At 39.6% G+C, this 214,612-nt stretch overlaps 2 protein-coding genes and 1 long non-coding RNA gene across 6 annotated transcripts; 1 reads left to right on the forward strand and 2 right to left on the reverse strand.

Annotated features, from left to right (window-relative positions):
- Positions 1-12,319: 12,319 nt before the first annotated feature.
- Positions 12,320-211,053, reverse strand: CABCOCO1 (ciliary associated calcium binding coiled-coil 1). Of its 4 annotated transcripts, XM_069019095.1 has the most exons (9): positions 210,997-211,053; positions 206,962-207,059; positions 56,252-56,382; positions 53,178-53,347; positions 49,950-50,094; positions 45,756-45,828; positions 16,077-16,136; positions 15,505-15,645; positions 12,320-12,908 (listed from the first exon to the last, which is right to left on the reverse strand). In XM_069019095.1, exons 1-9 carry the CDS (start codon positions 211,037-211,039, stop codon positions 12,867-12,869), a joined length of 903 nt encoding a protein of 300 aa, XP_068875196.1. In that variant the 5' UTR covers positions 211,040-211,053; the 3' UTR covers positions 12,320-12,866. The 4 variants fall into 4 exon arrangements, with proteins under 4 accessions (XP_068875196.1, XP_068875199.1, XP_068875198.1 ...); XM_069019098.1 differs by lacking the exons at positions 206,962-207,059; positions 210,997-211,053 and adding an exon at positions 63,345-63,368; XM_069019097.1 differs by lacking the exons at positions 12,320-12,908; positions 206,962-207,059; positions 210,997-211,053 and adding exons at positions 14,892-15,096; positions 114,394-114,466.
- Positions 124,526-141,196, forward strand: TMEM26 (transmembrane protein 26). Its single transcript, XM_069019094.1, has 6 exons — positions 124,526-124,850; positions 127,900-127,978; positions 133,319-133,432; positions 133,951-134,171; positions 135,180-135,256; positions 137,497-141,196. Exons 1-6 carry the CDS (start codon positions 124,660-124,662, stop codon positions 137,910-137,912), a joined length of 1,098 nt encoding a protein of 365 aa, XP_068875195.1. The 5' UTR covers positions 124,526-124,659; the 3' UTR covers positions 137,913-141,196.
- Positions 128,965-148,403, reverse strand: LOC138112277 (uncharacterized). Its single transcript, XR_011151632.1, has 3 exons — positions 148,339-148,403; positions 130,034-130,172; positions 128,965-129,566 (listed from the first exon to the last, which is right to left on the reverse strand). It is a non-coding gene; the product is annotated as an uncharacterized lncRNA (long non-coding RNA).
- Positions 211,054-214,612: the final 3,559 nt, after the last annotated feature.

Raw genomic sequence — 214,612 nt, forward strand, 5'->3', positions numbered from 1 at the left:
ATAAAAAAGCAAGAGTGTCAAGCTGGGAAAGTGCTTTGAAAATAACAAAGGACTTTATGTGGGATTGTTTGAGGTCATTTTATATATTGTTCCTGACTGTATTTAAAATACCTCCTTTCAGTTTGAAATGCCTTTGTCACTCAAATGAAATCAGCAGTGCAGCCTGGCAGGGCAGCTGGGCATGCACCACAAGGGGATATACGGGGAAAAAAGCAGTCAGAGTTTTGGACACCTCCAAAGTGAATATTATACTTGTGCCATCAACCCACATTTGTCAAGAGGTGTCAACATGGCCTAGAGAAGCAGCGAGCTACATTCTTGTGAGAGGGGAGGCAATTTCACATCACACCAACCTCCCTGAGCAAGGCAGTCCTAGGAGCAGGTCAAGGAGATGGCTTTCGATGATACTCCAGGTGCACAACAGTTTCCATCAGAAATCCAGGATACTGAGCTGAGTTCACAGTGCAACCATGTCAGTGATGGCCACAAATCACTGTGTAGCAGATATATGGGGCTAGTTTAGCAAGCCCTTGCTTGGGTGATTTGGCAGTAGCAGCACAGGTAAATAATTGCTATAGCCAGCCCACATGCTGTTGCCAACATCCCAGAAAGAGCATGTCCACACAATGAAATGAAGGTAGTATTTCCATGCACCCCTGACCCCACTCCAGCTCACACACTGCTCCCCCATGCTTTGACCAAAGGGCTGTACTGCTGACAGGACAGCTGATGGTTTATTTGGTTTGGAACAAATTTGCTCAGCTCTAAAGCAGAGGTGATAATTTTCTTCTTTTGGTCTAAGCTAAAATCAGAGAGATGAGCTTGAAACAGGGCTATTCAAATTCCCCTCTCTGCCCTATGTCCCCTGCATATTCACTCCAGTGAAAAAAAAGCAGCTTGAGGGACCACTGTCTCCCACAAACACACAGAGACAGAAGATAAAAGGGAATGGTTGAATACTAGATTAAATGCAAGTTTCATGTAAATGATCACTTACAGAGACCTAATAAATGATTCTGTGCAAGGCATTGTCAGAGGTTTTGCTCTGCCATTTTTGTTTTGCATGTGTATTTAGGAGCTTTTTCCCCTTAGAGGATAATGTTCAGGTTTTAAAATTTATATTAATCTGTCACTACATTCATCTGTCACTCTTTGAAAGGGCTTCTTTTTTTAATAAACTGTCTTTTTTTCTTTTTCATGTGCTGCTGTATCAGAATGGAGTATTTAGGATAAGCCTTTTCAACAGCAGTGCTGCACAGGATGGGATGACATGTAAGAAGGCAGCTTTTTACAGAGTATGATCTCTTTTGACCCAAACAACTAATCAGAGTTTTAGAGGTTTTATATTTACCCTGGTTGGGGACTGTCAAAGGGTCTTCACTACAAATCTCTCTGCTTCTAAGCAGTCTTTATTTCCAGAGCAAAGGATGAACCCACAAGGGACAGAGGTTTTTGTGATAGACCCCCCCCAAAAGCTCTCAGGGTGGGAGTTTGTTTTGGGTTTTTGTTGGTTTGGGTTTTTTCACCTCTATCGGGCCTGGGATGCTACTCTTAAAAATTATGAATTGCTCCCTTCACTGCAAAGGTCTTTGACAGGCTGTGCTGGGCACCATCAGGTGTCCTCTCCCTGCCCTCCATCCCACCTCCCAGCCAGAGGGTACCACAGGCAGCAGGTACCCACCTCCACCTCCCTGTCTGGTATGGCTGTGAAAATCCCCCTGTGAGGTCCAGCCCATCCTTCCACCTCTGCTTGGAATATGGATGGGGAGAAACAATAAAGGAAGGTACCAGAAAAAAACCCCCTGATTGCTGTCTCAATGTTTCTTGTGCTAAGTGTGCTCTACCTTGTGACCCAACTAAAATGACATCAGGCTATTGTGCCCTGATCAATCAGTGTGTTTGCTTCTTCTCCTTCACTCTTTGCCTGTATACGTTCAATTATTGTTATTATTATCCTCAACTGGTTTTTTTCTTCACATCAAAATACCTGGAAGCATTCCAGTAACTTTTTCCTGCTGCTAAATATGAGCATTTTATTTTCTAGCACACCTGAGCTTGCTTTACAAGTAGTATTTCACACAGGGCCCATGACTTCGGTGCTGATTGCAAGACAGAGCCATGCTATCCCACCTGTTCGAGTTCTGTTTTCTCTGCAGCTCTGGGAATTTCCATTTCACTTGTCTTCACTCCCACCAGCCATCCTGCATTTGGCCATATGATTGCTTTCCTCCTAGAACAGAGGGGACAGTCATTCAGCCTGCAGGTCATACCTAGATTATCTTTAATCACTGTGCAGCTTTGCTGACTGCAATCTCATTTCTTCTTTCAGAATGAGGGAAAAACCCTCCATGAAAAGACAGGGAGTGCAAAGAAACTTCTGAATTAGTCACAGAAAAAAGGTTCAAGGCTCAATTCTTATTACCAGTCTTTCCAGTGGAAACACAGGGTGACTCCAGTAAAATCAGTGGGACTGCAATGGTGTAGCCAAGATCCAGATCAAGTCAGAGATTTGGAAATAGGCTGCTCTGAGCATTTCTTTTTATTAGACATCTCATCTCCTGCTTTATGAGTTATTTTGAAGGTTTACTGTATTCAGGTAGAAGCAGGAGTTCAGATTATGAACTTTGATTGCTCATGGTTTATTCAATATTTTTAATAAAGTTTGAAAAGGTTCCCTTCCATCAAAGAATGTCCCCTTTGATTAATCAATTGATTTTTTCTTCATGGAGAATACAAACCAGTGTACTCCTTTGCCAGTTGTTTACAGGCAGCTTCATAGCACACAATAGAACAATTATTTTCTAAGTAAAAGAGCTGTGATCAGAAATGTTAATAAACTACTCAATAGTGCAGAATCTTTTGCTTCCTTTAAAAAAACAAAGGCCACACAATAAAGACATATTAAGCCATTTTTAATATAATCTGCACACTTTCCAAGTAACATAGTGAAACAGAGTTGTCTTAAATGGCCTTCTTCATATTTACAGCTGTAACAGCTGCAGTAGCAGCTCTGTCAGACTTGATTTTATTCAGTGTGCAGGATCAACATAAAATCTAGGCTGAAAATTAAAGGGAGTAAATGTCCCCCTGACAGTCAAAGAGAATGATTTTGGTCCAAGAGTATTTCTGGCCACAACTCACTTTCAAAAGCAGCTTTGTCATTTATGCCTGGCCTAGTCCCAATAAGTACTATTATGATTTGTTACATTTTCTAAAGAACCAAGAGACCATTTATTAGCCCCAAGGTATTGTATTGAGCTTCAATTATGTAATAGGCATTATTCCACTGACTATCCAAAGCTTTGTAAGAAAGTTTTACTTCTGGAAAGAAATGTACAAGGTTCTCAAATGATTTTGAGGAAGATCAAACTCTCCCTTTTTTTTGCTAGTTGAAAGAGGAAAGGTTCCTTCTTGATATAAATCATGAATATTTTGAATAGACTTTTTTCTGAAGAAAAAAACCTCCTTTTTCTTTGAAAGCCATTGATAGCTTGGGATTCAAGCAGAAAAGAATAAAAGAAGAAATAATAGTTTCTTGCTAGGAGAGAACGTGATAGGTATGCTGCCAAATTAGTGAGATTTTAATTTAATTATAACTGAGGAGTGCATGTGTGATTTGCCTGCTTATGAGTGAGGAATGGGGGTCTCCCACACGTGGCAGAGGAGGGGCAAAGCCCATGGCCTGACTGCCTGTTGAGTGCCCTTCATGGTTCAACAACACAAACTACTGATACCTCATCCAATCCCAAGCCATCTGCATCTCCCAGACGTGTCTGGGACCAGATTAACTGCCATCAAATAACTGGTTAACTGGTTACCTGACTGCCATAAAATAACTGTTACTGGGCTGCAATAAAATAACTAATAACCAGTTATCTGGCATCACCCTCCTCCTATTGTGCCTTAGAGTTTGTTTAAAAAAACCCATCGATTTTAAAAAGCACTGACATCTAAATAAAAATTGATCAGCTCCAAGCAATTTCACCCTTCACAAGCCATTTTTACATGATTGAAGGCTTCAGCTCCCAGTTCTCAGAGGCTTCTCCAGCTCTCAGTCATGAGTGAATTTTCCTCTGCTCTCTGTCAACAGCCAAACACAACAGTTCCTGTAACCACCAGGTAAAAGTCTCTCCAGCTGTTGCCTCTGATTTTTCATGTTTTTAAACTAATAACAAAGACCCTCCCACACACAATGCAAATACAACACATACATGCAAGAGCTGTTCTGCTTCAGAGTAGCAAAGCCAGTTACTCCAAGGTATTCTCAGGAAATGGAAAAGCAATGTTCTTAAGGCTGACAGATTTCTGAAATGATCTTTATTTAATGTATGCTCGGTTTAACTGGTATTTTAGTAAAATGACTCTTTATGCCAGCTGAAAAGAAAGTAGAAAGTAAATCAACAAGCTTTTCTTTCAGATAGACTTCAGTATCTCAGAAATTCACCAGTGGGAATGTGCTGCTAAGGTTGCCCCCCCCGCCCATAACAAACCCAACCAATCCAAACACCACTGCTATGACTGGGTGAGACTACAGCTATTGCATAGGTGTGCTTGCATCTGTTTTGCCCTCTGTGAGAGCAAGGAAGAAGAAAGAAGGTGATGGATAATGCATTTTAACCATAACCATGCCATCTCCTGGTTATTTTTGCAGTACAAATGAGTTATGTAGGGATAAACTGCATTTGCATTTCATTCACCGGTTCCACTCAGAGAAGCAGTTAAGCGCCTTTATTTTTCACAGTAAGAGAAAAAAAGTTTGATTCCCAGTTTATCTTAAAAAATGTGAACTGAAGTAAAATGCATGTGCAAGTAGCACATTTATTGCATCAAGGGAAATCAGGCATCAAGCCAGGAGCTGATCTTGTTTGCCACTATGTAAACGATGAGTAAGTCTGGTAGGGTCAGCAGAGCAGCGGAGTCACATGAGTCACAGCACAGTGCTCTTTGGAAAGATGGCTAAATATACCACTACAGTCGCTTCAAGAAAAGCTCTGCGTCAACTCCTAATAAATGCTGGCGGTGACGCTGAGCTCTGGGCACTCATAAAGCCAAAAGAATGAACAGGAATTAACAAGTGGCCTTAAACACATATTGAAGAGAAATGGAAGTTTTGTCTGTGCAAGAACTGAACAATCAGACCATTGGTGGTGAAAATCATGACCTAATTTTTCTGCCACACACATTTAGCAACCTTTCAAGTCGGTCTGGGGGAAAAAAAAAGTAGAAAAGGAACCAGAATTTTCTTCAGGATCAAAGTGCAGAAAATACCACTAAGCTCAACAAGTTTATGCAAGTTACCACTCAGCTCTGTGAAAATACGTAATTTTTACCAGGTTTCTCCCAGTAAATGATGACTTGCTCCTCCCAGGGAAATGCAATAATGAACGTACTGTTATCAGTGAACACGGACAGCCACACCGACAGAAGCCAATCCAACACCACATCCCTGTGATTAAGCAAAACAGTAATTCCAATAAATACTCTTTATATCTCCATCTGATACACACAGTGCTGAATATGGAAAAATAAGAGCTCAATAAACCATGAAAGAAATGCCCTTTGATCTTCTCTTTTTTCAGTGGGGTCATAATTTAGTGCTATTACAACAGTAGTTTCAAGTAACCAAAACTACTTATCAAATGTATGTTTGCCTTCTCTATCAACAAAGTCCTGAAATAGAAGAGATTTCATAATTCCTTATGAATTGGTCTCCTACCCAGTCTTTCCACTGGAAGCCTGATTAAATGAGTATTATTTCTTCTTAAGTGGTTTTACAGGTCGTTTATCTTAGATTTATGAGTATCAACCTACTTTAGAAGGTATTAGATAGCTTTAACGTTTGACACGTATTCTCTAAATCATTTACAGTGCTCTCCATTTGCACTAGACGATCAGTAATCTTCTCAATATTAGGTTTTATTGACAATGCACCATATAGAGTCCTTATTATATGGTAATGATTTAAGATAGGTGTAGGATTGGGAACTAATAAATCCAAAAGCTCATTTTTGATTGTTGACACAGAGCTGAGGAATAATGTGCATCCATCTAAATCACTCTGTTTCTCAATAACATCACACACACATGTGTTTAACCTGCTCAGAACGCATCGCAGGGATGTGCAAACAGATCCCAATTCTTGCTTTGAGCCTGATGGATTCATGCTTAAGACTGTTTTTACTCAGAGCAAACCCCCAGCAGAAGTGAGGCTCCCCCGTGGTGTGGAAGCACGGGCATCCACGTTTCAGTGTGTGGGAGGAGCAGGGGCTTATCCTGGCTGTCCTGGCTCCTGCCCAGCTGCCCTGGCTGCTGCTACTGCCCCAGCCGAGCTCTGTCACACCTGAGTCATGCCATGGTAAATATGCCCAGTGAGATCAAGAAGCATTTCATCTGAGTAAGGAGTTAGTAAAACTAAGGTTGAGGGCTTAAAAATCATCCTCATAATTTATATTTGGGAAACAGCATTGAAAGCTGACATACATAACAAAGACATACCTTCTTCCAGCCCCACATAATAACAATTTCACAGAACTGTTGGCATTGATAGTAACAGACTTCACTTGATAATTGATTCCACTACTTCAATAGAAGATCAGCCCCCATATCTATATTACTCACAGAAAATTAGAGTAGAAGATAAAAAAGTGAGAGCCTTTGGTAGCATATGAACATCTTTCCACTAAGTTCTACAGAATTAAAGTCTCATCTGCAACCCTGTAATCCAAAGGTATGTCTTTGAAATGCAGTCAGGAGATCTGTACAAGTCCTGCTTTTGTAGTATGTCACTGGAAATGGTTTCTGGGGCATCGGAGCTGCATGATCCAGTGATTTGTTAAGTTGAAATGTGACATTTCAAAAAAAGGTTGGAATGATCTTACAGCAAAACCAACACAAAAATCTGCATCCCTCTTATCCAAACAGATGCCTGGTAAGAAAACTGTGAAAAATTGGGGTTAGTGGCAAAACTGCCCTGTGACAATTGCACACCACAACTGTGAACAGCAGGGAAGGCCGTCTTCCTCTCACCTTGCTCATTCAGAAAACACCCCAAAATCCTAACTCAGGCTAGAGGCCTCTCAGGCTCACTCAGATGTTTACAAATGAGTCAGTAACAGAGGAAGTGGTGCTACTAAACACTGAGCACCCCAAGCTCCAATCAATGTAAAACACCTTTTTAAAGCAAAGCATTGCTGTTACCGTGTCTTACTTTGGCAAGAGCAGGCTCAGATTTACTGGGAAAAAGGAGGAGAAAAATAAACCAAAACCAATATCCTCCCAAATGAGGGCTCCCCAGGGCCATACACACACTTCTGCCCTCATCACAAGGGAGCACGTGCAGCCCCCCTACCTACTAACCCATTAGCAGGCAATTTTCTAACACACTGTCAAAGAGCAGAATTATAACAAGTTCCATTTTCCTTACCAGTGGAGCTAACTGCATTCTGAAATGTGCTATCTACATATTTTTAAGCTTGTTTCATTCACTCAGTTCCTAAATCAGCAAAATTTAACAACCTTCAACATCTTCCTGCCATGAGTGAAATTTCTTTTACTACTGGGAAGGAGGGAGGAGGTCAAGAAGGCTTGGGAAAATTTGTTAGCATGATCTGTAATATGAATTTGGCAGAAAAGAAATTGAGAACATTTCTTTGGAAAACAATCAAAGGGCAAAGTTTTCCTCTCGGAGCTGCGTGGTAATTCATGACTTACATGCTCCAAAGAAACTTGCTGCTCTGATGATTAGAATAGCAAACTATTTGCTGTCTGCCTGACAGACCAAAGATGGTCATTTTTCCTCCCTTTGTCAGTATCTTTCTGTTCAGGCAGGGCCACGTGTGTGTCCCTTGACACACAGATAAAAACTGAATGATGCATCTCTGCTCGGGAGGATTAATCCAAGTTAGATATGGCACGAAAAGCAGTGACAAACAGTAACAGGGCATAAATTCTGGCTGAGTCTTGCAGAGATTGACAGATGCTTTCTCTTACCTGCATCTCAGCTGCTCCTGCTGTATGCAAAAAGTCAGCATCTTCCTGGTTATCCACTCACACCACCTCAACATATACAAGCCACCAATACAGCTGAGGTTCATCAACAACACAGAATGACAGTGTGGAACTTATTGCCATTGAATAGTATGGTGGGCAGTAGCACAGCTGAGGTCAAAAAAGGACCAGACAAACTCACAGAGATGATGACTTTGATTATGTCCTTTGATTTCAATTGATGGGTTCATACTCTGGCTCCACAAGTTGCTAAAGCACCAATCCATGGAAGGGGTATGCCCTTAGGAGGCCCTGTTCCTATGCTCTTCCTAAGCATCTCCCACAGCCAGTGTCAAAGGTAGCAGCCTGGGATACTTGGATCCTGCTCTGTCCAGATATGACATTTTTCATGCAGCAGTCAAGGCAATCATAAAAATAACCAAGAAAATTGTCTTGGCTAAACTTTAAAAGATGTAAGATTCAAATGTCAAGAAAATCTTGTATGAAAGATCTTCAGAAATGGCTGGAAAGAGGTAAATGAAAACTTTGAGATATTCATGTAGACTAACCTCAGTGAAGGGAGGCAAAATCCTGATGCCACCTTTGCAGTCACCGGAGGAACAGGCTCACCTACAAAGGTGCTGCAAGCAACCTCCAGAGGCTCCCACCATGAATGACCATCCACATCGGCATCCTAAAGTGATACAGCTCCACCAGCCTTTCTCCAGGAACACAGAAGTACCATGCTCATTTAGGAGAGTAAGTTTTTTGGACCATTCTTCCTCACAGCCTCCTGATGTCACGGCCACAGGTCTCCCCTCTTGTTCCCCCTACCCCACCCGGCTGGGGTGCTTGTAGCAACTCACCTTTTCTTTTTCTGTTGAGTCAGCTGCAGAAACATTCAAAAACACATTCAAAATACACACAACTCCCAGCAGACCTAGGCAACTCTGTGAGTGAAGAATTCTGCATGAACAAACCTCCCATTTAGTGCACTCTCTGTTAATGACAGCACAGGCTTTAAAGTAGCACTACTGAGTTTAAAGCAGTCCATTGTGTAAAATGTCAGGTTGTTTCTACCCGGCAAATATTTTACATTCCGTTCTTTTTGCAGCACTACGAATTCCATGTCCTGTTTAAGGCTCTGCATCTGAATGGGACTCTCAATTACATGAGTCACCACAACTATCTTTTGATTTTTTTTTTTGTTTTGTTTTTTTGGTACATGTGATCTGAATCCACAACTGCTGGAGCCCGAAGCTTGCTCTGCACACTCAAAGTGCCACAACAAAATGGCCTGAAATGCTCATTCCAAACATTTAGTTTGGAGCTGCTCGTGGCAAGCAGCACAGTGTTTTGTCACTGCTGTCACTTCCTTGTGAAGGGTGGTGGAGAAGCAGAGGAGATTTCACCTTGAACACAGCCCTCCCTAGACTGCCAGCTGACAGAACTTTGTGGTTCTCTTGTACACCCTTCTGGGTCAGCCCACGGCCAAATCTGTGCTCCAGAGGCTTTTCAGGTAAGTACAACATGCCCATCTGGATGGACATGTTTGACTGGTCAGCTGGATCATGTGCTGAAGAGCCTGATTTAAACAGGCCAGTGCTGACTTTGCCCACGTTTTGTGGTCAGGTTGGCAGTGTAGGTTATTGAAGAACATGTCTTATTCTCACTTGCGAAAAGCAGAATTTGAAGCCTACGCACAGTGGCTTTTCTGGGAAAACAATTTTTCTAGGAATGCCAGTTACAATTTTAGGAAGGAAACAGTGTGGCAATTTTCAAATTCAAATCAAAATTCGGTGCAAAAGAAGAGAAGCAAGGCTTGAGAAGAAAAGGTCATGACAAAACACTACAAAACAGGTAAAAAACTGTCTTCTCTTTTTGTCTCCTATCCCATCACTTTCAAGCCAGCTTCTTACTAGAAAAGCTGCTTTCCATCTAAACTTCCATCACGCTGTCAGTATAATGCAGAAAAGCACTGCCTGAAAATAGAGCTTTCCTTTTACCAGAAGATAATTACTAGTTGTTCATTGTCTCATTAGAAAATTCTAGGAAAGATCAGGATTTTGCCATGAAGATGCTAAAAAGCACCAATATTATACCTTACATAGGAGAAACTATACTGTTTCATCTGTCCTCTGGCCCTGGAATACCACCAGTTCTGTGGCAGACAAGGTAGAACACAACACCTCTTCCTGTCATTTCTACAAGATCTATCTGCTTTAAACTGAGAGCTCTATAGGGTGGGAACCTGTTAGGAACATGTTATGTATGTGCATTGTAAAGAACTTTGTTAGATCCACAGTGTGGCAGAAAAAAAAAAAAAAAATCAAAGATAGTAATACCAAAGCCTCAACTCTAGGTCCCAGGAATGACAGCATAATTATTTTTAGAGATGACTATAGCAGTAACTCAACATGACATGAGAGACTGGAGAAACAGCAAGCCTGATTTAAACCAATGAGAAAGCCAGGAATGCAGAATGGAGACTGTTCCTAATGCACCATATTGCATCTGAACATTTTGTTCCTACCCATCTATCCAAAGAATGACGTTTTGCATTTCATATTAACATTCTGAAGACATTAAAGGATTCTTCAATTCGATGTTCATATGCTGTGTCAGAACTCACACTCTGACTGCTTAGAGAGAGATGCTATGTCTACCTTTTATTCATCTTCCCTCCCTCAGGCTCCTAACCATCCTCCTTCCCACTCCCAAAAAAATCCCAGGCTCTATTCTTTATTGGTAGCATGATTTAGTTCAGTTGGTTACAAACACAGTTTGTGGGATTTGGACTTCACTCTGGATTTCTGCACTACCTCAGCTGTTATGCATATGTACTAAGACTGACTGCTAACAAATCATCACAGTAATACTTGAGGTTCATATACTATTTCTCATCTTCAAAGCACTTTAAAATTTCCCAGAGGTTCTACAAAATCTGGGAGAGGGAGAAAGAGCTATGGGCAAAAGTCTTTGTTTAGCATTGGTCTTAATATAAACCACAGTTAGTCCCTTTCTGCTTAGCACTACAGCAGGAATGTTGCAGCCCTCAGATTTAGGTCTGAAGTGCTAAACAATGCTAAATTGCCAATAACACATTTTCACTAAAAAGTATTTAAAATACTCTTTGTCATATGGACAGCTCTCTTCAAAAGTTCTGTTCTCACCTTTGAGTTCAAAACTAGGGAAATGGTGACATTAGCATAATGTCTTGGGAGATGGATTTATGTATCAAAATAAAGGACATTTTGATTTCAGAAAGTTTTGTTAACAAAAAAGTCATATTTCATAGGAATAAAACAACAAAGAACATAAGCAGGAATCAAAATATTTTTTTAATGGTAAAACTAATAATGCTTCACAAATTCCTTCAATGTTCAAAGCAGAACAGTCAGCTTTTAATAGCTTAAAGGAAGCTCTCACTAATTTGCTGGCCAGCACTGGAAAGAGCAATCAAGAGAGCTTGGAAGGGAATCATTACAGGCCTTACTTCTCCTTATCACATACCAGGGGAAGAATTTTTCTCAGTGCACGAGACCAAGTAAAATGCTCTGTCCCCTTCAACCAGTGAACCACTGGTTTGCAGGAGCTCCATGCCCACACTGGACACGCACTCTGCAGAGCACACCCAGGCTCCTGGTGCCCAGGCACAGCTACTGGGTGTTGTCTTTGGCTGTGGGACCGCTTCCTGCTGAGCACACGGGAATGACCCTTCCAGCTGCACGCTCGGCGCTGCGCCCACCAGGAGCGGCCCCTGAAAGTCAGGCATCAAATCAGACCTTTTAGGAGAACTGCTATAAGCTATTTTCTTCTTTTGACTGGCTGAGTCAGGCTTGCAAATTTTTTTCATTTACCACCATCAAAAAATGAGGATGAAATGAAACAAAATCTAACTTTTTACTTAGTGGTAAAGAAATATGAAAATGCAATGAATAAAACACTCTATTTCTCATATACTCCACTAAACATGTAATCCAATCCAGCCTTCACGCTTCAAAGCATGACTTGTATTTCACATGCTTTCTAGGGCACAGAGTTCTGTGACACAGTAAATACAGGCTGCAAGTTTGAAACATAGATGTTAAACCGGTTCTTCTGAGGTCATTTATTTGGTTGGATTCCTTTTGAGCATGAAACATTTCTATAATGTCTGACAAAATATGGAAACATTCTCAGATGAAAGGATACATGCATTCCAGAAAAAATTCCACTGAAATCTAAAGGAACTCTTCTTGGGAATACTGGAGTGCAAACTCTTCAGTTATGCAATTTTAATATGGTGGAAAGAAAGAAGTGTAAGCTATTAAATTTTTTTTAAAGCTTAGGAAGCAAATTAAAACAAAATAACATACATATTATTAATGAACAGCTACAGTGAAAAGTCCGTAATTACATGTTAATTAAATTCTCTCCTTATTAAATCTGCAGTGCCTCAAAATGATATTTTCTCTCTATGTATTCTCCTTGTAGCAACCTTTCCTGAAAAAAAACATAGGTGTAAAGCAGAAACTGTTAAATATTTCACAACTGGGAGAATGAAACTGCAGCTTTTTTTTTTTTTTAAGCTAGAATTTCTATTCAGAAATAAACTGAACTTCACCATGTTTTAATTATGTGTCCTTCTGTTTATAATCTTCAACTTAAGTCTAAACTAAACAACAACGCTGGCAGAACACCGTAAATTTGAGGGACTGGGATGAAGTACTTCTAGGTAAATGTTAACAGAACCATTTTCCTCTATACAGAAATAATTTTGTTCAGGCAGCGAGCCAGACTCTGTGTGTGCCATCCCCTACTGCCCAACTCCTGCAAAATCCAGCATCACGTTTCTTATCTGGCTATTTAGGAGTTTTCAATTTTTCTGTTCTCCAAGTCTAAGCTTCTTCCTGCATTTGCAGCTTTTCATTTATGTCTGCCTGTAAAGAAAATCAGAAGAAAGAAGTGGTTATGATGGAGCTATCTTAGGCTGCACATTGTCTTTGTGGTTTTGACACAGTGTAGTGCAGCAAGGCAGACATTATCCTGCACACCTTCCTGTTTTGCAGACGGAACGGTGTTCCAGCCTGTCCTTATGTGATAACACGTTATCATATTGCCGTGCACAATTCCAATGGATGGCATGGCTGCCATGAGCAGGAAGTGATCTGGGACAGCCATTCCTCATGTAACCTTGTCTTGGGAGATAGGCTAATTTGCCTGTATTCTCAGACAGCCTTTACCAATAGACACCAAATCAGAAAAATTGCTTTGGGATCTGGTTGTTGCCACTGTTATCCTTTGCTGCAGATGTTTGTTCTCTAATGTAATGTGTTTTATTGAAACAGTGCTGGAATTAGAAAGCATTACTGAAAATGAACAATAAAAAACCGTATTTCTGTGATGCTGCTTGTCTGTCTTAATTACAAACACAATTATGACTTTGTATCTCATTCTGGAACTCCAAACTGCTTTAGACATTGAGTGTTTCATTTGCAATGTAACATTTGTGGGGAAGGTACAGGGGTTGTGACATATTCTAATGCAATCTTTGGCAGTGATAATGCATAGCAATCTCTGATTCCATGGCATTTGGAAATGTGGGATCACTGGAAAAAGGGCCACAAACACTGGTGTTTTATGGGTAATTTATGCATATTTATTAGTACCAGCATTGATTACTGCAAAACTACAAGAGAAATGGAAGTAGTACAATGACAGTATTACTAAGAGTCATAAAGTTTTGTTCAAACAACTTGGACAGGCTCACAGGTCTTTTACAGATTCCACATAAGCCATTCCAAAACTCAGAGTTGCATTCTTAATGGAATTTTGATAAAGCAAATGGATTTGTCCCAGAAGCATTTGCAGTAACTCAACGTTTTAGGAACTTTGTGGCTTGCCAGTCCTAGAAATCCCTGCTAGTGCCATTCTGCAATCTATCAGTGGGCAACCACAGCTAAAATGTTTTCAAAGTTCTCAGTAGCTCAGATTAGAACCAAAAGGCTGGAATTTCTCTCTCAACTTTGTATATTTGGAGACAGCCTTCATCTTATTCAATCCAAGTGTCAACAAATATGTCTTCATCCCTTTACATGATGTGTGGACTTGGTTGCTGGAACACTGATCCTCTGGGCTAATCCTCTCCCAGCCACTCCAGATGCCTTTTCTTCTCCAGTTTTCACATGCCTCTGTCTCTGGTCCTACCTCCAGTGAAAATCATCTGCCACCACACTTCACTATGGCTGCTGCTAAGACCACTGAGTGTCAGCACTGTGACATCAGATGAAAAGTTATTTTCAAGACTCAGTTAGAGCAACAGCTGCCTTGTTAATGCATATGTTAAGACATAATGCAGATTGTGAAATCATATTTCACACATAACAAAAAATGGTATGACTTTGATCATGAATCAGGTAAAAATCTAATTATAAGATTACTTCAGAGGTCAAGAAACTGAGAAAATGGGTGAAAATGATACACTGGTGAAAGAATTAAAACCTGAGGGGAAATTATTTCCTTTTTATACAACCAGACTTGCAAAAGAAGAAAAAAAAAAAAAGCATTTTTCTCATCTGTGCAGTTTTGTAAAGAAAAAGCCTCTTAGCACTGATATTAATGGCATCAAGGTCAAGTGGAAACTAGGAATTGACTCTTTTCTATTGGTAGAGACAAGAGTAAAGTAACATAGGTCAGAGATTCCCTCTGATTTCTACAGACATTTTGAAATGGAATATGAACTCCAATAGGTAGATCTAATGATGGCATCATTATCCTAATTCATATTCCTGGTAAAGCAACTTAACAATACCACACTATTTTCAGATAATATTAGGTATCTATTAAGCTGCTGCTTCATCAATAGTGTCTACTGTGCTGTATCTGAAGTTCAAAGTGCCTAATGCCACCTGCATGTTGCCAAATTCCAGCAGTTCTTTGGTGCAACTCCCTTCTAGCAGGTTTGCTTTCAATCATTTCCTATTAATTCCAGAGACAGTGGCTTCCTTCCCTTCCATGAACCTCACAGAAAGAAATCATGGACCCCTCAGAGTCTGTAGATCACATACTGACAGCTGATCTGTTCCATTGAGGCAGCTCTTGTGTAGTCACACACCTACCAGACAAAGCCTAAAATTGGCATAAATGAGTCATTTCTTACACAAATTGAAGGACGTGTGACATAGATGCATCTAGCAATTTATATTAAGCACACATTGCATATACTCCAGCACAGAAGCTGGTCCTGAACCCCTGAAAGGGAATTTTACCACTGACATTCCTGAGAGAAGGATTTGGCCTGTGTTTTTGACACATCGTAAGGCTGAAGATATATGTTGTCATATTACTGAGTATTTTTTATCTTATCATATGTAAGCTGACTAAACTAGGAGTTATTTATAGAAGCTAATTCACATTTTTACAGCATATGGATGTGCTTTTTGCCAGCTTTAGCACAAATACAGTTTATATTCATTAAGACTGAGCTAGCTAATTAACCATAGACAGAATTAGTGAATAGCTTTCTAGTAATAGTACCTCAAGGTTGCCAGTAATTTCATTTGGGATTTCACACACTGCAGACTTCTCATCTTCAGCAGTGACTCCAGCCACAGCATCTGTCTCAGAAGACGCTGCCTCTGGACAGGGCTCTTGCAGGTAATCCCCCTGGTCAGACCCCTAGCAGCAACCAGCCACAGGTTGTAGTGTTAGCCACAGCTGTAGAGTTAGAACATCCTCCTGCCCTCTACGAGACCCAACAGCACCAGCACAAGGACAGGTAACAGTCCTGCTGAAACAGGACTGTTTTTTCCCAAAAACAGAGCTGCTTTTGGGAAGTGCTGCCTTGACAGAGACCATCGTGGCTGTCTCACACTGCCCAGGCCAGGCAGACACATCCTCACACAGGGCGAGAGCCCAGAGGGGCTCACTCAAATAAATTTCCTCCGCTGACTGATTAATGCATTAAAAGTCATTTCATTCAATCTTAGAAGAGAATGCATGCTATGTTCTAGAGAATAAATTTCACCAGTGACTGGGATCCGATGGAAATTCATAGAAAAATAGCTTAAAAAAACCCCCAACATTAATTAAAAGGACCAAAACTATACCTGAAATTCTCTTGCTGAAGCTGAGGGGGAAACTGCAGGTTGGTCAAGTTTAATCTCATCCTGGTAGTATTAAACAGAAAAAAAGAAAAAAGAAGAAAGTAATTCATGTTTAATTATTTCTCAGAGGTTTCTTGCAGATTTTTTTAAATGGAAATGAAATGGCTGGCAAACAACAAAAAACAGTACCTTTTCTATTACTATCCAGGTGCTCAGAGCTGGAAAGCATTCTGAAAATGATTATAGATCAGCTTTAATTTCTAGTTGCCTCTCAAGGGGCCCTCTTTATAATACTTGGAAAGAACAGATGATTTTCATAATTTCATAACACTACAGCTTCTTACTCATGTGGATAATTACGTTTAGAAAACACAGTGCTCAGGTAACATTCTGTCTTCCCAGTGCAAATTTGTCACTTCTGAACAGGGACCTTGCTGCAGCTCAGAATTGCAGGGCTGTACCAAAGGAGTCAGTTGGAGTGTAGTTGAATCAAATAAGGGTCTAAGAAAAATATTTGAATATGTAACTAGCATTTAAGAGTCGCTAACGGTCCAAGTTTTGCTGCTTCATCTCGTTCCTTTGCTGTGACCATGGGAACCTCACTGCTGTTCTGCCGGTGTGTGACCTGCAGCTCCAGGAATGCTCTGACAAGGGCAGGCCTTTTCCCCCTCGGAGCAGCTGGATGAAGCAGCGAGTCCATGCTCAGGTTCTCAGGAGTGATGCAGAAGGCAGCTCTGTGTCCTCTAAAGGGACAAGGTTTTGTGTCCTACTTTAAAAAAATGGATGACAGAGAACATATGTGCCAAATAGGGCGAAAAAAGGCATTTGTGAACAAGCAAGGAGCAGGCTACAGCACTGAAATGGTGTGTCTGGGGCCTCTACAGGGGAAGTGCCCATCGAGAATATGAGGCAGATGTTCCAGTTCTGAGTCAGCGATTACAAACAGGATTTTGCTTGGATGGTGTAAGTAAACTACATTAATTCACATCAGGGTAATTGCAGCTCCCATAAATTAATTTCCTCATACTTTTGAAATTGTAGCTAGAGTTGATATTTGGGTCATTTAGTTATTTCCTACAGTAAAACATGCTGAAAATATTAAAGATTCTATACATCTGCAGAAGTGATAGCAACAGCTGAAAATAAAACGTTAGACCTAGCCACTTCATTACAATAAAAATCTCTTTTGTAGTCCTAAAAGCTTTTCAGAACTTCTGTTTGAACTCTGTCACTACCTCCAAGGTTCCCTGTCATGTGTGAGCTCAGTAAAGCAGGTAGACAGTATTAGCCCATGTTTATAAGAACCTAAAAGGCTGACAGAAAGATTTGCAGATTATAACTGAGGAGAAGAATGGATTTATAAAAGCATTTTCCTCTATCGCTTGTAACTCAAATTTTTAGCACTTTGTCAGTGCCTACATACTCACAAAAGAAATAGTCAGAAAGTTTGGGCTTTGTATCAAAATGAAAAAAACTGACCTAAATTGTATTTCTTTCAAAAATAAAGACCTTTTGTTTTCAAATTCTAATTTTTAAAAAACTAGGGCATTTTAAATTTAGCAACTATTTCCATTTTCTCTGTTTCTTACCTTATATTTTCTTATTAAAAGTATTAGCTGAAGCTGATGAGAATTCAAAAATACTTTCTGCTTCCTTAAAATAATATTTTTTGCTTAGTTAGTTACCTATTCACTCAAAATATATTTTTATTTAGATTAAATCATTATTCCATTTATTGTCTCCAGTACAAATTTTAAAAAAGCAAAATAATGTTAAAAAAATAGACCATGCTTTTAAAATCAATTCCAAGCTGATCAAATACATTTTTGTTGCATGGATAAGATTTTCAGAGGTTCTGTTTTTCTGAATAATATTTTTACTTCACTGCGTCTTTTTACAGAAAGCCATTCTTTACTCATCTGTTCCATGTCTAATAATAACCCTTGGATCATTAAGAAATAACTAAATTACAGCAGAACTAGTCTCTTTAATGAGCTGTAGTAGTCCCAACATTCAGCCAAAAGTTTTTTTTAAAGGCTGTGAAACTTCCATGTAGAATATGAAGCATTTTGTTTAGTAATAACAAGTTTATGAGCAGGACTACAGTTTACAGCCAAAATATAGTGACCTAAAAATGCCATTCTGCATTGCTCCTTCCTATACATTGTGTCCTTAACAAGTCCAGGGGAAAATGAGAACGAATGAATTGTGGTGAGAGCCCGAAGCCAACAAATGTATTTAAATGAATCCTTCTGATGCAATACTTTCCTTTAAAAAATACAATTAAGTCTTTGTGTTTCCTTTGAACAAAACCTCATGTTTAATAGCACCAATGGCTCTGTAGTAAAATCTATTTAAAAACAGAGAAGGAGACAGAGTAAGTTTTATACAGTTACAGTGGCTTTAAAAAAATGTTGCTAGTTTCTGAAGTCTGAGTAAATTTATGGTGAATTAATCCCACTGACCTACATTAAAAACTTCATCCTCCTTTTTTTAATTCCTGAAGATTTGTCATTGTGTGAGCATTATTCACTATGACAAAGATGTATTACTCAAAGTGTCCTCTTGAATCAATATAACTATCGAAATGTGAGAAACAGTTTGGCAAGATGATAATGCCTTAAAATTAATTGGCAATATTTTCCTGCACATTGCGGTCCAGCGGGTCCACGGGAATTCAAACATAACGAAATTGTGAGGCAGTTGCACAAATGTAGCTGGCATTTCAGTGTCAGCTGCTCTGAAAGAGACTGGAGGGACAATTAGGTGCACTGTTCTTACCAGTTCCAAGGTGGGGGGGCTGCCAGGAGGGCACCTGGCTGGGAGAAGTCAGCACAGGTTGATGTGGGACTGATGGGTCAGCACCACTTTCCCAGCCCAGTGGCACCCGCCCAGCTGAGAACTGCAGCTGGTGCAGACACTGCTCTCAGAGGACAGCCCTGTGCCTGTCTGGAATCCCACTCCGGAATTTTTTCTGGTACAAGTGTGCATAAAGACAGGTTTGTATAAAAAGCGCTGTATTGTTCTGTACATAAACTCACACTCTTTTCTTGTTGTTGAGAGGTAGAAAATTGCCTTTTTACAAACGTAGGCAGAGAAAAGACAGTAAAATAGTACACAGGGAAATTTCTAAAAGAGAATAATGGCAGGAAAGAAGATTGGTAAAGCGTTCTAATAGATGAGTTCCACAGATGTGGTAGTTGTTATAAAATTTGCTTTGCATAACTTACCAATATACCATTACATTTTCCCCCAGATGTTATCTGTTACTTAAATTAATTTTGCTTAAGTTACTATTATTGCAGATTTTATCCACGCTGTATTTTATTATTTAAGCTTCTGTGGCATAAAACAAGCCCTGGCTGATAGCATTACATTTAATAATATATATAAGAGGTTTTAGTATTATAGAAATGGCTGCTGGGTATATCTTAATAGTCATAGCACAGAACGTCTGCTCTCAAAATATTATGTAGATTAAAACCAGCTATTTACTTACACTCTAATTCAAGGCATTGGAAAGGTTTGCAGTATTTATGTATGTGGTATGAAGGGAAACAATCTACTCCAGGAATAAATATCAGAGTTTGGAAATTAGCAAAGCTAAGGTCAAGGTCAGTTTGGATTTACTAACGTACTTGCTGAAAATGAGAATTCAGAGTTTATGTTTACTTATTTCATAAATGAGATAAAAGACTGAGGGGGTGATACATTTGCCTCTTTGGTAGAAGACTTTTGTATCACAGAAACATTTTAAAACCACCTTTTCAGCTTGATATTATCTGAAATTCTGTACTCCTTTCCACACAGTCTTAACATAAATTCTCTGCAGCTAATCTTACCAAACACAGGAAAATAATTATTTATAAGGATTGGATAAAAGATCCCACATTCAACATGGACCATTTCTAAAGCCTTGTAACATCTTTCAAAGCCTTTCAATGGATTTGGGTTTGATTTGTATGAATGGCAGATGAGTTTCAAAAAGGGAGTTCTTTGTGCATTTTTCTCTATATTCATATCGCCTGTATAGTTTGTACTTGCATGCCATGGGACCTTATGCTACCAGAGGCCTGCGCAGATTTCTCTCACATATATGTGAGATTTGCTATCAAACAAACTCTGTAATACAGGATTTACATCAGTTTGCTATTCATGCTAAGCATGCCTGGCCACACACCTACAAATGTGCTGAATTCAGCTACTAGAATAAAAGGCATTTACGAGAGATGGTTTGTTGGCTGCCTGTATTTCATGTGGCTGAATTTGAATGAATACCTAATGGACAGAGATGCACTGACTCAAACCCGCCTGCTTTTTTTTATCCCTCCCCTTTAACCTGCCAGCGTATGCAAACACAACAAATGCACCCCACCTGCCTGCAGAGGCATCGCCCACCAGCGTTCCCACAGGAGGTTCCTGGGAGGCAGCTGATAGCTCTACAAATACATCTGCCATCCTCTTTTGCAGCAATTTAATACATGAGGTCCAAAGGACCAAAGGATTTTACGAAGCACTCAAAAACTTAATCCAGATATCTGATCTTTGTGGTGTGACTGAGGTGGCAGAGCTTCCTCCTGCACGCCCTCGCTACATGGATTTGTATTAATATTAAAAGCAGAATTAAGATCAATGACGGCCTAAAACTCTGCCTCTGAAGGATGTTCCCCAGCTGGTAATGATGCACATGGAAATTCTGTGTGTGTGTTCCTGGGCAGGAGTTTTCAAGCCACTACTCCTAAAAGAGACAGAAGTTCAGTGAGTCAAAGGTAGGCTTTATGCTCTTTTTCCTGCATTTCAAAATCCAAGCCAATCCAAGCCAATATGTTCTAAAGAGAATTTTCCATGTTTCTGAGCTGCGATGTGAATCGACTTTGTTGACAATACATTAGTAATTAATCTAGTCTAAAATAGCTATTTGAAGCAATTTGGTGCCTACATTGACAAAACAGGATCTCCTCCTCCCCCCAGGAAGCTGTAAATCAGTCAGTGACATCTGGCCTCAAGGACATCAGAGTCATCTGAAATGTGGTAATTTATATTAATGAACATCAATATTAATTTTTAAATAAAAAGAATTTGCTACTGCCATTATGTTTACATAAGAAATATTATTTATAGCTTGTGTTCCTCCTTTCCTATATTTTGCCCATAAATTACTGTAAGGAAACACAATGTCACAGTTATAAATATTTTTCCTTGGAGTTAAAGCTTTTACATATCCTCTTACTGTTTTCAGTAACTATATGAGGACAACAACCAGGATTTTCTTGCTACTCCAGGAACTGCTGCCAATTTTAATGCTTGAGTGAGTAGAAAAGGGTGCTTCTACAAAAAAAACCAAAGCCTTCCTCTCTAGAGATATCTTAATGCAGAATGTCCTTAATACCTAGATTCTGTAAGAATCTATCTATCCTAACATACCAGGAAAAAAAAACCCAATAAACCCCTCCGATTTTACTAGGCTGTAGTTTTCTTCTACTGCTTTTACCAAGCTTCCAATTATTGCTGCCAATTTGCAGATTATTTAGAAAGACAAAATGAAAGACATAGAAAAAAATATCCCCAGTTGGCTTTAATGCTGAGGACACATCACTAAATTATTCACCTTGGAATGGTCATTCTAAATTCGCATTGTATTTAGCATTGCCAAATCTCCTAGAGTTATGGGATTACAAGAGAATCTCAGCTTTCATTTAAAAATAAAGTTAGCTCTTATGGTTGCAGAGAAAAGATTGAAAACATAAATCTTGAAAGCTCAAAAACTAGACTGCAAGGAAAAGGAACCAAACAATTATTTTTAAGCAACTCATGATTTTTTGGGATATGTCTCATCATTTTAAATGCTTGAGGTTAATGTAACCCTTTTAAAAATAGTACCTACATATTTTCAGGAGGGCTGAAGGATTTTTTTTTTTTTAGTTCTTGAAAGTGCAACTCTTGCATGTCTGGACTCTTCAAAGTACCAACCCCCCACTTTCCACTTCAAGGGCACCCATCAAACAAGCAAAGAGAAGCCAGCTCCTATTCTGGCTGTACAGTCATAATCAACAGGGATCTAAAGTCATTTAAAAAACAATAAAAACCTGACAAGCACCTTTCCCACAGTAACCACCTATCTAGAGCTACAAATGTTTTTAAAAAATGAAGGTCCTTTTTATTATTCATGTGATCACATCTGAAAACCATAAAAGTTCTGTTGAACCCAATGAACAATAGGCAGTCTAATGTTTTGGTGGCATCCACCTTTATCAGGTTGGAGCTTTACACCTCTTTTTTGTGCATCTCTTTTCCCACATTATTTAATCAGTAAAGATCCAATATGAATGCTGAAAACGTTATGATAAAAATGTGAAACCACATTTGGCCAGGTGCATCTTGGTACCTCTTTCTGGGACCAGGCTTCAAACATTTTATAAATACTTGCTGCAATTCCATACTCTCAGAAAACCAATTTGCATGAGATCACGTGCCTTTGGCAACAAAATGGCCTATAAGAATTAAATTGCTTAGGGGGTTGGTATTCATCACACCTGCTTTAGGGGCTCTGTCAACCCCCTAAACCCCTCCTTGCAGGAAGTGCAAAGATGATTGCCTCTCCTGAGAGACAGTCAGAGCAACTAAGATGAATTAAGAACCTAAAAATTCCTTAATGTACCTGCCCTGGACTGCAGCAAGCACAGCCTGCTCCCTCTCCTTCTCCCTAGGGGAACCTAGGAAAGCTGTCTTCCTCACTCAGGGCCCCTGGTTTGCCTGGTGCTGAGAAATATGAAATATTCCCTTTTATATTCAAATGGTCACTGTAGGAACTCAGAGATGATTACCAGCACCACGTGTTCCTCCTGCACCCCTGTGTGTAGAGGAAGAGTCAGACAGCTGTTGGCAGTATCCTGGACTGTTTTTTCCAGGTGTTACATCCGAGATGCAGCAGTATCTCACCAACTCTTACTGTTCCACAGGGCTTTAGGTCAGCCCTAAGACTTCAAAAAAAAGCCTGCTAATGTAGACACGCCTGTTTCCAGCACAATGTGAATTTCCAGTGTGTCTCATGCTCTGTACACACCAGTTCAGAGCAGCCTGTGCCCCTAGAGCTGAGCCCCACTAGATTTCTCTTAGTTCAGCAAGCACAGACTTCAGGTTTTACCTAAACAGGAGTGCCATGTACAGGAAAGAAAGGCAACAAGAAGATTCCAAAAACCTAGGAAAACTTAACCCCCCCACCTTTTAGAACAAAAAGGGTTTGAGAAGAGCCTGGGGGCTCCTGCTGAGAAAATCTGACCGCAGAAAAACAGTATTTTGCTGTTGATACAGTAAAGTGCAGTCATTGCCTGATGCTGGAAAGAGGTCCCACCTCCTGCCTTTGTCTGCCACTGCTCTTGGACAGGCTTCACTTCCTACCCACTTCCTCCGAAATCAGCCTTTTCTCCACAAGACTGGTCATGGCCAAGCCCCTCACACAACTGCCCCATGCTCTGCACATTCTCTCAGCACCAAACGCCAGGTGAACAAGCTCTCTCCAAACTCCTCTCAGTCATTAGGTGCATTAGATGTGGATAGGCTTGTCTGTATTGATTCACCCCCAGCTGATGCTACAGAAAATAGCTGCACTAACATTTAAAAGGTTGCATTAAAAAAACCCCAAACCAATGCAACCTAAGGAATATTGATCCAGAGCTAAGAGGGGGAAAAAATTGCTCACACAATTTAAAAAATACAATATAGATTTTTTTTAAAAAATATGCCACATTAGAAAACTTTCCAGAATATATGGCCACATAAAAATGGGGATCTTGTGTTTTTTGTTATTAGACCTAAAATGTAAGTCTTTGCCTGAGTGTGTAAGTTTCTGTTAAAACAACAATTTGTCCTGTGGACTGTAAATTCAATTACTGTTTTTATTGGAATCACATTTTGCTTTGGAAACAAACATGCAGAAAAACAACCAGTAACGTAGACATCTTAAAAACATCTCAGAACAGGCATGGTTCTGAGAACAGATCAGTTATGGTAATTCTTCCACTGTGAACTACAAGGTTTTTAAAATCCATTTCCATATTTTTAATTAACACCTAGTTAAAAAAAAAAATCTTACTGTAGGTCATTTTAATCACAAATGGGAAAACAAATTTGTTTTATCAGAAAATTGATTCAACACTATTTTAGGGACTTATTTTTCATGTTTTTATCATAAAAATTAAGCCATTAGCATACATTTCCCAATTTGGGAATGCAGAAGCAAGCCAGTTCTTCTCTGAAATTTCAGAGTTACAGTTTTCAGTCACCTCTCTATGTGAAACTAGTCTATTTTAACACCAGAATATTTGATCAGCACACACAAAACCCCCACATAAGTCTAAGATATCGGTAGTTCTTTACAACTCCATTTCTATATAACTTGAATCTGCAGAGTTCTAACCATAGCCTGTTAGTCACAAGAAACCACCCCTTCTTTACGTGACACTTGGATTTGGTGCCCCATTGTAAAGAGGCTCCCCTCATTACATACGTGTTCATAAATCTGTTAATGCTGCATCTCAGCTTGAGTGCCTGTGTTTAACTCTCCCTTATAATCCTGTCCTTCACGTTAGATAAAAAATGCAGCTGTGGGTAAGGGCAGGGTTGGTCTGGTGAATGCAGGAGTTAAACAAAGCCTTGCCTCAGCACAGCTTGGCTAAGTGGGTGATTTGAAATCTAGTAAAGCTTCCCCTTGGTAAACTGCCAAAGCCAACCACACCTTGGATGATGTGAGGTTGTTTTTGAGAAGGTAACATCTCCTTACAGATTATCTCCTCCCACTTCGACTTGGAAGGCTTCTGAGAACAGTCATTTCCATTTCTGTTGGGGCATGAAATGGTTTCTGCTGAGAAAGAGCATAATCTCATTCTGCTTTGACTTGTTAGGAAGCTCATGACAAATCGTATAATCCAATGTGGATTTTTAGAATTTGTTTAAACAATGCATGAGAAGAAACAAACATCTCTACTGAATAATTTCTTCCAATTAAACAAACAAACAAACAACAGTCTCTTAACTCATTATCCCTTATAAATTATGTTAACTACATCTTCTAGAAAATTACGAGACACAGAAGTAACAGAACCAACAAAAATCAAAGATTTCCACAATCATACAGAATTCTATCACAACTCAGAATAGAGAGCAAACACTTCCAACTTTGGAGTGAAAATCTTGAGTCAGCCATAGAATAAGTGCAGCCTTTCCTCTCCTCCCCTTGTGCTTTGTCCTTCTGAGAAACTCTGCAAAGAACATGTGATCACAAAGTTTGCACACAGTTTGCCTGATGAGATAAAGACAATGTGTCGGCTTTCGATGGGAAAAAAATGAAGAAATGATGCCAAAGGGTTTTATTTATTCCTTTCAGCAGCACCTTTTCCTTGGCAGCTTTCCTAAATTGCAATGTCATAAATACCTAGAGGGAGCAAACACCCAATGGCAGCATCTTCTCTTGAGAACACAGAGCCATACCCAGAAACCTGACATCACCTACTCTGAAGCTGCTGTATTTTGATCTAACCCTTAAAGAAAGCACTCAGCAGGAACATCCAATGTGTCTGCATTGCCAAGCAGAGACGTGGAGAAGATAGGAAAATCATTAATGGCTGGGAAGCTCAGCTGGCAACAGAGAGAAAGGCAGGCTGGATGAGGGCACAGGACTTCATTTGGTGCTTTGGAAGGAAAGAGCAAGGGTGATGGGAAGCAGCAACCACTTCCCATGGGCGGGGGAGAGGCAGTAAGGCTGAGTGTAACCCGGAGAGCAGATCAAAGATCACACTGAAGACTCCTCGAGGTGGGCCCTAGTCACTTCCTTACCTACACCAAGCTTTTCCCCTCCAATAGTCCCTTGCTCCATCTAGACAAAATGTCACATATCTGAGGTTCTTCTATCATGTGATTCTCCATTTTCGTTTTAAAAACTGGCAGAATGTGTAGCAATTCTCACATCTGTCATTGGGTTTGTGCTTTTATGTCAGCCAGAAATATTGACCTATGCACTGAAACACAGTCCATACACAGACACACATACATATATATGCAACTGCTAATTGTTGTTTAAGCCTGGAAGGACTGAAAAATAAAATTTAAAAAACCAAGGTTTTTGAAGAAGGAGTCAATACCAAGAGCTGAAAGGAAAAATGACTCAACTAGAGACCCTAAAGAGAAAAGACCTTACCAAGTGTGATAGACAAATTTTCAGTAAAGTCCCTCCACACAAAGTATCTTCACATTTATAGGACTGACTGGTTTAAGAGTTCTTTGCAGGTGTCCATTGTATCATGTATATACCCTAATAAATCATACTGGATGCACAGTTCCATGTGGAAGAAATAGAGCTGATAGGAGGTACCTTTGAAAAACCTGGCCCCAGAACCAGAGACAGGTTATTTTTCTGTGACAACAAGTAATAGATATATTTCTCTCTCCATGGTAAATTAGTCTCAAAGCAACATCCTCCATCAGAGAAAGACCTTAAGGCGCTCTTATAATACAAGCAAAAGCCAAACTGAGCACTTTAACTGGATTTTTTAACAGCCCTAAAATTATTAAAATCATGAACTTTAAATAATTATATTTCAACCAGTGTTTTACTAGTTCTCTCCCTACCTTCTCTGATTTTAATTTTCTCACTTGTCAGCATGTCTTGGCAGTGAGAACAAGAAAGACCTCAAACCTTTGCTGATTGCTTTCCAAGCAATCTGATTTCTATAAATTAGAAGTTGCTGATGGGAAAGCAGACAGCAGTACCCTTTGATCAAGATACACATCTTGATCTCTTTTATCATTTTTTAAAAAAACAATAATATTACAACAAAAAAAAAATCATCATACAAGCTTTTCGATCAAAGTGTGTCACTGTCTGCTTCCCAGTCAACATACTGCCAGTAAATTGGCGAGGTGCCCGGAACGCGCAGGCAGCAGCTGGTGGGTTTGATTACCATCTGTATAGCCACTAATGTATAAAATATTGTGTCTCCATCTAGTGGGCATCTGCAGTTTACAGGAAATTTGAAAATGGGTTGGAGCCGACTTCCGTGGGTGGGAGAAGGAGCTTCACTCGACTCCCCACCAGCAGAACGGGGCTATCTGAAACAAGGAAGGCTTTGGAGCTTCGCCCCGGTTCTATCCCTGCGCTGGCACTTGTCCTTGAAATCATGTTTTCTGCAGAGGCATTCACAGAACAACTAGTTCTGTTCTCACAACAAACCACCTCATTCCAGTGCTCTGCAGCACCCTGGAAGTCTTGGTGGTCAAATTTGAAAATGTAAAAGAGGTAACAGGAAAAGGAAGAGCAAGGGTGCCATTAATGACCTGAACTCCTGAAATCAACAATAAGGAATGAGATGAATATGCCAAGACAATGTCTTTCCTTATATTAAAATATTACAAACTGCCCCTCCCCACTACATAATGGCAGGACATGCAAAAAGCCTGTTAACTCTCTCATATGGTTTCTGATAACAGCCTTGACTGAAGAGCAACAGGGGTAACACAGGATACATAAACCTGTTTTTCAGGAGAGTGCCACAGAAACAGTCCTTGGGACACAGACTTTAGAGTCCATGTGGCCACCCAAAGGAGAAACTGAGGCACAAGGCAGCACTATAACAGCTCTCTCACAACAGACACAGGACTAGAACAAATAGCTAATAAAGATGAACTCTACCCCACTCGTTACACCATGCTCCTTTTCATCAATTACCATCCTTTTTGACAACTACTCCACTAGCGATGTACTGACTGGGCATATTTTATGCACAGCCATCTACTGTGAAAACTGCATCTTAATGAAGAATATCAGTACAGCAAAATGAAATAAAAACCAACAAGATCATACTATTGATTTTTTCCATCCACACGGAGTAGACCTAAATTCCCCTAGCTTGAAAAATCTGTTGAGATAACTCTCCAACATAGCATGATTACATTTCATCTAATGAATTCTCTGGATGCATGATAGGTCCTAAAACAACTCCTCTTTTTTTTCTGAATATCTTTTAATAAAGTTTTTGTAGATGTGTTTTGATTTGACACCTAAACTGGTTACAGTAAAGCATTTTTTATTTTTATCATATATTCCATTGCATTAGAGGAAAGTTTATTACTCTATAAATAATTCATTCAAAGGAACTTCAGTTTAACAGCACCTAATAGACACAGTCGCTTAAGGTAGCATGCTGGCAAATTTCAGCTTTAAATCAGAAGCTGATCTGTCTTCACATAAAAAAAAGTCAACTCCTCAGAAGAAAGCATCAGTTTTAAGAAACTCAGGCGTGAGCACTTAAAAATGAAGTCAAGGCATGCCAACAACTTTTGTACTAATTTATTATTTGCTTGTTTGTGCAGGAAGGGGATGAGATTTGTTTCAGTCTAATCTAATACCCTTTATTTCAACAGAAACTGGAAGAATTAGAAATTCCCTGTTGTTCCCTCAACAATTTGCTGTGATAGAAGCTTTATTTTTCAGGTCAGCACTCTCCATTTTTGATTGCTCAATGGGAGCGCCACTATGGCTAAAAAAAGAAGGCTCTGAAACTTCAGGAAATAGAAACTGCTGACTACCTGGTGAAGGAATAATGATTTATAATATATGAATAGGGGCAATAATTGGATAGCAGGCTGTACTCAAAAAAGCCTTAATTCACAGATCTGACATCAGAAAGTCATAATCCATCGATCTAGCATCAGAATGATGGATTATGACTTTTTGAGAACATGTAGACATGTCAGCTTCATGAGCATTCCGGGAATCGTAGTCCAAATTGTTTTACTGAGGTAATTTGAACAATTTCAGCTTTTTCCAATAAAGCTGATGCACTAATATTTTGAAATATAAAAGTTCCATTGTTTTTCTTTTAAACCCTAAAAATCCTCCAAAAGAATTCTTTTTTTTTTTTTTAATCACTTCAAGTCTGTATAATTTTATACAGCTAACAGGGATTACAACAATTTTAAAACCTAATTGCTTTTTGTGTCAAAAAAGTTTTGTATTCAAGTTTGGACACAAAATAAACAAGGTGCAAAGTGAGGGATTAATTATCTTGTTTTCTTTCAGGAAAGAACTGACATATCCTGTGCATGTTTTCCCCCTAGGCTACTTTAAAAAAAAAAAAAGTTATTATGTGCATTTAGATAGAATTCTTTATGTAAAGAAATAATACTCTTGCAATGTACGAATACGTAGAGGTTGAAAAGTATTTTTTATACATAAGCTTTTGACATTTTAAATTAAAAAAAGACATAGTTGGAACTTCACTTTCCTCATAAAAATAAACATGGACTGAGGTTATTGAATAAAACGTTCACAAAATTCTAGAGATCATTTCATTGAGCACTGCATACATATTTAAAAGTAAACCACACTTTCATTCATAAAATTCCATTGCAAAATCTTCCACTGGCTTTTCCACATTACAATTAAGTGAAAACTATCAATTAACGACTGCTACATTAGACTAATTCAGTGGCTCAGATGGGTAAGAGTTCTTCCAAAAATGCTTTCTGCTTCATTGAAGTGTTGAGAATAAAAAGAAAATCCCACATTAAATGTAAAATATTACTAAGCATTTTCAATGTATACTCATATTAAAACTATAAACAACCTGTGACTAAAGCCTCTTCCAAAGGTATAAAAACTTTATGTTATACAAGTAACAAGGGCTAAAGGGCAAAAGAAACAAACCAAACCAAGCCAGGGTTGCATATCTCTGTATTTTTTTTTTTTTCTGGAAACTCATTTGTCTAGGGGGCTGAGTTTCTCCTTCTCTGGTTTTTCTCACCTTATTTTCCTTCTTACTCACAAAATGTTCAAAAGGGAGCTTATTAATAAAGGAACTACTAAGGTGAAGTTCTTTGGGTTTTTTTCCCCCCTTTTATCTGTGTTCCTAAATAAAGCTATCACGGAGGAGAAGTCACAGGGCTCTTTTATAATGGCTGAAATAATTTCTTTCACTAAGCCCCACGTATACATTAAGGCATTCTGGGTCCAGTCTCAGCCCAGATTTCAAAGCAAACAATGACAACAACAAGACCAAAGGAAGGGAAAAAGCTGCAGGAAGAATAATGCACTTTTTAGAGCAGGCAGAAGCAATTTACTTCATTTTGACAACTAAATATGAAATGGCTAATAAAAAAATCACTGCCATGTTCCACAAACTCCTTCCTCTAAACACACCTAATGTTCATAAAGGTCTCACATAAAGGCATCACATCACTGAAAAGCAACTGCTTCTTTAAATGAGCCTTAAGCAACAATCACACTGCACAACTGATCAAAAGAGGGAGCACCTCATGCGATTAACTTTTCTGGGGAATTACCATTGGCAGGCTGTAATTACTCACTTGGAAGGCAGTCACGAGGACACCATGGCCAACTGTTCTCTGCCTGTGATTTATATGCCTGAGGTAATGACCAGTGGCCAGGATATCAGTGTGGCAGCTCCCTTCAAAGAGCCTGTTGTGCAGCACCAACCAAGGTTCACTGTTACTTCATCATCAAACCATCTTCTACCTGCATTTTGCTCGGATCTTTTTTGACCGAAGTATTTACCCAGCCCAACTCAATTAAGCTTATGACATCAAATGAGCCCACGGAGGGTGGCTACAACCTTTCCAGACTGAGGGAAAAGTGAAGTCCTCAGGACTGCATGCAGGGGAAGACAGCAGTACAATGGGTATCTCCCGATTCCTCCTCTTTTTTGGACCCATGCATTAGTCCTACCCCTTTTCTTGTTATTGAACTGGTTATTCCCTTTCCTTGTCTCCACAGACACCACAAACTCATTTAATGTAGGTTATGAAGCAGCAGTGGGATGTTAACTTTCTGTCTTCAATGATGTGCTCTTGAACCAATGACCTCGAAGTGCAAAGCTGTGTAGATCTTTACCATTCCCTCGATAGCCAGGCCTTTATTCATCAAGTTCATAAGCAAAACCTGTGTGCAAAAGGAACGCTTACTCACAACTACTATTATGGTCGTTCTGCTGGGGCTGTACATTGCACTGAAAGAATATGAATTATAAAGTGCATGGCTTAGTAAAATTTAAATTAAGCAAATGTTTAATATTAAGCCATTTCATCTTTTTCCAAAGTTCGGCAAATTTATTACAGAGCGCTGAAATTGCACTTCAAGCCCTAAGGCTCGCAGTGTTGGAGCCTGCTTGATTAATATAATTAAAAGAATAGCATAACTCAAAATTTATTAAATAATTAAATATATGCAGACTTATTGTTTACTTCCAACTGATAGCATGATTTCTAGCTAAAAATTTGCACTGCTTCATAGCTGACAAGTTGCTAGAGCACATCCCCTTTTTCCTGCTGTGCATATGATTAAAAGAGCAGAGGTTAAACACAGCAATAAAAAAAAAAATTGGGGAATTCTATTTTTGGTCACAGTGGTGCTTAGTTCTTTCCTCTCTTTTTTACAATAAGCAGGTGCTGTTGAAGAGGTGGAAAGTCTCATGGGAGGAGGACATTGAGCTGGAGAAGGGTAGGAAAATGCTTCCTTGGAAAGAATTGTCCTCCCTTCCACAATCACTACATATCTTGTATTGCATTCTTCTACCGTAGCCAAGACCCAGCTTGCAGGAGAAGCCAAGCTATATCCATCAGATTACTGGACATACATAGCTTGTGAGACCTGATCCAGAGGATTTCTCAACATGGGCAAAGCTCACAATTTTATGTGGCATAAAATTCCTGCCTTACACAGTGCTTGCGAGCCACTCACACCTGCATGGCCAGCAAATGCTGGCTGGCACACCGAGGGCTCCCAGAGGTCACAGAGACAGGTTTTATGGGATGGAAATCTTATTTTCTTCATTATGAAACTACAGCAAAAATGCCTACTTTTTCTGCAAATGTTGCCTGCTTATCTTCATTTTCTCCTGCAACAATTCTGCTTTCTCCTTCAGCCACTGCACTGATCAGCAGCCCCTCCCAATACATGAGGTGGAAAGCCAATGACAAAATTAAAACAAGTTGGCAAATGTACCTATATATACATATTTCATGTTAGCACAGTTATGCTTTAGAAATTATGGCAACAGCAATAGAATTCTGCTGCTGTGATCATGGATAATCAAAGCAAGTGAAAAAAAAAAAGGCAGTGCTGAAATATTTTCAAAGGTATGAAAGTCTTTACTGTTGTGTAATTTAAATTTACTTGCCATCACTTGAAATTTCCTTTCGTCTGTGTGATTAGAATTTAAATGCTCCCAAAGTACATTAACAAATATAATTCCCGTTATATTGCAGAAATACTGCAGCAACCTCCTTTTAATGCTGAAAACTAACTAGGCTCCCTAATTTGCTACAGAAAATACAAAGCACAATTAGTTAAAATGTTTTCAAATGAAGTCTTATTTGGGAATGACCCACAAGATGAACCACTACAGCACTTTCTACTCTACTTATACAGACACACATACACCCACACATTACAAAGCTAGTATTTTCTACAGTATTAGCAGTAGAAATTATGTAGCAGTATTTTCTACAGCTGTAAATATGGGATGTTTCCATTTTACAGAGAACATTTCTAATGTAATCGTTTTCAGTTTGAGGCCAAATTTTGCCGACATTACACATCATGGTAATGCAGTGTTTATTTTAGATACAATCCTAGTAGTTCCCCTAAATTTACTTGGGGCACAGTGGATTGAGGACACATGAATTGAACAGTAAATCTTAGCTGCTCACTCACAACTTATACCTGACAATGGTGACAGAAGGGCAGACATTACAAGCCCTCTCAAGCATTACCCCATGATAAATTTGTCTAAAAGTCTTCATCCCAAATTCTTTAATTTTCAAATTCAAGATGTTCTTGATGAGTAGAAATTACTGTTCCCTGAGGACAGAGTTCCACAGAACATTAGTGTCACATTGAAGATTTTATGCAGCCTGAGTAAATTGGGTCTTAACTGGGAAGTAGTTGACAGAGTCAACCTGACCGCCAGGTAAAAATAAAGCTACAATGCCCCGCTGGAACACCACTGTTTATTGTAGCATTGGTCAAGTTTAGTGTACTCTTCATGAGCACCTCTAATTTTTCCCCACCATACTGATCTTACTGGATTTGACAGGCAGAACCCTGCAAGCAGCATAAGTCTACAAAAATGACCTTTTACACAACGGAATTCCATAAAGCAGGGTTTCGTTTGTTAAGTCATGCTACCTTTTCTTTAGTCTTTGTCCATTCTTCTCCAATTGATTTGGTAGAAGGAGAAAATGAAAATTTAAAAAAAATCAAATTCTATGTGTCTGTGTAGGTTAGAGTTATTGGTACCTATCTGATTAAGAAATTTATTTTGCTAATAAAATTGCTAGCATGTTAACAGATAAATGTTAAGGAAGAAAGCAGATTTGTCTTTTTAATTGTATTGGTTCACTACAAAATGAAACAAAACCAACTCACATTATGGTCTGCAAAGCTGTAAATGTATTAAAATGGCAACTGAGCTCTGAAAAACTTTAGGGCTTAAGTCCCAATTCCCAGAGGAATCCAGTCCCCTGTGTAATACACCATGTCCTGCTGACCATTTAATGTACAACCTTTAAACTTTCCCGTTCCCTAAATAAGCTTCCTTACCACAGACTTCTACATTTTATTCTAATGCATATGGTTTGCTGCTTATTAGTTTGTGTAATGTTCCTACTACTATGAAAGAAAGAAAAAAACCCAGCAATCCAGGAGACAAATTCTCATTTTATCTTACACTTGTCAAATATTAAGATTCTCCTAGTCTGTCAGATTTCTAAGCTTGTCTAATGTCTGTCATTTGTATCCAAAATTAATAAAGTCTATCCATGCTGGATGATTTTCCAGTTGCTCTGATTCTGATTATGCACAATAATTTGTAATTTAAATTCACAAAGATGTGCCAATGTATTTGTGTTGTCAGTTTTAAAGGCTTGGCCTTTTTGACTCTGATACCAAAGCCATGTTCTTTCTGCTCACTATAAAGTTCCAGTAATGCTTGGACCGACCAATTACTCCTGGTAATTTGATTATGTACCCTCTTTCTTTTATTATTTACCCATTTAACTGAGGATTGATCAGAACAAAGAGACAATTAAACATGCTGCAATAAAACCAGTATGAATAACAAGAGTAGGAACTGAAGACAAACCAGCAGTAGTTCAGAAACACAGAGATAAGACTGAAATCCTGTCTTTAACTTTTCCTATTGTGTTTGGCTGTGTCAGGGCTGCAAAGAAAAGGATATTAATTTTACATTCAGTAATTCAGAGAGCTCTATTTGCAAGCAAGGAGGAGGGACAAAAGATAAAATCTGTGTCATGGCAAAATAAGTAACATTTGGCTCCTTACTTCCACCTTGACAATTCCTTGATTTCTCAAACAAAACATGATTATTAAACAGAAATGAATGGTTCAGTGCACAGTTCCACACCAGCATGCATGCAGTATCAATAGACTCAAGAGGTCGTTCTCAAAATTGACAGAAACATAATGACATTTTTTGAAATTCCACCGGAGGGCACCACAGTGGACCAATGGTGGGATTATTTAAAAAAATAAATGGAAAACCAAAAAAAAGCCACACAGAAAAAGCCAATCCTCGTTCCCCGCCCCCACCCCCCCAAAAAGTCACCAGCTTAGGCTCTCACCCTCACTTTCTTTTAACCTAGACCTGCCAGGACAACAGCAATGCTAAAAATTGAAAATAGTCTATTGTGACAAGCCTAAATGAGAGTAAAAATTTTCAATACTTCATTGGAATATGACCATTACAGGTAATTTAATGTTTCTGCAAATGTAAGTCTTCAACTACATCCTAATTCCTGAGGAATACAAAAAGCTGGCACAGTATCTTTCTTAGAACAAAAGAAAATCATTAAGATCCTAAATGTATAACAGACAGAGACAAAAATGATAAATGGGCACCATGAATACAAAATGAATGCTAAGAAAAACGCTGAGAGAATGTAAAGCAGATATTCAAAGTAGAATAATCTCTAAGGAACATCCCTAGCACTCTCCCATTTTATTATACAAGAATACTACATGCATTGGTTGCAATGTATTGCAATCTTTTCACAACACACAACATCCAGTAGATCCAGAGACAGACCTGAATTCCAGCCTGTTAATGCCTGAAACTTGTCCACAGCCTTGATCAATGCAAAATTCAAGACTTCTCAAGCACAGGATGTTCTCACAACTCTGAGACCATATTTGGATGGTCTTCCTATAAATGAAGCATGCAACATTCATCTTTATCACTTACAATCTATGCCATTTCCTTAGATTGTGTTCACAAGCCAAATTTGATATGCACAGTCAAAATAAATGATGGTGCAACTGCACGGGAGATATTTTTCCTTGCCTAGTGTTACTTGAATAGAACAGAAACAACACACCAAGCACATGAATTCTAATACTAAGAAAGTAGTCATATGCATATTAGCAGGTAATTCATGCAAAATGTCCTGTTCTGTGGGAGTGGTGACAATATTTTCTGTGATATGTATTTACAATATTGTTGGAATCTTGTAGGACCAACCAAAAAGGTCAGAAGGAACGACTTGTCATGAAAGTGGAGAGCAGAAACTTGAGGTATTCCAGCCAAACACATCTGTATTTGTTTGGGTTTTATCCTGGACACAGCACCAACTGCGATGTAACTCTGCAGAACCTACACAGGCTCTGACATAGGCTTTGCAGTCAGAGGACAAAATTTGAGGATGAAATCAGCCTAAAAAAAAAAAGGTGAACACTGACCACATAAGCATCTTAAAGTCAGCCAAAGAGTCTGCCTACTCTAACAAGTAGGAAAAAGCAAACATTAAGTATAAACAATTATACTCTCTTAGCTTTAAGTTGGCCAAGAAGAGATTCAGGATGAGGTCACTACCAAATTTTCAACAGTGCACGCGGGAAGCCAAACCATAAAATACTTTAGATAGTAGTCTTGACCCTGAAGAATGCCAAGAGGCTCCAGCTGCTGTGTTTCCAAGCCTGCCCTGAGGAGATACAGTATAGTCTACCTATTCGATGTTGTTTTTCTGAGTGCTGGAAACACATAATGAAATCTCAGCTTCCACAGAAATGCAGTGGATTTGTGGGAGACACAGGAAGCACAAGGCTAGCTAAGGCTAATGGAAGTGACAGATGGGAACCTACTTCCCAAACCAGAAAAGGAGACAGTGAGGTTCAGTGAACTGGAGCTGGTGGGAGCTGGCCATCAGCCGACACTGAAGAAGGGATTGGAAGGACAGAATTTCCCACCCTGCTCTTTCTCTAGCAGCCTGCAAACGACTCCTGCCTTGGGATCAAATGGTGAAGGAAACTGCAGACAGGAGAGAAAGGGGCCAGAACCAAGTCCCTGCACTGTCACACCTGGGCTACCTCAGCTACCTCTTTGGGTGCACACCAGGTGCAGGGGAAGGAGGACATGGAGAGCACACTACATCCGAGTATGAGTATGGCTCTCCTTCCAGTACCACTTGGCAGCTTATTCCCATATTTCTGGTGCCTTACAATATTGTTGCAGTGTATTTAGACTCTCATGAAAGAATCAAACATTATGCTTTGGATAAACTCCATCCCTTTGCCAAATGTTTTCCTCATTTAAACCCTAATAAAAACATTTTGAATGATTACACTGAACCTAAACGGTGTTGAAGTCTTCCAAAAGTCTAGCAAGCTACAAAGAACAAATAACACAAATGCTGAAGAAAACAGTTGTTTTGTTAATATTCTATTTACACAGCTGGATTCTTAGGAATTTTATCCATCTGTATATTTAGTAAGCAAGGCAAATTAATGCTTAGAATTGCCATTTCCTAAGTGAAAAACAAACCAGCAAAATGAAAAGGCTCCCCCACAATCTGTCTCTCTCTGCCCCATTCCAGATAGACACGCACACCTCCCCCGTAGCCATGAACCACGAAGTAACTGGAGAGGATTCTTCACAGACAGATGTAATTTATAACAAAGGCAGGAAAAGGCAACCCTAACTCAGAGCTTGCTGCCCTTCCTATAAAGTTCACCTCCTTACCAAGAAAAAGCAGAGAATAATTTGTTTGGTTTCTGTACTCAACTCCTTTTTCTTTTATTGTGAAAAGTTTCCATTGTCCTTTTATGTTTTGATTATTGAGTAAGTTTAGAGACTTGCCAAATAGCCCTAGATTGTTAACAGACCACCACTATTTAACTTTGAATGCTTTAACAAAATAAAGGCACAGTTCACATTAATATTCGATGCCCTCATTTTATTTATTATCTTTTCTTTGAAATTTAAACAATTTTCCTAGCTAAGGTTTATTAAATGTAAACCTAAGTAGCAATATAAGTTACCTCACATACCAACCAGACATCCTATAAAACTCAGCTTTCTAATGAGTAACACCACATTTTGCTGAGCTTAGCATATTCATAGGAAATCAAAATAATGTTTTATGAATTAAGTATTCAAATACATCAGATTCAATGTTCAGTAAAAATACTTTATGTTGTATCTTATGACAAGTCATAAAATTCAAGGTGAAATTAGAAGACATACAAACTTTCTGGTGCATTTTAAAAAGGAACTTTCAAGGATTGCAAAACTTGTCTGTTATTTTAGACTTGGATTACATTTGTCCTCATAACATCAACTAAACAGATGAAAATTTATTAAAATGTATATCGATTATAAATCATCACAGTAAAGAAATGTCATGCTATTTATTTATATGAATACGGTCAACATGTTATTCATAACATAAGGTCACAAGATGTATGAATTTGATACATAAATATTCACCCGTGGGGATACATTCCCATGAAATATCACATCACTTGCCCATTCCACAGATACTTTTATGAATACAATTTAATCTTCAAGATGATGAAAAGCTGCAGATAAAGGTAATGGGTACAAAACAGTTGTTCATTGTAGTATAAGGTCATGGATCTCTGTCTGCCAATTACCAAAAATTATGCAGGAAATTTTGGAAATAGGGCAATTGCTCTGGAAAACCAGTCTCCAGTAATTCTAACTGTACAAGCAGGCACAAAAATGGTACCTGCTGGCAAACAACTTTAAAAAAAGGCAGCTAAATTTGAACCAGCAAAATATAAATGAAATGTGGCACCTTCTTGAATAACTGCTTGATCCCTGCTACATTACATGGAAGAGTTTAACACCAAAAATAGCATTGTTCTGCAGCAGACATAATGCATTGGGCTCAAAATAAAATGTCTCTGTTTTCTTTTTTTGGCAGAGTCCTTTCAAGTTATATTCTTTGAACTTCCTAAAAATGAGTTATTGTGCAAATAACCTTCTGCCAACATGCCAGCAGCAGCCTACCTGGCTCTCACCAGCTTATGTACAAAGCTCTTCCAATGGTTTGGCTGATATAGAACCCTGTTTTCTAGATTCCTGTCTCCCCAGCAACATGCCCTATGGAAAGCTGAGGGCACACCACGGACCCCTAAATCACATGGGCCTTGCTCCAGCAGAGCCAACCACAGTGTCTGGCACCAGGATGGAGCTAGGGCTCTGAAATGATCTTCAAGAGCACTGCTTTGGTGTCAGGGAGTTTAAACACAGACATGTAAGAATAGCAATTCTGTTAAGTGTTTATTTTTTTGTTTTAAACTGGAATTAAATCAAACTGCAAAAATCTCAGATTCTCCTATGAAACAAAATTACTGATCTTTGCTCAGCTCCAAGTACTTTCTTTTATGCTGGTCAAGTAAAACAAGTAGAATTCCCAAAGGGCACCAACAGAGTGAGCTATTCTGGAATACTAGAAAAGTAAAACAAAATTCATATCCTAATAGTCTGCCTTCAGTTACTTTGCTTAACCACTTTAAAATTTCTCCAAGTCAATAAATTTCTGCCAATCTCAATGTCTTCTATTAAAATTTACATCTTGATTGATAACCATTTTTAAACATCTGCTGTAGTGTTTCTGATAGAGCACTTAATCATTTGGATTGTAGAACATTCTGATGAATGGCAGAAACAGGCTGTCATTAATGTACTGACTATCCTTCCAGTCAAAGCCTACAATTCCTAGCTGACCTGCATTCCAGCAAATAAACAAGCCATTACTGCTCTTATCACAACGATGTGTTTTTACATACAAACAAACACACACATACGGAAATCAAGCCACTTTCTAAATAAATAATTTAAAAACTCATAGAGCACATCTGTGTATATATTAATTCCTGCATAGTTCCAGAAATGTTTTCCTGCCAAGAATTCAAGCTTTTTTCCCCTCTCTCTAACATCATACAGTCAAAAATCATGATGCTTTGTCAACTGTACAACTGAACTAAAAAGTGATCATGAGTCTCAATTTTTTTTTCTCCAGTATCTTTAGCTTTTTATCCTCCAGGGTGCTGAACAATGTGACCCCAGTTACTTCTCAGTTTAATTCTGTGTATGTGAATAGGTCCATTGAAATTAAAGTCCCCAGTTTGTCAAAAAGAGGTGCTTGTTGAAACGCTGGCTGGGTCAGAACCATGGTGCTCAGCACACTGAAGGCACAGCCCATGTCAGCTATTTGGCATTTGTCCTGCCTGAATTCTTTTCTTCCGTGACTTCACGCACGTTACTGAGTTAAAAAGCAGGCTTGTTTTGTATTTGATGTTTCCTAAGAAAATAATTTAAAAAACGTTTTGTTAATCATTCTCTAAAGCATTGTAAAAGTACTCAGCACTGGCTTATGAATTCCACCAGCTCTCTGGAACTCTCACAGCAGTTTTCAGGGCAGAGCAGTTCAGCTACCAAAACTCAGGAATGTTAAAACTGCTGTAGAAGACCGTCGGCATGTGACCTACATGGAAATGTAACTGCTAAAGGTCAGTGTATCTTCCCTACTGACACATGAGTATACCAACACAATCTTTGGAAAACAAAGGTTGCTTCTTCTAAGGCAAGAGATGCTTCAATATTTGAAGTAACACTGCACACAATTCCAACACATTCCACTTTTCATTCAGACTAATCACAAGTCCTTCAAGATCTCTGGTTACAGCCCTAGCAAGCCTCAAGATCAAAGGGCTGGATATCTGTGAATTTTGTCACAAAACCCACTGGCTCTCCAGCTGTTTACTTCAGTAATTCGGACTTGGGTCATCAAAAATTTCCCCTCAGACATCAAAAGTCCAAGTACCAATTTTAAACATCCATAATCGGAAAATAATGAACCTACTCCTGAAGCTGTAGTTTTGATCTTCATAGCAGTAAAGGCTTGAGGGACATGTTTTGAAGAAAAAAAATAAATAAGAGCATGGAAATGAAAGAGAAATGGAATGTAACACAACATCAGTTTATCAAAGATACACAATGCCAGACTAATTTCACAGTTTATTAAATAAATAATTTTCTAGACAAAAGCAATGTGAGAGACACGATCATTTCATGAGTGAGCAGGAATACCAACAGATGGAACTGAATGGCCTTGAAGACTATTCACTCTTGTATTCAATGACAAATTGGGAGGTGACATTGGGGGGGATATTTTATTTTTTAAACCTACAGTGCACTGGGAGTACCTCAGCTAGAAAATACAATAACAAAGGAGAACCAGAATAGCAGATGTACGATGAGACAGCCACATGACACAGGTATAAAATGTGCTTCTAGGACCTATCATGTAGGCTATTCCCAGCAGAGGAGAAGAAAGCACTATTGATATTTTACAAGGCCTTGCTTTTATCTCAGCAACAATATTATGTCAGTTTGGTCACTTATGTTCTAACAAAACTGATTTAAAGTGGAACAATTATAGAAGAAGGCCAACAGGATGACAAGAGGCTGGTATGGATGTAAGAACACGTGTATCAAAGTCTACCTTGAAAGCAAAGATTAGAGGAGGCTGGCTTTTCTAGTCTAGCTGAATGAAGGCTGACAATAAGATTGCTGTCTCTTTATACACTAGAAAAATAAACACTGGGGATGGAATGAGAGCTAAAGGTCAATACTGGCACAAATTGGCACAAGGACAAATGCACATAAGCTTGTCATGAATACACTCAGACCAGAAATTGAAGTTTTGTAACAATTACAGAAACCAGGCACCAGGGCACTTCTTAACTGAAAGAGCAAAGACAAAAAAAGTTAACTTTTTAAACTGGAGTTTGACAGGTTTCTGAAGAGCATTATGAATGTTTCCCTAGGAGAAAGCAGCATGAGAGCTGACAACTGAAGACATCCCTTCCATCCCTATACTCTTCTTGATGCCTTTGCCATGGTGATATTTAGAAAACAAAGCTACAAAAAATCAACTCACTGATTTTTAGGCACTACAAATATCTGAAACCTCCAGGCTTTGAAAAGCACTTCATTAGCTGGGGAATGAGTTTCTGTGGTGTGAACTGATATGCTTGTGGAAATGTTCTGGTTTCATACATCTCTAAAATGCAGTTCTCAAGAAATCATTGAGCAGATTTGTTTAAACAATGATTGATTAACCAATCTAAATATGCAACACCTAATGAGGATTACGTATCAAAGTCAAGTCCCAGACTTTAGGGCTTTTGCCATCAGAAGAAAAAAAAAAAGCTTTATTAGCTTTCAGAAAGCATATTCTTCCTATCCACCTCCTTAAATTCAAACACAGAAGGGATTTTGTTCAAACTTAAAAAAAAAACCCCAACCCAACCCACAATTGGATAAGGACCAGACACAGCCCAAAAGCTTAATGCTTCAGAAAGTAAGGAGTACATGGAAAGAAAGCATTAATGGAAACTGTTTTGGAACTCTAAGTACAGAGGATGATATCTAGTGACTGCTATAATACTGAATCTGCACTGCCATTAAATTTAATCTTCGATATTTTTATTGCAACCTGACCCACTATGACATCTCTGAAGAAAATTACATTGTACAGTACTATTTCAAGAAGTCAAACTTAGCTAGTCATCTGGGCCATAAAATAGCAGATTACTCCATCAGGCTGGCTAAAGCAACTAGGAATAAAACTAGATTTACCAACCACATTATTTTTATTAGGAAATGTTTCAAAGCAGACATAATCCCAAAAGACCTTAGCCTCATACCATCCAAAAATACACAACAGAGAGCAGCAAAAAACATGAACTGCAGTATAAGGTGCAATTTGTAAATGAGAGAAAAAAAAATTGCAAGATATGTCATAATATATCATCCTATCAAAGCAAAATAAATTAACTGAGCACAGAAAACAATAAAAACTTCTACACAATTAACGTATTAACAATTTAAACCTTTGTTATAAGACCTGACGTGTTAGTAGGAATTGCTCCATTGAATCCCTGCACATCAAGATTTAGTCTGAACTCCTTTTGATTTCCTTGAAATTGCAAGTTAATATAGGTGTATTAAATCACAGCTAGAGAGCAAAATGTCTAGAACAGGCAGAAGGAAAAAAACAGTATCTTTAACAGCAATATTCCTGAAGAATCCTGCTATGGTAGCACTACTTGCATTTTATTTTGGATCACAGCCACAGAACAGCTAAAGCACAGCTTCTTCTGTAATCATTCTAAATGGGGGGAACTGCTCATAATAGTAACAGGAAAAAAAGGCAATGAATTTACTTGGCAATCTTAACACTTCTCAGCAATTCCTTGTACCGTCATGTTTTCTAACAGGTATTCATGCATACATAATATATAGGTCTTTGTAGATCCGGAATGAAGGAGAAGTAAGGGATTTGATAGCTGGAAAGGCAAGTTTTAAATTTTAAATACTGTCAAAGTAGGTTAGAAGTCTGATGTGTGTTTTATCATCTAACCAAGCATTCATGTCTTTATGTTTTAACCTTTTTTTTTCCTAGGCAATATGATCACCTCAGGAAGTTTGGGGTTTAAAGGCTTTAGCCAATGCAAAAAAAGAAGAAAAATTAAATTAGCCTGGCATTTGTTACCTTTTTTAAAAGACTTGAATACTGTCTGTGTTTTACAGAGGTGGCTTTATTATGCTAGCTGCATCAAATGCAGAATATTAATCAGACTGTGAAGCTCCACTAATTATGTGCTACATTTAAATAACTTAGATTTTGTTAAGTGGCACGGCCACAAATATTGTATGCATAATCTGAGTTTTGAGTCATTTCCCTTTCTTGTCTGATTTTATTCTACACAGGAAATGACAGGGTCATTTGGAAATAACTGCAGTGAAAGATCAAAAAGGAAACTTGATTGAGAACACTGTATAATTGCCTGTGCTAGAGAAAAAAAAATTCCAATGACTTTACAACCCATTGCTATAAGATTTCTCTGGAAAACACACACTGTGGTTTCCCTGAAAGGATATCCATTACAACACTGAGTACAGCTTTTATTTGTTGTAGCTGCATCTCTTTTAAAGAAGCAGCTCTTCTCCTGAGGCTGTTGGGCTTTTATTCAGTAGGTAATTCTTTCGGCACACATACTCCCCAAGCTAAAGCCATTTCAGTGGAAGCAAATCAATTCTGTTGAAGCCAGTAATTTCACTGACTCATCTCGAAGTGTTCATTTGGAAAAGGAGATAATGCTGTAATTAAGCTCTTGGAACACCGTGGTTCTTGTTATTTGGGAAAATCTGGCCATTACAATTTACAGTGTCCTGTTCCAAAAGAACAGGCTTTTATTGCTGGAGCTAAAGGAAAACTTTTTAGATATCAGTTGCACTCAGCTTAGAGTCAGGATCACATCCAGCTCTGGGCTGTGGTGTGTCTGCAGTGGCGTTTTTTGTTTTTCGGTAAGACATTGGTCTACATAACAGGATAGCAGCCAAACTTTCAGCACAGATTTACTATCTACTTTCAGCACATGGATTTCCCAGTCGATCTCCTGTTCCCTGAGCAGATGCACTGTGGAGCAGGCAACCCCAGGTGTGCTCCTGCCACAGGCACACACACCAAACCATGGTAGCCCCAAAAACTCTGTTCATCTACGGGATTGAAAAATAGAAGTAATGATTTCCTTTATGCATAAGAATTTCTAAAAAAAACAAAGCTGCTGTAAAAGAATTTGAAATCTATGCTGGGTTCACCTCTCATCCCCTTTTAACACACAAAGCAAGTGCAAATAATGCCATAAATTTGTATGTGCAGCTTCAATGCCCTAAACTTTTACTTACTGAAGAACAATGCATCACCCTATCAAAATAAACTCTAACAGAATATAAGTATTGATTTTCTTGGGCGTTGGACAAATTAAAAGCTCTCTGCCATGGAGCTCAGAATACAAAACAGACAGATTAAAGTGAAGTGGCACCATAGGTAAGAAAGGGCCGTAGGGGAGTTACAGCTAAAGACTGTCATGCGGGGTTTTGTGACAGTTGTAGCTGCAGATGGCACTTGTTGCTTGAATGGATCATCACCAAAGTCACTCCCTGAAATCTATTTCTGCCACTGCCCAGAGGTGCACCTACAGCAGAGGTGGTGCTCCCCAGCAGAGCCTGCCCAGGGCAACCCGTCCTGCAGCTGGGACAGTGCATGCTGATCTCACCCACCCAGAAATGCATCTTCAGGAAACACAGAGGCATTTCTTTTAAGCTGGTCTAAAACCTTATAAGATTCATGACCCAAATTTACACAAGAATCACTTAATCAAAGCCTCATTAATATTGATTTTACCAATTAAGAAGTGCTAGCCATCCACTGATCTAATTACCTAATATAAAAACCCCATCCTAACACAGTAATGCTGAAGTTCTGCTCTACCTTTGTATTCACAGTTTTGTCACCAATTTCATCGTAGCTGGAATTTTAACCCACCTTGTAAATGATGAGAATTATTTCCAAATATTTGCATCCATGTCAAGAAAAGTCCTTTTTTATAATATGGCTACTTAAAGCAACATGGAAAGCAATTATCCCACATCATCAGAGTCAAAATACCAGCTGAAAGTGTAAAGGAATTTTTCCAGTGCATTAATTTTAACTTCACTGTGTAGTGATAAGCTAAAATATAAGTACTATCAAAAAAATTACACTACTGTGCCTCTCTGGGCAACCAGTTGGCTCCTAATACAAATTTAAAACGCAAATATATTTTAATGTATTGCAACATATATCCTCAAAAGGCACAGTCAAGCTAAAGGAAGGTTAATTTGATTAATTGAACCAGTCCATTTGATTAAAGGCCACATCCTGCATCAACACATTTTCCTACGTATTTTTTTATGTGTAAGTTAGAACACATGACAAAGTTCGCCGTGAAACCAACTCACTATTGTTAACTGAATTCTTTCAAAATGCTCAGTTTTTAGCTCCCTTGTTTTTTTTACAGCCAGTATAATTAACTCTTGGTGGCTGCAGTAGAAACAAAACTCTGTACATGCACATGCATACATCTCTATTAGGGCTCTGGTCAGACTAGGCATGGCATACCACCTTTTCTGATTTTGACTGCTGATTTTAAAGCAGAGTCAGACTCACACACTGCTAATTCAAATTACATGCATCAACTTACAAATACCTACACAAGTGTTCCTGATTTAACACAACTAACAGCTTAACCAAGCAATGCATTTACACTTTTTTGAAATCCCAAATTAATTTTGAATACGAGGATCAAAAACATCTTAACTTGCACTCTTTAATCAGCCATTTTACGTTAGTAATGCAGGGATGTTGACATGAAGTTGCTTTGAGCAATATAAAACATATGCCATGGTGCACTCGTTAAGTAACTCTGCATAATGAGTTCCATCCATATAAATGACTCACCTCATTACTTATCACAGGTTCTTCTCTACGAAGATGGAAGAGGTATTCATATTCTTTATAGTGTTTAAATAAGCTGAAAAACAAGACAATATAGACTATTACAGCTGGAAGTTTTTGGAAAGGTGACAACAGTACAAGTTTTGTTAAACTAAGAGTTAACCTCCAGCATGGTAACAGTTCAAATTTTAAAAAGAAACAGTTGTTTAACCTCAGATACAACACATAGCATATTTAGCTTGCAGGATTTATTATCAGATGGCTGTAGAAAATACAGTGTGATACTTAAAAATCCATCCACTTAGCCCTTATGAAATTGAACTCTGAGAAGACAAAGTTCTACTCTGAAAAAAGTAATTCCTGAAACACTTATCACCAGGATACTTATGCCTTTAATATCAGCAATAGCAGACAAGAAGGAAACAAAGCCAAATCAGCTTTCAGATTCTGGGATGGGCTGCCAGTACGGGGAGAAAGTTTGATCTTGGAACACCAAAACAATAGAGAATAGAACTTACACTCTCAAGGTCACTTTGCAAAATCAGTGTATTATTTCCTCAAAGAAAAACTAAAAAAATAGATTGACACCAAGCAGCTTTGTGTATTACAACAAAAGTAACTTTAAATAGACTTTGTCAATGGCGTAAAATATTTATCTTTCTTAAAACACGTATGGCTTTCCGTTTCACATGTTTTAAATAATTTTCTTTGTTTCCTTTTCTAATGATCAATGATATGGCATTTGTTTAATCAAAAGTTTTGTTTGTCACAGTCCATCTGTTGCAATTAGTTCTTCTCTTACAATCATGATACAGAACTCCTGGCTTCTGTCACATCATTTTGACATATGATTTAAAACACTGCTCTGTGATTTCATAGCAAGTCCAGGTTGAAGAATGATTCCAAGAATTTATTGCAGTCCTGCCTGCTGTATCCATGAAAGGTAAAGCAATATTTGCAGGGAACATCTGTAACTGGTTCCTGTGCTTTCTGGCTAGGGACAGGACACAGGTTCTTTTCTTGGGAGACCCATCATCTGCATCAGCAGTACCTTTGCCTCGGTTCCTGCAAGGCCCATATTAGAAGACTGGCTGCCAGCAGCTAGAGGCTGCCTTCCTCCAAACCCCAAGCACACAGGCAATTAAATAGGTTCTTACAGTATTTGCAATTTGATTTAAGTACATTTTTATTGCAGCACTTCACCAAATAATTCCTAACATGTTTCAGCGGAGACACAGAAATTATGTTTAAAGAGAGTTCAAGACAACCTGGAAATTACTCACACCGATTTATGGAAATACATGTCCCCTTTCATATCCACCTGTAATTTGCTAAAATTCTAACAGGAATTATTTGAAAAAAGACAAAAAGTATTTTACGAACATCACAGACGTGCAAGAAATAAGACATATATCCTTCCAGTAGGATTGGCAGAAATTAATATTTCAAATTTGCTCTCTTACTTATCCTAGTGCTTTGGAAGGAAGACAGATTTACAGCACCTAAAAATCAGGTCCTTTCCCCTTCCCCTCCAAAGGTAGTATGATATTCTTTATGGACTATGCTACAGGTACATATAACTTAAAATATGTACCCAAAAATATAAGTAATTATTTTTGGCATTTCTGAATTTTATGTCTTTATTTTTAAACAGACCTCTGTTCAACCTGGCACCCCTAATCCTGTATGAAGGAAAGAATTCCCCCATTTAATGCTCTTTAAATCAAATCACATAAATTAGACATCAGCATTTATTTAGAAAAAACAGTGTAGTTTCTTTCTTCTATCGGGCATTATATAAAATACCCTTTTTTGTTTCTGTTTTTTTGTGAACAATTAAAAAATTCTGTACCAGTTTTTCTAGCAATTACACAGAAATAATTTTACTTGTGTAAGTAAGATTGTTAAGAATAGGCCCTCTTATGATGTCATACGAGAATCTGAAGGTGATTAACAATGACATATTTCCCCAGCTCCACTGCTTCCTGAAAAGAAAATGTCAGGAGTTATGCTGATGTGTGTTTGCCCAAGGAGACAAGATAAAAAGATGATAACTGTCACCTTCCACCAAACCTGGAGGTGTCATTGTAGTTGCTGCACAGTTTGCGCCAATGTGGTTAAGCATTTGTCCCTGTTTCCATTATAAATCCCGTGGGTTTAGAGCTCATCTGTAAAAATGTGATCTGAACTACAACATGTCATACTGTCTTGAGTAGAAAAAAAGCTACAGGCCTATCATTTAAAATTAAACAAGAAAAAATGTTGAACTAATACATTAATTTGAATTGCAATAAAACTCAACCTATTTCTGAGTTCATAAAGTTTAAAGTACACCCATTTAAGTGTGCCAATTCCACTCTTATTGAGAAAAACATATTCCAGTGACTGGAATAATGGATTGCATAAACTGGACACACATGATATGTTTCAGTGTATGTGTGCACATCCATGACGTCGCCACAGCATACATTTGTAATAAACTGAGCAGTTTGGACATACAATCACATATTTGGTGGCCAAAATACCATTCTGCTGCAAAAGTTTTGCAGCTTGATTGTATTCCTGCCCAGTTAATACTTTGGTGGTAGTACGAGGGAGCACCTAATCTCTTGGAAGAAATTCTTGTGACTGTGAAGGAATTACTTCATGGACAAGATATCTCTCAATGGATAATTTACAAGAGCTATAGACATGCTATTTGGAAAGAACATTTGTTCCATATAAATATACAAAAGACACAGACAGGAAGGGAGAAGTAAAAGGAGTTGAGACATCTCAAATGCCAAGTTTCCTTTTAGTTTAGGGCTAGTACTTGGCAGGACATTAGTTTGCCTTGACTACAGAAATTTGAGATTTAAAGAGATCTTCCCATTTCTTATGGGAAGAACTTTAAGTGTTTTATATTTTCCATGAAAAAGAAACAAAGGAAAAAAATCAGAGAGCAGGAGAAAGAGACAAATTTTATAGCCCAATCGTAAGAGAAATCGCCTGTGCCGGTTTAAATCCCCATCTAAATCCAAGTACTCTAAATTGGAAGGCTAATAGCTACCCCAGTATTTTTGCTTTTCTTCCAGAGAAAATATTTTTCTGCATTCAGGCAAACACTCTAAAAACCTCGTCTTTGCTGTGTTAAACTTTCCTAAAGAACAGTCAGAAAATTCCCAACAAATCTATGTATGGATCAGTCATATCTTACTCAATTTTAATGCCCATCTGCCACAAATCCCCCCTCTAGCCCCCATTTGGGTCAGAAAACGGCTGAAGGGCTATAGCTGCACTACAGTGGATGAGCATATACTACAGGAGTAACTTCTTAATTTTCCATCTCCTTGCCCCTGACATTCATGGATGGTTAAACAGCTTGAGAACCGTTCTGTCCATCACGTACTGCAAACAGGGGTATGTGAGTACAGCCACTGCCTTAACCATGGCATGTCAGTGGAAGAAGGTGTGTACACGTTACTATACAGTAAAAACTTTATACAGGGGCATGACTGTTGCTATCAGACTCAGTATTTTTCTCAACTAAATAACGAATTTACTGCTTCTTGCATCTCTTTCTGTCTCTGTTTAAAAGACAAGACGTGTCACAGAACCTTTTCATGTACATACTGGACTTTTGCTGATTTTGGAATGCAATATATTTATGACTCCTATATGATCATAACCTTAATTCTGTAATGTACAAAACTTTAAATCACTTCAGTCCACTATAACTGTCAAGGCCAGACAAATACTTACAGTAACAGGCAAGATCTACAATTTTATTCAGATGGAATCTAAAAATAGCTTTTAAAAGCAAACCAAGAATATTGTTCTTACACCACTCTGTTTTCTTTTATCACTCAAAACAAAACTCAAAAGGAGTATTTTCAGCATAACCTTACAATTTGATAAACTTCCAGTCTAAATTTATTTTCTGGGCTTTGACATCTGAGGCCATATCTTTACTGCTCCTTGCATATTCTCTCTTCTTTTTCATGATTTAAAGTTTGGCATATGCAGTATGTTGGCACAGTAGGAAATACCCAGTAAAATAATAGCAAAATACTAGTAACAGTAGTAGTAGTAGTAGTAATAATAATAATAATAATAATAATAATGGTTGATTTTGTTGTTCTTGTTGTTACTGTTATCAGTCATTTCCCTGCTATATTAGATTACTGAAATAAGAACAGATTGTGTAGAAATAAATACCTGATAACCAAATAATCAATGATTGCTTTGGCTTGCTCAATGCTGAACAAATTCAGGTCACCTCCTTCTTCTGAGTCAGTTTTGCCTCTTCCAGTCATTGCTCTTTCAAGTTCTTTTAAATTATTTCCCAAGGTCATATGTTTGTCTGCAAAGTAATCCCAAAGAACAAAAACTATGAATAAACATGACAGGGTGGGATGAGTTTTTTGGCTCATTTTAATTATAAGACTTCTTGAAGTTTTAGTTATGACCCATCACAAAACTGAAAAAGCAACAGGAGTCAAATGCTTCTCTCTGTTGCCATTATTCTCATCAATAAAGTGTCCATTAAAATTCCATCACAAAACTACCACTCTGCCTTCACAATGGAAGAATCACAAAAATGGGTGTTCAAGACACTACAGCTTCCCCTCTTACCTATGCAGAGAGAACCACAGGCAGATTAATATGCAAATTTGAAAGGCAGAGTATATTTTTCTTTAAAATAGTCTACTGCTTATGTACTGTAAAACATTATTCTTCTGACCATGCCCCTTGTAACATAAGCCACTAATACAGGAACAGATATTAAAAAGGGTGAACAATATTTTTAAGTGCTTACAGTCATAACAGAATAAACATGAATATGCATAATATACATATGTATGTATCATCAAACTTGGAGACATTTTTGTATCCTTCCAAACCAGATAATTACTTTACATTTTTACCCTGGAAATCAAAACCAAATGCCAAAACAGGTTGGAATTCGAATTTAAATTCTGTTTGTTAACTGTCCTGACAAAAAGGAAAATCTGAAATATATCAGTGCTTGCTGAACCTATAAAAAGAAAGGATTCATTTTTCTGATTTGCACAGTGTCTGCCATCACTAGAACCATGGGGAGTTTAAAGAAAAAGCTTCAAATACAATTTATTTTTTCCTTTTATATCTAAAAAAATCTACAGAAAAAAATGGGGAAATATCCACCAGTGGTGAAATAGATTTATTTTCCTTATTGTTTTATGTCTCTACTGATACACTCCTTGGGTTTTTTGTGCAGAAAACAAATTAAAAGACTTAGAAGACTTCTGTTCCTTTATAGTTTTGCCCTTTAGTGGTACAGTAATCAAAGGCTTGAAAATTTTACCTCACTTTTCAGTAAGAGAGGCAGCACAATATAAATAACCATATGGGAAGGGACAAGAAATAAATGCAGAGAATGTAGAGGAAATAGAAGCCATAGGAAATGAGGAAAAGCAACAGAACCAGAAATGTCACCCTTTGTAGGGAAGTGAAGGCACATAACAGGATCACCTAGCCCCTGAGTCTGCTGCCAGCTCATCTAAATTTTCTCTTTCTTCTGCACACCTGATTCTCAGTCCCAACCATCTGTCTCAGGAAGACTCTTGCAGAACTTCTGTGAGGTAAGGAGCACTTTACCCTCAATGGATAGAAGAGGAATCAAATCACATGACTCATTCTGACTCCCAATCAAGCATGGCCTCCAGTTTCCAAACCTCAGTTTTCCTTGCTCCTTTGACAGCCTTAAATGCATTTCCACACCCTCCTTCTCTAAATCCATTCTTCCTGCTCAATGCTACCCTTGCTACTACAGCCAAGTCAGCTTAATTCTCCAGGCTGATTGGGTCCAGTGCAGGGAAAGGAAAATAAAGGGTCACTAATACAGAAGACATCAGAATTTTGCTTTTAGTTGAAATGTTTGGTAATTACAAGAAAATTCATCTCAGCCCTGGGCTACAGCATACTTTGTAAAATGGATTTTTCAGGGGACTAAGCTGTGAAGTAAATGTAAGAAGTTTCCTGCAAGCATTTAAAAACCACATTTTCTTTCTCTAAAAACCATGTATATCTTAGCCAAATCTAAATGGATTTTCACAGGACAGCAAAAAGCAAATTCACAACTTTTGCTCGCCAAACCTTCTATCTTTACCTCAGAGCACCAGGGCACTAGACCTGTCAAAAAAAAAAAAAGACACAAAATAGGTTCTTTTTCCCACAGCCTCTGTCTGCAAGCCCACTGAACTGGTTTATATACAAAAATTCATGAAAGGCAGACAGTGCCATGGAAAATTTCAGCTTAAAGAGTTAAAAGTTTGGCAAAGCTTAATGCAACTAAGATGACATTCCTGAAAAACATCAGTCAGCTTTAATAACGGGTTGTGCTACCAGCCTGTCGTGTACACATGTATTACACGGTCTCATAAAACTAATTTCTGACGGGTTTCCATTCTGCTCCATTGTTACAGTAATATAGTTAGCATATGTTAAGATACTTCCTCATTGGAGACAGGAAGGACAACTGGAATTCCAATGATCATAAAGCACGTACATATTCTGTCAAAATTCCAAGTCAGAAAGGCCCTTGAACTAAATTACAATGAAAGAGTATAATAACTATTATGAACTTGATTTTAAATATTCGCCTTCTCTTTTGAATGAAACTGCTGAGTCCTTTCATTCTTCCTCTGGGATGAACTTTTCTCAACACAATCACCTTCAAAGTGAATGTTAAGCAAGCATCAGGATCTCTGAAAAAGAAGGTTTTAGAGGACACTGCTACCATTTTTTTCTGGCTATTTCATTCCCACTAGATCAAGCTTCATGCTTTGTGGCAAATTTCCTCATAGCCACAGGAACTACGGTCCCTTCATTGTCAGTTTTCCTCTTCAGCAGCAATGCCAGTTTACTTCCCTCACCAGTCCTTAGTTAACATATATTCTGTGCCAGAAGTGCAGCATTTGCCATATAGAAAGCTGTCTGAGAGTTGACCTCCAAGGATAAAATAACTGTAATTCACCTGCTGTAATGCTACAGGATGCACTGAATATCTCAAACAGCAGAGAAATATGCCCAAGGCTACAGTGAGTCAGTCACTGAGACAGCTGGAATTAGAATATAGGAGCTCCTTGCTCTCACTCTATTGTAATTATTATTTATTTTACCATAGCAAAGAAAAGGTCTCTTCAGGACCTGGCCCATTTGTACCACATACTGTACAAAGAATGAGGAATATTCTGCTCAAAATACTTGAGTTTTCTCTAACAAAAATTCAACATCTGCTAGTAAGAATTATTTTCAGGCACATGGTCTAACATACCAACATTCAAGAGGAAAATAAATCATTTCACAATTAATTGTAATTAAATATCACTTTATTAAAATGACTGGGAAACATTCTTGCCTTCTACTTCAGATATTTATTTTACAATTCTTAATTATACTTACGTCTGAGATTCTCCAAGACGAAATTTAATAGATCCATGAATCCTGAGAGCTGGATAAGACTGAAGTTCATTTCTTTAGCCCACCAAAATCCTGCAGTATAATAACCTAGTAAAATAGCTTCTTTCAAAGATGTCTTTAGTTGTGTAAGATTCAGAAATTCTTCCATCTTTCTAAAAAAAATTGCAGAGTAAAATAATGAAATTAAAAAATAAATTGCAGATTCCAAAGTCTTACGTGGTCTGCTTGCAATTGTATCTATATTTTTTATTATTAGTTGCTATATTATTCATGTGTGCATAATGTACACAATTTCTTGAATTGAGCTCCATCAATTCCTAGGTAAGAACATTTATGATCAGAGGACATATAAAAAAGTAAACAATCACCTGCAGGTTTCAGCAGACACTATTCAAGTGCTAAGACACGACTAACAAAAGAACAAAAATTAGAGCATTACAAAACCAAATACATTTAGAATTCCAGAGAAAAAATGAGTGTTTTCATCAGGAACTGGTTTGTGGGATGAAATGACACAATTAGTCTCCACTTTCTACTATCACGCTTTCACTCTGATTGAGATAATTTTACAGTAGTAATAAGATCTTGTTTCCATTTCAGGATTATTTTCCATGTGGTCCCTGATGAAAAATTACATTTGAAAATTAATGTAAATAATATAATATATAATTACTGAAAGTAGCTAAAATATTTAGAAGTTTAAATTGCACTTCCATAATGGTCCAAACATTTAAAAAGAGCCTTATCCCATTTTACTGGCACACGATGAAAATTTTTCCACTTACTTTAACTTGCAAAATGTATGAAAAAATACACTCCCTTGTAGGAGGCCATACTGTTGCTGACACATTTATGTCTACTCTATCCAAACACAGAATTAGTTAGGTCTTTTATAATAACTGTCTGCTTTTTTCCACATGAAGAGAGGGGATGGGGGCTAGGACTTGGTTTCAATTCTTCCAGTACAACTTCAGCCATGTCTCAGGTTTGACATGTAAAAAAAAAAAAAAAAAAAAAAACGGAAAAAAAAAAAAAGTTTTACATTAAAGTAGTCCTTGCTTCTTAACTACAGCTGAGGATGCAGGTGCCAGTGATCACAGTTTCTAGTCCCCTGTAAAAGAGCAAAGTTTTCCCAAGCCCTGCTGCCTTCTCACTCCTTCCTACACTAATCCCAGATAGCAGCCATTAGATTTTCAGGGGTTTCACCGACACAGTACAGACACTCTGTCAAATGAAATGAGTTTCTTTTTTTAATTAAAGCCTCAATAGCTAACAGAGTAAAGCATATAATCCAATCAGTTTTGTTTAAAACATGTATTCCTTTGTTCTGCATGACAAATTTGTATGGCTGCACACATGCAAGTCAGTTAAAAACACTTAACTGTGTCCTGAAATAGAAGTGGAACGTGGCCAGCTGAACTTTCCAAGGTTTGAAACAGTCCATATCCTCTCTCTCTGAAGCTTCTGCCAACTCTGTGTTTTCATAATCAGAGCTTCTCAGGGATTTAGATTTTCTCTGATTCTGCTACCAATGCCAGTACTCATCTTTTCAGTATTTTGTAAGGCATGTCACTGACAACAGTATCTGTAAATGATTGGGAAATGATGGGGCAGTTAGATTTCCTAGTTACCCTCCCTGCTTTTTCTTTCTTCATGGGGCTCCAGTCCTATGAAGATGGACAGCAGTACCAAACTCCCTGAGAGATGGGAATGCAGGACATTAAAACTCTCATACTGAATCAGACCTATTCTGATTTTCTAACCTTAGCTGTGGCCTTCAAACTGCTTTTGTAAATAGACACAACACACTGTGGTAAACAAAATTTTAATGCTGCTGCTAAACTGCTTAGTGTGCATAAAATACCCTGTAACTATGCTCCTTCCAGTAAGATGCAGTATATACTTAAATTCCCCTTGTACAGTGTGTATATATAAATACATATATGATCAGCTGAGACTAAAAGAGAATATGATCTTTCAGTGCTTTTCTTTTTAATCTTAATGAGAAAGTTGCACGAAGAATTGTGTCGTTAAGCACATTTTAGTCTCCAGTGGCATACACTTCAGTCTCCTCTAAATTTAAAGAGACCTATTGTGCAAGAGAAAACAGGAAAGGAAAGAATTTTTGTATTATTATTTGATGGTAGTAAATTTTCTTTCCAGTTTTCTTAAAAAAAATCCCAGAAAGACCTTTCCTCCATAAGAATAGTGACAAATAGGAAAACAGAGTATGTTTCAGGAATATTTTAAGCTCAATTAAATGGTTACCTATTCAGAGGAACAAAGTTGGATTTTATATATTCCCCCGCCTCTTCCTTCCCAAACTAGACCAGCAGCCCAGCCCTTTGGCTTTCAACTCCCTAAGAACCTGCTAGCAGACACAAGCGCTCCTAAATAATTCGTGCACTTCTGGAAAGCCTCATCTTTCAAATATAAGTCTGCAGTCTCAGGTTAAAATCCTGGCCTCCTAAATTCAGCTGCTATTAAACACTAATAACAAGAGAGAGTGTTGGCACAGGAAAGACAAGATAGGCTGACATCAGAAGTCTTTGGCTGTCTCCTATTTCCCCAGTGCTCCATAATGGTGACCTAGTAATGCCTTATTGAGCTTTCCATCCCTTGCTGAACTTTAAAGACCTTTTTGATTTTTTGGTAACTCATGTTACAGTACAGAATCTCAAATGTTTTAGCAAAAAAAAGTTACCAAGTGAGACTTATTAAAAAAGCTCAGTACTGACCTATTCTTATTTCCATCTCAGTATTTTGTTTACAGTGTATTTAAAGCTATTGTAAATTCAGAAACCACAACAATATGAAACACAAGTGGAAAAAAAGAAGTCTAAGCAAAATCAAGATATACAGGAAACACAGTAACCAGACTGGATCTGAGATCAACAGTATTTCTTCCATCTTCTGTGAATAATATTAAATATCAATGATTTAACTGAACAATTAAACACTAATGACATAACCACCACAAAAGAAATCTAACAAATAGGCTGCCATTTTTATTTCATTATTATATGGGTTCCAGCATTGTTGTCATTGCTACTTACTTTTCAACTCCTTCCAGATTTTCTTCTGACAAGGCAGTAATTTGGGAAAGAGATAAAAAATTCCTATTAATAATCTCCTTTCCACCTACATCATCCTGATCATGGTCTTCTTCCTGATCTCGGACTTCTTCCTGCATACATACATATAGGAATGTAGTTTTAAAATGTTTATTTTATTATGTCAGTAACTTATCTAAATAACATTTTTATATTGAGGAGGTATGCAAGGGATTAATTCAACAAATGCCAAAAATGTAAGACAGCTATAATTATATGGCAGTAACACAATACCTTAACACATTCTCACTAGAGAAAAGCTGGGCAGATACATGGAACATAGTATTTTTACCATAAATTCATGTGGGAACACTGTGACATATTATGTGCTGCACAAGATTAAATTAACTTGCAAGTAAAAACAACAGAGATTTAAAGGTGCAAAAGAATCCATGAATCTAAATTTGACCAACATGATACTGCATTGCACAATAATTAAATTTTAAAATTAAGTTTCTCCTAAACATATTATGAGAATACACACTTATTACTATGCTATTTGCTTTCCACCCTGTACTTGACTGCATTTTCAAATTTACTGTCTACACTGAATCTTTCCCTAACCAAGCAAAAGTCCAAGGTGTTTGTTGCAAAAGAATGATACACACACAAGGATCTGATAGTACTGCTCCTGGGAAGGATGTACATGTTTTAGGGGATAAAAAACTGAACCTGAACTAACAATTCAATGGTCTTAGAAAAAATAGGAACATTTTATGGTATTTTATGTTGTGTGGTCATTGACAAAAAAGAGATTTCAGTAAGAAATCTATGAAATGCAAAAAACAGTAGAAAAAAATCCCCTAAAACTGGTTCAAAGTAGAATATGTAGGTGACAAAGTGAGGTGTCAAAGCACATTACAAAATGTGAGATGAGGCAGCCCCTTCAGAGAGGTGAAGGCAGGGGCACAAAGGACAATGGTCACGGGACAGAGTGCTCCAGTTGAAAGGGACCCACAGTGAGGCAGCATAAGAAAAAATAATTCACTATGAAAATATTTAAGCATTAGAATACATAACCCAGAAAGGCAGAGGAATCTCCTCCGTGCAGGCTTTCAAGATCAAACTGGACAAAGCCCTGTTGGGCACTGGGTGCTGGCCTAGCTCTAATGAAGCAGCTGAACCAGTCCCAAAATGCCTTCCAGCCTCCTGCTGGGAGTCTGTCTGGCCTGACCACACAAACACCTGATCACAATTTGCTGGTAGCAGGTATACTTGTACATCAGCAGGACCTGGGGTTTAGAGAAGTGCAGCAAGGCAAAGCTTGCAGAATCCTGCTTCCAGCTCACATGGGGAGAGTGAAGCAGAATTCCTGACACACACTGATTTTTGAGTCTGACCAGCACTGCTCTGGGCTGACACCAACTCACTCCAGCGCTGGTGAAGGAGAGCCCCCAAATAAAGCTACACTACTCCCCCTGCTGCTGCTGAACTGCAAGATGTACTGAAATCTGGGACTAGCTGAAGAACCACAGTCAAGAGGGACCAAACAAGACTGAGAGCAACAAAAAACATTCACTCAGTGGACAGACTATTCTTCCCCTCTCTAATTAAGTACTAGAATACTCTCACACGTACTTTAATAAGAAAAATTACTGTTCCCAACTGCAGTCTCAGATACAATGTCTCATCAGAACAGGAATGGCATAAACGAAAGCTTCCTTCACATAGTTAAGAGCATGACGTTAGTTTGCTTTTATTAGCAATAATTTACACAGCATAAAAAAAAATAATCCTACAGTCAGTAATGCTGCTATAATTGAAGCTGCAGGGAAGAAACAATACCTCTACATGCTAATATTATACAATTATTGAAAGACCTATTTTAATAAGTAGAAAAAATATAAACGCTTTCCTGAAGTGGTGTCAGAAATCTGTTGAACATGAGATTTTCTAGAAGCTGTGGAAGCTGAATTAAAAGAATAACTGATATTGATGTTTTGGAAACTGAATTAATGCTCCTCCCTCACTTTCTCTTAGGATGTTCAATACATAGGATACTTAAGTATTTATAGTGACCACTACTATACAAATTACGTATTAGTGGTCAGTCAGTCAACATCTTACTGGGCATACTTGTTAGTAAGGCAAAATGCTAATATTTTACAAGTTGCAGTTTAAACTGAAGAGATGGGCAGCTGCTGTAACTCAGTGTTGCAGATAAGGCTCTGTAATCTGCACATCAAACCACAACAGTCTACAGGGCAAAGTGAAGGCTTCCCAAGAACCATTTCATCACATTCCCAGCAGCAATATTCCCACCAATGCATTACTGTTTTTGTTAATGTTTGTGATAAGGATGGGGTTGGGGAACCACTGTCCACTTTAACAAGCACAGGTATCAGATAAGAAGAAATACTTATGTTACAAATGTTACAAATGACAGATGAGGAACTACAGGAGATAAAGCACGTGATTTAAAAATATTTTTTTTAAATTAGCAATGTTTCTGTAATTTAAAAAAGTCTTGAAGGTCCATAAATCATTGAAACAATCCTGTGTTTATGGACAGTTTCTGTTTGGGCTGAACCTACACAAACACACCTGACTGAAAGCTTACAATTATTTTGATTGATTACTTTTGTCCTTTGATTGCTGTCTTTAACCACTACTGAAAATACCGGGAGATTATTTTTACATGCGTTCACTGGTGTCAAAGAATTTACTGTTCATTTTAGTGTTAACTGCAGTGACTGACTGAGGTAATCCAAGGTGAGTTAATTCTAGTAATGCTATCTTCATGTGTCAGGAAAAAAAACTCCTGAACCAATCCTACCAATACACATTCTCAGCAGTAGACTTAGCCTATTTAAATACATGCTGCTACTAGAGAATTATTTGTTACTGTTTTATTTTCCTTTGAAGGATTTTTAGCTGTTCTGAATGCATAATATGTTTCTGGCTGTTCAATACATTATTCCAAGTACTGTGGGCATCCCTTATTAACAGCATCAAATCGAAATACCAAACCAAACATTCTAAAACAAAAGAGTAAAATCTTTCTAAATCTCTCAGCCAATGTTCAAAAATTAAACAGGAAATAGCAGCAGCAGAGTGATATAGTTAAACAGCAAATGCAAAACACCTCTGTGTTTACAGGGGTGGGGAAGAACTCTCAAAACCCCAAACCCATACTAGGTCATCCCTGGCTAGGAAAAATGCCCCACTACCCGCAGTTTTGGTGAGGGCCTTTCCAGAGTGGCCAAACCTTGAAACACAGCAATGGAAATGAGCACCAGCATTCCTGAAGAAAAATAAGCTTGTCCTCTGAGATGAGCCCTCTGCAGAGGTTGAAGATAGTATTTGCATTTGTTTGACAATATACCACCACACTTTGCAAAATCATGGCTTCCAAAAATATACGCTTACCAAATCAATTATAGCAAATACTTGAAGTGTAAGGAACCTAAGAGCCTGCTCTCCTCAGCCTACCAAGGAAATCAGACTGGACTCAACTTTCCAGTAGCTCATGTAAAGCAAGCTCAGCTACTCTGGCTGGGCTGACAGCAGTGCAGATGTACCCTAGAAGAGTGTTGTATATCAGTTACAACTTTAATCAAAATGGGAATGAAAAAAACCCAACCAAATTACACCAGCAACACAGGCTGTTATTTGTATTATTATACACATTTTGTTATCAAGCTGTCAGATACTTCAGCAGCAGCAGAAAATCCTGAAGCTTTCTACATAAATAGTTAAGGCAGAAACAGAAACACATTCACTGTTCCTGTTTGTTTTTAAAAGGCCCCACTTGTCCACTCCCACAATGGGAAGTTAAGATCAATAGTTGCTGTTTTTAGTCATAAACATTTCTTTTGTCATCAAACAAATGAGGAAATAAAAATAGCAGCACTAATTTCAGCTACCTTCAAAAGGGAAATCTGCAGATGCGTTAAATGCAAAAGACAAAACCTATGGGCAAAGAAAGCTTTCAAGGGCCATTATAAAAATGATAGTGTCCTTTTAATAACAAAATATGTTGCAAAAATTTCACACAGTCCAAACATTAAGATTTATGGTTGACCAAATGTATGATGACAATAAATTTTACTGATGTTTTCACAGCTGCAGACCACTTATAGGAAAAAATGTGGTTAAAAATAAAGCAGCAGCAAGACTTGCTAAGATCAGGATTCAGATTTTCTAATATACCTTCTGCCAAAAGTCATTACAAGTCAGAACAATTATAAAAATATTCAATTTGAATCAAAAGGAATTGTCTTAAAAGGTAAGAAATTATATAAAAAAATAGTGCCAGAATAGTGTTTCCTACACCTTACATATAGACCATGCCAAGCTATCTTCAGCCAAAACTACAGACTATATAATGTAATTTATAAAGACACACAGTTTCACAGGGTTCCCAATAAAAATAAATCATAAAGGATAGACAGAAATATCACAAAGGTAAGCTACTGCGTGTGGAACAAACTTCAATACATAAGGAACAGAAAACACGAGAAAAAAAAATTGTTCACTGAATTCCTCTAAAGATTCTTTTTATAAAGCCATGAAGTAAAAACTACAAAAATTTCAGTGGTACATTTCAAACAGATGTACAATATATTTTTGACAGCCTGTCGTTTCCCATAGAGCACACCCTGTATCCTTTTACTGTGATCTGACTGCATTACCCCAGTGTTACGCTGCTCCAACTGCCAAAATATTTACAGAGCACTAACAGAGTGCACTGTGAGAGATGCATATATTTTTCATAAAGCATTTAGAATACTTAATAACACATTTCACATGGAAGAGGGTTTATTTATTTAAGGAAACCTAATTGTTAAGCTTTTGTACTGACAAAGATGCAACCATGACACTGGCTGAAGGCACTTAATCACTCCCACAACAGTCACAGCAACTTCTTGGCCAGCAGAGACAACAAAGCAGCTCAACCAGAAGAAAATTATCTGGTAGTAGCTACAGCTACATAGACAGGCTTGAGGGAAAAATTCAGAGTTGATGCAACACCTCATACGTTCTTGGGAGGAATAAATTTTATTCTTGTATCTCTTGACATGCAGCATGAGACGAGTTGCCTGTCAGAAACCACACCTCTGTCAACCAAGTCAAAAAAGGAAAGAGGAAAAAAACAGGGAGGAGGCTGAAGACAAGCAAATAAAGCACATATTAATGCAAACACTGTGGGTTTGTAAAATCCTCCAGCACACTTCAGCTACCTAAAACAATGAAAGGTGAGAAATACAACTGTGATATTGCTGGAAGGAAAGTGTCAGCTTGCTTCCACTCCCTCAGTGGTCTTTGAAAGGCAACCAAAAGCCTTTCCCTCAACAATTCAAAATTAGGAGATTCCTACGACCACAAATAAGCCAGCTGTGTTGGTTTGACCCAGGCTGGGTGCCAGGAGCCGACCATGGCCTCTCTGTCAGCCCCCTCCTCAGCTGAACAGGGGATAAGAAATATAACAAAAGGCTTGTGGGGAGAGATGAAGACAGGAATTACTGTCATGACCAAAATAGTCTCAGCTTGGGCAGAAAAATAATTTATTACCAATGCAATCAGTGTAGAATAACGAGAAATAAAACCTACATCTCAAAGCACCTTTCCCCCACTCCTCCTCTCTTCCCAGGTTCAACTTCACTCCCAATTTTCTCTACCTCCTTCCCCCAGGAGCACAGGGGAATGGGGTAGAGTGCTTGCAGTCAGTTCATTGCATGTTGTCTCTGACCCTGCTGCCTCCTGGGGAAGACTCCTCACACTCTAACCCTGCCCCAGCACAGGAACCTTTCCATGAGGGATAGTCTTCCATGAATGGTTCCAACATAGGTGTCTGCTCCATCATGACCTCCATGGGCCCCAGGGGCACAGCTGCTTCACCAGGGCCTGCAGAGCAATCTGCTCTGGCACCTGGTGCATCTCCTGCCTCTCCTCCTCTGCTGGCCTTGGCATTTGCAGGACTGTCACTCTCCCATATTCTCACCCCCCTCTTCCATCTGCTGTTGCATGGTTTCCTCCTTCCCCTTCCTAAATCTGTTATCGCAGGGATCCTCCCTCTGTCACTGGTGAGGCCAGCCTCACTGGTGAGGCCAGCCTTGGCTGGTTGTGGGTCTGTTCCTGGAGCTGGCTGGCATTGGCTCTAGTGGACATGGGAAAAGCTTCCAGCAGCTTCTCACAGAAACCACTCCTGTAGCTCCCTACTACCAAAGCCTTACCACACAAACCCAACGCACCAAGAAATAACCATACACTTCTGAAGGAGAGCCCATAACCGAGGGAAGCCTGGCAAGGCGGTGGGAGGTCAGACGCGGACGAGGCGCTCAGGAGCAGCTGCCCAGGGTGAGGTGAGGTGGGGTGAGGGACAGACCCGGCTGGGCTGTGCCAGCCCAGGCCCCGCAGTGTCTGCTGGAGGAACTGCCTTGCCGGGACAGGCAGTGTCTCTCCATTAAACTGCCTGGGGGACAAGTGACATAGGCGTATTTTTATATATGTATATTTACACACACACACTGCATTTTTAACACCACGCCCTTTTCTACACAGTCACAGAATGGGTAGGGTTGGCAGGGACCTCTGGAGGTAATACAATCCAACCCCCTGCCGAGGCAGGGTCACCCAGAGCAGGTGACAAAGGAACACGTCCAGGTGGGTTTGGAATGTCTCCAGAGATGGAGACTCCACAGCCTCCTTGGGCAGCCCGTTCCAATGCTCTGCCACCGTCAACATGAAGTTCTTCCTCATGTTGAGATGGAAATTCCTCTGTTTTGGTTTATGGCCCTTGTCCTCGTCCTGTCACCGGGCACTACTGAAGAGTCTGGCACCACCCTCCTGACCTCTGAGACATTTATTACCAATGCAATCAGTGTAGAATAACTACACTGTTTTGGTTTATGGCCTTGTCCCCTCTCAATCTCCTCCAGACTGAACAGGCCCAGCTGTCGCAGTCTCTCGTCACAAACGAGATGCTCCAGACCCCTCACCATCCTTGTGGCCCTCGGCTGCGGCTCAGCACAGACAATTTAACACAAAACACCCCAATCCCAGCGGGAGCGCACCGCTCCCCGCCCAGCGGTACCTGCCCGCGCTCCGCCATGGCCGCCGGCCCCCCGCACGGCTGGCCCCGCCCCCGCTCCCCTCAGAGCCCGGCCCCGCCCCTGACGGCCGCGCTGGCACCGCGACTCCGCCCAGCCAGCTCCTGCTCCTTTTCTTTAATAAACTTGGAACAGTAATGAACTAAAACGACGTTGAAACATTTTCTCTTCCAGCTTTGTATTGCATGTAGCAGCAGTAATTCAGAGTAATAGCAGTTACCTGCAAGATCAAATAAAATGCAAGCATTTGGTAGGTGAACAGTAGTGAGAACAAAGAAAGAGCTAACTTACTTTGCAAAGTTTATGGATGTGCTGAGGGAGCTGGTGTGACAAAACAGCTTCTTTGCACTGCCCCACATAAAGCAAGGGCCTCCCGGGATTTCTGCAGCTGCTTCGAGCTCTGCCACTGCTTTGGAGCAGTTTGCCACCTTCAGAACGTTGTCATCATCAGTTTCTTAAAATGTGCAAACCACTAAGTACCTGTGTCCTAGCTGGGTCACGAGAGACAAGAACATGCCCATTATCCACTAAGATTGTGATTTATAGTGTGAGATTCACCACGTCTGTAGCTCCTGTTCCTGCTCAAACACCCTGACCCTCACTGACACATGTAGACCAATCGCGCTTCCAAAAGGAGTCAGAAATCTGTTTGAGGTTCAGAGAGCTGGATCCTGCAGTGTTTTGTAGAATTATTCATAGTATTTTAAAGAAATAGAGCCCGCACTGTGAATTTTAAAGAAATAGAGCCCACACTGTGAATTCCTACAATTTGTGCTGTGCTTTGTGGCTGAGAGTCATACAGCTGTGTTACTGCCCCTTTTACTGTGTATATAAATCTAACCAAATAACATTATTCAGAGCTGCAAGCACTGCACGTAGTAAGGTGTTAAAACTGGGGATTAAAGTGTGATATTTGGATGCAATATAACATTGTGTACATTCATTATTATGTTATCTAGTTGGTAAGAGATAGATGCTAGACTTAACCCTGCATTCCTCTGGAACCGAAAATGCCCATTGATTTCCATGAACATTTTCAATGTAAAAGACTTGGTGGCTCAAAGCCTTTAGAAAGATCTAATTCTGTTTCTCCTGCTCAATATTAAAGGACTGAATTCTCTCTTACACAAAACCTGAACTGAGTAGGTGATTGAAGCTGAGCACTGATTGAAGCTCAAACCACATTTCCAGTAGTGAGCTCCTAAACTTCCTACTTTTCAATTTAGATTTTTAGAGAGTTGGTGTCAGAAGGCTTAGAAATTAAAAAAAAAAAAAAAAAAAAAGAAAGATTCAATAGCCATGCCATCATCAAGCCATGCCATCTAATTTCATGTGGATCCTTCATGTTTACAAAACCACATTTGTGTGTATGTGAATATTTAAGGTGGCTTTTTGATTTCCTTCAAATGCAAAACTTGTAAGTGCAACACAGAAATACTGAACTTAAAATGCTGACCTAGTCCTTTCTGACTACAGGTAACCATGGTAGATTTTCTATCATTCCTAATGGTCACAGAGTCCAGGTTAGAGGAGAACAGCAGAGCTCTTTCTCCACTAGAGTAGGTGTGTTAGATGCAATGGTTTCCTGAAAGTGTCTGTTCTGGCATATGTAATTCAAACAGGGCATATTTGAAAATCTGGCTTTACACGGTAAGTGCTCTTCTGTTTGTTTGAGAAGCAACCAGAGTTCAGGCTGGGAGATGTTTTGCCAAGGCTGGTAACATTCAGCGCACGAGGATCTTGGAAGGAACACTTAATCTTTATCTTCTCTCTTTGATTGAAAGCTCTTCAGCTCATGGTGCCTGGACCACCTCCAGGCTGTACAAGATAACCACCACACAGCTCGCTTACACTCAGCACTGGCAGGGGCTGGGCAAAGAGCTGGTTATTCCCCTCAATTTTCTTCAAGTTCTCAGATTTTCATTTTGCTAATTATGCACTGAAGCATCACAAATGCAGCAATTCCACACTGCTCCCTGCACAATGAACTACACAGTTGTCTTTGTAGAAATGCTTTCCTCTTCATCATGATACCATATCTTTTGGGCAGGGAGCAGGTTCACCTGCATCACACAAGTCCATGTTAAAAGGGGAATAAAGGTCACAGCTGCAAGCAAAGCTTTGATGGTGCAGGCTACCTGCAATTGGAACACAACCAGAAGCTGCAAGTTCTCCAAAATATTCCACTGTGTCCTCCAAAGTTTTAATAACCAAGGTGATTCAGTGTGATTTGGTTACGCGTTGCAGAGATCCTGGCACTTCAGGAATAAATGAAATGTATTAATTTAAGAAAAGGAATGAATTTTCAGAAGTTGCCTTTTACAAAGCAAAGGTTTTGTAAACTCCAGGCCCACAGAAACATCCTCCTACTGACAGAGATCCTATGAAAATGTTCAATCGCAAATATGTTTCCATTCACTTTTAGTTAAGCATCAGCAAGCACAGTAATTAGATGCAGGCAAATTCAGGATGAAAAGCAGATGGAAATTCCTAGAGGAGCTTTGCTTGTTACATCAGCATCAGATGGACATATAGCTCCCCTGGCTGCCAGCCCTCATGACAACAAATTTCTTATACTCATGCCCTGTGGGACAAGAATTGAGAAAAAACCACGGGCAAGTGGAGGACTTGCACACAGTATTTGGGTTTGACCCTCCTAGTAACAAATGGGTAATTTGTGAAAGCAACAGGACATTAGTGTTACATGGCTCTTACTAAAGAGCCCTGTGTTACTGTACATAAGGGCATTAACATAGTAATTAATCATCCCCTCCTGGCTCCTTTAGAACATTCTTCACAGATGCTCTATCCAGGGAACAGCATTCCCTCTAAGGTAATGTTTTTCTGTTTTACATATATAGCTATACACCTTCAGAAAAAAATTCTGGGCATGATTATGTACTAGGAAAAGAAAAACATAAATCCCAGGTTGTCAGGGAAACTTGTTTTTAAAACAAAAAGATAATTCTGCCATTTCTAAGGCAGTATCCAATTAAAATGAGATACAGGTACAAGAGGATAACTGCTTTGGTGTATCAGCAGCAGGATAGATAGAGTTCTGAGTTATTTAGGGAGAGATACTGCTTCTTTTTTGCTCATTGTTTGTCAACACAATCTAGCTCAGTATCTCTCCCTGTCTGTTTAATTAATAGGTAGGTAAAATTTCCAAGTGATATGACAGTGATTTTGAAAGACTTGTAATGTTAGTACTCGGCCCAGCAATAAGAAAGTACAAGTTAAATGTAGCAAATCATAACTTTTCAATTATTCAAAACAATATGCATACAGAGAAATGAAAGTAGTAAAACGTGTATTCTATCAATGATTCCATTATCCTCTCACCATAAAGAGAAGTGGCTCAATGGAGGATAAAAGCAAATTTTAGATTGATTCTCTTCTTGATCATAGCCAGAAGACTGCTATATCTATTGCCAAGAAATTGAATCAAGGTTCATAGAAATCCTAAAAATTAGATATAAAAGACTTAAAAGAACATGTAGCCCATCTCCAGGGGACCTGTACTTTTTCTTGCCACCAAGAACTTCAAGCAGAAATAGGAATGTATTTAACCTGGTAGTTCAAGACAGCTCCTTACTATGAATTAAATTGTAGGAATAATGTAAATGTGCATATAACATTGCAGTACACCATCAGTATGAACTAAGAAAGCTTAGGTTTTTCTCCCCTCTAAGTACCTTTTAGTAAAAAACCCTAAACTATGAGACCTGATGCAAAAGATAAAGCAATATGGATAATTTAGAGCACAGCTGTTTCAAACTAACTAACCTCAAGGTCACCAATTGCTAAAACAAAACCCAAAATCTCTGTAGAACTCAAGGACTCCTCACAGTAGTTATTCAAACCAAGACAATCCACTCAGAAGTCCCAAATTCAGGACAAGAGATAAAAAGAAGAGCACTGACCACTGAATGACTCTAAGCCCCCTAAGTCTTATACAGCCATGAGTGCACTGGTGACAATGGACAAATAATTTAACATAAGCATAGTGTAGGGGTTTGGGTTTGTTGGGAGCATTGTTTCACTGACAGAGCACTGCATTCTTCAGGAGGACACACTGCAGTACAGAATGTGCCAATTAATGCCGTGAGAAAAATCATCAGAAAGAATAATTAAACAAGTTATAATAGCAAACAGAGATAATCTATCAAATACAGTATTACATATATTCATATTCTAGATAAAATATGCTATATATTAAACATATATGTAAGTATTGGTTCTATGTAATATATATGCATATATTCTCTCTTCAGACTGCCACTTGAGTTCTGATTCCCACCTACTCTGTATCTTTTCTAAGGATATAATTTATACTGTTAATCTTGGCAAGTTTACATGAACTGGAGTATATTTCACTCCATGAAAAAGATGAGACGTTAATCTTCCAGGCAAACTCTCTTGAAATTTCATTTTGATAGACAAAACTTGACTTTTCAGTTTGAACTACTGCTTCATTCTGTTGGCAGGCCAAAGAAGATAGAAAGACACAACTGTGTGAAGTATTACATCTTAGTAACAGAGCAAAGCCTACAAAAAAAAAAAAAAAAAAATCACTGCTTCCATTGTCCTTGCCCTTTTGCTCCCAAATGGGAACATCATTTCTTTCAGAGATTTCATATTCTACTCCTTTCATGCCTTTCTTGTGAAGCTCTATTGATTTTTTGCCACCTTCTCCATATGATATTAACTAGCTTTTAGAATAACATATAACAATTTAGGGCAGCAAGTGAAAAAATACATCCAGCTGAAATTACAGGGGGATTTTCAATAGAGAGACTATAGGTATTCAAGACAAAAGTTGTCTTGTATACTAGAGCTGACTGTATTCATTGTTCATTTGTGAATCGTTTGCTTGTTGGACTACACAGCTTCCAAGGTGTCTCAATATCTCTTTAGTTATTTAATAATGACTGGTAAGCCTAAATTACTGGGACATAACATAAGTGGTGTCTTGGAGCAGAATCCCAGCTATGGCAGGAACACCTGGACAGTCAGTCTGGCAAATGTATCTCCATTTTACAGAGTGAGATCTATCCAAGAGAGTGAAATTTGCCACTCTGCAGTCTAGCAATACATCCGAAGCATCCCTGCCACCAGAACCAAGTAATGAATTGGGTTAGATGTCACGTGTCTTCTCCTTGTGTACTTGGAATTACAGAGTACAAATCCCAGGGAATGGATGAGCACACTCAGGAAGAATGTGTCCGTGTAGTCTCCTTAAATGTGTAAGCATAAAGGTTATTCTGTGATCACTAGGCAGTAGGGTTAAAATTACGATGAAGCTGTTTGTTATTGCCCTTCCCCTCTTCTTCCCTGACTCATTTGAGATTATGGACTCATCTTGGCAAAGTACATTAAAATAAAAGGGTATATAACTCAGTAATCAGTCCTGGGAGCACTTTCCTTCCTGGATTCTGAATTTGAAATATCTGCTGTGCAAGCATATGTTTATAGAGAGCTGCAAGGAGGAGTTAATGTCCATATTCACTCCAAAAAGATTATGTAGTTGCATGTAAAAAATGAATTTGCAGAGCTCTAGAGAGCTTAAGTATATTACTTCTAGTAAAAATAAAACTCATTGAGCAGAGGACCCAAGGCCAGCACATGTATTTGTGCTAAGAATATCACTTTAACTGCATACGAGCTCTGCATGTGATGTCATATGGAACATTCATGTGTTTCTCCTAGAACAGGGGTCAAATGCTTCCATAAGGTATTTATTAAAGTAATGTATTGATTCAGCTGAGGCAGAATTAGCCTGTTGTAGAGTGGAAGTCTGATTAGTCTAACCAATTCTCGAGTTCCTCAGTATCTTAGAACCCAAAATTCAAAGGAAGAGAAAGATGGGACACAGCTCACATACACTCTCCTCTGCTGACACTTGTAACTGTTGGGTTATGGAGAACAGGGGTATATTTTGGTCCACAGGGAGCAGAGTTACCCACATACTTATCCTAGGAAATTTAGAAGGAGAATGAAAAACCTCAGCGCACTGTTTGACAGTGTTCCTTGAACTGGAGCTTATGCTTTTCTCATTTACTTGAAATTTGAAAGAAGATGATAGAAGTTAATGGAGTTTCATTATGGTACAGCAGTGTAAAAGGAATCATCCCCCTTGTTTTAACATCTGTGAACATGATCTTCCTCTTCCTCGCAAACAAAACATATGAGATTCTGCCCAATTTTAATGCTGTTTGGCATCTGTGCCTATACTGCCAGGGACATTCAGAACCATTTACATTAACAGCAAATATTATTTTCACTCTAAAGAAGGAAACATATCCTTATTGATATTCAGCAAGTGGTGCGTTGTTGCAACCAAGATATAATTTACTCACTTGTCTGACTGGATTACATTACTCCATGCATTTTGTAGCTTCATCTGTGAAAAATCGAACTTTAGTTCTACTGCTGTCATTTCCCATAATTCTTCTAAAACAATCTGTGGCAAAAGGATAAAAAATAGCTCCAATAGAAACTGCTTCTGGGGATGGCATTTGAAAGGACATTATTTAGAGTTAATGAATTAGACTAAGAAGTTTGTCATATTCTTTACATGAGCTGTGAGTCAGACTTTGTATACAAGTATTTCTACCATTTGTGTACTTTGTAAAGGCCAGGACTCCCTTTGTTCCCTGGGAACCCTGCAGTGAAAGCATTTGTGTTCAGAAGCACACGGCTTTGTTAGGCTGCACGGGTCATGTTTCCAGTTGTTCTCCTCAACCTTTCAGTGTGCTCAGAACCAGCAATGCCGTCCCTCGCCAGGGCTCCCCCAACTCAGCACTGCAGCCACCTGAGCAGGGCAGCAGCTCAGCAATTCACAGGCAAAGCCACAGGAGTTCAGCCAGCTCGAGGGTGGGAGGACTGAGACATTACTTACTTATAAAACTAGCAATTAGAACTCGACTGCAGTAAAAATGGAAAGTCCCCAAAATGGAGGGTCAGGGATGCTCTTTCAACTCTGATTTCTGCCTCTTTATTTCCTCTGATGTAAATTTTGAAACTCCCTTTGATGAAAAGAAGATCAAGCTCCAAAACCAGATGAAGCTTCAAAAGATGATTATAGGCTTTCCTACACAAAAGTGACTCAAAGTTTTATTTCCTGGGTTTATCAAACACAATGTAATTTTTCTTCTACCTCTTGCTTTTACACTAGCACATGGATCACACATTCCTTCTTGGTAACTACCTTTTGCATGTTACCCAAGCCAGGCATTACTATTGATAAATGACTATTTAAATTTTCACTGCCTCTGCTGCATTTCAAAGTACAAACTGTAACTGGATGTTTTATACACATACCAGAGAAATATTTTTCTCACAGCCACAGTGAAAAGTTTTGTTGAAAATATAGAGAAATTGAATGCAATCCAAATAAAGCATTTTTAAAGTTGAACTCAACTATGTCAATTTTTGATGCCAAATGAGAATTAAAATCAGAGCCTGCAAGTAAGGGATTATAATGGAAACAATTTTTCCAGTGCTACCTACACTTTTTGCTGCTATGCATAAATCCTATTATCACTCATGTAATAATGATAGAGCAATCATAATTATTTCTGTATTAGACCAAGAAAATTTCCTGTATGATTTCATCTGATGGTCAAATATAAATCATTATACTAAACAGATACAATTTGTCTGCTTACAGAAAAAAATGGATTCAATCTTCTTTCTCTCCACCCTATATAATTAAAAAAAAAATCAGAAACCAATTTTTAGCCAAGCATTCATCAGAGTATGTATTGTTAACAGGTGTTGTGTATTACATTTCCCATGCACACAGTGTTGGAATGTAAAACTGTAATACTGCTCCTAGGAACAAGTAGCATAATTAAAATTCTTTGTGAGTTTGATTTACTGGGTATTTTCTTCCTTTAAAATAACTGCATTGCAAACAAGAGCCAATTTCTTAGATTTGATCTATGGGTTGTACAGCTTATACTTCAGGTTCAAAATGGTGATTTAGACAATAACACATAACAGCTGAATAGTTATTTATAATAGCACAGCACCTGCGGCAGATTGTCAGCTGAAAAGGCAAATCTAAATGCTTTCAAATTCTCTTGTGTATTATAATGGCAGGAGTAGTGGCCACTATAGATACAATAGTTAGGCATGTAATGTAACTTTTGTTTCTGATTGCTTGCCATTTTCTCAGTTTTATTCCTTTAAGACTGAAAATGTTCATACTTAGTGTCAGTCTGTATTTCAGAAGTTCAGACACAATTTAGCTTTCTGTTAATTTGGGGGGGAGGGGGGCTTGTCAATAAAATTAAATATTAAATTCAACATCAAACTCCTTCCTTATAAGATTTTCCACATTTCCCAGACTGTTACACGTGCATAATTAACACAACTTTGGTTTTTTTTTAAATCTTGATTAATGCTGCTGAGAACTCTGGAAAATTTTGATCTGAAATTTTAAAACTCTGAAGACATTTTTCTTAGCTCAATATGTGCCAAGATTTTTCTATGAGCCTTTTAGCAGCAGCTTCCCTTTAAAATTCTGAACTGCAGTTTCCTTTTAAATTTGGTTCCCTCCTGGACTGAACCCCACATTGATCATTTGCGTGATGATGTGCTAATTCTGCAGTGATGTGAAACACATGTTAGGAAGAAATGTAACAGCTTGTTGCAGCAGACCCAGGCCCATACATGAACCATCAGCGCACTGATGTAACCTCCACCCACAACAGAAAGTCCATTTAGATGCACAGTCCACCAAGCAACGTTCAGGTTTCCACCAGAAAGAACAGCTGGGATGTGAATGTGCAAGGACCATTCCCAAAAGGCAAGCACTCTAAACCCATTAGAATTTTCCAGACAAGACAGAATTTGAACTCCTTTTGTCTATTAAGTATCTATAAAATTACCTATTTACCTCCTGAGTGTTGGGAGGCATGAGATGGGCCATGTGCTTTGAGATCTTTAGTTGGAAGGTGACAGGCAGTCTAAGTACAACAGTACATTTCTGCCAGAACAACCAAAGTCGTATTAGATAGTAACTATAAAAATGTAAGCAGAAGTAGCATCTATCTCCAGATGAAAGGAAAAATAGTTTCCAAGGAGCTAATTGCTTTAGAATACAAGCAATAGAAAAAGAAAAGAAGGAAATTACTGGTCTGTACTAGAGATCTGTAACAGAGGCTGGGAACAATCCACTTGCTCTAGGGTTGATGGGATGATGCCTTTGCCAATGAGCATGAGTACTTTGTTTTATAACATCCATCTACTCCCTGTATGGCCTATTTTAGTGTATACCTCAAAATCATCTTTGGAGTACTTCCACTGGAGCCAAGGGAGTTACTCCGGGAATTAGCTTGGCCAGTGAAGTAATTCGTATGCAATAGTAAGAGTTACAGAAACTTAGTTGGAAAAGAGTAATGGAGAGAGATTCATGCATGTTATAAATCTTCTTGGCTTTGTGCTAATGTTATTTATCTACTTGAGATAGGGAGGACGTTCTATAATGTGTGCATACTGTGCAATATGGGACAGTGGCTTTGTAATACAAACTGTCCATTAGTAATGCAAAGTAACTTATTTTCATCTGCTAGATCATTACTGCAAATTTTTCTCCTGAGTTTTGACATTTTATAAATCTTTATGAAGTCCACATTTGTTCTCTTTATCTTTTACGTCCATTTGATTCACTCTATTTCAAATGTATGTAAACACACTGTAGGACCACCAAGCTTTTTGTAATTTCAGTAGGGCAATGCTTCCACTCCTAGGAAGAAGTTGATGCCCCACATCTCAGTCTGCTGGCCCAGCTGGGCGAGACTCAGACATTCCCCTGAGCATCCCTCACTTCACAGTGCCTGTACCACCATAAGACACAAAGGATTTAAATGGGTTGAAGCACAGTTTGAGAGAGCCAAGAAGAGCTGTGGCACCAGCAGGGTGCCAGGGAGCCAGGTGTCAGAGCTCCTCCAGCATCCCCTCCCCAGCAGTAACCAGTAGCCCTGCAGGGCTTTGGCAGCAACACGTGCTGAAGCAGCTCTGGCCGTTTGGAGGGCGGCTGCCTCGGGGCTGACTCACATCCCCTTCAGCCTCCCAGCCCAAAGCGGCGTGAGCCCTCCTGGCATCGCTTCTGTCAATGTAACCCTCGTGGATCGCTCACAGGACTGCGGCCCCGCGCCAGCTGATGCCACCAGACAAGATGTGACCCCTTCCACCAGCTCACAGACCTGACCTCTCAAACAAGCTGCCACACGGCCCGTTTGCTACACCTGGGTTTATTTCTTTCAGTCACAATATTTCCCATATTCTCTGTCTGCCAATAAAGAAGAGATGGAATGCAAGAAGCAGTAGCTGCTACTCACCCTGGAATAACTTTAAGTCTGGTGGGAACTGTTGGGATTGTTATTAACCCTTGCCTTCACTGCCTATGCAATACAGATAGATGTACTTACTCATCAGGATTCCTCCAGTTGCTTCTCATCAGTAAACCTGTCTCACCTTGGTGCAGCAGAATCCATGTTGTTGCACCCAACTCATTCCCTAGAAGAGCAGTTGTATGCTAAAGGAATAGCATGGTATTCCAATGCCAGGATTATTTGCATACTCTATATTATCCTGACTTCCTTATAATAAAACATTGTAAGAAGAAATTGGGCTTTTGTAGGACACCTGTCCTATTCCACTTCCTGCTGCAGATCTGCAGCCACAGCCACTGACAACTCTTCCACACTACTGCGGTTTCTCTATAGTTAAATGTTGTTTTTATCTAGGTGCTACTGTAGCCTCTATCCCCAAACATTCACAGCAGGGGCAGGAGACATGAGCTTGCTGCTGCAGCTGGCTTTTCAGCTAACTTGGATGCATAAGGTCCGGTGATGTCTGTGCCTGGTATCTCATCATGATCCACAGATCCTATAGAGCAATTTCACTGACTATTCAGAGCTGGACCTACTAGCACATCACATTTGTATATTTTTGGAGTAAAGAAAGCTGGAGCAAAGTCAGTCCAATGCACATAGCTTAGTTATGGCAGAATAATCTTAAAAATGAAAATAAGAACTTTCATTTCCAGCTCTTCACTTCTCACTAATTTTTGTGGTTTTGGTTAAACCACTAACAGTTTTTAAAAATTATTTCAATATAAAGCTAGGAACCAACATTTTCAATAGCATCAAGGCATTAATGTAACTTATAATGTTTTAAAAAATCACTGAAGGTGTGTATCTGAACCTTCCAAGCAAATTTAAATTTTCTTTCAGGATTCATCTCCACTTCCTTCAAACTCTTGATTACATTATGTAATAATTGCATACACTTTCTAGATATCTTCTAAGTTCACAAGGCTCTACTAAAAATTATTTCATTAATATTTATAAACTAAAAGTAAAGCTGTAAAGCTTTTTTCCCTACAATAAGAATTATACTTTTAGCATTGCATATATATATTTGTAGGAGGTATTTGATTTAATAATCGCTGTGGGAAGCCAGCAAAAATTAAGATTTAGCTGACGTTCCTTTATCCAGGAAATCCTGATTAGCAGAATCTTACATAAGAAATACAGAAAAGTAATGCAGTTTTACATTCTCTTTAGGAATAGGCTCTGGGGATCTAGATTTTCCTTCTTTGGACAAACACCTCCAGGGAATTTCAACCCAGGAATTAGAAACTTTTGCTTCTTCCTTTCATTCTTTTTCATGCCCATAAGCCATCTCTACTCTGAAGACTATTAAATAGCTGGCAAGGAAATGTCCTTTATTGTTAAATAGCACTTACTTCTTTAAATAGTTGACCAACTAATAGTCACAGGTTAATAAGATAAAAGCATTAAACACATTATCTGTATGCACTTCACCTGAAATGAATTCCCAGGCACTTCCTGCCATATATGAATACTGCAATTTGCAGGATAACCAAACCAGAGCTATTGGTAACTCAGCTGACATCCTTTGTTGCAGTTCCCAAGGGTTATAAACCCCTGTGTATGTATTCTACCCCGTCTGTTACACACACTAAAATGAATCAGGGTTCCATGTGCGCTCTGGTTCTGTTCACACTGGCTCCCAGACAGGCACAGCGGGGCTGCCTTGAGCCCAGTGATGCCATGATGATTTTTTTGCCTTTTCTTTTATACCCCTGTTATACCTTTTTTACAACTTCTGTATTCTTAGTGCTTTTTGCCTACATTCTTGGACTTGTTAGTTCAGCTAGGAGACTAAACATCTTAGAAGCTTCGTAGGTAGGGATCAGTGTGCCCCAGACCCCAAGGTCCTCTCCAGAACACATTCTGTAAACTGAGATAGAACCATCCAGGGGAAGGCTCCTTGAGGAGGGGGGAAGCGCTCATTCAAGCTTCTCACTAGGGAATTTTTGATAGATAGGCTAATTAGTAAGACCTATAATGTTGTACCAGATCTTTTGGGGGTGGGCATTGTGGTGTGCATGGAGGTGCATTCAACCTGGACGTGTGCACCTAAGGATCCTTAAAATAAATACCAAGGTAAAATCCATTTTCCCCTTCTAACCGTGTTTGACTCTTGATTTTAAGACCAGATAAAGGCATCACCAGGATGCTGCCGTGCTCCCTATTGCAAACACATGGACATGGAGCAGGCACTTCTTCAATGCTTTCCTTTTATCAACACCACTCCTTTCTGGCAGGAACCAGTGATACACCATGGCAGAACAGCCAGCAGCCATGACCAGTTGCCAAGCTAACAAGAATGCAATTTTTGGCTTCAGGCTCCAGAAAATGTTAAACCCATCCCTTGCATCTTCCCCCTCACTCTGGTAGGCAGGAAATGCCTTTCCTCTACCACATCTGTGAGGGAAGGTTTGATGAAAGATGGCCCTGTATTATCAAGTATTTACATTGAAGTGGCAGAATCACATTGGCCTGCTATCCCACACCATGTGATGGCAGACCCTGTGCCACAAATCCCCTCTCTCAGGCCATCAGTGGGAGCTTGACAAGCTGCCTGACAGCAAACCAGATATTCTGATAGCCTTATTCACTGGTCATAAATTAAAGCAATATTAGCTCATAGGTTATACTTGACTATTGGAGATAAATAGCTGTTAGCAATAATCCATCATATTTCAAACCATTTGGCAAAAGGCAGAGAAATTCTTAAGTGATGCAGTAATTATAAAGCTGAGTAATTTCTTTATATTTATTTTAACAGTATGGATTTTAAAGTGCCCTCTGGGAGCAAAATGATGTTTGTAGAGATAAAGCTGTAGGGAGCAATACATTCATGCCGACACGTGTAGCTGAACCACCAATTTTGCTTTATTAATTTAGTTGCTGGATTTGTTCCTGATATCTACAGCTGTATTATCCCCTCATAGAGGTGGATGAGTGGGCGGAATGAGGTTGATTACAATTGATTTAGTAACCAAAGAGTAATTTTTTCCATTGTTTGTTCAGCACACTACTAAACATATGGCTTAATTACGGTCGCCTTGTGTTCTTTTCAGTGTGGTATTGCTTATTTTGCTGAGACACTGATTTATGCAAAATATTAATTGAAATAGAAAACAGACTTACTATGTGAGCTGACATCCATAAAAACATTAGTTCCTTATGTTTTGCACTGAGCCTATTGGACTTCTCAGGGGAATCAGTGTTTACAGTTTAATTTGGAACAACATGGGCTCCCTCCCTCCAGAAACAGTGGTAGTGCATGTACCGCAGTCTGGAGCGTGGATAAAAAAATTTACTTTTCCCAGCAGCTGCAAAGGGAAATCCTCAGAGTTCTTGAGCCAAAGTCTCAAAAATGTGCTGAGGTAGCTGTTCCATTTCAGTGTGATTGCAATAATTGTATGCAAATGTCTCATTAAAATAATTCAACTTTATACAGCTATAAATAAACTACTATGCTGTTGTAATGTGTTTCCAGGCCATTAAGTAGTATAATAAAGATGCATGGATTCTCTCAATAGATTAGATAATCAAAAAAACCACCCACCCCCAAAGTCAAGCAACTATACATTGAGAGATCTTGTTTTGTTTTCAGAGTCATCTTTATAATTAATCTATTTGGAATAAATAATTCACCAAATATAAATATAAAATAGTGTTCAGTCACAGAACTCATAACTCAATATATCCAGGAGGAATGTTTTTATATTTACTATTCAGGACTTTATTCAATGCATTGAATTTTGCTGTCTCTTTCATAAACCAAATCTAATACACAATCAGCTTTATAACCAAATAGTCAGAATACAGAATTAAATAGTTTTGCAGAGGCACACATAAAATCCTCCCAAATATTTTTAAGAGAGTGTATGAGAATTTTGTAACCTTCACTACCCACTAACAGGATTCAGATATCCACTGTGAAATGATCCAAATATTTCCTGGGTAACAGCCGCTGCAGTTATAATATTAATTTCAAAAAAAAACCCCAAAAAACAACTGATACACATGTCTATACTGCTATATAGAGATAGTCTTAAGAAGCAAGACTAGCCAATGAGGGAAAGAAAAAGCGAGCCACAATGTCAAAGTCAGCAGGAATGGCAGAGAAGAGTTTGAATACCATCACTGAGGCCACATCCAAGGACTAGCAAGAACAAAAACCAGAGCAAATCCAGTTTAAAGTTTGTCCTACGAGGAGGTGAAGATACCCAATCTCTCAGTGGGGGCCTGAGGCAGCTAGAACATCCCCACACGGCCAGCATTCACGGTGTTAACCACAGTTCCTGCCTTGCACGGGCCCTCTGCCTGCACTAGGCTGCGCCCAGATGACTTTCTTTTGTTCGGTCCTTAAAACTAGGAGAGGAAACTCACATTGCCCAAGAAGAACAACAATATTAGACGTTGTGGGGCCATAAGGAGACATTAAAATGGATGCATGGTATGTTCTTGCCTTAGTTTAACCCCCAAAGATTTTCAAGGCTTCAGAAACTGGAGAAAATACATCTAGGAGAAAAAAGGAGAGGGAGAGCAGGAGAAGAGTTGAAATTTAAGTGACTTTTTAACAATAAGTAACACAGGACAAGATAATATTTCAAGGCTTTGGGGGCATCAGGAGAAAAAAATGTTGGGAGGCATGGACAATATGCTTATCCTCCACGCTGAAGTTAGCTAGGACAGGAAATGGCCACCTTCAGTGCAAGGTGCTTTTAGACCTGTGGTTACTCATAAATGACAAGCACGTGCATTCTGTCCAGTTGGTTTCTGCCCACTCACTGCCAAGCTGCCAGAGAAACAAACCAGAGACAGTTGTTTCAAATCCCAAATGTTCGCAGTGGCAATGTCAGGATGTGCAATGTACCCGATCCCTGCACTGGTGTCTGCAGGGGCACACAGGGCAGGTTGTAAAGTGAGGCAGTATCTTGGGAGCAGCACAAGCAGCTGCCACAGCCCCAAACTCATCCTTTGCCACTCCTGCTCAGCTCCTACAGATTCCCAAGCTCTTCCCCAATAGCAGAACTACATTTTCTCCACACTCCTGAGGCATCCTGGGGGTCTGTATTGGAGCACATCAGTGCTCACCTTCTCCGAGAAGGGCTGACTGCAGCTGCAGTGCATTCACAGCTCAGGGCTCACTGCTGCTCCTGCCGTGGCAAGGAAAGGAAGGGCACAGAGCTGCAGAAGCATTAAGGGTAGTCAGCTCAGAGAAGATGCCAGGCACAGAGGCACAAGCCACCAGGTCTCCAAAAGAGGCATCATGTTCTCCCTGAGGAAGTTCTAAGCCAAGGAGCTAAACCTGAGCAATTCCCAGTTGGTGCAGCTCCTGATGAAGTTCATGGGCAAAGGGCAGCACTGATGAGCAGGATCTGGTGTAGGAAACCTTTGAATACTGTTCAAAAACGCTTCAGCTGCTAAAGACTTCCCCATGTTGATGCTCTTGTATCCTTCAAAGGCTTATAGCAGTCCATTAAACGTAGTCTTAGTATGATACACCCCTAAACCTTTCCTCCTCCTGGAACGAAATCACAGCATGAGGCAAGATGCAATTCAGTGATACAAAATGCATGGTGACAATTTTCCAGAGTGCTATTATAGGAGAAAAAATTCCAAACCCATCACAATCACTCTCACATAGTAGCTTGGAAACCTGAAGCAACAGAAGAAAAAAAAAAACAACAGAGAAAGAAAAAGATATAAACAACTCCAAAATGAATTGTTAATTCAAAATTGCAATATAATCTGTATAAAATATTTAAGATGTTTTTCTATTTATTCCTGAATCTAGAGTGATTAAAATGTCGCCATAGTACAGTGTTGCTCTTTTTTTAATCACAAACGCAATTTTAAGCAAGTAGACAAACTCTAGGAAATTAAAGTGAATATTTATGTCCATATAAACTTCTTAATGGCAACATTCTTGCTGTGAGCACAGCAGCTGAAGAGGGTGGATTAAATTATTTTGGCCAGATCCTGTTACTATTGTTTTCGCTGGCAAAATTCCCACTGACTTAATGGGAGCTGGATTAGATCCTGACTTGAATAAAGTACATATCTCAGATGCATATATAACATAATCACTGATATTCCATGCATACACTCTAGTTTTCATGTCTGTTTTCCCTCTGTGAGTTTTACTGATGCTCTGAAAATACTAATCAGGTAAACTATATAGCAGTGATTAAAGGTGTGCAGTCTTGTGTTTCCAGATTTGGGGAAATTTGTGGTTTACTCATATTTGAAATCAGAAACCACAGTCTGAATGATATTCAGCCTCTTTAGCACAGGGCTTCAAATCTTGGTATGTTTAGTTCCTCCTCTTGCAGGCTTTGCAAAGCATATGAACAGCATTTATTTAAAAGGCCAGAGAATTACAACGCGTTTGGCAGTCAACAGATGCTGTTGGTATGATATTTTCTCTCTCTCTCCCGTTTCCATCATTTGGGAATATTCAAGAGCATCGTGGAAAAACCAGGAAGCTTTCGAGCTTCATTCCTTCTGTCTTGGATGATGACCTCATACAAAAGAGAACAAGCCTCCAGAAATTTTAAGAGGCCATGTTAATGCACAAGGGACACTGCTTCATCAAAGGTCTTACAAGAGCAGGAGTAGTTCCATCTCCCTCAGCAGGGTGCTTCAACAACCACAGTTCTTGGGGCCGGCACTGCTCAGCTCCTGTCGAGTGTGGGACAGCCCCTGGCTGTCACACCGGCAGTTTCATCCCGAGGGACCTTGCCCTGGCACACGCTCCTGACTTTGCTGTTCTCACCAAGCCTCTTTCAAAGCTTGCTAAGGGCGTGCTAAGGGAGGAGTTCGCATGTAGCCGACAAGGAGTCTGACGTGTGACTACCTGACTCCAGGTGTACTCCAGGTGTACTCCAGGTGTACATAGGGCTCCAAGAAAGAGAACAGCCCTGCAACGAGGCTCAGTTGGAACACCCAAGTGCAAGGTGTCCTTTAATGTATCTTGTTGCCAAAAAAAAAGTAGATTAGCTGAAGCGGGGATCCTGAAAGGTTCCCAGGATCCCCAGAGCTAACAGGAGTTAGGAACTGCACGCTCCATATGCTCTGAGTCAGGCTCTGGTTTCACACATGTGGAGGGGAGTGGGTTTTCTAAACAAGTGCTCCAAGTCAGTGGAGGTTTATCTGTGATTACTGTGGCCCATCTTTGTTTCGGCTTGGGAAAGCAATGTTACTTATAAATGACAGTGTAATTTCCTATGCAGAGGCTGTTTCTCTGTATGACTCATCTACGTATTGTATTCCAAGATGTAAGTATGAATCATGGATAACTGAAAGAAAAATGCAAATGAATCCATTAAATTTTATTTTTTTTATTATGCTCTAAACAGAGCAACTTCTAAATTTTTCTCCTGACTGTAAAACTTACTGGAAATAAATTGTATCATATCCAATTGAGAAATCTTTGCATTCTCTAAAGCCGCAGGGCTTCTTATTGCTGTTTCAGTGGGGCTGGGGATGTGGGGGTGGTTGTTGGTGCAGTTGATTTTTATTTCATTTTTTTGCACTAAGCATACAGCTGGAGCTTTATGGCCAATGTCAGCAGCAGCAATGCAGTTAGCTTTTTGATTGTTTGTTTTAAATGTAATAAGGGAGATAGAAAATTAACTGTTGATGATTATTATTAGGTATCAGAAATGGGCTGTAGGTGAGAATCTAAATCCAGTAATTCCAAGGTTAGTATCTGACATTTAAAGAATTGACTGTGAACAGGTTTGAGAAATTCACTGCAGACCTGTTTTAAAGAAAACAACCTGCTGTAGCAGCTCAACCCTATGGCATAAGGGAGTAATTTAGTGATGAGAGTGGAGAAGTCACCTACAGAAGGGAGCCTTAGAGAGGAGTCGATTGTGAGCACCAGCTGCAGCGAGCCAGTTCTCAGGTACTGAGTGCAAGAACCAGCCAGCCCAAAATCAGGCATTCTCTGCCTGGAGCCCTGCAGGGAGAGCAGCCAGGGGACACACGGCCCTGCAGAAGGATTGAGATCATGGCTTCAATCTCCAGGGACACCTGTGAGGAAGAGGCTGGTCACAGCTAAAGGAAGACATGTGGCAGGGCTGGAACAATTAAGCTAACTCATTGATTTCTTTCCTGGACTGTGCCATCTCTTCCACAGAACAGGGGAGACGTGTAATTTCAAAGACTACACAAATCTGTGACTGAAGTGCTTTGATACCCAAATCTGTTCAGCCTCTGCACCGTCATTTGGTCTTGAACTGTGACATCGTCATCAACTATTCAGGTAGGATTTGAACTCTAAGGAGCGCAAAACCAAATCCATGGTATAATGAAAACTGCCACATGAACAGTATTAGATACAGAAACAAAGACCACCTAATTTCCAGGGCTGGAATTTTACCATAGTTTTATCTTGCCTTACAGCTTTTGTCCATTACAGACAACCCAAATTCAAGTGCATGGGTTTTTTCTATATACTGCATTCTGCATGCTACTACTTTTCCTATTTTGAGCCCATAGCACCAATTCAGAACAGAGACTATTATGCCTGGCATAATGACCAAAACTGAAAATACCTTTTCCTGGAGTCCCTGGGGCAACAGGACATTTATGCCTTTGATGAAATTAAACTGACAATGTCAGCTTAATATTCTCCCGTAAAGAGATTAGGATAGCTTGTATTTAACTGTATGTTGGGATTCAGTACACATCTACCTGTCCAAACCTCTGCTTTTTGGAAGGACTACTGCTAGATCTGATTCCTCACAAGTAGAAGAATTTTTAAAAGAAACTGCCAAAGTAAGAAAATACAAAAATGCAATGCTGGCTGTAATATTTACTTCATGCTTTTTGAGACAGTATGTCCTGAAATGAAAAACAAAATGTGAACTTCATAAATCTCAACATCTATAATTAAGAACAACACCTGACAAGATCATTTTTTCAGCTGACAAATAAATGTCACTTTTAAAGGAATCTTCCACAGAGTGATAAAAACAAGCAAAGGGGCAAAAATTGTTCTGTCTGCATTGGTAGAAAACATGGAGGGGGTTTTGCTAAGTACTTACAATGACTGTGCTGTTGACTTGGCAGCCACATCCAAAGTGTGACAGACTTGATTCATGTTCCTGTGCAATACAAACAATGACACAGGGGCTCGATCTGAGCGGCTCTCAGCAAGTAATTGAAGGGAGCACAAACACATTCTAAAGAACCAGCAGTGCACAGTTCTGCTGTTAATAAACAGATTTGTGAGCTAGACATGCACCTTGTTATTCCATGGTTTTCTCCAGCTATTTATTTAATTTAAAAAGCCCTTTTTGCCTTGGGCCAGGGACTTCAGAAATTAACTGGTCCAGTTAACTCTGCAAAAAGCACCAATTCCTGTCACTGGTGGGGCAGTTTTGCACTACCTGTATGGGGTTGCACAGGTGATCTGCCTCCTGCTGCTACAGAAGTGAAGAAGTCTTTGCAAATGAACACATGTTGACCCCGTGTACTTAAAGGCAGCAGAACTGGAAGGCATCTTGCTTGATTAGGTATAGCTGCAGTGGCTCTTCTCTGGTTTTGGAGTACTGTTCTAAATAATACAGCACAAGCAGTTCTGTTTTTAAATGCAATACTCTCTCCACCGGTACCAAGATGAATATATATGAAATTACCAGCATCATAGCAAATTACAGTAGGTCAATACATGATGCTTTCATTTTCCAGATGTCTGAACCCAAGCCATTTCCTACAAAAATGTTCATATTTACTCCAAATTAATAATGCATTTTCTTGAGACACCAAGTCTATCATTCATACTGAAGTCAGAAGCAATGTACCCTTAAACCCAAGAAACTCAAGAGCATGTATAGTGGGGAGGAGGAGCTGAATCCAAGGATAAAAACTTTTTTTATTCAAAATTCTTAACTTTGGTCTCTAAAGCATGATTATTTTTGTGCTCACCTTCAACATCCATGATTATAACTCGTTTAGATGAACTATTTCCTGCAGGTACTTGAGGAAGTAGAGGAAAGGGAGTCTTACTTGAAACAGAATATATTTGTAAGGTTAAGTGCTCTGAATGCAGCACTGATTAGGAATATAAAATTCTAACTTCCTTGAAGTTCAACATATATTAAAATAGGCATTAAAGTAATTTTAAAAGCAAAAGAAGAAAGAAATCAAAGCCTTATAAAAATCTTCTGTTTAAGACGCCTTTTCGCCATAAAGTGTGAGTTTTCACTAAACATACTAAGCAGCACAGAAAAGTTTCCCTCAACTAGAAAATATAGCCCAGGGCTGCACTTAAGAAGATGAGGTTGTATTGAAGCTCTAATAGCTTACATCATCATTTTAAAGCCAAGACAACTTAGTTTCTCAACTTTTATTGAAAGCAAAGTTTTGTCCAGGTGTTTTCTGTTCCTTGAGGAATTTTTATGCTCATTTTCACTGAAAATTAGTTTAAGTAAGTTCCTGATTTAAGAGCTTCAACATTTTAATGTGTGAAGAACTCTTTCAGAGAGCCCATCCAGGAAAGAAAAGCAGTAATCACATCTGGAGGCAAACAAAGCATAAATCACCGTGCTGGCAACCAGCCAAGACAGTAGGGGACAAGTGTAAAAATGTTACTGAAATGGCAGCACAATATTCTAACCACATGCTGTTAACAAGACAAATCAAGGTTGAACATTATATTTCTTTTGTCACAGAACATTGCATATGAGAAGGAAAGAAGAGTGGGGATTTGCAAACTGAGGGTCAAATTCACTTGTGGAATAACAGGGAGAAAGTCCTTTGAGAGACAATAGGAAAATAGCACTTCTTTAGATCAAATCCACACTTAAGCCACAGATATTTCAGTCGGGAAGGGCTAACCATTCAGAAGTTGCTATTTCTAATAATTGCTTTAATATTATATTATTAATTTAAAATGCAACCACACAATTCAAAGCAAATCAGGCTGTAATGGTAGAGGGCATTTGGCATGCTACACACACCAGTGACAGTTTAGCTTGTCATCAAAAAGCAAATATTACTGCATGAGATGAATGCCAAAGCACTTCATTATGTAAAGGTTTACATGATGCATAAAATTATCATCAGCTACTGTTTAAATATAAGCAAGATTCCAGTCCAGCTTGAGGATGCATTATTTTAGACATTGCTCAGGAATAAAAGGGGTAGGCTCTGCCACAAAGAAAAAAAAAAAACAAACCCCAAAATATTAATTAGATTATCATGTGGGTGAGTTCCCCAATGATAACCTTCCAATCTGCAGTATCCAATGCAATCTGACATGATATCCATCACTACCCTCATATAAAAAAAGTCCCTATGACTGCAGCAGACAGGAAATCTTTGACTTTCGGGAAGGGATGAGACCTCAAGTACGTGGCACAGAATACAAGAAGTGATAAACTATTTCTAAGCATTAGGTGACAATGTACTATAGGTTTGGCAAGACTCATCTCCATGTTTTGAGTCTGATGAAATGTAGCTGAATTTTTGCTTAAAAACCGATTAACAACGTGCTAAACTATTTTAAATGCAAACACTAAACACAGCAAATGGAAATCAGTCATTTGATGAGCTTTCCACTTAAGGATGGAAGTCTGAGAGGATTTATGGCTGACACCAGCTGTAATAAACTGAAATTGCAACCAAATATTGAAACTTTGCTTCAAGAACAGACGCCATTTCTTTATATTCCTATGAAGGCCAAGTGAGCCATGAATTCAAATTCATTGAGAATGGGTACCTTTGATATATGGTTAAAGAGAAAAGGAGCTTTCTGTAAATGCGAAAAAAATTATGCGATAAGGTGCAATGTCAGAAATAATACAGAGACTTGAAATATCATTGTATGAATTATATTTGCTATCAAAATCGCTTATTTGCATCACAGTGTAAATGTGAGGTCATGTAGAGCCACAGCTAGGGAAAGAGGCAGTCCTGGTTGCACACAGAATCAGCTGGATGCCAGCCAGCTCCAGCAGTCAATCCAGCTGGGTGTCAGGGCCATGGAAAGGAAGGCTGGCTGGGACTTCCAGGCTGGCATTTGCCTAAGCATCAGCTTGGGCAGTGTGGAGAGCACACACTGGGCTACCTACACCTGGCCACTGGGATACGTACTGAGATGTCCAGCAGACAGATTTCCACATGTGTACCCCACCCTGGAAAAAACCAGTTACAGCACATTACTGTAAAGGTGGTAAATATTAAAACAAAAATCCCTGAGTTCAGAAAAGCAGGAATGGCAGATTTACAGGCAGAATTAAACAACCAACTAAGTACTAGGTACTAGGCCTCCTGATACCACAAAACAGGTTTAAAATCAATTAGCAGAAATGATCCAAGCTGGGGAGATATGAATTTTGTGCTATTGCCTTACCACCTAAAACCTCAGAACTACTTGGATGATACTAGTTTCCTGAAAAAGGTTCTTTTATTAAGGATTGGAATACACTTTTGCTGTTTCTTGCCAGGGCCAGTAATCTGTTTGGAAAATATTCTGCTGTGCAGCAAGAAAGTACTACAATGGGATGGCTTTCAGTTGGGTGACCCCCTTGGTCTCAATACCAGACTTTGAACAATAACACACAATAAAAATGTGAATAGATTTTCTTTTTTCTTCACGTAGAAAGCATCTGTTGATATCCAAGGGCTAGCGATCACTGCAAAGCAGATTCCCCTATGCTGTAAATCCCATAAATCTGGTTTCTGCAGAAGAAAACCACTGTACAACACACTCTTTGGAGGAAGTCTGAGAGGAAGAGATAGAAGATTCAGAAACAAATCAGAAAGCCAGGGGAAAGAAAGCTTAAGAAGCTTGATGAAACAGGATAAAAGCCCAATTGACAAGCCACATTACTCCTATTCCTGTCAGCTAAAAGAAATTTGCCGAAGCACAAAGTACATGTGGTTGGCAAAGGATGCGTGCAGTTAACTGCCTGATGAGAGAGGGAGGCAGAACATTCATCCTTTCTACTGTTAGCCAGTAGTTAGCAGTGGTGAGACTTATTTAATCTTGTGTTTTCTCTGAGAGCAGATGAAATGGAATGGAATTATATTCTGTGTTTCTATGCCGTACTTGTGGGGCAGCACTAATAGGGAACTGTCACTGCTCGGGGCAGCTGCGTTTCTGTGCTCGTGCTGGAGGGCTGCTCTCCCTGGGGTCCTTATGGCTTTCCAGCACTCAGGAGAGAAGATCCAGTAAATTGTTCTGAATTGGCACGTGTGCACTCATGTCCTGATTTCAGCTTTTCCAATATGAGATTGCTGTGTAAAGCAGACCATGCAAATTCTCCTCTAAACATCAACTTTCTCCCAGCCATTTTCATCCCTGCTCCCTTTCTCTGAGCTGCATCAGAGGGCTATGAGCATATTCTTTTTTGTTTCACCTAGAAACAAAACACTGTGTTAAAACATTGTCACTAACAACAGCCTCTTAAAAAATTATTTTGGAAATCTATTCTGATTTTCCAATACTTTGTCCCTTCCTAATTCTGTCATATCCCCCTTCCCCCACCACAACTTTATAAATCTGCTCGCACTCCCAGTTCTTTGTCTTGCAGCCAGCTTTTGTCTGTGATGTAGAGGATAAGGGATTATTCACCAGAACACAGCAACCCCCACCCAGACTCTTTACAGCAAGTTAAGAAAGGTGTGAAGAAACTGCTTGCCCTTAACATACAGTCACAGTTTAGAGTGAAAAATAAAACTCCCTATAAACTAAAAGAATTTTTTAGAAAAATGTAATAAGAAAGGCTGGTTGGGAAGCACGTTTTCTTGTTTGCAGGCTTTATTTACTTGTTTGTTTACTTTAGCACAGTTGGGGATGAAACTCATGCACGTGGGGAGTTCCTCACGCTGGGGACACCGAGCAAAGCGGCCACAGCGCCGCAGCCATTGCTGCTGCCCGGTCCGAGCAGCTCACACACACTGACTGACGGGTCTGCCATGAGCTGGGGCACCTCCAGCCTGGGGGCATGAGATTGTTGGGCTGCAGAGCACAGCGAGTGCTCCAGAGCTCGGGATTTGGGTATGTTTCAGAGCCAGGCAATCCTGGTTCAGGAAACTCCCATTCTCCATCACTGGAAACAATTACTGAGGACCTTCAGCAAGATGAGGAGCACATCAGGCTCAAGTAATCATCCTTCTGCCCTCATCTTCCTCCCTAAGTATCCCCAAGAATAGGTAAGCACCAGTTTTCTCTCGCTGAGATACTGTACAAGAGGATGAACCTGTGCCTACCCTTTTTCTCCTTTTTCTGTGTCTAGAATAGTCCTCTGGGTGACCCACCTGGTGGAATATGATTATGTTGCCAATATTTGAGTATGTTCATCAATCATACTCAATAAATGTCTTTACAAAGTCAGATACCTGTGACAAAAATGCCAAACCAATTAGATTCGTAATAGAACTTTGCCATATTCTATTACTTTGCTTTGCTTTCCATACTGAAGAAGGGGCAGTCAATAACTAACTCATGTAAGCACAAGTTAACTATTGGGAGACAGCAATGTTAGTTCAGACATAAGATGTTAATTACAAAGCCTGAGAAGCCAAATTCACCCTAATCTTGTCAAGATAGAGGGGACAAGGATCATCTCAGAGATTGCTGAATCATCCCTCAAAGGACTACGCACGCCCAGGGAGAAAGGTGAAAAGTTCACTGCGAGGATGACTACTGGCCTTCATCAGAAAGACCCCCGAGGAAGAGGAGAGGCCTTCCTCAGCGCGACCACCAGGACACACAGCGCATGCGTGGCCCATATGCTAATGACTTCCGAGAAATAATTTGTGTAACCACACCTGTCCCAAGGAATGTGATGAATATTCATAATTTAACCCTTAATACTGTGTTGTAGAGAGCACCAGGTGTGTGTGTTTGGAGGAGCGATCCCCACACACCCGGCGCGCCGAATAAAGCAAATACCCGCTTCTCTGACTCTGTCTCTGAAGTGTCTCCTGGCCCGGTTGTGGCACGATTCATCTGGCACCCCGAGATGGGACCCTCTCTGCCCGGCTGCTGGATCCAGGGGTAAGCAGACCTCCCAGTCGCGACCCTGAATTTTCAGGGGGAGCTCAGCTGTCCCTTGGCTCACGGCGGGGGCAGACAAGGACCATCTGCACCAAATTAAGGTATTTGCTATTCCTTTTAAACACAAAATACCTGCAGGTCCAGGGTTCGAGTCCCTGAGGGTGGGTTGAAAGTCCCGAGGAAGACTGGGTCTCCCAAAATTAGTCCTGGGCAAGAGGAAAAGTACTTTTAAGGGGTTGGACCCCCGGGGTTGGACCCCACTGTGAAAAGTACTTTTAAGGGGGTTGGACCCCCCCCGAGGTTGGACCTCACTGCAAAAGGTACCTTCAAGGGGTTGGACCCCGCTGTTATGCGATATTGTACGGCTATTTGCGTACGGCTATTTGCGTTTTGTCTGTTGCTATTCTGCTGCTGTGTGAGTGAGAGTGGATGAGACGCGCTGTCAAGGTGCGAAGCGAGTGAGGGGCTCTATCTGCGGTTCCGTACCCCGGCGACGGGCTCGGCCAGAGAAAAGCAAAGCGTTTGGCAAAGAGTGAATGAGGATAAATCATATAAACCATTGGTTTGGAATTCAACCTTACTGTCCGAAGGGGGGGCAGATTTTAGAGGAGAAAAGATTTTAGCTATTGAATTGAAAACATCCAGACCCCCAACACCTTTCTAATGTAGCTCCATCTGATTTCCCTTTTGAAATCCTGTGTTTAGTGTATGAAAACAGTTGTGAAGCTTGTATTTCTGTGCATGTATTAATTGTGAGAGAAAGTGGTATTGTACTTCTACTAGATGGAGTGGGTGGTGTCCAAGCTGCCAGAGGAGAGAGCTTGGTATCAGACTAGAAAGAGCAAAAAAAAAAAAAATGAAAGTGCAGATAATGTTAGAGTAAGGGGAGAGTGGCAGAGAATAGTGAGAAATTTGAGAGAAACTGGTTAGAAAAGTACAGCAAGTGTATGTGTATGTAAGAAGAGATGAGGAAAAGGCAAAAGCGATGGCAAAGGTGATGGCAGAAGTTGTAAGAATTGTGGACGTGATTAACAGGTTTGGGTGTGCAGAGCTGTAAGGCTCCTGTTATGTGGTGCTTGTGCAGAGCTGAAAGGCTCCTGTTTGGAGGGGACCCGTGCCCCTGTGCCTTTCGTGTTTTGTTGTGAAAAGCCAAAATTGGCAGGTTTCAGACCTGAGGCGAATCCGGAGCTCCTATCTTATGGGGAACCCCGCCACCAGTCTGTGGTTTATTGTGGAAAACTAGAATTGGCAGATTTTAATCCTGCAGCCAATTCTGCAGCTGCTGCCTTGTGGGGATGGTGGTGTCCCTGTGCAGGCCTAGGTATTTGTCATGCAGCCTTGTCTGCGGGGGCTGTAGAGAAACCTATGGAGAAAATGTTTTGCTATTCTTCCGTGGTTAATTTGTTAATCACCTCTCTACTCCTGGGGTGGACTTGGTAATAAAAAAAAAAAAGAAAAAAAAAAAAAAGGGTTTTAGGCAGTAGCATTGCTTGCTGCCGAACTTGATCTTGTCCAAAGGGAAAATCACTAGAACAAAGGGAGCAAACTGATAAGGCAAACTGCTCCAGGGCGAAAAGCAGAAGCCTACTAAAACCCTGAAGAAAAAAAAAAAAAAAAATAAAATAAAAAGCAATCCAAATGCCTGATTCACAGACTGCAACTCTTGCAAAACTTTTAAAAGCAGTCTCACTCCCTCCACTGAAGAATCAGTTGGAAGAAACCCCACCGAAAACCTGTGGGAGACAACAAAAGTGGTGCAACAAGCACTTCATAGAATAAATATTAAAACTCCACTTGAATAAGTTAATGCAATTAAACTCTTGTTTCACTCAGACATATTTTTCATTTTTTTGGGGGGGGGAAGTTTGTTTCTTTTTTTCTTCTCTAGGAATGTCAAATGTCCCGACATCAAAGGTAAAGAAAGCAGTTTGAGAGCACGGAAACTGCAAGCAGCAAAATCACATCTAAATGTGATAACCATTGCTTCACTGTCACTTTGTGTTAGCCCCAAAAAGTTTTACTTCTTTTTAATAATTGGTCTAGTGGGCCAAATTTTCACTTTTCTTTTATAGGAATCTACCAACACATGAGATGGAGCTGTGTGAAAACCAATGAAATGTAAAGTGTCACCATAATTGCTCGCATTGTCAGTTGGTTAATGTTTATAATTTGTTTGTGTTTTCATTGCAAGTGACTTGGTGAGAGATCAAATAGAAGTTAAAGCATTCTAAATATTCTTGAGTTTAATTTTTGTCTAACTTGTTTTGTCTTTTTACTGAAAAATGGTGTGGTTAAAGTCTTATAGATGTATAATTTGTCTCAACCAATATTATCCTGAGAGTTGGTATAAGAATTTATACATATTTGAAATCCTACAAATGTGAACTAACCTTCCTGGCTCTGCCTCAGAAGGCTTCAAAATTATTATAATCTAGCTAAATTTTTGGATTTTCTAATTAGTGAATTAAAGAATCTTGACAAAACACAAGCAAATGCTACATGAGAAATGATTGAATCCCCCTTCCTAAACCAAGAGGGATACAGAAAAGCCTTCTACCAGCTCTCAAACTAAAGTGCTGTTCAATCTCAAGCCGTATGTCTTAAGAGGATGTTTTCACTTTTCCTCACCCCTCCTATTTATAGCACATTCTGCAATCTCAGTTGTAGGTGCAGAATGGGATGAAAAAAAAAAAAAAAAAAAAAACAAAACAAAAAAAAAAACCAAAAAAAACCTAGGTTTGAAAGAGAATTCATTTCATTTTTAATCCCACCAAAATAAAGCCACAGTTTGTAGTTTGTGTCAAGATTAAATGACAAGAGTGCTATAATCTGTCTCCTGGAAAACAGAGCATAGCCCTAATGTAAAGATATGTTTGCATGAGAACATTTTGTATGAAAATGTTTTGTGTGTTAGTTTTGTATCATAAAAAACTAATCCTTCCTAATGTATAGAATTATACAGCAGAGTAAGAATATTATTATAACAAAAACTGTATAAAGAAGCTACAACCAAAGAAGCCTCCTGAAGATACCTGACTAAGACTTTAAAGTGTAAGTTAAACCACTAAGATTAGATAAAGGAAAGAGAAATACCCGTAGATAGCAAAATAACAAATCAAGTGATCCCATTAGTAGGAGATGTTGAAATTCCAGAGATCAAAACAGGCTCCCCCAGTGATTATTGAACTACTGGAAGGGGCACAACCAGTGTCAATTAAACAATATACACTAAGGCATGAAACATGAGTAAGAATAAAACCAATAATTACTACATTTATTAATCAGAGGTTGTTGAGAGAGTGTAGACCTTCCTGCAATACCCCAATTCTACCAGTACAGAAGCCAAATGAAAGTTATTGATTAGTTCAGGACCTAAGGACACTTTACTCACAAAATTACAAAGTGACTGAGTGTGGTTTTCAGTTTTAGATTTAAAAGATGCTCTCTTTTGTCTGCCATTAGCTGAAAGCAGTCAGGAAATTTTTGCCTTTGAATGGGAAAACCCCAGAACAGGGAGAAAAAGTCAGCTCACATGGACTGTATTGCCACAAGGATTCAAAAATAGCCCCACGATATTTGGAGGTCAATTAGCCAAGGAACTGGAAGCCTGGACACCGCCACTTGGAGAAGGTACACTCCTGCAGTACGTCGATGATCTACTGATAGCAACAAGGACCCGTGAAGACTGCAAGAACTAGACTGTAAGTCTTTTAAATTTTCTGGGACTAAGTGGATATAGAGTCTCCCCTGAAAAGGCTCAGCTAGTCCTGCAGAAAGTTACATATCTGGGGTATGAACTGGCAGGAGGGGAGAGAGCCTTGGGAGACAACAGGAAAGAGGCAATTTGTCAACTGCCCAGGCCAACCACAACCAAAGAACTAAGAACCTTTCTGGGAATGACAGGATGGTGTAGATTATGGATCTATAACTATGGACTCATTGTGAAATCTTTATACCAACTCCTAAAAGAGACTGGGGGAACTCACCTATGCTGGACACCAGAGACTAATAATGCATTTGTAACTCTAAAACGTGAGTTGATGCAAGCTCCAGCACTGGGCATACCAGATGTCACTAAACCTTTTCTGTTGTTCTCACATGAGAGACAAGGACTGGCGCTGGGACTTTTGGCACAGAAGCTGGGACCATACAAAAGGCCGGTGGCTTATTTCTCCAAGCAGCTAGATGTGGTCAGCCAAGGATGGCCCCCTGCCTGCGTGCAGTGGCAGCTGTGATCCTGAACATAGAAGAAGCTCACAAGTTCACACTGGGCCAGCAGATAACTGTTTTTGTCTCTCACACAGTGTCAGCAGTGCTCACACAAAAAGGAAATCACTGGTTAACCCCATCTCGCTTTCTCAAATACCAGGCTGTCCTGGCAGAATCGGAGGATGTGAGTATCCAAGTAACTAACATTTTAAACCCAGCAGCTTACCTCCAAGGCAAAGCTACTGAGGAGCCTGGAAAGCATGACTGCATCGAAGCCATGGAGGCAGTTTACTCCAGCTGCCCGGACCTAAAGGACTCTCCACTAGAAAATGCAGACAGCTGGTTCACTGATGGGAGCAGTTATGTCAAGAATGGTAAGCGGCTCGCTGGGTATGCAGTTACAACCACAGACTCGTCATTGAGGCAAAACCATTACCTGTGGGGTCATCAGCTCAAAAGGCTGAAATAATAGCCCTAACTCGAGCCTTGGTGTTGGCCAAAGGAAAACCTCTCAACATTTGGACTGATTCAAGGTATGCTTTTGGGGTGGTACACGCTCACAGGGCTATCTAGAAAGAAAGAGGTTTATTAACCTCACAGAAGAAAGAAATCAAGCACACTACTGAAATCATGCAGTTACTGGAAGCAGTGGTAAAACCTTCAAAAGTGGCTATAATGCATTGTAGGGGACACTCCCAGGGTAACACTATACCTGAACTGAGAAACGCTATGGCAGACAAAACAGCAAAGGCAGTGGCCAGTAGAGTTCAGATCCAAGCCCTAACTCTAATTATGATTTAAATTAGATACAAAAAAAAAAATAAAATAAAAAAAAAAAATTATTAGCACAGATGGGTGGGCTAAGATAAAAAGGTCTCATAGTCATATCCAGAAAACTGTTAAAATTATTTATCCAAAGTGAACATTGCATCAAATCACTTTAGATGACACTTCTTGAAGGCTTAAAAAGGTATGAAACAAACTTACATCATGGTTACCCAACTTATCCTGGCTTAAACAATTGTTTGTAATAGCTATTTGTGTTATTGCATTCCTACTTACTGTTTGTATTAGTAGTTACTGTTGTATGATATTATGTACTTGAAATTGCAATGCTTATGCTCAATATAAACAAGTATAAACTTAGAAATAAGATAGAGAAGGGTTCTTACTTTAAAGACGTACAAGATTTGTAAAGAATTACAAATAACCAAAGAAAAGGGGGGATTGAAGAAGGGGCAGTCAATAACTAACTCATGTAAGCACAAGTTAACTATTGGGAGACAGCAATGTTAGTTCAGACATAAGATGTTAATTACAAAGCCTGAGAAGCCAAATTCACCCTAATCTTGTCAAGATAGAGGGGACAAGGATCATCTCAGAGATTGCTGAATCATCCCTCAAAGGACTACGCACGCCCAGGGAGAAAGGTGAAAAGTTCACTGCGAGGATGACTACTGGCCTTCATCAGAAAGACCCCCGAGGAAGAGGAGAGGCCTTCCTCAGCGCGACCACCAGGACACACAGCGCATGCGTGGCCCATATGCTAATGACTTCCGAGAAATAATTTGTGTAACCACACCTGTCCCAAGGAATGTGATGAATATTCATAATTTAACCCTTAATACTGTGTTGTAGAGAGCACCAGGTGTGTGTGTTTGGAGGAGCGATCCCCACACACCCGGCGCGCCGAATAAAGCAAATACCCGCTTCTCTGACTCTGTCTCTGAAGTGTCTCCTGGCCCGGTTGTGGCACGATTCAATACCTATTTCTGATCTTATGCCAGTTTTGCACTGGCACAACAAGTTTGACTTCAGTGGAACTAATGCTGATTTGTAGCAGCAGGCAATCAGAATAAGGCTCCTATATTTCCTTGGCAATGGGTCCCCAGAGAAAGCTTGTCCATCTCCAACAGCTGTTGCTTTGCTACATCTGTCTAACTTTCCTTTTTAATGTCCATTTTTTCAAGTTTTTTTAATGTCAATCAGTGCGAGGTAACATCATTCCGTTTTTCCTTTTGCAATCAAGTTTTAGCAATCACAGCCAGATGTTGTTTTCATTACAACCTCAGCCCCCTTTCAAAAAAGTTTCAATGTTTAACTATCAAGAACACTTTATTTTCCTTTCAATTGCCAGATCTTCATGCTTTCATAATCTATTTCACCCTGACATCCTGTCTACAAATATGGCACATTTGATCACCCCTGAATTTTTGCCTTTGTGCTCTTTTCACTTTCTTTTCCTGTTTCTTCTGCAGAGTGTACTTTATCCTCAAACCAGGTCAGTCCAAAATACTACAATGCATTTCTCTGTCTAAAGATATTTAGAGATCATTAAGTAGCAGGTGGGGGAGGGCAAATGGAGGCAGATGGAAATTTATTGATTTCAGGACCCGAACTTTAAAGTACTGCTTGATCCTTTTCTTTCAAATTTCTGCACATATCAAGGAGATGCAGGATTGATATATTCAGTATTATACTCCGTGTCTATGGGGATAAGTTCCTTCACAGCCCAACCAGCATTTGACTGATGTCATAAAATTCAGACAGTTTGCCATCTAAGGAAATGTTTCTATAAGGGATGAAAAAAATAACATACTTAACACAAAATCAGCACCTCCACTTTGTGCATTGCTCAGGGACTCTGTGACCACCCAGTTGAGCTAACAAGAGGATACAGTCTCACCCACGGAGGTAAGTAAGAACAGAAGGTTAAATTCTCTGTAGAGTGAGGGGTTTCACACATGCGGTCAAGGGGAGAGGAACTCAAGCAGGCCTAAAACAGGCATGGTGAAAGAGTAAGCAGAAAAAAACTTGTCTGAATGAGTCCATTAACTCTGGACTTCTGTCTCGAGTGCAGAGGCCAAGTTTGCTCTCACCAGTTCTGAATCAAGGAGAGGAAGAGCCAAGGCCAAACTTTTTTACTTCTTTACCACCTCATAGCAATCAAACAGTGACTCCACTTCCCTGAAGCAGTTGCCTGTCTCTTAGACATGCAGGTTAGTGTGTCAGATACAAGAAAGGGGTTTCAGAGCTAATCCTGCATTCAGTTTGATTGCAAGATTAATTCCTAAATAGTGCTATGTATGAGCAGATCTTTACCATACAATGTTTCCTCACTGCAGAATACAGAGCTTCTTGTTAAGGCTCCAATCTTGCAAATCCAATCAACAGTGGCAAGAGGATAAGCACATACTTCCAATGAATTAATGATACAGCTATATCTGTATAGATAAGACTGAAGGACCAGACATATTCTGAAGAAAATTTATATTCCTTAAAAATAAACTTGAAAAGAATAAAAAATTAGACTCTAATCAGCACTGGGTTTACTCTGTAGCGGTTTGAACAATCTGGCATATGAAATCAGTCGGAAATGAGACCATGAAGGTATTTGTCATCACATACCTCATCATTACCTGCATTGTGCCAACTGCCAGAATGAATGGAGGGTGGCATAACAGCTGCTAAACAAAGAGCAGGCAAGTGTGGAATTACCTGGTTTAGAGCAAAGACTTCTCCTAATCTTTTACTGCAGAAAGAAAATCCAACTTGTTAAATTAAAACACAGCTCATGAGTACATCAGTCAACATGATTGGGCAGCTAAGAATATTCTTCAGCTCTCCTTTTAAAAATTCCTTTTCAGCTTCTGTAGTTTCTTTGCTAAGAGTAATGACATTTAACAGGATTCTTTAGATCAGTTCTGTAATGCAGTGTCCTAATTACAGTAAATGCTCCCTGTACCTTACCAGTAACTTGATAAAATTGATTTGATTTTTCATTAGCAAAGGAAACAAAAAACTAAAACCATGGCTACAGACAGGTTGGAAAACAGTTGCATTATGCTTCAGAACTGCTATGAAGAGGAAAGAAAAGTTGAAGAGAAAGAGAGGCCTAAAGAAATGAAGTATTTGTTGTTAGCATAACAGAAACAAATGTATACCCTGCTTATAGTACATTTTGGATACCTATTAATATACTTAGAGCTTTCAGGAAAAAAGCAAAGTGCTTAATTACAGCTATTTGGTGCTGAGTATTCACATTTTTGTACAGAAAAGACACTGTATAAAAACACTAGTTATGCAGTCAAATGCTTCCAGGCCACAGGCCTCAAGAAGCTGGTGAGCCACCTCTCACAGCCGATTGTTTAAAATGGCAACAGGAAGGCTGTTGGCTGATTCTTTGCTCTGGGGGGTAAAAAGGAGCTCACAGTAGCAATTTAAAGAGCATGAAGAACATATTCCACTGGGGCTGTTTCATCTCTGCAGATGTGTCTTTGGGTGCAACACCTACATCTGCATTTTGGCCAAAAGTGACTGGGACATGCACCTCAGTTCTGCACACTTCCACATGGCCAGGACAAGGTAACTCATTCTCTCGTGCTGATGACAGCGGTTACTGAACCACCAGGGCAGGTTTCTGATGTAGAGTCTAACTAAGGTATGTTTTTAATACAATGAGTAGAAGAAAAAAATGTTAGAAGAAAAATACTGGTCAGCAGGTGCTGCTGGGAAGAAAGGGTATGAGCTTCATCTCTTTTGCTTTAGCTCCCATGCACTACTTGACTGTAACACTAAATTTAGTTAAAATGCAATGTTCCCAGTTTCATTCTAAGCCTCAAAAGCCAGATATCTTACAGCCCCATTTGCCCATACTATCACCAGGATCAATATTCACTTCTTAAAGTAAAGATGATGTGCTGGTGGATTTGTGTCCCAATCACCAATGCCCTGTCACAGCTTCCCCCACCATACAGAGAGAAGAAAGATCCTCCTAGCATCCATGAAAATCACTACCCCTTTACAGACAATGGAAGGAAAGACAGGCTTCTCAGCAGCAGTTAGCTGAGAAAAGTAAGCAAGGCACTTCATTTCCTCTCTTTCCCCCTCTACCCCACCCAATTAGCAGGGTCGAAAATTTCCTCAGCCCAGGGTGCTGCTATTGTGAAAATAGTCACTCTATGCTCATGGGGCATTCAGCCACTGCAGAGACAATGCCATACATTAGATAAGGGCTTTCTGTGAGAAAGTGGTTTTTAAATTGTGGAACCCAAACAAGTATTGAGCTAGGAATAAAGAAGCAGGATAAGATAATTTCTCTGCTATCAACTTTTTGAGTGTTACAGTTAGGAGGAAAAAAAGTCACTCTAACATATGACAAATATGTATTACTCAATTATCACTAGAAACATTTCTCATTTCACTGTTTTCTTTCCCTTACAAGGTCTAAACTTGCAAAATTTCCTCCAACACATTTTGCTCTACAGGATAACTGTGTTTTGTTGGGGAAAAGATTACAAATCATGGGCACCGTGATCATATGAATGAGAAATAAAGTGCAGTATATAAACGAGTTCAAGACAAGAAGTAGAGCAAGTCTTATATTCCTTTCTACCTTGCAATTTGCTGTTCACTTAAGCAGGACCAGATCAAGACAGACTATATTAATTTCTAATGCAGAAAGAAGATCCTAAGGTGGAAAGGAATAAACTAATTTACAAAAGTTGGGGTTTTTTTTCTTCTCTTTATGTATTATTGTGTTATTTGGATTGATTAGTGAGACCTAACATCAATTTTGTTCATGTATCCAGAAGATGTCCAGAATTGTCACAAGTTTATCCAATGTCTGAGTGATATATTACATACTTCTATTTCTAATGATACTGAAGATGCAGCCAGAAAAGTCCTATTGGCCAAATGTCTGAGGAGAGTCAGGAGGCGAAGTCATTCTACCTTAGTGCAGATATAACTTACTCTTACTTCCCCTTTTTCCCCCTCAACAATACTGCAGCAAGTAAACCTGCAATCAGAAAAGGCATCTCAAAGGGCTTTTGCCCTCTCCATCCTATGCAGGAGCATAAATGTAAGGCAAGGCAAGAGGGATTCAGGGATACAGCTTTTTAGGTTGAAAACCATTGGAGAATGATGATGTACTTGCTCTGGAGCTTAATTCATCTTGCTGTAGAGTGAAGATAAATATGAGCTCATTTCCTGTTGAAGTACACAAAATGTAAAATAAATACTGCCATATATGCGGAGGATTTAATTTCCTGGAACAGCATTCAAACACCCTCACCAATGTTTACCTCACTACACCAATTCAATTTTATTTTTGAGTAATGGAGTCAGGTAATCAATTTTCCAGGATATTCTCCCAATGAGCTGTCAGCTATATGCCAAGATATTTCATGTGGCATTACCAAGCTATTTGCTGGCCTGCTTAAGCTGCAGCGTGTGAAACACAAGCTTAGGATAACTAGCTCAGCATGGTGCTCCCTAGCCAAATACAGACTTCACTGAACCAAAAGTATTGGGATATTTGCTTAAATATCACCTTTCCATGAGCTATTTTATCTGCGACTGAAGATGGTGAGGCAACAATCAGTGACTCTGGCCTACATGCTCCTCCTGCACACACACAGCCCCATTTTTCCTCTGTGCATTTGGCAGGACTTGATATCTCTCATCTTGTTTCACTGTCAGAGTGTCTGTCCAGCCTCCTACAGAGGCCCCCATTCCACCTCATTTCCCCTCCAATGCAGAGGACTCAAATGGCCCACAGAGTCTGGAGGAAGCAGAATCTGCAAATAAAGGCTGCCAGAGAAACGGGCAGCTTAGTATCCTTACCCCTAGCTCTGCTCCCTAGTTCCTGCAAAAAAAAAAAAAAATCAAAGGTGAGGGAGTAAGAAGAGGCTTTTGCTGGATCTTGAGATGAAATGGCAGGTCACAGATCTGAACCACTGCTGCTCTTATCTTCATTATCATTCAGCTGCTCTGCCTCTCTGTAAAAGCGAGCTATGTAAAGGAGTGCATTTGGCCCCACGCTATTACTTTGTTTTAATTCCTTTCCCAAAGAAAATTTGCTCCAACTGTTTGATATGAATAATTTTTTAAAAAATAGATATTAGCTGCTTCCTGTAGATAAGACTTCTGAGTTTTAAAGTTCCGTGTTTCATTCCAATACTTTAATTAAAGGTTTAAAGAGATTCAGTTCGGTCATTTTAACTTCTTTTCTCTGGCAAGTCATAAAGGCTATGGTGAAAAAAAAAAAGGGCAGCAAAAAGAAATTCCTGAAACAGGACTTCCATTTCTCTTTTCTGTGTTATATGTAATAAAATTTTACTCTCCAGAAAAAATAGCATACTAGATAACCCACATTTATCCTGTTTGAGTCTTAAGGAGCAGCCTGCACATGGGAAGATACAGGTCAGAGCTCATTTGAAATATTGGAACTGTACCGGGTCGAATCAGGAATGGCCAATAACCTAACATGGAAACTTCTGTCAGGCTTGAACTGTTGGTAGGACAACAACAAAAGAAATCAAACCTCATAAGAAAAGCCCTAAAAAAGCTATCACACTGTGTGGAGAAAAATTCAGCACCTTGTCAGGGGAGGGAGAGGAAATACCAGGTTACTGGGTCAGGTGCTGGGATGTGCAAAGGCAGCTCAGTGTGTCCAGCCCTGTGCTAGCCATGTGGGAACAAACATATCACAAAGAGCAAAAAACAATTGGCTGTTCTTGCCATGAACCCGCAGAGAATCCAACTGAGTGTTTCACACGTGTATTACTATTTTGATTCTCTTCACAGCCTTAAGGGTTGGGTGGCACCTCCCCGTTTCATTTTATATAGCTGCCCTGATTTCTGGAGTATTAAACTTATTTCAGATAATAATGTATGGGGAGTCCATGCATGAAAGCTTGTCCTTAGCAATGCTGGTTTTAGCAAAGTCTGCCTTCACACCCCAGCATTAGAACATCTTAGCAAAACTTGCTAGAGAGGATAAAAGAAGCAGATTGGAATGAAATGATCTTTAAAAGCATCTATTGGAAATATTTTGCTTAAATTAATGTAAATTGATCTATAACTGTTATTTCACAGCTTGCCAACAATAGCAGATATAATGTGCTCCCCTATTGCATAAAGACATAATAGCTGAAATACTTTTGTTTGTTTGGGTTGGATTTAAAGAGTCAATAACAGCAGCTGCTACTTAGTTCTAATGCAGATGTGGTTTTCCTTTCCTTGATCATAATGTTGACTCCTTGCAATGAAAAGCAGTTCATCACTTAGTTTCACATCAAGTAAATATCTAAATAACCTCTGGCCCACAAATGAAAATTCACTGTGAAACTTAAAAAATTTAATGCGTTTTTAACATTCCACACCAAAGGGTTTTTTGGATCTGATATTTTAAACAAACTGCTCTTTGAGAAATTCAAATACCACAGCTATACAAAACAAAAACATCTTTTGAGATGCCTATTGTATATAATTTCTTCTATAACTCCTATCAGTACTTTTTTCTTTAAATTTTGTTTACCTTGTGACATTTATTTAACAACTTAAAAGGGTTCAACAGATGCTGTTTCCTTCCACAGCAAACAAGTTTGCTATCTAGTAGACAGCAAGACACCCTCTACAAATTCATATCCAATATTGTGTAAAGGAAACTGGAGTACTTGCCTTTAACCTGAAAATCTTCTTTAATCACAGTACCTGAAACAGTACCTGAAAAGGTGTCCCTTCATTTGGGAAGTGGAACAGATGTACATTATGTTTTCTGGTTCAGCTGCTCTAATTCACTATTCCCACACACAACCACCTGTCAGACACTTCCCCTCTCTCTCCACCCCTGCCTACCTCCCTTTCAAGATGTTTTCATTTCAGGCCCTCTTGTTTATGCTTCATCTCATTTGCATGATATTAAAACTAAACCTTCTATTATATTCCAACTTTGCTACTGCCCCAGCAGCTACATCATTTACTGTTTGTTTCATGTGTGTAACCAACAATTTCAGCTCTCTGCTTGCTTTTTTCTCTTCTGATTCACAAGAGCAGGCATGAAATTTCTTAGGCCACCAGGGAAAGCAGAATCCACCAGAACAAAAGGAAGAGGTCACCATTATTAGGGAAATCTGCCACCTAAGCTTGAAGAATTACAGTTGTTCTCTGCTGGTGACATGGCCAACTTTATTTTGTTAGTGTAGCAGTGTACTCAAAGTTTAGCTGAGTCTTTAAATTGGCTTAGCAATAAATCCTGCTCATTTACATTTTTATGATGCAAAAGCTACATGATCATCAGAAAGCTTTGATTTTTATCCTCGTAACTTCATAACGGATTTTTCACCCCTTTTAAATCCTCTTCACTAAATGCTCTTTTTGTTTCCTTTAAATTCTGTTCACTTTCACGTAACACTTTCATTGCTAAAATTTCCTGGATATGTTGGTGTAAATAAGCATTTATATGTTAAGTCTTAATAGCTAGCTAGTTGAGTGTTGCCTCTTACGTTGAACACTGTTTCCAAACTATATTCGGATGTTCCAAGGTCTGTATATTTCATGGGGGGTTTTGGGACAGTCCCTGCTGGTTTGACTCATAGATCTCACACATATCTAACGTTGCAGCTATGTTTTCCTACAGTTCAAACCATTATTCTTAGTGAACATTTCAAAACCTGCTACCACTGAAGACCTGGCAAAACAGTTGCTCTGTTCTGCACATAGAAGCCCCCTCTGCACTGCTCTTTTTTTCCCTGTTTCTCCAGCAGCCCATGATTCTGCTCTTCACTCATAAAGACAGCATAGTTTGTTTCTCAGATTGGAGTTTGGCTAGGAATCTGCCAAAGGATATTCACCCACTGATGCTCTCTGAGAAAACTGACAGTGATGTTATTCCCATCTGAACTGGTCACTTAGCTGATTATGCTGCATAATGAGTGATAAATAGACCAAGCCACACATTATAAATCGCATTCCCTAGCGACTCAACATCAAGACTTTCAGTCTCTTTTCAAAGCTTATAGAAAACACAGCCCCAAGAGCTCCACTCCATCAAGGGTCCCTTTAGGCCAAGATGAAAAGCAGATTCACATTTATCAATCCTTGAACAAGAAAACTATCAATCACTGAAAATACTTAATGCAAAACAGCGAAGAATGTTTGCTAAAGGCAAACAGCACTGAGCATGGAGTTACTCAGGAACACAGGGTAAAGTCAAATACTGATTGTCTCTGCAGATATGCACAACCTATACCTGACACAAAGACACGCTGCCCTTTGCCTACACAAATCAAGATCTATAAATCATGCCGACACTCACCACAGTTTACCTCTCTCACCTGAAAAATTACAGCGTTCTTGCTGTTTATGACTTGCAGGGTACAGTGGATAAAGTTTGTCCTTGTGAATTTAACCATTTCCAGGGTATTTTCAGAGGTCTGGCAGTATCAGCGAGCCTTTCCATGCTGGTGTAAGGAGTGATGATGTAATGTTGCATGGTATGCACTGTGATCCTTACTGCTGCACCAGAGCACTTGCAACTTCTGCCTTGCCAGCCAGCAAAGGCAGATCTGAGGCTGCCTGTTTGCACACAGCAATGTGTTTCTCTGGAAGAGTTGGCCATATTGACTCTCACCAGCCAACTTTAATTAGAGACCAATTTGTACTGAAAAATGGATTAATGATGCAAAGCAATTACTTAGCACTGCATGTGTGGAACTAAACCAACTTTTTCAGGAAAAGAATGGAGTCAGTCACCTTTAACAAGGCCTGTGCCTGTAACCTAATTTCATTCATTCTGTGGGGTTCCTAAGATGTCCATTATAATGATATTCAATTTTGGGTTTCAGTTATTTCCTACATTCAAAGAAACCAGCCTTTTATTGACTAAACTGATCTCAGAGCAGGAAACTCAATATATTACTAGAACAAAGGTCCCCAGACAATTAGCATGAGCCACATTTACTCAGTGAGTTATGTACTTCAGTCTCTGCAGTATTACAGAAGGCTTTGAAATGTGCCCTAAGTGACTACAAAAGTATTTCAAAGACCCCTTCAAATTCACACAAATTTAGACAAAGTGAAACTGAGCAACAGACAATCTCCAAGAGGCCTTCTGTAAAAAACCAACTTTTTGACAATTAAATTATCACAGGAAAAAGATCAGAAAGGGTAGTATTGTGAAACTAATTCATTCAGCCCCAAGGAAAACTAGCAGGGTAACAGACTACTTTCTTTAAGGTTTGGTGTGTTGCAATTGATTGGCTTCAATATCTGGGAGGGTATGTGCAAACTTTGGTTGTAGATTCTTCTACTTTTCTGTGACTTTCCACGGTATCTATCAAGTGACATGACAGCTTTTCTCCTAGTTGGAAAAACACGTAGAAACTTGATAATCTCCAACTTCTGTGATGCCATTAAATTTAGGCAAAATGAGCTAACAGTTATTTGGTACAGAACAATAAAAGCCAGGCAGACTTGCTTGTATGGATCTAAACCTGATCCAAATAGCACTGCAATTTTTGAAATAATTCCAGTGGTTAGAGTTACAAAATGTTGACACACACATGCATGTGTATATACATATACACACATATTAGGAACATTCTCCACTAATCAGTGAAGTACAACATTTTTTCCTTGATACTGAGTAAGCAGAAGAGTTTGCTCTTGGTCCTTGCTGGTTTGGATCCATCCTCCTCAGCAGATTGTGTTGGAGTAGTCTAGCACACAGATGGGGCTGTTCTGACCCCCGCCAGCTGGCTCTGATCTGAATGCACAGCCAGCTAGCTGAGGACCATAACTACCCCTGATTCCAGTTACATTCCTATCAGGGCTTGAAATGGAGGTGCTGGTGTAGCATCAGGAGAGGGGATCCCTTGGTCTGCTGGGGGAGCACAAGATCTCCCTCACCCGCTTGCTGCAAGATCAGTAGAAACAGAACTGAACAAGAAAAGCACTGGCACATAAAGTTGTTTTTTGGGTATGTGCCCACCAACATTTATATTGATTTTTCCCCTGCATATGAGTCATACACCCTCACATACACACGAAGGAAAGCACAGCTCACATTCCAGTACTGCATTTTGGGGGCCAGTTCTTATCTACAATTTTCCAAATGAGCTATGGGCATAACTCAAATGCAGCCACATGGCAGCACAGTTTAAAAAGATAAGCCTATAGTAGTCAAAATGTGGGGAATTAGCTTAATAAAGTGAGAGCAGCTGCACTCTTTGGTCTAAAAACTAAAATAAAGTGAACTTGTATTATAAATTGTTGGGGAAATATTTAAGATACTTAATTGTTTAGTAAAGTGTCTAGTGGCAATATTACAAGAGCAGGATTCGTAGCAGAACTTTCAACCAAGTCAAAATGGGGAGATGCTGAAACTGTCATGAGAGACATCTACTCTTGTGACACCTCCTGCCTTATGTTTAGAAGAGAGAGGATTGAACAGGCTAAAACTAAATATTTGATGATTTTTGTGAATATGGAGAAGCAGAGAGAGAAAAGTGCTACACAGTAGTCACTTGAGTCACTGTTTTTCCTCATTATTTGCTCCCAGCTAGGCCAACCAAAATGCCAAAGGGGATGCCTAGCAGGAGTGTTTGAAACGTCAGCTCCCTGGTGACCTACATATACTTCTGTGGTTAATACTCCACTCATGTCAATCACTGCAGCTTCTTTAAAATCAGTACTGCTGTGCTCAGCACCTGTGCCGAGGATTTAGGATTTGTTTTCTTCTTTTGGGCAGAGCCAGTAGCACCCATTTCTTTTATTATAGTGTGGTAGCAGCTTCAGGTGAGTAAGAATTATGGTGATAGTCACCAGTCATGACCAAAGCTGTTTCTTACTTGCACCATTGTGCAAATATGAGTGGGATCCAGGGTATATTGAAGGAAACAAGGGAATTGTTCTTAGGCTTCAGCACTGTATCATACATTACCAGCTTCATCTGTGAAAGATGTGCAGAGAAAGAGTGAGGTCCATACAGGGAGAGGAAGGCAGAAAACAAGTATACAGAGCCTGAGGCTACTGAAAAGAAGAGGGCAGGCACACAGACACCTTATACAAATGGCTCATTTAAAAAACAAAAATTCGGTTTGTCTTATGCTTGATGAGGTATAGGAAGAGAAAATCTTCATCTGTCAAAAGTACCAGACCTCTAAGGTGGGAAGTAAGAAAACAGCAGTGAGAGAAACAGCAAAAATCTTTATGATTTTGAGCATGATCATCATTAGGTACTTTGTAATTTTCATTGCTGTTTGCTGAAACTCTACTTTTGGCCAGTCTATCAATTATAGAAGAAATATTCAATCCAATGACTACTGCATTTTGAAATGCCTGCATTTCCTGAGGGTATTGCTGGTGACTCCCTCACTATGCTTCTGCATTACAGGTCCACCTCTGTTCTGATGATTGCCAGGCTCTCTCTGCAGGGCTCCACTTTGCACCTCCATGGTTCACATGCCTCAAGCCTAAGCTCTTAGTAAAATATTTTCATTTGGAATAATTTCTATAACTGTATTATGGAATAACTGAAACTTGTGCATATATATTATCAAAACACACTGTCTCACATAAGCATTGTATTTGCCTTCAAATAGTCACTTCATGGAATGTAGGAATTAATTACAAGGGAGAGCTCACTTCAGGAGGGTTTGGAAGCCCAGTGGTCCGAATGAGGGGTGCTTTGTGGAGAGGCAATGAGCCTGGCTCACCAAGAGCTCCCAGGCAGAATTGTCAACAGCACTGTGTCAGGCAGCTTGATTGCAACACTTAGGACAAAGACTATTATTGTCTCATTTATCATGTGATTAAAGCTTGAGAACATTTCAGGTGCTAGGTTAAGTGACAGCAACATGTTTTCTGCTGCTCCTCTGTTGTCACCATTTCACTATAGGGGACTAAGTAATCTAAGCAATATTTACCTGCACTACCTGTTCAACAACACTATAATAAAACCCATAGACTTAATTGACAGATACCTTTTATGCTAGGAAGCTAAAGGGTTATTAGAAAGTGGTTCTTCCTTACAGCTCAGATGGTCTGGGAATGAGTAAAGTCTTTCACCCATACCTTCTCCCTTTATATCTCTGAGGCATGTCAAAAATATCTAGCTTTTGGATTTTTTCTTCCCCTGCTGGCTGATTTCCAACCTCATTTTTTTTCCCAGCTTTGTGAAATCTTAATTTCTGACAGTTTTCACAAGCTGCACTTCAGAATTATTCCATCCATGTAGTGACTTCATCTCAGAACAGCCAAGATAAACAATTCTAGCTATTTTATGCATCTCTTGATCATTTCCAGATTTCTGTATATTTCTTACGAATCTGGTAACATAGTATCATGCATTTTGGCAACCTGCTGTTGTTTCACTCAACAGCTGTAATGCTGTGCTCTCCTATTTAAGTTTTTTCAATTCATGTTAAAGCTGCAATGCCTCTGATTACACAGGACTAAAAGCACTCCTGGATTGGCAAAATTTAAGATCTACTCCAGCCCCCCGTTAATATAAAGAAAAATGCTTCATATAATATCATTTCTTGCACCATTAATTATCATTCTACTTCACTGACCTTTCCAGAATGCCTAAGACTGATGAAAACAGGCTTCTTGGAAAACAGAAGACTAAAACATCCACTTTAGTTACACTCCAATGTCATAATACTCCCTCATCTCTTCATTTACATATTGAACAAGAAGTAGGACAATGCTGCTCCACAAAGCTGGAACAAACAGGTAAGTTCAGGCAACGATGTTAACAACACTAAATATCTTTCCAGATGCCAAAGGTCAGTATCCTCAGATGAGGGAATCACCCTATACCCAGTACTTAAAAGAAGTACTAGAGTAATCGATTTAGTTGCTTAGCATTTAGAAGTCTGAGTTTAGGGTCCATTTTGAAAGAGAAAAGAGGAAAAAAAATCCAAGGTAAAAACGATGTTCTGTTACACAGTTCATGCTCTGAAAGTCTCAGACTTATCTACATTTGAGAACAGATGCTACCAGCCAAGTAGGACAAAAAAGTCCAACTGATACTGAGTACATTAATATAATTTATGCATTCATAAAACTGATAGACACGTTTCTGAAAGTCTTTAAAGTAGAAGTAATAATGGAGCTAGTCAGCAATTTACCACTAGCAATTAATCATTCTTACAATATTCACAACATTCAGTTTTGTTCTTGTTATTCGAGGAAGTAATGATTAATTGATAAAAGTTTAGCAAGTACACTAATAGCAGGTGCTCCTAATTGCAAACTCTCAGGGATAATTTAGTCTGAGCTACTTCATGCTAATTTGTACAGCATTAGTCATAATATTCTGTAATTTCACTTTTAGAACAACTTCTTCCTATAGTCACCATAATCTAATTAAGAATTTTATCTAGTTATTTGTATGAGGAACTCTGCTGAATTGTAAATGTGGGAGCCCGATTACCATAAAAAATTAAAGAAGAGGTCCTTAAAAATATGCCCCCACCAATTAAAAGCCCTTGCTAATTGGTTTCAGAGATAACTGTTTTAAGTATCTTTAATGACATTTACCCCAACCTCATGTAGTTTGAAGCCCAATCCCAATATCTGTACCCCCCATTTTTTCTGAAGTTTCCTTTTAGCAGCAGGTACTTCTCTCAGAGGCTGAAAAGCAGTGGGAGAAGGCATGTTCAGATAGGTGTTTTCCATTTCTGCAGTTGTTGTGCACCCAGAAGGCTCACTGAGGTAAATGAGCTCAAGCTACGGGGTGAAGAACAGTTAGCAAACAACCAGACAAACAAGCACGTGCTTACAACAGCCAAAGAACTGAACAATGGAATTTGTTATCCAGTGGTTCTGTGGGCAAATCAGTTATATCAACTCTTGTTCTTCTAAAAAGGTCTCAGCTCTCCCTTTATTGCACAAACCATTTCATATTGTGCTTTTCAAGCAAACTGTGGTGTATGCCAGGATCGAGGAAAACCCTTGATCATGTGGCAAGCCCTTGCAAATGTGGTAACAAGGTAAAATCAAAATATATCCTGCAACAAGTCCTGTCCTTTTTTTCAATGCCATTTTACAGACATAACTCTTCTTACAAAGAACAAATACAAATAGCAACAAACACTGTATTATTCTATCTGGAGCAGGTAGATTTTTCACAAGGCATTTAAATAACTACTTTGATGTTTCCTTGACTACAGAAATACTCAGGGCTCTTCCATGATAATGGATGAGGTCTTATCTCCCCAAAACCTGAAAACAAGTGATCGCACTTGGAAACTCTTTCTGCATATATTCAGTTTTCTTACAGGAATCCACATTGTGGATTATCTGACAGCTAGAGAGCCATGCTTGGTGAGTGCTCTCTACATTACTGGTTGCCCCCTTGGTAAGTTGATCACACAACACAACTGGAAGCAAGCCACAGCTAACTTCTCTCATCTGCTGCTCTTAGTAACTGGGGATGTTTGCTTTGAAACCAGAAGCAGCTGCCAAACAGATGTTCTTGCTGAGGCATGCAAAACTGTGTGCTATATGTCTTTGACTAAAATGACAGTCCAAATCTGCTAGCTAGTAGTTAAGCCATCATCTTTTGTGAGGCTCTGGGAAAGAGAGATGCAGTATGGACTTGGTTGTACCAAGAATTACTGAACCTTGTGACTAGGATGGAAACTTCCCTTTGGGATGCTAAGGAACTTGCCTATGTTTGCATTAGCCGAGGTACTGTCCAATGAACATAGGATCAGGTGAAAATTACAGGCTCTGAGGTCCTCCCTGACAAGGGTTATGCCAGGTATACAATATCTAGAATTTCATATCTGAAGCCAGTATTTAAGCTGGGAGTCCAGATCTGTCTTTTGTAGAACAGCTCAATAAATACTCTTCTGCAGACACAGCACTTCAACTTAATGCTTTTTTTCTCCTGCATTATGGTTATCAAAATAGATACATGCACAATAGAGGTCCATTAGCATCTTTATCAACACAAGTGGGCCAGGGAAGAACATGAGAGACTCACTTACCTCAGTAGCTCATTGAATTTTCTCTTCCCCCTTCACATGCATCCACTTCTCCACCTCAACCTTATGGACTGGATTTCAAATTCCCTTGAATTTAAATAATTTATTACTAATGCACTGATACTGGGTGGAAAAATAACTTATTTTTCTACCTGAGACCTGTCCTTCACATGGCTTGAAATCATTGTCAACTCAGTGGCTAAAATTCTGAAAGCCAGTGATTAATTTTAAATACCAACATAAGCTCCAGTTGCATTATTCTAAAACTTATTATGCCATAAACATCTCTGTGGCACCCAAGTGCCTTCCAGTAGTGTACAAAGCAACCATGACTAACATCTGTCATGTGTCATTAGTACTCTCGTCCCTCAAGGGGGAAAGCATTTGCAGTGAAGTGTTTTGTTTTGGTAGGAAATTAAAAGAAAAAACTGCACACAGCTACATGTTTATCTTAGAGGAGCCAAGACCAACGAGATGTATTTTACACGTGGAACAGGGTATGAGATCTCTGAAGGGCCCTAGCTCTTGGGGTAGTTTAGAACACGGTCTTACAGTGCCCCCTTTGGAAAGTCTGCTTTGTGGCACTAACCTCTTGATCATAAGGATGTTCCACCAGGTCTCAAGAGAAAGATGTCAAACCCAGAGCTGTCAGCTGCCTTCTAGCAGGCCTGAGCCATGGGTCTCTGAATAGAAGGACTGAGGAGCTGAACTCAAATCAATGCCAAGTAATAAGTCAGCACAGTGAAGACAGGCTTGATGTGCTCTGGGAACTCCTGGGGGTGAGGAGACTCCTGTGCTCTCTGGAGCTTCTGAGGCTCACGAGGCTTTATGGCGAGGTACTGCTGAGCTCCCCTTGGAAAGTGTCTCATCACAAGGGCATTTACAAATGTCCTTGCTGGCTGACTGCAACCCCTGCCTCCTAGCTCTGGTTTACCTTCTCCCATCTATTGCCCAAGCACAGCTAACTGTGCCGTACTGCAGAGGCATGGCAGGGTGGTGGGACAGCGTGGTTTGTCACATGGAGGAAGAGACAAGCAGTGTGTGTCACCTTCACAGTACTGCCCAGCCCACTCCTCTGCAGGCAGCAGCTGGACAAGAATTGGAATGGAAAGAGTTTGCTCTAGTTTGAAGTACAGTGTCTCACCAGTGCCCACCAAGACCACCTCAGACCAGCTGAATTGGTTAAGTTTGGAGAGTGCTCCTCAAAGTCCAGGTTTTTTCTAGGACTGAAATATGAAGCTTTAATTACATTATCTAAAACTTGGCCAGCAGTATTTTATTTAAGGAAATGTCTGAAAACTGGTCTCTAGCTTAGCAATGCAGGTGCAACCTGTAATTTTACAGTGACTAATCACTTAATTACATGTAACATTGGCTGGCAGGACTGTCCTTGAAGACCTGGAGAGATACAGCATCATCCATGGCAAGGAGAAAAGCCATCCCCAGAGACTTTTTTCCTTTTGCTTCAGACACTTACAGGGATTTCCTGGCTCCTCAAGAGTCAGAAGAGGGTTTTGGTTCATCAACATATTTTTAGTCTGACCTTTAGCTTCCTTCTGCATTGGCTTCAGACAGGGGCACAGCAATGCATCAAACCACTTTTAATCCAGCAGCCAGCATCAGAACACAGCAGTGGTTTGTCTGCCCAAGCTTCAGAGCACAGCTGACTTGCCTGTGCTGGTAGCTTTGTGCACACAGACATTGTGTCTAGAAGAGGTCCCTGAGCAACACCCAGGGCCCAGCTCTGCCCACCCTGCTGCAAGGGCTCAAACCTGCTGACGTGCAAGTACGAGAGAGGTCAAAAGTCCACTAAAAGTTTACTCTTGGAGGCTAATGCAAGAAATGGAATGAACCCATTCAAAATCCTAACTTAAGTCCCTGCAAGCTTGTCACGGACATAGACTCTGTACTTTAAAGAATGTTTTATACAATAAATACCTTGCAAAAGAAAGATGCACGCTTTTTTGTGTGCTATTATTTGGTATTTCTTATTTAGCTATTTTATCACACATGAACATTTTACAGTTGCACCTGTGGATGGTATATAGTTACTGTAGTGACAGAAGTACTAAAATACCTTTAAATACCTCCATGGAGACATCTTTTTTCACCTCTTTGGTACAGCTGTATTTATAGCAATAGCAGTTGCCAGTTTTTCAATACTAATTACTTTGACTTATGATATTTTCCATATTCCATGAAATGTCCCTTATTTAATATGTTTTACCGTGACATTTCTCCTCTTGCAAATTTTATTGGTGTACAATATATGGGTAACAGTGACTAAATCTCTTATTCTTAAAACAAAGAAAATCCTGTTCTTGGAATGTAACAATTCTGCAAATTAAGAGCTAAAAGGCATCAATGGTGTGGACATAACCTCCTCCCCCCTCACAGACTTTTGATAGTGACAGACTGAAGAAGTCAGATGAATTAATGAAATAACTTTTCTTTTTAAAAGGCTGATTCCAAAAAAGCTATTCATATTTCTGAGAAGGAAGCTGGAAAAGGATGAGTTTGAGAGCCTGCACAAACCTGCAGCACAGCTGCTAACAAACAACAATCAACCAAACCCTAAACCACCACCAAACACCAATCCTCCTGCCCCAGCCAAGTTTGCAAAACATCTCTGCTACCACTGAATCAGTAATCCCATGATTTCTCTATTTTGTTTTGGTAACTGCCTCAAAAAACAAAAGGAAGAGCCAGTGACTCCAGTTTATAAGAAACCAAATCTTTCTACTCTATTTTACTCAACTCTGATTGTAAACATATTTATGTACAGCATAATGCAGCTCTGGTTTCAGTTCCCAAATGCCTCATTTTTTAAATGTCCAATTTTGTAACCTTGGTGTGTAGGACTTCAAAACTGTGGAGCTTGCCAAGAATGGGTGGACAGTTCATCCACATCCTCCAGAGTACACACTATGTCCCTTTAGGATACTGCACAATATGCTACATTTATTACTAGCTATATTAACTCATGCTTCACTACTGACATCATACCAAACAATGCTGCCCTCTCAGCCCCTGCTGCATTTGTAAATCTGCCCTTCAACATCTCCAACACAGCTTCAACTCTGCCCTATCTGAAATCTCAGCCACATCTTGCCTTTCTGGTTCCTCATCAGGCTCAGGAACTGACTGTTATTACAAGTTCAGGAATGCATGTCCACTCAGCACATTGGAAGATTCTTGGAGCAACAGCAGATGAGTCATTTTACGAGGAAGGCTGGAGAGGGACTTTTTAACGAGGGCATGCAGTGATAGGCCAAGGGAGAACGGCTTGAAACTGAAGGGAAGTATATTTAGATTAGACATTAAGAAGAAACTCTTCTCTGAGAGGGTGGTGAGGCACTGACACAGGTTGTCTAGAGAAATTGCAGATGTCCATCCCTGGCAGTGTTCAAGCCCAGGCTGGACAGGGCAGTGAGCAGCCCGGTCTAGTGGAAGGTGTCCTGCCTGTGGTGGTGAGCTTGTGACAAGGTGATCTTTTAGGTCTCTTCCAACTCAAACCATTCTATTATTTCAAAGTCTAGCTCTCATTGCCCAGGCTCACTTCTTTCTTTACAGATGCCTCTTTCAACTTGTGCCTGTTTTGGTTATCCTAATTCACCTACAAGCGACCTCTCATTATACACTAACACCACCTAATTTCTGCATTTGATACATCAGCTTTCTCCCTGGCTTCTTGGAGTCCATAGCAACACACAAAAATGTTTATTCAAGTTTGCATCTTATTTTCCAGTCAAATCACAAGTCCCTTCGATCCTTTGAATGGGTGATCAGTTTGGATTAGTTTCGTTAAACATACTGTGCAGAAGAAAATGGTGCCACAGGGAAAGCAATCAACATACAATGACAAAAAAATGGAATCATAAATGAGTATACCTGGACACTCCTCATGCTACCATTATATCAATGTAATAAACATGCTCATAAATAATCACAACAAGTAATAAAAAAACCTATCTCTTTCTGGTAGAACTTTTCCTGTTCCAGAAATGCATATTTGGAAACTATCCATTTCACTTGTGCATGACAGCTCACAGACTTGTGGCTCACTGTTGCCATCAAACATGTATAAGACTGTTAAGAGAAAAAGAACTCCTGTCAAGACAAAGATTAGTTAATCAGTTTAAAAATATATATAAAGTTTATGCAGAAACTGGACCCAGTCCAGAACTACTACATTGCAACATCCATATCTCACAATGTGGACAGAATTCCCATGTATTACATTTCCTCAAAGTATGCCAAATAACAATTTATAAACTGTATGCTCATGTGCCCTTCTGTCACATTGGTGCTTCAGGTTTGGCACACTGAGGGCAGTTTCCAGTTCTGGAGCACCATTGGGCCACTTTGCTGCATACTTCTCTGTATCTACCACTGCTGAGTAAGTGTTATCTGACACCTACAACAGCAGTGGCAATCCAGGGGCACACGAGGCAACACTATTTGCTACAATTATCAGGAGCCACACATTCTGTGCATCCAAAGAATAAAGGTTTCTGAATTTCTGGCTTGCAAAGGTCTCTCCTGGCAGTATTAGACAAACTTTTAGAAAAGCCCAAGATTTCAAAATATGCTCAAGAAAAGTACTAAGTATTTCCTGACTCACCATGGAAATGAAAGAATTGGCAAAATGTCTTTAGCTCAAAGTGCTGTAAATCAGTATCCTGAGCTTCTGGGCATTTGGGGCTGCATTTCAAACTAACGTACCTTACCATGACTTATACTACCTCTGTGCAATAAAAGTAGTTTGGGACAGCTTGATCAGACCCCATCATCCTTGCTCACCTCTCTTTCTCTGGTTCCTACTCTCACTAAACAAACACACACCCCAAAAAACCCCTCTCATATACCTAAAACAACCCCACACAACTTAAACCATACGGACAACTACAATTACTAACACAAGGTTTTCTGATGTAACTCTAATTGTGGCCCTAATTTGTAGCACTTGTGAATATGGCAGCTCCCTCTTTGGGCTGACACACTGAGATCTACAATGTAATGGCCTTATTCTAAAAGCTTTTGGTTTTACTTGGTGCAGTCAAAATAATAAAAAAGTTCCTTTGTGAAGATGATACCTCCCTCCTCAAATCTTCCAACAAGCACTTTAAAACCATGTTGTCTGTCTTTGGGACCCTGAAAGGGACTTTCAAATAGAGAACTGAGAGGACCTTATGAATCCTGTTTTAGAAGAGCCTCTGTTTTCCAATTCAGTTACTGACAAAAATAATCCATTAGTAGGATTTCTAAAAATATACTGCATTTGGATAAACTTTGGTTCCTACAAAGTTAGAGTGAGAACACTAGATGAGTAGATCCCACTCAGACTTTCAGAACATAGAGTTACTGGAGAATATTAATCAGTCAAGGTTTTTCAAAGAGCAACAGGACTATCTCACCCCACGGAGAAGCTTAACAGAAGCTGACATAACTGAAATACTCCAGTGGGATAAAAATAGTTAATTTTTGCTCTTGAAGAAAATCAAACCAAAACCAAATCACCACCACCAAAAAAACACCCCAAAAAATTGAGCGTGATGTTCCATGATTGTTATTTAGTGGGGTAAATACTCTGATATACTCCTGAACTCTTCTCTGAAGGAGTCTGAGGATGAAGCACATCCTCACATAGGATGGTATGCACACATACCAGACCTATCACCACAGACCCTTCCTTTTGACTTCTCATTTGACCCCTGTAATGCTGCTACTAGTACATTGTAAACAGGGAAAAGTCAGCAGCTAGTTCAAAACTTGGTCTAAAACCTCTCATTATTTCTTGCCAGATGCTGGAGAGTCTCCTGTCAAGTAAAATTTTGCTACTTCAAACACTGTTTTATCAGAGTCAGCGAATCCACAAGAATTAGTGGCCCTTCACTGGGATCATTATTTGGGGGTTTTGGGTGGTAGATTTTTTGGATTTTCTTAACTGGCTTTTCCCGTCAGCAGTACTCAGAACTGACATTTGACTTCAAGGCAGTTTAAAGACCATTAGGAACACACTGTGACATTGCTGAGTCTAAACTCCAGAAGATATTTGGATGTGCCTATTACACCATATAAGCTCTCTTTATTCACATCTCTCAAGTCGTTATGCATGCCAGGACCAGCACAGACAGATGTCTCAAAGAAAGGATGAGGGAAGTATAGTCAATGGGATAAAGCACTCAAGAGAAGACAACAGATGACATTATTTATAAACAAACTGGCATCATGAGCCGTACAGTGGGGGTGATCAGAAACAATGCTCACTCATTTTTGGATATTGTCACACAAGTCAACAATACTGTTTTACTCAACAAAAAAATTTGAAGATCTCTATGGGTGTCAGGTAGGTATTAATAACTTATGGGTAAACATCACAGAAAAAAAATTCTGGCACTCAGTGTCTCTTTTTGCCAGAAAAGAAAATGATTGAGCAGATGGTTTGTTCAGAAACTGCAGCCTTTGGGAAGAAGCTTGTTTGTAAAACTGAATATATTTTGCAACCAACAAAGATGTGGAAATTTTTGTCCTTAGGAAGTGTTCACTGCTAACAAGAGGACAGGAAAGTCAGAACAGTATTCCAGTTCAAAAGGAGTATCTAATCTTACTACATTTTTTTTTTTTTTTTTTTACTTAGCAGGTCTGTGGCAGTCCAGTACAACAGAACATAATTAAGCATCTTGACAGGTTTATGGAAGCCTTGCTCTCAGACAAAGACCCATGTCATTACATTTCCACTGCAGTGATGATGAATATGATTAGCAGGGTTTTTTGCGGATGGGAGAGCTGTTTTCTTTACACGCTCCCCCTCCCCTTGTCTGCATTTGTGAAGTAATTTCCCAATCTGCCAACCTGTATTTTGTGGTACAGTCCTGTCTTTCAGCCCCTTCCAGCACAGAGATTAAAAAGCCAGCTTAACTAATTAGCTTGTAAAAATATTACAGAGTTTTGCACACAGCTCCATGACTATTTTCTTCATTAAATTCTGAACACGTGTCAGGGGACTGACAAAATCTATATAGATATATAAAAATATACATAAAACCCCATGCAGATGATCATCACTGGATCCCAATATCACCAGGGAGGAAAGTGGCTTGCTAGGACCATAGCCAAGTACCATTGTTTAACTGTTCTGAGTGATGATGGCAAAGGCCTACACACAACCTGTAAATCATTGAAAAAAAAACCAAAAAACCAACCAACCAACAACAACAACAAAAAAAAACAACCAAAAAACCCAACCAAACAAGAAACGCCCCCACAAAACCCAGAAAAAAAAACCAACAAAGACACTTTATCAGGCACAGATAAGCAGAGAAGCCAGTGTCCTTCCATGAGTCCCCTGATGAGATACAGCCTGGCTTTGTGAGACCTGACTTCTCATGTACCCAGTACAAACATTACAGGTCTGGGGATTTTCTTTTTATATACAACATTTTTTTCATCCCTCTTACTTATGACTTGAGTTTATCAGAAGCATATGATTGTAATTAGCAAGACACCGTACCCAAAGAAACCAAGTTGCAGTAAGACACAGGCTGTACTGGCTTGATTTCAGACTCATTAGCTTAGGCTCAGTGCCATAATAAACACTTTCACAGGAATTCCGGTGAATTCAGACCATGGAGGAAAAACTCAATTGTAAGACTCTATGCAGAGGTAGTCAGAGGGTAAACAAAAACAGTGCCACAAGTTTTTAGCTTATAGCCTATGTTGACAACCATTGTCTAAAGCCTGAGATATTCTGCCTGTGTGCCCAATGTTCCATCTGTGAGAGGAGCCTGGCCTTGTCACTGGCAATAGCTGTACCAGGAACCTGTGCCCAGTCTCCATTTATTTGTGCCCCAAACATGAACAATGTTATTCCTGTCAGGTCATCACATGATCATTACACTGGGAAACAGGAGAGAGAATGACTAGAAAGACAACTCAAAGGATTCCTAGCCAAAATTGGAAAGTTTTCCTCTTTGCTGAGGACAGATGCTATAGCTTTTCACTGTTTGTAACTTTAGGTCTTCCACTTCAGTCATGGTTGAAATAGTGCCTGCAGAACAAGGTTGCTTCTACTCTTCTTTGAAATACGCAGTGCTTCAGAACTCCTGTGTCTTCCCAGAAATAGAGCCAAGGCTGAAGGAGGAATTACAAATCCTAATAAAATACCTGAAACCTTTTCTTTCTAGTTCTTCAAGAAAAAACTGGTCCTTTCAGAGGGCTTTTTTTTCTGAACTATAATACCAACAGAAAAGATGTATAATTGTAGGAAGCTATAAACTGCTCATGTGCTTTCCCCAGCTTTAATCAGAGGGGAAAAAACACCCCTCTTTGCCATATTTTGGGGCTGCAGAGGCTTTTATGTCAGTGGAGTTCTGCCAGCTCCCAGCACCTCACACTCCAGCCAGGGCCCCAGTGCTTGTGGCAGACCCACGGCCACTCCTGACTGTAGTGCCAGGCAGTCAATGCTTCCACTTTCCTTTCTGAAAGCCTGGACTCACAATGCACTAAAAATGAGCTGAAATTTGTGATAAACTCACTCTCCTTTATCAGATCTGAGTCTTGGAAGGCAGTGGCCCACAGCAGGTGGTAGCTATCCAAAACAGCCAAACATTTGACGGGTTGTCTCCTCCTAGGAAAAGGTACAGAGAAGGAGAGAATGACTGCAAGAAGGGAAGCATGGAGTACAATTATGTCCAGGTTACAGAGATGCAAGAGAGCAGGCTGGCCATTGGAAGCCTTTTGCTCTTTTGATTCATAGGTACATATTTGCACTTTGGATTATAAACTCACACAAGTATATTTTGAGACCAGATTCTGCAGTTGGTGGCCTCAGTATGGGGGGGACTTAGACCACAGGTTGGGGCTCTTATAAACTTAGTGGCAAATAGAAAGGTGCCTGAAAATACTGGGGGCTTGATTTTTGGATGAGGGTGTTTTTACATGCCTCCTTTCCTCTGAACAGAAACAGGGTACTCCGCTAAATTGGAGACTGAGCATTTTTCTTCTTTGTTTCAATGAAAGGAGGGAGCAGCAGAAGCAGGCTTATATAGAAAGAATAGACAGGATTTGTGATGTTCATAAAGCCAAAAGCTAGGAAATTAGATGAAAGAAAACTATCAGGGGTATATTCTTATGAAGACTGAAACTGAGATTGAAAAGTTCTCTAAGTGAATTATGATTTACTGGATAACAGATACAGAAAGATTTCACTACCACTACCCGTAAAACTGCATTGGTTTTTTATCAAGTAGCTCCTGTTTAGCCCATCTAGTTGATGAACATTCTTCTCAACTAGCAAATATAAATGACTTATGGGGATAATATTTCAATATATAATGACATTGCTATACCTCGGATTCTTTTAGGATCTGGGTTATTAAATATTAAATATCAAAGCTGTAAATTATTGTAGCAGCTTTATACAACTAAATTAAATTCAAACAAAACCTAATTTCCTTAATCATAGACTGTAATCCTCCAGGAACATATGCTATTAACTCAGCTACAAATGGCACAGAAATTGTATGACTTCAGTTAAGTTATTTTATATCAAATTCTAATCCAGGGCAGAGTCTTCAGTAAATCTCCTGCAGGGATTTTAATGCTTCTGCAATCATATTGGCTCTTTACTAGAGAGCTAATCTTTTTATACTCGTTTTTTTTTCACTCCTTTATCCATTTCCTCCACACCCTTACTGAGCTATAGCTAGTACCTTCTATCACATATCATGTCTTGAAAGATTTTGCTTCTCCCTCTTGCATTTGATCAGCAATAGTTAGATTTTCACTTAGGCCAGAACTGGACAGGTTTTGTTGTTTCCCATGTGCAACTGAATCATTCCCATTTGCAACATATATTAACATGTATGTTAATTGCCACTTGTGGTGATCTCTTTATAAGGCTGTCATAACTATTCACAGTTTGCAGTCAAGCATTAAGAAAGCAGAACAATTTCCTCTTCTTAAAGAACTCTATGCATGTAAAACTACACAGATTTAATTTAAGCAAGAAACTTCCTCAGAGACTTAAGACAATGATTGGATAATAAAGAAATAAACCTTAGAGCCCTAGGCGGTAAGACTTGGAGAAACCTCCAGAGATCATCTAGTCAGCCCTCTACTGCAAACGATCAACTAAACTGCTGTCATCCCTGACAGATGTTTCCCTAACCTGTGCTTAAAAGCCTGCAACAATGGACGTCTCTCTACACGAGCTATTTCAGTGCTTCACTGTCCTTCCTAGCAAGAGATGTCTCCAGACATCTAATTGCAATTTTTTTTTTCTTTCTTCCTCTTTAAGCCTTTTACTTCTTTCCCTCTGCTTTGGGACTAGTGAACGGGCTATTCCTGAACACTTGGCTGCTTTCATCTCCCCTCAGTTTTCTTTTCTCTACATTGACTCATGGTATCTTCTTCTTTCCTCAGCAGTCTTGTCCATCTCTGGACACTCTATTCTGTCAGCTCTCCCCTGGGATTAAGCATCACCAGAATTAAGGCAGTTTAGCTGAGGTTTTTCCCAGCATCAAGGCAGGCAGAAGAAATAAGTGAAATTCGGCACATTACAGGTCTGTTTATACATCCCAGTGTACCTCCTTCATAGTAGAACAACACTGCTGACTCACATTGAATTTATGACCCATTCTCATCCCCAGTCTCTTTCAGATTATTACCCTATAATTATTTCTTTATGAATATTGTAAATCAAATCTTCAAAGTCTCTTGAACTGAAGGCAAATAGCCATTACCCCCAAATTTCACTGCCAAAAACATCCCAGTTTGTAAGCAAGGGAAGTAAATTCTGAGAGTCTCTGCGTTCAGAGCTCCCTCCAAAGAGAAAAAAAAAAACCCTAAAGCAGAACAAAAAACCACTGCACATTATCACAAAAACTCACAGAACTTTTGTTCTGGAATTCCTCTTCACAGGATTTCCTAAGCCCTGCACTCCAGTTCAAACTGGAGTCCGTCCAGGTACTTGAACAGGGGTCTTGTGATTTTATAAGCACTGCAACCTAGCAAGGATATCACTTTAACTATCTCAAACCGACCCAGCTGTTTATGTAATTTCCTACTATAAAAACACTCCTGCCCTTCTCCACTGGTTCCTCCCTCACTGAGCCAAGGTAGGGCAGCACTTCAGCAAAGGCCTTCCCAAGTAGAGGAGGTGGACACTGGCAGGTTTCAGCTCTATACCTACTTGCTGATGTGACTCCATTTAAGAGCAGTGTGGCACTGCTGACCCATGTTCAGCTTGTGACCCACCTCCAACCCTAGTTTGTTGCTGGGAACTGCTGCATTTTCACATTTCTGACAGTTATGGAGCCTCCTTAGCACAATCATCATAGTGACTCAGCCTAAAGGCAGAAATTATTCAACACAAGCACAAAGATCCCATGGCACAGTTTTTTAAGTGCCAGATTTCCTATTCCTGCAGAAAGAAGGTCACTGGTGCTGGGGCACAGTAAGGTTTAACATTTCCCAAATGCATCAGACATGCTACAATTGGCTGTTATGTGGCAGAGCTGTGCAGTGCATCTTGCCAAGGTGTCTTGGATGAAAATCCCACACACTGTGACGCGTGTTCACACCACTGTGTCCAGGCTTTGCCAGAGTACAGAAACTCATGCAAACATTAACTCTCAAGGGTTCCCAGACACAGGCCAGATATCCCAAGGAAAAAAAAAGAAAAAAAAAAGGGGGAAAAAAAAGAGAAACAAAAAAAAAGATAGGGAAGATGAGGGTATATCATTAGTAGAGCACTCTATACAGACAGACATGAGTCTTGCTTTCAGCTTGGATCCAACCAACACCACAACCCACTCCAGATCAATTTCTTCAGAGATCAGAAAGTCTTTACTAATGCAGCCATTTTGGGTCAGAGCAAAGGTCCACCTAATTCCACTGCCTGCATCCAGCAGTAGACCTAAGTCCATTCTCGGGGAAAGAGTATAAAAACAATGTAAACAAAGTTTCTCCCCCAAGTCCTCTCTAGCCCATGATCAATTAGCCTGAAAAGTGTAAGCTGCAGATCAGTAGAATCTGATGAAAAGAATTGAACTGGTGGAACACTAGCACATACAGAGTCATAGAGGGAAAAAAAAAAACATTCTAAAAAACCCTTCTATAAGGTTCTGTGCAGGAATCAGTGCTATCCCATACTACAGTGTACATCTGTACTCATGCTGGGACTGCACTCCTCCTGCACAGCCCCTGAGAGCTTCTGTGCCACCTGACCATTCACTGACAGAACAATTCCCTGGCAGACTTCCTAGTCATGACACGTTTGAACAGGTAACAGACATTTTACTTACTATGGTTTTTGCTAATTGTCCCTCACACTCCTTCAGCCAGCCTTATCACATTTGTCCATGCCAGAGTTTAATCATCTTTTCAGTTTTCTTCAGCTGGACAGCACTTCAGCTTTTTGAAGGATGTCTTCTTGCTCCTGCAACCTCACTTACCCTGCCAATGCTGGCTTCTTCTCACTCTTTCTCAAGTTTCCCTTGATGCACAGTTATTATCTCTGCACTTCCCATGTGATTTACAGAAGCAATATCCACGCTCCCTGCAAAGAGTTAGGTGTTCCATCTATTTTACTTTCAACATGCCTTCTGATCTGCATCTAGTTTTCCTTTTTGAAGCAGAGCAATGGTAGAGAACTCTGGTTTGTCTTACTCCTGCCAGGACGCCAAATCTAAGCACATTAAGATGCCCCTCTCAGGGGACCTCTTCAGCTGTTACTCCCAACATCATATCCCATGAAACCTCTCAGGATTCAAGTCAAGCACTGCCCTCATGGGCTCCTGAACCAGCTGCTCCACAAAACAGCCACTGAAACATCTAAAAATGCACTCCGTCAAATCTGGATGCAATATTTGCCTCTTCTAGGCCAAAGAAATGAAGTTGTCCATGAGTACTTACTTCCCCCTCTACTCAGGCTGTTGTGCTGCCATCGTGGTCCACCACTGAGTAGGCAGAGCCAATATTATATCTTCTTCCTACTTAAGTTTGGGACTTTCAGTGATGTGAAGTTTGGGTTGTTCATTGATGAAACTACCTTGTTAAGCAGTTCAGCTCCCAAGTGTCTTTAATATGCAGAATTACTTGGCTCTCAGCAAAGCTCTCTGCAGCCTTCCTGAGCACGGTATCATGAGAATGTTCCACTGACCAACCTCCTTCCAAGTTTTGTGACCTCTGTCTGCCTTGTTAGGATCTCCATGAACAATCAGACATACCAGTTCCCTCAAGTCATTTCTTCGACATTAAGCACTCCCACAGAGGAATATCTTGTTTAAACAATCTCTTGAATCTGTCTGTTCCTGGTTTCCTCTTCCACTATATTTGACCTTAACGCCAACGGAAGGGCTGTGAAGCAGCAGCACCCAAGGCACGATATGGCAGGATGGCTGTTGGCAGGGATTATCAATAGTAGGTCCTTGACTTGAATTCATTTTCCTCTGAGCATGAAGAGCTTGATTTTGTTCCTTCAAAAAGGCACACTACGCAGTCCATTTATTTACTCAGGCATTTCCCAAGTGACTGATCTCTACTGTGGAATGAACTTTTGTTTTCCTTTTTTTTCTGGTCAGGGTTAAAGTAAAGTAGTCTTCCTCCCCTTTATTCCCCCACTCCCAAGGATATCAGCTGGCCAGCACCAGCCCTTCGTAAAGGAAGAGGCTTGGCTTTGCAGTAAGGAAAACTTGGATCTTAGCAATTGAGGAAAAATACCTTCTTAGAAAGGTCACAACTCTTAGAAGAATATCTTCTTGTGTTTAAATAGAACAGGAGTTTTTAAAATTAAATCTAGGAAGTTATGACCTCTGAAACACCACAGTACTTTACATGGACTTGATTCTCTATTTGCATTTTACAATGGTCTATCTCAATTTAAGTGCTTTGGCAGCAAATGAACAGAAAACTGGAGCAACATAGTGACAATTTTGATCAAGAAGAAATTTCTCTTTGGTTACCCAAGAGTATATTCAAATAAAATTTATAATCTCTATGAGAAACACTAAGGAAATTTTAAAACATATTCTGTACGTCATATACTGTTCCCACAGAGGATACAAGAAGTCTGTCTAGAGGTAATTGACTTAACAGTCAAACTTTTGTGCATTTTTTGTATATGCCTCTGTTGAATTCAGTAATATTAGTGTTAGCCCAGATTTCATCCCTGTTTCAGGAGTTCTGTACCTGGCCTGCTTCTTAGTCCTAAAGCAGGGTGTAGATCATACAATAGAATGGTTTGACTAGATTTCAGTTTCTGACTTCTGCTGCACAAGGGATTCCAGTATTGAACTAAGCATACATTTCCTGCTTTCTATATTGCAATGTTAAACAAACGATTTTAAAAGCTCCCAAATATGAATTCTCTTTCAGGGGGAGCAGAAAGAGGGGTTTGGTTTGCACTCTCAGAAATGCAGTGGAGCTTTCAGCAAAAATGATTCAAATTAATATCGTGCCTTACATTGTGTCTTTGCTGAAACGCACGAGGCCAGAGCAGTAAGCGCGGCTGCAGAGCGATGGTAACTGGGCAAGAGGGAAAACCTTGCCGCACTTGGTCCTTGAGCCGATGACAGAGGGGACAGAAACAATTCTCCCCACCCCTGCCTGGGCCGGCCAGGGCTGTTCCGAGCCTGCAAACCACTGCAGCATGGAAGCGTATCTTTTTTTTTTTCTTCTTCTTCCCTTTAAAAAGTTTTCAGGAAGTCTGGGGGAGGGGCGATGCTGTTTCTTTTTTGTTATAATGGGCCCCTTTGTGGAGATGGAAGAGAAGGGATCTGTGTGCCGGCGAGGCGCGGGCTTCCCGGCGACTCCCAAGGTAACTTGCCAGGGCTCCTAGAAGCGCCGGGGCCCTGCGGTGCGGGGCGAAGGGAGGGGGTGCTGCGGCATGGAGCTGATGGTGCTGCTCAATGCCCTGGTCACTCGCCTGCTCTTCGTATTGCACTCACTCATCGGGGTCTGGAGAGTGACCGCCGTGAAGAAGGAACCCAAGTACTGGCTGCTGGCACTGCTCAATCTTCTCCTGTGCCTGGAGACAGGGCTCACCCTCAAGTTTAAACAAGGCAGAGGCTACAAATGGTGAGCATATCCCGCCGAGCCCCTCTTGCTTCCTTGCATGTACTTCGCTGCAGATGCAAAGCTGCCCCCCGAGAGCAGGGGCTGCCCCGGCCCCGGCGCTGCCCCGGCGTTCAGGGATCGCGTTTGCTCCCCGGCCGCTCCTGGGAGGCAGGGATGGAAAGCTGGTAGACTTTGGCTCGTCCACTGCCAGATAAAGGGCTTTCAGGAGGGGCAGCTGTACAGCAGACTACGCGGGAGCCACTCTGGCTGTGTGTGTCTCTTGGTGCAGGCAAAGGTGGATACCGCGGGGCTGCGGCTGCAGCGGGCTGGGGACACCGGGGCACCTCCTGAGCCGCAGCGGGTCGGGGCTGCGCGCTGGAGGGGCAGAGGGACCCTGCAAATGCCCTGCATCTCACACCCCATCCTGCCGTGCCTTGGATTGCACCTTCCCTAGGACTGTACCCCCTTCTCCATGCAGCACTGCTAACGCCGCGCTACTGCATGAACCTAAACTCGGTAAAAAATAAAAGATGAGTAGCAACCACTCTTTTGATACAGCAAGAGTGGCTTAAATATTTCGATTTGAGAGGCTGTTCCAGAGGGGAACTTTAATGCATGAAAGGCTGCCCAAGAAATGAACAAAAAAGTTAGTCATCGCCGAGCTTGCCCAAGCACATGGGGTTTTACATGCATCTAAAGAATTACTGCTGTCATCTACAGCTCATCAGCGCTCAGGCAGCCAAAACAAAATGCTCTGTGAAAAGGAAGCGGTCATGTAACTAATTGTCAAGATTTCACTAGGACCCTTTATTGTTAAAAACTCAAACTGCAGGCAGGCCCTGAGAAAAATCCAGGACTAAAGAGCCCTGGAGTATTTCCATGTTCTTAAAATCCTGCCCATTGTAACCTGTGAAAGTCATTATAACAGAAGTAGTGTTGTCTGATGATTCACACAAGAGTTCCATGCTCTAAATTTGAATGTCATAAAAGCAATGATAAAGTCTGGGACACTGGAAAATTGAACAACAGCAGAGCCCGAAATGCAGTTATGAGACAGGCAGATTGAACAGACCCAATTCTTTTGGGAGAGGAGGCAGCAGCAGAATCTTTGTGAAGGAACACTTGCAATGGCAGGTTTTGAAAAATCCAAACAAAAATAGATACTGAAAGCAGATCTATGTTAGAGGAATACATAGAAGACTGGGCTAAATTTATCTAGAAGAAAATTTTGAAAATGGATGTGGTCCAGCACTTTAAACAGCAAAATAAAAGTACCGTTATAGGTGAGAACTGTAGACAAACAGCCAGCATCTATTTGCATCAGGATAATTTTCTGCTCCAGTGGAAAACAGTCACATTCAGAACAGGCATCATCACATCAGCATCTGTAGAAACACCTCCACAGACAGTCACCGATCCAAGCAAGGGGCAGACTATGCAGCAGGACTCCTGCTTCCAACACCCTCATATTCTCTGTTCATCATTGACAGAGAACTGTTACTTATTACACCAGCATCAAACATTAAATGGCACATGTGGAGCAAAAGTCTTCTTGTGAGCCTTGTAATACCTCCTCCAGATTGCTCCTTCTGAAAGAAAGGCAGGGTTAAAGCCCCTCAAGTCTCTTGGCCTGATGTGGTATCATTAGCTCAGTATTGCTAACCTGCCAGCTGGATGGATTTTTCATGTGCTCAAGTCCTACAGGAAATACTGTAAAATGTTAGTTCTTCCATTCAAATGAGAGGTGTGTTCTCTCCCAAAATAACCAGGCTAAAAACCCACAGAATCACTAACTTTTTTTTCTTAAAAAAAAATCTAACAACAAAAAATCCCCACTACCAAAACAAACAACACCCCCTCAACCCTGAAAAACAAAAAAATGCAATGAAACCCAAACCCAGACTGTCTTCAGTCTAATCTAAGACGGGATTGTTTGAAACATTTCAGTGCAGTTCAGCAACCCAGTAATTCCCTAAGCAGCAGAATTTTTTTGTTTTCCTCAATGCTTAATCTCCACTGGAAAAGTTATGATTACGAAAATCATACGAATGTAGGAAAAGGTACATTCAACATAGGAATAAACACTAAATGCAACAGCATTTGACCAAAATGTTGCTGCAGTTGCATACTTATAAGCAGTTTAAATTCACTGCAGAATGAGCCAGTGGCAGGATAGAAGGAACCAAGCAAATGTCGCCAGTTGGGCCCCACTGCGCAGTCCCAGGGTGTTGCAGCAATGCCCACTCCATACTGTGGCAGAGCTAGATGGAACATTTGTGGCATCACACCTCCAAAAGGATAGAATTGCCAAAAAAAGCCACCCCATTCAAATGTCAAGTGTTTAATAAGAAAACATCTGCAACTCTCACAAGAATCACTACCTGCAGAAGGAGTCATGAAACCTGTCCATTACTTCTGAATAACCCCAGTAAAGAAGCTGAAGATAATAAAGCTTCATCAACATAAGTTATACAGAAGACTGGCAGGGAGAGAAGAACTAGAACATTCTACAACTGCCTGCACAAATGGAGAAACAAGGCTGAGACACATTTTCATAAACCCATTTAAAGTGCACAGCCTGCAACTAAAAGATCTCATACTGAAGCAATGCTTGTTTTAGGAAAGCTGATGCTATTTCTACCTTTCCTGTGTCAATGCACAGGATTGTGAACAACAGCCTTTATCTCAGCATCACTCAGTAAACTGACTCAATGCATCAATTCACTCTTCATGAAATCAGAAAGAGCATGTTAGCTACAGGCTTTTTAAATACAGAAAAGGCTGTGATAGAAATACAAACAGTAAAGTGCCTTTGGTCAGTTCTTAAAAAAGAGATTTTAAATAAACTTCCATATTTGACCTTAAATGGATGTACAGATAAACCCATTGTTTATAATACTGACACAGCACGAGCAATCCAGCAAGAATAGCAATTCTTATTTGCAGTTACCCTATTTCTTAATATCCCATATGGCAGAGGCACAAGAGACCACATACCCAAACATTATCTGCATTGGAAAGTATTTATGATGTGCCATATTACCAAGATACCTTTTCTTTTCCTTCACAGGTTTTCACCAGCAATATTTTTATATCTGATTTGCATAGTACCATCACTATGGCTACTAGAAATTCATCATGGGACTCAGGTATTTATTATGAGACAAGATGGACTAGTTTGAAATTGATGCATTATTTGATGGGTTGGCTTTGGGCATGCAGACAGAAGTCTGCTAAGTCTTGTTCCAGGTCTCTCTTTCATATTGGTGGGTGTCCCAATCTAGCTACAGCTATATTGTGACTATTGTGAACTTCCTAATTACCAGATAATGAGCCTCTTTCCTAGCTAAAAATGAGACCATTTATTTGTATTTATCTGCGGAACTGAGGACAGGAAGTTTGAAAAACACAGCCTTTCACCTCCAGGTTACCAGCATGAATCTTGCTCACTAGGGTAAAAGAACTTCATTGCTTTAGAGGCCTTTGTAAAATAAAGTGAATTTCAGAGTACTTAAAAGCAAATACCACAACTCCAAGCAAGTCAAAATTGAGACAGATATCAGTGAAAGGGGTTTTAAACTCAGGTTTCCTGCAACGTAGGAGAACACACAGATTGTTACCTCACCTGGTAATATGTCTGACAAGGTTTATAGCCTTCCTTTCTTTGTGCTGCATAGTAATCTAGTGGCGGGGGGGGGGGGGGGGGGGGGGTCTGGATTCCAATTCAGGACTAAAACAGGTAAAATTTTTAAGGGCAAATGTTTTGGGGTCAGTTAGGGCCAGAACAGAGCCACTTAGCCCAACAGTTCTCACTGAGTCAACTGTCTCCTCATGCAGGCTAGTTTCAAGTCCCTATAGCACTTCCATGTAGGGAAAAGGAAATTTTGTCTGTCCTAGCATTTGCACATATGCAGTGCGTCACATCCACAGCAGTAAAAGTTCTTATTGGAACAAGAACAAAAAGTAACAGAAGAAAATACATAAATTATACTAAGAAGACCTAGTGCCTCATTTTCTCCTTTGAAACATTGTTAGAGCCCACAGAAGCATAATCAAATATTCAAAATTGTGTTTACACTGAAAATGCCTGAGGCTTTTTCTAAATACAGCAGCAGGAATTTATTGTCTTCTTGTTTTCCCAAATCTCCTTAAACAGTCACAGACAGGTAATGTGGATATTGAGAACATTTGTCATAGTTAAATCTGGTCCAAGAAACAGGCTAATTCTGTAGTCAAAGGCAGCAGTTTATTTCCCAAAATGATGTTAGAACATGGCATACTTTGTTCTTATTGATATACTGCTACTGTGAATTAAAGAGGGAGTATATCAAGTTAACAGCTTAGTTTATACCTGGAGAGGTAGGATAGAGAGTTCTGGAAACGCACAATCTAACAGATTCAAAAACAATACCTCCAGAAGGGGAGCAGCTTCCTAACAATTAATCTCAAACACAGCACCCAGACTAGTACAGCTGTCAATACTGAAGTAATCCTGGGATTTTCATTATTTAAATGCTAACAGAATGGGTAATTATGCAGTTGCTATATCCACACTTTTAATATATACACTATGAAAACAGTGTGTGGTCTTTAAGGCGGTAGAACTCTGATCTCGTGTTCAATCTTTACCAGGAAGCATCAGCTGCTCATGTCAGTGCTGTCACTTAAAGCAGGTGCTAATAGGCAGTCTCTCTTCCTGAAGACAGAGGCAATTCTCCCTCTCTGTGTACTGCAGAACTGGACATAAGTAATACCATTCATTTATCAAGGTGAAATACTGGCTACATAGAAACTACTGCTCTGTGGTAATGTATTTGGGGATGAAATAAATGTTATGGAGAGATGATAAACTCAATTGAACTGTACAGAGAGAAAACATTGCTGTCTGCTGTCAAGAAAACTGAAACCATTTAATCCATAAAAAAACCCAAACATTCTTTCATAATAATGTACAGGATCTCAGGGCTCTGTTACCTTTTCAAATGCCTGGTGTGCCACTGCTACAGAAAGCAGTAACTGACCACCTTTTGCAGGGCTTACCTGACTACCAGGGCTGTAGTTGATACAGGCTTCCAGTCAGGAATGAGACAGATACTTGGTAAACCTTGTAATTATTTTTAACCACCTTAACTTGAACATTTTGAGGATATAGTGAATATTACTGTCCATTCCCTCACCCTCATTCTGAGGTAGAGTTCTCTTACCAGCTAAAATTATAGCATAATGAACTCCTCAAAGTGATCTTTCATCTTTCACCATTCCTTCCTTGCCATACCCATTATATTCTTCAATCTGGAAAACAGCTTAGGCAACCTTTTCTTCGTGTTTTACATTCCAGCTTTCCTGTGTGAGCAAAATGAAGCAGTCAGGAGTGCTTTGAATTTCTGACATCACACGTGTTTCCATAGTGACAGCCTCACTGTTTGCAGCAAAGCACAGACAGCAAGCCAGGTACCTGTTGCTTGGCAGAGGGCCTGCTCCAGGGAAGGGCTAGACTCTTCCAAAATGTCCTCAGCTTCTATGCACATTAATAGGTTGAGGGTACTCCACTTGAATATTCAAGTGTCAATTTTACACCCCAATGCTGGCCCCGTTATGAAAAGTTAACCTGTTTTATTTGATAATAATAGATTGTGAATAAGGTGCAAACAGAAACTGGCTGAATTAGTTTGGTGTTTCAGGTGTCCCCCATGCACTGGCAGTGAGCTTCTCTGCAGGCCACACACTGGGACATCAGCATGTCATGCAACAGCATTTCCATTTTGATTAGATAGTTTATGAATCAGGGGTATGTAAGCTTCATCTCAGAAGAAACAAAAAAAAGTAAGCCAAGCCAGAATCGATATAAAATGTGTACAGTTTCTTCCTATTTTATCTTTGCACAGAAAAAAAACTGAAAACAAAACCATTTTTATTTAGCTAGGTACACAGTCAATACCTAGGACTAACTGGGATCTAGTAGTAAAAGGCAAACCATGTTTATCAAATGCCTGTGAAGCAGTAAAACAATATTCACTTTTTCCTTGTCACATTCCCATTTAGTCACTGCTCATCCATAACTCACTAGGTAAATATGCCTGGCACCAACAGTCCTATTTACATGCATATACATGATGTAAATAAAGGCTCTTCTCCAAATTTTCAAGGGAATCACTTCACAATCACCACTTAATAAATATTCAGAGAGGAACAAACCCAAACAAGATATGAACATACTTAAAAAAACAGGAGCCTACTTAAAGGACTGGCTTTGCAAATGCAGATTTCCATTTCCTGCCTGGAAGCAATTGGGAAGAGCTTGGCCCTGAGTGTGCCATTCAGTCCAAGATCACGGAGCCTTGCTCTGAAATGATAAGCCATTTCTCAGCTGGAAGTACTTACAAAAATGACATATAAGGAAAGACACCAACCAAAGACACCAATAATGTGAATTAATTTTCTTGGAGGTATTTCCTGCACCTTTGTGCCACTAGAACAAGAGAAAAAGAGCTCCCCTGCAAGCCATGGCACGGTTTCCTCTGCCTACCTCTAGCAGTTGAGCTGCTGAGTCCTGCAGCTCCTTAGACTTGGATGTGAAGTTCTGTACAGGTTCATGGCTGCTTTCCTCTTACCATGCCAGACCAGGCAAGGGGCCAGAGGGGTGAGCTTAAATGCAGACTTAATGACAAACCAAAGGCTGTCAGAGTCAGCCTTCCTTCTCCTGCACAGGTTAGTCATCCCTTTGCCCTACCCAGGCTACTTCTTGATGTTCACTTCTTAGTATTCTGGGGTGGTTAGGACAGTTATGCAATATTTTTAGGTTGTGGTCTCCTCAGATGACTGTGTCACACAGCCCGTGGAAGTAACTCAGAAAGCCTGACTTTGACCTTGTGGGTGGGTCACCATAGACTTTAGGGTTTTTCTGTAGGCAAGAGATATAGATGCCTCTCCAGAGCACCAATTAAATTTCATTTTCAAAACATCCTCTGAACAAGCCATTTCTTCTCTCTCCTTTAGCTGAAGGGCAAACCCAGGGAGATTAGCCCTACAGGACTGTAGCCAGGCAGAGAGTACCAGCCCCTCCATCTCACTGTTTCCATGCCCAGAACTTTAGACTTCCCTCTTCCAAATGGAAATATCTTCCCCACATCTGTGTCAATCTTTCAAGACTCTCACACCCACTGTTCAAATAAGACAAGCCTTCAGCTTAAGACTCTTTACTGCCAACTCTAAAAGCAACAAGCACATTTTTTTCCAGATTTTTCAAGTCACAGGAAATTTATCTACCACAAGGTCAGTCAAGAGGCAGCATTTACCCAGATACTGAACAACATTATCAGAGACCAAGCAAAGTATCAAAGTAGAATCTGAAATTTGCTGGAAAATGTTTCCCTTATATTGGCAGGCTTTATGCTGAACACAGCTACTCAGTATGCTCTCAAACACATTCCAATTGTTGCAGAAAATCAATCCCTGTGCAATAAAATGGTGGGGGGCCCAATGGAGAAATGCATATCATCTGCAGTTCTCTGGCAAAAATAGGACAGGATAAAAGTCTTTAGTAACAGCATGGTTTGATTTTCTAATTATCCTCTTTTTATTACAATGAAGAGAGATGTTAAGGGGTTGTTATGAAGACAGATTTTGGAGCCATGCCCCTCACAGTTGCTCCTGGGCCAGCCTTGGGTGTGAAGGTAGAAGGGCAGGACAGTGCTGCAGACAGAACATAGCCCCACCACTGGCTTACTGCAGTTGGAGTAACAGTATGTTTTAGCCAACACTCAATTTCCCAGATCACTGTGTTCTTGGAGAAAGTAAAAGCACCCTTTTTTCTATTTTGAAGGGATAGGCAACAATACAGGTCTATTTCTCCTAAATACTCCTTTATTTCCCCTCTCACCTTATGAATTTCCTTACAAAATAAGGCACAGCAGGAGCAGGAGTTGTGGAGAATACAACCCAAATATCATACCCCAGCTCATTTTCAGCCTTGAGAGAAGTCATACAGAAAAATGAAACAGTGACATTTTCAGAGAGCTTTTCCTGGATAGTAAAGAGAAGCAGATATTTTGAGAATAAATTTGAATATAGGGCCTGACCATGACCATTTTTTACCTTATGTGACTGTTTCAACTAAAGAGAGACCATGTAGGGAACCCAGTAGCCAGTTTAGGAGAGCTGCAAGCAGATCACATTCAAGGGTACAGACTTAGCAGCACAGAGATGTCATCCATTCCATCGGCCTTTGCATTTGCATCCTCTTCTGCAGTACAACCCTGTACTTCCTCAGGAACCTACCAACACATCACTCTTGTCCTCATGAGAGGAATTCTTCCCTTCTGAAGAAGAGGGGAATTCCATTAAGAGTGAGGGAGGACCTTTGTAAACATCAGATACCTTTCACAAATGAACCCTCTGCAGTTCAGCAAAACAGGACACTCTCAGCCATAGAGCACATCTGCTCCCTGTGTGGGATGTTTACACACATGTCATGTTTTTATTCACAACAGTACTGTGGCAATGAGCCTGGGGCAGTTCAGGTGAATGTCAGCAACCAAGACTTCAATCAATCCAGAGACAGCAATTATGGAAGTGAGGGAACAGATCACCACATCATTCAGACGGTGGGACACCTTTTCCTGTTTCTAGTAGAGATCTTATGACAATTAGAGATAAGCACCTTGCAGAGTGAGTAAAACAAAAAAAAAAACCCCAAGACATATATTATATATATTTGTACTTTGGAAAACCACATTGTGAAAATACAGCATGCTGCATACTCACTATTGTTGCCAAGACAAGTCTCTGTGTATAAAAGAGATGCTCCTACCATTCTCTTGCAAATCTCAGCAACTGAATTTAGAAGGTGTCTGGGTAAAGATTCTGCAAAGGATAATGCTCAGCTGAAAAGTGAGAACAGGAGGAGTAGTACACAGAGATTTGATTTGAAAGATTTGATATTCATTATCCAAAGTTTGTATTAAAGTGGCTTTTTCAAACCAGGCCTGCCAGATGGAAATTATTTGCTCTCATACAATGTGAAAGAGAACAAAAGCAGGCTCAAGGACAAATACAGTCTCTGAAGGTACCTATAACATCGGTCTCCTGAAGTTACAGTATATTATTGTTGTCTTTTAAACAGGCTAAAGTCTTTGTCAACCAGCTCTCCACAATCTGTGAGACTGTATGGACACTGGCCCTCCACCAGACTTTTCTACTGCTACTAGTAGTTGGGAGATGGCTTCTCCCCATTGGAGTTGAAATCACCCGGGATCAATTGTCTCAGCTGCTTCTCATGTTTGTGGGAACAGCAGCAGATATACTTGAATTTGCTAGTGAAACCTTGGACATTGAGGATGTTCGGTAAGGATTTTTTGCTGACGTCAATAACTTGCAGAGTGCAAGATATTTGTGTTATGTGCAGTGTTCAGACTGGTGGAACTGCATTTCCCGTAGGAAGCAGAAGGCTACGTTCAAGGGCTCTGTGTGCCTGCTCTTGCCTTTTCCTCTGTTGAAAGGCCTAAGTCCTGTGAGCTTTGTTAGGGATTACTCAAGTGTTGCCGGCAGAGAAGCATGTCACCTCATCACAATAAAAGGGTTCAGAGAGCCAAACAAGCAGCATAACTGCCAGCAGCATCAGTTTTTATGGCTACAGGAGCTGAAACACTGGATACACAGTAAGCCTCCTTCAGGTTAATGAATCGCTTTAGATGGGCAAGGAAGCAACTAGAGCTGGCCTAAGTGATTCATTATCCAAGTTGCTTCTTTGGTTATCTCATATGTACTTCATGATAGAATGACAAAGTGTTCAAAGATAAGAAGAAGGGGAACGGCACAGTCTGGTGTGAATTTTCAACATTGTGATCTCTCCCAGAGGAAGTAAGCTCACCTCCCCCTCACGCTGCTGAGAGATGAGCTGTGAACATCAGTCATAAAGAAAGAGGCACAGAAGAGGTTCATCCTCTCAAACAAATACTATTTTATTTTCTGTAAATATCATAGCAATGCTTTTAGAGCCTTGTAGAGGAAAAGTATCCTTCCCGCTTGGCAGAGAAGCTTCAGGCTTGGAAGGAACGGGTAAAGATATCCCCTCTGAGCCATAGAATCTATTCTCATATACTTATTATTATAACATTAGCTTCAGATACTTAGTGTAATTACACAGCTGGAACATGTATGCCTTAACAGCAAATATTCCACATGAAAAGGTGCTTCTGTTTTCCTTAGCATTGCATCATAAAAGCACACATCAATCAATCGCTGCTTCGCTCAACCACCCTTCAAATGACATTCCAAACACTACAGGAAGCATTTTTGTGATCACATGGGGAAATTGCATCTTCATTGTTATCACTTTTTCCCCTCCCATAGGAAGAATTACGCTCTCATAAATTCAATTCTTGCTGTATGGACCTGGAGTATGTTACAGTTTCCACTTGATCTTGCAGGTTAGTACTTGCATGTAGACAAGAAAAGAAAAAAATGCTTTTATGTTTTTGCTGGTACATCTTGTGGCTGTGCACACACTACAGGCTGTACCAAGGACTTCTGGTGGAGAGGAATTCATATGACAACAGCTTTTGAAGAAAGCTCATTGTGGTTTCTTTTGAGGAAACACTTGTTTCTGGCTAACCTCTGATCTCTCTGATAGAGCGCTACTTGCAGAAAAAGGAAAAAAGAATTGCACTATTGTATTGCTCCAGTTGCCTGTTACTGCATTAAGCTTCACTTTGTGAGTTCTCAAGTTAGATCTGGTCTATTATGGCTCGAATTTGGGTGGGTTACTAGACCCCACAGAGACAGGCAGTTGTGAACAACAGAACAGCACAGCCAGAAGCACAGGAGAAATTACCTATTCACAGGATACCTAAAGGACCATATGATGTTGGGACTCTAAATCTAAAAGGCCCAGCCATTCACCCAGCTCAGGGCTGTGTTTGTCCCTGGGCAGAAAGGGCTTCTCCATGTGCAAGAAACACAATGAAAGCTGTCTGGATCATCATCTGTTCCAACCATTTTGGTCTCCAATCACTACAAGTTTGCAACAACTATAGAAGTCCAAAAATGCATTATCCTCACTAGCATCTCATACAAAATAGATTTCTAGGCTGACACACTGACTAAAATAATAAATTTAAAATTCCTGGAATATTATTTTGTTCATTAGTCCTTTCTTAATGGACAGTGCTAGGCTTTGTTTCCAACTGGGAAGTTATAAAAATATTTCAGCATTTCAGCTCAGCAGCTCACCTCCTAAAAAATCTGATGCAATCACATTTCAGATTTATCATAGCTAAAATTCCTGCTACTGGTAAAATATATTCTATTAAAGATGCACAGCACTCAGGTTTAAAAAAACTCAACCAACCAAATAAAAAACATCCTATACACATCACCACCACCCAAATAAATTCAAATAGAACTTAATCTGTTCATTTTTTTCTCTAGCTGTTGCTTTTCCACTTATTTAATTACATTTTCCAGTCAAAAATTAAATTACTGAACACACGTTTTCCTGAAATTATTGGGGGTACAGTTTATTTTAGGCAGTTCTATACAGTTGCACAGATAGTACTTTTTGTTCAAGCATCAGAATGTTTACTCACACACCAAACATGACGTAAAAGAAATTTTTAGGCACTTATGATTAGATTACAGCAGTGCAGTTAGGACTATTAAACAGCAAAGGCACAGAAGCGTATTAAAAAATTAGCTGCTGCTGAAGCTTTGCCTAATGGATTCAGCAAATTTCTACACTTTACAACTCATTTTCCATTTGAGTCTCATCTGTTTCTCCCCCAACCCCAGCATTGGCTCAAACAATAGAATTATTTTGGCAAGTTGGAATGTTTGGTGGTTGTTACTGCATCACAAGTAGCGATGCTTTTTAAACCAGTGAAATCTCCCTGTCCAAGAGACAGGTTAATTAAGCTTCATGTATTTTCATAAGAGACAGTCATAGTTACCCCCACAAACCTTTCTGATGGTCCCTCTCCAGACACTACACCATAGAGAGCATTTGAGCCCACCACCACCTTTACAGGCAAGGGGAACCCATGCATGCAAGTTCCAGCAGTTGTGTGAAATTGATGCCCACAAGGCTAAGAACAAGTTAACTGTGCCTCAAGTCTTACACGGCAGACAGAAACCTCATAATGCTCAATACTGCCTGGCACTGACAGGCCTTATTCTTACTATGACACATGAAAAAAGCAATGGCTATCTGGTGAAGCTTTTAAAAGCAAGGTCTTAGCCTGGAACAAAATGATGTGCTACAGCACTGGCTGTTCCTATTCAGCACAGTTGGTTTTTTTCTTAAGGATATATACTGCTCTGGGATGTTGATTAACCAAAAAAAAAAAAAAAAAAGAAAAAAAAATCTGGGAAAGTTGTGAAGAATCATTAGGTGATTTTCTGCTTCTTGTTGTAGAAGTGTATAAATACTAGTATGTTTGAGTGATACAAAAGAGGAAGTGGTTTTTAGTCCTGTTTGCCAGACCACATAAGTGCCTCAGATGAGTTTAGTGTGTTTTGCTGAAAAACATCCCAGAAACTGGATGCGCTGTATGTTGCATAGTTTACAGTTGAATGCGTTTATAATCCAGGGTACCCTGTATTGTGAGTGCCCTTTAGGCCAACCCTGGCTTCACTTCACAAAGTTGTTTTAACATAACTCTTCTACTTCCAGTACAGCATATTGGCTGCAAACCAAGCGCACCGGCCAGGCGGATCCCCAGCCTGCTGCTGTGCAGGTACAGCGCGGAACTCTGGAACATTGGGGTCAGCCTTTTCATACAGGATGGCCCCTTCTTCATTGTGCGTTCAATTCTGATGGGCCACTTCAGAATATTCAATCAGATGCTGGTATTTTTTACAGCTAAGAATATCTTAGTTGTTACTCTACAGTTGTATCGGCTGGCAGTGATAACGTTAGACTTCCGTGCTACCGTTCTGCAGAAAAGCAGGAAAGGAGAAGTCTGTTGCTGCCCATGTGAGCCTTACGAAGCTCGTGCTCATGCTACTGGCCACCAAGAGAATGAAATGAAAGAGTGTGTTGCTTTCCCTCCAAAAGAGGAATCCCAAGCTCCGTCAGAAGATCACTGAGCCGTTATTGACTTGGAAGAAGTTGTATTTCCCGCAGTTTCTTCAGAAGGGCTTTGCCTGTTTCTATGATCAAATACACCTTGAGTGCCTAAGTGATCTTGTCCATCAAGAGAACATTAATTTCTTCTAAATTACAGGGGAACTTTCTCAAGAAAATTCATAGAAATGGGACTTTTTTTTAATCCATTTATATGGTGGGTTTTGACTAGTTCCATATTATATTACTCACAGGGATTTTGTAGCCATAGTTTGTAGTATCAAGAAAGGTTGGGAGCACTAAGAAGATTGGTTATTACCATTGGTGGCACTGTGCTGACCTATGTACTTGCATGTATTCAAGTAGAAGGACAAGCCTGTCCTTTATGGGAAGCTCAAAACCATTGAGCTCTACTAGAATGGTTGGGCTATAGCTACAGTGTGATGAACAGTATGTTCACTGTGCACGGGAGCAACTTCAGCAACCACAACTGTGTGGGCGTGTTACTGCTGTTACTGTGACATGGGAACGTTGTTCATTCCGGGAATTTAAGAAAACCTTCTTCAGATGTTACCTCATCCTTGGCTGGATTCAGTTAAGAACTATGCAACACCATGAAACTGCATACAAAAGACTCTTACGACCTGCATGGTCTGAATAACCTAAACCTTAACAAAACAAAAAAAGCAGTCCCCTGGATCATTAGAAGACAACTGCATCTGCTACAGGCATTTTGTACAGAGTTGCTTGCCTTTCTGTTTCTACCAGTTAGAACAGAACACACATGGACAAAACCTCACCAAAATATTTGTAAATACTTTTTTTCCCCTCTTGATTTTACTGTTCTTACAATTGAGACCATTTTTTAAATGTCTCCATTTTGTATGATTTTTAAAAGTGGCCTGACCCAGACATATAGTCTCTCTAGAAAGAAGATGGCACTGCTGCTCAAGGCAATCTAAGCTAAAGGATTCAGGCAGGCACTCCATGTTTCATAAAGCATCACAAGCTCCCATGCAATAACCTGAGAGATTGTCTGGTCTGGTGAGTGTCACGATCCATTTTTAAGAAATGGCTAAAATTTATAATTTACTACTTTCACATTTGGAGTGAACAACCTGGTCCCCAAGTTCTCCCAAGAGCACACCTGAGATCAGTGTAAGACGATTGACTTTGCTGGACTTAGCTTAGAGAAGCTGAAAGTAAGATAAGTGATTTTTGAAAGTCTGTCTAAAACTTATATTGCCACAGAAAATGGCAGGTGCTTTTATAGATTTCTGCTTCCATTCTGAAAGAGACCAGAAAAGCATATAGAGTGACCTAATTAAGGTAATTGCCCATATTAAAAATACCCAATTAAACCTTATTTTCTAAAGCCTCAGCTATCTAAAACCAGAATCTGGTTTCAGGAATGAATAAATGTTTCTACCATCACTGCAGCAGTCATATACTTATTTATCCACAGCCTGATAAGCAACCACACATCTATTCTTTGAAAGATGAACCTGTTTAAAAAAAGTCCAAACACCAAAGATACGAGCATGTGTTCATACTTGTGAGTTCTTACTGTACTATGCAGGATAAGACCCTTCCATTATGAAAGAAGAAAAATCACAGCCATAAGGAAGTATCATATATTTCACAGCCCTTCCTGCCATTTATGCAGTAGTAATAATGTGCAACACTTCCTTCTCTCCTTATTTTCGGCCTTTTTCCAGTAGCAATTTTAAAAAGCCAATCACTACCTCCATGGTGTTGTGAGTTAAACATATGGAGAGTGGAATGCAACTTCATTTAGGATTTTAATTCAAGTCTAAAGGTAAAAAAGTGACAGCTCTGACGACGAGCTGTGCTGTCTAAAACCTTTCACACTGGGATGAATTTAGAATCAGTTGGTAGAACCACAACACAGCTCTTCCTTGTGGTTGCAAGCCGGGACTACTCGTATTCATTTTGAGTTTACCACTTGCTGATATAGTAATTATCCTGTTAAAAGGATCACTGCTAATTAATTTGGAGTGTACTGAGCTTGCTGGAACATCATTCTAAATTCATCAGCACAAGAATTGCAGGATGTACTTTTTTTAAACTCGCTGTCTATTTAAAGTCTTCGTTCAGCAACAAACTGCCTACTAGACTCAGCCTGCAGCAAATGCAAGATCCCCTAGGGTCATCAGCACAGAGACTGGTTACAGCAGAAATATTTCCCAGCAAAATCTATTTCCTGGTCTTCAGGCTGTTCAATTTTAAACAGAGTAAAGCTTCTAATCACATTTATGGTGTTAGAACTGTCCAGTGTTAGCTGGTTACAACAAGATCCCATCCTCTTCCACTCACAGACAAAATAGGCTAGATCCTCTTCACATTTACAATAGGATAGATTTGGACTTCCCTTTTCCTCCCTGCTATTGCAGCGATGGCAGTCAGATTGCTTAAAACCAAAAGAGAGCCCAAACTGACAAAGCAGTAGTATAAATTCCCAGTTGGGTACAGAGAGGAATTACATATACCAGGTAGCAGAAAGAGTGACATGCAGTTCCCTCTACTACACTGAGAAGCCTGGAAATGGCAATTAAGAAGTCTAGTAACTTATATGTTTTGGGCAGAGCAGCAAACCCCAGTTGCAAGCCCTCCTCAGTTTCCTGTTGCAAATGTTTGGAGAAGGACAGCATCTCTGCATTTTGCAGCAGGCTGCTGGAGGCAGCTGAAGTAGCAGCTGCCTGTGGGGAGTCCTCATGCCATCCCAAAGCCTTCCAGAGCTCTGCACTAGGCAAGAGGTAGAATGATCTGCCAGCATCTGTGGTGTACCCAAAGATGTCATGCTTGCTCTACAGGAAAAGCTGCAGTAAACCTTCAGATGTGGAAAATTCAAGCCTCCAAAATGGAAGAATTTCAGAACATTTATCTTAACCATTATTTACTCGAGTCAGGAGAACACAATACTAAATCTGTTCTGCAAATAGATATCTGGCCATTTACTGTTATTTATTCTGGTTGGTTTTGCCTTGTCCTTTTAGATTATTCCATATTAAACCTCACTAAAATGTTTTGCCACTTGTCTTTTCCTGAGCTAGAATGTCTTCCTTCTTTTCTTTCGACATCGGTTCAAATAAGATCATAGCCCTGAGCAAGAAAAACAAACAACAGTGATGGTTTTATTGCATTCCTGTTGGTATTTGTACTGTACTAAGTTCTCTGTGACCATGTGGAAATGGAAGAAAATGTGCAATTACTTTTAAAAAATTCCAACAGCATTTTGCAAATAAAAGGCAGTTACCTCAGGCATAGCTGCCAATTTATTATGTGAGAGCTGACTGTTATATGTTCCTATTAATTATATCTTCCACATGCTGCTTTTCCTTTCCATGCTTCGTAAGTTAATTACTTAGGCCAGATTCTGACTGCTGCCATTGCTTTGAAAACCCACAGCAACTGCAGCTAATTTCACTCTGTTCTGGATAGGTTCTTCTTTATTCAGAGCCTTTGCCTCCAAGTATGCAAGTCACAGTGCAATCCCCAAGAGGATGTGTTTAATACTTGCACACGGGAGGCATTTTAAATACACACACAAATATATACGTGCATTTAGATACCCTCACATACACCTGGCAGTGCCCAATATACAGCTTTTATTTCTGTAGCAATCTGAGACTGCCAATAAGAACACTGCAGATGCCTCTAAAACACTTACAAAAAACCCCTAGGCATTACAAGTATCTTGACACTTAAATACTAAACATACCATACTTGGAACAACATACTAATTAAAAAATTAAAAATTAGGTTCCCTGGAATGTATTCTTTCCATGCAGATTTCCTCAGTTGAATGAAATGTACCAAATCATTATTTTCCCCTGAAAAATAAAGTTTTTCAGGTGAGCATTAGAACATAACACCAGCACAAGGTGTTTAAAACTGCATAAGGCTGTTTTCTCTGATGCTGTGTCAATAGAAAATAGGGAAGCTTTGAAATCAGCAGGTTGGAGAGTCCCTGGCCCTCTGTCTTGGGATTCAATTTTCCACTTTTTTCCACACTCTTATATGAGGAAGGAAGTCTCTCCTTCCTTATGAGAGGAAAGAAAGCACCATTCCTAATCTGTAATTGTGAGGCAACAAAAACGGGTGACAGTGGCAAAAGAAGCAGAGATGTTTGCCCGAGATTGGTCATTTCACCAGCAGGGAAATACAGCAGTACAGACTCCTGATGGAACAGATACTAATGACTGAGCTAACCACACATAAGCTGTGCTCTGAAAACCTTTCCTGGCCCTTCAGAGCCAGCACAGGAAGGGTTCTCAACAGGCAGTTCCACTCCAGTATCTCCAGCAAGGTGCTAAGACAGGAATTCCAGTGATCCCAAGTCTGTCTTGAAGGTAACCCTAAAATCCTCTGTGCAAACTTCCTAATTTGGTCTCCTTTTCCCTTCAGATTGGGCAAAAGGAGTGGGAGTGAAAGCAGTTAACTATAAAAAAACCTTCATTTGTCAACCTAAACCCTTGCCCCACCCTCTACATACTGCTCTCTGCTCATCCACATTTCCACCTGCTTTCTGGGCCCACTTTCCAGATCTCAGCACACAGACAAAACATGCTAAACACTGCACCTCCCACTGCTGCCTGTGAAAGTCTTTACGAAAGCACAAAAGAATTCAGGCCAAAGATTAAGAAGAGCCAAGCCTATTTCTTCCTGTTAAAGATGAAAGCTATCTACAGCTGCCAAAGCATTTCCTCCATTTGTTTGTCGCCTACTACAGGGAGAAGAATCTCTTCCTGAGTAGTGTCTCTGTGAAGGACTAACTTATTGAAACAGCAGCATCATTTCCTGTAGCCCTATGGATTATTATCTCTTTCAAACTATTGTAAGGTCACACAAAGTTTGAAATGAGACTGTCAGGCTGTAGGCGAAGATAACAGAGTTGAAGGGTGGTACAATATAAAAGGTGATGCCCCAACCTAGCATTTCTAATTTTGGGAGATGGGAAACACCTCCAAGCCAAGTAAAGCAGGTCTGCATGAATAGCATCTGTAATAGCAGCTTGGAAGACCTGAACTAAAAATTGCTCTAAAATCTTCAGTCCTCTACACATCTAACTAATGCTATCCTAAAATAATCATACAGAATGAGTATAATCACAACTAACACCTAGGCCTCACTGAAGACTCCAGAAGAACATTAGACTAGATTCACAGTGTAAAAAAAACTGGCTGAGTGTTGCTGTTCCTTCATTTTATATTATTCTGAATAAACTGATGCTTCGCATTTGAAGAATGTGTTGGGCTTAATTTTATCTGACATCCTGCCTAAGTGCTTCACAATTTCAGTCCCCTGATAGAATTCACAAAAAGCTTGTCTTTCACAACAAACTTGGTAGAAGCCTTGTTGGAGCATCTTTCAGGATTGCAAGAGACAATAGTATGCTCAGCAACCGCAGCACATGAACCGAGACAGCTGTCAGACACTATAACTCACTGCAGGCCTAATCCTGCCTTCAGTAAGCATTCACAACGCCACTGCTGAAGAGCAGTAGTGTGTCTGTAGTATTACTAGAGAAACATAAAGACAGGGTTCATTTTCTCAGGCAACCAATTAGAACATTCAAAAAGCACTTTTCAAAAAGATTTATCACAACTGCCAAACTAAAACATTTTACTCATTAGAGGTCAGCTCTGAAGCTGTTAGAGTTTTCCCTCACTCTGGGAGGTGGCTTTCTTCTTGTTCTTTCTCCATCCAGATTTCACATTGAGGTGAAATCTAGTTGTCCTAATTGGTTACAATTAGGAAATTGGTTACAAGTTGTCCTAATTGTAACCTAATTGGTTACAAACCAATACAAGTTAACATCCTGTCTTAGGAGCTGCATAACAAGTCTAACTTAAAATTTAAGCTCCATTGTGGCAGAAAAGAAAAAGTTATTTTGTGTTCTAATCCAAGGAATACTAATTCATTTTAAAAACTCTTACATGCAGAAAAAGGAGAGAATTCATAAGTAAGATTGCCACAGGGGTAGCCTGAAGCCATATGCCAGCAAGTTATTCTGCTTATATATTATGAGAATTTTTATCCATCTAATCAATAAGAAATGAGTAGTTACTATGGCAATTTCTACACTACAAGGTACTTGTGCTGCAGTAGAGTATGTTCTAGAAGGAAAAATACACTTGCCACTCTGTTATGTAAATTTTTGCACCTTTTACAGTGTTGCAGTACAGTGTGTAAGCTCAAGAACAGTGAGAAGGACAAGGTGAGAAGAATAAGATGAGTTAAAATATAGTGGTGGTTATAAAGAATGGCTTGGGAATTCTTAAGTGACAATAACAGATACCAGGTTAGAGCAATTCACAAACATTCAAACAAATCAAGCAGCGATTTTGCAGATCATTATTTGAAATCATGTATAATGAAACTAAGATTTCACTACTGCATTTCCTTGTTATTACCTTCCTCCAAGTTTAACTAATGGGGCTAGAGAGCAGTCTCCCTTATGCTACCATCAATTCATACTAATATTGCTTTCAGAGGATAGTAATACACTGCAGTAGCCTGATCACAACGGATGTATTCCTTTAGAGCACAATACTCAATAACCCTGTAGGGACTGCTGACACTTACAGAGAACAAGCATAAAAATTCAATCTCAAAATACAGAATACTGTAAGAGGACCATAGGGTTCTTCTAAAGGTTTGAAAATAATTGATCCCAATCATCTTTATGAAATACATGGAGAAAATATATATGCCTCACATAAAATATTTATCACAATTCCATCACCTTATATTTTGCAGTTTTAATTTTCCTCTTACACTTCTTCAAGATATCCTTTTTCAGGTAATAGAATAAATGGGAAGTGACAAAGGCTGAGGAGAACCCTAAACCCTACAGAGGCAGGCAGTTCCCTGCGAGAGCTCAGACAGGGACAGATGCCATGGCTGCACACAGAGACAAATTAAAGCTCACCACAACTGCTGAAGACAGGCCAATGATTGTAGCATAAACCTGTCGCAAAACATGGTTGGGAGAGAAGCCTGTGTAAATTAGCATGTGGGCAATTTCACATGGGAGAAACAGCCATACATGAATGCAGGGGTCTAAGGATACTTTGAAGCCCCCACTAGCTTCTCCTAGAATCCATATGCATACAAAATTACAAGTGGGTATTTCTGAGAAATAGATGCACCCAAAAGATGTTTAGATTTTGATGCCAATTTCCAGGTGAACAGTGCTGAGAACTTAAAGCTTATATGATTAAAGGTACTGGGGTCTTTCCCACCGGATTCACACGCAACTGTATTTTCACTCGTATAATATTACTGACTCTAAAGTTACATTATAAAGAAACACTAATTCCTATATCAGAAGGCTCTGGGCTTCACTGTAGTAACAAAGACATACCCCAAAACCTCACAGATAGATTATAATTAAAAGAAGCAGGAAGTATAACCCACAGTATCATGTAGGTTCAAAAGGGATCTTTGAAGTGGGACAATGCCTTTGAAATCTGAGAAGAATTGACTAAGGAGAGACCCTACAGCAAAAGATGATAAACTTAGGCAAACCTTGTGAAGGCTGTAAAGTTAAATGATAGTTGTCTATCACAGGCCAAGCAAACACTGAGGTAATGGATAAACATGCAGACGGAAATCCAAACCTCTAGCACTGCACAAAGGAAAAGCTGTTAAATTAGATGGGCTGCCTAGTGAGCTTACCCTACACACACCATTGTGCAGGAGCATACTGAGAGGCTGGGCTGCTTCTGGAGAAGACACTCAACCTTCACGCTCTGCCTGCAGCTTATGTATCACAGTAGCCAACATTTAGCCACTTGAAATTAAGACTGTGTCTGGATATAGTTTCCTAGGACTCTGGAAAGGATTCACAATTGGACAAGAAGGGCATTTAAAAGGGCTCTTTGTTGTCTTCCAACTGTGTTACCTCAACAGCACACCCATCAGATGATTTCAAGCCCATTTCCTTATTAAAAAGGACCAGCTACATCACTTTTTCCACTGCAGAAAGAGGGCATGAAACACAAGAGGTAGACTGGCCTAGAGACAGTCAACATCATAAAACTAGACTTCGAAAAGTCTTTATTCTCACTTCTTGGAAGTTTACTGAGGTCCTTAAAGCCACAGAGCAATTCCTCAGAAAATACCATGTGACACAGCTACCAATATCCTAGTCAGAAGTTACAGTATTTCCCTTCAGTTCATTAGCTGGATATAGGAAATAACATCCTTCTGAAATTAAGAAGGACAGAGAAGAGAAGATTTTTATTCTTTCTTCCAGAAAAACGTTAAGGCTTGTGTTTTAAAGGTCTGTGTCTGTAGATGGAATATTGTACATGAAGCCTCTTAATTTGATACCTCCTTTAAAAAAATTCTTCAGCTGATGACATTTTAATTTGCACCAAATATTTTTGTGTCTTCCTCCACAGGGCTCATCCTAGACAGAACTTTGTTAGAGCAAGTTGTCCTTTTAGCCAGCTCTGCAGCCAAGGTTCCCTTTAAAGCAGTGAAAATGGAAAAACACATGGCCTGTAAGGAAACACAACAGGAACTGACTACACATCTAAGCTACCTCTTGAGAAGTGGCTTTTCCATGGAAGTGTTTCCAATAACGAACTTCAGCAAATTTCCATTTTGCTATTTAAAGGGCCTGGCACTGCAGTTACAACAGATGTGCCATAACACCAACTATTCACATCACATGAAAACCAAACCTGTGTAGAAAAGCAACTTCATTGTGCTTCACTGAGAAAACTGGTGCCTACTAGGAACTAGAAAAAGCAGTATTTTCCCCACAGAATGGTTAGGTCTTAAAAGAAAAGGTCTGAAGCAGATCAGCCACTCTAGGATCTCCAAGACAGTATAGCCAAGACAGAGCATAAAACATGTCCTGTGGTTATAAAACACCATGAGCTCTCCACTTTTAGTATTTTTCACTCCCTACCTTCCCATTATCTAATTTCTATTGTGTAATGTCCTATTTATAGGCTTCAGGATCTCTTCTGGTTACTTTGTTGTCATCAGAAACAATTGCTTCTGCTTGCACTACTTCCTTACCTCAGATTTATACTGCCCTCACAGTCTCTAGAAAAAACAAAACAAACAATCGACAACCCAACCCCACAAGAGATAACCCACAGTTTTCCAGTCTGGTGAGGAGTTAGCAACACAGCTATCATAAGCACCTTGCAAGATCACAGGTCTAAGCAGAAGCAAAGACAATATTAAACATTACACTCAAATTAGAGCATGAAGGGATTTATCCTAGGATGAGTCACTCTTAACAGTTTAATGGAAAGTAGGATCTTGCACTGTACAAGCGTTCAAAAAAGAAAACATATTTAAAAAACAGAAGAAAAAAAGAAGTCCTTCACTGAGGCATAGTGGCAGGAAGAGTAGTTAATTATCTTCATTCTACCTTTCTTCTTTGTCCTGTGAGATTACTTTTATCCCCTTGCTCCTACACAGCTTGGTTCCAAGGAGCTGCATGGATAAGGACCCCCTGTTACTACTTTTCTTGAAAGATAGGTCTCAAAATACAAAAAACCTTAAAACTGAAGTGAGTGAATCCCACTGAATTTCCCTGCAGTTGGGAACACTAGTTAAAGGCAACAGAAGATGCTGTACAGGCACCCTTGTCCTGGTGGAATGCAGTGTTACTGTAACTGCAGATACTGCTTTGTTGGGAAAAGCAAATAGTCACATGGACATGGCAAAAGGGATAGCACCACAGGGAGATTCACTCAGCTACATACAAAAGCATGCAGCTAAACCCTCTGCCCGCACATTTCAAGCAAACAGTGAGGGACCACGTCTTCATCAAAAGCTTAGTAACATTTCAGATAAAATTAAATGATGTTTGGAAGTACTTTGCTTATACATAACACTATTGAAATGAGGCCACAGGCACAGGGAGGAAAGCAGGGAGAGCAGAAGGGTACTCAGTTAGAAGCAGGGCATGCATTTACACCTTACTCTGAGGCAGGCAGAGATCCTGGTTAACCCCAGTGTTACCACAATCAAATGCTTCCTGTAAAAACTTTGACGCAATTTTGCACAGCTATGGAATAACATACATCTCTTCAGACCACACACCTTCCATGCAGTAAAAGACAGGCAGGATTCATCACTTGTACTTATGATACCCTTGCTTTCAATTGTCCTGTAAATAGGAAACTTGCTGATAATCCTTCAGGACAGACTCAAAAAAGGGGTTACCTTCCTCTCTACTGCATTCAAGATACAAATGAATCCTCCTAAATCAGCCAACTTAGCAAACGGTGAACTACTGCTTGGTCTTCCCTTCTCCTTACTGTGGGACTACATGTTATGATCAACATCTTTCTGAGTCTGCCTTGACCAAAGGCATAGGAAAACTTTACAAAACAACCAGCTTCTGAATTCATAACTTTATTATCAACACAGGAGAGCAGAAAACATTCTTACCACATCAAGGCAGTTCACTTCATACCTAAGAGCCCGAGAAGACACAAAAACACATAGGAACAGAATCTAACCTAATTCCCAACCTGCAACAGGAAGTTTATACCCTCCCAGCTGCCAGTTCACTAAACCCCTCCCTTTCTCCTTGCAGCTCCTGGGGCTCACCTGGGGGCAGGTGGCCGCTCCGTGATTCAATTCAGCAGAAAACCAAGCAGCAGAGGCAGGGGAAAGGAGGTGTTGTGCGTTGCTGCATAAACTCAGCTGTGTTGCCTTACTGCCTGATGGATGACAAGGCACATAACCTAACTGGAAAGAACCAGATCAGGAAACTTTTCCTATACTTAACTGCTGAACAACGAGGCCTGCATTTAGTGGATCATTACTGGCTTGAAGCTCTCTTTTCTCTGTTGCTGACTCCCACAATATGACAGGAAGATTATCCAAGGCTATCACTGTCCAGTGTGTAACAGAACAAAACAGCAGAAAGCTCTTCAGATTTGCCTTCACTTGGAAAGCATCCCAGGAAGGACAAACAGTAGTGGCTGGATTATTTTCTGGTTTAAGTGGAACAAGTCAATTCAAAATTGGTGCTTACAATTGGAACAAGAGACTACGAGACACTGATGAGAAATGGAGTAGAGGACAGACCAAAGAGAAATGGACCGTTTCCCCAAGTAGAAAATGGCACTTCTGCCAGTTTTCCATTGTCTTCTCCAGGTCTCTGTATTCCCTTAATAAAAAAGAGGATTGGGACCCCGCATGGTAATGACAGTGAAGACCTCTTTGGCCTTATCCACTTTGGGCTCTGATTGCATTCAAATATGTCTGGAAAAAGGATTAACTAGCACTTCCAGGTTGGCTTGTGGGCAGAAGGAAAAAAAAAAAGCATTGAATTACCATTTTAGAGACAGGTCTGAGACTTCAGAGAGTTTTTCTACGGTGACTTACGGTCTCCACTTTTCTTTGGCAATTTTTACAAGATACAGAGTTCTTTAGGGCTCCATAGGTTGCCTGAATATCAAATGATTCATCTAGTTTTCTATTTGACTATATTCATGTTTTCAGCCACAGTGAGAGGAAGACAATAGAGGCTGGATATGAAGAGCACAAACACAGCTGTGTAGTCAGGCTCTTCTAAAATCATCCCAGTCTGTCAGGCCATAGGTCCAGAACAGTCAGTAATGGACAGTTTCTGATTAATGCTGCCCTATGACTACAACAGTATATCAAGTGGCCCCTCATGTTTGGATAAACGTGAGTTTTGCTGAAAATCAATGATAATTTCTGACAGTAATTAATTATATAAAGGACAGGGTGTTGTGCCTCTCAGCCACCAACTTCTCTGGTTCTGACAGACTTTGATATTATAATTATCTTTACTCATCTCTGCAAATAGACCACTCTTCATTCAGAGACTACAGATTTTTTGCACAATTTCTTCATACACTCGAGTTTCAAGAAATGGATCTGTCATTTATTGTGCTTAATCTGTCAATTAATCAAAATTCCTTTGTATTGCAATATACTGAACCAAGATTTAGCACTTGGTCTAACATCCCCAGTCTCACTGTGACTGTTATCACAGAAGACCAAGTCCAGGCCTGGGCCCCCAGTGTTCAGTAAACTACAAGTGCAAATAAAAAAGTGTTGTTATTCCTTCTCCTGAGCCTCTACCAGCAAGCAATCTTCCAATCTGTTACAAGCATGCCAGCAGAAATGCTTGTTGAAGTGCTGTACACAATGGTAACTGCATCTGCTCCATTCCAGAGCACAGAACTTCATCTGCAGACCCAGTGACCAAAGGGAGGGAGCCTGGGGGAGAGCCTGGCAGCCAAACGTGAGTCTCTGTACCTCTTGGTTCACTTGTTAGAAGGCTACGAGATCCAGTGTGAAGCACAGCAGAGCAATGCTAAATAGAAACTGCCTCAGAGGTTTCCAGAGCATGACGGGATCAGACCTGTTACAACTCACAGCCAATCATGATTATACACCTTCCTCAAATTCTTTGCAGCAAAAAAATGGCAACCCCTCAGGTTAGCTGACAGCCATGAGGACCTCTGTCTATCATTCCATGTATCACTCTCGATTTGTTCAAGCTGACTGTCAAAGATTCATGCAGTATCCAAGATGACTCATTAATTGCTTTCCAAACGTTTCCAACATTAGTTGTCTAAGAAAAAGAATGTGTGAACAATCTTCATCTAAGTGAGCTGAACTAAAAAGCAATGTAGTTATTAGTAAAAGCAGCAAAGTGTCACTTATGTCATTTAGGACATGAGATTACATCAACCACCATACCATTTGCATCTAAAAACCAGCAATGTAATGCAGCTCAAGTCAGCATACACATAAATCTAAATGTGGCTAATCACATTAGTCTGTCCACACAAAATGAAATTACCTATGACTAATACTAACATAGATGAAACTGAGTACAATTATTTGTAGTGCAATATGAGCATCTCTCTGGGCTGCACTCAGTTTCTCACTGGTTTGGAAGTGAGGATGGTAAGAAAAATAGGACCCTTATGCTCAGCAAGGCTGAAAGCTCAGCAAGCACACACAGTAAGAAATTATTTTGCCAAAAGACAAATTGTTCAATATTTTGCAAATATTGTTTTGCCCCCTGAAGGACAGTTATTTGGTTTGATACATTCCCATGATCTCCAGGGAACTACACAGAAACAAAGGTGCAGATAAAGACAGAGAGAACAGTAATGAAGTCAGATGTCCTGTGGTGCTTTCAGGTCACAAAGTAACTACTTCTAGCAGCATTTTACTTAGTAGAGATAGCCACAGTTCGGAAGTAGAAAATCGGAGATGTCTGTGGAAAGGCCTAAAAAAGCTGTGACAATTGACACCATCCGAGTGTGTGGCTGAACATCCAACCATGCCCTCATTAAAGACTTCAGGTAAGGGCTACCAGGTGCATTTCCTAGAGGTAATATTTCAGGTAGAGGGACAGATACCAAGTGGTTACAAAGATCTAATGCTTCCTGAACACACATCAGCACCACTGTGGGAAATTGCTGTGTAGGGAAGGAGTATCCCCAGCTAGTCATGCATTGTGGTGCTGCGGATATCAGTGACCACCTTAGGATGTGTGAGTAAAAAATTATGATTTTTCTACTTGTAGGTATTAAAGAAAGAAAGAAGGTTCCCAGCCTCCTCATTATAACACACAGGAAGTACAATTTGATGCCACATATATTACCCACATAAAGTAGCCTTAGGAAGTAACCACAGATCCGGTGACAAATGCATGTTATGTCAGAGACACAGTCTAGTTCAGCAGGCTTTTCCTAGTCTGAGCTGTACTGAACAAATGAACCTTTCCAAACTGTCTGGGAAATAATGACCTCACACCTCTTCAAGCTGTGCAGGCATTAATGTAGAGGCAAAGAGAGATGATCAGGATGGCTTGAAATTTACACCAACATCAAAATTAGTTCAAGCAGGAGCTAGAAATCAGGACAGCTGACTGCAGCCATGTAAGATGTCTTCTTTCAAAGGCCAGGAGCAGAAAGAAATGTCTTAGAGCATCTGAGCTGGATAAAACATTTTCCAGTACTCTTCTGAATAAAACACTGTGAAATGGACTGCCTCTAGAGAAACTGAGATGTAGATTGAGTACCAGCCAATAGTACATGTTTATAAGCAACAGCCTGATTCAGCCAAAGAATTCTTTCTGGATATTTTTGTTATTTAAGTGAGGAAGAAAGAAACTACTGGCAGCCTGCCATTGTAATGTGATATCTTGGCAGGAAAACACTTTGTGTTATATCACAACCATATGGTGGTGGAAAAGATTTTTTTCTATTAAGTTTCTGTAATAATCCATTCCCATTTTTAATGCAGCCTTTCGGCATAAGAAGAATATGTTTGCTTCTCAGTTCTGTCACAGGAATTGTTAATGTATGAGTACACTTTTATACCTAATAATGGCAAACATTAAAACATCGCATTTTCAGAGGTGCAATTACCTCTTCTGTTGTGAAAAGGTAAATGAGCCCACTGATGGAATGGAGCTTCTGTGAAGAGATAACCCTGGTTCCCCATAGGATGGCACTAATTTTTTTTTTTTTACTTCAATGGATGAGAATACTCAAGTAGGTATCATTAAATGAGGTCTGGCATTCTTTGGTAACACAGGAAACAGAAAGACGTGTGGGAAGTTGTCATTTGCATTTCTGTCTTCAGCAGCTCAGCTCCATTTTAGGAACAGCAACAATAAACAGATTTCCTCAGGTATCTTCCTATTGCTAGTAGAAACTCAGAGCAAGTGAATGCTATGGGCAACTGAATTTTTCACACATTCTTAGGACAGGTTCCTGCTCTGGCCCAGCTGACTTTCTCCCTCAGCATGTCTAGAAATCAGCAGGTAGAAACATTAGTGAATTCAAATTTTTTTGATTCATAAATCTGCGTTTTGGCTTTCCTGTTGGGATAAGTCTTTTATCAGTGTGAGGCTACAAATGAGCTTTTGGCATATGAACACTCCCCAGAATCCAGCAGCCAGCATGTTTTTACTATTCTGCTCATGTTTCCAACTTTTGCAGTCTTCTATTTTTGCAACACAAATGAATAAAAGTACACAGAATTTCTTTTCCATTACCAGTAATCCAAACACCACCACAATCACTTTTGCAATCAGCTTTTTTGCCAAGGAAGCTGAAATACAAGATAAGACACAGAGGTACTTATCTAACAAAGCTTTTTCCAGCACAGCAAATAAATTTCCATTAAAGGTACCTGAGGCAGATCCCTGCAGGATCCCAGTTCGGAACACATGATACCTCTGCAGCTTGCTCTTGCCCAGACAACTCTGCTTGTACTCCTAGGAGTGCATAGAGCAGTGGATGGGTAGCTGGATTACGCCTCTTCACTAAAGTTCTTTGGCCCTGAATGGCTATGCTGAAGTGCAGTAATTAATGAAATAATGCCCCAAACATTTGCAGGCAGTTGAATATGAACATCTCTGGAGTTAGGCAGACAGAAAGGTTTCTGGCATGTTTCTGACCCATGTAAAGTAGTATTCTCCCCTAAAGCCCCAAGGTGGGTGTTAGAGCTGTGATGTCCCAGGAGCTGTCCCCAACCAGCAGGAGGAGGCTGGAAGGAGGCCTTTTGGGCCCCCCAACATGTGGAAGCCCAGAGAGTTTCCAAGGGTGATCATTTGCTGTTCCATGCTGGCAATCATCAAGGCCTTGATATTTTCATAATTTCTAAGAGGTTTGATTTAGTAGGAAACATGTAAACTAAGCAATTCCCATTGACTTCAACTCTGATCTGATGTCAAGAATGAGTTGGACTCCCTGAATGAAAAGAACTAAGTCTGGCCCACATTTGAATTTGCCCCAAGTCCTTCATGATACTGTTGTGATTTGGATGCCTACAAAAACCAGATAACAACAGAAGTACTGAACTCTGGAATGAAAACCCATAGGGAGGAGTTTGTGAGAAAATGATGGAAAATACAACTGCTGTGACTTGCATGATGGCAGTGCTGAAGTTTCTGCATGAAACATTACCAGGGCAGGTGCAGATATGAGACTGTTTCAACCAGTGGTCCATAAATTACCCGCATGTAAAAATTCCATTTACTCTACTTTCATATACTTTATTACACTTCTTGGTACATAACAACCTAAGAGGTTTCTCTTTATGGCATCGAGCATATGAATGTTATAAAAAAATGTTTACAGCAAAATATCCTCAAGAATTATTTACATTACTGTCAGGTTTTTTGAGACACCTCGACTAACCCTGTCTTTAGGGATTTTCCTTGTTAAAAATGTCCATGCCCCTTGATAAAGCCCTTCACACTTTAGCCAGAGAAACCACATTTTGCTAATATGATGTATTTTTGACTGACAGCATAGTTTTCAGCCTTTAAAAATATCCATATGCAGTAGTCAAAACATAGCGTGCTTGCAGCCCCTTGGAATCTTAATTCCAAGTCTGTCTAACTTCCTGTCAAAACTTACAGAGTAAGCAGTAATCAGAAAGATCTACTGTGAGAAAGAGCTAGTTTTGCAGGATCCAGTGAGGCAAAAGCAAAGGAGGTTATCTTCTGATTTTACATGGCAGAATTGCAAAACAAACAGTTCAGCCTCAAAGCAACGAATCTGAATTGGTCATGGTATAGCTCAATGGAGAATAAATGCACTCTGAAAAGTAAAAGAGATGAAAGAGAGACTTGACTGTAATTTACATTTGTTAATATGGAAATTATGAAAATAAGTAAATGCTTATAAAAAGACATTAATAGAATTCACCCAGATTTACAGTTGGAATTTGATTCTGTCATTTTTTTTCTATATAATCCAACAGAGCTCAAGCTGCCTAAAAAAGCACCATTATTACAGTAACACTGATGCCGGCTCTGCCTAGTCATGAATAGCCACTCTGCCAGTGAATGGGGCTCCAGCATTAAGTGGCCCAGGAGGAGGAGCACAGGCTTCCTCTACCTTAACTACCAACCATACCTTTAAGCCAGGATCCCTTGAGTAAAGCTTTGTATTCTGCAGAACTTATTACCAGCTCTTTCCAAACCTTTGCTTGCAAGTCAGCCATAAATATCATGGAGAGTTTGCAACTGTTCCTGTTGAGATCAGTCGTGAAATTTGCTTAAACTTTGCTGCTTCTGGGTGTGTAATGGTATGTGGGATGTGGGGGCACTCCAGAATGGCTACAGCAATATAGCAGCTCATGACTCCCACTTGAGACCTCTGGAGAGGTAAACTGGCAGCTCTAGTCCAGGTCACAGGTATAAAGGGAAATGCAAACACACTTCATTCTAGAGATCACCAAATCAAGACATGGTCACTCAAAATGTCCCTGGGCACACATGCACAGGGAAGGGAGCAGGCCTGGAGACAGCACAGTAGCATGGCAGCACGCCTGTCTGCACAAGAGACGAGACAGATTTGTTCAACTTGTACTATGCCTAAGAGCAACTAATTCTCTCCTTGTGTTCATTACATTCCCTCTTCTCTTTATGTGAAAATGATCATTCTGACCTGCAGAAAAATGTTTAATTATTACTCAGTTTCATGGTTGCAGCATCAAGTTTTTTCAAAGATGCCTTACAAACTGAGAACAAAAAAAAAAAAATAAAAAAGAAAAGAAAAAGAAAAAGCCCTGTTACCTAAGAACCTATTGAAATTCTTCAAGTCTCTGAGCATGCATTATGTATTCACCAAGTTTGCTGCTGGTGATGTAAGTTAGAAATTCTCCCGCTGGTTTTGATTACAGCTGCAGAGTCACAGATTTGAACACCAGTAGACAATCATTCTTCTAAGCCTGCACATAAATATAAAATGTTTCCTTTTTCCTTATCTCATAAACCTTCCACTATGATTACTTCAAAATGAATTCCTGTTTTCTTCAGATTTTCTCCACTTATCGTGTTACAATTAACAAAATGTATTCCATCCAACAAAGCTATGTTATTTGCATATTCAAAGGTCACCATACAGGTTAAAGTTATTTAACTATGAAAGAGATGATAATTTCACAATCTTTTTTAATGCAGATAAAATACAAAATTACCTCTGGGTTTTTAATTTGCACATTTACAGACACATGATAAAGAGTTTTACGATAATGGTATAAGCAGCATAACGAACTTTCAATTAGGCTGTGACAGCTCTTCCCTCTAGTCTTTGCATTGTCGTTTTATTATTTAAAACAGTCATCTCTTTAAGGGAGCAACAAAGAATATTACTTACTGCACCCATACTTTGGAACCAAAGTGGCAGCTTCTCCCAGGAGTGCTGCTGCAGCGTCTGCTCACGTGTGCACTACATGACATGGAACTGCTCCTTGCCAGGCAGGGTGGGAAAGAGATGGGATCAGATAAATTAGATCAACAGACCATCAGGTTTTATGGGTGTTCCCACCACTGAACAATCCAGATCATTAGGTCAGAGCAGTGATAAGATGCAAAGTCCTATGTATTGCTGTACACCCTTGTGGGTTGTTTTAACTTAATTTCATACTGAATTTGTACAAGCACAATAAAAATCCTGAACATTTGATTTAAATTATTCCTGGAAAAAGCAATGCTGAGTGAATTTCCTATGAAATGGTAACAAAGTGAAATTCTGCCCTCCATCTAAGAAATTCTTAGCCTACCTTATGGAAAATTAGATACCTCAGCACTACACATCATCCACCTCAGGTAAGCCAGTGCAGCTGAGCTCATCATGAGCCCAATCTATTGCAAAGTTACCCTTTTCTCAGTGAACACCATGGCCACAAACCAATCCAATCTCTTAAAGTGAACCAGCAGAGGACAAACATTTCTTAGTATTATGAATTACTCCAAAGTCAGTTGCTGTTCCTATTTGTGTTGAAAACCAACCATGACAAAGTCATATGTTGTTTTGTCCCCAGTTGTCTGCACTTTTAAACCGGAGAGTAATTGATTGCAACAAACCAATTCCTGCAGTTATAGATGTCTATCCAAAGCCTGCAATTGCCACTTGAAACGTCCTAGAGACACAAGCACTAAAAAATATAAAAATTACAGGAATTTAATGAAAAATAAGATCTTACAAACCTCCAAAAATTGACATTACTTATTGAAAATCACAGGTAATTTTACATCTCTGATGACTGCAGTAGATTGCAGCCTTTTCTGGACATATCTGATGTAACAGTATTGCACACCAATGGCAAATCTTTTACAAATGGGGTCTTGAAGGGTATAATCAGTAAGCCACACAAAACAACAGCCAAATTACTTCTCTTCAAGCACTCTGGACAACAAAGAAAGGTGAAAGACAGTTGTAGGCATAGGAACCCTTCTTTGAAAGTCACAATTACATATGACTACAATGGGTGTAGTACAGCTATCGAGCTATTCTACTGCCAGAAGTTTTATTCTCCTTTACAGGTGTCTTCCTGACCTGGGATTCCTGTCCTGGGATTCCCATGCCTGTGACAACAGGTAACACAGTGACAGGATCTTCTCTTTACCCCATCCTAAGACACCTTTAAAGATCTCTGCATCTTCTGAGATTCATCTAATTTTACTTTTGCCTCTGTTGTAGATTGTTTTATGGAGAAAGGAGAGGAAGAGCAAGTGCAAGTCACAGTTGTGAAGTGACCTAATTGTACAGACCAGAGTTATATGCTGTTCCACCCCTAGTAACTGCCCCCTTCAAAAAAGAAAATTCAAATTCCTAATACAAAATACAATCTTAGAATGCAATTTTTCAGAACTTCTACTACAGGAAATATGACCACGTGCCTTCATGGTTGGACGTGAGAACATGAAAATACTACAATAGCAAGTATGCATTTAAAAGACTATTTAGAAAGACATGAAGAACTTAGAAGTCTGGTGTACCTAAGACTGCATGAGAAGAAGTTACTTAAGGTTGACTGAGGAGAAAGTCTTCAGACGGACTTAAAATTTTTAGAAGTTGAAAAAAAACGAGAAGCCCCCATTTTATCTGGAAGCGATTGTTTGAGAAGCACTACAAAAACTTCCTTTTTTATTTCATATCAAACAATGCTGAAAATTGTATTTTGGAGGGCTGAAATTCTCAGGGCAAGATGAAACTGCCATTGTAGTCCAGAAGAAGACTGTGTGTATTTTACAGGTGAGAAGCTTGCTTGGACCAACCCTTTGCAGAGTTTGATACAACACTGAAGCTCAAACTAACAATGTTAAAACGTCTGAATTTTAAAAGCTTCTTATCTCTCCGTTGCTATAATGGAATTCACAGTCTGGCTAAATTTTTGTGTATGTAATATGCACAGGATCTATGGAACTACCAAGTTGCTTTCAGTAAGATTTTCATCCTGAAAATCCGGTCTCTAGTTAGTTCTTTACTGCAGAAAGCACCTTGAAGCCAAAGTCTAGCCACTGATGTAAAGGAAGAAAAGAGCAGTGAAAAGTGGTTTGCTATCAAAGTACAATTTGAAGCAGGAGATTTCACATAGCTTAAGGAGTTAGAAGTATTATTGGTCATAAAATCATTCAGCACCTTTAAAGTATCCTGCTGCAATATTAGTCTTGGTAACCTTCCTTGACAATGAATTTAACAGATTTACCAGACACTGAATAAAGGTACTATTTCTGTTTGTTGGATCCATATTTATTCTCTTTAATATCATTAAGTTCACATATTCTAAGTAAGAACAAAGGAGTGTTTGTTTTCACTATACATTTGTGATCCTGATGCAGATTTTTAGTTCAACAAAATCTTTGTGCTATTTTCTTGCCATCCTACCCTATGGTATGCCTCTTCAGATCAAACAAAATATTAATAATAATATAAAAAATAAATTGCAGGAGGCACCAGAAGCTGTCACTGAATCTTCTTTTAAGATACCTGCTGCCTTGGCTCTGTTTCCTCCATCCTGACATTTTAAGGACTCTTTGAATTACACTATAAAATGACCTTTCTGTCTGAGTGGTGGAATAAAAAGACCCACTCTTCACCAAACTGTTTACCAGCCTACACTGAGGAGTAACCAAGGCTACTGGATAGAACTTCAAGAAAATCTTTTAACAGTCGATTTGACAAAGAAATGGAAGTTTCAGGCCAACTCTCTAGAAATTCATGCCAAATTCAGAAATATTTTGGCTGTAGAAAAAGGAAAAAGAACACACAAGAAAACAAGCCTTGTGTGATCATGCTATGCAAATGTTTGCATCCCTTGCTGCCACCATTTTCTCGCCCTAATAGCTTGGACACCCACTAGCCAATGTTAATTAAACCTGGCACAGCAACAGCAACTGAAAAGAAAAATTCCTACCAGTTCCATAAAACAAACAGCAAAGTGAAAGAAGGAGATCCTATTAGTGCATGCACTGAGGGGAACCTCTGGCATGGGCTCCACTTGTAGGTACCAACAGCTGCACATCAGCAAGAGCAGTTGCATTACTTCTATCACAACTCACAGCGTGTTTGACAGCAACACCCAGAACAGTAAGTCCTGTGAGTTCTGCCCCTCGCAGGACGGAAATCAACACACAGGAAAAGAAAGCCAGTTCTTCCAACAGCTTCACCACCCCATGTGAAGAAGGATGGAGAGAATCCCAGCTCCTTGCTGCCTGATACAGCCAGTAGTGGATGACGAAGGAAAGGCTTTTAGTCATTGCTCTAACTTAACTCAGAAGGAAAATTCTTATCCCGCCCCCATTCATGATCAGCCAAAGAGGAGAAGTGACTCAGTGGTGTCTTACTGCCACAGAATCTCTACACAGCCCAGCTCATGTGTTACTCCTTGCTCAATTCACTGCATCACCCAACAGCTGGTCCTGATCAGGTACTATCTGAACACCAAACTACAGCCCATTTTCTAGCAAAGAAAATGAGCATTTTATTCTTTTAATGCACAGAAGTACTTTTCTCTCTGTATCTTATAAGTACCTCTGAATTTCAGCTACTGCCACATTTATTTTAATCGTCTGCCTTTGGGTCATTTGATGAATCTCAGGGAGATTTTGGAACACTTTACAAACTTATTTTTTCTCTTTTAATAGAGCCACTCTTCTTTTTTATCATACCTTCACTTGAACATTTTTACCAATACAATAAAAGACAAAAGAGCCCTGTATTTAAGTGCTCTGCTTGTGTTACAGAACTATACTCTCACCTTTCTTAACCTGACTGCATCTCAGTGCTGCAGAGCTGGATGCAGGAGGGCACAAAGCATTATCTTAGGACAGGCTCGTTAGACACTGAGGACTTAGGGCCTGGCTGTGCACAGAGACTCACTCCTTGAAAAGGAACCAAAACGCAAAAAATGCTTCCAGTTGCACTCAAAAGCAAATTTCCCAGAAAAATATAATTGCAAATGGGAAAGAGCATAAAAAGATCTTGGCCAAAGGCAGAGTTCCTCCATTCTATTAGGGAGATTAAGGTTGCAACTTCCTCCCATTCCTTCTCCCTTAGAACAGTGAGAGGTTTTCCATGTGCCCAGCACTTAAATGATGGCAATATGGAGCCACTAAAAGGCTCCAGACATCAGCTTTAGAAGAAAGAACAGCGTAGAGGATAGAGTGCTTTATTTCCAACTTTTACTAGCATTATTCCTTAGAGAGAAGGAGTAGTCTTTCTTCTTTGGAGTGTGCATGGAAGAGCAAGTGGAAGGCATTGTGAGTCAGATCAGATCAAGTTCTTTCTTGCCAAGCTTTCCACTGAGCTTTGCACAACATTGCAAATGACTTTCCTCTTGGCCCTCAGTTTCCCAGCTGTAAAAAGACATCTTGTTTCATGGAAGCTGAAAAGATCACTGTTATTTAGTGTGGGTCCTTATAAATAAGCATTAAGGAGTGGGAGGTTCTGGTCAGATAACCATTTATGAAAAGCAGACATTATCATGTCTCAGTACTGAGAATGTGCTATTTCTCAAGAAACGGCTAGAGCTTGAAACTCTCACAAATCTAAATTCCAGTTAAGCATGGAAGTTTAACATTTTAAAGATTCAAATGGATACAAAAGAATCTGAAAAGTAACTTTTTAAAGTGGAAAATCGCTAATTCTGAGAGGGGGGTTTTAATGTGGGGGATAAAGAGGAAGTATTTGTCTATCTTCAGAGGTTCCTTATGCTGCACTAAACTAGGAACAACTTGGGACAGAGGGAATTTTATAGCTCTTTTCCCGTGCTGTGGTAAGAACGACCTAGAAGTCCTCAGCGTCCTCTCAGAGTATTGAGCATGAAAACAGGAATATCATGAACCCTGGTTGCGAGGCTCCTTGGAACAATGATACCAGATCACCAGAAGGTTTCCAGTAGCACAAGCAAAACAACTGGTATGCAGCTTTTTGTCCAGAAAACTGGCATTTTGCTCTAAGTTTCCTGAAACCCAAATAGTTTCCATGAAACATTAATCCATGAGTAAATTTATGCTGTCTGATGAGATATATTTAAATAAGAAAGGGCTTGCTATCGATTCCCATTCACCTCTCCTTGGAGGAGGGAATGGACCATAAAAATGCTGTGGTAACATTATAGCAGGAGGTTCAGGTGGAGTGGGGATCTGGGGGGAACTGAAGCAATGTCTTTACTCTGAGGGTTAAGAGAAGCCCCATGCTCTCCAGGTAGTAATATTTCTGGTGTACATTACACACATTCATCCGATTTCTCTCCATCATCTCACGTTCTATCTGCAAAAGAAGAGAGATTTGCCAAAGGAGCCAAATGCCATTTAGGGCAATCGCCACTGTTACCACAGGATTTGAGGGGAAGTTGTTTCAGGAAAGTTGCCATCAACTTAACTCCTACACAGCTCAATAGCTACATAAAATGTGGTTCTCAAGCAAATAGCCTAAAGTGAATGGAACAAATAACTGGAATTTAGAAATGACAGGAGTTTGTTTACTAATTATCCACAAAAAATTGACATTCCAAAAACCAAATACACAAAATTAAGTATTGGATCTCCCGAATAACTGAAGGCTTCATTGCCTTAGCACAGTTATAGGCTCTAAGATGTGTAGTGAATTGCAGACTTTGGCAGTATTTTCCAAGGCCCTTGGGAAATACACTTATCCGTCCTAAACCACACCCTGTTGAGTGTTACTGCTGTTTTATATGGTACAGATTAAACAAACTGAACACAAATCAACTTTAACTGCAAATGTTGATTTGAAACTGCATCCAGTCATCCTCTAAATGCAAAATCGCTATGTCTAACATTCATCTATTAGTTTCCTTACCACATTAAAAAAGAACAGTAAAGGTTGTTCTAGTTTTTACTATCTTTTCCTTCTTCTTTTCAAACTAGCAGCATAAAATTCAGAAGACACAAACTCTTAGAAAGTGTAAATCAAGAGTGGTTTAAATACAGACATAGTTTGGCAGTATTACATCACTCAATACCTGCATTTACTGTTGATAGAATCTTCCTCTCAACTCCTAGACAGTTAATCTCTTATATTACTAAAAAAATTGTAATTTTAAAATATTTTCTTTGTATCTGAACCAACCTCCGTGTACAATTCCTGAAAAAGCCTTAATTATCCATACAGCTTTCAGGGATAACACAAATCAGAAAGTCCTACCTCTTTTTTATGAATTCTTGTTTATTTTCTGCTGTGCCATAGGTCATACTTAGATATGAACACTTGAATTCTCCTTTAAGCAAAAACATCTCTTTAAGGAGTGCTGCATGACCAAATAGTCAGAAAAACATGCTGATGCCTAGCAATCATTGTGTGCTGTCATTTTTCCCACAAAAATAAGTAGGAGCAAAGGTTGTTTCTCATAGTTGAAGCTGATAATATCTAATGAGCATCCTCAGCAACTGGCACTGATAACCACAATCTTTATTACCGAATAAAATTCTATATCAAGAGAGCCCAGGGAAAGCACATAATTTCTTTCTTCATGAACTAGTATGTGCTAGATAAAAATAATTTTAAAAGGCATTTGGAAACTTTGCTTTCAGGCACTGCATTTAGCTTTTACAATTGAGCCTTCTGAAGAGAAATTTCTGGAGTGAATCTGGCAGAACTTAGCCAGTTGAAATGATTACTTGAAACTTACTTGTCACTAAGGGGTTCAGATCCCGCCAGTACCTGCTACAGTCACTCTGGGATGACCTCAGCATTAGACTCTCATTATGGCAGCACTGCATCTCCTAGATTGAGTTTGGTTATTCCTTTGCAGTTGATATGCCTTTTTGTGGGCTGGATTAACACTCCTACACGGGGCAATGCTGCTTGGCAGCATTCAAGAATGATGATATATAATGAGTTTTAACCCTGGACTAGCTATCTTCCAGCTGGAGCTTTGGTTCACAGCAGGACCACAGCAGCAAGTCTTTCAGAAACTGGTTCTGTGGTTCTTGTGGATGATCCTTTAATTTCCAGACCTACTTCATCTTTCACCTTTCAGAATGACATCTCATTTGATTCTCTGATAGATGGTACACAGCATTCCTTCAGTTCCCTTGATGGCAATCACAACCTTGTTGTATTGGAGGCTGTCTCGGGGAGAAAAGCATTTTCCAAATGTACTGGCTGTGCCTTCTCACTACCTACAGAGTGGGTACATAGGGGACCTGATTTCTTGGACTTCTATTCTACCACACCAGTTGTCTGAGCTTGGCATTCCTGCACTCAATACTTTGTCATGAAAGAACCAGCTCAAAAGAGAGAGGAAGAAAAGGAATGTTGTGGGGTTTTTATCATTAAACCAGACCTTTTTAAAAGAAATATAAATGTCTGTAGTGACTCTTTCGTAAAATAAAGATGGGACTCATCATTCTAGTACTGTTAAATCAGCATCAAGTTTAGATGTCTACTATACTAAAAGAGAACAGAAATGTATCCAAATGTCAGGGCTGAGTGCACTTCTACACAAAAGGAAGGCAGTACATTGCTCATCAGGGAAGACTGCAGTTCACAGACTAAGGCTGGGACTACCCCATTCTAAGCTGAAATGGCTTTGCTGCCCAGTGAGAAATCGCTCCTCTTCCCTTTGTGTAAATGAAAGCTTTACAGAAAACTCTAAAAATGGAAATCTAGACTAAACTCCATTGACTCTATGTCCTGAACTGTAGCAGTATTATTATTAAAACAAGAACTGGCTCTGGTAGTATAAAATACAAAGAAACTTCAGTACAGTAGAAATTAATAAGACTTTTTTTTCCTAAAATATATTCGCAGGAATGTTTCAACAAGATACTACAGTGACCATCTCCCACAGATTAACAAAGCTTTAGAACAGCCAAAAGAAAGAAAAAGGTAATTTCAAATAAAACATTGAAAAAGGGAAACAGAAGCAAAGGAAATATTAATCCTTGTTAGAACCATCTCTTACATGTTTGGCTAGGCACAGCTGGTAAACAACTGTAAAGTTACCTGTATAGAACCATACTGGCTCTGCCTCTTGCCAGCAGGATGATTTTGTACAAGTCATCATCAACATGGCAAATTCACCTTGCAAAAAATCAGGACAGCAATAATCCACACTCCCTCTTTCCTACCCAACAGAAATGTCATCCTGTTCCTCTCAGGAAAGCAGCTTCCTTCATCTAAACAATGCCATGTTTGATCTCTCTTGGGCCTTTTTGAATTGCCAGCTGTGAATCCCACTCCAGGCTGACTTTCAGGTTTAGGAAGATATTCCCAAGAGAGCTGTTTGCCCCCTCTATGTTCTCAAACAGCTCATATATCCTCTTACGAACCTTGCTGTGTCCTAGAATGATGATTTAATATTTGCTTGTTGGTGGAAAATCACGTGCAATACACCTGTAAGTGTTAATACCCAAACCACCTGGCTCCTGCTTTTCTCTCAGCATTGGCAGGACAAGTGCTGCAGGGTTTCCAGGGCAGCTTCTCGTGAGAGCCATCTGACCCCATAAGAAGAATGTAACCACAGTGGGGATATGGACCAAGGATATTTGCCTGGACAGTGAGGGACTACATAATCCAACAAAAGTGTAGTGTTTCTGTGGAAAATGAACTCTTTTACTATACCTACAGGAATTCTTAATTGAGTCTATTTTTTTTTCCTACTGGAGAAGCAGTTCTGTGCCATTTTGGCCATGAAACAATGAGGGGAGCCTTAGAAATCTCATTTTCAGTGAGATCTGTGATCACTTATATTCTAACAGGAGAACTTCTATGTAGGGAAAGACTTTACTGTAGGATAGGACTTCTGACTTGGTCATACGGAGTAAGATGACTCCAGTCTCATCTCACGGCAGATTTTGTGGTGTTCTATTGCACAGAAAATGATAACAATTTACAGCAAATAAATACTCCCATATTGCTTATAGCAGATGTGGCTATGTTGACACACAGTCTCAGTGTTTGTTTTCTTAACATTTTGATTATATTTTGCCAATATTTTATTTTAAAAGTAAAAATGTTACTTAAATGAGTTCCACAGTTTTCACTGCTTGTTGCTCTAAAAAGAGACTCATCAGATGGTTTGTGCTAAAGGATTTTCATAGCCCTTTCTTGGCCTAAAATGAAAATTCACGTCAGGAAATCAGCGTAGAGCGCTATTTCTGCTAGAGCTAGAACTGATGAGGTTTCTAGGTCTAACGCATTTGAGAAAAGCCTGGGTGCAGTAAACAGCACCATGAGATTAAGACTGGACAGGTGCTACCACAAAAACAAAGGCTAGAGCACATCTCACAATGATTGAGGGCAGTTTATGTTTTGATTCAGTAAGTTATTAATATGACTCATCCGTATGTTACCAAATATCACACCCAGCAAGTGAAAATTGAAACATATGCTTGTGAGATATAAAAGGGAGCTTTTAAAAGAGGCCTTGGCAGAATGGGTGTGAGGGAGGGGTAAGAACAGGAGGAGAAGATTAGAGCTTTTCTTGCTGTTTGCTACATCAGGTAAAATAAATGCACTGAAATTTTCCAGTAAAGGAAAATAGGCAACACCTGGCTTTTTTTTCCTACTAGCCTTCCTTCTAACCCCTAACAAAGAATGAGATGAGGAAAGAAGGGCAGTGTATGGAGACATCATAGCACTGTGCAGAAAATGAGGTGAGGTGTTTCTGATCCCTCCCGTTTTTCATTCCCTCAGCTGTTCCCTAATCCCAGGGCCCATGCAAGGGTAGAGGAGCATTCATGGATTTAAAAAGAAAGGCTTTTTGAGGTTGTCCCTGAGCTTAGACCAATACCTATTACAGTTTCTTAACCATTTCCCATAGGAAGAATTCACTAGGCTAGTGGGAAATTATACAGGGAAATTACAGTCTTTTCATGTCTCTCCTCCAGTTATTTTCAGGAAGAACACCACTAGATGGCACTGGGAACTGTAACCACCCTGTATGGAGCCGCAGCCTTACCTGTAAGGGCGGGCAGCAGGAGGGCAGCGCGGGATGCCGCCCTGGTTTGGACACTGCATTTACATGACAGCAATAGTTTTTCACATCAGAAGAAAACTGAAAGATCAATATTTTACTGCTCTTTAAACCTCACTCGAAATTGTATCAGCTGTCTGGCGTAATGGCTCCACATGCTATTAAAGTGATGATAAAATAATCAGGGACTAAAGTTACTCTTCCCATTATCAACTACATCATCTTCAGTTCTATCAAATCTGGGCATGGGGAGCAACACTGAGCTAGTAACGTATTCTAATGTCATTAACAGGGCTGACAAAACCACAGAGCAACTGTATTTTGCATAAGGTTGTGTAGTTTCTCGAGGACAAAAAAAACCCCTGTGAAACTGCATGAAAATACATTTGAACAAGGGTCTCCCATACATATATCCATGCATATATGTATCTATACATACATATATGTGCTGCCTACATATACGTAATTAATATAATTGGGAGAGCATATATAACAAGTTTGTGATTCTAGTTGTCAGTCCACAGTATTTTTGCATCCAGTCATGCAATATTTGAGATACCACACATCACATGTCTAAAAGAAAATCCTGCCAACACACACAAAAGAATGCATCTATCATCCGAAACCCAATATATAAAATATATGCTACTTGTAGAGCAGATGTCAGAGATCTTCCCTTCCCCTTTTCTCTGTGTGAGAAACCAGCACAATTGTTGCCTCTAAGCAGAAAATCTTCACATGAACATGCAATTCTGTGGCTAGTTCCACACAGGTGAAGATCAATTAATTCCAGCTGAACTCATTCACTCCCAGAATCGGGGCATAGCTCTGAGAGGGGTTCCTTTAATGCTGCATAGTACCTTGAGTAAGCCAAGCTGGGACTCCAAGGATCCTCTCTCAGCCTAACCTCTCAAGGTTCCTTGAATGCACTGGGAGCACTGAGCAGAACCTGCAAGCAAAGGAACCAAGCAGTGGGTTTGGCAGAGATAAGCAAAAACATCCAAGCTCAAAAAAAGAAAAAAATATTTGATCCTTATGGCCCTGCTTCCCCCTTAAAGAGCCAGTCGCTGTGTGAAAGGAATACTTACTTACAGGTTAAAAAGAGCTCAGGTACTTCTGCACCTCAGTGTTTGCTGCTTGTTCAGTGTTCAGATGACTTGCTTGATGCCAGTGGGCCAATGACCTCCACCACCAAACACATATTTCTATTCCTTATTCTCATATGTGCTGCCTAGAGAAATCTTTTTACTAAGAATTTGTGATACACTTGTCTTCCCTCATTGTCCCAGAGCCAACAGAACGAAGGGCCCTCTGTATCAATTAAGATTACTCTAAAGAAAACTGGGTTTCATGTCTCAGAAGCTCCCTTCAGCCTAACTTCAATTCCATTAATACACACTGTACTCAAGTTCCTTCTTCCAGCTGTTTCCTGATGAAAGATTAAGGATTAGCAATTCACGTATTGTCATTTCCCCATCTTGAATCAGTTCAGCAGGATGATCACTGAAGAACTTCACATGTAGGTCACAAAGAGTGAAGGAGATTGTGGGTTTTCTGGGGGCTAGGGGAAATCTGATGTGGAAGCTGTGTCCTCTGTAAAGACAATTCTTTAAGTAGAAATATTTCTTAGGTGTGAAGCCAAATTATTCAGTTCAGTCTCATCACACACTGAAAATCCCAGAAGGTAATTTTTTAATCATTCCATGATACTCAGAAGCAAAGTCAACACCCAAAAGTTAAGAAACCAGATGTATTTTAAGAGACCGTGAAAAGTTCCTTTGGAATTTAATCAAGACTCAGAGTAATGAAAAGAAGTCATTTCCCATATGCTGCTATTCAGAATTCTCTGAAGCATCAGCCAAGATGTTACACCCATGTCACAGGTCTAATCATTTGCAACTGCAAGTGATTCCTGAGCAGGCAACGATGTAGTTGGGAAATGCTGACAATGTCTCTGAGAAGAGGCTGATGAAAGCAATCGTTCTAAAGGTTACCAGAGAGCTACAAAGCAATGCATGAGAAGCCATTCCACAGAGGAATAAAGGTACTTTCTCCACAGAGAAAGTCTAGTAGGCTGGTGAACACAGATCCTTGAGAAGCCACACAGAGAAGTGAAAAACTTTTGGAAGCAAATTTTTTTTTTCTGCTAAAATATTTTGCTTTGATACCTGACTTTTCACTCCAGCTTTGAGAAGACAGAACCATTCAGTGAAAATTACCAGTATTCCCCAGATTTAATGATCCCAAAATTGAACTTTTTGGCAAATTAACTTTTCTACAGAGAAGGAAAAGAATAATCCAGCTCCATATCTCCACTGTAGCAACCTAACTCTACCACAGCAGTACTCAGAAAAATTTACCAGCTCTGACCAGAGGAAAAGTTCTGTTGCTTCTCTGAAGCATAACTCTGGCTCATACTGACCTTAATCAATTTTTTGTTTGCAGTATTCACCTTCTGTTTTTAATTATTAGGAATATTAAACCTCAAGTTTTAGAAGATGCGTTAGTGCCATTCTGAATGTAATTGATACAGACATAAATCTACCACTGTTGTACAATGAACTAATTCTTTGCCACTCCAAAGACCCATCATAAACCAAACCAAAATGAACACGCACACTCTAGCTGCTGTCTATAAATCTGGCCAGTAGAAGTACTTGGACAGTTGTTCCATAGGTCCTGGCTGACTTCCCACAAATGACCTCGTTAAGCCACTGCTCATTCAGAATTCCCCAAACCCAGAGTGCAGCAAACCAGAACCCAGATAATGTCTATCCCCAGAAGTGTTTGGCTAAATTTCTAGATGCTAAATAGGCAGTGAGATCTAAGTCATCCAACTGTGGATTGCAGCAAAGACAGATCCAAACCAGATTAACAGAACGGCTGACTTCATAGTTTCAGCTTTGCAGGACTTTGAATAAATTTGGAAACCTTTGAGCCTGCTGCCTATTTGACAGTTCCTTAAGATTATGAGCATCTTTATATAGGTCCCTTTAAAAAAGTAGACTTTGCTCAGTCTTGTCATCAGTTTCAGTCTCGTGGATATTTGTAGCATCGTGGCAGAAAGGTGTACACAACCTTTTTCTTACGCAGACTGCTAATCCACAAGGAATAGTATATAAATGATGGTCTCCTTTTGTTCTGAGGCTTATGCTCATCATTTACAAGCAATACAAGCTGAAAAATAACTTTCTTTTTTCTTTGGAGATGGTTCCTAGCCCAAAGACATCCAAAACCATGCTGCAAATATGAGTTTGTTGAATTTTTGCTTTGTCAAATGGTAACATCCGTTTCCAATTCTATTTGCTAGAATGCAGTACATTCACAGAATTTCATTCCAAATTAACTCCAAAGTTCTCCCACACTAAAGGAAACACAAAGTTCATCCATATCCATCTTGCTGCACACTTTGAATTCTTAAGAATAGAAAGAGAGAATTCTCATACCACAGCTACCTTACTGCAAAACTGAGTGTCTGAAAAAGTGAACACCTTGTCTATGTAGACCGGTCTCAAGATAGACCAATGATTACTGAGTTGCTGAAAATAAACACCTGATTTGAGCCTCAGAATTTTCCCCATATGTTATTGGATTCCCAGCCTTTTCTTTCTGTACCTTTATAAACTGATTTCCCTGAAAGACGTGTATACTAGAAATGGATGCCTCATTTTTAATACTGAAAGACTTGAGAGTTTCTCAAGACCAGGAATTTTCTTGAGAGAAAGACTTCTCCTTTTCAGAGAAGGAGGATTTTTGACATTTTTAACATGCTTATGTTACTGAAGTCAGGCAGCCTCTGGCTTCCCGCTACCAGTAAGAACAGCTAGAATGAAATAACTATGAGTCTGAAAGCCCAGTTTCAGTTCCCAACAAATATACTCGCTCCAATTAACATTAGTACCATCCATAGATACACAGAAGAGAGCAAAAATTTTGTAGCTCTCTAAAGAGATGGAAAACACTGCACAAATATTGATTTCCTTCTTCCTCCTTATGTTTTAGGTCATTAAATATTAACACTGCCAATACAGTAATAGTCTACACTTTCACATCAAGCAGTAACTTAAATAATTAATTTGAGAGAATAGAGGATAACTCTTAAGAATGGATAAGTAGGGGGTATCCCTGTATGTCAGGAAGGATTTCACTTGTTGAAAGTTTAATGGTGGTGATGACAGGGTTGAGAGTTTATGGTTAAGAACCAGGAAAGGCCAACAAGGCAGATATGGAAGTCTGTTACAGAACACCCAACCAGGAGGAAGAGCCAGATGAAACATTCTCTGAGCAGCTGGGAGAAGTCTCACAATCCAGGGTGCTGCTTCTTCCGGAGGGCTTCAACTTACCAGATGTCTGCTGGAAGTACAACACAGCAGAGAGGGAACAGTTTAGGAGGTTCTGGAGTGTGTGGAAGAGAACTTCCTGCCCCAGCAGGTGAGGGAGCCAGCTAGGGAAGGCTCCTGCTGGACCTGTGTTTGTAACAGAGTAGGACTGGGGGGTGACCTGATGGTCAGAGGCTGTCTTGGGCACAGGGATCCCAAAATGATAGTTCTTGTTTCTTGGAGAAGTAAGAAGGGGGGTCAGCAGAACTGCCACCTTCCAAAGGGCAGATTTTGACCAGATTAGGAGACTGGTTCCCTTGAGAATCCCTTGGGAGCCAGTCCTGAGGGGGTGAGGAATCCAGGAAGGCTGGATGTGCTTCAAGAAGGAGATCCCCAAGGCGTGGAAGCAGGCCATGCCTGTGTGCCCAAAGATGAGCTGGCAGGGACAAGACTGGCCTTGCTGAACAGATATTTTTGGCTGGAACTCAGAAGAAAAACAAAAAAAAAGAGTTTACCTTTGGAAGAAGGGGTAGGCCTCTCAGGAGGACTACAAAGATGTTGTGAGGTTATGCAGGGTGAAAATTAGAAGGGATGAAGCCCAACTAGAACTTAACCTGACTACTGCTGTAAAAGAACAAAAAATATTTCTATGAACACAGTAGCAACAAAAGGAGGGCTGAGAATCTCCCTCCTTTATTGGATGTGGGGGGAAACATTGGCAAAGGATGAGGAAAAGGCTGAGGTACTCAAAGCCATCTTTGCCTCAGTCTGTACTAGTAAGACCAGTTGTTCTCCAGGTACCCAGCCCCCTGAGCTGGAAGAGAGGGAGGGGGAGCAGAATGAAGCCCCCATAATCCAAGGGGAAATGGTCAGTGACCTGCTACACCACCTAGACACACAAAACATTATGGGACTGGATAGGATCCACCTGAGGGTACGGAGAGAGCTGGTGAAAATGCTCACTGAGTCTCCTTCCATCATTTATCAGCAGTTGTGGTTAACTGAGGAGGTCACAATTGAGTGGAAGCTTGCAAGTGTGATGCCCGTCTACAAGAACAGCCAGAAGGAGGATTTGGGGAACTACAGGCCTGTCTGACCTCAGTGCCAGAGTAGGATATGATCATCTCTAGTGGTACCACATGGCATGTACAGAACATCCAGGGAATCAGGCCCAGACAGCATGGGTTTAGGAAAGGCAGGTCATGCTTGACTGACCTGGTGAAGTACACCCTCAGTGAGTTTGCAGATGACACCAGCTTGGGTGAGAGTGTTGATCTGCTGGAATGCAGGAAGGTATTGGAGAGAGATCTTCTGCAGGCTGGATCAATGGGCCAAGGCCAGGTCCTGCTCTTGGGCCACAACTACCCCTATGCTACAGGCTGGGGGAAGAGTGGCTGAAAAGTGTCCCAACGGAAAAGGACCTGGTTGTGCTGGTTGACAGTGGCTCAACATGAGCCAGCGTGTGCCCAGGTGGCCAAGAAGGCCAATGGCATCCTGGCTTGTATCAGAGACAGTGTGGCCAGCAGGACCAGGGCACTGATTGTCCCCCTGTAATCAGCACTGGTGAGGCATCTCAGATCCTGTGTTTAGTTCTGGGCCCCTCACTACAACAAAGACACTGAGAGGCTGGAGTGTGTCCAGAGAAGGGCAATGAAGCTGGGGAAGGGTCTGGAGCACAAGTGTGGTGGGGAGTGACTGAGGAAGCTGGGGGTGTTTAGCCCGGAGAAAAGGAGGCTCGGGGGGCCCTTACTGCTCTCCTGAAAGGACGATGCAGCCAGGTGGTGGTCAGTCTCTTCTCCCAGGTAAAAGCAATAGAACAAGAAGAAGCAGCCTCAAGCTGCACCAGGTTGAATATTAGGGAAAATTTCTTCATGGAAAGGATTGTCAAGATGTGGCATGGGCTGCCCAGGAAGTGGTGGAGTCACCATCACTGGAGGCATTTAAAAGACATGCAGATGTAGCACTTAGGGTCATGTGGTAGGCTTGGCAGTGCAGGGTTAATGGTAGGACTCAAATGATCTCAAAAGTCTTTTCCAACCTAAACAATTCTTATGATTCTATAACATCTAATGTGCTAACTGCTTGAGTGAGTAGGGCAGATGGTAGAAATCAGCACGACTGCATGGAAGCCATAGGGAAGCATTAGCCATAGGGATCCAGAATCATCCCCACAGTCAAGAATGAGCTCTGCTGGCTCTTTGCTCCCCTTTCCAGCTGGGCTCCCCAGCGTGGATTTCTGTTCATTGTAGACGGGCAGGGTGAATACATTTGAGGCCAGAATGTCTGCCACCAAGGGAGGGAAGAAGGAACTACATTCCCAAGTAATCGTCAGGCTTAAGAGAAGGCCAGGCAACTAAGGACCAACATGAAGAACTTTCAGTGGAGATTTAGTAAAACTACATTGACTTCCTGTGATGGGTTAGAAATTACTGTGAAACCACATCTCGACAAACCTTTGGCTGAGCAACAGGTTTTCATTTTGTTATTAGGGAGAGAGTGCAGGGAACATTTAAGTGCCTTGAAAGACTGCAGCCAAGATATTACACTAATGCTATTTTACCACACTTAGGTACAGATGTTTTTTTAAATATGTGAGCATTAACACTCTGCTTTTCTAATTCCACAGGCCTAGAATTTTACATCATGTTTGAGAGGTCATAAATTTAGCATAATGAATCTCAGCTAAAACATTTAACACAAAGTGGGTTCAGCACTACTTAGAAATTACTTTTAAATGCCACATTTGCAGGTCTCATATATTTCCATGAGATTTTAAGAACATTAAATTCTTTCTTTCATATTGTGGGTTTTTCATGCTTAAAGAATACTCTCAAGAAGGTTTGAACATTCAAGGGTGATTGTTCAAAACAATATTAGGAAATAATGCAAGATTAATTAATATCTGTCTTCTTCTGCCATGAAATCAATTCTGCCTGCCTCTGAACTGTTGGAGAAACCTCAGTTGCAAGCCTTGAATTGCAGATTACCAGTGACCATTGCAAGGTTAGGCAAGTAAACATCCACATTCCTTTATGCCTTTGGCTTTCTTGGCCTAAATGTGCAAGCTGACCAAAACAGAGAAGAGCATCAATTGCTGTAGTGTTCTCAAAAGAGGAGATGAGCTCAGGGATTTAAACCTGAAGATATGCACCTAATTTATGATGGCAAACTATGTAGCAGAAAACTGAAATGGGATATTGGCTTAAAGTGTTATGGACAAAGTCAAGTGTGAAAAGACTTGTTGATCGTATCTGAGCTGCCAACACATTTCCAAGTTGATAAAGAGGGAGGGAAAATAACTTCAAAAAATGCTTCATTTCTGTAAATCAACCCCTCTTTATGAGGTTTAAGACACCCCTGAGCAATCCTTAAGGCTAGCTCACTCTCCATATCTTTGCTTGGTTTCTTCTGAATGAGCACCAAAATGAATTAGTCTTCAAGTGATTAATTACTCAAGTCCAAATGATTTTTTTTGCTACTCCCTTATAACAATACCCCATATTGCATTTGTATAGATACATTGTGTCCTTATATTTGATGTGTGACAGGAATTATTTTCTCATGAAAATAACACCTTGACATCCCTAAGATACCAACAGTTCATCTTCTGACCCTGTGACTAGATTGATGGATGAAAGAATATTATTTAGTGATTCATTCTTCTGCATTTTCAGGTTAGTTTATAGATGCTGCTACAGCAGTATTGGAAATTTATTTTGACACTGACTGAGTAGCCAACACAAAGACAGTGAGTAAGCCAGTCTCTGAATGAATTAAGTCCATGAGCTTGTAGAAAGAAGTACAGGTTTTGTAGTGTAAGCGGAAATCAAATAGTGGATTTGTTGGAGTGCTGGATATTTACTGCATCTTGCCCATTAGCTGTCTTTCTAACATGTCTGGAATCTGCTCAAGGAAGATCTAGGCTGGGCATTCCCTTCCAAGCACTGGAGAAACATTCCTGCAGTACCAGGGATAGATAGATAGATAGATAGATAGATAGATAGATAGATAGATAGAGAGATAGATAGAGAGATAGATAGATAGATAGATAGATAGAAAGAATTATTTTCTAAGGCTTTCCTCAATTCTGATTGATCACACATAAGATAGGAGAAGCCAAAGAAGACAGCAAGCCTCTCACTGGAGCTTGCAGGAGCACTCCAGCTTGGTTTCAAAATGTTCAGCTAAGGAGAACACCTCTCCCAGCCTCTTTGCATCCAGACAGGAGTATCTCAAACCAGGACAGAAGGCAAGAACAAAGCAGTGCTGAAGACTTGATGACCATAGTATGTGTTATGGCAAAGTTATTTCAGACAAGTTCTAGTCTGACTCTGTGCCCTAAGGGCTGCCAGCAGTCCCGTCAACACTATCTTATCCCTCTCTCTGCCCTGCCGGATGAAGCTTGCAGCTTCCTTCCACACCCTCTCTGCTTTCAGTGCCCTGAGTTTGACTTCATAGTTACTTCATGAGACTGAACTTATTCCACAGCAACAAGATAGAGTTTTCTGTAGAGTTTCCCAAAGGAAAACTTGAGGGTGTGTTTGCCTACAGTTATATAAATAGCCTGACCTATTTCAAATACCATTTTTCAGTTCTTCCAGGCATAAGTGCTCACACCTTCACTTGGGGAGTTTCATCACAACCATCCTCTCTGTGCTCTCAGGATAATTTTTTCTTTAAACACCAACAGCAGCTTCAATAATAAGGTCTTTATTCTCCATGCTGGGAATGGCAAAATAAACAAAATGTCACTGGTTTGGCACAATAGGCTGTTCTGGCAAATTTAACCTATTTTTCTTATTTTGGCATGCAAGAGAGATTGATCCAAAGGCAAACATCTGAGATTAATTAAAAATGGAAACAATAATTTTTCTGCTGAAGCTTACTCAGGCACACAGAATTCCAATATGTAAGGTTTTACACACATTTCAGCAAAATCAGAGCTGTAAATGTAGATTCTATCACTTTAGAATATCACTTGTGTTTGTGGCATTCCTCAAAAGATTTCTGACTTTTAAAAAGTGAAAATAGGGATGTCATCTCCTGACATGCATTTTCCTTGCTGCTAAATAAAGTTAAACTTAAGGTCTGCCCAAAATAATTAATTCTCCTGAAGGTTTTATTATAAAACCAGTGGCAATAATTCTTTATTACTTTTCCCAGTACCAGTAACAATGCCCAGTTCACTATTCCTTACGCAGTAGTAATAAACCTCTTGGAAAAAGAATATTCTTTGAGGGTATTGGAATGATGTCTACATTTTATTTGAATGATAGCTTCGTTTATTTCATGGGACACATGCAAACATCTTCAGACACCTCAGAATCCTCTTGTTCAGTAAAGCTTGTTTCAATAGCATGAAGAGTAAAAAACAGAAAGCTTGACTAGGATTAGATCTCAGTCTTGTGTCTTCTTTTAGATGCCGTAACTAAGTAATTATTCCAAGGATCTAATTACTGCATCAGCTTTTCACGTGTAATTATTTTTTCATGTTGCAGAATGTTGACATTGTTTAAAGGAAGACATAACCCATAAATCAAGAATGTGCTTTTAAACTAAACAGTTTCCATTTGAGAACTACTCCAAAATAAGCACTGAATACACTCAAAAGAACAGAAGGAAGCAAGAAAATATTCCAAGTTTATGGAGGTTGTGGAATCACATTTTAGGCTAAATATACAAGGGATGTTCACTTTCAAGCAGTAAAGTCACAGCCACTAAACACATTGCTATGAGTCAACAGAGCTGCTGAAACTGGCCTGATACATCCTATTCTGGAGCAATTGTCCAGGTAAACACTCCAGCTCAGCTTAAATTTTCCTTAAGACAGCCCCACATTCCAACTACATTAATTTACTCTGTAGAGGAGGATGAATAAATCTAAATAGAGTTTTGTTCTATTTTTACTAGGTGGTTTCTGACATCTAGATGAGACTGAGAATGCTCTATTTATGTTAAGAGTACAGTGAACTGAAATATGAGCAGCTCTTAACTGCCCTGATAGATCATCTGGAGAGCTGACATGCTTCACATGAGCCAGTGATTTATTCCTGTAAGTAAACAAGGCACATTAGAGCACGACATGGTAACAATGAGCACTTGAAAACACAAGACCTTTGGATCTAGCCCAGGGGCCAGGAATGATTTTCATTTAGCAATGCTCTCATGCAGGAAAGTTAAGAACACACACAGGAAGTAATTACAAAAGTCATGACAACTGGGGGGAGAAAAATATTTTTTGGAGGGGTAACTCCATCTGCACTGGAGAATTTATAAACTTTTGCCACCAACAAGAACCACAGTGCCCTCCAATTGTGAACAAGCACCAAAGCTGCTGGTGAAAAGGAACATCATACCCTTGATATCTGATTAGAGATGTGCTGTGCAAAGCAAATATCTTTGCAGTAATATATTCTCATTCCCAGTCTTTTTGAGCCTGTTAAATCTCTTTCCTCTGCTCATACAGATCTGACCTCTCTGTAGAGATATGCCTTCACCTGGAAAGTAATCATTTTGTTCGCAGGGGAGGTAGAGAGAATATAAAGCAGAAAAGAAAGTGATAATTTCTTTGCTCAGAAAGTGACAATTTCTTACAGGCACTCAAAATAAATATTTTCTAAAAAAGACTAAAAACCTATATGGTTTTCTGAAGCCAGAAACAGTCAGGAAGGAGGGAGTGAATTTCAAGGTGAAACTCTATGCTATGCTCTTTATTTATTGGTGTTTGCATATCTGCCATTTCTCTGTATTTTTCCCAAAAGGCATGGCTTTTCATATAGGCTCCTACGCTTGTGCTAAAAAATAATAGTACATGACAGGTAGAAGAATGGAACCCCAGCTCTGCTGCATGTACAACACTGCAAGCAATACTAATATACCAATATAGCAGACAGCTAGGGTCACCCTGTCCATGTAGTTTTTAATACCCTTTTCCATATGTGTAATTTTTGCTTTTTCCATTCAAAGCACTATACTTTCTACAAACACATTTTCTCCACAATCATAGTGAAGATTCCTCAGCAGTAGAACAGTAGGAGATTTTAGGAAAAATCTCATTACCTTGGAAAATAACTTTTTTCCAATTACTTTGGATAATTAAATACAGCTATCAGCCAAGGACATTCTTCAAAACATCCGTGTTTTCATTGTTTTAGGCATGCACTTACCACTGCACTACAATCTGCTCTGCATTAGCATTGGAGTCGAAAGGATTCCTAGAATTTGACATTTAAAGCAGAATCTTACTCTAGAATTAAATTATTATTCTTTCTCCAATAAGGACAGAAAAAATAAAATAAACTTTTTTTAACCTGGGGGGTGGGAGGGGACATTAAAATTTCACTGACCAAAGTCTGAATACTTCTCCATCCAGGCATCCTATTTAGGGATGTTTGCTCATTACCTCAGACACACACGCTGCATTCCCTGGTGTCATGTGCCCAATTCCAGAAGCCATTAGAAAGTCACGAGGTAAAAGGCGCGTGAGTGTGACTGCATAACCCTCCCAAGCTGGTAGGACACCTTCATGTCTCTGCAGCCCTGTCTTCATAACATCCCTGTGCAGTCTCCTCTGCCTCTGTTCATAAGCCTGGGAATAAGAGCGTCCTGGTCACCTACAAGTTTTGCCAGACAAAACACTCACGAGTGGGGGTCAGAGAAGGACCAGCTGGCTACTAGCACTGAGCCAGTTTTCCTTGCAGCTCTTTGGGATACACAGCTTTGTTCAGCTCTGCCGGGCTTTTCAAGCAATGTGTGAATACAAGGCTGTGCTCCTGGTGCATCCCCGGAGCAGCCACTGTAACAGGAGCTAACACATAACTGTAGACAGACACGGGACTCGAGGCCATAGTCTGTTCAAGGAAGGAAATTTCAAACACTTCAGCCGACAAGGGCTTGTTTTTTCCATCTTTCCTGCTGCAGCAAGACCAAGGTAACAGTGCTGCATAGCTCCCCTAATACTCTGCAATGTATTTCACCCAGCAACTCTGGGCACTCATTTTACTACAAGTAAGAATGAGCCAAGAGTCATATGGACTATTAAAAACAACCAGGAAAGTGTCATCTGTGGTGAAAAACAGGGGTTTGCACGGAACAACAGTATTTCTTTTCTTATTATATCTAAATGTTCTCAAAAATGCACTGCCTTATCTTTTCTCAAAGTGATCACCAATATTTTGGTCTGTCCAAGTATTATATCTCTTACTAGTTAAGCTTGCATTCCAAGATCAGGAAGTTCTTTATCTAAAGTGAAATTCTGTAACAGAAAAGCACAGGAAAAGTTCCATAAAACTATCTTAGGGTTCAAGCAGCGAGTGTTCCTGCTTCTCAGATAAGTTACCCTTTATAAACTTGAAAATTTTGTTCTCCCAGTGTTTTAAGCAAGGTTTAACTACTTAAATCCCACACCAGTGCTCTCAGAAGCCGTAATGGAAAAAAACCAAACCCACCAAAACCGAAAAACCAAACAACAACAACAACAACAAAACTCAACCAAAGAAAGCTAATCCACTGAGGTTTTATCATTGTTCATTTGTGTTGTAAATGTTTCTGAAACTATTCCAACCCTGGAGCAAAATTAGCAAACAGGTAAAGTAGGACATTCTATAGCTAATATTTCAGTTTTTATTGTTATTCATGTTATGGCACTGACTAGGTCAATATTTGGTTTGTTTGAAAATACTGCAGCTATTTACATTACTGCTGGACATGCCACATGGAATCTTTAGAAATATGCCTGATTTTCTTCCTTATGTCTAACAAATGGGACAGAAATGGAGGGGAGAAGTTTTGTGTTTACAAACCCATTTTCATTGTAAGTTGAAAGCTTGGTGATGATTCATAAACAGATCTAATAAAGTTCTCCCAACTCAAGATCTAGCTACATAAAAAAGACTACTTGTTTGACTCTCTCTGAATTACTGCTCTTAGAACAAGGCCACCTGGGGATAATGAACAGCTGATTTAATTTTTAATCAGCATTTAAAAGCCTTTTAAGTGGAGCTCATTTTCATTAGTTTAAATAAAGAACACCTCAAAAAGTGAAAGGTCATTAAACCTCTGGAAGTACATTCATGCCAAGACTTCAGCTAAACATAGGTCCTTTTAACAGGGTGTCAAGGGATTTATTAAATATAATGTGAACAATTGCTCATTTCTGTAGTCAAACAGAGCCTCATAAAGGGATCTATTGTCTCATCAATGCCTTACACAGGAAATTGCTCTATTTTGAACTTGCCTGTACAGTCTGAAAGCATCTATGTAATAGACCCCAGTGCACAAGGTATGCAGAGTTCAGTTTCAGTGACATCTAGGAAGCCTCTGGACATCACAGGATTAGGTGTGATGAGTAGCAGGGCTGTAAAAAGGACCCAGATGCTTGGCAAGATGGAATATTTTGCATTTTAACACTCTGGTATGACACTTGACCATTTTTAAATCTGCAGTCAGGTTCAGCAATTGCGAGCTAGTTGTACACACTTTGTTGTGCATCTTTTTTACCCTGCCTGTTCAACCCAGGCTACTGGGCTGGCCTTCCATACTACAGCTGTTTTCCTTGCCTACAGAGCAGATTTCTGTCATGAGTCTGACTTGAATATCCTGCAAATATTTAATAAAACATTGTCAAGCATAAATAAATATAGCTATAATCAAGGATTGGAAAGTCTGCTCAGTAAATGGGGCTACCCTGAAAAGCATGAGACTCAACTCCACCATTTCATTCTCAGGTTTGTTCCATTCTCAGAGCAGTCAGGGAATTAATTTTTTTTTTTAATGAGCCTGTAAACATATAATAGAACATTACTTATTGCTTCAAGCTGGGAACTTCAGCTCCTGTGATGCTCATTTTTCACAAACAATCAGCAAAACGAATGAGGTTGAAGACACATTTAGAATTGATCAGGATATTAAATGTCACAGCCAGAAAAAGCTACCAGATTCATGCTAACTGCACAATGCTGTATCTTTTTGGGAAATTCATGCTGAGCAGAAGAGGATACAGACTGTAAAAAGTCACACTACCACATCTCTTACCAGCCCTAAGGTCTAGGTGAGGAATACCAAAAAATAGCCACAGGCCCTGGGAAAAAAAGCCCAGCTGAGAGGGAGAGAAAGAGAGAGAGAGGTTGGGCTTTACAGAGACTTTCCAATATCCTCAAAATTTTGTACCAAGTCAGAATAAAAAAAAAATATTCCTAGACTCCTCACTAACTGAAAGAAAAATAGTTTCAAACTCAAAAGCTTCCACTTCAGGGAAAATTTAAAATAGCACCTCTACCTCCTGAAGAGCTTAAGATTCATCTGAATGTACTGGATTTCAGTGTCCCTGGCAATCTCTCAGCTAAAGTGCTGGTTCTTATCTTGATAATTCTTTTTGTTGATGTGTAACATGGACTAGGAATCCCACAGGGAGATGGCGAGTCTCCTAGAGTAAGCTCACTTCAGAGATAGCTCAGGGCACTCAGAATGCCTCAGTGTTATGTTGCACTCATCCATTATACCCTTGACTCCTTTTGAATTCAACAGTCTTATGGTTTTTATCAAAAAGCTGAATTTGACCCATCCCTTTATAAGTTGTATCCAAATCCATCTGAATTTCAGGTGTGGGATAGCACATTGTACACTACATGTATGTGTGAAATAGATTTAAGAGTCTGACTGAATTTCTACATGATAGGAATGGAACAACCTCTGTGCCTGGGTTTTCCTGTCAGAAACATTAACCTCACTTTCCCCCCTCCAACCTATTGGATGTCTTAACTGTCTCTTTATGCAGAAGACAGACCTCATGAAAATTAATTCCCCATAATCACTAAGGATTTGAGGTTGTAGATTTGCTAAATGAATTCACACATTATAACTCAGGTTTTCCCTTTAAAGCAGCTTTATAGTGTTCCTTCCTCAAGAATAGATAAGCCTAATGAGGCTGACATGGTTTTAAGTACAGGGAAAAGTCACAGGGGCTGCATGTCTGTGTGTGTGCTGCTTTGAGAGATGTTAGAAAAGCTGCTAGTTCTCCTGAAAGGATCAAGCCACCTTCAACAATTATTATTGATACATTTCTTTTTCTATAAAGCGGAAATAGTAAAAACTCCGTATTTACATTCTCTTGGGTAGCTGTGTCCTTCTATTCTATCAACACCTGGGATAAAACACAGGGAACAATAGGGAAGAAGTGGCAGTTTCACAGTTTAATAGCAGAACTGCTATTCTAAAAGTTAGAGATTCTAATGCTCTGATTCCTTACATATTGGCTTTTATCTGTTTTTGGAATAATATACCATATATTTCCATCTAACAAATCACAGTAAAATTAATAAGGATATCATATATAGGAATTAACACAGGACTTCGATCTTTTCCAGGACATACTCAGGAACTGCCATGGCAGAAAGATAACACACAGTTGACTGCTTCCAAACAGGGGGAAAAAAACCTCCCAGAATTAAAGAACTTCTGTTTTAAATTAAAACATGGGCTAGGTTTCCAAGGGCATGTGATCATTAATTTATAAAGGCCATGGTTTGCTTATCAGGTGACATTAATGGAATCACTGACCTGTATCAAAGGTGTGGAAAGAACAAACTTAGGTTCTTTGAAACAAACATATTGGTTCCATGCCTTGGTCACAGAGACGACTCTAGCTTGTTTTCACTAGAGAAGTGTCCATACACAAAATCCTTGGGGACATTTCCAGGAATTTCTGGCTACAAATGGTGTTTCAATCACTGCAAATCTGGATGAAAAAAAACCCAAACAACCAAAACCAACCAACAAAAAAGCCACCAGAAAACCCCCTTTAGAAGCCCTTGATAATGCAAATAACAAAAACTGCGCGTTCTTGAATAGTAACACCACAGATAAACATTTTCTAGCTCTAAGAAGATGATCACTTGGATCTCAGGAATGACCCACATTTCCACCACCAGCTGCCACTTTTGTATAGAAGCTGAACCATATTTCTCCAGAGAACAAACCTGGGTAAATGTTATTGTACCGGATGGGTCCTCTTGCACTACTATTAAGGAAGACTCTCTAAGGTATCTAAAATTGATAAATATAAGGTTCACTCAGTAAAAGGAGAAAACATTTTGTCTAGATCAAATAAAGGGTATAATCTATGGATGGAAGGTTAAGAATGACAAGTCCTATTTTTAAGATGTGCTGTCCTTCCAATCAGTACCCAGTGCTGTGGTCGTTACAAAATACTGCAAGTCCAGCCTTGCACTTCACTCAGATTAGCAGGAAATGTACAAAAAACTCCACTCATCCCTAGAACAAAACACAAACTGTAAGATCTGCAATCACTTCCATGCAAAAACTGCCATCTGCTAACAGGCAGACCTTACTTAGACTAGTTATTTGAATAATAGCTATTATATCAGCATGGAACAAAGGCAATGATTTTTTCAGGAGACATTCTTTGTTTTATTAGTTAGATTAATTTTAAACTCATTGGAAGAAGCATAAGGGAGAAATCTTCTGTTAAAATACGTAAATTTGAAGTTTATGAAGTGAAAAAAATCTATCCAACACTGTTGATTCTTTGTCTAAATTATTTCCTTTTAAATAAAACCTTTCTTTCTGTTTACTCTTGAATGGACAGACTAGTCAACTGGAAAACCAAGTAAATGCTACTTGAAAGTTTGCTGGCTTCATTTGTTAAAACTGACTTTTGATATGATGACAATTTCTGTTTTTATACATTGAGAACAGCTTCAGAAACTGGAACCATGAGGTTCACTCTTATTTATAAATTTTACACAATTTCCAATGTATTCATTGGAGGATATACAATCTTTCAAAACCCATCCTTCAACTATAAACTTCTGGATAAAGAGTCCAGTCAAATGTCTTTTTTTAAAATTTGTTCACCCCTGTGAAGAATCAAATGGGAAGTATTATAGAAAATATCACTCACAGTAAAATCCAGGAGATATACCTGCTTAATGCCTGTAAAGTCCATTTATTTCATAGGCCTTCAAGCAAAACCAAACCCTTACCAACTCTGGAACTCACAATTTTATTTTTTTTTTTCTAGATCGTTGGATATGAGATAAGGTGATAGACAGAAATCTCAGCTGAAAATAATTTCAAACTAGATAATTCCTAATGTTCACTTATAAATATCAGTTAGGTACTTCAAAATATCCTCACTGCTTTTATTCTATTGGTTAACATTATGTTTATATTACTATATTATCCAAACTAGAGAGTTGTTAAAGATTAACACTGAAACTGTCTTGGAAAACAAGTCTGACTTCATAAATGTTGTGTAAGGATAGTTAATCCTAAAATATCTCCATTAGTTACTCTACAAACCTTTTGAACAAAAGCCTGAATGTAATCCAAGTTAATTGCTCCTATTACTCCATGAACAGGAACCAGGTGCCCTTTCATATGTTAAATTAAATATTAATGTATTTATTTCAATTACTGTTCAAGGTCTAATACTCTCTTAGTATAGTAAGAACTACCAAAACTTCCTGCCTCTCTAAAGCATAAATGCCATATATATCTTTATACACAACTTTAGGGAAAGCCTTAGCACAAACAGAAAATATCTTGACATAAGCATCATAATAAACAGGCAGGATCTTCTTTGTGGTATGAGAGCTTAAAGGGGGAAATTATTTATTTCTGCAATAAATCAGAAGCAAAATTTCATAACCCTTGATCCTCATCAGTTTTATGACAGGTATTAGATAGAGGAAATTCCTGTGAGTTTTGCAGTGCAACCTTTTCATACAGGGAGCTTCCAATATACCTGAATCAGAAACAAGAGCATGTGGTAATCAATGGAAAGCATGAAGGAGGCAGGTGAGAGATAAAACAAATAAAGAGTGGTGAAGATGTGAAAATAAATTTTCCATGGCTTTGCTGACTTTTGTGAATACTACTTGAGGAGGCTTAATAGGCAACACTTTGCTTTTTGTGAAACAGATTTGGATGGCAGCTCTTAAGTGCAGGAAGTCTTACAGCTGCCAAGCAACATTACCTGATATTTTATTATCATACAAGATATCACCCCTGACATGCCAATGTGATATAAATGGCATGTCACATCAGTCTGAGGTAATCTTAAAGTGTGTCCCACTCCGTTTTGGGAGCAGATACAAAAGCAGGTAACAATGAAATCAGGGATAAGCTGGGGATAAGCTAACACTGTTGCTTTCTTTCCTGGGTGGACATACCAGTGCTAGGGTTTTTGTTTCCACACAATTTTCTGTAGCCAAAAGAAAATGAGGACTCTCCAGCACTGAACCAGCTTTGTGGTCCTCTTTCAGTTTCTAGGAAAGAAGAGTCATCATGGAAATGCAGATAGAGAGTTAATGATTATGAAATTTCCTTGAACAATTTCACTGGAGCAGATAAGTGCCACAGAAAAACAGGATGTGGAAATTAATTAGAAACTGACTAAAATGTAAAATAACCCTATTTGTAGAAGCTATACAAAACTGGTTGATGCAAGGAGTTCTGATTAATGATTAACTATTATTTCAAAAAACAGCACTATAAAAAAGTGCAAGCAGTTTCAAACTGAGAATAAAAGAAATAATAATAATTTTTAAAAATCAAAGCCCCTCTTGTGGCTTCTCCAGAAACTTGCTGGTTTTGAACTAAAAATAAACAACACTACTTTCCTTCTCTGCCATTAAAGCCTGACTGACAATGCTTTGACTTTTTTAAAGGCCCAAGACTATGTCTGCCAGTCAGACTGTAAGAAGACACGAGCTGAAGTTATTCAGAAAATGATTTGGCTTTTCAGAACTCCCTGTCTCTGACAGCCGTATATACAGTGCTGTGAAATACATCCTTAGTTTGTGCCACAACCCCCAAAGACTTACACCAACCACCTTTAAATAAGGGCACCCCCTGGCAACAAGAGAACTGGAAGAGAACCCTGAAAACATCCCCGTAATTATTTTAGAGAATTAATATTAAGGAGTTAAACCATGGGGAGGTGCAGAACCAGTGTAAATGGAAATGCTGCACAAGCACAACCTAATCATGGCAGAAAGCAATCTGCACACAGCTGGCATAGCATGGGGCACCCGTGGGAGGAAACAGGAAAGAGAGCTGCTGACATTTCTCAGTCCTCCTAATGAAATTGTAAGGTATATTAGGAATTTCAGAAAAAATTCAGCAAAACAGATTCGTCAAAGTTGTATCAACAGGGCAAATGCATACTCTCTAATCCATGATCTGCAAATTTCCAATGAATCCAATATAGAGTTCCTACAAATCCTCCCTAGGGCCACAACAATTGGCTAGGGACATCAAAGGTTTCTGGCTCCAGAACAGCCATGGAGGTCAGGCTTCCAAGTCGGCTGTCACAAGGTTGGCAGCTGTGTGAACTGAGTCTCCTGATCATGATGAGGAGTGTAAACACTTGTACAGCCCTTGCTCCGCAGTACAACTTTGAAGTGTGTAGCCTGGAGTCTTTTAACACCCTTTAAAAGGCCTACTCAGAACTGGTGAGGTTGCAGTTTGCAAAACTTTCCAAAATTTAAAGACAGATCTCTCAACCACAGGGTTTTGAGAACAATAACCATTTGCAAAATAATCATATTTATGGTGTCTTCCAATACCCATGTTTTTTGTGCATTTTATTTCCAAGACATTGTGCTTTGGCCTGTTAAAAATTGAGGTAATCATGACTTTCAGGGAAAAACTGGAAAGAACAGACCAGAGTCTTAAGGAATCGGGTGTAAACAGAAAAGAAATACTTCTGCATTTCCTGTTCACACACTCATCCAGCAGCAGTGAATTCTGGAAAAGTCAGGCCCTTTTCCCCTACTCAATCCCAGCCATGCATGATACCCAGGTTTATTCCATGTAACATACTGAATGAAACTATACATTAAAAAATATCCAAAGAAAGTCTTTTACATAAAAACAAACCAACCAACCAAACCAAACCCCAAACCCCTTGTTCCCACTGTAATAACCCCTGCCATTGGCTTATTTTTATACTTCTAAGGTTTTTTAAAATTGATGCATTTACAGTTGTATGTGGCAAGCAGATTATATATGCATGTAACACACTAACAACTGCTTGAAAGTGTTAATTATCTTCTTAATTTTCCTTATGATCCAGAGTGCATGTAAGCCAGAACACAAACGTTATGCAACATGTCCAGGAGGAAAGATGCTGAGCTTTTTTTCACCAAGAGCCAGGCACAGGTGATGAAGAAGTAACTGCAGTGGGACTGTAAGTGTGGTTCAGATGAAATGCCTCTGTGTTCCTACAGGTTAAGCAGTTATTTTTACCAGAACAGAGCTGCGAAAATGAGTGACACCATTGGTTTTTTCTGTATTTTCCTGCAGGGATAACATCCTTGCTACTATAAATTCAGACAACTAGAAATGGAAAGTAGTTTCTACCTGTATCATTGCAGCATCTCCTTACTAGGAATTATCTACTCTTTGTAAGCAGTAGGCAAAGGAGAATATAATTTTAAGGGAAATACTAAATTTCTCACACACAAGGTACTGTGCAGTCCTCTTGTCTACCTCCTAAATGTTCTTTGCAAGAAAATCTATGGGGTGCCTTATGATGAATTAGTTGCAAAGATTGCATTCCCTTCATCTTCCACCTGGTACCCCTTGCTAGTTGGTGGTCAGATGCAGAATGGCTGAAAGTATTACTGCAAAAACTAAATAACAGTCATATCTATGAATTGCAGTTCTCATGGCATTACAAAAGATCAGCCCTCATTGAAAGGCCAGAAAACACTATAATTTGTGGGCTATATGGCCTGCCTGTGCTATCTCCTATATCAGTGTAACTTGTGATTCATACTGCATGATGATTCTGTAAATAGATTAATACAAATACAATAATAAAACAGAACACCAGGTGCAATACCAAGATGTCCTAATTCTGGACTTGTTTGCAGTAGTATAAAATGGGTGTGACTTCACTGAAATCAAAGGAGGGAAAATCAGTTGACATCTGAGGAGAGTTTAGCAGAATTTGCTCTCTCCTCCACAACCAACAGAGTAAGCTAACAGAACTGTTCTTAAAGCCAAGAGGCATGATTTCTCTTCCCAGTGAAAAATGATGCAAGCTCCTGGAAACGGAGGTGTTTCTGTGAGTAAAGCCTCTGTAAGGAACTTGAATGACACCAACTTGATTTATTAAGCCAGTAGTAAGTGCCTACTTTTATTGTGGGACACTGAGTACCCACCACCAAAGAAATTAATGTGGGTTTCTCTCTCCTTTCCTGAAAATGGCCTGAAGACCAAGCAATATGTAAAGCATCACTACTCTCATCACTAATTTGTGTAAAGGTTATGACACAATGTCTTGACACTCCAATTATCTGCTAACTTCTCTCTTAATATAAAGAGTTTAAATAGATGAAAAAATTTTCTTTCATTACATGAAATCAAATATTTTTTGATACTGCTTTGATTACAACCAGTGAGAGGAACAGAGAGTAAAAGCAATGGCTTAATTTAAGGACAGTTTCATCTCAGACTTCTAGGGTTTCTCTTCTCTCCACTTCAAAAGAAACACCAAAAAACGCATATTTGCACATCTGTTAAATTCCAAGTGGGTTTGTTTCTGTGCAAAATTTATGTATTATACACATGGAAGTCCAGTACATGATTTCTAAATACAATTACATCTTCGTTAGATGTTTTTGCTGGCATGAGTCTCCTGGAGAGTTCACAGAGATCTGATCCGTTCCTGATACAATGTGTCAGCTAAAGGCATGTAAGTGGACACACTGATGCCTGCAACTGTGTAGTTTTTGCAGGACTGCCTGATTCCACACGTGTGCACACTCGTGTACAAGTGTGTGTGCAATAAGTTTTGTCAGTATGAATAACACTCGTGACAGGAAGTCATATTGTATAAAGTATATTGATATACAAAAAGTATTCCTATAGGATAGAATCTAAGATAAGACATTGACTTCAAAGCTGTTGAATTGCTCCAGCATACCATAACTTAAGAGTTAAGCTTACTAATAAAGACAGACAGCCCTAAATTCAAGTCAAATCTCATGATTCCTTTATTATCAACATCAGATTACATGTATTCTCTAGGAGAATATCATAAAAGCAGTCCAATTTTTAAGAGAAAATTTCAAGGTGCCTTTAAATAGCAGAAATATCCTCATATATCCTTATAATAATTTTAGTTAAGTATTTGAATTTTAGCAGAGCCTTTGCAAATCCTTTCCACCTCTTTTGTTAAGCTTTCAATTCTTACTACAGCAGTGCAGTAGATGTTGGGCAATGAAAAGTACTGCAGTTTCAAAGTATTACAGTTTACCCTCCATGCATATGCTTCACATAATATAAATAAATGATCGATTTTTAAATTGCCAACCTTCTCACGTGCTTAGCATTGAAACTGAACAATGATGTAAACCATCCAGAGTACTGCTTTATACTTCAAACACCTTTCAGTACAGTCATGTCATACATTTTATCTGATTATTACATTTAAAAAAAAAAAAGTGAATATGAGCACTCAGAAATGTGCAGGAAAAGGTTGGGGAAGGTTGCTTGGGTAACCTCACTTATCTGAGCACAACTAAGTAAAAGTTAAAATATCAATATAGCCACACATCCTTTGCATTCAAGAAATTATTCTAAAATGTCAGCAAGTAGCACTTAAACATATCTATTTTCTAGCTTCTTCTAGTGCAATGGTACTTTCAGATGGAGAGGTTCATACTGAGGCAATAGTGTACACAAATAGACTCAGGAGAGGCAGAAACTCTAACATGGTCACGAGGGTAGAAAGAAAGGATGGCACTCTGTGTTGGTCTGGAACTCAGGGTATGTTCTGGCTTCATGATGGAATTCTTGTCAATTGGTCCCAGATCTTTTTTTTCACACCTGACTCTAGCTCTAATCCATGCTGCTTATCTCCTTGTTCACTTCTGGGCTGCCCTGCAGAGCAAGCTGTCTGGCTCCTCCCGAGAGCAAGCTGCAGCACAGAGCAGCTTCCTGCTGGGTTAGCTCTAGCTATGAAGTAGGAAGATTGGACATGGACCACATCTGTGGGCCTCCCCTCCCTCAGTACAAATCCAATAGCACCCAACAGGCTGCGTTGTCACCCTGCAAGACTCTAGAGGCCCCCTCAGCCTGCCTGAGGATGTGCAGCCTGAGCTCTCTGTGCCATGCAATGGAAGAGCGTTCTGGCTGCGGCAGCAGATGTCTTGACAGAAGAACCAAGACAACAATGCAGAGGGCCAGATGAGTGTCACATCAGACTCAGTGAGAGTTCCTGCTGAGTTCATGTTCCATAACCTAGACATAGGTTATGGAACATAACCTGTGAGCATGAGCTGACCCATGTGAACTGTTCCAGTGACCAAGGCTGGCTTCCCTGGAGAAGCACAGTATGTGCCAGCTCGCTCAACCTCTGACCTTCATTCCTCATTTATAAAAGAGAGACCGTTTTTCTTCTGCCTTTGAAAAGCCATAATGCTACTGACAGCTCACATGTCTAAGGCAACATTACATGTGAGCCACTGTCTGTTTCCATCTCCAACTTCATCTCCTGAGTAGAGCCTTGGGCAAAGCTGAAGCCTAAAGGTGGCATTTTTGAGAGAGATGCTGCACCATACCCTCTCACTATACCCAGCACATGTGTGCTGTCAGTCAGGAGCACTGGATGGGGATGGGCAGAAGTTTATGTTCAACCCTACTCTTACCCCTCTTCCTTTTGATTCCATTCGTATTCACCATCCACACAGCATGTATAATAGGTGACTCAAGTAAAATACACTGCTCCCAGAGGAAGTTTCAATGCCCTTGAATTCAGCATAACTTCCTAAGTTGATTTAAGAAAGCACTGCTCCTCACTACCAGTTCTGAGCTCATGGCCATTACTGTTCCCAGTGCAAAGGCAGCAGAAGGGAATGTGTGGCCGAATCTCTGCCTTCCAGACCATGAAATTTGTTTTGCACTGAGAGTTAAGACACATGATCCTCATCCTGCTTTTCCTGCTTCAAGTTCAGTAACGTCCATCAGAAGGTGAGGTGGAGAACAGAGACATATCTTAAACTGTCCCTGGAAGATTTATCATTGTGAGCCCAGCTAGGTCCAAAATCTGTCATGTTATGAATTAGGCAAACTGTGCTGTCTGTTTTCTCCCTCTGGCCCTACCTCTAAATGTAAAAAAGTGCTGTTCCCAGTATTCATGATTGTAAAATTTAAATAGACCAAGCTAGGTGATTTATCTTATCAAATGTTTTTTGTGTTACAAACATATTGCTCTCAGGGCTCTCAGTACTAGTGGCATACAGAATCCTTTTTCTCCCCAGTGAAAGATGGTGTTGCTGTATTGTGCAAGCACTCTGAATACACAGGATGTCCTTGTTAAGAGAAGAAGACAGTTGTGATGTGTCTACATTTTGAGGCTTGGAATACAAATTCTCTTTTATCTTTTACCATTGTTCTTTGATTTTGAGAGTTCTTTAGAGTTGAGAATTCTAAGAGCTGTCGCAGCTGTTTTCTTGCCAGATTTCTGGATTGTGTGACAAAGTCATGATTTGGCACTTCAGGTTTTGCGTAACCATGAAAGAAAACCTGAATTAAACTAGATGTGGAAGTGCTAAGTAAATATGGCCAAGACTGTACTTCAACAGCAAACCCCTACCCCTGTATTTTCCATCTAGCTAAGTAGGAGGCAGCTGCTTATTCCTGAAGTGCAATTTCACCAGCATAAATAAATCCAAAAGTTGGACCTTCATCTAGGATATTAGTTAATTCTAAATAAAACCCCTCAGGAGTATGAGAATTGATCAAAGAAGCTGACTGTGTCAGAAAGTCTGTGTGAAAGAGGAAGAAATGACTGGTAGTCCATTTAGAGAAAGGATGGAGGTGCATCTAAACTTGAAGAAAAAGCTAAACATTTTTTCTGAGTATTCTTTTCACAATCTTATTTACAGTGGCTGATTTAAAAAAATGTTAAACAAAGCTGCTTTGTTTGCAACCCCATCCTTAGATCTGGATCGGACTCTACCAGATACATGAAATATAAGGCAGAGGCACAAACCAGCAAGTTTGAGGGGAAATTCTTCAGAAAAAGCAAGCAGCAAGCTAACAGAAGTCCTAAGGGTGAAATAGATTTTAAAATGTCCCCTCTCTAAGCACAACTCCTTTCAGAACTTGTTCAGATTTGTACTGAATGTTTTCTACACTTCACATACTTAAAGTTGTCTCAAAATGCTTATTCAGGGCTCAGGTACCTTTTTGAGGTTCTTGCTTTGAAAATGAGAGGAATTTGGCTGTCTTTAGTCTATTTTGATATATTTAGAGTTTCTGTTCTAAAATGAAAACCTGACCCAAAGATAACCCTTATAGGAAAGGCTGCCTTGACTACAGCCTGCTCAGCATGCATCAACAGCAGCTGACCTGCAAAATAGGAAGGCCTGAGCAGTAGGGTCCAAAAGCATCATTTTCATTCCTGGACTATGTTATTTCCTCTCTGAATGAACACTTTTAAACTTGCAATTACTCAATATAATCTCTAAATCAAGTGCATTTACTTGCAGATGTGACACTAATCCTATTTATATCTTTTGGAGCATTTCTTTTTACTGGATAAAAAATGTGATTGAAGTGTTCCAAGACAATAAAAACGTGCTATTAATAATGAATTGTGCTAAAAACATACTCTTCATTGTTATCACTTCAGCATATCACTTAATATGAGAATATCAAAGACACAGGCAATCCTCCAAGTTATCTACTGAGTCCTGTCCAAATGAGAGAAAGACTAGACCATTGTGACATGAATTTTTCATTGTCTCCATTTTTATTCTCTACACTCTTTTCATCTCTAACTAGTTGTTCAACTATGTTCATTCAATTACTGAAATCCAGCTGGTTGAAACGTATCCAGTTGGGCTTTATCATCTTTTGAACTTCTTTTTCAGAGAGGTCTTTAATGACTTTAACTGTTGTTGCAAGTCTCTCACACTCACACTAGATAATGCAAGGTTATCTTTGCAAAACCTGTCTACAAACTTGACTCAAGTTCACTTGTGTGCAAACTTCCAGGAGGGGAAAATGCACTTCTTACACAGTGAGAACACTCAGCATTCATTCATGCTACCTTCTAATAGCACCTCATATTAAATGCTTTAAAAACCCTCTTAAACAGAACCAGATGTTTACAGAAATTCTGATGGCTGTCCAAATGAAATTATCTCACTCCCTTCCCCCAGACTCCCTTTATCCATTAAATAATGCATTGAAATGGAAATACAGAGCATGCAATGACTGACAGAATTAAACAAGGGGCAGATGAAGAGAAAACTGAATTACTTGTGTATTTATGGCCTTTTTTTTTTTTGTTATCCAGTCTCTCTTAATCACATTCTATAGAATATATTTTGATCCTGAAAATACATGCTTAATAATCACAGTTTCTTTAACAATCATTTAAACACAGGTTCTTTACTTTTGTTTATGTTCTGCAGTAATCAGTCTTCTAGTTTTTCTTGTGGGGCTAATAGGAAAAGGCCCAGAAAAGGAGGAAAATCACTATTACACATTGCCATGATACCCATTTCTATGGAAACCAAAGGTTCCACTAGGACAAGTCTCCTGATTCCAGAGAACTAGTGCTGTTGTGGACATGTGTGTTGTGGCAGACGATCCTGGGGGAAAAATGAGCTCCAGTCCCTACATTGTCTAAAATGCACACACCATTAAAGCACATAGTGCTTTTCTTTCTTCAAATAGTAGAACACATTGTCCTCATCATCAGTGAAATTATTAAAACCATGGTAAATTGCAGAGATCCAGCTCATGATTCACAAATGCAAGTATTACTACAGCGAGCAATTGAATCAAAGGGAAATTGGCATTGTCTCTTTAGATGTGTAATCAAACAAGGCTCCTCATGCCATTAAAGGCCATTGGAATTGGCTGTGACATCATATTCTACAAATATGAACCAATTTGAATTTTTAAAAAAAGGAAAAGAAGCTACTTCGTTTTCTTGGAATGCACTTCAATTTTCTGCTCTGTTCAGAGTGAAATCTCAACTGGATTCAATCTAACTGTGCAAAGAGGGTTAACCCTCACCTGTCTGTTGAAAGAATGTGATTTGCTTATGCAAATGCCAATGACCTCTATCTTTATAACATCCAGTTGGAAATATTCTGTAGAAATACCTTTATTATGGAGGTGATTCAGCTCAATAAATTCTGCCAGTGTCTGCCTCAAGTGTTTAGATGTGGCTGCCCTGAACATACTGGGAGTGTAAGAGGAAAGTGAGCAAGTCATTTCATCCAAAGCTTAATGTGATCTCCAAGCCTGACAGCAATGCAGAATGTTTGCAATCTATTCCATGTGCTTTATCACCTATATATACACACGTACATGTGTATATATAGGTATATACAGATATATGTGTAGGTGCTCAAGGAAGAGACATTCTCTGTTCAGCTGGTTTAATCATGATATTTTAACATGAGTGCAGACTATAACCCACAGGTCTTTACAGGTCGCTGGCACACACCTTTACTTCTTCATGGAAGCTGAGAGGAAATCAGCTGAATTACAAAAAAACCCAATGCTTTCATAATATTCATCTGTGTGCACTGCTACCATGTAACACTCGGGCTAACATTCACCTGCACACTTGCTTTCATCACAATAGCAGCAATATGGGCCAGCAGCAATTCTCTAACTGGACAGTAGATATGTTAGTTGCTCACAGGCTGATAGAAACAACCAGGAAAAACAGGGGAAAACCAAAATCCATGGTTTTTTGCTTCTCAATTCCTTTGAATAGACCCATGGCTCATGTTGGCCAGTGTTTTTCTTCATAGTTCCCATGATCAGCAGTGTGGGCACTCATTTCAGACCAGTGGTCTGATGCAGCATGGAGGCTGATAACAGAAGACTGACAAAAGTAGGAATATTGGCATAAGATTTGGGGGTTGTTGTTTGTTTGTTTGTTTTAATCTGTTCTCTTTCTTTATGCTGGTTCTTGTTTCAGCTTTCACTTATAAGGAATCGTATCAGTTCCCCAGTGGAGGGGTCACTGCACTTTGCTAGTAGGACAGTCCCTGTATGGTCAAGACCATTGAGTGCTCCTGGTACACACTTGGCAATAATGATATTTACTTAGTACAGGTACAGAGAGAAATTCTGCTGGATCAGTGCTCTCAGAACCTCAGATTCCTGGTTTAAGATGTGTTTTATGCCACTGCCTCTTCCCTGCCCTGCTCCCACCAAATACAGTGGAGATTCTGCCCTTAATCTCACTTTATGCAAGATCAGTCTCTCCATTTAAGTGTGAGTGTTTTTCAACAAACTCTCTGCCGACAGCCCCATTATCTTCAGTGGGGATCACACGGAGCTTATCTGCAATATAGGACCTGTTGCCAATAATCAGTGCTGGCCAACATAGAGCAATTGCCCTCATTAAGACTTCAGCTCACAAAAGGAAAGTAGCATCCTAAACTTCAAGAAGCTGAGGTATTGCAGCAGTGAGAGCAGAATGAGAGCAGATAGAAGAAATCTCTTTGAACAGAGCCCTGCTGCAGCAATTACCTGTCTGACAGGAATGTTACTTCATTAAGCAGGACATACATCAAGGCTATTATCCTCTGAGTTCTATATCATAATTGAAATAGCTGCAGAGGTATTTCTTTTGCTATCTGATAGATCTGCTTTTATATCTGCTGACAGGAATTCAGCTGGAATTAATAGCTGTAAATGTAGAATGTACAAAAGAAGTGTAGCTCCACGCAGTGCGCTAATTTCTTCATTCCTCTTCAAGCACCTTAAGGATAAATGACATTGAATGCTCAGATTCTGAAATGTGTTAAGCATCCCTGTAACTCTCCTAGGCATCACTGATTTCACTAATAACAAGTTACACTAATTGCCCTGTGCGCAATGAGGGCCAGATGTCTCGGTACTGAAGGTTACAAACATTCAATGGTACTAAGGCATCTCACCTATTTTGGTCATATTGCTTCTCAAAATCTGATCTTAGCCCATGGAATTCATCTCCCAGGATGCCAAAACCAAATGTTGTCATAAGGGCTGGATTTAATTTTGTTTTTATTAAAGCCATGTCAAAGTTAGAACTAGCATTTATGTGTATTTGTACCTACTCAGAAAAGATAGTGAAGTATTATTATGTACAGCCAAAAAAATCACAACAAATCACATAACTTCTGCAGACAGATTATATTATTTATTTCTTCTCTTAATGTTAGTAGCACACATGATAAATCCATCCTTTAGTTTTCTTTTTTTTGTCCCCCTTCCCTCCCACTCTCCCTTTCTACCCACAAACCATAATTTCTGTAGATCTTACGCATTTTCTCTGCTGTCCTATGTTTCTAAGGTATACACTTTTTAATTATCTATTGTCTGTTCCAATCCACCAAAAGCTTTGCTACTGTCTCAAGCTGGTCAAAACACTGGGAAAAAAAATAAGGAAAATTGTCCCTGTTTTAAAAACTCCATCCAGACCTATTGCATGCATTTGCCTGCAAACAAGCAACTAAAATACATTCCATGAAATAAATTATCTGAACTATCACACTGCTGACTCTGAAACACTTGGAAGTACAAATGTTTTCTAGGAATACAGCTGACTGTGAGAATGTAAAAACACAGTAACCTCAAAGATTTCCAGCATCAAAAAAAGTTTTCTGTATGGCTTGTCCTCCTAATACAAAACAATATTTAACATGGCCCTTGATCAGACAAAACCTTATGTTCTTTAAAAAGGACTAGTTCTGCCCACTGTTTGTGGAAGTTGTTACTTTCATAAGATCTGTAACTAGAGTAAAATAATTATCTGGAAAAATTAGTAGTTTTTGTTAACTAGAAGTCATCAGTGTTCACTATGATTTTGGTATAAAAAGGGTCTATCTAGACAGTCACTGCATAGTCACTGAAGGATCTCCTTGAAGAACAGCTCTTCTTGGTACATAATTGAGAAGAATATTTATGTTCACATGTGGGAATCTTGTGCTTTATTTATGAATTTGCATACATCAAATTATGGCTTCTCGGGTCATTTCTAGCAGATGGTAAATGTTAAGAAAGGAAAATGTGCTTGTAAGCACAATACTGCAAGCCATAGCAGGGCTTGAATGAATTGGGTTCTCATGTGTACAGTCCTCTGAATTTTAATACCCTTAAACAACATTTCAACTCCAACAAAACCATTCATACATACCAGTGATTTTAAGGACTTTCTCTGTCATGCAGGGAAAATTCTCATTTCCAAAGCATCTGTTCAGCTTCATCCTTACAAAGCCTGATTAGGTGTATGTATTAGACAAATTCCAATTAGTGATAAAAAAGGATAAATGAAACCTTTTTTAAACACATTTTTCCTCCTCCACTGAGAAAAGACAAGATCTTTAGCTCAAGTTGCCATGAAAGCAATAAGTGATTTACTGTTCAACTTCTTTCTGCCTCCTAAAATGGGACTTTTCCCTTTAATTTCCCTGCTTCACTCCATTTCAGGAACTGCAAGTTCTATGAAACCTACATTTAGAAATAATCATTGTCTGTCAGTTCACCATGATTCCTAAAGAATAACTTCTCCTATTCTTCTAAAAAGATTCATATTCTTAATGAGCAGCCCATCTGGGACAATTTGCCTAAAACAGTGATGTAATCCCTAATGGCAACAACTCTCATCCCAAACAGTCTGATAAAGATCCCTGTAATATTCTCACTGAACTAGACTCTGCTCTCATTTAAAACTGTACAGAATTGAGGACGCTGCAATGAAATGGTATTTTGACATAGGCAACAAAATGTTTTTTTTTTCCTGAGAAGGATTTATAAATACTGTGAAAATGATTCAAATACAAATGTTTCCCAGATGAGTCAAGCATGCAGAACAGCTGTAACTTAGCCGAGTGGGCAGGAGAGAAGACTTGGCTAAGTCCTGTGATACTCCACGAGGTTTTGGGTTTTTTCAAAACTCTTACTGAAGTTTAGTTTTTTCTTCTCCTTTCATTCCTTTTTCACCTCCACCTTGGAACAGCTGTATGTAACAAATTAGTCCTTGAAAGACAGGAACACTGAAAATATGATGGAAAATAATTTCCCCTGGGAGTGTAAAGTATTTGTGTTAAATCAAATGCAAAATCAACTTAAACATCCATATGAATATCCTAGGAAAAATATTTAGCCGCTTTGATACTTTCTACCTTTTCCCTCCTCACCAAGGAAGAGAGTAAGAGATTTCCATTAGGATAATGTTATGTATGAATTACCCTTTGCCCATGGGGAGTAGGGGAAATTACAGCTTTTATACTCTGGTTTTTTTTGTAATTTACAGGGACTTGTTTTGGGATGCACTAGGCTGACTACAACAGTGCTAAGTGTTTCCAGAGTATAAAGTATGTGATTTAAAGGAGCAGACCTGTACTGAACTCACAGGCACAATTCCAACCTTTTCAAGGGTTCTGTTCCCCAGCAATGTGCAGAAAATGCTGAGGTGCCTGTTCAAAGTACAAGCACAAGTTCACAGAAGGACTGAAGTCATTCCCATACCCTAAGACCTTTCCAAGCATTCGGTAATACCTGGCTGCAGGCACATCTGTCTAATGGTTTTTATCCAACAGAAATCCAGTCAAAACCAGTTCACGTTGATAATACCTGGCCCAAAAGGTTGACCATGCACAAATCATGGAGTTGATAAGGAAATAAAACCTTCACATCTTGTTCTCCATCAAAAGGTTCAGTTCTCAGCTCCAGACACAATAGCAACCATGTATGGGCACAGTTTCAGTCGTGTTTAAGTATTCCAAGATATGGTCTCAAGTAGTCTTTATCAAGCCATGTTTCATAGACTGTTTAGCAAGTGAAACATGTCTGGACACTTTGTGGCTCCACAAAGCCAGCTGCACTAAGACTGGGAGCAAACTACTTTGAGTGCATCATCAAAGGAAACATTCCCATTTCAGCAAATATAATTTTCCGACTTCTGTAATGATCAAAGCTATTACAAAAGCCAGGGCTATGATGGCATGCGGTATCTGAAACAAAGTGACACTAGGTGAAGTGCTATTGGAGTGTTCCACAGAGATACTCATAAATTCACTGATCACATTTTGCCTCAGTTAGAGCAGTTTTCCAGCACAGAACTGCCCAGAGATTACAGTTTACAAAGATGAGATCTGAGGTTTGACTAACTTTTAGCAGTAAACTAATAAAACAATCTACATACTAAAAAAACAATTGCATATGAGATACTATTTTCTGAAGGTATTTTTGAATATTTATATTCTTACACTTCCTTTCTGTTATTAGGACAGTCCAACAATTGCTGTATGAGGTAAATATTTTTTAATATTTACTCAAGGTCCCTTGTGGTTGTCTATTTACCCAGTGCTTTTCTCATCCCACATTGTTCCCCCCCCCTCCCCTTGCCCCAGCCCGGCCCCTCCCTCAGGCTCTCCATTTCGGTTCCTGTACCCCAACTCTGCCCATGTACCTCCCCTGAGCAAACCCCCTCGCTCCCGAGCATGAGATCCCTCAGCCTCAGGAAACCACCTGGGCAAGATGTAACATTAAAGATCTTTGGAAGCCACCATGAGGTCCCTTCTCTGCCTCCTATGCTATCGCTGTGTTGCAGAGCCCAGCTAGCCGGAGCAGGAGCTCAGGGAAGTCCAAAAGGACTATAGGAAGGGAAATCAGTCGCCTTGCCCTAAGCAGCTCAGCTGTGCTCTCCAGGAAAGCTGCAGCTTGCTAAACCAAACCTAGTACTGCAACAGTCCCTCTTCATGAAAGAAGACATTTTGGGTATTAATCTGAGCCCTCCTCAAAGATTGGCTCTGTTCTGTCTGAGACATAATATGGGAGCCTTTGGATACTGTGCATGAGACACTTTTGTCGTTTTACCTATAATTTCTGTCCATCTTTGCAGTCCTACCTATCCCAAGGAGGTCAGGGAACCTTTAGACAAGCCTACTGAGCAAGCTGGTGAAAGCTTTAACTCGGCCTTGAACCAAATCATTGTGCATAATGCATTCAAAATGCATTTGTAAGTTCACACAGTGTTTGCACAGACACAAGCAGAGCTCTGTTCATCACTATAGCTCTCAAGCAACACAAAGAATAAACAGCAATTACTGTGTTTGGTAATTTTTAATGATGCCTCTGTGATGTTGCTTGCAACTTTATATGAAGGGACTGCAAAGTGCTGCCTCAGTTTCACTGTTCCAAATGATAATGACCTCACTAACTGCATGCTCTGAAGGCTGCTTCTGGAAAGAGCTACTGAAAGAGACATTTATCATGAAATGAGATTCAGATTTTGTTATACCATGTTTTTTCAACATGGCTTCTGTTTCCTTGCATACGCAAAATGAGGTGTTTTGTCAGTGATTCAGGGCTGTGTAGTACAGAGAGTACCTGGAGACAGACAGGCTAGACAGGAGAGGCAACTTCCTAGCCCCAGAAACTCCTGTCCTCTTAGAAGACTTGAGATTGGGAAAATTGCATATTTCCTGTACCACAGACCTTCTGATGACCAGAGAAAAGCTGTCTAGAAGGTTCATCTTGGCTAGAATTCACAAGGATGAGTAGAGGGAATAGAAATGTTTCCTTTATTTTCTCTGTATTGGTTCATAGCTGGTTTTGTTTGCCTCCTATCTAGGCTTTCTTTTTTATCTAGAAAGTGCCTGTGGCCCACTTTTTAGTCTTCCCAGGGCAAGTGAGGTCTGTCCAGGTACTTTTCCATTAGTAAACAGAAACATTTGCTGTCTCCTAGGTGCTTAGCCTTGACAGCAAGAGGGGAGGGTAGAGCAGATGTGTTCTTCTTCAATGCTATTAATAGCAATGTAGCCTGATTGTCATTCAATAGGGAAATCACCTTTCTGCAGGGTTGATGCAAAGAAGTTAGAAATAGATAAGCAAAATGTCTTTTATGACTCCAGCTGTGCTCAGTGTTAAATCAATTGTGGGTGATTCTTGTACAAGGTTAGAAACAATATCATGTGCATTTTAGGCTGTCTAAATCCCATTTTCAGAACTGCCCTCTGAACACATCATTCCTTCTTTTGGTCGTGGTCCTCCAAACATAGTTTACCTAGTGATGCCCAGGAATTACCTTCCACTGGACACATGCCTTTTCTACTCCTGGATATTCAACAGGGCTATGCAGGTTGTGTCCTTGAGGCTCCCACAAGGTCAAGCTTTAGAACTGCCAGTATCGGGACACCTTAGGGACAAACCTGGATATTGAGACCCCTACTACCAAATTGATAGGAACATCCAGTCAAACTCCTGTGGGCTCAAAGTGGGCTGCAATATTCTCATAGCACTGAGCCAGTGTGACTCCTTTTAGGCATCTTCTTGCTTTGTACTTTTCTGTGCATATAGTCCTGTGTCTGTCTGGGCCTACTTTCTCAGCAGAGCCCCCAGCCTGAAGTGCCCTGGCTTGCACGAGTCCTATCCAGGATTAATGACTGTCATTTCTGGTCTGGCAGCCGTGGCTGAGAATACAACCCTCCCAATGCCTCTGTTTTCTCACACCTCCATTGGGTCATTCACTCTCCCCAAGGCTGACAACTGTGCTCCAGGTGCTGGACTCTGCTCTGTGAGACATTTCACCTCTAACAATGGCATAAGGTGAACTAGATAATTATACAGGTTTACTTTATCAGCTGAGGATTTTTTTTTTAATCTTTTGTTGTGTTCAGGCTATTTTATGTGAGGCATTTCCTGGGTTTTGCAACACTCAACATGCCAAAGAGACTCTGGATATTCTCCAGAACCATTTCTTACATCTCACAGATACTTATTTTCTACACAATTTTGCCAGATGACTTGGTGTTATTGAAATGAAAAGCACATAAATGCCTCCTAAGAAATACTCATGATTTGTTTACTTCTCTTTAAAATCCTAATCCAAAAAGTTAACACTGACGTTATGCAAAATGCCACATTTACATTTAATAACAGCATCCTGAATAAATATTTAGAAAAACTGCAGTTTTTTAATTAAACCTGTAGTGAATGAAAGAGCAGATAAATAATGCATACAATAATAAACTTTCCTCAGTCAATCCACCCCTTTGGCAACATAGATAGTAGGTGATTGTATAATACTTTTAAATAGGTAACATTTGAGCATGATCCTTCTTACTTTTGTGATTATTTGTTGAATGAGTATATGTACACAGAGTTAATCAGATCAGTTGATTCCCCCATCTGTTCATTTCTGCCCAGAAAGAGAGACAATATTTTATTAATCATGAGTAAACTATAACATAAAAGCAGAAACTAAGATTCAGAGAGACCTAGCCTAGCAACAGAGCAAGTTTCTAATTTCAGAGGACCTAGCAAAAGGACTCCAGCATTCTGACTCAGTGATCAAAATTTAGTATTCCAGATGGGCGACATTTCTAATTTGACAGCCTTAAAAAAAAACCCCTAAACTCTTATCTGTAACAACTCTAGTATAAACAATTCTTCCGTCTCACTAGCCAAATGAACTAAAACATTTATGCTCTTTTTACACAGATATAGTTTGGTCTACAAAGTGGAGGCCCATTTTTATTTTTCCTCACTTTCTGACTGAAAGGTTATGCTCTTGCATCATCTGACCCATCACAGACCTGGCTATACATAAGGGGGTGCTCCTGCCCACAAAGTTTGCTGTGAAGGTCCTCATTCTAACCTGGAATAAGACCACGTGTCCTGGGGATTCAGTGTGAACTAGTACAGAAGACAACAGTTTCGTTGTTGAGGCACAAGGTGTACTGCTACTTCATCACTGATCTGATTTCCAGACTTGTGCCTCACGGATTAGACAGCCATCCTCTCCAGCTCTGCAATTCTGAGCACTCTGGGGCCCTGGTATGACATTCAGTGCACAAGCACAACGCCCAGCATCAGCTCTGTCCTGCCTGAACAATTAAACCGATAGGAGAAGAGCAGGAGCCAGAAAGTAAGGAGAAAGAGGTCCTCAACATCCTCCTAAGGGGCAGTGATAGGTCAAGGTCACACTGGTAGTGGCTGCCATTGGCCTGTACAGCTGTAGGAAGGACTGAGCTGCAGGAGTAGCAACTGTAGGGAGCTCGAAGCTGGAAGATATTCTGGGCATGGCAGTGACCCCCCAGCTCTGGGAACAATGACACAAAACACAGAACAGCATTCCCTCTGGAACCAGAGTTACAAATGAGCAGTGCTCCCATCATAAACAAGAACAAAGCCAACCTTTCTGACCCAGCTTTTCCTGCTTAATTTATTACAGATTGCATAAAAGCCAAGAAATGATAGACAGTGTTTCACTTTGGGTAAAATTACACAGGTCCATGGCAATTACAGTGAAATGATGAGTAAGTATATTTCCAGCAGAACTAGATGTCACACTTTATAGACACAGATACACACAGACACACACACACACACACACAGATTCCCCTGTGCAGGAACAGACAAGAATTCCCGCTGAATGGGTTAAGGTTCATTAAATAGTCATACTCCTTCACTGACAGCTGTAATAGGAATACAATGTATTTTATATTACTTTATTGCACACTGAAAAATCATGTGGCCCATAAGGAAATGACTTATCCTATTAAAATTCCTAGTATGGAAAATCAGTAAAATGTTATCATGAAGCACTTTTGAAAAACAAACCTCCAGTGCCAAGACTTCAGGACATTCTGATTTTTTTCCGTCTTTCTGATAATTGCTTGTTTGAATCTATTTTATTGAATCTCCACAAGAAAGTGCATATTTTTTGTAAAATATGTTCACTAGCTTTTTTCCTACCTTCTAAAACTGGCTTTGGTACTTGTAAATTATAAAAATAATAGGAAAAGTATCCTTCTAGGTGGTGAGGGATTCACCCTTGTTCTGCCTTCTGTGTCACTGTACTCTGAACTATGATTGCTCTACAGCTATACACATCAGGTGTAGATCAACCTCTGTGCACTGGAATTGTTTGAAACTTTTTCCACAGGTTATATCCCTGTGGAAACATGATTTCTTCTTTTTAGCAATTTTGGCATCTTCTTATCATTTCAAGATAATGTACATTTGTTTTCACATTATTCCTCTCCTCCTAATTTTTTTTTTCTGCTTTCATTGTTTTTTCCACTGAAGATACAGGAGAAAAGATACAGGTAAGGCAGAGGAGAGAAGTGCCAAGTGTAGAAAAGAGAAGTGAGTAAGAAAATAAAAATTTCTTGGATTTGTGGGGTTTTTCCCTTTATTTTGCATGAAAATGAGATGCTAACAGCCTTAGCCAGAATTTCAATTCCTGTCATTGCCTTAGGACTGACTCCAGTTCATGAAGAGTTACACTAACTTCTCCTATTCTCTGAATTCTTTGGACTGGCACTATATTATGAGGGTTTTGGCCTAATACAGTGATAACTTGGTCCTGAGGGTGACCTAGAGTCTACAGTAAAACCAATAACAAACTATGACTCCTGATAATGTGTCTCAACACAAGCAATTTGGCTCCTTTTTGTTTCAGTTTGGTTTGGTTTGGTTTGGTTTTATTGATGTACCTAAGGAATTGGGGTGAGGTATTAAGAAATTTTTAAAAAGCACAAAACATTTCTTCACACTGAAAGCACAAACCTCTAAAATTAAAGTCTTTAAGGATGTACGTTCAGCGGGGAAGATGTAAACCCGAAGAAACTCTCCCAAATCTTCATCCTCACATATTTAAATCGTGGTACAGCTGAAATCAGCTGCAAAATTTCCATTTGCTTCGATGGGACTAAAAGTTCCCTCTGAGAATCTAATCAGTTTTCTTTATACTGTCATTTTTTCCTGTTCCTATTATGAATACTGCTGCAATTTGCCTGCACAGACTTCTCCATAGCTTTTCAGCTCCAAGAGCATTTCCTGATTCAATTTGGCTCGTAAACAACTGCATTTTTTGTTCTTCCAATATATTTCTCATAATGGTACCATTTTCACAAATGGACCCCAGCTCAGTTAAATTTGTTCTGTCTAACATTAGCGAAAGCACACAGATTTTCCTCAGGATACAGTTCATAATACTTTTTGTTTCCATAGCAAGTGTTTTTCTGCATATCATTACAAAGATCGAAGGAGCATCTTCAATACAGCTCATAAAATGAATTCAGATTCTGAACCTCCTCCTTTTTCTCCTACAAATACTAATCCTCTTTTAGAAGTGTGGAGCTTTCTCACTCCCACTTGATGTTGAAATTCACGCATTAATTCTGCCAGGGATAAAAATGTATTGATAATAAATAATAGTAAAATTATGTGGTAAATCTTAGATGCTCTGTTTATTATATTCTAAAATGCGCTTAGCAGATAGTATTTAGTCATTATGCTGCAGAATTCTACATATAATATCATCTTAAAGAACTGATCTTGCCTTTTGTGGTAACTTGTTTTTCAACATCTAGAATGATAGCACACCATGGACTTATTTGCTCATCAAGTCACTGGAGGGAGCTAAGTAAACACTTACATCAATTATAGTGAAACAGAATTAGCAGCAAGAGCCCACAATAACAGATTCTAAAGATTCCAAGCTACAGCCTAGAAAGACTATAAAGCTCTGAAACGTTTGATGAATAGAAAATAATATGTAGCTAGTTTAAATATTTAGAAAGAAGAATACAGATGTTGCTGTTCACTGGTGGGACATTCCTTAGGTGATTCAACAGCTTGGAACAAATTTACAAGGTACGTGTTCAACTGAAGAAAATCTACTCATATTCATTCAATGAGATTGGAAAAGTCATCTGGTTACTCTGACATGTATATGTACCTGTTGTCTGCAACATAACCCCTGAAATTACTGCCTGTTCATTTGACTTCTATATGAACTCTGTATTTATAATGCTAGAAATTTAAATGAAACCAACAAAATAAGAGGAAAATCCATTAGCAGCCTAAGCACTGCTTCAACAGCACATGAGAGGTTACTCCCAAGGGATCACATTACCACGGGAGAGAGGAAGCTAATGATGCTCCCTGGAGCAAGGGGGTTCATACTGACAAATAGCTAGATTATCACACTGGTTAATGCGATACAGTGAAGTGACAGAATACTGGACTGCAAGGTGGGAAGTAGAGACAAAGAAATCTGATCTAGAAAAGACATTCTTGGGAGAAAAATATTTAACAGTTATAAATAACATATGTGAGTTTGAACACACTTTATATCCCGGTTACATAGTGGGTCTTGCTTGATTATTACTGTGAGAAATTAAGAGATTGTCCTGCATGTTTTTTATTGGATATGAGAAGACAGGGTTAATTACAAATGTCCACATCTCTTTTCCCATGAACAACACATAAATTAGCTTTTCCAGAAAAAGTCTGCCAGTTTTGGCTTAATACCTCAGAGTCATGGTATTAGAGACATAGGCAATCAGAAGAACTGCTGGCAGAAGAGAGTGTTGTGTTACTCTGATTTACACTACTGACCAATCTGGCCCATTGCTAGACTGGATAATACTGTTACTGTAGGAAACACAGCAGGTAAAACTTCCTAGGGGCAGAGGCGATGTGCTACACAAATTTGAAGCATCCCCAGCTGTATGAACCTACACCAGCCATCAGATGGAAAATGTCCTGTCACTGCTGATTTGACCTAAGAGAAAGCCTCTCCTAATCACTACTAATTTCCTGAGTCAGCATGCTCCCTTAATGCCTGCCACTAATTACACAGATTTACAACTCAGTGCAATATTTGTGAACTAAAGGAAAACCCTCTGAGATTAAAAGATTATGAAAGACTATTGTCCCAACACTAAAACAAAAAAAAGAAAAAAAAAAGCACTGCAACCCTTTAAAGACAATGGTGAGAAATGGCAGGATTTTGACTTATGACTTTATCACAAGAGAAGAATCATCTAATCTAAGGGAGAAAACAATTACTTAGGGCTGGCTACGTGTGTGGCAACATGTCTGTTACCCTTCTGCTAAATATCAAAGCTCCTGCAGCCCTTCCTCACTATCCGTGTAAGTTGGAAATCAGCTTTGCCATTTATAACACATGGCATTTCACTGAGGCACCCAATTGGGAGATATTTTTAGACTACAGAGGAGAGATTTGTTGGCTAATAACCTTGCAGCATTCCTGCATTATGTTGGCAGAAGAGTCACTGACAAAGTAACAGTTCAAACTCTGTTTTTCTGTCATACTCTTGTTCTTTGTTAAATTCATCACCTTCAACCAAAAGCTTCTAAACAGCTGTAAGTTCAGAAGTCTGTAAAAATAAAATGCCTGTGTGCAATGTCTTGGATAAAATTCAGTCAAAGATCACAAGGTTAGGATCTGATGAGGCAAAAATTTCTCCTGTGGGAACAGACAATACTTAATTAGACCTACAGATTTGACCCATTATGTGTGTATATATTTAAAATCATACTGGTGCCTCCTGGTGCCCATTTTTATCTTGCTTTGTCAAATTTTTTGTAGGATTAGGTTACTTACTATAGTCAATGGACATTTTATGGATGTGGTTTAATACCATATACAAGCATCATCTCACATTACAGTTGCATAAGAACAACTCACATAACTGAACTCTTGTGGACAGGTTGCAGGCGAGAACCCACAGCTTCTGGAACTTACATTTACTTTGTTTTGTTCATTAATGTCTCCATGCTGCTGACCTAGAGAACAGAAGAGATAATTATTAGCTGTTTTCAACACCATTTCCCATTGAAATTAGTTTGCCATACCAGAAGCAGAAAACAAGCACTGCAAAACAGGTACGGTCCCTGTATCTCCCCACTGAAGCAGAATGAGTACTATGGATTCAGCACATTTCAAATACTGGTTATATTGGTCATGCAATTTAGCTTTTGCAATGTGTAGATATCTCATGCCTCTTTCATTAGCTGAAGCAATTAAAGTACAGTCAGACATAAGATTTATATTTTCATATTCCCTCTTTGTGTGATTCATTTTGAGATAATTAAAATAATTTTTCAGTGAAGCTGTCACAGCATAATGAAAAATGTTATGGGAATATAAACAAAACTTGTAAACATTTTATGAGGGTTTTTTTTTTAAAGTGGGAGGGATCCACAACAGCTTTAAAAAATCAAAAATTATTCCCAAGGTGAAGAAAGAACTATATCGGGATTTTTAAAACTCAGCTAACAATTATTTGAAAATAATTACTTTCCCAGAAAAGAAGTATATGAGAAAAATGCCGGCTGATGAAAATAATTCAGCATTTTTCCCTCCTATGTTTTCTGTATGATTATTACTGTACCTGTCCAGATAACAGAACAGACAATGTAAAACAGTACGCATCATTTCCTGCATTAGCTGCTTTAATCTGCTATGATTGAGAATGTATTTTTGGACACTGTCCAGACAGGCTTCTGGCAATCAGAACAGTGATGAGACCTGATGTACCTTGTTAATTCTCTTTAGGCTAAATCCCACAGTCCTTGCCCAGACTAAATTCTCATTGAGAGTTTTATTTAGGTTAGATTTTGACCTATTAACCTTAACATCTTGAATTCATGGTTCTTTCATCCACACTTTTCTTTCTTTAAATAAAGTATCAGGTTTACCTAATATACTGATACAAAAAGAGCCCTTGGTACATTTAAGCTCATGTGTCTCGTGCCAGTGGGAACAGCACTGGAGAAAATGTTTCTGCAATTTATGGGGCAGTTAAACTGATGTGAATATATGGAAATAGAAGACATGCATTAGATCATTCTCTTCCCCATTTTGCAAGCAGATATGCACAGGAAAACCACTGAATCCACATACATACAGCACCAATTACATGACTGACTGCAGGACTAAAGGAGTTTTCTCCAGCAAAAATTTTTTTAGTTTTGCCCCACTTCAGTTACTGTCTATTCCTCTAGAGACTGGTTTACAGTTTAGTATTTTTCTTTCAGTCATCCTTGTGTCCTTTAGCAGTCTGGATTTTTCTAACTCTGGTAGTAATCACAAGCCAATGTGAGTACTGTGGAAGTAACATTAATTTTAAAAATACATTTTAAAAAAAATTATATATACCTTAACAAAGATGCTTCCTGTTCCTTCAAATATTGGCTTCAGAACTCCTCTCCAGGCAGTAAGCAGAGATCTTGCCATGTCAGTCACCTTTCTCAACACCTCTACTACTTTTATTTATCTTTATAATTAAAAACAGTAAAAACTACTATACAGGAAAAGCTAAGTGTTTCTGCTCTTCTGGTGTCATTGACATCAAATCCATCATTCAAAATCAATCAAAGCTTATTTTCTCTTCAGTACATTCTGATGCTTCACATTTGTAAAGTTCCTCCCTGTATCTCTGTCTGCAAGTCCTTACATGACCTGAATCACTGCAGCCCCCATATTCCTTATCCTTTATGGCTGGCATTAACTACCTCTGTTTGTTTGTTGGACTTTTTGCCACAGCCCTATTTCAATCTTCACTTTATACTTTGCTAAGCTGCAGGCCTTAAAAACCTTCTATAGGATAATAGAACAGATAAGACATCTAAATACCGCCAGTTTGCTGCAACAGGCTGGATTTATTTCAAGGTTCACCATGTCCCTCTGTATCTTCTTTGCTTTTATAATTTCACTTACTTATGTGCCTTCTACTGCTGATGAGAAATATACTTTCTGCTTGGAAATGCTTGCCATCAAAGACACGATGTAGATAAAATTGGCTTTGAGCTAGATGGCCTAAACGGTATTAGTGAGAAAATAGCATAAATTTCTACAGTTAACAGCAAATCCAACATATAGACGTACCCTAAACTGTCACTTTTCATGGCAGAATTCCTGGACCCCAAACGCTCTTTCCTTATAGATGACATTAGAACACTCCAAGAGATTGCTCATAAGCCAGTAATTCAGTTCAGAGAAGAAAGTTCTCTAAAATCAGTTAATTGTATGAGATATCCATTACTTGCTTCTTCCTCTGTAACTGATACAAATTCTGCTATTGAATATTGCCTACCTGGAACTAGCTACCAAAAGCATTTCGTAACTATTCTTACGCAGAGTTTGATGTTACGCAATTTTCTCTTTAAAAAATAATTTTTAATTTTGTTACTACTAATGCCAAAGCCACCTGTGCAACTCAGAGTGTAAAGTTAAAATCTGAAGGAAAAACCCCCACACTCTCTGTGTTTTGCAGTAGGCAAGCACTTAAAAGGAACCAGACCACCCAGTTCACAGCACTGCTCTATTTGAAGTCCTTCTGATGCTGAAGCCAATTATGCATCTAGCTAAGTGGGTGAGTATCAGAGCTAGAGGAACAACTTGAAGAAAAAAATCAACAATTTAGGGTTTAAAGGATTCCATTCACACTCTAAGAAGAAGCCACAAATAATCATGAACTCTCACTTTGTTTTATGAGCATTCATTTCTGTTCTGTTGGATATGTGCTATTTTTAGATAATAGTTCATAAAGAAAATGTCCTGTGTAGTAAATAATACAAAATGTTTCATTTTCTTAGGAGTAGAAAAGGTTCCAAGTTACTGTCATGGGTACTGCTGTATGCAATGAGCAAAAGCCTGATCCTCCTTCCCAAACCAACAGAGATTCTAAAGGATGAAACTAAGCTGCAGGTAGTGCTCAGAAGATCAGTTAGTAGAGATGCACTTTTCCTTGGAAAGAGTGTTTTGGCCAGCATATTTTTCATCTTTTCCATAAACATACTGAAAACTATCACTAAAATGGGATTCTACTGGTACAATCATGTTCACAGCTGGTATTTGCCGGCAGGAAAGATGCAATTTGAAAAACAAAAGGGATGAGAATCTCTGTTCTCTCTCAGAAGAGAATAAGAGAGAAAAAAACAGAAAATAATAAAGTGAAAGAAACATGTGGCAAGCAAATTTATCTCCTGTTTTCCTCTGTCAGTGCTCAGCAAGAGGACTCTCATGTTACCTGTAGGTTCTCATTCACACATAACCTCTCCTTTCACATACATATCCTTGTTTCTCACTGTTACAGGTCTTGCTTTCAAAAGAAGAACAAGGCTGTCCAGAGTATCTACAGCCTTGGAAATTTCACAGGGGAAATACTCTTCTCCTTATCACAATCCCTTGGCGACCCAGCCATGCTCCTGTTTCACAGACATGCATTATGAGTCGGGTGTCATCTGCCCCACCCCTTGTCCACCTTTTAATCATCCACCACTGCACAGACACACACGTCCTAACAACTTCATTTCTGTCATTTCTCAGAGCCCTCACAGAGCTGCATTTCTGCCTGGCATCTGCAAGCGCAACCAAACCAAAGGCAAGCCCTCCAGAGGCCCAGCTTTTCAGCAGGAGCTGCAGCAGCACTGGAAACTAATAATGTAAGAGCTAGCAAGGACATTGATTTACAGACATTGCATCGGGATACATAGGGATAATTGGAACTGCAGGAGCAACAGAAATATTAAATACAATTAAGAAACCAAAGTTCTTTGCCAAGATAATTCACATTTGTAGCAATTTTTTTTCTGTAGAAGGAAGTCAAAACTGTCCTTTGAGACTTTCTTACTGAAAACCTGATTTTTAAAAAAATAGTCTCCTTATTTCTCCTAGAAATGCCATGATTTATTTTAGGACAAAAAAACCCCCACTTACCGTAAAAGATGCTAAACATTTCTGTTCCAATCAGCTTTCTCATAAATATCTGCTGTCCCAAACAATGGTTCAGATATGTTATCAACCTGGGAAAGCTAAAGACACATTTGAATTTCCAAGCAAATATTAAATGTAACTTAAAATAATTCAGCGCCAGTTCCTACTTCCCCTTTTTTGTCCATAGCCTAGACATGTGGGTATTCTTCATATTCCTTTTTCTCCTGAGTCCAATCTGACATTTTCTTCCAAACACACACCATTTAAATCCCAAAGAAGCCAGAAGCAAAATTTCTGGCTGGTAGAACTCCACTGAAGTCAAGAGGAATTTATCCCATGTGTATAAAGATCTGGGGGCACAGCAGCTGTAGCTTAAAATGAAAGCAGAAAAGTTGAAGCACTCTAGACACTAAAATGAATTGTAGAAGTTTGCTTAAATGGGTAAATTAATGAGCTTCAGTATATAATAATGATTCACTGCTCTAGAGCTGTCACCTGCCATATAGAATACCCTTACAGCCTTGCTTCTCTTTTAGCTACAAAGGACCTAACCCTACTGTAGTGGGATTTCAGCAAAAGAAAATTGAATCTACAAAGCCCAAACATATTTATTTGAAAATTAAAAACATAGTGTATTTAAAGATAAAAGCATAAGCCTCCTGCACAAAAGATTTACATGAACCTGACTAGTAAGACGTTTTCTTCATTTGAAATTGCTTGCTGCATGAGTAGCATAACTAATGAAATGGTTTTCTTATAGATTCATCCCCTACTGTCATGACCCAGTTCCTGCAGCAATATTTCCAGCTGCATCCTGCAAGAGAGAGCTAGAAAGCAGAGTTACAGCTAATCTGAAAGTGCACAAATGCTAATTGGATGGTCAGGTACATTTTGACTGATTAGCTATAGCCAAATGTTACATATAATGTGAATTCTGTCAGGGCTATCTTTCTTTGTACAGCTCTCTTCTAGTCACAGGCCAATTCTCCCAATTTTTTTACCCATTTAGACACCTTTGTGTCCTACCTATTCCTCTTTCAGTTTTCACTGAAATTAACCCCTGGGCTCAACAGTAGGTGGAGGCAGAACTGACAGAGAGACAATCACTGCACTATAGCGGGGTTTTCCTTGGGCACCTGACTAACAAATAGAAAAGATAACATGTGGAAATACCTCAGAATGCCTGTCACTGTAACAAAATGCTTCATTTAAACATTGCAGGATTTCTGTCCTTAATCATACTTACCCATAATGAGAGCCAGCAAACATGCAATTGTTTGTGCTGCTGTTGCCACTGCATGTCCCCTGACTGAGGACAAGATGAGGTAACAGGATAGCCTGGTTGTGTCAGGAGTCAGCCAGTTCTAAGGTTTGAAGTCCTCCGTAGGGTTAGAAATAGGGATTGGAGTGGGCTTATTGGTGAGGAATACAATGATTTTTTTAAATTGCAATTTTAAGGAAAAGCCTTAAAGAGGTGAAGAATTGGAGAGCAAATAACAATCAGGGAAGCTGTGAAGCAACAGGATCTTGATGGTCTGTCAGAACATTTTATAACATTGAAGGCCAAACCCAGATAATTTTCATCAGCAAGGCAACCACGTGGTGAGAAATGCTGTCATGAGTTCTAAGTGACATTTCTCTGAGCAGACAGGATTTGGAAGTCTAGAATTCTTCCTTGCCATTAGTGAGGATTAAATAAAAGGCTGTGGGTGGATGCACCCAAAATGCAGGACAATTTCCTTATCCTTCCAAACTGGGAGCATGAGGGTCTCAGAAGAATTTTTTTTTTTTTTAAATATGGGTATTTTTTAAAAATACTCAGTAGTTCTCATTAAGGGAGTAAACACTTTTTGTTTTCTTTCTGGAAACGAATGCACTTAGTGGAAAGCTTTAGCTACTCTTAAGGTCTGATCTGCATCTTTTCCTCACACATTAGATTTTGTTCAAAGTGAGATAACCACAATTTGGAAGGGGGGGAGGCTGGAGGGTGTAGGTTATGTCTTGGATTAAAGACAGTACAGTAACAATTGTCTCCCAATTACTTTAATTCCCTATTTCATCTGGCTAGGCAATGTCATCAGAACTCAAGCCTGCAGCTGTCACACAAAATAATACAGTAAAACAACTTAACATATTCAAATACTGAGTGATATCTTTGAAAAAGGCAATGTAGGAGTTGTGCCACCCAGTGGAACAACTAAGAAGAAAATACTGTATACAGAAAGTTCTACAGTGCTCAAACTGCAAATACTTTCCATGGTATCACTCAGACTATGGTTGTCAATTCAAATTTTTATTTATCATTCTTCTGAAAATCATCAGAAGCTACCAATACTTCATTGATAAAATATAAAAAATAGGATTTTAAGCAGGATTTTAAGGTGTGATCCTTTACTTTTTCTGTATCTTTCATGGCTGTATAAAGATTTGATTTCTGAAAGATTCATTTGCAGTGAATTAAAATGTTCTGCCTCAGCCATATTACTTCTCTCTTAATATTTGGCAGTAGAATAATTTTTATGGTATTTCAGCAAGAATTTAATTGTGGCTGACAACAAGAATCCAATGAGTAAAGACAATAGCACTGGTCCCAGCAAATAGCTGTGGTTGCATTACGCAAAGTGCAAGCAATCTCAGTCCCCATATCCAACAATCAAACCAGCACAGGGTACCTGTCTGATCAGGAAAGACTCGTTAAGGATGTCTAGCAAGACCAGCCTAAGGAGCTGCATTTCAAACAAAAGTCTCTTCCTTGGGACAAGAACTTACGTGACTAAGATGTACTTAGCCTGTGTTCGTGACAAAGTCTTTTCCTAAATCTATTATTTAGCAAGACATTCTCTGCCCCACCTGTTTGAGAAAATTATTTGAGAAAAAAGTACCTGAGAAAGGCATTATAAATCTCTTGTAGGCATGTCCTGGTAAAAGGAAACAGTGACTCTCTTTAAGCCTCCTATCTGTAAACTGGAGGACTGGGAGAAACTATGTAAAGCTGCAGCATGGGAGAAACACCTTCTCTCTGGCATAGGCTATCAAAGTGTGAGGCAAACAATGCTTTAGCAAATGCCAAAGGTAACATTCAGAATCCTTCTGCTGTGTAAGTGATAAATAACCAGAGTCCTTCTCTCCATCAGCTATCAAAGCCCAAACTCCAAGGTATGCTAATATGCTGATGCCATAATGTACTTTTTAATGTACACATTTGGTATGAGGCAGAGCTTTCTACATAAACCTTACATGCTCATCTTAATCCATGTCAATTTGTGATGTAACCCTGTAAGTTAACTTTGTGAAGAACACCAGGATGGGACAGTTTTGCTTTAACAGTGCTAGGGTGTCTGTTTAAAAGGCCTCTAAAGACAGTGCCATGATAAAGGCACAGAGGAACTCTGGGCGTTTTTTCTGAATCCTTGAAAAGAATGTTAAATTAGTTCACTTTTGGTTCATTAAACATGTTGCCATATTGCCAGGTGACCTTTCAGTTGCAAATCTCTTCAAAACTGCTTTTTCTTGCATCAGCTGTTCAGCATGTTCTCAGAATGCAGACATTTATTTCTGTTATCATTTGATAATCATGACAAATCATAGGATAAGAAGGACCATGTTTATTAAGACAAAA

The sequence above is a fragment of the Aphelocoma coerulescens genome, chromosome 6, assembly GCF_041296385.1.
Source record: "Aphelocoma coerulescens isolate FSJ_1873_10779 chromosome 6, UR_Acoe_1.0, whole genome shotgun sequence".
NCBI lineage: Eukaryota > Metazoa > Chordata > Aves > Passeriformes > Corvidae > Aphelocoma > Aphelocoma coerulescens.

Excerpts from the sequence above, each read along its gene's own strand:
- TMEM26 (XM_069019094.1), top strand. The coding sequence starts at position 124,660 with ATGGAGCTGATGGTGCTGCTCAATGCCCTGGTCACTCGCCTGCTCTTC. Across the intron at positions 127,979-133,318 it reads AAATTCATCATGGGACTCAG|TACTGTGGCAATGAGCCTGG; the intron begins GTATTTATTATG and ends TATTCACAACAG. Across the intron at positions 135,257-137,496 it reads GTTTCCACTTGATCTTGCAG|TACAGCATATTGGCTGCAAA; the intron begins GTTAGTACTTGC and ends TTCTACTTCCAG.
- CABCOCO1 (XM_069019095.1), bottom strand. The coding sequence starts at position 211,039 with ATGAGAAAGCTGATTGGAACAGAAATGTTTAGCATCTTTTACG. Across the intron at positions 16,137-45,755 it reads AACCTGTGATAAGTAATGAG|GATGAGATTAAACTTGACCA; the intron begins GTGAGTCATTTA and ends TAATACTACCAG. Across the intron at positions 15,646-16,076 it reads CTTCAGCAAGAGAATTTCAG|GGGTCTGACCAGGGGGATTA; the intron begins GTATAGTTTTGG and ends GGTTGCTGCTAG.